Genomic DNA, 264,272 nt, shown 5'->3' with positions numbered 1-264,272 from the left:
TTACTATTCTTAATTCATTAAAGGTTTTTTACAAAAACAATTATGCAAATCAACATGCATTATCTAATTGAGTCATTGCCTCATTAATTTCAACAGTGTAATACATATGTTACTTCTAAATTAACTCAGAAGTATAATAAAATAATATTATAATACATTCAAGACTTCTCATTTCAAGAACAACACACAAGCATCTGACCTTTAAAGACCTGCAAGTGGTCCAATAATATGCTTAAATATTATTGCAAATTTGAGTGAACACCAATCACACGTAAATGGAAGAATAGCCATTTGTATTCACCCGAGACATAACACTGATGCATATTTATGGCTAAAAATTGAATGCATATTGTAAATAAAATCAAATTATAACCCAACCAAAAATCCAATTGATAACATGACAAATCACGACCAGATTTTTATGATGGACTCAAAATTGAATTATTTAACAAACAAAAATTCAGATGGTAAGACTTACTATGAATCAGATTTTATGATAGGCTAGAAGTCAGATTTTTTTATGACATGCTAGCAATAAGGTTTTTATAACATGCTAAAAATTAGATTTTATGACATGCTAAATTCATATTTGAATATGAAAGGTCCCTAAGATAATATGTACTTTAATAAAAAACATTCAAGTTTTAAGTAAAGCAATTCCATATACAAAATTATATTTTTTTAAAGCATGTCAACTTAATTCTAGGATCAGATTTAAGCGAACTAACCAAAAATTCAGATTTTCAAAAACATTTCAAAACCAGACTTTTAACACATAATTTGCAGCTTAGTTGATTAAATTTGAGCAAAAATAATTTTGGATTCATCAATAAAATAAGGGTTTTATTTTCTCACGAATTCTAGCTTTCAATTCACACTAATAGGTTCAGATTCACATGTTAAAATTCAACTCAAATCACATTTAAACAAAACTTAGGTTCTTTTTCTTCAAAACTTCAAATTTAATTTGATTAGGCCAACTTAGATTTAGTTAAAATCCACAAACCGAATTTTACTTATTAAATTCTGACTTAAATTATTAAATAAAACTTAAATTTTCTTTCAATAAGAAACCAAATTTTTTTTATAGACGAGTCTCCAAATCGCAAGAGTTTAAACAATCCTTTCTTTCTCAACACGTCCTGACATCAAATCGGACTGAGCCAGGGTTTGGTTTCATTTTGAAATTCAATCAGGAAATTTGGATGACCCATGTTCGAATGTTGATCAAAAGGAAGAAATTCAAAATCTAAAACCCCAAAAGAAACGCAGACTAAGGTCCAAACTTTAAATTAACCTAGACCATGCAAAAAAAATTCACCAATCAGATCATGCTAACACGTCAATTTGGCCACGCAATAAAAATATATAACGTGCATAGAACCTACACACATTTGCACAACAACATACATGAAATATTATGCAAGACAAACAGTCTATTGAGGTGCGTGAACCCCAAAAGCCTAATCGATCTTGACTATCTACTAACTAAGTTTTATGAAGTCAAAACTTAATATAAGCATCAATCAAACAAAATTTTAAATTAAGCTACATAGATCGTGAATCCAATATCAAACAAGTTCTTGCTTATGACTTTAAAACCCTAGTGAAAAATATCTAATTAAATCTCTACCCAAAAGCCAAATGGACTGAACCCAATTTAGAAAAATGCAGATTAAAAAATAAGCCCAATAAACCTAGCTAATCTAAATAGAAAATAATCAAAATAGATTTCCTTTGCATGATTCTTACAAGAGCTTAGATTTTTAGGCCCATCAAAACCCAATCAGAAAAATCGATATCCGAATCAGCAGAGAAAGTCAAGGTTTAAAAAAAATAAAAATAAAAAAACTGTGCATAGATACACATATCTGATTTTTTTCTCAAACCCATGCTTGATTCAATTTAGACTAAACCCTTTGCCTATCAAATATCAAGAGGAAAGACTCATACCTTCATTTATTGTGGACTGAACCGCGAAGAAGATGATGTTGAAGAAGAAGGAACGCATGTAGACCTTCTCTCCCTACTGTCGCGACCCTCTCTTTCTTCCTTCCTCTCTCTCTCTCTCTCTCTCTCTCTCTCTCTCTATATATATATATATATATATATATATATATATATATAAGAACATATTAACAATATAAAAGCTATGCAAAATACATTTTTTATTGCATTAATATCAAGTTAAAAATATGTTATTTTTAGAATAGGTGATATTTTAAAAGTATTTCTTTTTCTTCACTGTAATATCATCTTTTGAGAATATCGTGATAACATCACAATATTTTCAAACTAGCAGTAATACTTGTGATTATGCTGTAGAGTATGGAACTGTACCAAATCTGACCCATTGTATTACGGGTAATGTTTGGTACCCTCGTGAGTAAGGAACCCCTAGTGAAAAAAGGTAATGTTTTTTAATTTTTTTTCCAGTTTTTAGCACATCTCACCCTTCAGATGTGATCTACATTAAATTTAGTAGAAATTAACCTTTAGATCATGTTTTTATGAAGTACATGCCAGATTTTATGAGTGTTGAAAAAACAACGGCCTACAATGTACCAAATTTTCATACCTCAAAAAAAATATTTTTACATAAAAAAACTATGATCCAAGAGATGATTCATACTATTTTAACTATGTTGAACACATCCATATGGTCAGATTTGGTCAAAATAACCTTCCCTATGAATTCCAATAGGGGGTTCTTTACTCTGGAGGATAGCAAATGCTATCTCATTATATTATGGAGTAAATATTTGGTGCTAATGAAGGTACAGACCTGAGATCAAGTCATTTACTTTTCACGTTTTTTATTTTATTTTTTTTAAATCAAACCTTGCAAATGTGATGTACACGGCTGATTTTAGTAAGAAACATGCTTTGGACCATGTGATTATGATGTGTAAAAATGTATGAGTTTTAAAAATCAATAACCCACAATATAAAACTTCATGACAGCAAAATATGACCCAAGTTCCAATGCTTAATAAACAAATAATGTTGAAGACATCTTTGTGATCAGATAGAATTCATGCATTTTTGTTTTTTTGAAAGGAAGGCTAGGGTTAGGCAGACCCCTACTAGCAACTATACCACTGGGTTTTGAACCTGCAACGTCTCAACACAAGGTGACATGCACTAACTGCTGCTACCAGACAAACGGTTCTTACATTTTGCACCTATAATTTTCATCTCAATAGTTGCGTACCTTAATTAGTACCAAATATTTACCCCATAGTGTGATATCAATACATAATACCTTTATCATGGACTTCAGTTGATTGGGTATAATATTATGCCAAATATAAACTTTTGGTTGTATTCATCTTATTCTACTTATTATGTTGCTAGCTTGCTGCTATTTTGATAGGTTAGATAAAAACAGGAGACCATGTGATTTAAGGAGTGTTTGCTTGGTTCCAAGTGAGAACAGTGCTCTCACAATGGTTAAGAGAAACATTTTCATTTACCCTCATTTTCATGTGCAAGCAATCACTAAAAAATGGGGCAGTGAGATTGAGAATCCCAGGGTTGCTTTGCTTATTTCTCATGTAACTTGAAATCACATTGTCCATCCTATGTCATGAGATGAAATCAAGTAATTTTAAATCATGTGAAATGCAGTCAAATGTGCTACAATCCATAAAATTTTGATAAACTTTCATAATTAGATCTAATAAGATACCAATTAAAGCATTTATATATAAAAAATATTAATTCTTATTTTTTTTCAAATTAACCAAATTTTAAATATTTTTTAGTTTTAAAATCCAATCTGATATCTATATCCGAAATTACCCATAATAAATATGTCAAAACACTTGTATGGTTGGGCAGATCGAGTCATACGATCGAAAACAAAGTAATCCGACCCATTATCCATGACTGTCCAAGTTGTCTGAACATCATCATCAAACAACGGACACTTGAAACACTACGATCCAAACAAATGTTCAACTTAGTATAGTTGTTATGGAAAGAATAGAACCAGTGTTCTGTTCCATCTTGTTTGTTCTTTTCATCTAATCCTAAATAAGCCATCAAACATATTCTTAAATTTCAAATGATGTAAAAATCAACAGTCTAGCTTGCATTCGAGCAACACTATTTGTAAAATAGCTCACAAAATCTATTTGGGTCAATTATATGGCACCTAAATTGCGTTAATGCCTCTAAAAGACTAGATCTAGCATTTGATGATCAAATCTACTTAACTCAAAGCTGAATTCATATAAAGATGTCACGGTAGTTTCAATCAAGAGGTATATGGATGTTGGCCAAACCTTGACAGATCCATATCCAATATATTTTTAACTTTTAATCAGCATTGTGAGAGAGATTCAAACTTGACTCAAAGGTGTCCAAGGTGGGGCACTAGCAAGTCAAGTCAAATTTGAGAAAAAATTATAATCTAGTCAAGACAGTTCGGACCCATCGAGTCCAAGTCAAAATCTAGCAAGTTTTTCTTTGTTTTTCTAAACAAAGACCAAGAAGGGTCATCAATATTCCCAGTGAAAGGGATTATGTGGAGATCTGACAGTTCACCTGATCTGCTCTCGATTATGTGCTTGTCAAGTTCAAGAGCTTTTCTTAGGCAACCAAAACCGGTTGCGATAGTGGTTGGTCATTTCCTTTCCCATGTTTCGAAGCAAGAAAAATTCTCATAGAAAAAGAAAATTTTGTCCATGAAAAGTTTTTATATTATAACTTTTTTAAATAAAAAGTTTGTTTGTATGGCATTAAAAAAACAGAGTGAAAAAATGAGATAGGGAGAGAGAGGGTCGATCAGCACCCCTCAAATAGAGATTGTAGTGGGCAGGTTTTAGAGAGGTGGTTTGATCAGAGAGAGATCTGAAAATGGTGGTGGGCAGTTCTTAGAGAAAGGTATATATATATATATATATATATATATATATATATATATATATATATATATATATATATATATATATATATATAAAGAGAGAGAGAGATCTGAAAATGGTGGTGGGTAGGAAGAAGATAAAGATGGAGGATATATATATATATATATATATATATATAGAGAGAGAGAGAGAGAGAGAGATCTAATAATGGTGGTGGGTAGGAGGAAGATAGAGATGCTGCTCCTTTTGTCTCAATATCATAGAATGATGTGTGTTGTGGGTGAATGGTTGCCCTCATGCAAAAAAAAAATATTGATAGGAAAATTTCCTCCACCCTCATAGGTGGAGGAATTTCTTATCAATAATTAAACTTTTAAAAAAAACTTTCCTTTCAAAATTTTTCTCTAGTTTGAAATGGTTGAAAAAGTTGCCATTTTTTTCTTTCCTACTTGCATTTTTCTATCATTTTCTCACTTCCAAATGTGCTTAATCATCTTGGAAAACAATTCATTTCCTCAAGTTTTGATTAAGAAGCTCAACCCATAGTTGCATATATTAGCATTGGTTGTTGGATCATAAATTCATCGAAAACTAAAACATGATTGAATACACGTTCTCGCCAAACCGTTGAAATCAGAAAATAGAATAAACTGAAAGCGATACCTGAATCCATAGCGCTTCGATTGATCGTTGACGGGTATGATATTTTAGAACCTGTATATTTGAGCATTTTTCTTTCTCTAAACCTGATGAGAGGGACTAAATCTTTTTCTGACTTATAGAGAATATGAAGAGGTAGCCTTTATATAAGGTTTGGGAACCATAACCTAATATATTTAAAAGTCTGTCTCAACTCAACCCATTATAGAATTTCAGACAGAGCATGTCTCTCTACATAGTGTTCCATACCATTTGAGATACCACATGGCCCATCAAGATTAGACCACCTGAACCGAGCCTGAACTTAAGACAAACTTATAATGTGTGGTTCAGCGTATGTAGGCCCACACAATTTTTTAACAATTTCCCACTTGGGCCACATACGTAACCTTATAATCACACATTGTAACCTTATGAGCTCAAAAATACTGTCTTATTAATTGATATCTCTACCAATCTGGTTCATTGATCATGTCAACATAGAACCAAAGCGGCCTTCATTACAAATAATGTAATTGGACCCATCAATGATCATCTATATTGACATAACAAATGACATGGATCAAGTATGGATGTGAAGCATAGAAATTACATGCAATGTATTCAAACATGCCTATTTTCAACTGGTCATACTGAAAACTTTAGTAAGATCACAACATAATGAGTACAAAATGCAACTTAAACTTTAATTTTATACCAAAGTGGCAAAAGAGAACTTTATTACATCATAGAATGACCAAATACAAACTCCCACTAAACCAATATATCATAAAATAATAAAACACCCATGCGAGCAGTATGCTCGTGAAAGACCTTGGGTGGCAAACCTTTAGTGAGCGAATCCGCAATCATGGAGTTTATGCCAATATGTTCTATCAATATCTGACAATTCTGCACTCTTTCTTTAACAACAAGGAACTTAATGTCAATATGCTTTGACTTTGACGAACTCCTATTGTTATTGAAATATAACACTGCTGAATTATTATCACAAAATAACTTTAGTGGTCTTTTAACATTATCCAAAATCCACAGCCCTGTGACAAAATTACGTAGCCATATCTCATGGTTGAATGCCTCATAACAAGCACGAATTTTACTGTCATGGTGGAAGAAACAATGAATGTCTGCTTGACACTCCTCTAGGAAATAGCTTCCTCGACTAACAAAAAAAATATAGCCTGACATGTATCTACGACTGTCTTGGCATCCTGCAAAATCAGAATTAAAATACCCAATGATCTCCAGTTGATTTGACTTCCTGTATATGAGGATGTAACCTTTTGTTCTTTGCAAATACTGCATAACCCGTTTGGCTGCTTTTCAATGATCCATACCTGGGTTACTAAGATGACTGCCTAACATCCCAACAATGTACGCTAAATCCGGATGCGTACACACCTGAGCATACATGAGACTCCCCATGCATAGAGAAATCATACTCCTTAGCATACTTTGATAAAATAGGCGCCCCACGACACACGCGTACCCTATTTAAAACATAGGTTGCAGTTTTTAATGCTTATCCCCAGAGGGACTCTGGTAAGGTAAAATAAGAAATCATATTCCTTAACATATCATTAAGAGTCATGTTTCATCTTTCAGCAACACCATTCATGCTAGGGGTGCCTGAGATAGTATACTGAAGGACGATCCCACATTCCTCTAAGAATTTAGCAAAAGGCTCTAGAGGTTGTTCACCTGATCCATCATATCTGTCATAGTACTCACCACCACGGTCAAATCTAACAACCTTAATTTTTTTCCCAAGTTGCTTTTCAACTTCGGCTTTATATTATTTGAACACATCCAGAGACTGAGACTTTTCATGAATTAAATATAGGTACCCATAACGAGAATAGTCATCTATGAACCTAATAAAATATTGTTGACCATTCTAAGAAGTCGTAGAGAAGGATTCACAAATATCTATATGGATTAGTTTTAAGATATCTGTTATTCTTTCGGTACCTAATTTTCTTATGTTTGTTTGTTTCCCTTTTATGCATTTAACACAAACCTGAAAGTCAGTGAAATCAAGGGAATTAAGAATTTTATTTGACACAAGCCTTTCAATTCTTTGTTTAGAAATATGACCTAAGAATTTATGCCACAACAAAGCAGAATTCTCATTTGTTAATTTTCATTTTGTACCACGAGAACTTAATTGCAAGGTTTCATTAAATGCGACAATAATAACGAGTAAATAAAGATTATCAATTGTAGACAAAGAACTAGTCTCAATAAAATTTGAATCAAAAAACAATTTAACTTCATTATTTCTAAATAAATAAGAATAGCCATATTTATCCAAAATGAAAATAAAAACCAAATTTTGCCTAAAAGATGATACAATAAATATTTCTTTCAAATCTAAATAATTTTCAGTCTTTAATAACAGCCTAAATATCCCTATTGCCTCGACTTCAACTGTTTTGCCATTGCCCATATAGATGAATCTTTCAACATTAATTGACAGTCGACAACTTAGGCAACCCTGCAAAAACACACTTATATGAGTGGTTACACCAGAATCCATCCACCAAGTGTGTTTGAGCACAAAAGTCAAATTAAATTTATAACAAACCAAAGTAAGGAGCGTATATTTTTTCTCACGCCAGACATGATACTTGGTACAGTCCTTCTTCATGTGACTCTCCCCTTTGCAAAAGAAACAACTAGACTTTGGGTCTTGATGTCTTTTCTATTTCTTTTACGATTGAGGGTCAACTGCAACTTCCTTAGTCATTTTCTTTTTCTTAAACCTGTCTTTAGAGGTTACTGCCAAATGAGCACCCTCAGTCTTCTCTTGTTTCATCCTATATTCTTTTTGCATACAGTGAGATATGAGCTCAATAAGAGACTATTTTTCTTTCTGTCAGTTATAACTGACCTTAAATTGACTGTACTGTGCAGGAAGGGATATCAAAACCAAGTGCACTAGTAAGTCCTCAGATAAATCTAACCCTAGTGCCTTGAGTTTTAAAGTAAAATGAGACATTTTTATGATGTATTCTCGAATATTTTCTTTGCCCTTATACCTCATTGAGACAAGACTCAAAAGAAGAGTACTTGTCTCTGCCTTTTCATTTTTTGCAAAATGTTTTTCAATTTCTTCAAGGAAACATTTGACATTGGCCTCCTTGGACATGCTGCCCCAGAAGAATTCTGGAATTGCACATTTCATGATCATGAGACTCATGCGATTGGATTGATCCCACCGTTCAGAGTTCTTTTTATCCTCAGTAAAATTCTTATCCGTAAGAGCAGGTGGTTGATCTTCTCGTAATGCAAGATCTAGATCCATACAACCAAGCATAACATAACATTTTCTTTTCAGTTCTTGAAATTTGAACCGCTTAAAACAGGGATGGAATTAATGTTTGCAGATATCATAGAAGCAAATGTACTAACTGAATAAAGAACAAACAAACTCACGATTAACATTCATATTCACATGCAATAACATAAAATGATATATTTAAACAATGGTGAACCCCATTAAAAGATACCCAACACAACATTGACACTTAGTCTTTAGACATAAGTGTCAACTTGTAAGTGATACTCTCGATACAGTAATCAAAACATGGACAGTCAGTCCTATCAAACAATGAGTCTTTCTTTAGACTGACTCGTTAATCACATAGAAAACCAAATGATTGTCCCATATTTATTACTGGAAGTATACATTTGGACTCAACCAAATAGTAATCTTTCTTTAGGCTGATTACTATTCGCATGAGCCACAAATATATAGCCATCATAATATTCTAAAATGAACTAACCTACACAATAGAGGTTACTTTAGCAACATATTGATTCAATTAATTCAATTGAAAATATCAGACCCAGAATAAAAAACAATACCATGTTCAAATATGTCAATGGACATACATGAACATAGAGGAAATACAATTATAATATGCATGAGGATTAAAAAATTACCCAAAATAGCCCACCAAAATGACCCACAATGCACCCCAAATAGCAATATAAAAAAAACTTCTTTTTTTTTAATGCTTGTGCACGAGTCTGGCTGGACCTACATGAAGGTCCAAAATCAGTTTGACCCGGATCGGGTCAGACCCCATAATCTGAAACCAGGCACTGGCTTGAGTAATGGGTCGGGTCTGACCAGGCCCAACCCATAAAGAGATCCACCTGACTCGGTTCACCCCTTTCGAAGGGGTGAACCAAGTCATGTGAGCCATACACCTCTGAATGCAACCTTAGTCGGCCCAGCCCCTGAAAGGGTACCGAACTGGCTCGAGTTGTTGGTGTATGTAACAACCAGCACACACTGAACCGAACTGGTCCAGTGCATGAGAGTTGATCCACATTATGACATATAGCTGAATCGGCCTGAAACTAGAGCCTGTCACAACCCGAGACCGATATTTGTATCACCCAACCCGAGTGAGTTGGCAGATGGGCACTAAATTGATCCTGGACTCGGTTGGAGGACAGTTGAATCGGCCCTGTGCAAGAGCCCAACCCAGTTTGCAAAAGTGCGAACCACCCTACTAAACTGAATCGGTCTGCCCGATTTGTCGACTAACAGGTGTTGAATCAGCTTAAAGCTGTTTCACCTAACCTGACTAGAGTTGATACTACATATCACAGTGGCTGAAGGAGAGTGTATCACACCACCTATTGAACTGGCCTCGACAGACAAGGGTTAAACTGGAAAAAAAATTGGGCTGTCGATGGTCTTGAGGCACCGGACGACAACGATTGAGGCAATCTAGATGCCTCACACATCGTCGCCAATCACGATTGACCCCAAATGGTCATCAACGGTGACTGGGCCAAGCCACATGCCCATACCACCATTGGTTCCTGACTGGATATACTGTTGCCCCTCTCTAACCAACGTCGGGGATTAGAATGTCAACAACCCATTTCTGCTCGACGTCTCCTAGCAGTAGAACGTAGTTGGGCACCACCTGATCGTCGAAGCCTATCTTGCCCCACCGCCGTGAGGCTAATCTTGGTCTGGCACTACCCCGATGGCTGATCATGGCCTCAACCGCCTGCCAAACCCATCACAAGATATCGGGCGATCCAACCCTCCTACAAGTCTGGTAATCCAAAATGGCGAGATTGTTGCGTCTGGTGTCTGACATCCAGAGTGGCAGGGAGCCCTCTTCTTCACACCGTCCAGCCATCCCAAAAGAAATCGGGGAAGGGCCGAATAACCCTTATGTCCGATCAATAATAGAAGGAAACGATCCTACCCGCCTAGCAACCTCAACAGGGGTAGTGCCCTTCCATCCAGTCGGTGGTGATCTAGCACAGACACAAGGGAGGGTCGTCTGTCCCTCATGCTCATTTGCAGAACCCTAAAGGGAGGGCTGATCGACCCTCCGCTGATCCGGGCAAAACCAAATGGTGTAAGACAACCGATTGGCCCTCCTACACTCGCGCCCCAAATCTGATCAAAACTGATCATCGCTGCCAATGGAAACAATATATATATATATATATATATATATATATCAAATATTATTAAGAACAGGTAGCTCTCGTACCAATTATTGAATCATAAATCCATCGAAAACTAAAACAGGATCGAATACGCGTTCATGCCAAATCGTTGAAATAAAAAAACAGAATAAACTGAAAGCGGAAGCGATACCTGAATCTGTGACACTCGGGTTGATCGTTGACGGGTATGATTTTTCAGAACCTATATATTTGACCATTTTACTTTCTCTAAACCTGATGAGAGAGACTAAATCTCTTTCTGACTTATGGCGAATTTGAAGAGGGAGGGCTTTTATATAAGGTTTGGGGACCATAACCTAATGTATTTAGGAGTCTGTCTTAACTCAACCCATTATAGAGTTTCAGACATGGCAGGTCTTTCCACATAATGTTCTATACCATTTGAGATATCACATGACCCATCCAGATTAGACCACTTGAACCAGGCCTGAACCTAAGATAGACTTACAATGTGTGGTTTAGCGCACGTAGGCCCGCACAATTTTCTAACATTGATATTTTTTTAGGAAAGAAAAATCTTGTCATGAATTGAAAAATTTTCATTTTTCTTGAGAAAATATAAAAAATTTATTGGAAAATTCAAAATAAATAAATAAATTAATTAAAACTCACTAAAACAGTGATAAAATTAAAGCACCAATGCTGAAAAGAGGTGATCCTTTGAAGTTATTCTGATGCTACGGGGATTTTACATTTTGCCAATTTATCACGATAAAATCATAATAAGTTTAAAACTTCACCAAAATCTGTAACATAGGTTCAAGTAAAATTTGGGCGTATTTAGGAAGAACTTCATGCAAATTGTGTTCAATTGTGTGCACGTTTATACGATAAACAAGGAGCAGATCGGGTCATCTTCCAAAAAGGATCTGAAACTTGGCCTACAGGATCTGATGCCTATGATATGGATTTTCTCAACAACAAAGTGCTGCCAAGATCATGTTGCTCCCCCGTGAAGGTAGCCTTCTTTGCTGCTAGGTGTGCAAACAGGTTAGATCTCTCTCTCTCTCTCTAACCTAAAGTTTCCTAAAAACTACATTACTTTTCATTATTTGTTTCCAAATCTGAGTATTCCAAAATTTCTCAAATTCTTTTCAACATTTTCTCTCTCATTCAGATAGAAATCAGATTTGTTCCATTTCCTTCTTATTTCCATTTTTTTTTGAGTCTTTTTTTTCTTTTTTTCTTCAAGCAATTTTTTGGCATAAGTTTTTGGCTGACAACCAAAAATTGCAACGTTGGTTTGCTGACTCATCTTGGAGGATATTGTCATCTTTCGTCAGCAAGTTCTTGAACTAGCCCACTTTCACAGGGCATGATGGACGGACACAGTAAAAAAAAATGGGAGAAAGGGGCAAAGCAGGAAGTTGCATGTTTTGCCCCTTTAGTGGCGGTCGAAACTGCTGCTAAATACAATTTTAGTAATGATGCCTGCATCCTTATGTGGGCGTTTAGCGGCAGTTTTCCTTATGTGTGCGCGGCAGTCAAAAACCGCTAAAGGACAAAAACATGTTTTTGCATTTTTTGAGCGATGGCTAGTGCTAGCTGCACACACACACACACACACATATATATATATATATATATATATATATATATATATATATATATATATATATATATATATATATATATATATATATAAAGAGTAGCTGCCATCCCTTGCCAATACATCTAAACACGAAAATACATAACATGTTTTCTACTAAATAAACTATAACTAATACATTTATAAGTTCAGATTATCAAATTTAAGACAGTAAGAAATAAGACTGTTTTGGAGCTCTTCCTTCTATATATATATATATATATATATATATATATATATATATATATATATATATATATATAGAGAGAGAGAGAGAGAGAGAGAGAGAGAGAGAGAGAGAGAGAGTTCCTTAAGCCTCTTTTTTAGTTAGGTCTCGTTAGGCTCCTTCAAAAATGATAGTTTCAAGTATTTTTTTTAAAGTCTAACACTGTAGATGTGATCTATAGGTTTTGTTTAGTGGAAACCAGCTTTTATATCACCAGAATCTGACCTGTATACAGGTTTTTTTGATGATTCAAAATCAATGGCTATGAAGGTACCAGTTTTTCCCAGTTCATAAAATTATGTTTTTTCATAGAAAAGACATGATCCAAGATTCTCACTAAATCGATCATGTTAAACACATCTAATGGTTCAGATCTATCATAAAACACATAAAACCTATAGAGAAAAACGGGGCAGAACGAGAAATGGGGCCTAATATGTTCAGTTCTCAGATATATGTGTATGTTTGTAATGTGTGTAATGTGTTCCTTAAGCCCCCTATTTCGTTAGGTCTCGTTAAGCCCCTTTCAAAAATCAAAGTTTTAAGTATCCGTAGATGTGATCTATAGGTTTTGTTTAGTGGGAACTGGCTTTTGGATCTCTGTGGTGATCCAAAATCAATAGCTATGAAGGTACCGTTTTTTCTCGGCTCAAAAAAATATATTTTTTTTGTCAAAAAAACATGATCCAAGAGTTGATTCTTACTAAATCGAGCATGGTAAAAGACATCTAACTATTCAGATCTTTCATAAAACACTTAAAACTTATGGGGCAGAACGAGAAATGGGGCCTCATATGTTCAGTTCTCTCTCTCTCTCTCTCACACACACACATATATATATATATATATATATATATATATATATATATATATATATATATATATATATATATATATATCACAAATGACAAACCAGTGTCAGCTTCTTTTTTATTTTGATCCTGCTATTCTCACAAGTTACCTGTTTTTTAGATCCTTCAGCTATTACTGCACCTTCAGTTGGAAAAGGTGAATGTCACAGCAGTAAATGGTCAAATTTAATCACTTGAAGTCTGCCATATTAAAAGCTTTGCCTGAATGGTCAATAAGTCGTTCCACCCTTTTATCTCTTGTACCAAACCAAAACACAAAGTGCATTTTCGTGAGTGTTTGCCTTGGATCCCAAGATACTTATTTGCAAGAGAGATCCTTTTCTTGAGTGCCACAAAGGTCTATAAAGGAGCCAACTTTTAGACTGCTACTGCCATCCTAAGTCTGTTGTGTCCTTTACAGTAAGTTGGCTAACACTTGGATTCCATTAATTAAAAGAGCAATTTACATATAAGCACCTAACGTATAATGAATTTATGTTTAGCTGCCTCATGTTATAAATATTTAGAGAAAGTACCTTATTTTTTCGATTTTTTTTTGATTGACTGCCTGTATTACTTTTTAGTTTTTACCCTTTAAAATTACTTATTTGTCTTTAATTATATCTACCAAAATGAGGAACTACAAAAGTGAAATTCAATTAATTTAAAGAAAGAGAAAAGTTAAAAGTGTCATTTGAAGACTTAACTAGAGTTAGGTGATATAAGAAGTAACACAGGCAGTCATGTCAGAAGTTTCTAGAGAAGGTATGCGTTTATATAAAAATATTTGAAAACTGAAGCATCTAATCATAAATTTGTCATAATTTACTCAAAAATAAAAAAATTCATGATTCCCTTGATTTTGAAGTTACCATTATTAGTGACAAGGGCCACTTTGAGAAAATGGTGTTTGGGGGACCGGTAGAAAAGGGTTCTGTCTCGGTTGAATTCAAGATGCTTCTTTGGGGGGAACATGGACTTGAACCAAAGTCCAAAAAAGATGAATTTGTGAATGGAATTTCCAGATTTTGGTGGAATTTACTTTCAGGTTAGACTAAACTCTCTTAAGTTATCATTAAAATGTTTTTAATTTGCATCCTTACACATTCAAATAGGTTGTTGATGGGTCGGATCCTGGCTTAAGTCTGACCAAACATTAATCCAATAAGACTGGATCACACTTGCCTTGTAGGTCCTTGGACTTATTTGGATAGGCTGATCAGGATCCAGTACATTGGCAGCCAGTTGCAGTTATGGTCTTTTTGATGGTGACAGTAACAACCACTCACGTTTATATTTAAGGAAGAAGTCTTTATGTTATTATGTCAGACCTATGCCAAAAATTTTAGCAGCATTTTTTTTTAATTTATTGTGATTTTACCGTATAAATCGTGATGTTTTAATCAATGTTGTCAAAATTGGTTTCAAAAAAGATTCTGGAAATCAACCTGAATTGAATCGGACCATTTAAAAAATAGTTTTTTATTAAAAATTTAAAAAATAAAAAATATTTAAGAAAACACAAAATTGATCTATTAAGGCTGTATCAGTCTGATTATGATCCATAACGGCAGATTCAAATAAAATCTTCTTATTTTTTTAAACCCCTTGAATCTGCTCTAGAATCAAATTTTGGCGCTGATTCGATTCCAGTCTTAAACATTGGTCTTAATGTCATTTCATTATTCTTTTTTTTAGTATTTTTTATATTTATTGCTGGCAGTAGGGACAGGTGAATTCTCATGTCTCATCTAGTGTACAGGTAAAAGTTTAATCAGTGAGTAAAGTTTAGGAAGGTGGAGTTGTTGGACCTGCTTCAACAAAAAGACGTACCTATTTCGTCTTTAGACAGACCTCAACCCATCTAAGTCCATTCTGCTAGCCTTTCTTTTTCTTTAATAATCCACCAAAACCACCTCACTTACTCACAAACTCATTGGTGTAAAAAAACGTGGGTCCAATCTGCTAGCCTGAGATATTCAAGCTGGACTGCCTGTTCAAGTTCAGCTAGTTTACGTGTATACCGGACCTGAACCCTTGTTCAAGCTCGGCTCATTTATTTTTTCTAACAAGTTTGAGCTGAGCTTAAACGGGTCGAGCACGAGATGACTCGGCTTGTTGTGCATCCCTATTGAGAAGTACACCAGCTTCAGCTTGTAGCAAACGACATGCACCTTTGGGTTTTGAATGTAAAGTCCCTTTGGTTTAGTGAGGTTGGCAAGTTGCCTTTATCAGATGATTAGAGAGCTCTAGTGGGCCACTCTGCTACCCTTACTGCAACTATGAAATGACACTTTTGTTTCTCTTTGAAAATTTTTAAAACAGGTAATTGGTTGATCCCTCCTTCCCTTCCTACTAGTTTGAGGCAATCTCCCAGGGCATGTTTGGAAGAGAGAAAGATGTAGGAAAAGTAATGCAAAATGAAACCCTTCTAAATGAGAGACTTTTTTCGCTCAGAGTTTATATAAAAAGTACATTTTTTGATAGGAAACATTCCTTTATCAGAGGTGGAGAAATGTTTTATACCAAGAGAAAATTTATTTTTACACTCTCCATCACTCGTCTCACCACCACCACCATCTCACCATCACTACTGCCATCCATCTCACCACCACCCTCCTCCATTTCTCTCTCATTTTTCACTTTGTTTTTCTCATGCTACACAAACAACGAAAAAAACTTTTTTTTAGAACTCATATAAAAAAACTCTCATATGCAAAAACTTTCTTTTTCTATGAGAATTTCTCTTCCAAACATGCCCTAAAGAAGCATTGGTTATGCCAGGTAAAATTTTCCTCAGGGAGGAGCCAACAAGACTTTTTCCCCTCTCAAAAGGCCAAATTCAAGGTTGCAAGGTGCATGTGGAGTCCAGCAAAAAAATAAAGTTTCTCCCCGGGGAGAAACTTTTCATGTGTATCAAACAAGGTCTAATGGACTTATGAATTTCTCCAGCTTAGATTCATGATCAATGTGGAACAAAGATAAACATGATAATTTCTCTATATAGACAATTATATCTTTATTATATTATTTTGGTGAATAAAAAAGGGCAAAATATATGCATAACATTGCCCGATTTGTGTGAGAAGCGAAACAAAACAAAGGAAACGTAATGAATATATTCTCTTTTCTAATTAACTAAAGTCACTCTCTCACACACACGTGCAATATGCCCTTGATTAGCCGAAGCAGGTTATATGTCCCCCCCCGGAACACGCAGGTGCGTGTTCTCGGGTCTGAATGAGCACCACATATGTAAGCACGTGAGGCTCGTTTCCCCGTGTGTGTCAGCATCACTTAGCATTGGAGTCTGATGCGTTTGTAAACACTTAAGTATCCTTTCTCGTCATTAGCGCCATAAAATGACTTTCGAGTAAAGGACACAAATTTTCGCTCGTTAGAAAGGGTTAAAATCATCATTATTTTTGCCCTAAGGAGTAAACTCCTCTGCTTTAATAGAAGCTCCTCGCAATATGTCGCTCTAAACATTCTGGATCACCCTTTGACGACGCATCATCTACTGTAACAGGAGCTCCCTTTGACGATGCAGCCTTTGACGTCGTCTGCTGCCGCAGAGGCACCCTTTGTCGTCTATCATCGTTGGAGCACTCCTTTTTATCATCTGTTGTCATCGGAGCATCGTTGCCACTATCAGTTGCATCTACCTTCTAGGTGTTTCTCCTTCACTGTCGGATTAACAAAACTTGTGTCCTTTCAGTGAGTTTTGTGTAAGGTTTTGTTATGTAAATAAATCGATTTGTAAATCTGAATGCCAAATCTTACAACTGGTTGTACTATTCATGCTAAATAACACCAATTTTAATACTAAAATAAATCAATTTGTAGCTATTTACCTTTTGGGCGTCGAAAAACAGTTAACACGATTTGTTCTTATGAAGACCAAACATTACAACGATATGTACTTATGAAGGTTAAACTTCTACAATGATTTGTAAGTTTAAATTTAACAATGATTTATACATTTAATGCAATAGTGATTTGCTTGACGCAACAATGATTTATACGTTTGAAGTAGTAGCGATTTATGATTCATGATTTGTACATTTAAAGAAACGACCATTCATGATTTATGCACATCATCCTTCATGTTATCTGTCATGATCATCAGTTGCATCACACTATACTATGCGTCGAGTTGTTATTTACCGTGCCAATAAAAGAAACAACTTATCGTACATGTTTGTTGATGATAGCAATTCACGTGACAACAATTTAATGACAGCTACGACACTGTAAAGCGATTTCAATTTTAATCGCTAAATGAACAATGATTTGAATACGCAAATCACCACTGCAATCACGCAACAATGTAAATGCCACACGCACATATTTCAATATCATAATGCAAATATCTTACAAATCGACACTAGCAAACACATAATATGTTACAAATCGATATACATATCGCATAATATATTACAAATCGATAAGAAAATTCAGCATAATAGCTTATAAATCGATATTAACAAACAAAATAATATCTCACAAATCGATAGTATGTTACTACAATCGTGATTTGCGTTATATAATTCCAATATTTTCTATATAAAGCAAATCGTTGTGGCCGACATAAACGTCATTACATAAATCGTCAACCGGAATTCAGGTCTCATAAGGCATATCGATTTTTTACAATGAGCGGGATGTAAATTGACGTTTCTTTTATAAATGAATGACACATGTTTTCGTAACAAAGGCAAATCGTTGAGGCAACTTATGATTTATGATTTATACATTTAAAACAATAACAATTTATACATTTAATTGAGTAGCGATTTATGATTTATAAAGTTATCAAGATTTATACTCTAGTTTGCTAAATCGTACAATGATGTTTACTATTGAAGCTCAAACGTTACAACAATATGTACTTATGAAAGGTGTGATTTCTACATCGATTTGTATGTTTAAAGCAGCGATTATACGTTTAAAGCAGGAATGATTTATACGTTTGATGCAACAGCGATTTATACTTGTTGACGATAGTGATTCACGCAACAACTATTTAATTATAGGTACAATGCTTTGAAGTGATTTCCATAGAAATCACTAAATGAACAACGATTTGAACACACAAATGGCCACTTTATGTCGCTATAATATAAATTCCTCATGCGCAAGTTTCAATTACATACTATAAATATCTAATAAATCGACACTAGAAAGCACTTATTATTTTACAAATCGGTATAAATATCACATAATATATTACTATACCTAACGCTATACCATATAACCTAAACCTTTAATATCTTACTAAACTCTAACCCTAAACCCATAATACATTACTAAACCGTAAACCCCTAATGCCTAAACCCTAACCCTAAATCCTAAACCAGATACCCTAAACCTAAACCCTAAACCCTTAATATCTTACTAAACCCTAACGCTAAACTCTAAACCCTTAATATATTACTAAACCTAAACCCTTTAACCCTAAACCTAAACCCTAAACCCCAAACCTAAAACCTAAACCCTAACCCTACCTAAGCCCTAAACCCTAAAACCATAAACCTAAACCCTAAACCCTAACCCTAAACCCTAAACCCTAAACCCTAAACCCTAAACCCACAATTTGTATGCGGATTCTGTATATCGATTTATAAGATATCTACAAGAATTTTCATATCGATTTGTATGATATTTGATCTTTGGTGTAAACCGCCTAAAACGTAAACCGCTTAAAGTTATATGTTATTTTATTATAAAATCTTTGGTGGGTCCCATAAGCATTAAACTCCTTTGCTATAAACGGAGCTCCTCACAATATTTTCTCCTAAACATTTCACAAAAAATCTTTGTCGTCATCTGCTTTCGCTGGAGCATCCTTTGTTGTCTCGGTGAGTTTCGTGTAACCATGTGTTTTTATGATTTATGAAGTTACCATGATTTATACTTAGGTTTGCTAAATCTTACAACGGTGTTTTTGTGTTGTGCAAGTTACCAATGGCTTACATTTGTAGGAGAAAAAATACTTCATTATTAGAGGGGATGACTCTTGATGAAATCGTCGAACAATGTGCTTTGTATGAGCAATTAGAAGCGTACTACAAAATAATGATGATTGAGAATGATAAAGAAAGGGAGCAATTGCTGGTAAAGTATAGAGCAGAGCCTAATCCGTTATATATTGAAGATGATAATCCAACAAAGAATGGTGAGGAAGAAGTAAAGATGAAAAAGAAGAAAGATGACAAAGAGAAGCAAAAGCAAAGGAAGGAGGAGGATAATAAAAAAAAGCAAAGGAAATCAAGGCAAACAAAAAAGGAAGAGAGGGGAAAGAAAAGGAGGAAAAAGGAGGAGGAAGAAAAGCGAAGGCAAAAAGAGGAGGAGAGGAAAAAACAAAGGAAGAAGAATAAGAAGGAGGAAGAAAAACGAAGGCAAAAGAAGGAGGCGGAGGAGAGGGAAAAACAAAGGAAGAATAAGGAGGAGGAAGAGAAGCGAAGGCAAAAGAAGGAGGAGAAGAAGAGGGAAAAGCAAAGGAAGAATAAGAAGTAGGAAGAAAAGCAAAGGCAATTGAAGAATAAGAAGAAGAAGAAGAAGAATGAGGAGAAAGAGAAGCAAAGACAAATGAAAAAGAAGGAGGAGGAAGAAGAGAAGCAAAGACAATTGAAGAAGAAGGAAGAGGAAAGACAAATAAAGCAGATTCAGGATGAGAAAGAGAAGGAAATGCAAATGAGAAGGAAGATGAGCAAGAGAAGAAAGAAGAATGAGGATAAGGAAGAGAAGGAAAGACAAAGGAAGGAGATAGAGGACGAGGAAGAGAAGGAAAGAGAAAGGAAGAAGAAGGAAGAGGAAGAGAAGAAAAGGGAAAGAAAAAAGCAAAGGATGAACATGAAGAAGTGAAGGAAGGAAGAAGTATAAAGCAGAGGAAGGGAGGGGATGAAGAGAAAAAAAGTGTGACCAAGGTACGTTAATCGCTACTATATGTCACGATATACTATTGTAGGTATTATTATGTATAGTGATTACTATATATAGTGATTACTATGAATAACAATGACTCTATATAGCGATTACTGTGATAGTGATTACTATGTATAACGATTACTATGTATAACGATTACTCTGTATAGTGATTATTGCGATATCGATTATTTTGTATATCGATTACTATGTATAGTGATTACTATATATAGCGATTACTCTATATAGCGATTACTATGATAGCGATTACTATGACATCAATTACTATGTATATCGATTATGAGGTTACCATGATTTGTACTTAAGTTTGCTAAATCGTATAGCGATGATATGAGCAAATGAAATGACGTTTGTTAAAAGTGATTTGATACACAAATCGCTCCAGTCAGCCATGATTTACTATTATAGGTATTATTATGTATAGCGATTACTATTTGTAGTGATTACTATGTATAATGGGACTAATTACGATTTGATATTTTATGTTACAGGCCGATCAGAAGAGAAGCAGAGCAACAGGTGAAAAGCTGAAAGAGCGGTGTCATTGACATGTACTTCTGTTGTGGTACAGAAAGCTGAGTGAATATCAGAAGAACCGATTACGAAAGATGCACTTTGGCGGCCTTCTGAACCAACATTATTCTAAAAATTGCCGGAACACCATGACCCACCTAATCAATAAGTGAAACCATAAGACGAACGCATTCCAGTTTGGGGGTTTTGAGATCACCATGACCCTAAAAGATGTGGCAAGAATTATGGGTCTTAAGTGTCATAGAAGTGTTGTCCTAACACGAGATTCAAAATATAACCCAAGGGACAAGTGCATGGCCTTTCTAGGAATGTCAATGAAGGAATGACGTGAGTGTATTTCTGGTATAAGCAATTCCTCATCGATGAAAGTTTATTTTTTTTCGTAATAAATAGGAAGGTTGGTCCGCTGCATGTGCATCTGAAGCAGCTGACTAAGAGTTGAGCGACTTCCTTCTTTATTTTTTTAGACTCACTTTATTTTTCGATTGTTCTGGTTCAAGAATAAGTTACTTGTGGCTACAGTTCCTGGAAGACTTAGATGAAGTCGACAACTGGGCATGGGGTATTGTTATGCTCTTACACTTGTACAATCAACTTTACCATGCGAGTAAGGGTATGAAAACCGTTGGAGGGTTTTGGCCATTAGTTCAGGTATTTGTTTATTACATATTTAGTACTTGTAAACTAAACTTGCTGAAGGTTGTAGTCTTACTAATATATTATTTTTGTAGGCCTGGACGTGAAAGCATATTGTCGCCTTGCGTCCTCAGTGTGACCTTGCGGTTTGTGGTTTTTCCAAGATCGGCCAGTGGGCTACAATAAATGTCAAGGAGGAAATTGCTCAGTTCATTTTAGATGGTCTGCAATTAAATGAGGTAAATGATTTAAAATCGTTGTAATGTTTAGCATTCTTAAGTAATCATCGCTTTAGGATTTTGTTTTCCTTAGTATAAATCGTTATCTCCTTAGCATCTAACTTTCATTAGCGTAAATCGTTGTAATGTTTAGCATTCTTAAGTAATCATCGCTTTAGGATTTTGTTTTCTTTAGTACAAATTGTTATCTTCTTAGCATCTAACTTTTATTAATGTAAATCGTTGCAATGTTTAGCATTCTCAAATAATCATCGCTTTAGCATTTTGTCTTCTTTAATACAAATCGTTATCGCATTTGCATCTAACTTTCATTAGCGTAAATCGTTATAATGTTTAGTATTCTTAAGTAATCATCGTTTTAGGATTTTGTCTTTCTTAGTATAAATCGTTATCGTATTTGCATCTAACTTTCATTAGCGTAAATCATTATAATGTTTAGCATTTTTAAGTAATCATTGATTTAGAATTTTGTCTTTCTTAGTACAAATCGTTATCACATTTGCATCTAACTTTCATTAGCGTAAATCATTGTAATGTTTAGCATTCTTAAGTAATCATCGCTTTAGAATTTTGTCTTTCTTAGTACAAATCGTTATCATATTTAGCATTTTGCATGAATAATTATGTATATATCTAAACCACAATCTCGATTGTATAGCACTATAAAAAAAACCCTATTTAGCGACGATCATTTACGACAGAAAAAAATCATTGCAAAGTGCCGCTGGATTAGCGAGAGAATGATATTCGTCTCTAAAATATCATTTATTTCTAATTTTAGTGACAGAAAATATTTTGTCGATAATCCGTTGCAACGTAGCGACAGATTAGCGATTAATTTTTTTCCGTCGCCAAATCTGTTACAGCTTAGCGGTGGATCAACGACAGACCTATTTCATCGTCGAGTCGTCGCCAAATAGCGATGGCTTAGCGACAAAATTTTGCCATCGCGAATCTGTCGTGAATTTCTCCGTAAATCCCTAATTTCCCCCCTTTCTTTCTCTCTGATGTTTCCTCTTCGCCGCGTCTTTCGGGCCTTCCTCTCGTCGCCCCCCCAGCCTGCCACCAGTCGTCTCCGGCCCTCCTCCTGTCGGCCCCTGGCCGACCTCTTGTTGCCCCCCTTCTGGCCGTTGTCGCTCCCCTTCCCGCCGTTGTCGACCCTGGAGCCGTCGTCCCCCTTCCCGCCTCCTCTCGCCCTCCCTTCCCCCTCCTCTTGCCCCCCACCCAGCCACCTGTTGCCCCCTTCCCGCCACCTGTCGACCCCTGAGCCGCCGCCCCCCTTCCCGCCTTCCCTTGGCCCCCCTTCCCGCCGCCTGTTGACCCCCGGCCCACCACCCCCCTTCCCACCTCCTCTCCCCCCCCTCTCTGGCAGCTATGCCGAGCCCCTTTCGTTGCACACCTGGCATTCTTAAGTAATCATTGCTTTAGAATTTTGTCTTTCTTAGTACAAATCGTTATCACATTTGCATCTAACTTTCATTAGCGTAAATCATTGTAATGTTTAGCATTCTTAAGTAATTATCAATTTAGAATTTTGTCTTTCTTAGTACAAATCGTTATCATATTGAACATTTTGCATGAATAATTATGTATACATCTAAACCGCAATCTCAATTGTATATCACTATAAACAAAACCCTATTTAGCGACGAACATTTACAAAAAAAAAAATCATCGCAAAGTACCGTCGGATTAGCGAGAGAATGATATTCGTCGCTAAAATATTATTTATTTCTAATTTTAGCGGCGGAAAATATTCTATTGATAATCCATCGCAACGTAGCGACGGATTAACAATTATTTTTTTTTCATCGTCATATCTGTTACAACTTAGCGGTGGATCAACGACAAACCTATTTCATCGCTGAGTCATCACCAAATAGCGATGGCTTAGCAACCAAATTTTGTCATCGCGAATCTGTCATGAATTTTCCTGTAAATCCCTAATTTTTCCCCTTTCTTTCTATTTTTTGTTTCCTCTTTGCTGCGTCTCCCGGGCCTGCCTCTCGTCGCCCCCCGACCTGCCTCCAGTCGCCTTCGGCCCTCCTTTTGTCGGCATCTGACCGACCTCCTGTTGCCCCCTTCCCGCCGCTGTCGACCCCCGCCCCCTTCTCGCCTCCCATCGGCCCCCAGCCGACCTCCTGCTGCTCCACGGCCAGTCGACCATCGCCCCCCTTCCCACCGCTTGTCGACCCCGGACCTGCCGTCCCCCTTCCCGCCCCCTCTCGTCCCTCATTCCCCCTCCTCTTGCCCCCCAGCTCGCCACTCGTCGCCCCCCTTCCCGCCGCCTGTCAACCCCTGATCCGCCACCCCCTTCCTGCCTCCTCTTGCCCCCCAGCCTGCCTTCCCTTGGCCCCCCAGCCCACCTTCCTCCGGCAGCCTTGCCAAGCCCCTTTCGCCATGCACCCGACCTAGGCTGACACCCCCGTCCAGACATCTCCTTTTCCCCTCTTTTTCGCTCATGTTTTGGACATCCCTGACGCTTTTATCCCGTCTTCGGCGACCTTGCAGGCAACCCCCAGTCCGCCTCCCTATATTGTATTGTATATTTGTGCTTCGTAGGTACGTTGCTGAGCCAAAGACACATGATGCTTAGTGCTAAGCATCACATGTGGCTAAAAATGCAATGCAAAATCGAGTAAATACCTGTGGTGAGTAAGTGATGTAAGCACATTACATGTTATTGAATTTATTGGATGCAATACTTTTCTGTTCACATGCTCATATAGGTATAGATATCTAGGATTGTTTTGATGGAGCTTGGAGATCATGTTGAGCATGATTTTAATGTATGAGTAGAAGTGTTCTTATTTTTTGAGTATAGATTCCATGCTCAGCACGATAGTAGTTAGTGGGATATTGGAGTGTGTTTGCTGCAGGTATATATTTGATATATGTTTTGATATGAATGATTTGAATGTATTGCAATATTTGATGTTTCTGTATCTATGCTTGCATGAAGTTATTTTCCATTTGATTATGCCTTCCATGTAAAATTGTATCCTGAAAACATGATTCAAATAAATATATCATTTTATGAAATGTGATTTCAAATTTCTAAATATCCTCTTGATGTGTATAAATATGATGTGATGGTGTATTGCACACGAAAATTTACGTATTATTAAGATTTTCTTTTAACTGGTGATAATAATATCTGTAATATTATAGGACAAAATGACTACAAACCGTGAATGAATGTATTATAGGATAGTTGATAATGAGGTGTCGTATGAATATATGGATGGTGTTGACAGTTTTATTGAATTTGCAATGGCAAATGTCAGTACAGTGGATCCCACCGGTCGGATCAGATGCCCCTACACGATGTGTAAGAACAATCGATTTGTACAACCTCATGGAGTTAGAAATCACCTATACAGGAAGGGTTTTGTCAATGGTTATCAAAATTGGATGCTTCATGGTGAAGAATTTTAGAATAATTTTGATGCACTGGTGGATGTGGTGCACGATAATCCATATGTGGATTTGATATTTGATGCCGCAGAACCGGAAATGGGTTCTGCTGTGAGACATAGTGATGCACCAACTGGGGTAGAGGAAGAAGCAACAAACGATGCAGCTAGTACATTTTATGATTTACTTAGAGACGCTGATGAACCACTGTGGAAGGGTTGCGAGAGTCACACTATCTTGTTTGTAGTGCTTTAACTACTGAATTTGAAGTCCGAGTTTAATATGAGTCAATCATGTTTTGACCATATGTGCTCTATTATGAAGAGTATGTTGCTCAAAGATGAAAAATTGCCATAAAATCTCTACCGTGCAAAGGTTATGGTTAATGCTCTAGGTATGGGGTATCAAAAGATAAATGTTTGTCCTAATCACTGCATGTTGTATTTCAAAGATTAAAAAAATAACATATCATGTCTATTATGTGGACATCATCGATTCAAGCCAAAGACAAAGAAAATGGTAGCACAAGGTCAAAAGAAGTGTTATATAAGTCACTTCGCTACTTCCCTCTCACCCCTAGATTGCAACGTCTTTATATGTCTTCGAGGATAGTTAAACAAATGATATGACATGCAAATAAAGTTTGACATGATGAAGACAAGATCACACATCCTGTTGGCATAGAAGCTTGGAGGCACTTTGATCGTACTCATCAGAACTTCGCTTTGGAAGTGAGAAATGTTAGGCTAGGTTTATATACAGATGAATTTAATCCATTTGGGGGTAGATCAACCCCATACTCGTGTTGGCCGGTATTTGTCACCCCATACAACCTACCTCCAAGCTTATGTATGAAGCTTCAAAATCTTTTTTTGTCTCTATTGATCCCTGGTATGACGTCGCTGGGCCAAAATCTCGATGTATATTTGAGGCTATTGATTGATCAACTGAAAATACTGTGGGATGACGGTGTTCTCGCGTACGATGCCCACAAAAAATAAAACTTTAATATGAAGGCTGTTGTTCTATGGACAATCAGTGACTTCCCTGCATATGGTATGTTATCTGGTTGGAGCACACATGGGAGGTTGGCATGTCCGTACTGCATGGAGGATACAAAATCGTTTGGATTGATGCATGGAAGGAAGTTGTGCTGATTTGATTGTCACCGTCGATTTTTACCTAGCGATCATCTGTTCTAACAATAAAAGAATGTGTTTCGAGTAGGCACAACTGAAATGAAAGGTCCATCAACAAGGTTATCTGGTATAGAGATTTTAAGAAGATTGCGATACTTTCCATGTGGACTGACAAATGCCCGTATACCAACGCCCTTTATTAGATTCGGGAAGGATCACAATTGGACAAAAAAATCTATATTTTGAGAACTACCATATTGGCCAACCTTATTGATACGACATAATTTGGATGTCATGCATGTGGAGAAAAATGTGTTCGATAATGTGTTTAATAGAATAATGAATGTGAAAGGAAAAACGAAGGATAATCTGAAGGCACATATGGATTTAAAAGTGGTATGTAAAAGACCAGAATTGGAACTCAAAGAGTACAATGACAAAGTACTGAAACAAAAGGCAAGGTATATGCTTGAACCAGATCAAGTAAAGTTTGTATGTCAATGGTTGAGACAGTTAAGATTTCTAGACGGCTACATTTCTAACATTGTTCGGGTTGTGAAGATAGACGAGAGACAATTATATGGGTTGCAAAGCCATGATTGTCATGTCATTATGCAACAGTTGATACCCATAACATTTCATGATATGTTAGACAAACCTATATGGGGGGTATTGTCCAAGTTGAATAATTTTTTTAGAACATTGTGCACAACAGAAGTTATAGTATCTGAGGTAAAGAATCTCGAGGAATTTGTCGTAACTACTATTAGCCTCGCATGCTCAACAAGTTTACTATACTTTATATCTGAGTACAAGGAAGTCAGATATAAATGAATGGTGGACAGTTTGTAAGGTGAAGTCTAAACTATACCCCGAGAGTATAATCAGTTACAGGAAGACAAGATTATTGAAGAGGGTGATTATTATCAATAAGATGATATGTATGACTTCTCTTATGGTCATGATGTCGCACATGGTATGCATGTCATATCTTCATTGTCTGATGGCACATGCATAGAAGAATGTGAACCAAATGATATACGAAGTAGGTGAGCGCTAAATGAAGAAGAAGAAGATGATAACAAAGATGAGGAGGAGGAGGAAGAAGAAGAGTATGAAAGTCAGACAAGTGATGATGAATCATTCATGAGCTAGTGAAATACATCTTGTAATACATACCTGAATGATTTGAATGTATTGCAATCTATTGTATTGATTTGAATATATTGAAATATATTGCAATGTTTAATTGTATTGCATATCTCGGATATTTTGCGAATTGATTATATATTATCGATAGGTATAGAGTTATGAATTGAATGCACATGTAACGTGTTAGAATTATTTGAATGTATTGCAATGTTTGAATGTCTTGTATGAAGTTTTTTTTAATTTGATCTGATTGATTAGAATAATTTGAATGTATTGAAATATATTGTATTGATTTGAATATATTGAAATGTATTGCAATGTTTGAATATCTTACATGAAGTTTTTTTCAATTTGATCTGAATGATTTGAAATGTATTGCAATGTTTGAATGTATTGCTAGTACATTTTTATTTGTTAGAATATGGTTCATGGAGGACACACTCGTTGAGCACCCAGTGGTAGCCAGTCTGAGCCTTCATTTTCATGGGCTCCTTCGATAGGTATATCATTTAAATAATTATATACTTGATTAGTTGAAATGTGCATTATGTAAATTTCTAACTCATTATTCTGTAGGTGTTGTTTTGCCTACACATGACCCACCTACTCTAGATGCAAGGTCTTCTCAGTGTGACCCACGACAAGTAATTCAAATAGTGTATATCGATGGTCGACCGTAAGTATTTCATTGTCACTTGTCCAATATTTAACTTATAAAAAATGTATATTGACAATCGATTGTTAATGTGTATCTTTTCATGTGCAGTGCGAGGTTTGAGCAACAAGAAGTAATACAAGGAATTACGAAGTCATTACTGCATCATCTTCCAAGACCGGTAGCGCAATGGAAAGAGTACCCGAGAGAGGTGTTGGACAGATTAATTTTCTCATTCATGGTATACAATTATTTATCATAACAAGAAGTCTTTTATATTTATGTGTGCTAACTTTCTGAATGTATTTGTAGGCTTCCCATCGCTTCATGACTGCAAACGCGAAGAAAGACGCGAGGGTAGTGTGGCAGAAGGTGGCTGCCAATCATTTTGCCGACATGCTGCACAATATGAAGACTGCAGCAAAAAAAACAGTTGGTGGGATAGATGATCCACTGCAGTGGAAGGGCCATGGGCCTCCTACTATCAGGAGAGATTATTGGGAGGGCATATGCGACAAGTAGGCGAGCAATGAATTTCATAATCGCTCAACAATGGCTACACAAAACTGAGCAGTGATGTCCGATGTCACACAGGTGGATCTAGGACTTTTAAGAGCCACCATAAGAAAATGGTAACTCATCAATATATATATATATATATATATATATATATATATATATATATATATATATATATATATATATATATATATATTATCAAATTTATAAGTATTTATGCATACTTATTAATCAATTTTTTTGATCGTGTAACATTGCAGGAAACAAAAAAAAGAAGTATTGTGCCTTACAAGGATGTGTTTGTTGAAACACATAAACGTAAGAGCACGAGAGATTTTTTATCAGAGAAGATGAGAGTGACAACGGTATGTATTTATTGTATTAATAAACATTGTAATATACAAGTTACCTTGAATTATGTTATCATAAAAATTATAATTCTTAATTATTAATTCATATTCTAATTATTACTTTGTAGAAGTCATATGAGCAATAAATGATACAGTGATATGGTGATGACTCCACTCAGCATCCGACTTTTGATCCTGCAGCATGGGTGACTGCTACAGGTGAACCCAAAAAAGGTCGTGTATTCGGGTTTGGGAGTAACATGAACACCACACCAGTCGTTGCCTCCTGCAGCCCGGACTCACAGAGTTCTCCCCCCAGCATCAACTCCCAACGTCCTATTGACCCTGTTGTGTCTTGGTATGGTGTCTGTCAGCGTCTTGAGGACAAAATGCAACACCTTTTAAATAAATCCATTCTCGACATTGTCCGTAATGAGTTGTGCAACTTTTTTCAGGATAGGGGAACTTCATTTGCATTCAACATGAGCTCAGGTGCCCGTCAGGTATGCATGATTGAATTACTATAAATTTTTTCTTATAATTTTGTTAATGTCCTTGAGTTTATTAATAGTCTATGTGTCATTCATTCATCCATTTACTTTGTTGCATTAGATTAGGTGGATTGCATATAATTTATTTCATTATGTTTTGTTTATAAATACTAACATTTTGGTTCTTTTTTGTAAGATGCTGGAGATGATCAACATAGAGGAGCTGATAGAGGTATGGAGGGAGGGGCAGATTGAGAAAATGAAGAGGATGATGCCCCAAATCTTGGCGAGGATTAGATTTTTTTTTTTAATTTGTTTGACAAACTTGTAACTAATTATAACTTTGCAAGGACTGTATTTGGTTGTTAAAGTTTGCTTAACTTAGCAATTGTGTTTAATTTGTATATATTTTTTATGTGTACTATTTTTTTATAAGCATGATATATGAATTGTACGAGAAAATTTTCTCGAGTTTCAAAATATTTAAAAAAAAATAAAAATTTTATTATAAATTAGTGACGGAGTAGCGACGGATATTATCCGTCACCAATTTGAAGCAGGCGGCAGTTTATGATGGAATTTAAACCGTCGCTAATGTTTGTTGCCACATTTCGACAGAAATCAATGATGAATACTTATCCATCGATAAATAGTAGTGACAGAAATAGCGACCGATTAAATTTCGTCGCATAACCAAATCGATCTCCATTTAACGATGAATTTGTGATGTACATAATCCATCGCTAAGCCGCCGCAACATAGCGATGGATTTGCGACAGATAAATTTTATCTCAATTTAGCGATTAGGGTCATGCGACAGGTGATATACGTCGCTAGTCCATCGCAAAATTCATCGCAAAGATGTGCAGTGACAGATTAGCGACGAACTAGCGACGTATAGAATCCACCGCCAATACGCATTTTCCTTGTAGTGTAGGTTATGTGGAGACCGTATGGAGATGGGGAGGACATGGACGAAGACGTTGTTGTTGTAGCTGCAAGACTGTCTGTCTGCGATATTTGGCGCTTTAGCAAATATGAAGTCGAGTTGCAGCATGGTAGTTGAGTAGTCTTACAAGCTGGCTTGGGATAATCGATACCAAAACTGCCTATGGTATTGAGAAAAAATATGAATAGTGGTGGGGCCAGGAACATGAATTGGTATGAACACACTTCATAAAATAATTAGATAGCTGGAATAAATGAGGTGTTCGTGCCATACCATATGATTATAAAGAACGACAATATGACCCCAACTATTTCAAACAATATTGGCAACCCATGCATCAAAATTGACAGATTGAGGAGAAGCAACCTGAAAGTATGGTCACTCTGGTCCCCGAGCATATCGTCTTCCAGCATAGACATAACGTCCATCATGTCCCTTTGGTAGATACTACGATTTCTTCTATTGCAGTACATGATAAGGAGCAAACACAACTCATAAAGGAGAAGGTAATGTTTGCCAAAAGGTTTGCGATGTTGGAGAGGGAGAATAAGGAGTTACGTAAGCTAACCAAGAATTTTGGGAGATAAATGCAGTCACAATATGATACATTGATAGAGATGATTACCAGTGGGTTTAATGAGATCAAGGGAATGAAGAGGCCACCGAATAAAGAGACTCCACCAAGACAAAGAACGAAACGATTTATAGGTCCATCTGAGTCATCAAGTGCCAGTGAATAAACATATTATGTGATTTGTGTATCTTGATAATTCTATGTTGTAATTCTATCATTCTTTGTTGTAATTATATAATTCTTTCATTAATAAGTGTAACACAAAAGTGCCACTGAAAAATCAACAAGACTACGTAAACTTAAGTTTGAAAAATCGTACAAGTTTCCTTTACTTATGTATTCCAAATGTTATAATGATATGTACTATGTAGGGTACAATTTCTACAGCAATTTGAATGTTTGAAGCAACGATTTCTACGTTTGAAGCAACAACGATTTTATGAAGTTAGCATGATTTATACTTACGTTTGCTAAATCGTATAGCAATTACTGCAATGTTTATTATGTATTGTGATTCCTGTAATAGTGATTGTGAAGTTACCATGATTTTTATTTACGTTTGCTAAATCGTATAGTGATTACTAGTTTAGAGTTTATTATTTATAGCAATTCATGTGATAGTGAATACTTAGTATAGCGATTCATAGGTATAGTGATTATGAAGTTACCACGATCTGTACTTATGTTTGCTAAATCGTGTAGCGATTACTAGTTTTGAGTTTATTATGTATAAAAATTCCTCTAATAGCGATTACTAGGTATAGCGATTATGAAGTTACCATGATTTGTACTTAGGTTTGCTCAATTGTTAAGCGATTATTGGTTTAGGGTTTATTATTTATAGTGTTTCCTTTAAGAGCAATGAACGTCACATAACATTAGTTTAGGGTTTAGGGTCTAGAGTTTAGGGAAACATCATCTGATACACTGCTGATGTTATGTGACGTGTCATTAATTTACACGTACTAACATTGTTTTGATGATACTAGCAAATAAAATGACGTCTTTTAATTAATGTGCAATGTAATTTATTTATTTATTATATTCTTTGGGCATGATTTTTGAAAATATGCAGGATGTGAAACAACGTGAAGACGTAAAAATGAATGAAGCATCGCATAACTTCAGTAGTGTGTTTCACAAGGAATACAAGACGTTTCCTTTAAGAGCATGGAACAAGCGACATTTTATTTAAAGAAGAACTGGAGCCTTTCCTATAACATGCTTCGTAAGCAACAAATGAAAAATGACATTTCCTTTAACCTCCATCGCAAAAGTTGTATCAATGTCAAAGAAGGACATTGTGATTCAGTCAGACATCTAAAAAAAAAGGATACATTAGATTCCTTTAACCTGCTTCATCTTTTTTATGTCGTCTACAATTTGTTCACTGAATATAATGCTATAGTTTGTTTACTGAATATTCAGCCATTTTCAGTGCAACATCCACAAAACAAGGTGCCAAAAAACTCAGCAAAGAGCTCGAAGAGAACATCGACCGAATGCAAGATGAATTTACAGAATTACTAAAAAATATATATATATATTAGCGACAGACGCTTTCCGTAGCTCATCCATCACTAACGATGTCGAAGAAGGAAACACTAGTAGTAATTTTGTACTTATGAAACCACTATCAGTTATACATTTACGTATGCCATGGGTATCTATATTAACAAGTACATATTTGTTGTAAACAGATTATACATGATTTCGTCATGTATATTCAAAGCAAGGGAACAACCATGTCGGTCTGCGTCATCACCCTTTATTTTATGGTATATCAGTTATCTTATATATTTATTTTCTTTTTTGATTTACTAATGTACCTTTGCATTTTAAACTTACTATTATTAGAGTTTCGTTTAACCGAGCATCGTCTGCCGAATGCCATACGCGGCTAGATTTCTAGATCGACTACAATAATGAGGTAACGATGACCAAATGGAAGACTTTTGGTTAAGTGAAAAGGTTTGTGACCATATCAATTTGTAATATGTTAAATCTATTTAAGATCTTGTTTTGATTCTTAATATCATTTTTTAAGCTATCAATAGGAATTTGCATATCGATTTAAGATATTGTTTTGATTCTTAATATTGATTTCTATGTTGATTCTAAATATCGATTTTTAAGATATCAATAGGAATTTCCAAATTGATTTAAGATATTATTTTGATTCTTAATATCGATGTTTATGCTAATTCTTAATATCAATTTAAGATATTGTTTTGATTCTTAATATCGATTTGAGATATTGTTTTGATTCTAAATATCGATTTTTAAGATATCAATATAAATCTCTAAATCAATTTTAGATATTGTTCTGAATCTTAATATCGATTTCTATGTTGATTCTTAATATTGATTTAAGATATTGTTTTGATTCTTAATATCGATTTCTATGCTGATTCTTAATATCTATTTTTAAGCTATCAATAAGAATTTTCACATTGATTTAAGATATTGTTATGATTCTTAATATCGATTTCTATGTTGATTCTTAACATCGATTTTTATGCTATCAATACATATTTCGATATCAATTTTGAAAGATATTTTATAATCAATTTGCAAATATTGATTCCTATATTATGGCAATTGGAAAAGCATTGGGTCTTATACGTGTTGGATGTACGAAAATAAAAAATATGGTGATACAACTTCTTAGACTTTAACGTTGGTGTAGACCGTGACATTGTGCATTTGATAAGTTTCTATCTATAAGATTATTGTATCTTGTACCATGACCCAAAATTTACTTGCTTTTGCATAAACCACATATTAAATTTTTTAAAGACATGTTGGGTGTCGTCATTGGCCCATGGAGGCTTCATGTTGCAGAGGATGCTCCTTTACAAAATAATGACATCGATTATGGCATCTTTGTAATGAACTCTATTGAAGCAATATACTATGGACGAGAACCAGAATTCACCGTTGTATGTTATACACTTAAACATGTTTTATTATCCTATATTATTGGTGACTACATTTTTATATTGGTCTAACTTTTGTTTTTTTTTAAAGATAATATACCTAGATTCCGCACATAATTATGAAAAAAATTGATGGATTTTCTAATTATAGAAGATACAAAAACCCAGTCTGTAAGATTACATAGAAAGCAATGAAGGACATGAGGCCCCCAGAAATAAGAGAAAGTCATTTTAAATGTCTACCTGTTCTCAAGGATAACGTGAAGAGGGTTACGTTCTACTGCTGAGAGAGAGAAAACAATTTTTGGTTCAACATTCAATTTTCCGAACATGATATTTTTTGTGTACAAACATTTGTAATAGATTTTGTAGACTGTGTATACAAATTTTATAAGATTGTGTATAAAATTCACATTGATCCATAAACCAAAATTACGAACCTATCACACGTGTGTTGAATACGCAAATCGCCACCTCAAGCGGACAAATCACAATAATGTAAATTCTGAATGCACACATTTGAAAATCATAATACAAATATCTTACAAATTGACACATCTTATAAATGGATATAATATTGCATAATATATTACAAATCGATTTGTATGCTTATTCTTAATATCAATTTCTAAGCTATTAATAGGAATTTCCCTCTCAATTTTTATGATATTTTATCATCGATTTGCAGATATTGCTTTCTAACATGATGTTTACTATAAATTTATAGGACATTATATCAATTTTTTGAGATATTATTTTGTTTGTTAATATCGATTTGTAATATATTATGCTAAATTGTCGTATATCAATTTGTAAGATATTATGTGTTTTCTAATGTCGATTTGTGAGATATTGTTTTGGTTGTTAATATTGATTTGTAATATGTTATGCTGAATTGTTGTATATCGATTTGTAAGATATTATGCATTTTCTAGTGTCGATTTGTGAGATATTATTTTGGTTGTTAATATCGATTTGTAATATATTATGCTGAATTGTTGTACATCAATTTGTAAGATATTATGCTGAATTGCCGTATACCGATTTATAATATATTTTGCTGAATTGTCGTATATCGATTTGTAAGATATTATGTATTTTCTTGTGTTGATTTGTGAGATATGGTTTTGTTTATTATTATCAATTTATAATATATTATACTTAATTGCCGTATATCGATTTATAAGATATTATGTGTTTTCTAGTGTCAATTTTTGAGATATTATTTTGGTTGTTAATATCGATTTGTAATATATTGTGCTGAATTACTGTATATCGATTTATAATATATTATGTTGAATTGTCATATACCGATTTGTAATATATTATGTTGAATTGTTGTATATCGATTGGTAAGATATTATGTGTTTTCTAGTGTCGATTTATGAGATATGATTTTGTTTGTTAATATCGATTTGTAAGCTATTATGTTAAATTGCCGTATCGATTTGTAATATATTATGCTCAATTGCTGTATATTAATTTGTAAGATATTATGTGTTTTTTAGTGTCAATGTTTATGATATCTGTAATATGATTTCTATTATAGAATTATAACAAAGAATTATAATATTACAACAAATAATTATCAATTTACAACAAAGAATTATAGGGTTATAATAAAGAATTATCGATTTACAACAAAGAATTATAGAATTACAACAATGAATTATGCAAACATTCTTCCAAAATTGTTACATACCAAAAGACTTGTCAAACTCATGCCATCGTTCCACTCAAATAGGTCGAGAGAATTGCAGGTTTCAACGTTGTATTGCACGTCTGTAGGGTATTGCTGCATGTTGAAAATTATACAAATTAGATATTGATAAGTTGCACATAATACAATTTACATGGAAAGCAATATACTGTATTACATACATGTTCATGTGAAGGGCTTGGTTGTTTCTTAGACATTTTCTTGCCAACAAATTCCAGTGCACCCTTTGTCCTCCGACGACTGTGATCAGAGGCAAGTTTCCTTTTGATACTCTTCGCTAGGTGAATATTTTCATCATAATCTACAACGTTTACTCCTGACTTGTAGAAGATGATGTTTACGCTTCGGCGCAATTTCTCATGGTGAATTTTCACCTATGCTATTCAATCATGTTATCTTAGATTGGTCTTCATGAGTTGCAACGAACTCATGGTGAATTAACTGTACTTTTTCAAGTAATTCTCTTGATACTTTTCTCATACATACATAGGCATCTTCGCTTTTCGATGTCAAATTCGCAACATGTATAAGTGACTTACATAGTTGTTGGTAACGGGAGGCTATATGACACTTCTCATCAACACTAGATGGACTGATATTATTTGTATCCATCAGTTCAATCTTTGCTTGTCTCGTCCATCTTCGCATTAAATATGACTCAGGTATTTCTTGTATCTTCTCTTGATTAAGTGTCTTTAATGCATAATAACATAAAATACCTTTGAATTCAAATATTTTGCACGTATATTCAACTGTTCCGTTGTCAACATTGTACATAACATGTGGTTCTTTCCTTTTTAGATGCTCTTCGCTCTCTCATACAACATGGTATTTGTACATATTCTCATATTGCATACGTCCTTCTATATTACAATTCATGACCTGTATAACATCCTTCTTAGTCCATTCAAATACAATTAATGTATACAGATTTGCAGGTCGCGTTAATATTTTCATGCCCAAAGTTACAAGACGGGTGTTGAAGTATTTCACATCTTGTTCAAGCTCATTTTGTCTAAGACCGTCTACAAATAATTCATATTGTTTCATGAAGCAAAACATTGTTAAATATGAATACAAGGTTTTTTTCAGTGTAGCATGCATAGATTTAGCTCTTTGTGTACTTATCATACCTGCACAAAAGTATTGTCTTCTATATGCTAATGCCTACTTCTCTTTGTCTGCATATAAATGTTGTAATCACACACAGTCTTCAAGGTCGTACATCTGAATTATTTGCTCTTAATCAGACATAAAGGAGACCTTGTCTATGCTCTCAAGTACACACTTTCTAAAGTTTTTATCAAACCATCTCTTCTGATTACAAATGTGCCTTATGTTCTTTGCTGCATTTTGAAAGATATGCCACAAACATAGGCGATGATGTGCATATGTTCATACATGAGACACTGGAACCACAATTGCATGATCACCATCTTTAAGTATAGCTCCACGATGCTTCCCATTCATTGCCTATGTAAATACTCTGAACAACCACTCAAAGGTTTCATTGGTCTGGTCATATAAAAAAGTGCCGCCTAATATGCAACTCCGTAAGTGATGGTCAACTCTGACAAACTGTACAAATGTCCATTGTTCCGTATTAATCTTCACTGTCGTATAAAAAACAAGCACATCATTGAAGCATTCATAATCTACTCTTGACTTTGAATCTGCCCAAAACATATTCACAGCATACTCATCTTCATCTAGTTGCATTGCACTAAAGAAACCAGGGTCATTGTTAGAATTCTTCTGTAGGTAATCAACCAAAGAACATATTTCTCCATTCTTCATGTTGTTTGACATCTTTCTTCTCAAGTGGTTTCTTAGATCTATAAGTGTGAATGGTACATTCTCGCGACCACCATCTATGTGCACACATAAATTATATGTCTTTCTTTGTGCAATGCTGGCGCTATCAGTTATTTCAACAATTACAACATGCACTTCAGTTACTTTATGATATAACTTTAACATAGAAGTCATAAATGAAATGACTAATTCATGGTTATGATTATTGATTAAAGTATGAACTACATATTTCCCATTCGAAAGTCTTCTTAACACCATTCTCGCTAGACAACCACATCTTGAATCTGGCTTGCTCATTGTTGGATTTCCACTTGACTTCTTTTAACCTTGCTTAGAACAAACATATGCCTTTCTCACCACGTTACCCTGTGCATTTTTTGCCCAAGAATACCTTCTAACACTGAAGCCAAGTTTTAAGGCATAATCATTATAAAATTTGTATGCAGCTTTCTCATTATTAAACTGCATTCCCTCTACAGGAACAAAGTCAAGTGTACTATCATGTAAACTTTAGGTGTCTGCACCTTTGTCAAGTGCACTGTCATGATCGTCTACCTCATTATCGAATTGCATTTCATCTACTAGAATATTCAAGTCAAGAGTGAATTCAATGCATGCACCCTTCTTATCATGTGCATCATTAGTGCACATATTCACTTATTCAGGTGCGTCGATAGTACATATGTTCGTTGCTTCATGACTTTCTAATGATTGAGATACATCGTCTTCACTACAACTAGTTGATAAGTCAACACTGTCATGAGCAAAATATCAATTTGCGTTAGTCAGCACATACGTTTACTATGATTTATTCAAGATGCATATAACAATGGCTACCAATTAGTTAAGCAAGTCAAAGAAACGATTGAAGGAATCACAATATCAAAATAACAACATAATAACTTACAAATTGATAATAACAAACAAAACCATATCTCATAAATCGACACTAGAAAACACATAATATCTTACAAATCGATATATGATAATTCAACATATTATATTACAAATCGATATTAACGACCAAAGCAATATCTCACAAATCAACACTAGAAAATACATAATATCTTATAAATTGATATACGGCAATTCAACATAATATATTACAAATCGATATTAACAAACAAAACAATATCTCACAAATCAATACTAGAAAATACATAACATCTTACAAATTGATATACGACAATTTAGCATAATATATTACAGATCAATATTAACAAACAAAATAATATCTCATAAATCGATACTAGAAAATACATAATATCTTACAAATCGATATACGGTAATTCATCATAATATATTACAAATTGATATTAACAAACAAAATAATATCTCACAAATCAACACTAGAAAACACATATCTTATAAATCGATATACGACAATTCAGCATAATATATTGCAAATCGATATTAACAAACAAAACAATATCTCACAAATCGATATACATGTTACTACAACCGTGATTTGAGTTACATTGTATATACTAAGTGAATGGACGATACCGGATGGGGTAGAGGCCCTTGCTCGCATCTGTAACCAAGCATTCTTGTTAACAGATCCCACCGCCTTACAAATATCTTCAAGTTTCCAACCATCAAAACGATGAAATCTATCTGCAATAACAAAACAACACCTTAATGACACTGACGATGACATATGTTCTTCAATAATAGCATGATGATATGGAAAAGTACTCACCACGTTTTAATGGCACTTGTTGGAATGTTTGTGCATCATTGCTTTTTTCCATATTGCCTAACTAAAATGAAGAAGAAGAGAAGACTGTAAAAAGAGATGGTCGACAAATCCCCCTATGACGCCCACCAATGATCGAACTAGTCGTTCGATTTATAGTTATCTCCACGAGGTAGGAACAAACCCAAAAAAGTTTTCTATCTAACACAAGGCAGGAACGAGAGGGCGGTCATGTGTTGTAACACAAGCTAAAAACAAAGGCGGAACGTGCAAATCTATATACGGGGAGCGGGAGGACATTTTCATCCAATGCATATCTATCTTACGGGAAGACATTTCTGTCGAAATCATATCTAGCTTTTTTATATGTTATTTTATTATAAAGTCATCGTGGGCAACATTGGCATATGAATTATCGCGGGTCCCAAGATATTCCTTCCTATACATTGAAACACGCAAATTTATGTTCTAGGGAGAACACACAACACCCTCTCTTGATTAACATGTACTTTTTATGGAAAATGCCTATACTATTCAAAATGGTATGCTTTTAGAAAAACTTCACAATTTATGAAAATTCACCTCATGTCCAAAATTTTGATTTTCGACTTTTTTAAGACATTACTATTATTTTTCTTATGTAAATATAGCACGGTGTTCACAAATCATTGTTATGAATATCCTCAAAATGTGCTATCCTTTTTTACTAAAAAAAATACATACGAGGCAGAAGCACGAGGACATTCTCAAATACAATTATTACCTTCGTAACACATGTTTGCGAATGTCCCCAAAATGTGTGAACATCTTTCAACTAAATACTCTAACATTTGCAAATGTCCTCACACATTTGCTTATGTCCTCATGCTTGTGCCCCTTATACGATTTTAGTAAAATGAGATTCCCACATTTTGGGGACATTAACAAACATAAATTCAAAAGGTCTCCAAAATGTGCAAACTTTCCTTAACTAAAGACTTACATTTGCTAATGTCTTGACCTTCGCATGTGAATGCCCTCACACATTTGTGAACATCTTTTTGCTTCTGCCGCTTATGAGATTTTAGTAAAAGGAGATTTATAGATTTTGGAGACATTAGTGTGAAATGTTGCCAAAATGTGTTAACCTCCTTTAACTAAATACTCTCATATTTGTGAATGTCCTTGTACATTCGCCAACATCCTCCTACCTATGCCCTGTATGCGATTATAATAAAATGAGATTCACACATTTTTGAGACATTCACAAACATGAGTTGTGAAGGTCGTACTATATTTGTGAATGTCATCCTGTATGTGACACTTATACGACTTTTTTTAATAAAAAAATGTTCACACATTTTTGGGACATTCATAATAATGATTTGTAAACGTCATGTTATATTTGTGAAAGGACAAAGATGTTCTAAAAAGTCAAGAATCAAAATTTTGGACACGAGGTAAATTTCAGCAAATTATAAGGCTTTTTCATGAACATGCTATTTTTACAATGATAGTTCGATCATTTTGCATACTTTCTGTACCACCGTGAGGGTTGCCCGCATGTCCAGCAGGGTGGTTGTGAGGGTGCTGAAATAAAGGAAACAAATCAAACCCCGGCACATGTGTGTTTGTAGCTTTCAGAGGTGGGTCAGGTAAGGCATGGTAGTCATGCCCCCCCACCCCGGGTTTTCATTTCTTTCGCGAGGGTTACTCATCATAAAAAAGAAAACATAACTTTATATACCGAACCAAACTTTTCAGAAAATGACCATGGAACCAAACTGGTTCTTCATGACATTTCAAAATAAGTAGAGAAAGGAAAAATATTTTGCACCAGTTCTCTTTGGCTTCATATTTATCACTCTCTTTACACGGAATCTGAGCTCAGCATTGTTTGAAAAATGTAAATAAGAAACATTCACAACTTGTCTCAGAAGTTTATACAAGGAGGATTGATTGTGACAGCTGGATCACAAGAGTTGCACCATCCTACTTAGAGGACACTGACAAGTTGAGTCCCATCAGGGGTTATCCCGCAGCTTGCCTTTAGCATCCACATATATGCGGGCACCGACCATGCCAACTCCTAAAAGCATTTGGATAGTTATTTGATCCAATATAACTTCATCATGTCTTTTGTTTAGTTTGCAAACATACCTTGAGGTAAGGATGGTAGGACCAGGGAAAATGGGGCCCCACCCCGCCTCACCCCGTTTGGACTGGAGATGAAGGACATGAAACAGGTATGGAGGTTGAAATCAAAACCCATACGGGGATGGAGGCGGAGATGGACTAATGCTTTTCCCTGCCCCCTCCCCACCCTGATCCCCACCTTGCCTCGCCCCGCCATCTCCAATCCTTATTTGAGGATGACAATGGACCGAGGGGAAACGGGACCTCGCCCCGCCTCACCTCACCTCATTTGGACCAGGGATGGAGAACATGAAATGAGGATGGAGGTTAAAATCCAAACCCATGCAGGGATGGAGGTCCAGATTTTGAGACGGCACAGAGGTGGAGACCTTGTATCCCGCCCCCACCCTGGTCCACTGCCATCCCTACCTTGAGGGTGCACTTGAATGGCAGATCACACTCATCCTGCATCCTGCATCAAACACAGGACTGTGGTAGTCCCGGCAAAGCAGGACAAATTTGTAACTTGCAGCCTGCTTCTGTGGGATGCCATTGCGCGACAATGGCATTTTGGATGCACTTCACAAGTGCGCCCGGAATGCAATTGGTCTGCCATTCAAATGGCCTTGAGGGTCATCTGGGTCCCGATTGATAGGTCAGGTTAGAAGGAACAGGACCTAGTTTGTGGATTTCCAATTCGCATCAATCACCATGTTCTATTCTAGGTCTCAGCTGGGTTACTGCTGAGCTGCCCAGAGACTTGGGCAAACCAAGCACTCTACCAACACGTCTAGGAGCGTGCTTAAGTGATCCCAGAGCACACAGACTTCAGCAAGAAATCGGATCTACAAATATATGCAAGTGCTGCATCAATTTAACATTTGGCCCATAACAGTCAGTGACTCAGTGCATACCACCCCACACATCTTGTGAATCCAACGTTTGTATTTTAAAGCTAACAAAACCAAAGTAACGACAATGAAGTACAGTTCATCTACAAAAGCATATTCCTCTTTTTCAATCCCTGCGAATGGATAGTGTCAGATGGAATGGAATGAAATGAAATGAAAAATGACCATATTATATCCAAGCTCCTATATGATTAATTCCAATCCCATTCAAAAGATTAAAGTAGGAATTACAAAGGTACCTCCACCTTCATGCCTGTTGAATACCAAAAAGCCCACAACTTTCATATTGCTGCATTATCTGAAAGGAACACATCAAGTGTTGGGTTCAACCGTCAAGACGACGCCCAGTAGTGAAGAGGATGCAACTGCAACGGAAAGTTCTAAACCCCATTGAACAGCTGATTGTTATCTCATCACTGTTACATGCCTCTCCTAGGACCACTCCATGCAGAACCATTTTGTCGGTCCCATCTGTAAAATCTAGCATACCTGAGTCATCAATTTGATCTTAGTTTAATCCCTGTTGTTGCAGCGCTTTCTGTTCCTATTGCAGATGTTGCTGCTGCTCATATATCTGCATGTAAGCTTCAGATAGAGCTACCATCTGTGGAAGAGTTTCAGCCACATGAAGATCTTGCATTTCATACCTGGAATGACAAACATCGAGATAAAAAAACCTTCCTTTATGTCAAGGTATACGATCTATAAAGCCAAAGAAAATGTTTTCACCATAGTTCTTCTGATTTTCTTTGAACAAATACTCTGTAAAATCCAGCCCCTGGCTTGCCATCATGAACAATATTAGCAATGAGATCATATTTTGATCGCAACTTCTTGTTGTCTTTAGGGGTGGGCAATGGGATGTAATCCTTTAACTCAAGGTTCTTCACAGGAAAATTAACTGTGCCATGCAACACCAGAACCGATCGTAACATGTTTAAAAAAGGAAACGTGAACTGAAACTACAGGAGAAATATAGGATGCAAACACTAAAAGGAAGAAAAGAACACTAACCAAGAGTAGGATTTTTCTCTATGAAAAAATTGTTGTTTGTGAATCGGCGCATGTGCAGAATTAAATATTGTGGCAGCTTGGTGACACGGTATCTCATCCTTGCTATGCATGGCCGCACAACTTCAGTGACAGACTCCCCATCAAATTTCTTCAGTATGTTAAATAGTGGAACCTAACATGACATAACCCTTGGTAAAAATCACACCTAATAGATCAGAAAAATATCAAAAAAGCCAAATGTTCATCAAGTTTGAGCACTAATCAAACCATCAGTATCTTCATATTGATTGGCCATGAAGTTTCACATGATATCAGTTCTTTACTAAAAATGACTACTTCACCTGGCCATGAAATTATGAAGTTATGGAACCAACATGAATGTTATCCAAATGCACATGCATGTCGAATAAGAGAACTCTTGGCTCTTATTGCCTTGTGGCTCTTTACTGCATAATGGGCTTATTGGCCAGAAAGAAACTCAAGCAATTTTAATTCCAGATCATGCAGGGCCACTGGGTGGCACAAGATCATTCAGCGGGAAGTGACTGCACATTTTTTTCCAAGGTGGTCAAATTCTGATACTTCTTGGATTGACATTCCTTGCCCTTATGAATTTATGGATTTATTTCTTTGATTTTTTCATTACCTTTTCAACTCATGTGCCCGTTTCTGTTTACAGACACACACACACACACACACACACACACACACATATGCACAGAGAGCAAGGTCTTCAGTATATAGTCAACAGTTCATAGGAACTAATCCCCACCTTTGCATAAAAAAACATGCTTGGATAACAATGAGAAAAATTAATACAACAAAAACCCTTAGCATATGGCAAATGGCAATTATATGAGATATTACAAGCCTTCCTAAATAGAAAGTTAAATAATCATTAGATATGCTCACAAACCTGTGGAATAATATTCTTTTCCATCACATCTTTAAACAGAGGAGGCGGAGGAAGATCAAGTCCAAGCATTAAGAATGGCATCTTGCATTCTTCCATGATAACACTACCATTTTCCGATCCATCCTCAACATTTTCTTTCTTCTCAAAAGATACTTTCTTATGGATTTCTTTCACGACTTCCAGCTCCCCCTGTTGAAAATGGCTCGTTTAGATAGAAGAATGACACATAAACACAATAAGAACCTTTATGGGCAAATAAATGCTTAAAAGTTTTGGCAAATTCAAGAACCTGAAAGCACTTGTATATAATACTACTGTTGGGTTTCTTTGAGCCTCCAAGATCTCTGTGCAGTGTATTAAGTAGCCAAGACATGAACTCGACTGGATCAGACTGCACACCTATTCGAAAGCGTTTTTTACTAGCTTTCATTACTGCCTGTAAGAACTCATGAGGACTAACCTGCAGGCAACTTCAATTTAAATGTAAAACTGCATTCAAGTTTCATACTGTAAAGCTAGTACCTGCAAGGGATATCATGAGTCACATACCTGACCTTTAAAGTTCCGGGGATGCCAGATTTTACGTGTGAGTTCTCCAAAACGGTGAACAAGTGGTGACTTGCAGCTTTGGTAGTTCTCAGGAATAAGAAAGAAGTTTCTTAAGGGTGTAACACGCATCAGAGACTGAATTGTAACATTCACAAAATCAGTTTCCTTTATGTTATTGAGGCCTACCTGTGGGAAAAATACAATAAATGTCATGTTTTCCAGATGTATAAAACTAAATTAAATAAAAAAACAACAACATTAAACCCCAAAGTTTTCAAATGCACAACACAAAGAGCTAACTAATCACCATTCCAGGGAGATAGTCAGAACCATCAAGTGTCCGTGACCACAGCTTATTTTTGTCTATTTGTTCAACCTGCTCAGGCTTAAACCTGCATTTGCAATATAAAATCAACCATGTAAGCCATTAGGCTGCTCGCTTTATCTACTTAAAAAGTTTGATTCCTTGAAAATTTGCTTTAACAGAAGCTTCATGTATGCTTCCAAAAAACTCAAAAGCTTCCTAAAAATAGAAAATTACAGCTAGTCTAACTTGAAAAGAATAGATATGCAGGATCACATGTATCATAGTATAATTAACTTACCTGGGCCTTGTCTTAAAGACTGGAAGGTGCAAACCACAGAGACATAGTTTCTGCTCTTGCCAATTTACTCAAAAATATGGATGAACCTTCAGCCCATCAGTGAAGATTAGGGCAATTAGGCACCATCATTTACTTCTCAGAGTTAGTGTCTTCGCTAGAAAGGGTGCTGACATGAGAAATAGAACATTCTTTGGAAAACAGAAGCCAATTTTACAGGATTCTTTAGCATTCTAAATCCAAAATTCTACAGTTTTTTTTACACGGTAAACTTACGGTTCTACCTAGTGCTGAATTACTTTAAAGAACTTACTACAAAGCACCATATATATCTCAATGTTGTAAAATCATGATGGAAGGTGTACCAAATTCATCCTCAAGTGACTTTCATTATCGCCACCCCATGTCATTTTCATATTGGCCTTTCTCCATCCATCAATATATGTAACTAAAAAGCCCCAAAACAATGATGATTTATATAAGCATGCTAAAAATTAGATGAATAAGTCATCTACTTTGGCAAAAAAAGATGAACAATAAGGAGAAGGAGAAAGAGAAGAAGGGAGAGGTGCTTGATGGAAAAAAGAGAGAAATAGAGATTAACCTTTTATCTTCAAAAACCTGTAATCGTATGGATCTAACTCTTTTTAGGTTGAATGAGTCACCCAAGGTCGGTTATGGGATATCCTTGCACAAAAATACATCTCTAGGGGCGGATGAGGGTACATCTCTCACAAAAAAAACTTTTAAGTTCTATTGGGTTATATGAGGGTGGATCTCCCAAAAGAAAGAAAAAAGGAAAACAACTTGGGGAGCATGGTTTTGGACAAATCCTCAAATTTGAAGGGTGATTTGATGGAAAATTGATAGAAAAATTATTTTTCTAAAGGTTTGGGTGTGAAAATAAACGACCCCCTTATGGCCAAAACAAACCCCACCCAAAAGTGGAAAATCACAGAGAAACAGTATTTTCAAAAGATAAATACTTTTCAACGCATTCACCTTGAGAAGAATAAACGACTTTTCGAAAGAAAATATTTCACAAATATCTTATAAATTTCTAAAGGGGTTAATCCTCAAGAAAGTGAATATTTAGTGAATATCCCTTATAACTATCCTTGATTTGCAAAAAAACTTTTACATAAACTACATGGATAGCCAATAATACTGAGTTAAGATTTGTGAAACACAATAGGACGTAGTGACCTACAAAACATACAATCGACTCTAAGAATAGAGCCAAGGTTCAAGGAACCTCTGAGATTCAACCTAAATACTTAAAGTGCATGAAAAATACGATAGTTAGATCCACCTAAATAGGCAAAGTTCTTAGAAGGGCTAAGAGTGCTAGAGCAACAATGAAAGATCAGATAATCCATATACACACACCTAAAGTGATATCCGCCTTCACAGGCACAAGCTCGTATGGATCTGCCTAGATCAGCAAAGTGCTCAAAAAGGCCAAGACTGCCAGAGAAACACTTGAAAAATTAGCTAATCCACTCACACACATCTAAAGTGGCATCCTCCTTTACAAGCGCAAACTCATATATACAAAGCTTTCATTGAATAAGAGGGAATATATAATAGTGTTATAAAGCATTGGTAAACCAATTGGAGTATGCGGCCATCAGTGCCCTAGAATGCTCATAAGAGGTAAACACAATAATAAAACACTTACTAAGAAAGAAAAACTCCATGTTTCCCATTCAGATCTAAACCTACCTTGGAAAAGGTAGGAGGTACAAACTCTGATGGATACTGTTGTTAATATGTCCTTCGAGTGGTAATAACTTGGCCATCGAAGATACGGGACATGATCTACCGAAGATGAATTCTAGGTTGATAGTTTTCATACTTCTGCATAACGTTAGGGTGCATCCTTCTTTATGGCCCAGGGTGGACTTCTCTCCCAGTTATTGAACCAACCCTTTTGGAGTCACAAAACCAGTTAGTCATACGGGGTATTAAAACACATAGCATAATAAATCTCTATATGGTCTCTACTGACTCAAAGTTTTTCCTGTGGGTACCCATAGTGAAAGTTAAATATTGAAACATAAGTTTAGAATCACACTACTGTATACCTATTATAACACAAGTCAAACTTTCTAGATTTATAAACATTGAATTATAAATATTAAATGTTATGCTTTTTACTTGGAATTGATAAGATACTTACCAGACAGTCACAAGTCTGACCTTATTATTATAAAATTTCAATGAACAGAAGATGGCACGATACAAGGGCAACATTCAGAACCAACAACTTTCAGGATCCCAAGACTAGGGCAGCATTCAGAACCAACAACAAATTTATAGGGTGATTTGATGGAAAATTGATAGAAAAATTATTTTTCTAAAGGTTTGGGTGTGAAAATAAACGACCCCCTTATGGCCAAAACAAACCCCACCCAAAATTGAAAAATCATTGAGAAACAATAGACTGTACGGTACCAGTCGTATCATATAATACAATCATGGTTAGACACTACGAGGCGCTCTACTTGACGATTCAGGGCCCACTACACTGAAACATCATGTTGTATTGTATGATATGATTTTTACAACATTGATATGTCCATCAAAATAATACTATAGCCTATAATGAACGAGTGGCTAATATAATAGAATGCTAAAACATTCAGCCTCAAAAAAATGATTTAATGGTACCAAATTATTTGGTAACACACATGTAGACAAATACATAGCCACCAATATTGGTCTTGCAATAACATTGGCAAGGGTTTTCCTTGGTGGAATTAAAAAAGTCGCTTTCTGGCTTTCTCAAGAAATCTTGAGATCTAAAAAATAAAAAACAGAAAATAAAAATCAATTTCTTGGAAGACATCAGCATAATATCATGAAATGTTGTGATAATTAATGCAATACTTTCATTTTTACAGTTTTCTTTATTATTATTATCTTTTTATTTTTTTAATATAGCACACTATTTTGGAGTTTTCATTTCAAAACAGGGTCTTGAATTGTGATAAATTGAAGATAACATGATTTTTGGTGGCTATAATATGTTTGTGTGTATGTGACCACACACATTACTTTCTATCACCAAAGCAAAGTAGATCACAAAGCAAGGAAGAAGGGGAATGATGCAAGGCTAGAGTATTTATAATGATAGATTAGGATCCATTCACCAGGATATCACATGACATCTTGGTCCAATCTGCAGATTAAACTAAATTTCAAATGGGCTATTGACCCCTTCTGGCATTTCCAATTGCAGATGAACCTTTAGAATAAATTTTTTTCTTTGCTTATTACTCAAACACCTTTTCTCCCTGGTTGTCAAGTTTCAAGATCTCTTGGAAAGGTTCAATGCCCTTAATTTTCATATCCTATATCATACTCAAGCACAACTAAAGAGTTGTGTGTTGTACTAGGAGGAAGTCTTTAAGAAAGTCAATCCACAACGAACAGGACAGAGGCAAATTCTCCAACCATAAGTGGCATCCAGTAGTGATGCTGGAGATCAGGATGAAAAGCTTCTAAAAGTCACTACCAGTCTATGGTACATAAATCAGTGCTCCTCTGATTAGTGGCAAAATACCATCGGTTTGCATAACAATTGATTGGATAAGATACTCAAATCTAAGCAAACTTTTTTGAGAAGTGCTATTCCTAGGACTATACTTGATAAAGTATTGAACTGTTATTGGGCAAAGAAGGATAGGTTTGAGCTTGTCATAAGGGAATTATGTCAATAGATGCCTACCAAAGAGAAGGTTGATGTTCAGTGAGATTATCTTAGAAACATCAAGGATGAATCCTGCCTTGCACTTTCCACTTTTCCCGCTTAATTGTTGTCAAGCAACAAAGCCATAGACTGTTACCAACTTTTGTTTTCTATGTAATAAAACAGTCTACTTTTTTGGAAAAAAGAGTAAATCAACGACATGGAGACTCCTGTTATGGGCCAAAGGCTACGTTTCGTTTCATCGTGAAGGGAACCATGTCAAGTGATGTTCACAGAAGAGAAGGATGATGCAGAGTTGGTGAGATTATCTTGGAAACATAAACCTGCATTCTCATGTTTTCTCCGACATTAATTGTTTTCAAGAAACCTAGCCATTGACTGCATTCTTTTTCTATGGAATGAGTCTGTTTAGAGAAAAAAGAGAGAATCAATGCAATTAAGTGTCCAGCTACAAAATGTTACAAGGATCACCATCACAGTCAAAACAGCACAAGATGGGGAAGCATACAAATGGAACACATCAGGAACAAAAAAAAAAAAAGAAAAAAAATTAAAACTGCAAAATGAAGTATTTGAAGAGAATCTCCCAGTATCATTATTAGAGCAAAAAGAGCAGCTCTATATTATGCAACTTTCAATATAATGTGTTTTTTTTTCTCTTCTCCATAAATTTGCAAAAATTTTATTTCCAATTTTTCTTTTGTATAAATGAGAACAGCTTTTATCTTTTGGTTTTCATTGTCATTTTTGCATTTTTGAATAACAATAAATAATAAATACCGCAATTAATACTGCTACTACTATGTTGATTATTATAACTCACAAAACTCTCATGCATGTCACAGGGATACTCCAGCTTATCCTCATCTCGTATCAATTTATATACTGTCATTAATGGAAAAATATGCAAGGAGGTGTATCCTGTGTCCTTTTAGCCGTGTCCATGTGACATAACTTATGTTATTAATTTCCTCTTAAAAACATTAACTGGTATACATGTAAGTTGTAACTGCTTGGTAAGAATTTCACAATCATATCATAAACAGGCAAAAAGTACATCAGCATTCAAAAATCGAAGGTCTATTGATTCTATTCCACAGATTTGATTGTTCAAATAAAAGCAGTATTTTTGGGTCACTGAAATTGTGTGCATGAGTTTTTTTTTTCCTTCTGTTGAAAGTACAAATTAATATAAAATTAAAGAGGCAGACAGTGTTAAAGATGTTGAAGATCGACCACACATCAACATCAAGGATCCACGTGAGGGGCTCTCCAAGAGTTTCGTGGTTCTGGAAAGTTCACATGAGAAGAGTTTGGTTTCTCATAAGAGTCCTAATTCAGAAAGAGTTTCATGTGATGAAAAGGCATGTAGATTTGGGAGTCCTTGGAATAGGGAAACACCAAGTTTCCTATTCCACACTGTCCCTTGTTAATGCCTATAAATATAAACCTCTCCCTCTCTCTGAAAAACGTTGAGAGAGAGAGAGAGAGAGACTTCCGTGGATGTAGGCTTGCCCCAGCCGAACCACGTAAATCTTGCGTGAGTTTCTGTTTTCTGTTTTTGTGTGAGATCTGATCCAACGTCAGATCTGGTTTGCTTTCAGACAGCAATTCATTATAATAAGAGGTTATACAACATGATAACAGTAAACCTAAGAAAATTTCAGATAAATGATGCTTTACCTTGGGTACAAGACATGGCGAATATCATCTAATGATGGATCATTAACCTCATAGCCATCTGGAAGGCAATAGACCTTCTCTGTTCGCAAATTTATATAAACATGGTGATCTGCTTCAAGGCTGTGAGTATATGCGTGTGAATTTCTTCCTCTTCCTTGGTAATACTTCCCACAAACCAAGCATGCGTATACATTCAAATTTGACAAAGAAACTGAGCAGAACTTCTCAAAATCAAAATCCAACACCTGCAAAGTTTTAGGAAAAAGAATTAGAAATACATCTTTCCAGTTAGCCATAAAAAGATGAGACCATTGGAAAATTGGTTAGAACAACATATACTTACAGTTAGTACAAGCTATGAGATGGGTGAATTCAAGGAAGAGCTAATTCTATTAAAAAGCTTCCAACTAATGGAAAATAACAAAAAGAGATACCTAGGTGGCTAGGCCTAAAACTTGAAGTGGCAATGGAACACATCTACATTAAAATACTCAGCAATCATAGCACAGATAACACCTCTAGTTGCTACAAATAAATAAGACTTTCTAGGCTGCAATTCGAGATCAGCATACGTTAAAGGGAAAACACAAGGCGTCACCAACAATACAAGCAAAGCACAGGAAAGAACAGAAGTACGAGACAGAGACCTTCTAGCACTGGGTTACTTGCCCTTGCAGAAAACATGAAAAGGACAAAGCTTGGAGAAAATTAGGACCCCAAGCCTCATTAATCAATTCCGAAGGCTATGAAAAAATGTTCTAACACTGAAAAGTCCCACAGACTATGCAGAACTGTTCTAACACTCAAATGGAGTGATTAGTTAAACAATGTCGAATATACAATGCATATTATTAGGGTAAGCTAGTGCTTGGAGCATCTATATATCCATAGGTATCAGGTGTCACCCAGTGCACAAGCATGTTCAAAATGGAAGCCAGCTACCACATTGGGCACCTAAATGCCCTTATGCAACTCTAATGCTTGCAACAGTCTCAAAAATATTTTCACCCTTGGATGGTGTGAGAAAATAAAAGGTGGACAATACATGATAGGACTGAAACCTCATTCAATTATATGATAACCACAATGAAGGCGCTCATAGCAGGAACTCTCTAATGGTGAGTAGCAGATTAATTATTTATAATGAGTCAATGACTTCCTATATGAACATCCATAAAAGAGATCAGGAACTATATTTCCTTCCCTGCAGGTATGAAAATTTTTGGAAGTCTTAAGTCTTTTTTGGTATCATGTACACTCTCCTAGTAAAAAGAATTACAAACAGCATGTGTGGTGCTATTGAGGATATGAAAAACTAACTTAGAATAGGTTTCCAACCAAGAATTAGGTAAATTTTGGTTGAAAAAAGTAAAAATACTGTGAAATTCAACAGCAGGAATTAACTACACTGAACTGAACAAGACAGTTGGTCAAGGAAGTGTACCTTGTTTTGAATGACATCAAATGTCAAAGGAAGGACCCACCAAATTAATCATAAACATATACTGGAAATCTAGATAAAATGAATCTGCAAATTCTCACCACCTGAAGAGACAACTATAGAACTATTCCCTACACCGTTCATGGTGTTGGACCTGTCAAAGTATATTTTTCCAATAGTGTGAATCTTTCCTGTCCTCTTCCGTATCACATGCTTTCATCTGGGAAACTAGCGTAGGCCACAGTGAGAATACTATCAATTTATTGTCAGTGGTCCAACCCCTAGTGGACTTTAGCGTTTTTTATCAGAATGCTTGCAATCTATATTTCATGCCCAATCTCCAGAGAATAGCACATGTAAAGGATTCAAAACACAATCATATCTGCATTGCAGGAGTGAAGAAAGCAAGAATATTCTGTTTATATCAATTGCACAGGCTACACTGTTTTGGCTGATTGCTCCCTTTTTTCAATATTGAAGGCAAATATCATACATATTACGTTGTTTTCTGTTGCTAGCTGATTGCTCCCTTTTTTCAATATTGAAGGAAATGCACTCTAATGTTTTGCAGCTCTGTACCGAAAAATATCATACATATTACGTCGTTTTCTGTTGCTACCTGTAACATGCTGGACTAAGAGTCACAAACTCCTAAGCAAGGACCAAAGTGGATTTCTTCCCATAGAATGAGACAATTGCAGCATCTTGGTATTTTGGATGAGTGAGTGACATGCCCCTAAACACTCAAGTGTAATATCAACTCCTCCTCCCATCCATTTCTAATAATGAATAACGTTGTTTCTATCAACAAAGAAAAGCCCATCCGACTAGGTAAAATTTCAAATAAAATCAGAAACTATCTTTTGTTTTGTTCTATACAAGTTGAGATCAGCGGAAGACTGCTCGTTGGTGTCAAAGGCTAGAGTCCTTTTCTTCATAGTTAAAGAATCAAATATGATAAATGATCATCACCAATAGAGCATTTCATATAATATATCTCCAGTTTCAAGTCTTTAACGAACACCATATATCTAATGCACCAAAACCACAATGTCCCAACCTTACGGGTAGGGACCTCCCGGGAACGATGATACATCAACTGGGTGCTAATAAATCTGAAATATGATCATGAAAACCTGCCAAATAACAACAAATGACACCTAATTTACACTAAATTGATTCGATTTCGTAAAAATCAAGCGCCAAAATCATCATATCAAAGTTGGGTGTTCTTCCTACCAGGCTTTCGAACACATTAAACTCATTGGGAAGCTAAAAATCACAACAAACACAACGAAAGAAATTAAATTAGAAGCGAAGGAGAACTTTCATGCTAACCTGGCGATTGACGGTATCGAGATAAGGGCAATCCCTTCGGATCTCGACCTGCCGTTGTCGAGGAGGGCCTGCATTCGAGCCGTTCTCGTACGATTCTTCATCTTCCCCTTCTTCTTCTTCTTCATCACCATCATCTTCTTCGTCTTTTCCTCTTCCTCCTCTTCTCCGTCTTTCTTCTTCTTCGTCGTCTTCATCGTCGTCGTCGTCGCGATAGGAAGCGAGCGGGAGAAGGGAGTTGGTCACCGCATTGAGAGCGTCGATGTTGCCTTCATCATTTTTGTGCACCAACTTCTGCTTCTTCGTCTTCGGAAGAAGACCATCTTCTGCTCCTTCCTCTTCTTCTCTCTTCGTCCTCATCTAAGTCAGGAGGGTTCGCAAATGCAGTCCGAGTCTTCACCTCTTTAGCACTTCCTTCTATTTATGCTGTCTCGAGAGGACTAAACCGACTCGAGATGGGACCGAGTCGACATAGTCTCAGGCCTTGTCAGGTTAGTCTGGGTTCCGTTTGACTGTGGAACTGTTGACCTGGGCCATGCCCGGGCGGCTAGAATGTCAATGGATCGGTTTTTATCCGTTACTCTATGGTTTTTGATATTGTGCTACTGAATCCAATTAATATCTGGATTTAACAGATGTCCAGATCCGTTTACATGTAAAAAAGCTGATTTGATATGAGCCTTTCACCAACTGAAGCCGAATAACGTTTAGCTAGCATCAGATCAGTAGGGATATGGCATTTGACCGCATCAGACCCAAATCTAAACGGTTTACATCCCTGGGGGCAGCTGGTTAGTGATGTCAATACGTTGGGTTAGGGTCAGGTATCAGACAGGATCTGAATCCGATTAGCCAGATTCTAAAAAGGCAAGTAAAATCCGATTAATAGTAGATCAATTCTGATTTGATATGCTGCTCTGCATCCCAATTTGAATGCTAAGTGAATCGATAGATAATAAATTATATCCAATTAGCTGATTGGGTCTCACTTGCCGCATTACTTTTTTTCATTCTAACTCCGAATCTGAATTTGAATCTAACTAAGCTAGATCTAATTAGGTTGGATCTTACATGGTCTTTTATTGGAGAAGACACTCGGTTCATATTTTTATAGGCTCATTAACTAATAATATCCTACATCATAGATTGTAGATTTTGAAGTAATAAGCCTAGAGTTCAAATTCTACTACTTACACCTTTGAATTAAACACCTTTGAATTAATGCATTTAGTTTCTAAATAAGCCAGCTCGAGAATGGGTTTAGAGTCCAATTTTTTTAGTTTTAGCATTGAAAAATGTATTTCTTTGTAAATAAGCCAGCTTAAGTTACACTGATTTAGCTTGAGCTTACAAGTCGAGCTTGAACACCCTCTTTTCGGCTTGATCATTTGCCAACTCTATGAATTATATGAATACCCATAAGCAATATTCACTTTCAATCATCAGTTCATCACCACTCTCACTTGTAACATTTTTCTTTGATATTGAAAATGGACAATGATTGTTCATAAATAAAAAAATTCTCGATTGCCAATCACAGGAGAAATTCTAACTTTTATTTGTAAATGCAATCTCTTAAAAAATCTTGGCATGTCAAACAATGCATTGACTGGCCTCATGCCTAATTGTCTTCTTAAACTGATTCATTTAAGTAAGTGCGGCCTCATTTGGAGGCCCATCCAAAATAGGAAGCCCTAGGCGGTGGCCTCAAATTTCAAAGAGGCTAGCTTTTTCTGATTATTGACATGCTCACCAACTTAACCAAACGAGAAATAGACAACAATATGTGAAAAACTTTGGTATCGACCTTGAATCATTTGTAAGTCTAAAAAATTGAAAGAGAGAGATGTCAAAACCCTAGAAAATCAAAGAGAGAGATGTCAAAACCCTAGAAAATTGAGAGAGAGATGTCAAAACCCTAGAAAATCAAAGAGAGAGATGTCAAAACCCTAGAAAATTGAGAGAGAGAGAGAACATGAACTAGAGAAATACAGTAAGAAGAACACGATTTTGGCTCTCTCCACCCAAACACGAAAACAATTTTAAGCAAATAGATGGGGAGGTAGTCATCGGCAATGTCACCCGAGCAAGGAGGAGGATTGGAGGTGGTCTTGCGGATCGAGAGAAAAAGAGAAAGAAAGAGAGAGAAATAAAAAGGGACTCATCGGTCCCTTTTTAAATATATCTTTATAACGGTGACATAACTCTCGCTGTTATAGAGTTAAAACCTATAACAATGTGATCTATATCTCGTCGTTATTAATCTATAATAGCGAGATTTTGTGGCCATTAAATATTGTCATCAAAGCATTTTAACAATAATATTTAATGTAGAGAATCTTGTCATTATACATGTCTTTAACAACAACATAACTCTCGCTATTTAGAGTAAAATCCCATAATAATGAGATTCAGATCTTGTCATTATTGATCTATAACAGCGAGATCTTATATCCATTAAATATAACTGTTAAAGTGTTTTAACAATAGTATTTAAGGGCCAGATAATCTCTCCATAATAAACAAATCTTTAACAATGATATATTGATGTCACCGTTATAAATATAAGTAATAATGGCAAGATGTGTGCAGGGGCAAGGCATTTAAGACCCGGTCCAACTCGCCATTATTGATGAAGCATAACTGTGAGATTCATGGTCGTAATAGAGTAATAACAACGTAATATTTATGTCAATGCTATTACCTATCAATTAGCGAGGACAAAACACTCGATGTTATTGCTTGATCAATAAAGGCGAGTTTTTTTCTCGTTGTTAAAGCATCGTCGCTATTTACCCTCATCCTTGTAGTGACTTAAGAGAAATGATTAGAAAACTTATATTTATGACCTTTATTGCAGTCCATGTTAACAATAAGTAGGGCAATCTCTTTTTATTTTCATAGGGGTCTAAGACAATCCTATCCTTTTCCTTCGTATGGACATGCATTGGTTTTCTTGATGACAGTCAATTCTAAGTTTTACTTTGCTTAACCAGTTTCTGTTTGCAAATAATGTGTTAGTCTTGTGTGGCACCCATCAATAATATATAAGGGCGTCAATTGGTATTATGTGTTGCATTTGAAAATTCATCGAAAACTAAAGGATCGATATACATGTTTGCACTAAATCGTTGAAAACCAAAACACAAACAGAATCTTAATGCAGAAGCGTACCTGAATCCATTAGCGCTTTGGTAGATCCTTTCTCTAAACCTTATGAGAGGGACTGATTTCTCTTGATGATAATGGGGAGCCTCAAAGAGAAGACCACTATATGAGGTTTGGGGACCATAATCTGATTTGAATTCAACTGAGAGTCTGTTTTCAATTCAACCCATCATAGAGTTGGAGACAGACATAACATGTCTCTTCACATAATAAGACCATACCATATGAGACATCATATGGCCCAACCTGATCATGTAGACTGGGCCTGAACCACAGACAACCTATAACGTGTGATTTCATATATATGTAGGCTCACACGATTTTTTCCAGCAATCTCCCACTTCAGCTACATATGTTACCTTATAATCACACATTATAACCTTATGAACTCAAAAACATTGTCTTATCGATTGATATCTCTACCAATTTGGTCCATTGATCATGTCAACATAGAACCAAAGCAACTTTCATTACAAATAATGTAATTGAACCCATCAATGATCATGTATATCAACATAACCAAATGACATGGATCAAGTATGAATGTGAATCATGGAAATTACATGCAATGTGTTCAAACATGCCAATTTCCAACTGGTCCTTCCTTAAACTTTAGTGAGATCACAACAAAATGAGTACATAATGAAACCAAAATATTAACTTTATTCTGAAAAACTTTATTATATCATAGAACATCCAAATACAAACTCCCACTAAACCAGCATATCATAAAATGATAAAACTCTCATTCGAGTAGTATTCTCGTGAAAGACCTTGGGTGGCAAACCTTTAGTAAGCGGATCCACAATAATGGAGTTTGTGCCAATATATTTTATCAATATCTGATCATTCTGCACTCTTTTTTTAACAACAAGGAACTTAATATCAATATGCTTTGACTTTGAGAAACTCCTGTTGTTATTGGAATATAGCACTGTTGAATTATTGTCACAAAATAACTTTAGCGGTCTCTCAACATTATCCAAAATCCACAGCCCTGTGACAAAATTATGTAACCATATTCTATGATTGGATGCCTCATAAAAAGCTATGAATTCTGTTGTCATGGTGGAATAAGTAATGAGTGTCTGCTTGGCACTCCTCTAGGAAATAGCTCCCCCGACTAACAAAAAAATATAACCTGACGTAGATATGCGACTGTCTTGACATCCTACAAAGTCAGAATCAGAATACCCAATAATCTGTAACTGATCTGACTTTCTGTATATGACCTTTTGTTCTCTACAAATACTACATAACCCGTTTGACTGCTTTTCAATGATCCATACCTGGGTTACTAAGATATCTGCCTAACATCCCAACAATGTACACTAAATCCAGACGCGTACATATCTGAGCATACATAAGACTCCCTACAGCAGATGCATAGGGAATCTATTCCATATCCTTAATTTCAAACTGGTGTTTGGAGCACTGACGAGACTAAACTTGTCTCCCTTAGCAACATGAGTATCACCTAGTTTGCAATCCTTCATGACAAATTTATCTAGAATCCTTTCGATATAGCACTTTAGCGATAATCCAAGAATACCCCGAGAACGGTCTCAATGTATTTGGATCCCTAATACAAAAGAGGCATCCCTAAGATCTTTTATTTCAATTTTTTTTGTTAGAAATCTCTTGGTTTCATACAATATGCATATATCATTACTAGCATGCAATATGTCATCAATATATAAAACCCAAAAAATATATTTACTCTCATTGAAGTTATAATATATACATTCATCAACCACATTCATCTCAAAACCAAATAAGAGGACAACTTGATGAAATTTATGATACCACTGACAGGAAGCCTGCTTAAGTCTATAGATGAATTTCTTTAATTTGCAAACTATTTTCTTGGCATTGTTTGAGAAAAAATGTTCTGGTTGAACTATATATATTGTATCATCAATGTCACCATTAAGGAATGTTATCTTAACATCCATTTGATGTAGTTCTAAATCATAATGAGTTACAAATGCCATCATAATCCTAAAAGAGTCTTTCGTAGAAACCAGAGAGAAAGTCTTTGTATAGTCAATGCCTTTTCTTTGAGTAAACTCTTTTGCAACAAGACAGACCTTATATCTTTCCACATTACCCTTTGAATTTCTTTTGGTTTTAAATATCTGTTTGCAATCAATTAGTTTCACACCTTTAGGTAATGGGACAAGATCCCACACGTCATTGTCCCTCATAGATTTAATCTCCTCATGCATTGTTTCAATCCACTTTTAAGAGTTAGAACTTTGTGTGGCTTGATGAAAGTTAATTTAATCATCTTCCCTTAAGCCAGTATCACCCTAATGTTATTATAGAAAAATAATATAATCACATAAAATTGCCCTTCTCCTCTCTCTAGTGGATTTCCTTAATGACACTTGTTCTTGAGGCGTTTCTTTAGGTTGTTGAGTTTGTACTCCAGAAGTAAAAACTTCATTTTGGATACGAAGATCTAAAGCATTGCCTTGATCTGGATTTATGGGAACGATGGCAGAAATAAAAATCTGATCATTGTCAACCACCACTGGAGGAAGAGAAAGAAACTCTTCTTCAAAGGCAATGTCTTTTACTTTATCACTCCCCCCAAACTCAGCACCCTCAAAGAAACAAGTGTTTCCCATTTAAAAAAAAAACTTATGCATATGGTAATAAAACTTATAGCCCTTGGATCTTTCAGAATACCCAACAAAATAGCAGCTAATTGTTCTGAAATTCACTTTTTTTTCATGTGCCCTGTAGGTTCTAGCCTTAGTTGAACATTCTCAAATATGAAAATATTTCATATTAGGCCTTTTGTCTGCTCATAATTTATATGAAGTCTTGGTTACTGCTTTAGAGGGTACCTTATTCAAAATATAAGTTGCAGTCTTTAATGCCTCCCCCCAGAGGGACTCTGGTAAAGTAGATTGAGAAATCATACTCTTTACCATATCATTAAGAGTCGTGTTTTGTCTCCCAGTAACAACATTCATGCTAGAAGTGTTTGACATGGTATACTGAGAGATGATCTCACGTTCCTCTAGGAATTTAGCAAAGGGCCACGGACGTTGTTCGCTTGATCCATCATATCTACCATAGTACTCACCACCACGGTCAGATCTAACAACATTAATTCTTTCGACAAGTTGGTTTTCAACTTCGGTCTTAAATTATTTGAGCACATCGAGGAACAAAGATTTGTCATGAATTAAATATAGGTACCTATAACAGAAATAGTCATTTATGAACATAATAAAATATTATTTATCATTCTAAGAAGTCATAGAAAATGACCCACAAATATCTGTATGAATTAGTTCTAAGACGTCTGTTCTCTTTTCAGCACCTAATTTCTTTATGTTTGTTTGTTTCCTTCTTATACACTCAACACAAGTCTTAAAGTCAGTGAAATCAAGATAATCAAGAATCTCACTCGATGCAAGCCTTTCAATTCTTTGTTTAGAAATGTAACCTAATCGCTTATGCTATAATAGAGCGAAATTCTCATTTGTCAATTTTTGTTTTGTAGCACGAGAACTTAAATATATGGGGCAACAATATTAAGCAAATAAAAGTTATCAACCATAGATAAATAACCGGTCTCAATAATATTTGAATCAAGAAACAAATTAAATTCATTATTTCTAAATAAACAAGAATAATCATATTTGTTTAAGGTAAAAATAAAAACTAAATTTTGCCTAAAAGATGACACAATAAATGTTTTTTTTAAATCTAAATAATTCACAGTCTTTAAAAGCAACATAAATGTCTCTATTGCATCAACTTCAAGTATTTTGCCATCGCTCACATAGATGAATCTTTCAGCATCAATTGGCGATTGACAGTTTAGACAACCCTACACAAACACATTTATGTGAGTGAAAGCACCAGAATCTATCCACCAAGTGTGTCCAGACACAAAAGTTAAATTAACTTCAAAACAAACCAAAGTAAGGAGCATACCTTTTTTCTCACGTCAGGCATAATACTTGGTACAATCCTTCTTCATGTGACCCTCCCCTTTATAAAAGAAACAACTAGACTTTGGGTCTTGATGTCTTTTTTGTTTCTTCTGCGATTGGTGGTCAACTACAACTTTCTTAATCTTTTTCTTTTTCTTAAACTTGTCTTTAGAGGTTACTGTCAAATAAGCACTTCCAGTCTTCTCTTGCTTCATTCTATTCTCTTCTTATACATAGTGAGAAATAAGCTCATTAAGAGTTCATTTTTTCTTCTTGGCAGTTATAATTGACCTTAAACTGATTGTATTGTGCAGAAAGGGATATGAAAACCAAGTGCACGAGTAAGTCCTCAAACAACTCTAACTTTAATGCCTTTAGTTTCGAAGCAAGATGAGACATTTTCATAATGTACTCCCTAATATTCTCTTTACCTTTATACCTAATAAAAACATGGCTTGAAAGGAGAGTGTTTGTCTCTGTCTTTTTGGTTTTTGTAAAACGCTTTTTGATTTCTTTAAGAAAACCTTTGGCATTAACCTTTTCAGACATAGTGCCCTTGAAGGATTCAAAAATTGCACGTTTCATGATCATAAGATTCATGCAATTAGATCGATCCCACTACTCAAAGTTCCTTTTATCCTCAACGAAACTCCTATCCGTAAGAGCAGGTGGTTGATATTCTCGTAGTGTAAGATCCAAATCCATGCATTCGAGAATGATCATAACATTCACTTTTCAGTTTTTGAAATTAAAACCACTCAAAACAAGGACAAAATTAATATTTGCAGAGATCGTAAAAACAGAGGTATTAAGTGAATCAAGAACAAAAATGAGATCACAATTAACATATATTTTCACATGCATTATCATAAAAAAACAATATATTTAAACAGTAATGAACTCCATCACAAGATACCCATCACAACATTGACATTTAATTTTTGGATAGAAATGTCAACTTATAAGTGGTACTCTCAAAATAGTAATAAAAAATAAATAATTAATCTTGTCAAACAACAAGCTTTTCTTTGGACCGACTCGTTATTCGCATGGAAAATTGTATAATTGTTGTATATTTATTATTAAAATATATATTTGGGTTTAGCTAAATAGTAATCTTCTTTTGGGCAGATTACTATTTGCATAAACCACAAACATATAAATATCATAATATTCTAAAATAATCTACATAATAGAGGTTACTTTGACAACATATTGATTCAATCAATTTAATTCAAAATATTGGACCCATAATAAAAAAAAATACTAAGGTTCAAGTATATTGATCTATGCACATGAACATAAAAAGAATGCAATTATAATATGCATGGGGTTGAAACATAAGTGAAGATGGCCTACCAAAAATGACCCACGTAGCACACCAAATAGCCTCAATAATATCCTTAATATATATATATATATATATATATATATATATATATATATATATATATATATATATATATATATATATATTGTGGCTAGTGCACGAGTCCAGCCAATCGGACCTGGCTGGACCCACCTGAGGGTCCAAAATTGGTCAAACACAACATTCCACTGAAATTGGGTGTGGGTCGATGCAGTGGGTCGGGTCTAACCAGGTCCGATCAGCCCTAACTTATGGCCTAACTTGGTTCAGCCCCTAAACTGGATGAGACTGAACTCAACCGACCTGATCCCTGACTGGGCATCGAACTGGCTTAGGTTGCATGGGAAGTCAGCACCCAACACACACTAGACCGAAACAATCCAGTGCAACACAGCCAAGCTGCCATGTAGCCAAAACGGCAAGTCCCAACTGAGTGGACCGAAGGGTCGCCAAATCAGCCCTAGATCATGGACCGAATCGGGTTGATGCAGACAGTTGATGACCCGATCCAGTCCCAAAAGTTGAATTACTTTACCTGAATCATCCGGGTCTAGGGCTGAATTGGCTAAATACAGTAGCTAACAAAATGGCTCGACCGGTTGAATCGGCTGAATGCCGAACTGGCCTGGATCGTCGGATCGGCTGAAGCCCAATTCAACCCTGTACTGCAATATGCCCACCCAAAACTGAGTAAAATGAGACATCGAATCGGCCCTAACTCATACAATTTCTTCTAAAGGGTGAGCCTAAATAGTGCATTGACTGCCGCCGACCCGGGAGCATCCGATGATGGTCGATCCAAGCCTTGAGTGCTGCCGAAATAAATGCCGATAATAGCTGTCCCTAAACCACCCAACGATGAAGCTGGATAAATCGCTGAATATCGCAGACTCGTCTAGTGTAAATGGGTATCCACCTTTCTACCATCCGACAATGTGAGCAGTGGGTGCTCGTCCAATGTTTTGATCGGATAACACCCCGCCTGATAACTACAATAACAACAACTACGCCTTCATCCCAAGACAATTGGGGTCGGCGATATGAACCAAAAAAAGAAATCATTCTGGGTCTTTCACATGAATCCTTCTCCTCCAATCATTTCTATCCAATGCCATGTCCTCGATGAGGTTCAAAGCATTCATATCCTTTCCTATCATCTCCATCCAAGTCTTCTTAAGACTACCCCGACCTCTTTTAACTAATATATTTTCCCATTTCTCCATCCTTCTAATTGGAGCATCATTAGGCCTTCGTTGAATATATCCAAACCACCGTAAACGATTCTCTCTCATCTTATTTTCAATGGATGCAACACCTACCTTCTTACGTATCTCCTCGTTTCGAATCTTATCTTTTATTGTATTTCCACACATCCATCTAAGCATACACATCTCAGCTACACTCATTTTTTGAATATGATGTCTCTTGGCAGCCCAACATTCCATACCATATAATAAAACGGGCCTAATTGTCATCCTATAAAACTTTTCCTTCAACCGCAATGGCATTTTACGATCGCACAACACTCCAGTTGCACTTTTCCATTTCATCCACCCAACCTTTATCCTATGATTTACATCTCCATCAATTTCTCCATACTTTTGAATGATAGATTCCAAATATTTGAAACAGTCATCCACTGGTATTTCTTGCTCACCAAGCTTCACTACACTCCCATCACTACTTCGTTGCTTACTAAACCGACATTCCATATATTTTGTCTTACTCTTACTCAACTTAAAACCTCTTGCTTCCAATGTTTGTCTCCATAATTCTAACTTAACATTAACCCTAGCTCTATACTCATCAATCAAAACAATATCATCAGCAAACAACATACACCACGACACATTTTCTTGAATTGATCTCTTAAGCTCATCCATCACTATAACAAATAGGAAAGGGTTTAATGCAGATCTTTGATGTAACCCAACCGTTATAGGAAAATTGGTTGTCACCCCTCCACAAGTGCGGACATTGGTTACTACTCCTTCGTACATATCTTTAATTATACTAATGTACCTGAGAGAAATACATTTCTTCATCATTGTCTACCAGAGAACATCCCTAGGTACTCTATCGTATGCCTTCTCCAAATCAATAAAAACCATATGCAAATCTTTGTTCCTCTATATCTCTCAATAAGTTGTCTAAGAAGATGTATAGCTTTCATAGTTGATCTTTCAGGTATAAAACCAAATTGATTCTCCGATATCATGACAATCTTCCTCAACTTATACTCAATCACCCTATCCCAAAGTTTCATAGTATGACTCATGAGTTTTATACCACGATAGTTTGTGCAATCTTGTATATCACCCTTATTCTTATATAGAGGCACCAAAGTACTCTTCCTCCACTCATTAGGCATCTTATTTGTCCACCAAATCTTGTTAAAAAGATTTGTCAATCATTCTAAACCTTTCTTACCCAAGCATTTCCAAGCCTCGATAGGTATACCATCTGGGCCAACTGCCCTTCTTGATTTCATTTTTTTCAAAGTCTCTACAATTTCTTTCTTTTGAATCTTGTGCATAAAGTCATAATTCATCTCATGAAAAGGAATGGAAAAGTCTCCAAGATCCTGAGCATGACTTCCATTAAATAGCTTATCAAAATAATCTTTCCATCTCTCCTTAATCTCCTCATCTTTGACTAAAACCCTTTGCGTTTCATCTTTGATACATCTAACCATACCCAGATCCCTCAATTTCTTATCTCGTATCTTTGCAAGCCTATAAATATCCTTCTCACCCTCTTTGGTATCCAACTTGTCATAAACCTCCTCATATATCTTATCCCTCGCGTTTCGAACTACTTTTTTAGCTTCCGTCTTTGCTATCATATACTTCTCCAAATTCTCATTATCACGACACTTACTTAGATTTCTATAACACTCTCTTTTAACCTTAATAACTAATTTGACATCCTCGTTCCACCATGATGTATCCTTACCTAGCGGTGCACCACCTTTAGACTCACCCAATACCTCTTTAGCCATCTTTCTCATGCCACCCGTTATCTTATTCTACATTAATTCTGAATCCTCTCCGAGACACCAATCAACTTCCTTAACTACCTGCTCTACAAACATTCCTTGTTTAGCTCATTTCAGTGCCCACCACTTAATTCTAGGATCTATCCTATGTTTATCCCTTTTGCAGCATTTTCGAATTCTAAGATCTAAAATTAAGACTCTATATTGTGTAGCTACACTTTCTCACGGTATAACCTTACAATCAATGCAACAACCCCTATCTCTCTTTCTAAGTAGGAAAAAATCTATTTGACTCGTATTAACCCCACTTTTAAATGTTACTAGGTGAGACTCCCTCTTCCTAAACCAAGTGTTTGCTAAGATCATATCATAGGACAAACTAAAATCTAAAATCCTTTCTCCACTTTTGTTTCTTTCTCCTATACCATAGCCTCCATGGATACTCTCAAATCTATCCCTACTAATGCCTACATGTCCATTAAGGTTACCGCCAATGAAAAGCTTTTCTCCTTAAGATATCCCTTGTACTACTTTATCTAAATCTTTTCAAAATTGACGCTTAATGGAATCATCTAAACCTACTTGAGGTGCATAAACACTAATAATATTAATAATATCCGTACCTAATACTAATTTAATAAGTAAAATCCTATCACCCTTCCTATGGATCTCAACTACATTATCTATAAATTCACGACTAATAACAATCCCTACTCCATTCCTATTCCTATTTATTCCTGTATACCAAATCTTATATCCCCAAGGTTCTATCACTTTTGCTTTCTTACCTACCCATTTGGTCTCTTGTAGACATAAAATATTCATCTTTCTCCTACACATAACATTTACTAACTCTACCAACTTACCAGTTAAAGACCCTATGTTCCAAGTGGCTAACCTAATTTTATGGTCTTGAACTATCTTCTTTACCCCCACCCGTCCAACAAAGTGAGGGAACCCTTGCCTATTTGACACAACACCCGGACGCTGGTGTGACGCGTCACTTCTAGGCGATGACTTAGCAACCCTTGCCCATTTATCACTGCCTTCGAGCCTATAGAGTACAGAGCGTCGATCAGTAGGGAACGCCCCAACAAAATTCTCATATTGGTTCATATTCATAGGGTGTGACTAAGTTTTTATGTTGGCTGTCACTGGCCTACTACAACCCTCCTCCTTTATCCGGGCTTGGGACCGGCAGTGTATAACTAAACAGTTATACACAGGACCTTGCCCGACAACTAGGAAAGGAAAAACCCCTTTGGTCGTTCGGAGTCCTAATGGGGGGTGACCCCCTTACCGGCGATAATCTAAAAGGGATGAGAAGGGGACCAGATCCCCTTCGTCCGATGGTCTGAAACACGACCCCCTTGGCTGGAGGCAAACTGAAGGGGGAAGGGCCGAACGATCCTCCTTTGTGTCCGATAAATAGAAAATAGATGGGAGGGACGGATCCCTCTGGTTCGTTGGTTTCGGTTGCTCAAAGGGGAGAGCCAAACGACTCTCCCTTTCTTTCTTGTCCAGTGACGCAAAGGGAAAAGGGCTAAACGACCCTTTCTCTCCTCTGGGCACTGCCAAATGGCACGAGGAGGGTCGATCGGCTTTCTTCTACTCACACCCCATCATCGGTCGAAAAAGAAAACCCGAGAAAGGAGATTCGATCATTCTTCTTTCCTCAAGAATCATGCAAGAACCTGACAATGTCTGCGCTGAAAATCGACCGCAAGAAGAACGAGAAAATAATGGCAAACAAACCAAATATTTTAACGATTTAACAATGACAAGATACTTTGATACCAATTGTTGGATTTGAAAATCCACCAAAACTAAAGGATCAATATACATGTTCGCGCTAAATCGTTGAAAACCAAATCACAAAAAGAATCTTAATGCGAAAGCGTACCTAAATCCATTGGTGCTCCGGTTGATCATTGACGGGTAAGATCTTCCATAACCTGTATATGTGACCCTATGCCTTTCTCTAAACCTTATGAGAGAGATTGACCTCTGTTAATGAAAATTGTGAGCCTAAAAGAGAAGGCCACTATATAATATTTGTAGACCATAACATAATTTGAATCTAACTCAGAGTTTGTCTCCTATTCAACCCATCATAAAGTTGGAGACAGACCAAACATGTCTCTTCACATAATAAGACCATACCATATGAGACATAATAAAGCCCAACCTGATCAGATCACGTAGATTGGGCCTAAACCACAGACAACCTATAACGTGTGATTACATATATACGTAGGCCCACACGATTTTTCTCAATATTATGAACATTATTTCCTTATTAGGACTTTGAATTAATGAGCAAAAATGTAGTCAATTGGGTACACTCTTTATGATCTATTGGGCTTTCACCCTTAGGAATCCCTTTTCAAGCCTATTGGGAAAGAATAAAAAACCCAAGAAAATTAAAGCCTTCCACTGGTCGGATGCTTGTCTTGTGAGGCATGCATTAGCCTTCCTAACCGCCTTATAACTAATTTTCTTATTCCAATATAGATAAGAAATGCCACGTCAAATTATTTCACAATTTTCTATGAAGCAAAGGTAGGGATGGCAACATATACCAAAGCAGGTTATATGTCCCCCCCCCCCGAACAGGGCCGGTAGCTCCATCTCATGTTCGAGGGTTCCCACAGAGCGCCACGTATTTAAGCCTGTGCATCTCGTATCCCCATGTTTGTTAGCATTAATTAGCATTGGAGTTTGATGCGATTGCAAAGACTTAAGTACCCTCTCCTCCATTGGTGTAAAAAAAAATGACGATTCTAGAAAAGGAGTGGTTGTAAAGACTTAAGTGCCCCGAAGATGATTATTTAAGACTCAGTCTCTGCACTGCAGGATTATCCGAGAAAGAAATCTCCCCTGGAGGAGGCCATGAACATCAACCCTCTCACTCTCTCTCTCCCTTCTCTTTCTGCTTCTGTGCACATCCAGCAGAAGATCCAACATTGCTCCATCAAGCACCGACTGACCTGCACATTGACTGTTGTGGAGCCTGATTCAGAGTTTTTACCCTTACAGGAGGAGGGTTTGGGGGCTCCTCCCAACGTGGGTAGCATCATTCAACTAAATGAGTTATGGATCCTGATTCAGAGTTTTTACCCTTACAAGAGATGGGTCTCGGAGCTCCTCCCAGCGAGGGTAACATCATTCAACTTGAAGAGTTTTGGAGCCTGATTCATAGTTTTTACCCTTACAGAAGGGGGGTCTGAGGGATCCTCCCAGCGTGGGTAGCATCATTCAACTTGATGAGTTGTGGAGCCTGATTCAGAGTTTTTACCCTTACAGGAGGGGGGTTTTGGGGCTCCTCCCAGCATGGGTAGCATAGTTTTTGCCCTTACAGGAGGGGGGTTTGGGGGCTCTTCCCAGCATGGGTAGCATCATTCAACTTGATGAGATGTGGAGCCTTATTCAGAGTTTTTTTCCTTACAGGAGGGGGGTTTGGGAGCTCCTCCCAACGTGAGTAGCATAGTTTTTGCCCTTACAGGAGGGGGGTTTGGGGGCTCTTCCCAGCATGGGTAGCATCATTCAACTTGATGCACTGCAGGATTATCCGAGAAAAGAATCCCCCCTGGAGAAGGCCATGAACATCAACCCTCTCTCTCTCTCCCTTCTCTTTTTACTTCTGTGCACATCTAGCAGACAATCCGACACTGCTCCATCAAGCATCAACTGACCTGCACACTGACTGTAGCATGGTTCAACTTGATGAGCCGTGGAGCCTGATTCAGAGATTTTGCCCTTACAAGAGGGGGGTTTGGGGGCTTCCCCCGGTGCAATAAAGTGTTTTGTTTAATCATGGTGCTCATGTTTCCTTCGGTTGTTTCTTGATAAAGGTTTTTGTAACACCCTTTCTCACAATTTTTCTATTTTTTTTCTGGTTTGAAGACAATGACTTCTGAAAGTTACCGTTCTTCAGGAAATGAACCTGTTACAGAACCTGAAATTCTGTAACCAGTTCTGATTTTTAACAGATTTAAAATATCAAATGAGTTTATAAAGTTATAAAAATTTCCAAATATAAACTAGCCAAATAAAGATAGAAAACACTTTTTACAGATTTGAAAAATGATATTCCGTTGGGGAGATATGACTCTTGCAAAATGAACAAAAAACATGAGTAACTCAAACGATATATAGTGTGATAGGGTCTTGGTTTTTGACCAAAAACAGGTATGAAATTACCGTAAAAATTGCTGAAAATTGGCAGAAATAAACTACACTCAATAACGAAGATGCCTTTTTTTACGGATCAGAAATTTGATCTTCAGTTAGGGAGATACGCCCCCGACAAGTTGGTCTTGATTTAAATAGCGATTTAAGCGTGACGGCTTACTGAATAACACTACAAATTGTTATTTCATGAGTCAGTATAGCGATTTGTGGTGTTGTTCAGTAATTCATTATGTGTAAAATGCTATTGTGACTTATAGTATTTTCAGTAAATCCCTGTGTGATTTACGGCGTAAATCGCTACCTGAATTAGGACCAACTTGTCAGGGCATATCTCCCTAACCAGAGATCGGATTTCAAATCCGTAAAAAACGGTGTCTTTTTTATTGAGTATAGTTTATTTTTGTTAACTTTCAGCAATTTTTATGGTCATTTGTTTTCCCATTTTGATTAAAAACCAGACCCCTATTATTTTGTATTATTTAAGTTGCACATATTTTTAGTTCATTTTGCGAGAGTCATATCTCCCCAATGGGATATCATTTTACAAATCTGTAAAAAGGGTTTTCTTTTTTTATGTGTCTAGTTTATATATAATTTTTTTTATAACTTTTTATACATATTTGATATTTTAAATTTGTTTAAATTCAGGATTGGTTACAGATTAATCTTATTTAACCATGAATAAACAAAATAGTTCTGGTTTTTTATATCTTTGAAATATCAAATAAATATATAAAGTTATAAAAAATTTTAGATATAAACTAGACAAATAAAGAAAGAAAACCTTTTTTACATATTTGAAAAATGATCTCTCGTTGGGGAGATATGACTCTTGCAAAATGAACTAAAAACCTGAGTAACTCAAACAATATAGAGTGTGACAAGGTCTTGGTTTTCGACCAAAAACAGCTATGAAATTACCATAAAAAATTTTGAAAATTGACAAAAATAAACTAGACTCAATAACAAAAATGCGGTTTTTTACGGATTGGAAATCCGATCTCCAGTTAGGGAGATACGTCCCCGATAAGTTGGTCTTGATTCAAATAGCGATTTACGCGTGGCGGCTTACTAAATAACACTACAAATCGCTAGTAGTGTATTTCATGAGTCACTATAGTGATTTGTGGTGTTGTTCAATAAATCATTATGTATAAATCACTATTGTGACTTACAGTGTTTTCAGTAAATCGTTGTGCGATTTACGACGTAAATCGCTACCTGAATTAGGACCAACTTTTCGGGGGCCTATCTCCCTAACCGGAGATCGGATTTGAAATCCGTAAGAAGCGGTATCTTTATTATTGAGTCTAGTTTATTTTATGTCAATTTTCAGCAATTTTTATGGTCATTTGTTTTCTTATTTTGATTAAAAACCAGACCACTATTATTCTGCATTATTTGAGTTGCACGGTTTTTAGTTCATTTTGCGAGAGTTATATCTCCCCAATGGGAGATCATTTTTCAAATCAGTAAAAAGGTTTTTTTTTATGTGTCTAGTTTATACTTATTTGCTTTGGAGTTTATTTGCTTTGATTTCAATTATTTTCAATATATTTTCATAAAAAATCTCAATTTTAAGGTTAAATTCACTTTGAATTCAAGTTTTAAAGTGAATTTATATGTTTTAAACCCTAATTTCAAAAGTTCAAAACTCCAAAGCACCATTTTCAAATGCTTTGCAAAGTCATACATTATTTACTTTTATTTTATCTGATTTTCTTTATTTCTGAGGCATAAAAGGCTAATTTTGGATATATTCTTCAATTTTTCAATAATTGAGAAAAAATCCATAAAAAGCCTACATTTATTTATAACAAGTTTGTTTATTTTACATGATTTCCTCTTTGTTATTATCTCAATTATTGTAATTCATTTAAGGGTTGTAATAAATCAATTTATGAGAAGTTTACTTTATGCCTAGTTTAGAATGAATGAGCATATAGTTTAGGTTTTCATTCTCCATAATTGATATGTTGCATTTTTATTTTCATTTTTCAATAACACTATGGTAAAACACGAATGGCACGTGCACCATTTATTAGAGGATATGTAAAACTAAGTAAAGTTTGTATTTACGGTCATAGTTGAAATATGAATAATACTTAGAATTATTATTCTTTATTAAATAAAAATGAACTTACACTCTCAAGTCATTTTCAAAAAATCATCATATTTTCTAAAAATTCATTTTCTTCCTTTATTAGGATTCAAAATAAAGATTAATTCTAAGTATATTTTTTACCATAGTCATGAATATATGGAAATTTAATCGTGTTTTAATTCTATAAAGGCACAAAATTAATTTCATTCCTTATTGGAATTTGAATAAAGATTAAATTAGAATATGTTTGTGACCATAGCCATGAATATATTAAAATATAATCTTATTTTAATTCTATTAAAGAATAAAATTTGCTTTCTAAATTCAAATTAAAACAAATTCTTTAAAGCATTCATCATTTAAGATAAAATTGCATCACCGTTTTCCATCATTTTCAAATCATTTTTCAAATTTCCAAGTGATTTTTGAAATAATTTTTGAAAACGTTTTCATTCCTAAAATCATTGTCTTACTTTATTTCATAAATTCAAATTTATTTTTCAATTCCCTCTAACTTTAAACCCTATTTCAAATACCTATTTTCAATTTCCATTTTTCAATTTTATTTCTAAATTTCTATTTTTGAATTTTACATTTCAACTTTGAATTTTATTTCAATTTCAAATATTTAATTCAATTCTTTACCCCAATCTCGAGTCTCTATTCAATTCAAATATCAAAATTCTAAAAACTTGACTTTGAATTCGATTTACGAATCTTTGATTTCAAAACTTTTAATTCGAATTCATTTCAAATTATGAAACTTTAAAACTGTCATTTGATTTGTGACATCTTTCAGTAAATTGTTGTGCAATTTATAATGCCTTTTAGTAAATCATTATGCGATTTACAATGTTCTTCAGTAAACCGCTATTGCGATTTACAATGTCTGTCAGAAAATCATTGTGCGATTTAGAATATTCTTCACTAAATCACTATTGCAATTTATAATGTTCTTCAGTAAATTTCAATACAAAATCAATTTCTGAATTTCAAGGTCGTTTCCTAAAGGATATTTTCAGATCCATTCCCAAACTCACTCCAAAAAGTTTAAATTTTTTGAAGAATTTCTAAAAAGCATACATTTTTCTCAAGTTCAAAATCATAGCACAAGTCTGATTCAATGTGCATCTAGGACTTAGAATAATAGGGGTTTGGTTTTTAAGTTTCAGATATAAACTAGCCAAATAAAAGAAGAAAACCCTTTTTACATATTAGGAAAATGATCTTTCGTTGAAGAGATATGACTCTTGCAAAATGAACTAAAAACATGAGTAACTCAAACGATGTAGAATAATAGAGGTCTGGTTTTTAATTAAAATGGGAAATAAAATGACCATAAAAATTGCTAAAAATTGTAAGAAATAAACTAGACTCAATCAGAAAGACATTTCTTTTTACGGATTTGAAATCCGATCTCCGGTTAGGGAGATATGCCCCCGATAAGTTGGTCCTAATTCAGGTAGCGATTTACGTCGTAAATCGCACGGCGATTTACTAAGTAAATCGTACAACGATTTACTAATAACACTGTAAGTCACAATAGTGATTTACATATAATGATTTACTGAACAACACCATAAATCGCTATAGTGACTCATGAAATACACTATACATCGCTATATATTCAGTAAGCCGTCACGCGTAAATCGCTATTTGAATCAAGACCAACTTATCAAGGGCGTATCTCCCTAACTGGAGATCGGATTTCCGATCCGTAAAAAGCGGCATCTTTGTTATTAAGTCTAGTTTATTTTTGCCAATTTTCAGTAATTTTTATGGTAATTTTATAGCTGTTTTTGGTCAAAACCAAGACCCTGTCATACTCTATATCGTTTGAGTTACTCAGGTTTTTAGTTCATTTTGCAAGAGTCATATCTCCCCAACGGGAGATCATTTTCCAAATATGTAAAAAGGTTTTTCTTTTTTTATTTGTCTAGTTTATATCTGATTTTTTTTATAACTTTATATATTTATTTGATATTTCAAATATATAAAAAATCAGAACTATTTTGTTTAATCATGGTTAAAAACGATTAATCTGTAACCAGTCCTGAATTTTAACAAATTTAAAATATCAAATATGTATAAAAAGTTATAAAAAAGTTTTAGATATAAAATAGACACATAAAGAAAGAAAACCCTTTTTACAGATTTAGAAAATGATATTTCATTGGGGAGAAATGACTCTCGCAAAATGAACTAAAATATGTGCTACTTGAATAATGTAGAATAATAGGAGTCTGGTTTTTAATAAAAATGGGAAAACAAATAACCATAAAAATTGTCATAAATAAACTAGACTCAATAAGAAAGACACTGTTTTTTACGGATTTGAAATCCGATCTCCGGTTAGGGAGATATGCCATCGACAAGTTGGTCATAATTCATGTAGCGATTTACGCCATAAATCGCACAGCGATTTACTGAAAATACTATAAGTCACAATAACGATTTACACATAATGATTTACTGAACAACACCATAAATCGCTATAGTGACTCATGAAATACACTACAAATCGCTATAGCAATTTGTAGTGTTATCGAGTAAGTCGTCACGCGTAAATCGCTATTTGAATCAAGACCAACTTATCAGGGGTGTATCTCCCTAACTGGAGATCGGATTTCCGATCCATAAAAAGCGGCATCTTCGTTATTGAGTCTAGTTTATTTTTGCCATTTTTCAGCAATTTTTATGGTAATTTCATAGCTGTTTTTGGTCAAAAACCAAGACCCTGTCATACTCTATATCGTTTGAGTTACTCAGGTTTTTAGTTCATTTTGCAAGAGTCATATCTCCTCAACGGGAGATCATTTTCCAAATTTGTAAAAAATGGTTTTCTTTCTTTATTTGTCTAGTTTATATCTGAAATTTTGTATAACTTATATATTTATTTGATATTTCAAATATATAAAAAACCAGAACTATTTTGTTTAATCATGGTTAAATAAGATTAATCTGTAACCAGTCCTGAATTTTAACAAATTTAAAATATCAAATATGTATAAAAAGTTATAAAAAAATTTTAGATATAAACTAGACACATAAGAAAAGAAAACCCTTTTTACAGATTTGGAAAATGATATTTTATTAGGGAGAAATGACTCTCGCAAAATGAACTAAAAATATGTGCTACTTGAATAATGCAGAATAATAGAAGTCTGATTTTTAATCAAAATGGGAAAAAAAAACCCATAAAAATTGTTGAAAATTATCAGAAATAAACTAGAATCAATAAGAAAGACACTGCTTTTTACAGATTTGAAATCCAATCTTCGGTTAGGGAGATATGCTCTCGACAAGTTGGTCATAATTCAGGTAGCGATTTACGCCATAAATCGCACAACAATTTACTGAAAATAGTATAAGTCACAATAGTGATTTACACATAATGATTTACTGAACAACACCATAAATCGCTATAGTGACTCACGAAATACACTACAAATCGCTATAGCGATTTGTAGTGTTATTAAGTAAGCCGTCACGCGTAAATTGCTATTTGAATCAAGACCAACTTGTTGGGGGCGTATCTCCCTAACCGGAGATCGAATTTCCGATCCGTAAAAAGAGACATCTTCGTTATTGAGTCTAGTTTATTTCTGCCAATTTTCAGCAATTTTATGGTAATTTTATACCTGTTTTTGGTCGAAAACTAAGACTCTGTCACTCTATATCGTTTTAGATACTCATTTTTTTAGTTCATTTTGCAAGTCATATCTCACCAACGGAAGATCCTTTTCCAAATATGTAAAAATGGTCTTTTTTCTTTATTTGTCTAGTTTATATCTGAAATTTTTTATAACTTTATATATTCATTTGATATTACAAATCTTTAAAAAACTGGAACTGTTTTGTTTAATCATGGTTAAATAAGATTAATATGTAACCAGTCCTGAATTTTAACAAATTTAAAATATCAAACATGTATAAAAAGTTATAAATTTTTTTATATATAAACTAGACAAATAAAAGAAGAAAACCTTTTTTGCAGATTTGGAAAATGATCTCTCGTTGGAGAGATATGACTCTTGCAAAATGAACTAAAAACCTGTGCAACTCAAATAATGCAGAATAATAGGGGGTCTGATTTTTAATCAAAATGGGAAAACAAATGATCATAAAAATTGTTGAAAATTGTCAGAAATAAACTAGACTCAATAAGAAAGACACTGTTTTTCACGGATTTGAAATTCGATCTCTATAACAGGTTCATTTTTTGAAATTGAGTAGTAACTTTTAGAAGTCAGCATCTTCAAACCAGAAAAAAAAACAGAAAAATCGTGGGAAAGGGTGTTACGAAAACCTTTAGCAAGAAACAACCGAAGGAAACATGAGCACCACGATTAAACAAAACACTTTATTGCACCGGAGAAAGCCCCCAAACCCCCTTCCTGTACGGGCAAAATCTCTGAATCTGGCTCCACAACTTATTAAGTTGAACGATGCTACCCACACCGGTGGGAGCCCCCAAACCCTCCTCCTGTAAGGGCAAAATCTTTGAATCAGGCTCCAGAACACATCAAGTTGAACCATGCTACAGTCAGTGTGCAAGTCAATCGATGCTTGCTGGAGCAGTGTAGGATCATCTGTTGGATGTGCGCAGAAGCAGAAAGAGAAGGGAGAGAGAGAGGGTTGATGTTCATGGCTTTCTCCAAGGGGCGTTCCTTTCTCAGATAATCCTGCAGTGCAAGGACTTTCTGGATGAATGACATGTTTGTTCTTTTTTTGAATGAAGGACATTTTTGTCATTTTCTCAAACCATCGTTTTATGGCAAGAATAGCAAGAAAGGGTACTTAAGTCTTTGCAACAACACCAGAGTCCGATGCAAAGTTATGTCAACATACACGGGAATACGATCCCCATGTGCGTAAATATGTGGCGCTCATTCATCCCCCCGAACACAGACGTGAGATTCAGTGAATCATCGGGGGCGAACATACATCACCCTCTCAACAGATACAGATAAATGACGGGTGTGTATGCGTGTGTGCACCATTCTGCAACATACGTTGCACTATGGTTCATGTGCCTCAATGTCGATCCAAACTCGCTACCTGTCTAATGAAGTGAGACCCAGCTGATCATTTTTGTAAGCTGTAGCCATCAGGCCGAGGCCCCATTTCTCTCAACAGGAAGAGGCATCGGATTGGTGTAGGTCGGTTTGGTGCAAGCTTACTCTAAATGTTGTAAATGTCAGGCACCTTTACCATGCACCTGTTGCTTGCCATTCCACACAGCTTGTTGCAAACATGCACACCCACCCACACCCAGATGGAAAGCGAGAGAGCGAGAGGTGCACATAAAGCAAAAGTGGACTCTCTTATAACGTGGGATTCGTTAATAGATTCTTAGCATGCCTGCCTTTTGCTCTCTCGTTCATTAACACAGGTGTAAGTATATCAAAGCATACACCTTATGTCATTCTCTCTCTCTCTCTCTCTGCAATTCATTCGTGCACCCATGTATGAGACATGCCTTTTACCTGTTGCACGTGCCATGAAATTACACGTGTGAATCTCGTCATGGGAAGGAAAATTTATTTATTCAACACAAGCTTATTTTCCATATACTGAAAACTCCGCAAAACCTAGTCTGTATATATCAACATATGTATATACGTGCTTAAGCACTTGGTCACTAGTTTGGAATAAGCTTGAAGGGAGGCTTCACCATAGCTGGTGCAGGATCATAAGTGTCATAGTCCTTCGTATTTACTCTCAGCATTCTTGGGTGGATGCCATTGCCTCTTTCATTGCGGGGTACCTCCTAGCATGTAAAAAACTGGTTGTTAGTTTAACTTTATGGAAAACTGATAAAAGTGATGAGATGAGAAAAGAACTGGAAATTAATCCAAAGAAAATGGAGGAGTTCATAAATTGATTTGTCAATTGTATTCATATAGTTTCTTTTTTTGAAAGAAAGAAAAAAAATTTATTAATTTGTATCCATGAAGTTAAAGGATATATATTTGCTACAATCGATTGTACCTGCAATCCAGCTGGAATCTCATGATGTGTTCAACATGCTCGATTAGTAGGAATAGACTCTTGGATCATGTCGATACATTCATAGCCGTTGATTTTTGGATCACCGGAAAACCTTTATACAGGTCGGATTCTAGTGACCCAAAAGCCTGTTAAAATATGTAGATCGACATGACAAAAAAAAAGCGGCATTTTTGTTAAGTCGATTGTATTTACAATCGATTGTAGCAAATACTAATCCAAAGTTAAAATAGTCAAGTAACCACATACCATTATTTCACTTCGTTCCTGCATAATTCATATTTGTTTCTGTTAAGTTCTTGTTATCATGTATGTGCAATATTCTCACATGAACTCTCTCTCATATTTACGGCTTACATCATATTTGGTATTAATATCAACCAATAATGATTTCTTTTGAAAGAAATCAATAATGATTCTCAATAATCAAGTAGTTAGGAGAAGAAACTCAATTTTCAGTAAAGAAGGTTAATTTCTGAAAAGAAAACGGATTTTTTTGTTTATAGGTTATAGGTGAAAGCACATATGCCTAACAGTTATGCTTCAGCGTGTGTACCTCTGCCACTTCCCTATGCGCTGTGGTCAGCTCATTCATAAACCTCACTCGTCTACCTACAAAAGTAGAACTTGATTAAGATAACCATATAAAACGAAGCAACGAAACCTTAATTATATCAGATGAAAACATAAATAGAAATATTCAACCATGAGATCTATTCAAGTGGATCAAAAATTCAGGAATGTTTTTGTGCTAATGATAGGATAACACCAGAAGGAATTACTGAGAAAACCAATTAGTCTTCTTCAACCAATTCAGAAGCAACTATCTAGAAAACTTTCAAGATCATAAATTAGCAAGCTCAGATGATAAGAACAACAAGCAACATTATTTTCAGAATCAAACAAAGAACTTAAACAGCAAACAATAGCATTTAGTTTTTGCTGAGAATTCTATGTCGCATATTTTTTCAAAAGAAAAAAAAAAACAAAATTCAAGAGAATATCTAAGAAAATATTCACAAGCATGTATTAGTAAAAGTAGAAAACAGAACTGGCCATGTTAGTTTCCACGACAAATATCATTAGGCACACTAGTTTTTCTTCGAAAACAAAGAAACGCAGTGCAATTCTCTTGTTCACATGCAAGAAAAATGAAACAATACCGTCACTAATAAGAAACTTCAATTGGAATAATCACCTAAAACTTGATCAGTTCACCAATTTAGAATTGATTCTACTCTTAAGAGAAATGCTGGAATTTACATGAATTAACCCAAAATGCTAAAAAAGTGTCATGAACTCAATCAGTCACGTCTACCATGATGTTTGTCACCTGAATGTGGGAATGGCATGCAGTGGCTGGATCTGTGGGATGCATGTTACCTACAGAGCTAGAGAGCATATCCAATGATCCGGCCGAGTACTTGACAAAGTACTCAACATGAAAAATCGCTGCGCGGAACTCGCAATCGTTAACACAACGATTTTCTCTGTTTTCTTGTAACCCGAGTACTTTGTTAAGTACCCGGTCCGAACATTAGACTTGCTCTAACAAAGCTATGAAATGACAGGACTCAGACAGCGCACCTGCATAGGAAGAAGCAAAGAGGGATGCTGAGATGAGAATGAAGAAAACTACGGTGGCTCTTTTGAGAACCATGCTGCCCATTAATTCTCACAACTCGACTTGAAAGAAGAAAACTTAAAGAGTCTTCCTGTGGAATTCATAGACAAGAAAGCGCTTGCTTTCTTGTACCAAAATCTCTCTGTAAATTAGGGTTACCACCTTTTGTTTTTAACTGTTATTTATGATAACGACCTCATTCAAGTTGATGCAAAGTGGCCTTCCCATTTCTCTGTGCCTTAGTTTTATATTAAAAGGTAAGACTGAGCGTGCTTGCTTTTGATGACTACACGTTATCTTTATTCAAACTTCCCTGCTATATATATATATTGCAAGGTAAGAACGGCATCATTCCAAGTTTTTAAGTGCTTTTCAAGTATGCCCTTTTGTTGGTCTGGTAGCGTACTAGATACCCTTGACTTCCAATGGATGTGTTAATAATTCGCTGTGGCCTATGGGTTTTCTTTGCTTCACTCCCTTGCATCTACCAACCATCATAATAAGGCAATGGTTTTCTTGCACTCTACTTCCTTGAGATTTAGTCATGCCAAGAATTAATGGGCCAAAACAACGGGGGCTCTGCTTGTCTGGTAGGAGCAGTTAGTGCACGTCACCTTGTGTTGGGGCGTTGCAAGTTCAAATCTCAATGGTATGGTTGTATAACTGGTAGGGGTCTGCCTAACCCTAACCCCAGCTTGCCTTTCAAAAAAAAAAAAGAATTAATGAGCCAAACGTCACTGAGATTCTATTTTTTGGCATTGTAGCAGAAAACTACAGGGGGCGAGATGTCACCCTAATGCTAAACAAAACAAAGCTGTACAATTGAAAGACCAAAGATAGACCGAGAAATCTCCACCTTCATGGACGTCCAGAACTTTAAGTTATCCAATTTAGATCTGAATCCAGCCATTTGAGCCTGCAACTCTGTCTAAGCTCCCATTGAATCATGTCAAGAACGACTCTCATTGGTTTCAGGCGTCCGTTAAAAGTCCGTTCATTCCATTCAAGCCATCACTCTTTTTGCATATGAGAACTAGAATATGAGTCACTAAAATATGAGAACTAGAAATATGGGCATTTTCAACATTTTTTTTTTGCAAATCCAACCATGTGGATGTGCTTGGCATGGTGAATTTGCTAGGAATCAATCATTGGATCGTGTATTCTTTATGAAAAAATGTGATTTTTGAATAATTGAATATTTATAAAGATTATAAGCCATTGATTTTAAAGCCTTAAAAAAATCTCATTTATGCATCAAAATTGGATGATTCAAGAGCGGGTTCTTATAAAACCAAGCATGTAGATCACATCCGTATGGTTAGATTCAAGAGAAAACAACAAAAAATCCATGAAAATTGTGGTTCACACATTAGTTCTCATATTCTAGTGACTATATATATATATATATATATATAATGCTAACTTTATCTGTCAAACAGTGTGCTAGTTAAGAAATTGAACATGATTTAGATGATATTTTCCTAATTATCTTTCTAAAAGAATACTCTTTTCCTCTCTTCCATTCTTAGTCCAGTTTGTTCAAATTGAAACCAATTGACCGTTTACTTTCTTTGGTTGGGCTAAATAGATCCATGCGTCATCTTACCTAAAAATTGGGGCCGTACACTCTTTTGTTTCCATAGCATGGCAACCATACCTTTCAATTTTAGGCATTTCAGTCTTTTTTGGAGGTTGGAGTCCTTTTGATCACAAGTTGTTAAAGGCAAGAACACATAACATGCCTTTTGATGAAAAGAATACTTCTATTCCTTGAAATATGAATTGCTAGTGTAAAGATAATAGGGGGAAGAAATATAAGAATGAATAAGAGCATATTGGGCCCCAGACTGTATTGGTTAATTGAAGCAAAATTGCTTTATGAATTGCTAGTGTTTAGAATTATCATTGAGGACAAGGACATGTCAACACATACCCACTATAAGACATTAGTGGGGAATAAAGGAATCCACTTTGGTTTTAAATAAGGATGATCACTAGTGACTTTGCCAGGTGGGTGCTTTATAGTTAATACTACCAATGATGAATGATACCCTGAGAAAACATCCCCATAAACCCACAGTGGGAACTGCCTCTTGGGCCTAGAATCTTGAAAATCAACGGTCCTGATTGATGTTTGGACATGAGCTCATCATGATAAAGAGCTAAAATCACAGGCTCATGCACAAGCGAGTTGGGCAATGCTCATGCTATAACAGATCATTAAGAATTGATTTCTATTTATTTTCCCCACTGTTAAGCACTATCACCATCAATGCAGCTAGTGCCCAGATTCTGCAGTATGTGTAGGGATGGCAGTGGACCGGGGCGGGGATGGGGGACAAGGTCTCCACCCCTGCCCTGTCTCAAAATCTTGCCCTCCACCCCCGTCTCCATTCCTGCATGGGTTTTGATTTTAACCTCCATCCTGGGTCTAAACGGTGTCAGGCGGGGCAGGACCCCGTTTCTCCTTGGTCCACTGCCATCTCTAAAGAAGGATTGAAGGCGGGGCAAGGTGGGGATCAGGGCGGGGGATAGCGTAAGTCCATCCCTGCCTCCATCCCCACACGGGTTTTGATTTTAACCTCCATCCTGTTTCATGTCCTCAATCTCCTGTCCAAATGGGGCGAGGCAGGATGGGGCCCCATTTTTCCAAGGTCCACTGCCATCCCTAAATATGTGCCCCTTATTATAACAGGCTTTGATAGCATTTTAACAATTTTTTTACTGTAGCATTATACTATTACGCTGTTACCTAAGGTTGGTCTGTCATGATGAACCCTAGTGGACTAGATCAAGCAAGGACTAAAAATTCAACCAAACACATTAGTGACTTTGAACCCTCTTTTTTTTATTTCTTATTGATTACGAGGAAAACCCACCATTATAGTTCAGACGTTCTGTTACAGGGATAAAGATTCTACATTAACCATTCCCTTGTTTTAATTTTCTCAGTGTAAAACTCTATTCCCACTTGTCCACTTTTCTCAGTTTTGACTTTGCATTAGTAAGGGACGCTCACCCTTGGTATCGAACTCACTACATCCTTCAGCTTGAATGCTTCAAGCTTACAAACCTAGCCAGGTGTGTAGTCTTTGTGGGTGACTTCGAAGTTAACCATGCTTGCCCAATGTTAATTAATTTGTCATTCTTTGAGACTCGGTTGCAATAGTTGCTTGCATATGGACAGACTGTCTGGGCATAAACCTACTGGGTCAAGGGTGGTTTTCTAACCGCTGGAAAATCCTAATCCTAAATATTATAAAAACATAAGCAAGGGTATCAAGTACAAAAAATTGGTTTCTTCATAACTTTTTTTTAGTTGGCATTATTGTCATGTGAGTTGTTAATAACATAGTGACAAACGTTTTTTTTGGTAAAATCTCTTTTTTCAAAAACTCGCGAGAAATTAAAAAAAATTCATAAATCTTGCATTTTTTCGGCAAAATCTCAGCAATAAAAAAATAATTTTAAAATATAAAAAATATTTTATAAGAAAATATTAATAAAAAATATTTAAAAATAAAAATACATGTTTTTTCATGATAAATAGCCATTTAAAATGTAAATATCGTGTTTAAATCGCGGTATTTATGTTTTTTCATAAATCTTGAAATATTTTGAAAATCTCACAAGAAATTGCTGTTTTAAACTTTCAGGCAATTTCTCGCGATATTATCACGAGATTTTCATAAATCTCGCGATATTTGTCAATATGGTTAATAATGTAATTAAAATTTGTATGGGCATTTGCATGAAGTTTTTAAAAAAAAAAGAAAGTGTTAGCACATTGTATTTTTTTCAAACATTAATGAGTTTTTCTCTCATGGCCATAAATGAAGAAACTCTCTCTCTCTCCCCCTTTCTAATAGATGTAAAATGCGGAAACTTCTCTCTCTTAATGTTCTTATTAATTGCCAAGTTTGCATGGCCAGTGTGCGAAAACGGTGGAGGCAAAGATTCTTATTAATTGTCAATTTTGTATGGCTTCTATTCTGAAATAGGTGGAAATTAATATTCTTATTAATTGTCAATTTTGAATGGCCACTATGCTGAAATGGTGGTAGGGATGGCAGTGGACGGGAAAATGGGGCCCCGTCCTGCCTTCCCCCGTTTGGATTAGGGATGAAGGACATGAAACGGGGATGAAGGTCGGGATGTAGGTTAAAATCAAAACCAGTGCGGGGATGGACTTATGCTTTTCTCCGCCCCACCCCGTCCCCGTCTCCAATCCCCGCCTTGCCCCGCCCCGTCTCCAATCTTTATTTAGGGATGGCAGTGGACCGAGGGAAAACGGGCCCCGCTCCATCTCCAATCTTTATTTAGGGATGGCAGTGGACCGAGGGAAAACGGGCCCCGCCTCGCCCTGCTTGAACCGGGGATGAAGGTTAAAATCAAGATTCATGCAGAGATGGAGGACAGGATTTTGAGACGGGACGGAGGTGGAGATCTTGTCCCCTGCCCCGCCCCTTTCCACTACCATCCTTATAAATGGTGGAGTCTTGTCTTTTCATTTTTCGGCTATTAAACAATTTTATACATGGCATGCACATTTTAATTCAAAGTTTTCATATATGACATGCACAATTAATTGAGAAGGTGGCCATTTTGAAAGGAGGCTATCAGTTTCTACTAGGTTAGTCTATAAATATATAGATTATGTAAAAACATCTAACCCATCAAAAAACAAGAATATCTCCACAGCATGCCCTATGGATTTTCCATTCCAACGACATAATTCTCAATTCATATATGCAGTACCCTCAGTGGTATGCATTTTTTAACACTTTTTACCATGTAAGAATTTTTAAATTATTTCTTTCTGATTTTTCCTATTTGTCAACAAGATGCTTGGTTAATCTTTTCAGTTTTTTCTTATTTAATTATAAATGGTAAAACAGGGAAGTTGCTTGCTTTAATATTTTTTTATGTACATATCTTTTTAAGAAAAAACAATTTATTTTACATGTAGACTTCTTTTTATACATTTGTTAATTTTATTTATTCTCGTAATAAAATTTTGACAGCCTGGCTTATCATTCTGGATGTATAGTAAATATAGTATTTGTTATTATTCTAGAGATGAAATTGCATGGCTCAACTTGATTTTAAAGTAAAGGGTTTAATTGGGTTGGATCTAGCAGTTTCAATGAAACAAAAAATGGAACTGTTTTTTTTTTTTTACTAAAGAAAGAGGAGGCCAAGATAAAGGTGCTATAACTCCATTAATACCGTGACATGGAGTGAGAAAATAAGTTGGGAAGGATAGATGGTCTGGTAAAAGTTGCATAATTTTAGCATCAGATCTAAAGTTTGAACATTTTTTTTTCTGGGACTAGGTCTAAGAGACACTACCTATCACTTACCACACATTGACATGCCTTATGTTGTTAAAACCCACCCAGCTTTGACCTTGTGGCAAGGCCGCAAAGGATGCCTCTTTTGGTTTTGAACCATGGTCTTCCCATGTCAGGTGACAAACCATGGTCTCTATTAACCAGGAAGGCAGATGTTAGATTACTGCCAGGAGCTCCTCAGCTTGCCTATCAGACAGAGAAATCTAAAGGTTAAGGTTACCGTTACTATTCGTATTTTTTCCAAGAAAAGAAAGAAAAACAATAAATGCATATATTTGTTTATGTAAGTCTTTTTTGAGAGAAGTAAAAATTCATTTATATATTCATCAAGTTAGGAGTAATGGGTCCGTGACTCCGTGCTAAACCCATTTGGTGCTAAACCACGTGCTAAATAGGTTTTTCGGTTTCTCCTGTGCTAAACCACGTGCTAAATAAATGTGTTGGGCATAGTCGATTTACTAAGAATCCACACCTGGATCATGTGTTTTCCACGAAAAAAATTGATGTTTGGAACCTCAAAAGTTTACAAAGATTTTGGACTGTTGATTTTTCAAACTTTATAAAAACCCACCCATGTGTTGGAATCAAATACTTGAAGAGCTGATCCCTATAAAATCAAGTACAAAGACATGGATGGATATGGATACGGATTTGCAAAAGAAATTTCAAAGGTTGGACACGTGGATATATATATATATATATATATATATATAACTAAATTCATAATTTAAATTTATGAAAATGCTTAATTTTTAATAGAGTTAGATAATCTTGATTAGTTTTGGGCCCTAACCAAACCCAACATAATTCATATACTTTTAAACTTACAACCTCCCACTAATTCTGCATTGTAGAAAATGAAACAGATTTGAATGAGACTTTTGATTTCAAATTCTTTTCATTGAAAATGAGTCCATCCTGCATCTACATAAAAGATAATATCTGCAGTTATATAGTAGATCATGACCACAGAGGTGGCCCATGTGATAAGTGGGGTCCTGTGCCAAGCAGGTTCGAATCCCTCTGCCACATGGGGCTTAAGAGATATATGGTAGAGGTATTCCTAACCCCAGCTTGCCTATCAAAAATATATATATAGTAGATGGTATATTGAGAGGATGAATGAGTCTTTCAATTTCAAAGGACAATTCAAAAAACTAAAAAATTATGTTTTTCGAGATGACGGTGATAGCATAAAATAGATTGCAGAAGAGCGACTTATCGAATGCGGCTCTGGACGATCTGAATGATGCTTTGGTGGATACGGGTGGTTAGTGTTCTTCTTAGCTAATCGACACTCTCAATGAGCCTAGGCAAAAATGTCAAAGGGTGAGCATCAAGCTACCATGGATCTCTCCTGTTTATAGGAAGATTTGGGGGAAGCACATAATGGGTCTATAATGTATCCATAGTGGACACTAGTGGAGGTCTATAATGGGCATGAATGTTGTCCTATAACCTCCCCAAACCCAAAAACCTCTCTCATGTATGTCCCTTGATGTGCCCATATTCATATGGGTCACATTCAATTTGAATCTAATCCAATCCAAAATTCAACATTCTCTCACTTGACTCATTAACATGAAAAAACACATAATTGAGATTTTTTACCATTATTTTGATTTAATTTTTATGTTGGTTCACATGCTATCTGGTATCACAAGAATGAATCGTATGAGTTATGGAGATGAACACCTCTGTATGAAATGTCATATTTTGATGCATTACAATATTATTCATTTTTAGTTCTTTAGCATGTTAAGATTACCTTTATGAATAGGTTGGTATCTAACTCATTCTATTAGTTCTTTAATATTGTTATTTTGTTATTCTCTTTAATCAAATGAGAGATTCTTTATACATAATCAATAATACACAAAATCATAGAGAATCAATTTAGCTTCATAAATGTAATCATATATAACCATAATGTATTATCATAAAAAAATCAAATAGACCCATCCCCTCTACATGTTGGGAATATAATCTCAGTGCTAGCCCTTTAGTAAGGGAATCCACAGTCATTTCTTTCATACCGATTGTATCAATAAATACTAAATGATTTTCAATCCTTTCTTTAACAACAAAGTATTTTAAACTTTTGTTATTCGAAAAAGATACAATAACTTCATTATCACAAAAGATCTTTAGTGGCCTCCTAATAGAGTCTACCATACCAAGACCCATAATGAAGCTTCTAATCTATATAGCCTAAGATGTAATCAATAATTTCTTCTTCAATGATTTTAAAAAAATTCTTTACTGTCTTGCAGTGAGAGATGACATCTTAAATATTCTTAGTCACTCGTGATTGCAAAAACAATAGGCTAAGATTATTTGAGCACTCTCACTTCTTATAAACTTTCTAAGCGCTCTTACTTCTCATAGATAGCCTTTATAACGGTTGTTCTATTCTCTGTATAAGTGAAAGATTGCTTTGTATGAGATTCATATCAAAAAGGTAAATATGAGACTATTTATTATTCACATTTTCTAAGGCAAGCATAATAGAGTTATTATTGTTTCACTTTGTTGAAAACAATAATACTTTGAGCTACTTCGCGTTCTCAATTCTTAAACAATTAACTTCATTGGTGAAACTAGTACATCATATAATCAGAGGCAATTTGATACTGTACTTTTGGGTACGAACGTACTTTATGGGCTAGTGTAGATACCTACTATTACACCTTATGTGAATTTGAAACACAATAACCTACCTTTGGGTAGAATCATTCTTTTATAAAATCACACACAATCTCAACACGGTCCAAGAAATCCTCAATCAACAAAACTCGAATCACTTTGGTCATAACTAGAGTGAGTTGTTCAAAATATTTTACTGTAAGTTTAGATAAAGCATGTCATAATACAAATAAAGTGCATATATTCATAATTTCATGCTTAAATAATTATGGATAACTCAAAAAATAATATGAAACACACCTTATATCATGTTAAAGTTACCAAAAAGTGTGAAATTAATAACAAAGACATGCATTTATGTGTCATATTTGAGATTGAGGTCTTAAAATAGCTTAAACAAGTCCTTAAAGACCCTAAACCGGTCAAGAAAAGCCTTGAACTGATTATGAAAAGCCTCGAACCGATCACAAAAATCTTGAACTAGTCCAAAAAACCACTGAATCCGTTAGGAAAACCCTTAAACTAGCTATAAGAGACTCAAACCGGTCTCATAAACCATTGAATCAATCTCAAAAGGACACAACCGATTCTAAAATGCATGAACCAATCTCTGAAACCACTAAACCTATTTCCAGGATGCCTAAATTGGTTTTAGAATGTCTGAACCAGTTCGAGAAATCCCTTGAACCGATCTCAAGAACTTCTGAGCTGGTCCCGGAAGGACTGTATCAGTTTTGTCCTTAATGGGTTAAATGGTTCAGTTTTGGACCTGATCCAACTCATGGTTACTAACTAGATCTTGAACTGGGTCTCAATGGGTCGGGACCAGACCTGGTCCACTTAGAACCCCAATGGGTCCGGGTCTCAGACCGGGTCTGACAGGGTTAGACTCAGACCCGGTCCACTCGAAACCCACAACAAGTCTGGGTCTGACTTGTCTGACTTAGACCCGATCCACCTGAAGCCCACAATGGGCTCGAGTTATGGATCGGATCCGACATCGTCAGACTCAGACTTGGTCCACCCAAAACCCAAAACGGGTCTGAGTTGTGGACCAGGTCCGACCTGGTTGGTCATGGATCTTGTTCACCCAGAATACCTAACGGGTCCGGGTCCCAGACTAGATCCCACCAGATTGAGCACAGACTCGATTCACCAGTCCCTCGAATGGGTTTGGGTCTGGATTGGGTCCCATTGAGTCAGGTACAGACCTGATCCACCCAGACTCATCATGGGTCTAAGAGTGCTCTTCCTAAAATACAGCCTGATGGAGATCTTAAATGTTGGTGAGGTCTGAACGAAAGTTGCTCAAAATTTAATTGCGAACAACTTTTGTTTTGATATCGTTACCAAATTCCGCATTGGTTCACCAAAAAATGCAAATTAAGGTGTCGGATTGTGCATAGATAGATTTCTGCCAGAATTCTGTAGAGCCGTTGGAATCCCTCCACACAACTCCGATGGCACTCAAATCACTCAAACATGATTCTCACACGTCAATTAACTTAGATCCACTCACGGATTGTCGATCCTCCGTCGGATATGGCTGAAATTTAAGGATGTATAGTAAAGGCTGCCTCAACAGTCGCCAATGGACAACCAACCAAATGGCTAGCTGAAACGACTATGACAGGCAGTGGGTTGCTTGTTAATGCTTCCTCCATCGTCGTTCGACATCCCAAAACCAAATGAGAGTCTGGCGAGAGAGAACAATGCCGACAAAAATTTTTGTCAAGCATCGCATGGATGTCTGCACACCCACACCCCGAATATGCACAACGAATACACGGTGTTGGCCCATAACTCAATGTTAGCATAAAATGGATCACAAAAAATCCACTTACCGGATATAGCCTTGAACGATTCGAACGATGCTTCAGTGGATGCGGGCGGTCGACGTTCTCCTCAGCCAATCGATGCCCTCAATTAGCCTAAGCCAGAATGTCGAGCGGTGAGCAAGATCCTTGAACCTAGAAAGAGAGATAACACACGAATGTGACACTCAACAACCACGTATGCCCTCATGGTAGTCCTCATCAAGCTACCATGGATCTCTCCTATTTATAGGGAGATTAGGGAAATGCTCGTAATGAATTCATAATGTGTCCATAATAGGCACTAGTGGAGGTCTCTAATGGGCATGAATGGATAGTTATGAAAGTAACCCCACAAAACCCAAAAGCCTCTTTCATGTATGTCTCTTGATGTGGTAATGTCAATATGGGTCACATCCAGGTTGGATCTGATCCGATCTAAAATCCAACAAATGAATGCTAACTTTTTTTTATACTTACACAGAGAAACCGCCCCCATGATAAAAGACCTAACCATGCTGGCTCTGCCTGCCATACTTATTTTCATTGTCTTAGCAACGTAAAACTCGGTGGGCTTACCCCTTGCTCCCCAAGGAGTCGCCATGCTTCAACTTGCACAAGGCGTGACACCCATGGGATTTGAACCTAGACCGTCTGCCTAGCAGCCTAGGCTCCATCTCACTGCTCCAAACCCCTTTGGGGCGATGATGGATGTTAACTTGAGGTTTGTATTTGACAGTTTACAGGAAATCTATGGCCCATATGTATTTCAGACAAGTGAGTCTCAATTTTGAGATTAGGGCCAAGCCCTTTCCTATTCTTGGAGTAGTGACAGGGTGATCTAAAATAGATCCTGACAAGCAAGACTGCGTAGTTTCTTATTTTGAAAGGCAAGCTAGGGTTAGGCAGACCCTTACCACTACCAGAACAACAACCAACCCATGTGGCAGAGGGATTCGATCCTGGGCCTTCAGCTTGACATAGGACCCCTGCATAGTTGTGCTACCACTTGCACCAAAACTTTTCTCATTTTCTCAATTTTCTTTTTTAGTAAACAAGTTGAAGAGATTTAATTTGAAAAAAAATATTACAATATTACTCGTAGCAAAGGGGAATCAAGTTCACACCCAAGCTTGCAGCATAATTCAGGAAAATACCAACCGTTTGAAAATTTTCAAAATTGCACCCGACTGTTGTCATAGTTAATCAAACCATTCCCTCATACGAAAGGAAAAACCATGTGTGTCCACAAGGGCTGAGCTCATCTGGTAGGGGCAACTTGTGAATGTCACCAAGTTGACAGAACGTGGTCCTTTGCCACCAAGTCGAAGCTGGGTGTAATCCCTGATTAAGGGTTTTAGCCACCAGAGGCCAGTCAATGATGGAGGATTTTCCATTAGAGTAGCAAAAAAAAAAGAGGGTCCATGGGTGGTTTTCACTTTAGATCTGCAGCAAATTTTAAAATGTCTAAAATTTTAGTTCAGTTTTCCTCTCTTCCCCTCCAGAGTTTGATCTGCCTTTTCTAAGGCTATGTTTGGCAGCCTTGCAATGAGATGAACATGGTTTAAGTGTGTTGCCAAACTATTGTTTTGCCAATGTGTGATGTTGAGTGATGGAGTTGCCAAAAACATCCTCATGAAAGGTGTTCAAACGTGGTGCCGGGCCGTACAACACCAGTCCCAAGGCATTGTTTCAGCAACGCCATTGCTCCCAAACAGCAAGAGTATGTCGGAAACCACAACACAACCACTGAATCAAGGCACCCAAACATAGCCTAAAAGTTCAACCAATTTATCGTCTTTATGGAGACGATGACAATCTAAAGATCAATTTTAAAGACGACTTAAAGAAAAAGAGAGTCAAAATCAAGGGGAGGATGATATCAAATCAAATTCTACCTAATTCATGATTATCCCAATTGGCGTAACAAGGCTTTTTTTTCCTGATTGTTAAGGTTTTTCTATATAAAAAATTGGTCAAGCGGTACGTAATATCTTTCTACTTTAACCCAATATGGGTCAGTAATTTTCAAAAAGATTATTTAAAGAAAAACATAAACAAAATTTGGTATTTTTTGAAAATTTTCAGATGTTAGGTGCATTTGTGAATGATGCCACAAAATGGTGCCATTTTGAAATTCATGTTTCTTTTTCTTTTTCCTTTGAAGGGTTGTACTTCATCTTCCCAGTTGTTCGACACGGTCAATTGCTTGGTGAGAATGGGTTTACTCATGAAAATAGGGATGAGGGAAAAGCTGTGGCCCGCAATCGTGAACTTTTCCCACCCCATTGCTGTGCTATTTGTTTCAGCTGGGATGGGAAAAGTCTGCACTTTCCCATCAGCTCAGCAATTTCCTGGAAAAGTGCGGCAAAAAAAATGGGCGCTTAGAAAATTAAAGTTATCAGCATGAGAAAAACACAATGTTTCAGGATTTCTAAAGCAGGGAAAAGTTATCATTCATCATTCGAAACCATTCATCAGGCAAATTTTTTTTTATTGCGACTTCTTTTCAATAATAACACAAAAGCGACAGGTGCTCTAAACAAGGGGCAAGTATGCTTTTCATCAATGATTAAAGTGCCCCTTGGATCCATAGTTTACAGACAGAATAGCTTCAAGCCTTAAAATTCTTGCAGTTGACCTATCTCTGGAAAGAAGTAAACCACAAATACACAGTCACGGAACTCACAAGGATACTGCTATCTCTGACAGTCATTACTGAGTTGCTGATGATGCAGTGGAGTCCTTTGTGGCACTCTCATGTCGTAAACTATTTTCTCTCCTATATAGATCCTTTGCACCCTATAGGAAAAATTCCATGTGAAATTGTAAACAATTACTCCATTAGGTGCACGTATTCAAAGAAAGGTGTGCGTGTGTGTGTGTGTGTGTGTGTGTGTGTGAGAGAGAGAGAGAGAGAGAGAGAGAGAGAGAGAGAGAGAGAGAGAGAGAGAGAGAGAGAGAGAGAGAGAGAGAGAGAGAGAGAGAGTATGAGTAACATCCAAAACAGCAGCAATACAATCCAATTCATTCTAATTGGGAAGGAGCTATTGAAAGATTTCTTTGGGTGATTATAACATTTGTTTACTTTAATATAATAAAAATTATGAATCATTTCTTCTGTCTACTTAACTGGATATCCTTCAATCTTCAATCAGGTGATGAAAATGACTTCACTTCATGACTGGAGAGTCGGTTGCTTCATATTATTTTATCCTAATATTCTTGATAAATGAAGTACTAGTACTCTACTACTATATGAAGAGTAGGTGTAGTTTGCATCAATCTCATTATGGAGCATGTGAGCAATCTGGGATCTTAAGTAATATGCATAAGAATACATCTCAAAACAATTACTTGTGTTTAGGAGATTGAATTGACAGTTCCATCCTTTTCTGTGTGGCTTCTTGTGAGTGTTAAATAATAAGTTCACCTTATAAAGGTAATCATGTCTTAAAAACTGTTTCACCATCACGGAAGGGAGCTTGAGCAAAGCAAAGTAGAAAAATGAAGTATCGATGTGAAGCACGAGTAAAGGGGAAAAGGCCCTTAACACACATTTCAATACAAACTAATAATCGTATGAAATTTTTCTTTTTCATCATGCAGGTTAAAAACAATTTCAGTTACTTATTTTTATACCATGTAAGTGGATAACGAGCATAGTATTGTTCCAGTAAAGGTTTACCGTTGGTTTTATTTCCTTGTGAAAGAATGAGCATAAAAAAAGAGGTGGCTTTCAACTTTCAAGCTTGTTTATCTATATGACTATTCTACAATGACAACTGTATTTGTGATGCCTAATTGGTGATTAATTTCTGTTTACTCGTGCCTGTACTTTAATATTGAACAAATTATATGAAAAGGGTTCATGACTAGCAGCAGTGTATATCCATTGTCATCACAAACATCTGAGTATAACCTATGTCACAGGGATTCGGCTAGCAGGGTGCCGCACCCGCGTCGACGCGACTCAACAGGGGTGCGGGTGCGGCACCGGGTGCGGTCAACCCGACCCTGGGTGCGTTGACCGCACCCAGGGTCATTTTTGTCCATTTTTTGGGATTTTTTTTTTAAATTTTTTTTGCCCTATGAAATGGGCTGCAGAATTTAAAAAAAAATTCTTTGGGAGGGGGCGCTGCCCCCCTATAACCCCCCGCCAGGGGCGCCCCCCCTGGACCCCTGCCCGCTGACCGCACAGCGGGACCCCCGCCGGGAGGAGCCCCCGGACCCCCCTTCCTGCAAGGGCAAAAACAATGAATCAGGCTCCACAACTCATCACTTTCATCTTTGGGGACAACCATATAAGATAAAAAATGGTAAAAAGTAAGTTGGGCATAAATGTCATGGACCTTAACAGCTACCATACATTCATACATATACACTATACATGATACATATATATACATTTTTGCCCCTGCCGCACCCCCGCACCCGGTTTTTTTGGAAGTGCCGAATCCCCGCACCCGCACCCATGTGACATAGAGTATAACATGGTCACATTGTACTCTCTCTCTCTCTCTCACACACACACATGTACATGCAGATATGCACAAACAAATGCATAGTCATCAGACATGGATTGTGAAACTTATGGATAACAAGTTGCACAATATCGTACAAGCTCAAACATATTATGGTATGTAATATGGGACATACCCAAATGTAAGTACATTGAGATACAGGAAAGGGTGAAATTATGGAAAAATAAATAGTTGACAAATTTCAATAGACAAAAGGATGGGGAATTAACTTGTTTGCATAAGTAGGTAAAGACATGCATTTGACGCCCACACTCTTCAGGGCATTAGAATGAAAATATACATCCATGCAAGAATTGACCAGGAAATGGACACGACTTTTACATGAAAATTGGCCACAATGGATGATACCATACCACACGAACAATGAAAAGTTGCTCACTATGAACTAGGGAATGAGGACTTGATGATTTGCAATCTGTGTGACAGAGAGAGAGAGTGTGTGTGTACCTGGTTCATTATAACATTATATATATGAATTCAATGGTTCTGTTAATTTAGACTAAAGTAATGCATTACATTTATTGAGAGTTGCCATGCTTTTGCATTTATTATGGTTACCAATTAGATACGAAGTGAAGAGTTTCAAAGCATCATGTTAATAAATGAAATGCATGTTCAGAGAGAGAGAGAGAGAGAGGATGCCCAAGTCAGCCTATGATTATCACAAGTTAATGAAAAGACAAAGGACATCTTAGTTCACATGAGAGATTGGAACCAGCATGAAGAGAGAATCTTCAGCTCTACGAAGATAGTTTCTAATGAGGTGTTGACGAAAAAAAATGGGGCTAGAGAGATAAAAAAGGATATTTCCTAGTGCCTAGGGTTACAAATTACAACAGGAATGAAGCTTTCAAAGTTCTAGGGTTCCTCGTGATGGGACTATATATAAAGAAAGACCTTATGGTCCAGTTTGGCAGCAAAATAGGATTTGTGTGCAAGGGCGAAAGCACTAGGAGGGAACTAAATGCCCTTTCAACAGATGGGACCCAGATGGTTGATTCACTTAGACCATTACCTCAAGGAAGGGGCACTCACCTCAAATTGATGAAGATAATCGTTAGGAATGTCAAGGGCCAAAGGTGCAGGAACCAAAGGCTCCAAGTCATGAATTTTCTAAAACATCATGTTAACATTGTGGCACGTGGAAACAATGTTGGAGGAGGTGGATCGCCTGTTGATTGTGGATATTTGGCATGGCCGTGAATTTACATAGAAGAGATCAGAAAGGCAATCAGAAGGTATTCTGGTGATGTGGGACAAACAAGGTTCTACAATTAATATAGGCAGATTCTCTATCTCAGTGGTCTTCTCCAAGGGAGTTCATAATGGACCATTGTTGAGAACATTCATCTATGACCCAGTTACCAATTCCTTGAAAAAGAGAATAATGGGCCTCAATGGGTGTTCTGAGAGATTCATGCAGACTACTATGGTGCTTGTGAGGGAATTTAACACAATCTTGTCCCAAACAGACTGCAATCTACCTTTGAGGATTACAACCAAATGGTTAACTTTTAATAAGGTGAGAGTTGATGTCCCTCTAGGCAGTAATCTTTTCACGTGATTGAACAGTAGAAGAATCCCATGTCTAAAAAAATTGAACAGGTTCCTCTTATTGAGTGACCTAGCTAGCAATACTCAAGATGTGAGAGGAGCTTTTTCCTGTGATCCCTCTCAGACGACAATGTGGTTCAGATTAGCTGGGGTATGGGATTCTGTGCAATAAAACCATTAATACTGGAACTTTAATGGTTTAGAGTGCCAACTGCCAAGCTTTCAACGAGTGGTCAAAATGATGGAGCTTAGAGTATGAGGGACAATGGGATGTTTTCAAACTAATGTGCCAATTGGAGCATGTCAAGAACTAGATATTGGTTTGGAGACGGTCTGTTGGGAAAGAACATTTCAAGAATATTAGAGAATGGGAAGGAAGACTTCAAGAACTGCAAAGATCTATATCAAATATAGAGGAAGCCAGTAGGGATGAAATAGTAACTCAGGAGATGCAACCCTTGAAGATCAAAATCAGAGAGTAGAGGTTGCAGGGGAAGATTCACCAGAAACAATCTTCAAAAGTCACTTGGATGCTGGAAGATACACAATTTTCCTTTATATGGTATTTGATAGACATAGAAGAAACCATGTGGAATCCTTAGTGATTGGTGATTAGAGATTTGATGGTTCGAAGGCACTAATAGCTGCAATGGATTATGTCGGAAAAATTCAAATCCCTCTATGCTACAAATCACCTGCCTTTCTTCACCTTTAAGAAATAGATAGGGTTGGAGCTCACAAAACCATTTTTTAATGATGAAATCAAGTTAGTGGTCAAGTATACGCCTGGAGGCAAGGCATCAGCCCTTTGTTGGAGATGCAAAAATCAACAAAAAAGTTTTTCTATCATATATAGAGACAAAATATAGGGCCATGACTACAACAACTATTGAGATTGTAGTGCTTGTAAGAAGATGAGTTCTTGAATCCTCACCAAACGAAGCTTCAAATAGCTTCAACCAAAATACCGAAAAGGATCACACACAAGAACCACAAGGGTTCATTCATACAACAATACCCGAAAAAGGGTATACAAAAGAGAGAAGAGAAAAAATATATATTGAATGGGTAACACACCCTACAAATGCATTACATTACAAAGGGGAGCAGCCCCTTATTTATAATACAAGAGGAGGAGCCTTAGAGGGAGTCATTGGGCTCCCAACGGCTCTAAGTCCAACGACTCTCTAAGGCTTTTTACTTTTTGACTTTGGTCAAAAAGTAAAGTCTACAAAAGTCCAAGAATAAAAGAAATAAACTATTCTAACTAAAGAAATAAACTAACCTAACTAGTTTCTAACTAAATTACATAACATAAAGTAAAAAGACTAAGAAGAATTACATGAGATTACATTATGATATTACATATTTTAACACTCCCCCTCAAACTTACGGTTGGATAACTGAAAGTTTGTTTAAGAGAAAGTGAAATCGAGGAGCAACGAGAGACTTGGTAAAGAAATCTACCAACTGGTATTCTGAGAAAAAATAGGAAAGATCAATGGTGCCATGTAAAAATTTCTCTCGTACGTAGTGACAATGCATCTCAATAAGATTGGTGCGTTCATGGAATATCCGGTTGTTGGCCATATAGATATAACTTTTGTTGTCAGAGCATAGTTTTGTTACATGAGATTACATTATGATATTACATATTTTAACATGGTTGAGCAGACTTCATGAAGACATGAGTATCGACATGGTTGAGCCATTCAAGCTGTTATGTAACAACAACATATAAAAACGGATCATGACTATGTTCTAGAGGCGTCTAAAGAACACTATTTCCTTACCCCATGTATCTTCTAAACACTATTTCCTTACCCTATGTATCTTATGAACACTAGCTTGCAAAATTTTCACTCAAGCTTTTCCCTCACCCTGGTTTTACTTAGCAAACTTTTGTTCTTTCAATGGCAAGTTTGAGGGGGAGCGTTAGAATGTACACACTGTTAGAGTACATACTAGGTTTTTGTATATAGGTTTTCTTGTACATATATTTTTCCTTCTTTGTATTTTTATTTGTATTGAGGGCGCTTTTGTATAATGGTTAGCCATTTGAGGTAGCTAGCTGTTAGAGGACATCTAATGGCTAGTTCAACTAGCCATTAGATCTTCTCTAATTGTTAGTGTTAGATCCCTCTAAATAAGGGGCATATGCCCCATTGTGATTCATTCATCTCAAATGCATTTTTTGTTGATCACGATAATTCATGAATAAAAAATTTGGTCTTAATTATAATTCGTTGTCTCATTTTTTGTGCCATTTCATTACACAGTTGATTTCGCTTGGCTGGCATCCTTGGACTGTATACACAACTATTTTTAAAGAGAAAGGAGTTTCAGCTAGTTTCATGATGCCACGTGCAGAAGTGATGAAGAGTCGTGCTTCAATCTATTATGGGAATGTTCATACATTAAACAAGAATATCTCCATAGCATTTTGAAAGGTGGCTATCTATTTCTACTAGGTCAGCCTATAAATGGAGATTATGTAAAAAGATCTAACCCATCAAAAGACAAGAATATCTCCATAGCATGCCCTATGGATTTTCCATTCCAACGACATAATTCTCAATTCATATATGCAGTACCCTCAGTGGTAGGCATTTTTCTAACACTTTTTGCCATGTAAACATTTTAAAATTATTTTTTTTCTGTTTCTTCATCCTAATTGTCAACAAGATGCTTGGTTAATCTTTTCATTTTTTTTCTTATTTAATTATAAATGGTAAAACAGGGAACTTGTTTGCTTTAATATTATTTAAGTACACATTTTTAAGAAAAATCAATTTATTTTACATGTAGACTTCTTTTTATACATTTGTTGATTTTATTTATTCTCGTAATAAAATTTTGACATAAGCTTATCAATCTAGATGTATAGTAATGATAATATTTGTTATGGTTCTAGAGATGAAATTGCATGGCTCAACTTGATTTTAAAGTAAAGGGTTTAATTGGGTTGGATCTAGCAGTTTCAATGAAACAAAAATGGAACTGTTTTTTTTTTTACTAAAGAAAGAGGAGGCCAAGATAAATTAAGGTGCTATAACCCCATTAATACCGCTGACATGGAGTGAGAAAATTAGTCGGGAAGGATAGATGTGCTAGTAAATGTTGCACAATTTTAGCATCAGATCTCAAGTTGGAACATGTTTTTTTCTGGGACTAGGTCTAGGAGACACTACATATCTACCACACATTGACAGGCTTCATGTTGTTAAAACCCACCCAGCTTTGACCTTGTGGCAATGGCTGCAAGGGATGCCTCTTGTGGTTTTGAATCATGATCTTCCCATGTCAGGTGACAAAACATGGTCACTATTAACCAGGAAGGCGGATTAATGATCTCATGTTAGATTACTGCCAGGAGCTCATCAGCTTGCCTATCAGACACAGAAATCCATAGCTTAGAAAAACATGGCTGGATATGGATACGTGATAGGGATTTGCAAAAGTTGGACATGAAGACAGGGATATATATAATTAAACTCATAGCTTAAATTTATAAAAATGCCTAAATTTTAATAAATAATTAGATAATCATGATTAGTTTTGGGCCCTAACCAAACCCAAAATATAAAGCACCATAAAGAAGTTCATAAACTTTTAAGCTTACAACCTCCCACTAATTCTGCATTGTAGAAAATGAAACAGATTTGAATGAGACTTTTGATTTCAAATTCTTTTCATTGAAAATGAGTCCATCCTGCATCCACTCCTGATAATGAATAAAAGATAATATTTGCAGTTAAACAATATAATAGATCATCAGCAAAGAGCATATTATTTAATTCAGTTTCATGAAAGAGATAATATGCACGGACACATTTGGAAAACTAACGTTAGATTGAGAGGATGAATGAGCCTTTCAATTTCAAAGGACAATTCAGGAAACTAAAAAAATATGTTTTCCGAAACTAAAACTCCGTGGGCTTACCCCTTGCCCCCAGGGAGTCGCCACGCTTTGGCTTGCACAAGGGGTGACACCCATGGGATTTGAACATAGACCGCCTGCCTAGCAGCCTAGGCCCCATCCCACTGCTCCAAACCCCTTTGAGGCGATGATGGATGTTAACTTGAGGTTTGTGTTTGACAGTTTACAGGAAATCTATGGCCCATATGTATTTCAAACAAGTGAGCCCCAATTTTGAGATTAGGGCTAAAAGAGTTGGCCCCTAAATAGAAATTTCCCTATTCTTGTAGTGACAGGGTGATCCAAGATAGATCCTGACAACTGACAAGCAAACCGGCATAGTTGTGCTACCACTTGTACCAAAACTTTTAACATTTTCTCAATTTTCTTTTTCAGTAAACAAGATATTACGTAGTGGTAGCACAACTATGAGAAAACATAGTTGTTTACTAAAAAGGAAAATTGAGAAAATGAGAAAAGTTTTGGTACAAGTGGTAGCACAACCATGCAGGCTTGCTTGTCAGTTGTCAGAATCTATTTTAGATCACCCTATCACTACTCCTAGAATAGGGAAACTTTTATGTAGGGGCTAACTCTTTTAGCCCTAATCTCAAAATTGGGACTCACTTGTTTGAAATACATATAGGCCATAGATTTCCTGGAAACTGTCAAACACAAACCTCAAGTTAACAACTTAACATCCATCATCGCTTCAAAGGGGTTTAGGTTCAAATCCCATGGGCATCACCCCTTGTGCAAGCCGAAGCATGGCGACTCCCTGGGGGCAAGGGGTAAGCCCATGGAGTTTTATGCTGCCAGGACAGTGATCGTAAGTATGATCCTGGGGGCGGTTTCTCCATGTAAATATAAAAAAAAAAAGTTAACATCCATCATCTCGAAAAGCATGATTTTTTTAGTTTCCTGAATTGTCCTTTGAAATTTGAAGGCTCATTCATCCTCTCAATCTAACGTCAGTTTTCCAAATGTGTTCGTGCATATTATTTCTTTCCTGAAACTGAATTAAATAATATGTTGTTTGCTGATGATCCACTATATTGTTTAACTGAAGATATAAGGTTAAAGTTAGCACAGGGAAACAAGCATAGCAATTCTCCTATGATCTAGGCACACCAACTTAAATGTCACTCACCATGCATGCCCAATGGTGCTTCAATGGATGCTACATGATCAAATCATACATATTTTCAAGTGCCCAAGGTGTTGTGGTAGGCACTTCGTAATAAAGCTACAAAGTTTATGTGAGAGAGCATGTCATCCAACAGTATATGATAAGAATTCCATCATATCTAACGAAGCAAATCATTCGTTATATTCCACAGTTGTCATCAAATGGAAGTTATTCTTCCATTATTATCTTAATAGGATTTGCAAATATTTCAATGAGTTAATATGCATCAGTTAAATTTTCATGAGAAAAAGATTTGATTTATGATATCATCTTTGTGCGTCAAATTCTTCTGGTCCTAAAAGTGCTTATGAACCAATGTGATACCTGGAAAATTGTTCCTAGCTTCTTCAATGCTTTAGCCCGTAGCTTTAAGATATCCTTTGGAACAGTATGATCATGAAGAACCTGCAAGATGCGATTCTACATATAATATACTGAAGTACATAAAAAGGGTTCATTCAGTTGAAGCGGAAAATGAATAGGTAAATCATCCTTGTCATCAATGGTAGTTGGTCTCAGGTTCAATCAGATCTAGGATACCAAGCTTGGAACACATTTGCAAACCAAAAAGTAGGTCACAGTTTATTCAACTTCTGGAAATATGTCGACTGACTAGGCCATCAAGAATACTATGTCCCAAATTGTCAGCTAACCAAAGGTCATGCAGTTTGCTGAATATGGATCATCATGGTAGAGACCCATGATCCAAGATGGTGGATTTGGGTTGCTGAATAAAAGTAGAGAAGTCAATAACCATGACTTAAGGTTAACTACTTTTATCTCCCCAACATTAGATTTTGTTGTTTACTTTTCAAGTCACGTTCTTATGTTTGGCAGCGATATATTTTTAGCCTGTTCAAGCGGTGCTAATTGTGAAATACATATTTCCATTATGCTACAGAAGTTCTTGTAGTTGTCATTTTCTTTAACTAAAAATAATTTTTAATCATCAATTAAAGGCATTTAGATTTGGAGGGCTAGTGATGCAGTGGAGGTGTCGGCTGTGAAAACACCCGTCGGCTTAAAAGTGAAAGCTGTTGCTTTCTGATGGTGTGATACGCAGGAATGGGAAAAGAACGCCCCACCAATAATCGGTGTGGCTTGCTTTTATTTGATTGTAACAGTAAATCCAAGGAACAACTAATAGTGGCTGAACAAATAAATGGAATAACAATGTAAAGGAAATATGCGATAGGGAAAAGTAAAACTGCTGAAAAAAAAGGAAAAAAAAATAAGCGGCTGTTAAGCTTTAATCTTCTGTGTCCACGCACAAAACCCTAGGAGAGGGTTTTAAATAGTCAGCTGGCGGATCCAGGTCGTGGGTCCAGTCATGGACCCGAGACGGGATCCGGGCCTTCTTCTTGCTGGATCTGGGTCGTCCAGGTCGGAGTGCCTCCTACTCGTCTGGAGTAGGTACGCAGGGGAACCACTTCCCCAAGTCTCGGTACCGTGTTCTGGATCGGATCCACTGCATGGGTCCGATCCTCAATCCCTTCATGCAAGTCGGGTCCGCCGCCTGGGTCAGACTGTATGGACCTGGGTCCATCCTGCTCAGCATCAGCTAGACACCACGTGAAACAATATTCATATACAGTCACAGTTCTTCAGTACAAGCCAATTTTTAAATTTCACCGTTCATCCATTAATTTAATACCTATAAATTACCATTTGTATTTGAAAAAATAAACATGGTTGGCATTCACGAAACTCAGGCTCGGATTGGCTACATGCAACTCGGTGACTTAAACGAGTCACAGTTTTTTATTTAATGTACTAAAAATGAATATTAAACATATTTATAGTTTCACACTGTACAAATTAAATAATCTAAGTTTCTAAACCAATCATAAAAATACGAAAATTAGATTTAAGTGAAAGTGCATCGTATACTATATTTTTCAGCGAGTTTATAACTTAAAAATCAAGTTCAACCTTAATGCCCAAAAGTTACCTAATTCCCAATTTCTGCGAGGCAATATTGTCAATTGGGTCTGTAGAAAATAAAAAGGGGTTTTATGAGCATTTTCACCATTTTCATATGTTTCTAAACATGAAATTATGTTTTGAATGATTCTAACAGGTCATTAGAATTCAAGAAGCAAATAGACTGTATTCAATAACCCAAATAATAATGTTGTCATATTTTGTTTAACGAGTGGCATTTTCATCATTTGCCAATCATGAGAAACTATCCTTCTCCTTCATATATGTTTCACCTGTTCATGGATGTTGCATGTGGGTCTCCTTTTATTAGGGATGCAAATGGTGCAAGAACACGAACTCCTCAAGGATGTTCACTAGATCACCAACAATGGACACTCAAAGAGTTCCACTAAAAATACCGAAATGAACACTCAAAAGAACCACAAGGGTTCATACACAAATACCTACTAAATGGGTTTCAATAACAAAAGGAAAAATAATATTTTTATTGATTATAATCCACACTAAAAACATACAATGAGAGGGGGCAATGCCCCATATTTATACACAAAAAGGAAGATGAGAAGAGAGAGTTGTTGGGCTCCCAACTACTCTACTTAGAGCTATTGAGAGTCCGCCGACTCTCTTTTGTATTGACTAGTCAATGCTTTGACTAGTTCAATACAAACCAAACTAAAAAAAAAAAGTTAAACTAAAAATCCTAGTTAATCCTAGTTATGATACATTATTTTTAACACTCCCTCTCAAACTTACGATTAGATAATCGAAAGTTTGACTAAGAGAAAGTGAGATCTAAGAGTTGCGAGAGGTTTGGTGAAGAAATCTGCCAATTGATATTCTAAAGAAATATAGGGAAGATCAATAGTGTCGTATAGGAATTTCTCTCGTACATAGTGACAATCCATTTCAATGTTTTTGGTTCGTTCATGGAAGGTTCAGTTGCTGACAATGTAAATAGAACTTTTGTTGTCACATGAGAGAGACTTTCTGTTGCTTCTTGCACCTCCAAAAAATCAACGATTCATTTAAAAATATACAGAAACCAGTAGTTGAGTGTCAGTTATTTGGATCTCCTCTCCAGTCAGCATCAATATAAGCAATTAAATCTAAGGAGGAAGAAGCAAACAAGAAAAGTCCTTGAAAAACAAAAGTTTTAATATATCTAATAATATGCAAAACAACTCTCATATGAATAGTGGTAGGAGCATATTGAAATTGGCTTGTTGTGTGAATTGCATGCGCAATGTTAAGTCTCGTAATTGAGAGATATGACAGTGCCCCGACAAGTTATCTGTAAGGTATTGGATTTTCAAATGGTTCTCCATCATCAATCTTCATTTTGACATTGACAATTTCGAGAGTGTCGACCTTCTTCTCATTTGAGATACCAGACCTGTCAACAATATGTAGAGCAAACTTAGATTGAGTTAATAAATAACCTCTAAAAGAATAAGCAACTTCTATACCAAGAAAAAAATAAAAAAATCTAAATCAGTTATTTCAAAATGTGTTTTGAGAAACCTTTTAATGTTTTCAAGTCCCTGCTTATCACTTCCTCGTCCATGTAGAAGAGAAGGATAATAATACCTGCATCAAAAATCTTAACAAACAAAGTTGTGTCAGTCAGACAAGATTGTGTCAGTCAGACAAGATTAAAAACTAAATTCAAGCATAACTTGACTAAACTTGTAACCCCCCAAAATTTCAAGCTTGCAAACCTTTCGAAAAAAAAACAGACAAGAGACTAAAAAGGAATTTCTTCATCTCAGAGATGGTTTACAAAATCAGCGGAAGACTATACTTTTATTAATTTCGAAAAGGCAAGCTGACAACTTTGAGCGCGTTAGCTAAAAGAACCAAAACGCACAACACATGCTACTTGCAAACACTTGGAAAAGCCACTTTCATTTAAGAAGTTCTCCAAATAATACAAAATTCGGATATCCCAAGGAAAATCCATTACAAAACCCCAAACAACAGGACGCGAGCTAAGAACAGGAAGAAGAACGTCTTGGAGCCATCTTGCCATCGCGCCATCGCTTGTGGTGTACCTAATCATCACCTGTACCCATAAAATGAGTTAGTTTTGCGAAAAACTAGTAGGTGCACAAGAGAGACTACAAGGAACTGAATTATGTAATTTAATTCAGTAGGTTACGCAGTTTAAAGCAGATATACAGTTAAACAGGTAAGCAATGCATGCAGATAACTAGTGCAAACGCGTAAGTAGTGCAATCGAACAAGTAGTGCAAGCGAATAAGTAGTGCAAGTGAATCAGTAGTGCAAGCGAGTCAGTAGTGCAAGCGAGTCAGTAGTGCAAGCGAGTCAGTAGTGCAGCGAATCAGTAGTGCGAGCGAGTCAGTGGTGCAAGCGAAGCAGTAGTGCAAGCGAGTCAGTAGTGCAGCAAATCAGTAGTGCAAGTGAATCTGTAGTGCAAGCGAGTCGGTAATGCAGGCGAGTCTCACGGCCCAGCAACCAATGTGAACAGACTTTATGTTCCGATATTACTGGCCTGCGGGTACGCGCAGGCAAAACATAGAAACAACTGAGACTAGTTCGGGCGTCTATTATTATATGTATTTTCAATAACCCGAATAGCTAGTTGAGTCCGCTCCAAAGGGGACAGCTTTAGCCGAGAGAGGATTCCCCAGAGGATGAAAAGCAGTGCCACGGATGCATCCAACTTCTGCAGAAGTGTTGAGCTAACTATTGTAGCCCCTTTCCCCTAACTCCAATGACTGGGGAAGCCAGATCATTGCCCGTAGGGTGGTTGTTAACAACCTGTCCATTGGAGTTTTTGTACCGTTCTGTCCTCTCCCTTGACAGAACAACCAGAAGCGAATGGGTGCGTTAGGGGTTGCTTAACTAACGACCCATCCTATGCTGCGATCTTCAACCCACTCGAGCATCTTGCTTGTGAAGGCGAATGTGAGGACATTTATGTGATTACAACATTGTGCCTTTAGCATTGTTCGAGGTCGCACGACCGTCTCATCCGATCATCGCGGTACTAGACGTGTCGTGCACGACTACAAGTACTCTAGTATAAAAGGGGTATAGCTCATCAATACAAGCCTCAACAGGAGTGTTTCACAAAGATGTAAAGTTTATCTACTTTACTTTATCCTTTGAAACAGTAGTACATTGTGCCAACATTATACATGTGATTATCTCGAATCACATCCGCTATCGGGGTATCTATATGTCTCGCATGACTCGATACCAGCCTCGATAGACGGGATACGGGTTTCTCAACAGAACACCTGCTACGAAGTTCGCTCGCTCCCGACTAAACTCTTGTCGCAAGAGGGAGAGTGGTAAATGATCCTTGCATCCTCCACGAGGATGCCCTTAAGGCATCCGCAAAGAGCAAGAACCTGCACGTCATCTGCAATAGCAAGGCAATACCAACACATATGCAAAAGCAAGAGCCTAGGCGCAAAGCGCAACGGCAAGGATTGCGAAACCGCATCCTTGAGTGAAGTGGATACTCATATATATATATATATATATATATATATATATATATATATATATATATATATATTCATTCAATGGTCGCTTTTAGTTTAATTGAACTTAATTCAATTTTCCAAGTCTTCCGTGCAATCTTCCCCTACCTTGGAGGGTTACGAGCTTGTTGACGTCTGCGGACGTACACGATTAACAGCTCGGGTCGCGGAGCGCGAGTGGGATCCGTCGTAGCTGCAAATATGCGATATTAACAAGCAAACTCAGACAAAAGGAAAAGCAAGGCAAAGACTCAACTTCTCCGATACATAGGGTCGGGGCAAATCGTCCAAATTGACTCGAAAAGAAGATGGGGCAGGGTCAAATGACCCTTGCAGCCAAAAGAGGGGTGTAGTCAAATGCGAACAGATGACTCACGCTACTAGGAATTCCTCGTTGGAGACCAACAATTGTAATGATCTGTCCCCATCACGATGTAGCTTCCAAAGATTCCCCGGGCTTGTCGGCCAAGGGTATCGGCTCGCGCACAAAGGGCAGGGGGCCATCGGCCCCTACTAGCAAACAAAAAGGCAGGGGCCATCGGCCCCTGCTGGCATAACCAAAAAGGCAAGGGCCATCGGCCCCTGCTTGCATAATAAAAAGGCAAGGGCCGATGGCCCCTGCTGACAAACAAAAAGGCAGGGGCGGCCCCTGCTGGCACAACAAAAAGGCAGGGGCCATCGGCCCCTGCTAGCACAAACAAAAGGCAGGGGCCGATGGCCCCTGCTGGCAAAATAAAAAGGCAGGGGCCGATTGCCCCTGCTGACAAACAAAAAGGCAGGGGCCATCGGCCCTTGCTAGCATAACCAAAAAGGCAAGGGCCATCGGCCTGCTAGCATAATAAAAAGGCAGGGGCCGATGGCCCCTGCTGACAAACAAAAAGGCAGGGGCCATCGGCCCCTGCTGGCAAAATAAAAAGGCAGGGGCCGATGGCCCCTGCTGACAAACAAAAAGGCAGGGGCCATCGGCCCTTGCTAGCACAAACAAAAGGCAGGGGCCGATGGCCCCTGCTGGCAAAATAAAAAGGCAGGGGCCGATGGCCCCTGCTGGCAAAATAAAAAGGGGCAAGGAGGAGGGGCTTGACCCCTTCCCTGCCGAAACGGAGAGCAGGGAGGGGTGTCGTGCCCCTCCCCTGCTAAAAGGGGGCACAGGGAGGGGGTTTGACCCCTCCCGTGGCCACACAGAGAAGTGAGGGAGAGAGAGAGAAGAGACAGAGAGGGAAAAGAGGGAGAAAGAGGAAGCGATGGCATACCAGGGGGTTTTCGGAGGAAGCTCGCCGAAAAGGAGCTCGCTGGAAGGAAAGGGGGGGGGGGGGGTCGCCGATGTCGGTGGCGGCGGCTGTCGGGGGTCGCCGGCGTCGGTGACCGTGGACGAGCGAGAGAGAGAAACAGAGAGACAGAGGGCGAGTGGCGGTGAGGGGGGTTTCGTGACCCTCCTCCCGCCTGCCTCGCTGTCTTTTAATGACAGCGAGGGGCGGTGGCCCGGGTCGGATCCGGCCCAAACCATTTTTTTTTTTTGATATTACAAAACTTGTCATACCAAGTTTTTTGTGCTGGTTTAATGTAACGACCCCAACTCCTACCTTGGAAAAATGCGGTTTTTTTTTCTAAGAGTTGCAGAAAACTTCCTAGAGACCTGGGGTCCCTACAGTTTCAATTTCAGTTGGATAACCACACACCACAAATAAACTTACATTTATCATCCATAATCAACCAACTAAACTCTTTTATTAATGAATCAATAAGAGTCTCATACTCAATGTCAAAAGTGAAATAACATCTTGCAGGAAATAAAAAGAACTAGAAGAAATAAAAGTAGAGCCACTCTGTCCGTAAGTGAAGCAGTCTGAAGCAATTGTGACTCTCGTATCCCCTCAGAAGCGAGTCAATTTCACTGATTATCTGTGTCTGGAAAAAACCAATAAAAGAAAAGGGTCAGAAATCCGAAGAATTCTGCATACAGGATTCCCTAATGAATCAAATAAGAAAAAAAAACATAAATAGGATCCATGTAATATTTTGAGGAATACAGTTATAATTAATTCATAAGACAATTAACCATTCATGCAGAATTAAACTAAACATTAATCATGAGGGAACACGAAATAAGTAACATTGATCACAATTTAATCAATAGGGCAATTAAATGCAAAAGAGATCAACATCATGCAATGATCAACATAAAACAACCAAGTGAATAGGTAAACATGCATGAACTAATGCATAACAAGAATATGCATGATTTATGTGCGATGCATGAACCCTTATTATCTTTTATTTAAGCTCCCCTCTTTCCATATGCATGCCCTATTAAATGCACACAACTTTAAATTCTTCTTTTTAATTTATCATTGCCCGCGGATACACCAAACGAGTACAGTCCCCGAGGTCAAGTAGGGTTCCCGGGGTAGCTTAACACACAATTTATATTTTATTACCGGGTTCCACACTTAGCACTCGACCGATATCAGGAAACAACACCATCCATCGGAACCTTGGAAAACAACATCCAAAGTCGGGGACACCATGAAAAACAGCATCCACTGGCGTCACTTTATTGGTATACCAAAACAACAACATTTGTATCAAAACACACCACCCCCAGGAAAAGTGGCGGACTCTACCTAAAACCGTGGCTAGGAGAAGAACCTCAATATCGGGTTCGGGGCAACAACGCACACGAAATTTTTGTATCCTCACGGTTTTCCCCAAACCGCAACATCCAAGATTCTCACGCTAATGGTATCAAAGCAGTGACATCAAGAAGAAAATGAATTACACTGTTCTTTACTTTCTTTTATCTGGTTATTAATTCATCTCTTTTACATTTGCAAATTAACATGCAAAATTAATAACATAAGCATGCACATCAACATGCTAAGCTTTTCACGGGACCACAGCCCATGACAATATAGAACAGTGAAATTAAAACCACAACGTCAAATATGACTTTTACAATGCATAAACAAGTAAAGCAATGAGCACACCGACTCAAGGCATCTCACAGCCCATGATGATCCACCTTGATCATTTATTCATTCATATGCAAAAAGCTTAAGAGACATGTCAATGCATTCTCTTCATATCACATGCCTTTCGATGCACAATCTTCAATGCCCATTTAGAGATGTGCATGAAATAATGATATTCATATACATGTATTCATTATTACAATGCATGCTTCCATATAATCATGCCAAATGCACGCTTCCATTCATATATCACTCTACTTAGAACCTATGAGTACTTATGCCAATACACATAAGCATAGCAATAGAAATTCAAGATTTGCACATGCCCACAAGATGTGTAACATTGCATTTGAGTATTGATCATGCATAGTTATTCAAGGCGAATTCCAATTCCAACGTGCACGTAACCGAAGCATTCATAATAGAAAAAATCTGGGAATTTAGTGCACTAAACTGAACTTTCATCAACCTATGACAACATATTTAATGTATACAAATCTTAAGATTTGATCCACATAATCCGGTACATTATCGAAAATTCCTTTGAAATGTGTAACAAGTATGAATCTACATTTAACACATGAGAAAAATTTTCGATTTTCTAATTCAACAAAAACCCTCAAGTGTCTCATTACTTAACATTTTTTTTTTCAAATCTGTCCAAACCGATCCCAGCCGACCCAGTAGGCTGGGCTCTGCCAACATATGGCTGCCCAAACAAACACCAACAATGCCCATTTTTTTTTCAGACTTGAGCCAATACTGATTCTGCTAGAAATTTTTCTTTTTCTTTTTCTTTTTGATAACTACTAGGCACAACCCCTATTAGTCTCAGGTTTAATTAAATGTCCAAAATGATTAAGCTTTAACAGTTTCTAAACAAAAATCAAAATTTCAATACATTATTTAGTTAACCAAGACATATCAGAGTTAAAAATGGATGCAATCTCGATTCATTCTAACAAATCAGGTTCAAATAACTGATTCAGATTGACATAATAAATCTGAAGTAAACTTTATTAACCCCCCCCCCCCCCCAAAAAAAAAAAAAAACTCCACGTCAGTATATATAGCCATAACCAGAAATTTAAAATCATTTTAATTACATGCGTGTGTTAGATAACACCTACTGGACCACTCATGGTTATAATAGAACCCCCTTATATGAAGATGATAAATAGATCTATATGCATCTTAAATAATAAAATGAATGCATTAACAAGAAAGCTTAATTTAAATCCTACGGATGCTCATTAAGTATGATAAACAAGCATATCTAGATAAAATAGTCATGGTAACTTGCTAGGGTAGAGAGCTTATGACAACAATCGCTCCATTACCAAAACCACAGATCACTGTTGTGGGTAAAGAGCTTTGAACCGAGATGCATGCAAATAAAAAAAAACAATCAGTATATCCTGACATAACAGGATCCTACCATGCGTGCATCCTATTACATCACATTATTGGCAGACCATACTCATACGTACCATAAATCCCTTATGCAACAGGGATTCAAAACTAACAGGTGAACAAACAAATCAAAATTTGGTATGTTGAACCACCTCAAATCGTGAACCCATACAAGTGTATTGAGACATGCTGAAAAAATCTGAATAGCTTTAAATTGGAATCAGGGTAAATTCACAATATTGACATTATACAACAAGAAAAATCAATGTATTCATATCCTAATCATGAACTCCCAACAAAACGAGTGATACCCAACTCATATTAAATCACCGATCGAACTTAAAATCAGTTTTAAATCCAGGAACCAGATTCTTAATAGGTTCAAAAAGCCATCCTGAAACCCTAAACCCATACAAGTTGAAATTTCCCTAGCTTGCTGAAACTAAATCCTTCTGCAAGGAGCATGTGAATATGAGCATGTGAAAAAAAAACTCGCAATTTAACCCCATGCGATCCTACCCATCGAAAGCCCAAAAAAAACAGGAATTCCAAGATGAGAGTTCCCAAAAATTACATGGAATCCAGTTTATAGCCCCTTTCTAACCCGATTTCAAGAGAGAGAGCCCGTACCTTTTTGAAGTTTTTCCGGCGATCAGAGGCTGGGGACGCAAAGCAGAGTCGACTGGTGATGCTCCTCTCACTGCCGTGACACGGTGCTCGCTGGAGGTCGGCTATGGTGGATGTGGGTTGCCGCAGCTTTTTCCGGCGACCTCCACCACTCTGATGCACGCCCACACGAGAGAGAGAGACGAGGGAAGAGAGAAAGAGAGACGAGTGAAGAGGGCCCCCTCTCCACTCCCTTTTATCGCCGAAACCCCCCTCTTGCCGAGAGGCACAGGGTTTCGGTTACGGCTGCTGCAACCGACCCCCTTCCTCCTTTCTTGTAATAGCAGGAATCGTGCCCTAGGCATGATTCTTGCCTTTTCCCATTTATTTAAAAGTTACAGCCCGATATCGGGTTTTTAGAAACCCTATCGGGTTACGGATCCGGGTCGGGTCTGACCCGGGTCTAAGGGTTTTTCTTGCTTTTAAATTAAATTTTTTTAATTTTTTTTTGTTACCTACCTGCTACAGGGGACGCGACTCGGGTCCGAACCCGGGACCCGGTGCAGATTCGTTGATTATTAGGGTCCACAAGTTTGGACCCGCTACCCATTGTGAAGTGGATCGATGGGCTAGGTCCAAATGGATCCAACTATGGATCCCTTACATATTTTTATTAATCTTTTTATTAATTTATTAAATTATATATATATATATATTTCAAATATGATATAATTTACATATGGATCCTGGATCCGAAAGGTGGATCCCAGGCCCATAACACATAAGTTATATAAAAAAAATCGTGGTTTGAGATCACAAGAGTGATGTTTCTACCTTCACTGGGGATTGACCCCCCTTTTCATCGTGATTATACATTTGAATAGGTACGATGCGTACTGCGGTGAGTAAGATGTGAATTGTGTACTTGCCTCGAACGCGCAATGGCGCGTATAACTCACTTAAATAATAATCATGCGCCTTCACAGGCAAGATGCTCGTTTGGGTTGAAGGACCAAAGCATGAGAATGAGACGACGGTTAAGAAACCCTCCGGCGTGCTCATTCGGAACGGTTCATCAAGAGAGGATGGATGGTACAAAACTCCGATGGACAGTCATATATGGCAATCTCGGGCAAAGATCCGACCTTCCCCAGTCATCGGAGGTTAGGGAAAATCCTTCGGGCCACTTCTGCAGAAGTACGAATGCGCATCCATTGGGCCTTTGTTTGCCTTTGGGGATTTACTCTCTTGGTCACAGACCGTCCCCTTAGGAAGCGGACTCAGTCAGTCATTCGGGGTATAATAAAATACATAGCATAATGGACCCCCGAATCGATCTCGGCTGTTTCTACGTTTTGCCTTGTGCGTACCCACAACGGCCTGCTCAGTAATGAGACAAGATATAACTTATACACATGATCATGAGATATGATGTTGTGACGTGCGTTGCTTGCTTGCTTGTTAGCTCGGTAGTTGGGTATGCTACTCAATGAGCTAGGTACGCCTCTCGAGGTGTTATCCTTGTTGGTCAAACTGCTTACGCAGTTCCTTACTTAGTAATAGCTAGCTTCTCATACTAATTGATTGTTTGTCCTGTGTGAATTGCTTGTGCTACAATAGCTTGTGCCTCACGATTAATGTAATCACTTGTTGATGGATTAAGCCATCCTATGGTACTTGTATATGTATTACGAGTTATTATGAATGCCTGTCATATGCAATTGCTTTGCTTGGCTGGTGGATAGAGTTAGTTACTCTTCACATATTATATCTGTGGGATTGCTATAGTTGCTTGTCTAGCCCTATAATCCTTATTGCTCTTGTACGTAGCTGTCTGCTTTACTAGAGCTTTGCTTACTTCACAACACTTTTGATTAGATCTGCTAGTCTTACTTGTTCCTGCTTGAGCTAATGTTTATCTTGCTTATTGCAGCCTTTGTTTTTTCTTGTCCTTTGCACCCCTACTAGTTTGTTGTGAGACTGACCCATTTCATGGACAGGTGGTGGACATAATTTACAGCTTGCGATGGCACGATGACGCGATGCATTCAAGGCAATGCCCTTTCCTGACGTTGCACTCCTGGGGACTCTTTTGATAGATGTGGTACAAGGTTTCTTTGAAAGCATCTCTTTTGATTATAACTCTGCATTTCTAAAACTATATTACCAAAATGTGGTTCTTCTTTTCATTTCAATAAAATACATATTTGAACTGCAAATCGGTTTGTAAGGGGGAATCTGCTTTTGGTTGTAATGTGCCCAAGGTCTAGGAACTTGTTGTTTTGAACCTGATCTTCAGCTGAACTTCTGTTTTAAACTCTGATAAATGATTGATTTAAAAGCTTTTAACCTTTTTCATAAAAGGTTTCAAGTCCATGATTTTGGGGCGTTACAACTTTTGGTATCAAAGCAACAGGGAAAGTGGTAATCCTTGATCATCTGCCATCTGCATCGCACTGTGAGTATCTATTTCTCTTAAATTGTTTTGTAGTTATTTTAATTAAAGAATGTGTTTTTGCTTAGATGTCGTTCAATAAACTGATCAAATCTATAGACGCATTAACCGGAGCAGTTGAGCAACTCCAAGCGATGGTCCAGAACCTGGATCATAAGGTTGATAGGTTGGTTTGCACGAGCACCAATCTAGAGCGAGGTATCAGCCCTCATGTTTTGTCTGATCCGATGAGCCTTTGGGACCTCGATGGTTGTTATTTTTGCGGAAAGGTGGGGCATTTTGCTGAAGAATGTCACTTTAAACAACGTCGCGATAGAAAGTCTGCCGAAGATAGTGCTGACAACAAGCGTCGACCTGCTAAAAGACAGAAACTAAGTGAAGGAAATGAGCTTCAACGATCGTTAAACCCAAAGTGTCTGAGATGCGATTGTGTTCACTGTGGACAGGCATGTCCTCGAGCCTATGGTGACTGCTTTTATTGTGGCAAGATGGGCCACTTTATCCGTGATTGTCGCATAAAGAAGGTGGATGACCTTCGGCGAGTGGGCAGTACGCCCCAACCTCCTCAGCAATAGTAACAGAACACATAGTAAACGTCGAGTAGACACCTTTGTTAGTCTTAGTTTTAGACTTTTTGTGTGTGTTGTTGCGTATTTTTGTTAAGTCAAGGCTTATCAATGGAATTTTAAAAAGAGTATAACTGGAAACAAAATAAAAATAAAAATGTATTCTTTATTGATATGAAAAACCAATTGCTTAAGAAGCATTGGAGTAAAATACAAGAGGAGCTGCACCCCTTTATATACACAGTTGAAAGAGGACTCAATAGAGCTGTTGGGCACAGTCCAACAACTCTATTGCTAGTCAAGTCTGGACAGGACTTGACTAGCAACAGTCATTCTAGTTCAAACTGAACTAGATGACATAAAGACAAAAAATAAAAATAAAGGAAAAAAATTACAGAAAAGAAAGAAATGAAAAATGTATTTATATATATATATATAATATTATTATATATACATATATGTACAGTTTTACATTTTAACACTCCCCCTCAAACTTACGGTACAATGAGCGAAAGTTTGTCTAAGAGAAAGTGAAATCGGGGAGCAGCGAGAGGCTTTGTAAAGAAGTTTGCTAACTGATATTCTGAAGTGACATATGGCAGATCAATTATCCCGTGTAGATATTCCTCTCTGATGTAGTGACAATCCATTTCGATGTGTTTGGTGCGTTCGTGAAATGTTCTGTTACTGACAATGTAGATCGCACTTTTGTTGTCACAACACATTTGTGAAGCTTTTGTTGCTTCAACTCCCATGTCAGCAAGCAGTCGCCGGAGCCAAACTACTTCCATGGTCGTGGTTGCCATGGCTCTGTATTCAGCTTCGGTGGATGAGAGAGATACCTTCTGCTGCTTTTTACACCTCCACGAGATTAATGATTCCCCTAAAAAGACACAAAAGCCAGTGGTTGAGTGTCTGTTATTGGGATTACCTCCCCAATCAGCATCAGTATATGCAACTAAATTAAGAGAAGAGGAGGAAGATAAGAAAAGTCCTCGTGAAAGAGAGGACTTGATGTATCTGATAATACGCATGACTGCTCCCATATGAACAGAAGTAGGAGCATGTTGAAATTGACTTCCTGTATGAACAACATGTGCTATATCTGGTCTGGTAATGGATAGATAGGAAAGTGCCCCGACAAGCTGTCTGTAAGGAGTAGGGTCTGCAAGAAGTTCTCCATCATCAATCTTCATTTTAACATTAACAACTTCTGGAGTGTTGACTTTTTTATCATCAGTAATACCAGACCTGAAAACAATATCAAAAGCAAATTTAGTCTGAGATAATAAATATCCTCTAGGAGAATAAGCAACTTCAATGCCTAAAAAATATCTCAACAAGCCCAAATCAGTCATTTCAAAATGAGATTTAAGAAGTGTTTTGATTGTTTCAACTCCCTGTTTATCGCTTCCGGTGATGATCATATCATCCACATAGAGAAGAAGCACAATGATTCCTGCATCAGAATTCTTAATAAACAAAGCAGTGTCAGTTAAACAGAATTGAAAACCAATATCAATCATAACACGACTAAACCTATCATACCAAGCTTTTGGTGCTTGTTTAAGTCCATAAAGAGCTTTTTCTAAGCGAAGGACTTTACCCTTAGGAATACTTAGACCAGGAGGGGGTTCCATATATACTTCTTCAACTAGCTTTCCATTTAAAAAAGCATTTTTGACATCCATTTGAAAAATAGACCATTTTTTGATAGAAGCTAAGGCAATTAAGGTTCGGACAGTAGTCATACGAGCCACCGGAGCAAAGGTTTCTTCATAATCAATCCCATATTCTTGGGCATAACCTTTGGCTACTAAACGGGCTTTATATCTTTCAAGAATACCATCACTCTTGGTTTTAATTTTATAAACCCATCGACATCCTATAGTTTTCTTCCCTGGAGGAAGATATTGAATATTCCATGTAGAAGCCTTTTCAAGTGCATCTAATTCAACTTTCATGGCTTCTATCCATTTGATATCATTTTTTGCTTGAAAATATGTGGATGGTTTTTCATATGAGTGAATTAATGCAATAATTGCCCTATATGTGGGTGAGAAAGACTCGTATGATACAAACTTTCCTGGAGGCCTCGAGATTTGGGTTGATTGTCTAGTTGGAATGTTAGAATATTTCTCAAGTGCACATGGAGGATTAGACTCTTGTCGCCTGGAATATTGAATACTAGTATCTCTATGAACTTCTTCATTTTCAACATTAAGATCAATAATTCTTTGATCATCATCAAAGTTACAGTCAAGGTCATATTCATCAGATGTTGATGTTAGATCTAGCAAAAAGGAGTACTCAGTGACGTCTTTTAATTTTCTAAAATCAAAGAAGCTCTCCTTTTCAAGAAAGGAAACATTTCTAGACACATAGTTTATTATTTTTAAAGTCAAAACATCTATAACCTTTCTGGTTTTCAGCATATCCTAAAAAGGCACAGGGAATCGCATGAGGGGAAAGTTTATCATTTTTGTCAGTAAATATGAAACATTTGCACCCAAATATTCTTAGTCTAGAGTAGTCTGGAGAAATGTTCATAAGTTTTTCAATGGGAGTGATATTTTGTAACGAAGAAGATGGCATCCTATTAATGAGATAGGTGGCAGTTAAGGCAGCTTATGCCCAAAAGTCTTTCGGGACTTGATTTGCTATTAATAAAGTCCTAGTGGTTTCTATAATATGGCGATGTTTTCGTTCTGCCAGTCCATTTTGTTGAGGTGTATAAGGACAAGATCTTTGATGTGTGATGCTATGCAATTTAAGATAATTTTGAAAATCTGTGGATAAAAACTCTCCCCCTGAATCTGTGCGAAAAATAGTAATATCATTTTGAAACTTGTTTTTAACCATATTATAAAAGTTTGAAAGTATGAAAATACTTCAGACTTATGTTTGAGAAAGTACATCCACGTATGTCGGGAGAAATCATCGACAAAAATAACATAGTAAACAAATCCTCCTTTAGAAATTACTGGTGCAGGACCCCAAACATCCGAGTGTATTAATTCAAGTGGTCTTGAAGAGAAAAAGGTTCTGTTCTGAAATGGTAATCTTTTCATTTTGCCGAGAATATAATCTTTACAATCAAATGATTCAGAGTTACAAAATTTCCCTAGATTTGGAAAATGTTGGATTTTGGCTATATGTGGGTGACCAAGTCTCTTATGCCACAGTTCCAACTCTATTTTTTGAATATTATAACAAAAAGCTTTCTTCGGCATTTCCAAAAAATCCATGTAATAAAGTCCTTCTCTATGGCCTTCCCCAATCAGCTTGCCTGACTGGCGATCCTGTACCCAACAACCATGAGAAGAAAAAGAAATATTACACCCATAATCAGAAATTTGAGATACAGATAAAAGATTTAAATTTAATTTGGGAACATGTCTAATTTCTGGAATAAAAAAAATTTTGTTTTATAAATTTTTTCAAAATTTCCTATTCCTTCTATTTCAAGAGAAGTCCCATCAGCAGTAAAGACCTTTGACACACTTGTTTTATTTTTAACACATTTGGATAGACTTTGATTATTTGGGGTCATATGAAAAGATGCACCAGAGTCAAGAAGCCAAAAAATTTTACCTAGATCAGAAAAAGATGAGGCTGCTGCGCCGGTTGAAGCTTCAGATGAGGAAGAGGCACCTTTGATGAGAGGCTGAAGAATCTCCATTAGTTGGGCCAGGGAAACTGGTGCATCCTGATCTTTAGGCTCCGATCCAGCAATTGTAGCTCTTTTTCTCTCAGCTCCTTAAGTTTGGGACATTGTGGCCTGTAGTGTCCCGGTTCATGACAGTGATGACAAATAACTTTCTTCTTATCATAGTCACCATTTTGTCGGTTAAAGTGAGGAGGCCTATATGACCGAACATGATTCCCTGGTCTAGACACGGCTAAAACGGAATCATCTTCAATTTTTAAAGAACCTTTCCGGAGACGATTTTCTTCCAGTGTTAACTCTTCAATAGTTTCAACAATAGAAGGAATTTTTCCCCGGTGAAGTAGGGCCGATTTAGTGGTTTCGAATTCCGGCCTTAATCCAGTGATAAACTGGTAAAAATGTTCAGCATTGAGTTGTTTCTGACGAAGCTCGATGTCTTCGGCACAATGCCACTTTGGTTCTAAAAGGGAAAGTTCTTCCCAAAGTTCGGACAACCCATTGTAATATTCACGAATAGTTTTGTCTCCTTGTGTCATCATTCAAACTTTTTCTTGGAGGTTGCACACGTGTGCAATATCTTTAAGGGAATACATATTCTTAAGGTATTCCCATGCCTTATCGGCATGATCAAATTTGGCAAGACTTGAGCATTTTTTAATGTCAACGCTATTGATAAGCCATGACATTATCTTCGCATGAGATATTTTCCATTCTTTCCATTTCTTCTCGTATGAGGCAATAGCCTTGATTTTCTCTTCTTCCGATAGAGGGACCTCTTTATCTCCCTCCTTTTTAGTAAGAGATAGCTTAGGTTCCGAATCGGAACCATCCACAATCCCCCATAAGCCTTTTCCCCATATATGGTGCTTCATGATTGAAGCCCATGTTACATAGTTCGTATCGCTTAGTTTCATAAGCATGATGGTGACTTTATCATTGTCATCCATCGATTACAAGGAGAGAAAGAATAGGGATAGAAGAGAAACAAGAAGGAAAATGAAAAAGAAAGAAAAAAAAACAATACAACAAGATGTGAAATCTTCTCCAATGAAGTGATAAAACACTTCTCTTCAAGTGGCGAACACTTTTGCAAACGGGCACGAAAACCGAGGCAGCTTTTCCTCAAGATTTAGTACTTCCGCGGCTCTGATACCATGAAATGAAATGGGGATCTTCAAAACACGAGCTTAGATTAACAAGAGCAAGTGTCAAGAATGACACTAAAGCATAACCCTTAAAAAGGGTATAACTGGAAACAAAATAAAAATAAAATGTATTCTTTATTGATATGAAAAACCAATTGCTTAAGAAGCATTAGAGTAAAATACAAGAGGGGATGCACCCCTTTATATACACAGCTGAAAGAGGACTCAATAGAGCTGTTGGGCACAGTCCAACAGCTCTATTTAGAGCTGTTGGAATGTGTCAGTCCAACAACTCTATTAAGAGCTGTTGGACTGTGTCAGTCCAACAACTCTATTGCTAGTCAAGTCTGGACAGGACTTGACTAGCAACAGTCATTCTAGTTCAAACTGAACTAGATGACATAAAGACAAAAAATAAAAATAAAGGAAAAAAATTACAGAAAAGAAAGAAATGAAAAATGTATTTATATATATATAATAATATAATATTATTATATATACATATATGTACAGTTTTACATTTTAACACGTATGACTTTGGTGTCTTTGTGATCTTAATGATTGTGATGCTTATTAGGTGAATGACGTGTCACACCTACAACTGATTAGTTTTTGGGGTAGTTGACTCATTACGCCTATAGATGATTGACTTTTAGGTGTTTGACTTGTACGCCTACAAATCATTAGTTTAGATCATTTAGATATATGGCACCTCACGACTACAAACAATTAGTTTTTGATGATACATCACGCCTACGTAACTGTGTTGCAGAGAGTTTTGCATTATGATTAGTTGTGTGATTACATCATCTCTGTATAGCATGATTGATGAATATCATGAGTATTGGATTAAGATGTCTTGTAGATATGTGCGTGTGTTTCACGCTGAAGTGGTCGAATGCGATGTGCTTCGAGGTAAGAATTGTGGATATGATGATTAGAGTAATTGCACATACAACTTGAATCCTGTGAATGTATTGGATTACGTAGGAGCTATGTAAGATGAAGTTAAGTTGATTCATAATATATTATCTGCGTATTTCTATGTATAGAATTCATGCTTTGATTGCGCATGCTTTGAGGTCCTATTTGAGGATATTATGTTTCTTGTGGCATTGATGAGTTGCGTAGAGTAAATCTTCTATATGATGTGATTGTCATGCCACCTGAATAGAATTGTTGGTAGCATGCGATGAATGTTTATATTTGATATATGATTATGGTTCGTGGAACCTTGTTGGAAGAATGTGTGATTTTGTGATTTGTTTTGCCATGTGAAGTGATACGATGCATATTGTTGGTATATATATGCTTATACCCGTTTTGGTGGTTGCTGACCCCGAGTGCGGTCAATTGTTTTAATCAGTCGATCGTCTTAAAGCATGTATCACTGTGTATGGCGCTTGTTGAGAATCTGATCTCCAATGGATTATCTGCGAGGGGGGTGTATGACCAAGATCAGGTGACCCACTAGAGTGGTAGAATTCTGTGAGGACATGCACTGTCCAAGACCGGGTAGCCGCAAAGACGGTGAACTGTGAGGAAGTGTATGGTCCAAGACCAAGTATACCATCTAGGGCGGTAATTCCTTGTGAAGTCGTACATTTTCCTAGACCAGGTGATTCGGCGTGGATCTATAGATTTGGCTTTCTGTTTTAGCATGATTATATGCCCAGCTCAGATGTGAGAATTAGATCTGTATTGATTTTTAGATCTTGATCATGTTTTCGACCCTCTATTGGAAGGGTGGGCTTTTATGAGAAAGTATGTTGCCTTAAGTGAGTCTTGATAGGTGGCAGTTGGCCGCATTAGGCCTTGAGAGAGTATAGATTGTGTTTATTCCTGACGCAGAGTTTGTTAGAGTTTGCGAGTATGACACACGACGTCTTGATGATGATTTAGAGACCCCGTTCAAGGAACGTAAACTAGAGCAATGTCTCGTTTTGTCTCTTCATCCCTTATCATGTCAAGTAGAAGTTAAGGATTAAACCTTTCCTATTGGTCTTCTACTAGACTCGTTTTCTTTGACGACTCGTCGTGCCTCTTCATTCTTGAAGATAGAGAATAGGCATTCTTATAGCCTTCTGCTAAACTCCTTTTCTATTCACGGCTCTATGAACTCTTGCGAAGACAAGTGTTAATGATTTCACACATGCGTTTTGTTCGAACAAGTTGTTGATTTCAAACCTTTCTCTGGGACACATTATGTGTTGTCCTGATCCCTACAAAAGCTTATGTGTTTGGGGGCTTATGTGCGCACGTGCATCCTAATCTACCTAGTTTCCTTGGGTTGCGGTCTAGGCAGATCACCTTCTTATGAAATTTCGAGGACGAAATTCTTTTAAGGGAGGTAGGATGTAAAGCCCGTGAAAAAAAAATCGTGTCCGACTCGTGTCAGACACGTGCCCTGCACGTGTCAGACACGTGTTGGGGGTCTGGGCTTGTCGGGCCCGGATTTGGGCCGGATCCGAGCTCAACCCGGACCTGGGTTCTCGAACTCTCGAGAACCTGCGTCTTTTAAAAAGACGCAGGCGTCTCGGGCGAGGGTTCAAAACCCTCGCCCCTTCTCTGTCTCCTCTGCTCCGATCTCCCCCCTCACGCTGCCGCCGGCGATCAGAGACGCCGACGAGCGTTTCCGTCCGGCAGCCTCCCCGGCGACTGACGATCTTCGCTGCCGACCTCTTTCCCCCCCTTTTTTTGTTGTTTTTCCCTGCGGCTGCTGCCGAGAGGCGTTGTCTCCCCTTCAGTCGCCGGCGACTCGCAGCCAGCATCCCCAGCGACCCGAGCAGCTGCCGATCATACCCCCATTGCTTCCTCCCCCTCCTGTTCGACCGTCGGTTGCGCTTGGTCGGAACCCCGACCGTCACGACTCCCCACTGGTTCTTGCCTTTCTATTGTGTTGGGCTGGTTCCACCCAGCATCAGAGTAGCCCCATGCGAGCAACCCCCCTCCGACGGTCCCGTGGCTTCGGTCTTCAGAGGTAAAACCCCCACCACCCTTTTGGTTCTTGTTTGGTGGTGGTGGACCAGAGCCACCATCGTGGGTGGCTCTAGGTCCACCAGGAGGAGAGGGGTGTCGAGCACCCCTCTTCGCTGTCCCCTCTTTGCCTCCTGGCATGCTGGTGGGTCGGCAGGGACCGAGTCCCTGCCACCACCTTGGGCTTTCGGGGTGTGTCGGCAGGGACCGATCGAGCCCTGTCACCCCCCCCCCCCCCGTCTCTTCTCGCTTGTTTGGGTTGGCAGGGGGCTTCGCTTCCCCCTGCCATTTGTTTTGTTGACAGGGGGTTCCTCTCCCCTTGTCCCTTTTTGTTTGCCTGCAGGGGGGGGGCGAGCTCCCCCCTGCGTTTGTTTTCTCGGCAGGGGGTGGCCCCCCTTCTCGCCTGTTGCTCTCCGGCTGGGGGTTTTGTCCCCCTACCTCTTGTGTTTTGCCGGTAGGGGGCAAAGCCCCCCTTGCTTTCCTGTTTTCGAGCAGGGGCTTGCCCCCTGCATTTTAGTGTTTGTTCTCCGGCAAGGGGCTTTGCCCCCTTGCCTTGTTCTTGCTGCCGGCAGGGGGCTGCGCCGCTGTCTCATGTTCTGACAGGGGGTGTCCCCCTGCCTTGTTGTGGCAAGTGTGGCAGGGAGCCCCTGCTCCCTCCCCTGCCTTTCTTTGTGCTGGCTGACAGGGAGCTTCTGCTCCCTGCCTCTGCTGCTGTTGCCAAGCAGGGCTGAGGCCCCTGCCTCTGGCACCCTTGTCTGCAGGACGCAGAGTTCCTACATCTGCCTTCTGCAGGCAAGGAGGCCTTGCTGCTTCTTGTTTACCTTCGGCATATGCTAACGTTCTAAGCTCTCCAGGTTGAACGGTGGATCCAGCTCGTCCTCTGTGGCTCGAGCTCTCGTTTGCCTACGCTGCATGCGTACGAGGACCCACAACCCCTTAAGGTAAGGGATTCTTGCGTGAAAGGAAAATGAACTGATAAATGCTAAAATAAGAAAGATAACTAAAAGAGGACGATATATGTATACGTATAATGTATATACGTATGTCTTTACCTTCAAGGACGCGGTTTCGCAATCCTTGTCCTCTTTACTTTCCTGCACTTTCCTTTCTGTCGCCGCCGCGCTATATGTGCCTAGGCTTTCTATTCCTGTCTTTACATTTCATGTCTTTTAACTCAAGGACGCGGTTTCGCGATCCTTGTCCTCTTTACTTTCTCGCATTTTACTTTTCTGCTGCCCCGCGCTTTGCGCCCTGGCATTTACTTATGTTTGCCTTGTTGTCCAGGATGCCTGGTCCTCCTTTATGTTCATGCACTTTACCTTCTTGCATTTACTTGTTGCCCAGCGCTTTATGCGCCATGGCCTTTGCTTCTCGCTTTACTCTTCGTGTTTTACTTTCTTGTACTGTCGTGTTTGCTCTTGCACTTGCCTTTTGCTTGTGTTCGTCCTTACCTTGTTGTTGCCTTGCTCATGCATGTATTCTTATCTCTGTCGTATGCTTTCTTTCTTGCTTACGCTTATCGATCTATCGAGGTGCAACCCTATGCCTCGTGAGTTGTCCTTTACACTTGCGTAGTCAGTATGGGATCTCCTACCTCACGAGTCGCTTATGTAGTTGCTTGCTTATGCGTTACGATGATCGAGGTACGATCTCATACCTCGTGAGTAGCCCTAGCGTTCTACCCTCACGGTGCAGTTCCGCCCAACGAGTCTTGCCCCCTCGTTTTGCCTTTGTATTAGTATGTGCATGAGTTTTCTTGTCAGCTTGCACTCCCTGAGTGCAACTTCGAGTGCATAGTGTATATCGTCTCACTTGGCTTACAAGCCACGACACACACTTATGCACTTCAGTTCTCCAAAGACATCGTCTTAGGTGCAAACCTATTTTCAAGATGTATAGCTTGTAAAGCAGAGGTAGCGGCCGGACCTCCCAAATTGATGTATTTGGGATAGATGTGTTACAACCTCAGTTCGCCTATTCGATACGACTCAGATAACCTTGTTTAGGAGCTTGTGCACGAGTAGGGCGGGGATCCTAGCGAGGTACTTGCGCCATCACTAGATCGGCGTTACCTCACCTCTGATATGAGACCTAGTTTCTAGGCTTTCTGGTTCAACCATGTTTGTAGCGCCTTCCTTCGTGAAGGTATTGTTGGATCTCTTACGAGGGATCCATGTTCCTCCTCTTGTAGTTCTACCCTTAGTCATGTACGATATGTTTAGACTACGAAGAGTAGGACGAGAGGTCTATAAGAACCTCTAAACGTGTATTGACATATTGAGCTAATCCTGTTATGTTGATTTCGCCTAATAGGCAGTTTGCTCGCGATTGTCTATAGGATCCGAGCACGATCAGTTGGAACTGGAATGAGTTCACTGTGGGCTTCTATAAAGCAGAAGCATTGGGATTTTCTGCGAGAGATCCATACCCCTCTCATCGTGGTTGTACTTTTGAACAGGTACGTTGCGTACTACGATGAGTAGGATGAGAGGTCTATGTCTGCCTCGAACATGCAATGGCATGTGTTTGAGATCACAAGAGTGATGTTTCTACCTTCACTAGGGATTGACCCCACTTTTCATCGTGATTATACATTTGAATAGGTATGATGCGTACTGCGGTGAGTAAGATGTGAATTGTGTGCTTGCCTCGAACGCGCAATGGTGCGTATAAATCACTTAAATAATAATCATGCGCCTTCACTGGCAAGATGCTCGTTTGGGTTGAAGGACCAGAGCATGAGAATGTGACGACAGTTAAGAAACCCTCCGTCGTGCTCATTCGGGATGGTTCATCAAGAGAGAGGATGGATGGTACAAAACTCCGATGGACAGTCATATATGGCAATCTCGGGCAAAGATCCGACCTTCCCCAGTCATCGGAGGTTAGGAAAAATCCTTCGGGCCACTTCTGCAGAAGTACGGATGCGCATCCATTGGGCCTTTGTTTGCCTTTGGGGATTTACTCTCTTGGTCACAGACCGTCCCCTTAGGAAGCAGACTCAGTCAGTCATTCGGGGTATAATAAAATACATAGCATAATGGACCCCCGAATCGATCTCGGTTGTTTCTACGTTTTGCCTTGTGCGTACCCACAACGGCCTGCTCAGTAATGAGACAAGATATAACTTATACACATGATCATGAGATATGATGTTGTGACGTGCGTTGCTTGCTTGCTTGTTAGCTCGGTAGTTGGGTATGCTACTCAATGAGCTAGGTACGCCTCTCGAGGTGTTATCCTTGTTGGTCAAACTGCTTACGCAGTTCCTTGCTTAGTAATAGCTAGCTTCTCATACTAATTAATTGTTTGTCCTGTGTGAATTGCTTGTGCTACAATAGCTTGTGCCTCACGATTAATGTAATCACTTGTTGATGGATTAAGCCATCCTATGGTACTTGTATATGTATTACGAGTTATTATGAATACCTGTCATATGCAATTGCTTTGCTTGGCTGGTGGATAGAGTTAGTTACTCTTCACATATTATATCTGTGGGATTGCTATAGTTGCTTGTCTAGCCCTATAATCCTTATTGCTCTTGTACGTAGCTGTCTGCTTTACTAGAGCTTTGCTTACTTCACAACACTTTTGATTAGATCTGCTAGTCTTACTTGTTCCTGCTTGAGCTAATGTTTATCTTGCTTATTGCAGCCTTTGTTCTTTCTTGTCCTTTGCACCCCTACTAGTTTGTTGTGAGACTGACCCATTTCATGGACAGGTGGTGGACATGATTTACAGCTTACGATGGCACGATGACGCGATGCATTCAAGGCAATGCCCTTTCCTGACGTTGCACTTCTGGGGACTCTTTTGATAGATGTGGTACAAGGTTTCTTTGAAAGCATCTCTTTTGATTATAACTCTACATTTCTAAAACTATATTACCAAAATGTGGTTCTTCTTTTCATTTAAATAAAATACATATTTGAACTGCAAATCGGTTTGTAAGGGAGAATCTGCTTTTGGTTGTAATGTGCCCAAGGTCTAGGGACTTGTTGTTTTGAACCTGATCTTCCGCTGAACTTTTGTTTTAAACTCTGATAAATGATTGATTTCAAAGCTTTCAACCTTTTTCATAAAAGGTTTCAAGTCCATGATTTTGGGGCGTTACAAAACGTCTCACAGGGGATCTCATCCCAATCGGCGAACTTTACCCTTCGCAGGGTGTCCCACCACTTCTTGGCATCGTCATTCAGACGGTACGTGCCAAAAGATGTCTTTCTATCCTCAGGAACAGACAAGACGTTGAACGCCCGCTCCAACTCCTCAACCCAGTTCTCTGCTGCCTCTAGGTCTACCTTTCCTGAAAAAGTTGGCGGATCCAACTTCAGGAACTTTTCGAAGGAAACGTCACCTGCGTTTGGAGCAATAACGACAGGAGGATCACGACCTGCTGCCTGCGCAGCTGCCTAGGCAGCCTGCACCGCTTGCGCAGCCTGTGCCGCCTGTATAACTTGAGCCGCTTGCACCGCCTGTGCTGTTTGTGCCGCCTGAGCTGTCATGGTCTCGGTCAGGGTATGAACGACCTCCATCATGAAATCTCTTTGCTCCTGCCAGTTTGCGAGAGCAGCATTAGAGGACGAAGCACCTATGCGGGTATAATACGACATCTACAACGCATATCCTTTCTACCAATTAGACTCTTATTAATCCTACCCCCTTAGGGTTAATCATGAACCATAATTGTTCATGTAAACTCACCAAGACTTTTAAATCCACACCAAAGAATATTGAATGATAATTACAATCAATTACACAGAATTTACATAATTTAAGTAAAAGTATTAAATAGCCATACCAGTAAAGAAGACTGCGCTTGAGGACGAGGCACGACTTGCAGACGCTTCCGGACAGGGCTCACATACCAAATTAGAAATTTAACACAAAAAGATGATAAAAGTGTAAGTCTTTGTGGTGACTCTGATACCAAACCTGTAACGACCCCAACTCCTACCTTTGAAAAATGCGGAATTTTTTTTCTAAGAGTTGCGAAAAACTTCTCAAAGACCTGGGGTCCCTACAGTTCCAATTTCAGTTGGATAACCACACACCACAAACAAACTTACATTTATCATCCATAATCAACCAACTAAACTCTTTTATTAATGAATCAATAAGAGTCTCATACTCAATGTCAAAAGTGAAATAACATCTTGCAGGAAATAAAAAGAATTAGAAGAAACAAAAGTAGAGTCACTCTATCGGTAAGTGAAGCAGTCTGAAACAATTGTGACCCTCGTATCCCCTCAAAAATGAGTCAATTTCACTGATCACCTGTGTCTGGGAAAAACCAATAAAAGAAGAGGGTCAGAAATCCGAAGAATTCTGCATACAGGATTCCCTAATGAATCAAATAAGAAAAAGAGCATAAATAGGATCCATGTAATATTTTGAGGAATACGGTTATAATCAATTCATAAGACAATTAACCATTCATGCGGAATTAAACTAAACATTAAGCATGAGGGAACACGAAATAAGTAACATTGATCACAATTTAATCAATAGGGCAATTAAATGCAAAAGAGATCAACATCATGCAATGATCAACATAAAACAACCAAGTGAATAGGTAAACATGCATGAACTAATACATAGCAAGAATATGCATGATTTATGTGCGATGCGTGAACCCTTATTATCTTTTATTTTAGCTCCCCTTTTTCCATATGCATGGCCTATTAAATGCACACAACTTTAAATTCTTCTTTTTAATTTATCATTGCCCGCGGATACACCAAACGGGTACAGTCCCCAAGGTCAGGTAGGGTTCCCGGGGTAGCTTAACACACAATTTGTACTTTATTAACGGGTTCCACACTTAGCCCTCGACCGATATCAGGAAACAACATCATCCATCGCAACCTTGGAAAACAGCATCCAAAGTCGGGGACACCATGGAAAACAGCATCCACTGGCGCCACTTTATTGGTATACCAAAACAACAACATTTGTATCAAAACACACCACCCCCAGGAAAAGTGGCGGACTCTACCTAAAACCGTGGCCAGGAGAAGAACCTCAATATCAGGTTCGGGGCAACAACGCACACGGAATTTTTGTATCCTCACGGTTTTCCCCAAACCGCAACATCCAAGATTCTCACGCTAATGGTATCAAAGCAGGGACATCAAGAAGAAAATGAATTACACTGTTCTTTACTTTATTTTATCTGGTTATTAATTCATCTCTTTTACATTTGCAAATTAACATGCAAAATTAATAACATAAGCATGCACATCAACATGCTAAGCTTTTCACAGGACCACAGCCCATGACAACATAGAACAGTGAAATTAAAACCACAACGTCAAATATGACTTTTACAATGCATAAACAAGTAAAGCAATGAGCACACCGACTCAAGGCATCTCACAGCCCATGATGATCCACCTTGATCCTTTATTCATTCATATGCAAAAAGCTTAAGAGACATGCCAATGCATTCTGTTCATATCATATGCCTTTCGATGCACAATCTTCAATGCCCATTTAGAGATGTGCATGAAATAATGATATTCATATACATGTATTCATTATTACAATGCATGCTTCCATATAATCATGCCAAATGCACTGTCACGGGCCTATTTCCTTCAATGGGCCAGCGCGGCGCGGCGCGACGGTCCTTCCTTACCGCCGCAAGCCTACTCGTCAGCTCGCTTGCCGGTCGCGGAAGCTTGTAATCAGAGTGCAAGAGAGAATGGAGGGAGAGAAATTGCAATCACAAGAAGCAATCACAACGAGGGTAAACAAAAGAAAGCTCAACGCATTTAATTCATTCACAATTTTGCCCGCAGGCGATTACAGTTCAAGTATACGGGCTGCCCCTTCGGGGTATTGATTCACCTGAACCAGGCAGCTTACATCAGACTCAACAAAAGCAAAACAGACTCTAGCGCAACTGTACATTGTAAGTCGCAAGGGAACATGCTCCCCCCTTCAAATCATGCGCCGTCCTCGGCGCCATCTGTTTCGTGGTAAGCCCTGACTTCAGCCGGGTAGCGGTTGTTCATTCGAAATGCAGGCTCCCACGTTGGTTCTGTTGTTTCCTCCCACTGCACCAAGTATTTCTTCGCTTTCCCCAAGTAGTTGACCTTGTGGCGAAGGATCTGACTGAGGTGCTTCTCGGCCCGTTGTGCTGCCGAGGCCCTTTGCATGATGGGAGCGCGTTGTGACACACTGCGTTCTGGGTCTCCATCATCTGGATGGAACTGCTTGAGGTTGCACACGTGGAACACCGGGTGCACCTTGAAGTCTGGGGGCAACTCCAACTTGTATGCCAGCTTGCCCACCTTCTTTGTGATGGTGAAGGGTCCCTCATACTTTCTGAGTAGTCCGCGGTGCCGCCCGCGGAAGATGCCTGTGCGACCATGATATAGCTTCACCAACACTTGGTCCCCAACTTGGAACCCTGCGGGCCGACGGTGTTTGTCCGCCCACTTCTTCATTCTCTTCGCCGCTTTGTGTAAGAATGCCTTCGCCAACTCATTCTGCTCGTGCCAGTCGCGAACAAACTGATAGGCGAAGGATGGCCTTCCCTTTTCTTGTGCGGCAAGAGTGTGCGGGGTCAGTGGCTGCTGCCCCGTGGCTATCTCAAACGGGCTGTGGCCTGAAGATTCGCTCTTCTGCAGATTATAACAAAACTGTGCCACATCAAGGAGCTTCACCCAATTTTTCTGATTGGCACTAACCAAGTGCCTAAGGTACTGCTCCAGTATCCCGTTGATGCGCTCTGTCTGCGGATGGAAGCTTGTTGAAAACAACAAATCAGAGCCAAGTAGCCAAAATACTTCACGCCAGAACTTGCCCGTGAAGCGAGCATCGCGATCGCTCACAATGCTCTTTGGTATGCCCCAGTACTTCACCACATGCTTTACGAACAACTCTGCAGTCTTCTCTGCAGGGCACTCCTTGGAAGCTGAGATGAATGTGACATACTTTGAGAAACGATCCACCACGACCAAAATAGAACTGAGGCCCTCTACCTTTGGCAGACTAACAATAAAGTCCATAGAGATGCTTTTCCAAGGACGTTCTGGAATTGGTAGAGGCTCAAGGAGACCGACAGCCTTCTGGTTTGTCCCCTTATCTTGCTGGCAGATGAGGCATGTCCGCACATACCCCTCAACATCATCTCTCATCTGCGGCCAATAGTAGCCGCGCTCAAGGAGTGCTAAAGTCCGCTCCTGGCCAGGATGGCCGGCCCATAGTGTATCATGGCACTCCTTGAGTAGCTCTCGGCGAAGGCTTCCCCACCGTGGTACAAAGATGTGTCCCCCTTTTGTTACGAGGAGACCGTCCTGTAGCCAAAATCGCCGAGTCTTCCCTGCCTGCGCCAGAGAAACAAGGTGTTGTGCGGTCGGATCCTGCTGTGTACCCTCGCGGATGCGGCTCAGCAATGCACCCTCCAAATGCACTTCAAAAAGCTCTGTGCGCGCAACAGTTAATTCAGCCCTACGGCTCAGGGCATCCGCCACAACATTGGTTTTTCCAACCTTGTACTCTAAGGCAAAGTCGAACTCAGCCAAAAACATCTGCCATTGAGCTTGCTTGGGCGTCAACTTCTTTGGTATCTGAAAATAGCTCGTGGCCACATTGTCCGTCTTGACGACGAACTCGGCACCCAAAAGGTAGTGCCGCCAGGTCCTGAGGCAATACACAATGGCAGTCATCTCACGTTCGTGCACTGTGTAACGCCTCTCTGCATCCTTCAGCTTGCGACTCTCATATGCGATCGAATGACCATCTTGCATAATAACTCTGCCAATGGCAAAGTCTGAGGCATCCGTGTGGACTTCGAAGGGTCTCGAATGATCAGGCAGTCGCAGCACTGACTCTCTCACTAAGGCTTTCTTCAAGCCCTCGAAGGCATCTTGGCACGCTCTTGTCCAGAGCCATACCCGATTCTTCTTCAACAAATCTGTGAGGGGCGCAGCAATGAGGGAATAACCTTCGATGAAACGCCGATAATAATTTGCCAAGCCGAGGAATGACCGCAATTCTGGCACTTTGCTTGGCGGAACCCATTCCTGGATGGCCCTTATCTTCTGCCCATCCATACGCAGCACACCACGCCCCACAACGTGGCCAAGGAAGCTGATCTTCTCCTGCCCGAAGAGACACTTCTCTCGTTTAACATAGAGGTTATTCTCCTTCAGCACCTGAAACACTGTTCGTAAGTGCCCGACATGTTCCTCCATGTTACTGCTGTAGATCACGATATCATCCAGATAGACTACCACAAACTTGTCTAAGTAAGGGTAGAAGATCTGGTTCATTAAAGTTGTGAATGTGGCTGGAGCATTTGTCAACCCGAATGGCATTATTAGAAATTCGTAAGCACCATAGCGGGTGACACAAGTTGTTTTCGGCTCATCACCTTCAGCAATCCTCACCTGCCAGTAACCCGATCGCAGATCTAGCTTGGAAAAGATACGGGCACTGCCTAGCTGATCGAACAAGTCTGCTATCAATGGCAATGGGTACTTGTTCTTCACTGTGACCTTGTTCAAGGCCCGGTAATCCACACATAACCGTTTAGAGCCATCATGTTTCATCTGAAAAAGGACCGGGGCACCAAATGGGGCTTTTGATGAACGAACAATGCCTGCGTCCAACATCTCGTCTAGCTGCCTGCGCAGCTCCTTCAACTCTGCTGGCCCCATACGGTATGGAACCATTGCGGGAGGCTTTGCTCCCGGGGTCAACTCAATCTTGTGGTCGACCTCGCGTCTTGGCGGAAGACGCTTTGGCAATTCCGGAGGCATCACCCCCCGAAACTCCTCCAATAGAGGGGCTAGGGTCGGCGGCACTACTGCTTCTACCTTCCCTTCATCTGCACGCACTGCAACTAAGAATGTCTGCTCTCCATGCTTGACACCCTTCTTCAGTTGCATTGCTGATAACACTGAAGACTTGCCTTTCTGCGTAAGGCACTGCACTGTGTGGGACAGGTCTGATCCCATGATCGTCAACGTGTTAAACTTTGACAGCATCATCACATTCTGGCTTCGCAGAAACTCCATACCCAGAATCACCTTGAAATCGTCCAGGGGCACCACAAAGAAGTTGGCTTTGCCGACCCAACTCCCCACTTGAGTAGCCACATCTCTTGCTTCACCAAGGATGGGCTTGGCCTTAGAGTTTACTGTTTTGATAGTCCTCTGCTTTGGCCCAGTTTTCAATCCCAACCGCTCTGCCTCTTCCCGCGAGACAAAGTTGTGTGTGGCCCCGGAGTCTACCATTGCCGAAGTAGACTTTCCATTCATAATGACTTCTACGTACATAAGTTCCTTACTGACCTGCATGTTCTTAGCTGCGTTAATCGATCGCATGGCGCCCATCCTCGGTTGCATGGTCTTAGTGTCACTGCCTTCAGTATCGCTGCATTCTTCCTGTGCAGCATTGGCTTGCCCGTCGTCCTTTACAAGGCACTTTGGGCATTGCCGGGCGATATGTCTATCACCACAGAACCAACATGTCACAACTGCACCCTTGTTGCTGTTGTTATGCTTTGTGTAGTTCTGTTTCTTTTCGGATTGATGGCGTGTCGACGCCTCACCTTTATCGTTGCGCTGCTCATCCTTCTTGCCTCCGTGGTCAGGCTTCTTCCCAACTTTGGTTGATGGGGTGAAAGGCTTGCGCTGAGTGTCAACTAAGCGCTCAGCCGCCACATATGCATCTTCCAAAATACGGGGGTTACTCCTTTCCACTTCAGACTGTGCCCATGGTTGAAGTCCCACAATGAACCAGTTGAGCATGTCGTCTTCTGGCATGTTAGGTATCTCCAGCATAAGCTTCTGGAACGTTCTGACATAGTCTTGCAACGAACCAGTATGTTTGAGCTCACGAACCATCCGGTAAGTCTGTCTCTGCGTATTTCTTGGCATAAAGTAGTTGCGCAACTCTACTTTGAAGTCGTCAAAGGTGTCTATCACACATTGACCCCTCTCCATGTCATTGCGTTTCCGCCTCCACCAAGCGATAGCATCACCATCAAGTAAGGCCGCTGCAGCCTTGATCCTCAGATCTTCGAGGGACACATTCTGGATATCCAAGTAGTCTTCTACTTGGAACAAGAAGTTCTCAATGGCCCTGCTGTCGCGAGAACCATTGAATTTTGCGGGTCTAGGTACATCAATCATTGATGCTCTCTCACCATTTCCGCCATTCAGGGTCACCGTCCGCTGCAACGTACGGTTCCTCAACTCAAGATCGGTCACTGTAGTCGTCAACGAAGTGACCTGCCCCATTAGTAAGTTCACCTGCTCTTGCAGGCTCGCCACATCATTCAATCCATTGAATGATTCACATGCGCGTGAAATCGCTTCATCATGCGAAGTCACATCTTCCACCAGCTTGTTAACAGTTGCAGCCAACTCTTCTTGGCCCCGAGGTGAACCCATCTCCTCAGCTTCGGCAACTGCCTTGCCCTTGGTGTTGCGTAAGTGTTGATAAGGCGCCACGATGTCTTGCTCACAAATCGCAGCCTGTCGGCGTGTCTATCGACACCGACTCCGGAGTCCCTTCCCCAGCACAAGAACGGGCTCTGGTACCACTTGTAACGGGCCTATTTCCTTCAATGGGCCAGCGCGGCGCGACGGTCCTTCCTTACCGCCGCAAGCCTACTCGTCAGCTCGCTTGCCGGTCGCGGAAGCTTGTAATCAGAGGGCAAGAGAGCAAGAGAGAATGGAGGGAAAGAAATTGCAATCACAAGAAGCAATCACAACGAGGGTGAACAAAAGAAAGCTCAACGCATTTAGTTCATTCACAATTTTGCCCGCAGGCGATTACAGTTCAAGTATACGGGCTGCCCCTTCGGGGTATTGATTCACCTGAACCAGAGAGCTTACATCAGACTCAACAAAAGCAAAACAGACTCTAGCGCAACTGTACACTGTAAGTCGCAAGGGAACATGCATGCTTCCATTCATATATCACTCTACTTAGAACCTATGAGTACTTATGCCAATACACATAAGCATACATGGTATCAAAGCAAGGTTCAAAAGAAAAGAAGATCGTGCACTTTTTCTCTTTGTTGGAGCACCTCAAAAAGTGTGCTATCAAGGTGTGGTGGTTGGAGTGAAGACTCGGTCCTTCATTCAATATTTTAGAAGCATCCTACATCAAGTAGGAATTCATTTCGTATTGTGGTACGCATTTACCTCTTTTTCTATTCTCTCTAATGGGTGAAAAGGATTCGCACTTCTCCCTTGGCTTCAAATTAAATGGAGTGAATTATCAAGTTCGGGCCGGAAATATGGAGGCCCATATCAAAGGGAAGGGTCTTTGGGGATATGTTCAAGGAACTATTCTCAAACCCGAACCTAAAGTTACTATTGTTGAGGAAGGGGAGATTAAGGTCCTTGAAGGGGAAGAAAGAGAGAAGGCTTTTGAAGAATATAATAAGCATGAAGAATGGGAAATGAAAAACAACAAAATTCTTTCGTGGTTCTTTTCTTCCATTGAAACTAAAATCAATGCCAATATTTTGAAGTTTAAGAAGGCATATCAAGTATGGGAATATCTTGAACGAATGTATACGTCAAGAGATTTATCCCATAAATATTATCTTCAAAAGAAGGCTTTGACTCTCCAACAAGGAGAATTGACCGTAAGGGAATATTTTGCCGAGTTATTGGGTATATGGGATAAGTTTGCCCTCCTCAAACCAAAGTGGAGTGGAAAGGCGATTGAGCTAAGGCAAAAACAACTTCAAGAGGATCATTTCTTTAATTTTTTAAATGGGCTTACACCCGAGTTTGAGCAATCTAGATCCTCTCTTTTATCTTCCTTCTCTTCCCCTCATTTGGAAGATGTTTTAACTAAATTGAGTGGAGAGGAAACTAGATTGGGAATGAATAGAACCAATCAAAATGTGTTGGCCGTTCCTTCTAAGAATGAAGATGAAGGAGCTTATGCGGTGTCAAGACTGGGGAACAATGTAAAAACCTAAAAACCTCCTCATTTCAAGAATCAATATCAAGGAGGAAATGGGCAATATGGTAAGAGAGACTATAGCAAGCTTCATTGTCATTTTTGTAAAGAACTGGGGCATATAAAGCCTATTTGCCCTAAATGGAAAAAATTGCTTGCAATGGCTACCACCTCTCAACCAGAAGAACATACATCCTCATCAAATGGATCTCTTTCTCTCCAACAAATTGTTGAAGCCCTTCAACCATTGATTAAAGGATCTATCTCCAGAGCCGCTATGTCCTCTTCACCTCCAGGTAAAATTCTTTGGCTCTTAGATTCAGGAGCATCTTTTCACATGACTCTGAATGCGCTTGCTTTGTCCAATTATTCTAAAAATATTTTACCACCCTTTGTATCTACTACGGATGGGACTTCTCTTGAAATCGAAGGAACCGGTGATTTTGAAAGACAAAATTTTTCTATTCCTAAAGTTAGATTTATCCCAAAATTGAATTTAAATGTGCTTTCCGTCTCTCAACTTTCGGATTATGGGTATGATATCAAATTCTCATCACATAAATGTTGGATACAGGATCGTCAGTCCGGGAAGTTGATTGGGAAAGGCTCTAGAAAGGGTGATCTCTACTTTATGGAATTTTTTCAAATTCCGAAAACATCTTTTTGTAACATTGCCCAACATAAAGATATAAATGTTTGGCATAAACGTCTTGGGCATCCAAATATTGACAAACTCTCTCATATTCAATTTACTAAAACTATGTAAGGAGAACTTCAATTGTAACGATTGCATTTTGGGAAAAATGAGAAGCTTGCCTTTTGGATCAAGATCAACTTTTTCAACTAAGTCTTTTGAAATTGTGCATTCGGATGTATGGGGACCCGCACCCGTTGTCTCTAAGGGAGGTTTTTTGTATTATGTTATTTATGTTGATGATTATTCAAGATATAGTTGGATATATTTTCTTCGACATAAACATGAAGTTTTCTCCACCTTTAAGAATTTTCATGCTATGATTTAAACTCAATTCAATGGAAAATTACAAGTCTTTAAAACCGATTCCGGAGGAGAGTATCTCTCAAATAATTTTATAAGATATATTGAGGAAAATGAAATTATACATCAAAGGTCTTGTCCCAAAACCCCTCAACAGAACGATTTAGCCGAAAGAAAACACAAGCACATCATTGAAACTACAAGAACCTTACTAATCTCTCAGAGAATTCCAAAAAGATTTTGGGTTGAAGCTGCTTTGGCCTCTGTCTATTTAATAAATCGTCTTCCATTCAAAACCTTAAGCCAAAAATCTCCTTTTGAAGTCTTATTCCAAAAAGAACCTGATTATAACAAATTACGAATTTTTGCTTGTAAATGTTTTGTTCTTACCGATAAAAATGATAAGTTATCCCCCAAAGCCATACCGTACCTGCCTTAATACACTCCATGATCTTACATAAAATCAGTAAAGTGTAAATTTCACACTTCAATACACTCCATGATCTTACATAAAATTCATACCGTATCTGCCTTAAGGTTCGATTACAATAGCAATTGCAGTGCATTCTGAGTCTATTCACAAAGTTTACCTTAAGTATGCAGTTTCAAAGGAGTAATCATGCAAAATAGACAATTATCAGTTAAGTAATCTTACACGTAAACAGGCATGCCAATTAAACTACTTGATGAGTCTACCCAAAGAATTTACATTATGCAATTTCAAAAGAATCACAAAGAGTAAACTTTGACCAGTCAATATTTCTTCAGATACACAAGTATGCAAAATAACTATTCTATCTCAGAAGTCTTATTTTATTTTGTTCATACATACTATTCGTGCAACTTTCTCCTACCTCGGGATGTCGTGCAGCTGCGTGCGTCTACGCGTGTAGATGATACGAGGCTCGGGCCGTGGAGCCAGAGCGGGAGTCCGATGCGAGGTCTGCAACAGTGCTATGTTAATTATAATGCGGAGAAAAAGAAAGACAAACCTGCCTATAGGAAAAAGAGAGGCAGCAGGGGTGTGCCCCTGCTGGCCGAAAACAGACAAGTGACGGGGGGACAAGCCCCTGCCTCCGACAATCGCGGGGCGACAGGGGATGAGCCCCAGCCAAAACATAGCGTGGCGGCAGGGGGCCAACCCCTGCCGACAGCCACCAAGTGGCAGGGGCTGAGCCCCTGCCAACAACATGAAATGGCAGGGGCTGAGCCCCTGCCGACAGCACACAGTGGCAGGGGCTGAGCCCCTGCCGACAGCAAGAAGATGGCAGGGGGCCAACCCCTGCCAAAAGCACAGGTCGGCAGGGGCCAACCCCTGTCGACAGCAAGAAGATGGCAGGGGGCCAACCCCTGCCGACAGCAAGAAGATGGCAGGGGGGGCAGCCCCTGCCAAAAGCACAGGTCGGCAGGGGCCAACCCCTGCCGACAGCAAGAAGATGGCAGGGGGGCCAGCCCCTGCCAAAAGCACAGGTCGGCAGGGGCCAACCCCTGCCGACAGCAAGAAGATGGCAAGGGGGGGCCAGCCCCTGCCAAAAGCATCGGTCGGCAGGGGCCAACCCCTGCCGACAGCAAGAAGATGGCAGGGGGGGGGCAGTCCCTGCCAAATGCCACGAGGTGGCAGCAAAGGAAAAAAAGGGGGGGGGGGGGGGGGTCGCAGGGGCCTTAGGTCCCCTGCCGGCACTCCGGCGATCCCCAGCGAGAGAAGGGGACGACAGGGGCTGCGTAAGCCACCTATCGGGGCCCTGATGGCACAGGGAGGCGGTGGGAGGCCGCGGCAGCGGCTGTGAGCCGCCTGCCGGCCTCCCGGCGAGGTGACAGGGAGGGGGGTGAGGAAGAGAAGAGGGAGGATGAGCGTACCTGGGAGCGGGGGCCGGCGTCGGCGACGTGCGCAGCAAGGAGGAGACCGGCGCGGAGGGGGAGGGGCGAGGGCTGCGAGAGGGAGGCGAGACTCCCCTCGCCCTCCAACCTCTCTCTTAAAGGCGCAGGGGGGCACCTGAATGGGGAAACCCTCGATGGGTTTCCCTATCCAGCCCGGAAACGAAGGGGGGAGAAGGGGGGTTGCGGCGCCCGACTGCTCGGGTTTTTTGAAAACCCTAAAATAAAAAGGGGCCCGGGTCGGGTCCGGACCCGACCCGGCCCGGGTCCAAACAGATTTTTTTTATGGGGTTTTACATAGAGAATGCCCAGGTTAAGATATTTTCAATGTAAACAATGTCTCTACAATTTATTTGGTTGAGAGGGAAAATTATTTTTATGACATTGGTTGCATATCTCGAAAGATCATAAACTAGATCTTTGAAAACTTAGGAGGACTAATAGCATCTTATGTGCATATGACCACAGGGACTCGAATTTGGGATACTACTGAAACTATCTCTGATAAACCGAGCATCCTTATGTTAATTATTGATTAGCTTAATGTGTTCATTTTGTGGTATCGGCTCCTGGTATTATGCAAGTTGTATTCTTCTCTCATGGAAGTCCATAAAATTTTATTATGATTGGCTGACATTTAGTCGGCTGGACTGAATTGACTATTTTTAGCTAGAAAGATGGGGGTCCGAGATTGGTAAACTCGACCACCTTCCTTCGCCTATGCAAAAACTTACACTTCTGCCCGGCGAATAAGTGAAATGTTATCTTAGCATTTCATTGTACTGGTTGTGCATTTATGAATGAGATCATGGCTGGTTAGTGATATTTTTGATGAGCGTGTGTAATTTATGTGCACACTCACATACTCAAAGGAGATATGCATTGGTTAATACACGTATATGATGTAGGTAACACACATAGTGAGGATGCATATGACTGGGAAATGGCATGCTTATGATTGGGTTTGTATTTGCGTGGGTGCACATGCATTTGGCACATGTCAGCATGCTTTATAGTTTGCAATATGTGAGGTATTTGGTGTCTGTTAACATATTATTGCAAAGTCGGTTTTGGAAAGTGCATACATGAAATCAATGTATGTTTAGCATGTAAAATCATGCATAAATGTTCTCATGTACTTATGAATTATGGATGAATGCATGTGTGTTAAGTGATTACATAAAAGCACTTGTACATGGATGGTGAACACATGCATATGATTATGGTAACTCATGCACATTGTTAAATTGGTTTGGATGGATGTGTATTTGGAAGCATGCTGACCTCATTGCATAAATTGCAAGTTATGATTTTTGCATATGATGCATCGATGGTCTAAATGAATCATCACAGGCCTGGAGAGCCTTGAGCTTGGGTTTGCTCTTTCTTTAATGGTTTAAATGCATCGCAAAAATCATATTTACATGATGCTTTTAATTGTGTTGTTCTATGGTTGCCACGGGTGGTAGGCCGTGAAGAGCTACGCATTGGTGATTTGCGAGCTTATATTTGCATGTTGATTTGCAAGCCTATGATTAACTTTGCATGTTAATTTGCAAATGTGATTCTATTGCTCTATATTGCACTGTTCGATGTGTTACCACGGGCTGGAGTCTCGTGATGGTTCTCGCAGGAGTAGATGTGAGCTTTTGTCTTGTTTTTGCATGTTGAATTGCAAAACTCAATAATTGGCTTTTAATAAAACGATAATGAATAAGAACAGTGTAATATACGTTCTGGGATATCTCATCTGGAGTATGGGAATCTTAGAAAACCGATCTTGGGGAGACTCTGAGGATACAAAAACTCCGTGTATTGAAATCTTGTCCCCTGAACCCGATATTGAGGTTCCTTCTCCTGGTCACGGTTTTAGGGAGAGTCTGTCACTTTACCCAGGAGTGGTATATTGGTCACAGTTGTGAGTTTGTTTGGTATTAAGAAAGTGACACTTGTGGGCGTGGGGTGTCCCTTGTGTCCCCGACATTAGATGTGGAGGTCTAATGTTCCGAAGGTGATTCGGTCGAGGACTAAGTTTGGAACCCAGTAATAAAATACAAATTGTGTGTTAAGCTACTCTGGGAACTTACTTGACCTCGGATATTGTACCCGTTTGGTGTATCCGCGGGCAACGGTAATTAAAAAGAAGAACTTAACTTGTATGCATTTAATAGGGCATGCATATGGAAAGGAAAATTAAGGAAAGATAATAAGAGGATTCATGCATTACACATAAGTCATGTATTTTCATGCTATGCATTAGAACATGCATATGTTATCTGTTCCTTTAATTGTTATATATTTAATGGATACATGTTTAACTTCTAATGCATGTTAAATGCCTTGTTCTACTTGATTTTTAATTCATGGTATTGTTTAATGTTCCTTTATGCATAATGGATGTACCTTGTGGTATGACTGCGTACTTGAATTATGAATTGTCATAATAGCATTTCTCTGAATAATTGTGTGGATTCGTAATTGTGATTGTGGGATATATAAATGTTGCTATTGATGTTACCTGTCTGTTAGCTTCTGATAAATTGTTGACTGTCGTAGTATAGACCTTGGTTTATTTTGGTATATACTGAACATCATACTTGACACTCATATCACATACTGGATTCATGATGTACCACATTAAAAGTTACAGATTTTCTACTTAGACAGTTGTAGTCTAATTCCTATAAATTTTTAGGTGAAGAATTGGAGTTTGGAGCGGTTGTGGGATGAGGCTTTGATCAGGATTTTGGATTTACTGTTCCAAGGATAGTGTGAGAACTCTGATCTTAATTTTCATTGATATCGAAATGAAAAGAATATTTTGGTCTTGCTCCACCTGTAATGTTCTGGAATGCTTAGCCTTATGGTATGACTGGTTTCCGCTGTATAAAAAAAATCCTCAAAAATTTGGGTTAAGATTTTGGGGCGTTACAAGGACTGAGTCATCATCACACTTTGAGATTCTCTTTTTAAGCCTATTTGCCTTCATATTTAATTCTTTTAGCATATCTTTTATTGAAGGGACTTTTCCTCGATGAAGAAAAACAGATTTGGTGGATTCAAACTCCGATCTCAATCCATTAATAAATTGAAAAAAAAGTGCTCCATATCTATTTGATTTTGATGGAGTTCTATGTCTTTCGGATAATGCCACTTCGGTTCAAGAAAAGCCAACTCTTCTAATAATTCAGACAAACTATTATAGTATTCTCTAATGCTTTTGTTCCCTTAATCCATATTTCGTACCTTATCTTGTAAATTGCACACGTGCAATATCTTTAAGAGAGTACATTCTCTTAAGATAATCTCATGCATTAGACTACATTCTCTTTAATTGCACACTCAGCGCTCTTAGGAATGTGCTCGCAGGCGCGTGCTCGAAGGGCGCACACAGGCGCAATGTATCAGCGCACGTAGGCACCTTAGCCACAATGCTAGCTGGCACAACTGTGAAGGCTGCACTCACGCGGTCGGACATGAAGTCATGGCTCGCGCAGGTTCGTTGTAGCTCGATGCTTCAGCTAGTCATTGGTGGTAGGCTTGATTGATGCACTAAGCTGGAAAATCCTTCAGATCTGTGCAAACCAGAATGTTGAAAGAGCAGCTAATACAAAATTAAAACTAGCGAGTGTGTCTATGCGCTTAGCTGAGCTATGAGTTTCAGTGTAGAGAGCGTGAGCTCTTTAACACTGGCAGTTCACAGTCTCAGCCTCATCGCTCCAGTTGCGCGTCATGTGAGCGAGTTGCCTCTTGTAGATGTCATTTTTTAGGAAATAGATCTGTAAAAGGAAAGGTGAATTGCAAATGCCACAGATCTACAAGTATCTGACTCGAATGATTGCACTTAGCTGGAATAGTTTTATCGACGATCAAGAACTTATTAAAGTTCCTAGAGTCGTCGGAAGCTCTTTGGATTCCGCTAATTGCCAGTTTGATTGTTGCAGCATTGAAGCGGATCAGATCGGAGAGTAGGAAGTTGTCGGATCGTGGATGTGGAATGAAGATGAAGGAAGTGGATGATGATCCTTCACTAGTCAACAGCAGGACTAGAAAGGCCAAACTCCTCTATGTGAGGCCATCTCCAAATTGGAGCCAAAGCTTAAAGCTTCATTACTGAAATTCTTACTTACAGACACTCAATTCCAAATCACAGAATGATCAAACATAAAAGGTTCAGCTATTTATAAGCTAGACACTGAATGACGCCAAATTAGATTTGAGAGGCCCTAGCTTCAAAACGTGTTGGTGATAGCCTTATCCTCCATTCTGAAACCGCGTGACTGGAAATTGTTGCACATGCTAATTTCCTTTTAACTGCCTCACTTCTGACCAACTATACTTGCTAACCCAGTTGTACTTCACTGCTTTATTCATGTTGCGCCTACTGATTCGTATGCTTAACTAGTTGACTGAACCGGTTTGACTTACACGGCTTCCTTCTGTTGGTTCTTCGTTGGCATTTTTAGTGAGGCCCATATCAATTCCTCCCTGTTGAAACTGTCCTAGTCCTCTAGGACAAAAATCAGGATACCGGTTCTTCATGTTGTAATCCCATTCTCAAGTGGTAGATGCTTCATTCTCATTGTCCCATTCAATTAGAATTTTTCGAATCCTCCTTATTCCTCTTCGTACTAATTTGGATTTTAGAATGCTTGTGGGCTGCCTTATGATAGACTCAAGTATCTCTTCACTTGGAGGTTATCCATGATATGGCTCCAATCGAGAAACATGAAATACTGGATGAATGAGCACGCTTGGAGGTAATTTCAACTTACAAGCCACTTCTCCAATTCTTGCCATAACTTGATAAGGACCAAAGTACTTAGGTGAAAGTTTAGTTATGGGATTCTTGCTCAATGAGAATTGTTCATGGTGGATGCGCTTAAGCCAAACCCAATCACCAATTTGAAATTCTCTATCCTTTGTTTGTTATAAACTTGTTTCATTTTATTTTGAGCTTTCTTGATATTCCTCTTTAATATTTTTAAGATCTCATCTCTTTCCCGCAATTGCTTATCCACTAAAAGAATACTTGTTGTTCTTTCTTCGTATAAGAGAGTTTGAGGTAAAGGTTTTCCATACATTGCTTCGTAAGGTGTCATTCCCGTATTGGTGTGAAAGGAAGTATTGTAACACCATTCGGCCCATGGTAGATATTCCACTCAATCATCTTGTTTCTCACTTGTGAAACATCTCAAGTTTCAAGAGTTCTATTGACCACCTCAGTTTGCCCATCCGTTTGAGAATGACTTGCCGTACTAAAACACATTTTGGTGCCCATCAACGTGAAGTACTCATTCCAAAACCTACTAAGGAAGGCCGGATCTCTATCACAAGTGATGGTCTTAGGCATTCCATATAGCCTAGCCACATTTTGCAAAAAATCTTTTACCACCATTTTCATTGTATAAGTACTTGGTAAAGGTATAAAGTGAGCATTCTTGGAAAGGCGATCCACTACCACAAGAATTACCTCTTTCTTTTGTGAAGATGGTAACTTTTCAATGAAATCTATACTTAAATCCATCCATGTATGTGAACGTATAGGAAGAGGTTGAAGACCGGAAAGTCTAATTCTTTCATATTTGCTTGCTTGACATATTTGACATTCCTTCACATATTTTTTATGTCTTCATATCGGCCCAATATAGTTCATTTCTCACCCTTTTCCAAGTCTTATGAACTCCTTCATGTCCTACTCTTGAGTTATGAAAATGTTCTAATACCTCTTTTATGAGTGAAGAGACATAAGGAGAACAAATTTATCCTTGAAAAACTTGTCACCCTTTACCATATAAGAGGGATGACTAGTAGGATTTTCTCTCAACTCACATATGATTCTTTGGATCTCTTCATTTTCAATTTGAGCTTGACTAATTTTTTCCGCAAAAGAACAAGTAACCTTAGAGATGGCTAGAAGAGAGCCATCTTTCATTCTTCTTGACAATGCATCGGCAACCACATTTTTCACCCCTTTCTTATATTTGATTTCAAAATCATATCCCATAAGTTTGGTGAGCCATTTTTGTTGGAGAGGAGTAGAAACTCTTTGTTGCAAGATGTACTTAAGGCCTTGGTGATCCATTTGGATTAGGAAATGCCTCTCAAGTAAGTAAGGCATCCACTTTTCTAAAGCCAAGACAATAGCAAGGAGCTCTTTTTTATAAGTAGAAAGGCTTTTGCTCCTTCCCGAAAGGGCTTTACTCAAATAAGCCAAGGGATGTCGTTCTTGTATGAGCATGGCCCCAATATCAATGTCACAAGCATCGGTCTCAAGGACAAAAGTTTTGTCAAAATTGGGTAAGGCAAGAATCGCTGCCTCCACCATAGCTTGTTTTAGCTTAAGAAAAGCTTGTTCTGCTTCACTATTCCACCCCCAAGCATTCTTCTTTAATAAAGTCGTGAGAGGTTGAGCGATAACACCATAATGTCTAATAAATCGACGATAGTAGTCGGTGAGACCCAAGAAATCTCTTAAAGTTGCGTGGAGTTGGCCAACTAACCATAGCTTCGATCTTTTCCAGATCGGCACTAACCCCTTCACTTCCAATAATATGCCATGACGCACTTGTCCAAAGCTACATTTACTTCGCTTGGCTAAAAAAGTATGTTCCCTTAAAATCTTCAACACAATTCTGACATGTTTGAGATTGTCCTCCCAATTGACACTATAAACCAAAATGTCGTCAAAGAAGACCAACACGAACTTCCTTAACAATGGTCTAAATATGTCATTCATGGTTCTTTGGAAAGTAGCCACAGCATTTGTCAACTCAAATGGCATGACTAAGAATTCATAGTAACCATCATGGGTGTAGAAAGCGGTCTTATGTATGTCCTCATTTGCCATTCTAATTTGATGATATTCGACTCTTAAGTCGAGTTTTGAAAAATATTTGGCACCAAACAATTCATCTAATAATTCGTCAATGACCGGAATTGGATGTTTGTCTTTGTAAGTCACCTCATTAAGTGCTTTATAGTCTATGCAAAAGCGCCATGTGTTGCCCTTTTTGCACACAAGGAGGACCAGCAAAGAGTAAGCACTTGAACTTGGGCGGATGATGCCACTCTCAAGCATTTCTTGCATTAGTTTTTCAATCTCATTTTTTTGTGCAAAAGCATACCGGTATGGTCTTACACTTATTGGCCCTTGCCCTTCCATTAGAGGAATATGATTATCTTAGGAGCGTGAAGGAGGCAACCCTTTAGGTTCTCCAAACATATCTTGGAATGACTCAAGTAAATCATTCATATCCGACGGAACTTGTTCTTTTAACTTGGACTCTTCTTTAGATGCAAGTGGTTGTGCCAAACATATAAAAGCCATATGAGTGCCCGAAAGATTTTGAGTGCTTCTTGGCTATCAACAATTTCTCCCTCTAATGTGTTATTAGCTTTCAAGCTCATAGGTCGTCCCGCCTTGGCAAATGTCATCTCCATATTAGTAAAGTTTCACGTGACACTTCCAAGTGAGCGTAGCCAACACATTCCAAGCACCACATCAGCTCCTTTCATAGGTAAGACAAATAAGTCCAACTTGAAATGCGAACCTTAAAGGCTAAGTTCCACATCCGTGCATAGGTGACCACACTTGAGATGGCATACATCTCCTACCATAACATCAAACCTCGGATGCTCATGTGGCATAAACTTGAGTTTAGACACTAAGTCTTCTCTCAAAAAATTGTGTGTAGACCCCGTATCTATGAGAACTTCAACTCTTTTGCCGGAAAGTGTGTCGGAAACTCTCATGGAATTTGGGGCGGATTTACTCCCCAAGGCATAGCATTGGCCAATTGGTCCTTGAATATTTTCAATTTCCTTTTGGTCCAACTCTTCCATAATTTCTTCTTCTTCCGAACCACTTCCTTCTTCATTAGTAGTCACTATTAAGCATTTGAGAGAATTACACTTATGTTCGGGCTTCCAATTGCTCTTGCATTTGAAGCATAAACCTTTTCTTCTTAATTCATTATCTTCTTCCGGAGTTATGAGCTCAACTTTAGGGTTATTGGAACCCTTAAACCTAATTCCCTTATTAGGTATGAACCTTGGTATGACTTTGGAATTTGAAGTGGAATTCTATGAACTCTTGTGCACTCCATGTATTCTTTTATGTTTTTCCTCCACTATATGCGTTCGAAGATAGCACTCTTCAAGTGATTTGGGATTTTGAGCTAAGAGATCATGGCGGATGTCATCTTTGAGTCCTCTTATGAAAGAGCTCAAGAGTGCTCCTTCATTCCATTCTTCACATAAGGAACATAAATCTTCGAATTGCGCTTGATATTCTTGCACACTCCCTAATTGGCGTAATTGCTTCATTTCAACCCCATGGTTGATGCAAGGAGTAGGACCGAACCTCTTCACAATATCTTCTTTAAGGATATCCCAAGTAGAGTACCCTTGCCTTTGCTCATACCATCAGAACCATCTCAAAGCTTCTCCCTCGAAGCACATGATTGCGCACCTAACTTTGTGTTCATGCTTAACATTGTGACATACATAAAATTGTTGGACCTTATAGATCCATTCACTTGGATTCTTTCCTGGGAATGTAGGGAATGGAGTTTTGACGGATCTTGGAAAATTTGCATGCTTTTCAAATTTTTCGTGGTATCGATTAAAGTTGTCATATTCATGCATTCTCTCCCCTTCAACCCATTCGTCAAAATCATCCTCATGCACATATTCATCATAACCTTGTTGTTCCAACCCTGTCGCTGTTGTGCACATCTCTTGCTCATATGAGGCTCTTCGGCCTTCACGCCTGTATGCCATGGTCCGCACTTCACAAGCCTGTGGCATGCCACACTCGTCGTGCATATCGCGCTCGTCACGCGCACCACGCTCGTCGCGCGCACCGCGCTCATCGCAGCCTTCTCGCACATAGTGTGTGGCACAATCAGCACGCGCACCACAACTCTCAAGCGCATAGTGCGTTGCGGTATTCGCACGCACTCTGCCTATCTCCCGTGCGTAGCGTATTCCACCTTTCGTGCATAGGCTATCATCCTCATGCTTGTAGCGCACATCTACGTCATCACGCGCGCATGGCGCGCGCTGCTCACCAAAGGCGCGCGGTATAGCCCGCACATCCCTCTCCTAGCAAAACTCACGCGTAAAGCGTGATCCCTGTGTGTTGCGCTCGCCATCATGCTCAAGGTCTTGCGTCAAGCCATACCCTGGGCGCCTGTCACCACAACGCGCAGGTATACTGCTGCTTGGTAGTTCGTAGTTTAACTCTTGTGGAACCTTACCTTTACCTTTAAGCCCATCCCGATCTGGCACATTAGACGCCATCGACTGTTCTTGTTGTTGTTCAACTGGCAAGTCTTCCTCCTGCACCTCCCTGTGCAATTCTTCCTTCCTCAATTGTTGTTGACGCAGCTCTATCAGAATGGACTGATCAATCCGAGCTGTGTTTCCAGACTTTCAAGTCTATTGTCAGATTTGTTGAACTGCTCAATTGCGGTGAAGCGCACAGTACTTTCATCGATCTGTTCTTCTAATTTTTGTTGGATCTGATCTAGCTTAATCTCTTTCAACGGAGTGGACTTCGACAACATAGCTATGATACCACTTGTTAGGCCCTGACTAGGAACGACACCGCCTTAAAGACCTTGACTAGTGCGCACAGGCACTCAGGCACAATTTCGTGTTTGGCGCACGCAGGTGCAGCTCAAAACGCGCACGCAGGAGCCGTGTGACTCTGTGCTCTTAGGAATGTGCTCGCAGGCACGTGCTTGAAGGGCGCACACAGGCGCAATGTATCAGTGCACGTAGGCGCCTTAGCCACAATGCTAGTTGGCGCAACTGTGAAGGCTGCACTCACACGATCGGACAGGAAGCTATGGCTCGCGCAAGTTCGCAGTAGCTCGATGCTTCAGCCAGTCGCTAGCGGTAGGATCGATTGATGTGCTAAGCTGGAAAGTCCTTCAGATATGTACAAGCCAGAATGCTAGAAGAGCAGCTAATACAAAATTAAAACTAGCGAGTGTGTCTATGCACTTAGCTGAGCTATGAGTTTCAGTGTAGAGAGCGTGAGCTCTTTAACACTGGCAGCAGTTCACAGTCTCAGCCTCATAGCTCCAGCTGCACGTCATGTGAGTGAGTTGCCTCTTGCAGATGTCATTCATTAGGAAATAGATCTGTAAAAGGAAAGGTGAATTACAGATGCAACAGATCTACAAGTATCCTACTCGAGTGATTGCACTTAGCTGGAATAGTTTTATCGATGCTCAAGATCTACAAGTATTCTACAAGTTCCTAGAGTCGTCGGAAGCTCTTTGGATTCCGCTAATTGCCAGTTGGATTGTTGCAGCGTTGAAGCGGATCAGATCGAAGAGTAGGAAGTTGTCAGATCGTGGATGTGGAATGAAGATGAAGGAAGTGGATGATGATCCTTCACTAGTCAGCAGCAGGACTAGAAAGGCCAAACTCCTCTATGTGAGGCCATCTCCAAATCACAGAATGATCAAACATAAAAGGTTCAGCTATTTATAAGCTAGACACTGAATGACCCCAAATTAGATTTGGGCGGCCCTAGCTTCAAAACGTGTTGGTGATAGCCTTATCCTCCATTCTGAAACCGTGTGGCTGGAAATTACTGCATATGCTAATTTCCTCTTAACTGCCTCACTGTTGACCGGCTATACTTGCTAACCTAGTTGAAACTCTAATTCATATGCTTAACTAGCTGACTGAACCGGTTTGACTTGCACAACTTGCTTCTGCTGGTTCTTCGTTGGCATTTTTAGTGAGGCCCGTATCAATCAGCACATCTCCCTTGAATGGAGACGCCTTAGGCGGCATCGGCTTTGATACCAGTTGATAGAGTGTGCCTTAAGGATCTTCACCGCCGGTGGCCTCCACTAACATAATTACAGAGTTTAATAATTCTTTACTTGAATAACACTTGCAGGTGTTCACGATGTTCACTGCGCTCACATGCGCATTTCAATTCGCACACAGGCGTTGAGAATTCGTGTTCCCCTATGCATGCTAGCCGCGTGATGCAGCTGCACTTCGCACTGTCGTGTTGTGCCCTGCACAAACCCTGTTCCTGCGCACGGCACCCACAGCGCCTGTGTGCCCTGCGCCCACACACTCTGTAGGACCAGCGCGTTGAGTGCCCCTCTGCGCTGCATCCTGCACCGCGCACTTACGCATTGTCGTGCCTGTGCACTGCACGCGTTGAGTGCTCTACTGCCGCAGTGGTTGCGCCGCATCTGCAGCATCGCACTCTCTGCAACTGTTGCACCGCACCTGCAGCACTGCAGCTGTGCCCTGCATTTTTCAGTTGTTGCTGCCAACAGCAACCCTTCAACTGCAACCTCCCTTCACCCGTTGGCTCTAGGTAAGTATTTCTGCATTCTTTGAGTGGCATCTGCGTGTGCAAGGGGCGGCTCTTGTGAGCATGTAATCCGGGCCTGTGTGCCTGAGTATTAAACTTGTAACCCTAGCTCCGGCTAGACGAAGCCCGTCCAACAAGCCTTTTACTCTTTTTGCGTGAGTTACTTCTGCGCTTTGTGGTTTGGCCGTTGCACACACTCAAGCTTATTAATACTGTATCATAAACTGGATCGGGTTTTCCAGTGTGGGTTGGGTTCTCTAATGTAACCTGTAACTTTATGTCTGGGTATGGATCCAAATATTTGGTCCAACCCAGTTATTATTTTATATATGTATATATAAACATAAAGTAGGGCACGACTTCATTTGAGAAGTCCCCCTTTGCTGTCGCAACTCTCTCTCTCTCTCTCTCTCTCTCTCTCTCTCACGCCTCATCTTCACGTTCTAGATAGATCAAGTGGGCCATTCTAACATGGTATCAGAGCAGGCTTCTGCACGGTGAATCGACTCCGAAGGGCGTGTCCAGCAAGATCGACAGTGCAGGTGTTGTTTTGTCTAGGACTATCCAGCGAGATCAACGTCCCAGGTGCTGCTTCTTCCAGGTTCTTCTATCTGCCTTCTTTTCTATTATCGTGCCCTATTTCTGTCTGCATCCTCTTCCATTTCTGTCTTCATCTAGCTTTTCTCCTCTCTGTTTAGTCATCGATTTTTTGTTTTCTTCCAAACTATCGGTTCAGATCTGATCATAGATCTATTCGATCTGATCGATAGATTAGACCCTTCGTGACTGCTGCCCTCTTTACCTACCTTTTCTTCCTTTTGTTTATCACGTCTGATTTGGATCAGACTGTCGAACCCAAAGGCTATCTGAAATCCAAATCTGCCCAAACGTGGGTTTTGATATCAGATTTGGTATTAAGCTGAAAACAGCCATCAACTGTTTAGATTCATATATTGTGCTTTGGTTGTTGCATCTATTTCATTCAAGTCTGAAATCAAGATCAGATCTAATCCAAAGATCAGATTTGTTTTCTTAGTTGTTGTTTCTTCGTCTGTCACGGTTAGATCTGAGTTCACTTCAGATCTGAAGCGAATCAGATTTTAATTTCTTCCCGATCCAAATTCACTCCTTTATTCTTGATTTCTGGTCATTCCTTCAAGATCTAAAATACCTATTCCTTTATTCTTGATTTAATCTGGTCTGAATTTATTTCAGATCTAAAGCCATTCCTTAAGTGTTTGTCAGCAGTCAGCTACTTTACAGTTCAGTTTTCATGGATTCTACTACCCTTCCATCTAGTTTTCTAGGTCAACTTATCTCAGACAAACTGAGTAACAATAACTATTTAACCTGGAAGAGGTAGATGGAACGATCTCTGCACCATCGGAATTTATTGTGCAGGAAATTGTGGACGATAAGGGAGAGGGTTCTAACAGGTTGATTCGAAATCTTGAATTCACCACTTGGAGAAAACGAGATCAAGTTGTTATAGCCTACATTACCTCTACTCTTTCGCAAGAGGTTCTTGTAGGTATTCCAGATGAGTGCTCAGCAATGGAGTTGTGGGAACAACTTGCGAAGAGCTATTCTCAAATCTCAGAGGCAAGAATTATGCATTTGAAGAAGGAGTTTTAACTCCTAAAGAAAAAAAGCATGACTGTTACAGAGTATATGAACAAGGTTAAGATCATCACAGATCAATTGGCTATGCTGGGCTGTGTGATTTCTGATAAGGATAAAGTTCAACAAGCGCTAAAGGGGCTTGGATCAGATTATCATATGTTGGTAACATCTCTCTTGTGTCTTCCTTCACTTCCTAACTTTGAGGATCTTCGGGCAAAATTACTACAATATGAAATTTCCATTAAAGGAGAAGATGTAGGCAACAATTCAGGAAGCCAAGAAGTATTGTTTACAAGGACAAATTCAGGGAGAGGACGTGGTCACTTTCGAGGAGGACATGGACAGATAAGAAATAATCCAGGGGGCGTGGATTGTTGCCCACGCCTAGCATGTCATCAGGAAGTTTTTCGGGAAATCACAATTTCAAAAATGTTCCAACATGCTATTTGTGCAACAAAAAAGGACATATCAAGGCAAATTGTTGGTACAACCCGCAAAACAAAGGGAAAATGAATGTCACAGGGTCGTCAAGCAAAGGAAAAGCTGGAGGAACTCAATGGGATGAAGACAATGTCAAGAGCCTTTTAATATCAGCTTTGTCATGATTGAATTTCAAACAGGGTGATCAGGGAACTTGGTATATTGATTCTGGAGTTGCAGCCCACGTGACAGGTGATATTGGTAAGATTTTGAAACACATCCCTTATCATGGAAATGCAAGTATTAAAACTAGAGATGGAGCTCTCCATCCAATAACTTACACTGGAAACGTGAATATTCCTCTTTCCGATGGTTGCCTAAAATTGTCCAATGTTTTTCATTCCCCTAATATTGTCAAAAATATCATTTTTGTTACTAAATTGGTTGATGACATTCATTCTTGCGTCGAATTTACTCCTTCTGTCTGTGTCAAGGATCCACTCACGAAAAAGACGCTCGTTGAGGGAGAGCGAAAGGGAAATATGTATATCCTCAAAGAGACTTCTTCACCTGTTCGTAGAGCTGGATCAAAATCGTCCATTGGTCAACCATTCAAATTGGATTCATCTAAGGATTGTTTGAGTTTGTCTTCGTATAATAAGCCAAATATTTGGCATTGTCGTTTAGGTCATTGTAATAATTCTTCTCTTGAGAAACTGGTGTCAAGCAGACTTATTTCAAGATCAAGTCCGTATAATAAGGTTGATGGTTTTCTTTGTTCTAGTTGTCAGTTGTGTAAGAGTCATGTACTTCCCTTCAATTCAATAAATGAAAGAGCTTCTCTTCCTTTTGAACTTATTCATTCTGATGTTTGGGGACCTGCTCCACAACCCTCTTTGTCTGGCAGTCGCTACTTTGTCACATTCATTGATAGTTATTCCAGATATACTTGGATTTATTTTATGAAATACAAGTCTGAGGTATTCAAATTCTTTCGTTTATTTCATGCTCTTGTTGTCAATCAATTCTTGACAAGTATTCAACAATTTCAGTGTGACAGAGGGGGAGAGTATCTTGTTAGAAAGTGGCTTTGAATACATTAGGTTCAATAAAGAACCCATACACATGCACATGAAGTGCGAATAAACCCATTAAAGGGAACAACACAAGCACATAATGTGCTAACACATAAACTCACACAAGGGGCAAAAATATGACATAAAGTCATAAGTTGAATATTATTGAAGAAGAAGGAAGAAGGGGGTATAAACCCCATACAATGGAGCATAAGCTCCTCTAAGAAGTGAAGAATACAAAGGGGGAGAACCCTATTTATAACACAAGAGAGGGGCCACCAAGGGGGCTCCCAAAGGAGTCATTGGGAGCCCCCAACGGTCACATTTGTGACCGTTGGGGGCTCCCCAACGACTCTTTGGGGAGCCTCCCTAGGTGGCGCAAACCACAAAAAAGGGAAAAATAAAAAAGAAAATTAAAAAGAAAATTACAAACATATTCCAAATGGAATATGCGTAAAAACTGTGAAATGTCTAAACTACCCATATGCCTATAAATAGATAAATATATATTATATATATATATATAATTAGGATAATACATATGCATATATACCATATATGAATATGTATTATCCTTTATATATATAAAATATATATAATATTACAATTGTCGAATGATACATTTTAACACCCCCCCTCAAGCTTTGCGTGGGGGAACGAAAAGATTGAAGAAAGCAAGAGGAAGAATCTCAAGGCTTCAAGAGCCTTCAGGACGAATGCCATTGTAAATGTCTCCCTCCAATGTCTTTAACGATGAGCACCTTCCATGATCTATCCAAGGTACTTCTTTTCCTCTTATCTTCAAGATCCTGAGGAACAACAACAAAGAACAAGTAAAAAATATCTTTGCACTTTACTCAAAAAGGAACATTCCTAACAAGGTGCAAAATTTATGCATAATAGGATAATTACTTTAGCATGAAAAGAAAATTCAGAAAACCAAAGTTTTCAAAATCATATATTATGTTTAAAGAGTAAGCGGAAACATATTGCAAGAATGCATAATGCATTCATAAGGTCCAATATTGGACAAACACAACCCCATAATGGGAGAATAACAAAATAGTCCACTAAGGGACACCACAATAATCCTACGAAGAGGCATAAGCAACATATACTTTATTGAATGAGATCCTAAAAGGCCATAAAGAACATATGCATATATTATCATGAAATGAATTAATACGTAAAGAAATCATTAATGAACATGCTTCAAACATGTAATGAAGTGTCAAACAAGAGAAACGAAGTCTCCAAGCATACTTTAGACAAAAAATAAACACAAGAGTTTACAAGGTTTTAAATCCATTTACGAGGCAAAACGAATAGTATTATTTGAGTAGAGAATCTTACCCATTTAGGAAAATCTCACTCAATTGACAAAAAGGACACATTTTGCATACAAAAGTGGCCAAAATACCATAAGCACTTAATATATAGATTAAATGCCAAAAAATCAACTTGATTTTAAAATATGCATATCAAAAATATGATTCACTTGAATATCTTAAAACACAAGTCATGAATGAAATTTTGCAAATTTCAACAATAGTTCATCCATTACAAACAACTACCTCATTAGTCCTCCAAACCCCATAAATCAAGTGTATAAGCTACTAGATCAAGAATATAAATATAATGACATTAAAGGCCAAAGACACACACAAAGGTGTGCAAAAGAATTTCTTGTCTACATATAATAATATTTGAAATGAGTGCATCGACGACAAGAACAAGAGAATACACGCCAACATGGACCAAAAGCATCTCTTGTCTACGTAAAAATACACTCAAAACCAAGTATGTTCATCTACTAGAACAAGAGTAACAAGCCAACCATGGGCTAAAACACAATACATCTCTTGTCTACATAAGATGACACTTGAAATAAGTGAAATAAGCCAACCATGGGCATACATCTCAGCGACTAGAGCAAGGACACAAACGCCAACATGGACTAAAATCACACACCATGGTGTGAATCAACGTGCCTTGTCTACATAAAATAACATTCAAGACAAGTGTGTTCAGCTACTAGACCAAGAGAGCAAAAGCCAACAAAGGGCTACCAACACACGAAGGTGTAATAAAATTCTTGTCTAGATATGATGACACTTAGATAAGGAGCATAAAAGGAGAAGACTTTTGAGGTAATCAAACTTGTAATGACAAACATATATATAAATCAAACCTTGAATCAATAAAACAATATTCTTCAAAAAAGAATACCCATAAAAATAACATTTTGGAATAAACTATGTAAAAGTATCTTCAACAAGATACAACAACCGATAGAACAATATTCTTGAAAATAAATGTATGAACATACGCACACCAAGAACATATGGAACACTTGTACACAAAAGCACAAAAGCACAAATGTGCAAATGCACTCATAATTTTCATAAACATTGGAAGGTTGGGCAATAATCCCTAAAACCTTGATTAAACATTTTAAGGTTTCAAACATCATATATCCATCACATTTATATATAAATAAGAGCATCCATAAGATCAATGGCCAACATCAAACTGTTACGACAATGAAGCCATACATGATACTTCAAGTACAAGGTTTTGATGATGAGCAAGTGAAATCAACTGCATTTCAGCTAAGGCTATGAAGAAATTGAAGAATTCAGTGAAGAATCTTTGAAGACTAGTGTGCAAATGTTTAATTCATTAAAAGTCTTAGATTCTTGTAAGAGCCTTACTTAGAGTGCATATTTAGGTTGCATTTCACCTTAAAAGTCTTTAGAAAAACTTTTCTAAAAAGAACCCTCATGAAAATCTTTTTAGAAAACTCTTTTCTTAAATTTTCATGTTTATTAGTCGACTAATAGACTTACCAGTCGACTAATCCTTTCGCGCCATATTTTCTAAAAAGTCATTTTTGTCAAATTAGTCGACCGAAGGTTTTATCAGTCGACTGGACAGAATGTCTGTTTTCTGGAAAATTAGCAGCAGACGACTAATGGTTTTATCAGTCGACTGAACAAAACATGTGTTTTCTGAAAATTTAGCAGCAGTCGACTAATGCTTTTTATCAGTCGACCGAACATAATGTTTGTTTTTCAGAAGACTTTTGCAGCAGTCGACTAAAAGGTTTTTCAGTCTACTGATGATATTATCAGTCGACTAACTTTTCTCAAGTCGACTAAGTTTCAAAAGTTCAGATTTTCAAACGGATCGATTAACAGATCAGTCGACCGACGATAACTGTCAGTCTACTAATAACTAACTATTAGTCGACTAACTGATGTTTCAGTCGACTAATTTTGCCGTTTTCCTGAAACTTCAAAAAAGGCGTATCTTTTCATTTTTCAAACGTTTTGATCGTTCGAAATGGACAGTTTTGATACCCTTTCATACCCTCAACGTATGGAAAACTTTAACTATAAATATGAGTGCATTGTACACTCAAAAACAACAAGAATTCAATCGATTTGAATCATTTACTTATTGCTTTTCACTCCTATTCATTCAAGTATTTGTTTTCTCACTCACGTGATATTTTCACTTCAGTTTTTCACTCAAATCACTTTGAGAGATAGTGAATTCGTGAGTAAGAGTATTTCAACAACCTCAAAAGCCAATTGCATCTCATTTGCATTAAAAAAGAAGGCTCATAGGTTGTTTTGTAAGTTGTTACTTATTTTCTGTAAAAAGAAGATTCATTCAAGTATTTGTTTTCTCACTCACGTGATATTTTCACTTCAGTTTTTCACTCAAATCACTTTAAGAGATAGTGAATTCGTGAGTAAGAGTATTTCAACAACCTCAAAAGCCAATTGCATCTCATTTGCATTCAAAAAGAAGGCTCATAGGTTGTTTTGTAAGTTGTTACTTATTTTCTGTAAAAAGGACTCCTTGGTGTAAAGGAGTTGTTTGCTTTCAGTAGGGTTGTTACTGAAAGTGGGACCAGTTATGGTCTGTGTGATCTTGTAGTTTACAAAGTTGATAGTGAAAATCTCAAGCGAGTTTTGCTTGGGGACTGGATGTAGGTTGGGTTAGACCGAACCAGGATAAAATCTTGTGTTCTTTCTGTGTTTGCTTTGAGATTTGCAAAATCATTAAATATTCCGCAGACAATTTTTTAAAAGCACTATTCACCCCCCTCTAGTGCTCGTTGCCTCGATCCTAGTGCACTTTCATTTGGTATCAGAGCACAGGTTTGCTATTACTTTGATTTGACCATCATCTAGCATAAAAACTACAACATCTCAGCACAAAGAATGATGCTCCTCTGTTCATCCTCCTCTCTTCGACGGAACAAACTATGGATACTGGAAAGTAAGAATGACAATATTCTTGCAATCCATGGATCTCGATATCTGGAGAGTTGTTTCAGAAAAGTACCAAACTCCATCAACTGATTTCAGCCGATGGACCGATGATGAAAAGAAGACTGCTTCACTGAATGCCAAAGCCATGAATGCATTATATTGTGGCGTTGACAAGGTAGAATTCAATCGCATCTCTCAATGCTCTACAGCAAATGAAATTTGACATACTCTTCTAGTAACTCACGAAGGTACGTCAAAGGTAAATGAATCTAAAATTGCTTCTTTAGTTCATAAATTTGAATTGTTCAAAATGAAGCAAAATGAATCTATATCGGACATGGTAACTAGAATGACCGATATAACTAATACTTTGAAATCCCTTGGAAAAGAATATTCACAAGTGGATTTAGTCAGAAAGATTCTAAGGTGTTTAACTCCTGAATGGGAGAGAAAAAACACTGCTATTGAAGAAGCAAATGATCTCAATACTCTCACTCTTGAAGACTTAGTTGGTAACCTAATGGCATATGAGGTCCAACTTCAAGACAGACAAGAAGAAGAGGCTAAGAAGAAATCTCTTGCTTTTAAGGCTACTTCTGACTCAAAAAATTCAGAAGAAGACGAAGATGAAGATATTGCCCTCATCACAAGGCAATTCAGAAGATTCATCAAAAAGGGAAGATTTCAAAGAAAGGCAAAGAAAGCAGATTCTTCCATTCCCAATGAAGTAAAGTGCTTTAACTGCAAAAAGGCAGGACATATCAAGAAAGATTGTCCTTTTCTCAAATTCAAGCCCAAGGACCAATTCAAGAAGAAAAAGGCATTTCAAGCATGTTGGGATGATAGTGACTCATCTTCCGATGAAGAATCAAATGAAGAAGTCGCCAACATGTGTTTTGTAGCACAAGAAGATTCGGTAAGTCAATTTGACTATGATGAGTTATTTGAAGCATTTAATGATTTATATGCTAAATTTAAGAGTCTTAGTTCTAAAAATAAAAAGTTAAAAACTGAAAATTTAACTCTTGACTCTCAAAATAAAGTGTTACTTCAAGAAATAGAAGATCTCAAGAAGGAAAATTCTTGCCAAGCACTTGAGATAAAAGAAATTGGAGTTAGAACCAATCTCTTACAAAAAAAAATATCTAGTCTTAAAGAAAAGTCAAATGATCTTCTTTCTATAGTGACCAAATTCACAAATGGTCAAGAGAATCTAGAAAAACTTCTTGGTTCTCAAAGATGCTCGGTTAATAAAACCGGATTGGGATATAGCTTCTTTGATACTCAAAATAGACCAAACTATGTGGTGAAAAATCAAAGACATTATTCTCAACCTTTTGTTCATAAAACTAAACTTTCTAGTTCTAATAGAAATGCATCTAGATATGATTATTCTAGACATGTTTATTCTAAATCCTTTTATAGAAAGAATATTTATTATCAAAGGAAACCAAAATCCAAATGGATATGGGTTCCTAAGACTAACTCTCATGGACCCGAAAATAAAAAGGGGTCAAATGCTCTGTTTTCTGATTTTGTTGTAGGTACACAACATAAGGAGCAAATGGATATTAGACAGCGGTTGTTCCAAACATATGACTGGAAGGCCGGAGTTATTTTCCACCCTCCAAAATAAGGATGGAGGAACCGTCACCTTTGGTGACAATAACAAGGGAAAAGTGATAGGTATTGGTAATATTGGTAATCCAAAATTTTCCTTGATAGAAAATGTTCTTTTAGTAGATGGTTTAATGCATAATTTAATATCTATCAGTCAATTATGTGATAAAGGTTTTCATGTTTCTTTTGAAAATGATTTATGCTTAATTTCTGATTTTCAATCTAAAAAGATCATTTTTAAAGGTAAAAGAAGAAACAATGTGTATGAACTATATCTAGATGAATTACCCTCTTTTAATGAAAAATGTCTTATTGTTTAAAATGAAATTCAATGGTTATGGCACAAGAGACTTGGACATGTTAACTTTAAAATTATTTCAAAGTTATCCAAGAATGATCTTGTAAGAGGCCTACCTAGAATACCATATAAAAAGGATCACTTATGTGATGTTTGTCAAAGGGGTAAACAAATCAAGAGTTCTTTTAAAGCAAAAGATATAGTTTCAACAAAACGTCCTCTTGAACTTTTACATTTAGATCTATTTGGACCATCTAGAATTCAAAGTTTGAATGGTAGCAAGTATGTTTTTGTTATAGTAGATGATTATTCTCAGTTTACATGGGTGATTTTTCTAAAAAGCAAAAATGATGCTTTTTCAGAATTTTCTAAACTTTGTAGAAGAATTACAAATGAAAAATCTACATCTATTATTAAAATTCATAGTGATCATGGTGGTGAATTTGAAAATGAATCTTTTCTAAAGTTTTGTGATTTACATGGTATATCTCACAACTTTGCTTTTCCTAGAGCGGCTCCACAAAATGGAGTTGTTGAAAGAAAGAATAGAACTTTGCAAGAATGTGCTAGAACCATGGTTCAAGATAAAAATTTACCAAAATACTTTTGGGCTGAAGCAATTAATACAGCATGTTATGTCTTAAATCGTGTTCTTATTCGACCAATTTTACATAAAACATGTTTTGAATTGTATTATGATCGTATACCAAAGATCTCATATTTTAAAATTTTTGGTAGTAAATGTTTCTTGTTAAATACCAAAGATAATCTTGATAAGTTTGATTCAAAATCAGATGAATCAATATTTCTTGGATATTCTTCTAGAAATAAAGCTTATCGTATTTTCAATAAAAGAACATCTTGTATTGAAGAATCTTTACATGTTGCATTTGATGAGAATTGTGAGCAGGTTATACCTCTAAGCGAAGGAGAAGAAGTAATACTTCAAGAAGAACCCTTGATAGAGAGTACTTCTCAAGAAAACATTCATCTTCAACCGGTTTGGAAAGAAGTTCCTAATCATCCACATGAACAAGTTATTGGTGAAATAAAGAGTGGTGTCCAAACTAGAAGGCAGTTAGAAAAATATATTGCAAATGTTGCTTTCATATCTAAATTAGAACCAAAGAATATCAATGAGGCTTGTGTTGATGAATTTTGGCTTTTGGCCATGTCTGAAGAACTTAACCAATTTACTAGGAATGATGTTTGGGATCTAGTTGATAGACCAAAGAATCATCCGGTAATTGGAACAAGATGGGTCTTCCGAAATAAGCTGGATGAAAATGGTGAAGTCATTCGTAACAAAACAAGGCTAGTGGCACAAGGCTATAATCAAGAAGAAGGCATAGATTTTGATGAAACTTATGCACCAGTGGCTCGATTAGAGTCAATTTGAATGATGCTTGCTTTTGCTAGTTACATGAACTTCAAGTTATATCAAATTGATGTTAAGAGTGCATTCTTAAATGGACACATCAATGAAGAAGTTTATGTAGAGCAACCTCTAGGCTTTGAAAATGAGAAATATTCAGAAAAAGTCTACAAATTGAAAAGAGCTTTGTATGGACTCAAACAAGCACCAAGAGCGTGGTATGAAAGACTACGAAATTTTCTAGAACAATCTGGTTTTTCCATTGGTCGGGTAGACTCCACTTTATTTATTAAAAATCTTAATTCAGATATTCTTATTGTGCAAATTTATGTTGATGACATAATATTTGGTTCTACTAATGATTCTCTCTGTAAAGAATTTGCTAAAGCTATGCAGGAAGAGTTTGAAATGAGCTTGATGGGCGAATTAAACTACTTCCTTGAATTTCAAATAAAGCAAACTGAAGAAGGAATCTTCATCAATCAGGCTAAGTATACAAAAGAACTTCTCAAGAGATTTGGGATGGACTCATCGAAATCAAGAAGGAATCCTATGAGTACAACTACTTCTCTTGATAAAGATGAAAATGGTAAAAGTGTAGATACTAAGCTCTACAGAGGTATGATCGGATCTCTATTATACTTAACTGCTAGTCGAACTGATATTATGTTTAGTATTTGTATGTGTGCAAGATTTCAAGCTAATCCAAAGGAATCTCATTTAACTGCAGTAAAACAAATTCTTCGTTATTTGAAAGATACTTCAGATTTCGGTTTGTTTTACCCAAAATCATCTTCCTTTGATTTGGTTTCATATAGTGATGCAGATTTTGCAGGAAGTAAATCTGATCGCAAGAGTACTAGTGGAACTTGTCATTTCTTAGAAAATTCCTTAGTCTCTTGGCTTAGTAAAAAGCAAAATTCAGTATCACTCTCAACAACTGAAGCAGAATATATATCAGCTAGTTTAGCATGTTCACAAGTACTTTGGATGAAACAGACCTTAAAAGATTTCGGTTTAAATTACTCCACAACAACTATTTATTGTGATAACACTAGTGCTATAAATCTTTCGAAAAATCCTATTCAGCACTCAAGAACTAAGCATATTGAAGTTAGACATCATTTTTTAAGAGATCATGTGTTAAAAGGAGATATTTCGTTAAATTTTATTTCCACTAAAGAACAACATGCCGATATCTTCACTAAACCTCTTAAAAATGAAGATTTTATGAGAATTAGGAGAGAACTAGGTATTTGCTCATTTTTGGATTTATAAAAATGCTGATTTTTGAACAAAATCTCAAAATCGCACTATATTAGTCGACCAATAAAATTCTAGTCGACTGGTGTTTTAAATTTTGGAATGTATTGCACCATATTAGTCGACCGATATATTTCTAATCGACTGATGATATTTTTAGAATGAGTCGCACATTCTTAGTCGACTAAAATTTTTTAAAAATTTTTAAATAAAGGGACCCGATACCCCTTGGATTTTTAAAACACCCGTTCTTTTAAGCATCGTTTCACTTCATTTTCGTATCTTTTCGTTTTTCTTAAAAATGAAACCCTTAAAAACGAAAACCCCTTTTGGTCTCTTTCCATCTCTCTCTTCCGAAAAACCCTCGGAGTGCCATTCGATTCCATTTTCGCCGGGATTTTCTTATCGTAACAAGGAGACGCCGGAGTCTTTTGGTCGTGATCTTGAAACGCCAGAATCCTCCTGCAGTAACTGGCGCATCCTCAAAACACGCCGGAACACTCTTGTGTGACAGTGCATTACCGGAATCCCCTTGTGGCCGACTTCTCACTCACCGTCAGCCATTGTATCCTCCTCTGGTTCTGTTTCACATCGCCGGACAGCGTTCTACTTCTGCCAGAAATCATTTGGAAGTCGTCATTGTTTTTGGTAACTCTATTTTTTTTAACCATGCCTCGTACAAAGTCTGCATCTGTAAAAGGTTTAGGTTCTCCTCCTCCTACACCATCTTCAAGACATGGTTTTTCACTAAGATTACTTCGCAATCCTCTTCTCTATGATACTTTTGGATCAATTTCTGCACTACCTATTTTACCAGGCCGAAATGTTCTATTTCACTTATTTTCTCGTTACAATATAAGAGAATTATTTCCTGGAATTTCACATTTTTTTTATGCTTGTGCAGATACCCTTCACTATCCGTTTCTTATTCACTTGTTTTACACGAATTTACAAATGGATCATGAAACTGGAGTTTTGTCCTCTCTTGTTCGTGATGTTGAAATCGAGTTTGATTCAAAATTACTTGGAGAAATTCTTGAAATTCCACCTTCAGACACTCTTTTCAACACTATTGAATTGAATGATGAAAGAGTTTTTGAACAAATTCTTCTTCCAGGAGCACCTCACTGCCCTCCTTTCAAAAATACTAATCTTCAAACTCGTGCACGCATTGCTGGACGAATCCTTGCCCACAATGTTCTACCCAAAACTGGTTCTTTTGATTATTATTCCACAGATCTATCTACGGCTCTTTATGTTTTATTTGAAAATATTTTTGTCAACTGGGCCAATGTGTATTTTACAAATTTATGGAAACAAAAACCATTTCTTCCTTATGGTTGTCTTTTAACCCGTATTTTTAGACATTTCAAAGTTCCTTTAACAAATGAAAAATACATTGAGCAAAAAGAGTTCTTTGATCAAACAATTTTTAAAAGAATGAAAATTAAATATCTGCCTTCTTTAAATGTTGATCAAACTGAACCATCTGATCCTAATGAACCATCAATTTCTGAACTTTCACCTTCTGCGACACCTTCATCTCATGCAAAAAGAAAGAAATTTTTGACAAGTCAACACCATGATGAAGTTATGCAGAGACTGGAAGCTTTAGAGCTGCATCAACATACTTTTCGTGAAGATGTGACTCAACAACTATCTTCGATTCAGAAAGAGATTACTTCAATCAAGGATTTGCTCAACTCACTTTTCTAATCTTTGTTGTCTGAACTTTCATACTTTATGGGTTGTAATATTTTAAACTTGTATCTCTATTTTGCTTATGCTATTTCTGCCCTTACTCTTTTTTATTCTGACAAAGGGGGAGAAAAAGATGATAGCAATTACATTGAAATTGCAGCAGATCTTGCATGAGAAATGCAAAATTAAGAGAAAAAGAAAGCTTTGAATGAATGTATTTCTAAATGCATGAAGAAATGATGAATGGAAATGCAAACTAATCAATATGTGATATATGTGCTTTAAATGTGTTAACTTTTAATGTTTTGCAGCATATTGATAGGGGGAGTAAAATCTCCATCTATGCATCTAAATGCTTCATCTTTGATTAAGTTTGTCATCATCAAAAAGGGGAAGATTGTTACAACAATGAAGTCATACATGATACTTCAAGTACAAGGTTTTGATGATGAGCAAGTGGAATCAACTGCATTTCAGCTAAGGCTATGAAGAAATTGAAGAATTCAGTGAAGAATCTTTGAAGACTAGTGTGCAAATGTTTAATTCATTAAAAGTCTTAGATTCTTGTAAGAGCCTTACTTAGAGTGCATATTTAGGTTGCATTTCACCTTAAAAGTCTTTAGAAAAACTTCTCTAAAAAGAACCCTCATGAAAATCTTTTTAGAAAATTCTTTTCTAAAATTTTCATGTTTATTAGTCGACTAATCCTTTCGCGCCATATTTTCTAAAAAGTCATTTTTGTCAAATTAGTCGACCGAAGGTTTTATCAGTCGACTGGACAGAATGTCTGTTTTCTGAAAAATTAGCAGCAGTCGACTAATGGTTTTATTAGTCGACTGAACAAAACATGTGTTTTCTGAAAATTTAGCAGCAGTCGACTAATGCTTTTTATCAGTCGACCGAACATAATGTTTGTTTTTCAGAAGATTTTAGCAGCAGTCGACTAAAAGGTTTTTCAGTCTACTGATGATATTATCAGTCGACTAACTTTTCTCAAGTCGACTAAGTTTCAAAAGTTCAGATTTTCAAACGGATCGATTAACAGATCAGTCGACCGACGATAACTGTCAGTCTACTAATAACTAACTATTAGTCGACTAACTGATGTTTCAGTCGACTAATTTTGCCGTTTTCCTGAAACTTCAAAAAAGGCGTATCTTTTCATTTTTCAAACATTTTGATCGTTCAAAATGGACAGTTTTGATACCCTTTCATACCCTCAACGTATGGAAAACTTTAACTATAAATATGAGTGCATTGTACACTCAAAAACAACAAGAATTCAATCGATTTGAATCATTTACTTATTGTTTTTCACTCCTATTCATTCAAGTATTTGTTTTCTCACTCACGTGATATTTTCACTTCAGTTTTTCACTCAAATCACTTTGAGAGATAGTGAATTCGTGAGTAAGAGTATTTCAACAACCTCAAAAGCCAATTGCATCTCATTTGCATTAAAAAAGAAGGCTCATAGGTTGTTTTGTAAGTTGTTACTTATTTTCTGTAAAAAGGACTCCTTGGTGTAAAGGAGTTGTTTGCTTTCAGTAGGGTTGTGTAAGATTTTGATATATGTGGGCTGTAACAAAAGAGAGAGATAGAGAGGGAAATAGGAAAACCTGAGAGAGAGGAAGAGAGGAGAGATAAAGTGGGGCGCAGAATACTTCTCCCCCTTTGTATCATTCTATTTATACTCAAAATGTACATTTTACAAAATACATAATAAAAAAAGAATGTAATTACAAGTATGCCACCGCCTAGAGGCGCGTGCCTTAGGCGGTGTTATGGATTGGATCAAGATCTGATCCAATCCAAATGTGTCTTCTTAACAGCCCCCCTCAAGTTGAGCATGGGGATGAATCATGCACAACTTGTTCTTCAAAGTCCAGAAGTGCTCGCCTGTAAGTCCTTTAGTAAACAAGTCTGCCACCTGTTGTGATGTAGGAATATATGTTGGAGAAATGACCCCGTCTTCAACCTTTTGACGAATGAAATGTTGATCAATCTCTATGTGCTTGGTACGACTGTGAGAGATGGGATTGAAAGCCATTTTAATAGCACTCTGATTATCACAAAGGAAGGAGGAGCTGACAATGGGAAGTAAGAGTTCTCCAAGGAGGTGTCGTAACCATGCAACTTCAGCAGTGCCGGCAGCCATGGCTCTATATTCTGCTTCTGTGCTTGACTTGCAAATGGCCCGTTGTCTTTTGCTACTCCAACAGACGAGATTGGAGTCAAGAAAAACACAATAACCCGAAACAGACCGTCTCTCATCTGGATCACCCCCCCAGTCAGCAATAAAGATGATGTCCATCCAAGACATTTGAGGACCTTGTGTAAACGAGACCATCTCCAATAGTAGCTTTGAGATAGCGTAAAATCCGCTTAACTGCTTCCATATGCTCTTCTGTGGGAGCATGCATGAATTGAGAGACCTGGTTCACTGCATATACTATGTCAGGACGGGTAAAAGTGAGGTATTGCAACATGCCAACAATACTTCGATAAAACCGAGGATTAGGATATGCATCACTTCCATCAAGAGCACGCAACTTGGAGTTAAGAACACTGGGAGTATTTATGGGTTTGCACTGCGACATCCCTGCCTTGTTTAATATGTCAAGAGCATACTTATGTTGAGTGAGAGTCATCTCATTATCCTTTCTATCAAGTTCAACCCCCAAGAAGTATCGTAGCTCGCCAAGATCTTTCATTTTAAAAGCCTCTTGTAGGACCTCTTTAACATGAGCGATATGAGAGGAAGAGTTTCCCGTGAGTACTATATCATCCACATATATGAGAAGCCAAGTTACAGTTTCACCTGACCGATATAAGAATAAAGAATGATCAAGAGCGCTTCGAGTGAAACCAGCCTGCTGAATATGGAGAGAGAACCTGTCAAACCATGATCTAGATGCTTGTTTGAGCCCATATAATGACTTCTGTAGTTTGCAAACCCATTGAGTAGGATCACTTGATGCATACCCTGAAGGTTGCTCCATATATACTTCTTCTTTCAAATAGCCATGAAGAAATGCATTCTTCACATCCAACTGATATAAAGGCCATCCATGTGACACTGCCAGTGAAAGAATAACTCGTATTGTCCCCATCTTGACAACTGGACTGAAAGTTTCATCATAATCCTCACCATACTGTTGAGTGAATCCTCTGGCAACAAGACGGGCTTTGTATCGATCAACACTGCCATCGGGTTTATATTTAATCTTATAAACCCATTTGGAACTCACTACATTTTTCCCGTCTGGTCAAGGAACAAGAGCCCAAGTTTGACATTCATGCAAGGCAGACATCTCCTCATTCATGGCATCAATCCAACGTCTATCTTGAGAGGCTTGATCATAACTCTTGGGCTCCTCATTTTTGTTCACCTCTGTCATAAAGATCTGAAAATCTAAAGAAAAATTGTCATAGCTGACCCACCTGTCAATTGGATGTCTCACCCGTTCTGATCTGCGTGGAAGAACATCGGTTGTGTCTGAAGCACGGATAGAGGGAAGCCTTCTACTATAAGTCATCCCTGAAAAATAACCAGATGGTCGAGGATCACATGTGGATGGTTCTGAATCAACTTGGGATGAGGCAAAGGAAGTGTCATGACATATTGGAGCCGAAGATTGATGTGGATCACCCTGTGGAGATAAGATTTCAGCACTTAGCCATGGATCATAAGACTGAGGATCAGCATTGGATTCCACAAGTGTGTCTGTCGAGTCCTTGAATCTGAGTTCATCAAAAACAACATGACGGGAAATGTGTACACGCCCAGTTTTGGGATTGTAACATCTATACCCTTTATAACTGTCAGAATAGCCAATAAATCTGCACATAATAGCCCGATCCTGAAATTTGTTTCGTAAAGAGACATCAACATGAACATAACAAATACACCCAAAAACCCGCAGCACATTGTAATCAGGGTGTTCATGATGTAAAAGGAAATATGGAGAGTTTCCTTCAAGTAATGACAATGGCAAACGATTGATGATATATACGGCAGTATGGAAAGCTTCAGTCCAAAGAGTCATGGGGATGCCAGTATTATGTAACATGCTTAATGCAGATTCAACTATATGTCTGTGTTTTCTCTCTGCTATGCCATTTTGTTGAGGTGTATGTGGACAGGAAATCTGTCTAGTGATCCCATGATTTAGTAAGTACTCAGTAAATTCTTTTGAGATAAATTCTCCCCCACCATCACATTGGAAATGCACAATATTAGAGGAGTATTTGTTGCGGACTAAGGCATGAAATTGAGTAAACAAGTGAAACACTTCGGATTTATGCTTCATAAAATAAATCCAAGTGTATCGAGAGTAAGAATCAATAAAAACAACATAATATTTGCTCCCAGAAGAAGAAGAAAGAGGAGCTGGTCCCCAAACATCAGAATATATTGTCTCAAATAATTTGGAAGCTCGTTTATTTATCAACTGAAAAGGCAAGGCATGGCTCTTACAAATATGACAATTAGAGCACATGTCTGACTCATTGGCAGAACTCAGACTGGACTTGGGGATGAACCCATTCTTAACAAGATCACGAATAAAAGAATGACTGCAATGACCTAAACGGCCATGCCAAATGAATGACCTATCATACTATGTTAAAGCAACAGGATGAGGACTAGGGGAAGACGGAACAGAGACACTTGACGCAGACACTGTTGGAGCTTCCTCAAGAACGTACATGTTGCCCTTGCGAACACCCTCAGCGAATGTCTTCTTGGTTCGAGCATCCTTGACATAAACAGAAGATGGAGTAAATTCAACAGAGGAATTAGAATCATCAATAAGCTTAGAGACAAAAATAATACTTTTCTTGATATTTGGAACAACTAGAATATTTTTCAAGGGTAAAGAACAGTGAGACAAAGACACTTGTGCATTTCCAATGTGGGATATCTTATGATGGGATCCATCTCCTGTAACAACTGAGCCTTGAGCTAAATAAGGGAGAGCACTAGAAAGTTTACCTGCATTATCAGTCACATGAGTTGCTGCACCAGAGTCCACATACCAAGTTCCTTCCTCATTCTGTTTAAAATTGATCTTGGACATAGCAGTCATAAGAATTTGTTGCACATCTGGAAGAATATGGTTGCCTGGCACATGTGAACTCGTCTGCGTGTTATCGCGTCGAACCCCTTTGCCTTTGTTCTGCGGATTGTGCCAACACTCAGACTTTACGTGTCCCTTTTTGTTACAATAAAAACAAGTAGGGATCCTCCGTGGGATATTACCCTGTGTGGTAGCCTGAGGAGTAGGAAGAATTCCTCTTCCCGTCCCTGGTTGCACATGGAACCCTCTAGCACGATTCCCTGGATGAGAATAAGTGTTTGTAACAAGAACATTGTGTTGACCATGCGGCAATAAGTCCTGACGTTGCAATCGGCTGGCTTCATGTTGAAGCAGTTTTGCCTTGAGATCTTCAAATGAGGGAAGGGAAGGCAACACCTCTAAAGCAGTACAGAAGACATCGAAATCAGGTCCCAACCCACTTAGGACTTGTTGAACTTTGTCTTTATCATTAATAGGGTGTCCCACAATGGCCAGTTGATCGCTAATATTCTTCAGTTCAGTCATGAACTCCAAAACTGATCTAGTACCACGCTTGCAATCTTGAAATTGCCTCTTAAGTTGAAGAAATCGGGATTCAGAAATTTGGGAATATGTTGTGGCTAAGGCCTGCCACAACTCTATTGCAGTGAGGTCATCATCAATCCCTGCGAGCACTTCATCTGAAAGGGTTGATGTAATATAAGCAACAAGAGCTTGATCATGTGCCGTCCATGTATCATAATCCGGATTAGGCTCAGTTAATGTGCTTTCAACTTCCCCGACAGCATTCTTCACATCAGTCACATTGAACTCAGGTGGTGCAGGAAGAGAGCCATCAATGTGGCCATAAAGCCGATGACTCTTGATAAAGGGGATGATTTGACGTTTCCACGTCAAATAATTGGTTTGATTGAGTTTTTGAGAGATAAGTTGAGAAAGAAAGCTGGAAGAGAGGGCAGCCATAGAGGGATTTAAGGTAAAAATAGATGAATTTGGGATTTAGGGCAAAATATGAGAAAATTAGGTGGCGGATTGAAAATTAGGGCAGAAATTAGGGCACAGTAGAGACAAAAACAGATGGTGTTTTCGGAGTAAAAGGAGATCTTCACGGTAAGAAAGAAGAAGAAGAGGAGAAATAGGGTTATTTGGGAGAAAGAGGGATTCACGGCAAGAAGGAGAGAGGTTTAGGGATTTTGGGAGAGAGGAACTTACGATCAAGAGAGAGATCCCGCACGATATGTCTTCAGCCCGAACCTGGCTTTGATACCATGTAAGATTTTGATATATGTGGGCTGTAACAAAAGAGAGAGATAGAGAGGGAAATAGGAAAACCTGAGAGAGAGGAAGAAAGGAGAGATAAAGTGGGGCGCAGAATACTTCTCCCCCTTTGTATCATTCTATTTATACTCAAAATGTACATTTTACAAAATACATAATAAAAAAAGAATGTAATTACAAGTATGCCACCGCCTAGAGGCGCGTGCCTTAGGCGGTGTTATGGATTGGATCAAGATCTGATCCAATCCAAATGTGTCTTCTTAACAGGTTGTTACTGAAAGTGGGACCAGTTATGGTCTGTGTGATCTTGTAGTTTACAAGGTTGATAGTGAAAATCTCAAGCGAGTTTTGCTTGGGGACTGGATGTAGGTCGGGTTAGACCGAACCAGAATAAAATATTGTGTTCCTTGTGTATTTGCTTTAAGATTTGCAAAATCATTAAATATTCCGCAGACAATTTTTTAAAAGCACTATTCACCCCCCTCTAGTGCTCGTTGCCTCGATCCTAGTGCACTTTCACAAACTAGTGACACACTCATATACCAAATGTAACGACCCCAACTCATCCCCTTTAAAAATGCGGAATTTTTTTTTTTTTTAAACAGTGCGGAAAACTTCCCAGAGACCCGGAGTCCTCACAGTTCCAATTCCAACTGGATAGCCACAAACCACAAAAGAACTTGCAATTAACATCCATAAACTAACCATTACCTTTATTCATGAATTAACAAGTAATCTCAAAAATAAAGTGTCTAACTCAAGTAACTACTGATGACAATAAGCAAAATAACAAGAATACTAGACTGAAAAACCCAAAACAAAGAGCCACTCTGTCCACAAAGAAGACTGTCAAAACTCGTTGTGACTCTCGCACCCTCGCAGTAGCTGTCGACTTCACTGATCACCTGTTCCTGCGAAAAACCAATGAAGTAGGGTGTCAGAATCGAAATCCTGAGCGCAGCTACTTCTTAATGAAACAAGTGAGATAAAGAGTCAAGATGAGATAACATGCAACAATTAATGGAAATACATACAAGACAGTTTATAGTAATTGAGAATTTATTCATGCAACAATCATAATTGCTAAGCATGCACAGACAGTAAAGAGTAGCATCTACTAAAATTTCAACATGCAACAAGAATTAAACATTCAACACTTACCCTCATGTACTGAGTAAGGAAACCATTAAAGTATGCATGATCTAATGCATAACAGGAAAAATGCATGTCTTTTGTGCAATGCATGAATCATTTTATTATCTTCCATTAAGTCTTTTGTTTCCTTATGCATGCCCTATTAAATGCATACAACTTTAAGTTTCTCTTTTTAATTACCGTTGCCCGCGGATACACCAAACGGGTACAAACCCCGAGGTTAAGTTAGGTTCCCAGGATAGCTTAGCACACAATTTATATTTTATTTCTGGGTTCCAACTTAGCCCTCGACCGAATCACCTTCGGAACATTAGACCTCCACATCTAATGTCGGGGACACAAGGGACACCCCACGCCCACAAGTGTCACTTCCTTGGTACCAAAAAAAACAACAGTTGTGTCAAACACACCACTCCCGGATAAAGTGGCAGACTCTCCCTAAAACCGTGGCCAGGAGAAGGAACCTCAATATCGGGTTCAGAGGACCAAAATTAAGCACACGGAGTTTTGTATCCTCACAGTCTCCCCAAGACCGGATTTCTAAGATCCCCATTCTCCAGATGGGTGATCCCAGAAGGTATATTACACTGTGCTTTATTATTTCTTTTATTTAAATTTAATTTCTTAAGTTTTGCAACATCATATGCAAAAAGAAAGACAAAAGCTCGCATCTACCTCGCGAGAGCCATCACAGGACTCCGGCCTGTGGAAACATATAGAACAGTGCAATAAAACTGAAATATTAAGAAGGCATGATCTTTGCAATGCATTGAAATGAGTAAATGAGTAAGGGAAACATTTCCACAACTCGGGTTTACCAAACCCGCGATGATTCATTTGATCACCGGAGCACTAAGGCAAGAATCACAATCATATGTAAAGTATGCAATGGTATTAACATGTCTGCAAAGTGTAGTCATATATGTAACAAATTAACCAATTGATAATGAACATGAAATATGACATTCCCGTATGCAAATTAAATTGCCCATGTTATGCCCCTTTTCCCCGTGCATATGCATAGTATGCAAGCATCTTTGTGCAATCATTACTACATATACCTTTAACCATGATTTCTGTTGAGATAGGCAAAGAAGCATTCATATATTTATGTATGTGCAACAACACATGTCAAATCCATCGATGTGTAAGTACTCAAAACAAACTTTATCATGGAGTAATGTGTAAACATGTTCCAACAGATATGGAAATCAAAATTTCAAGTACATGACTCATTCTTAAAGTTTATCGTGCTTCAAGAGACTAACAATTCTAAACTTTACTAATCACACAACAGGCTCTGTTTTCTTAATTTAACACACTCATGTTATTAGCATGCTACAGTATCCACATGAGAAAAATTTTGTATTTAACAGCCCAACCCAGCCGACCCTGTCGGCTGGGTCTGACAGAATATCCACAGGCCCAGCTTGGGCCTATGTATGCTGTCAAAAAGTCCCACCTGTACAGAAAATTTCTTGTATAAAGTATACCCAAAAATTTTCTCAAGGCCAAGGCCCAGGCCAGCACCCACTGACTGGGTCGACTGGGCCTGCCCCAGCCCTGCCAAAACCATCCACTCACCCAGCCAAGCACTTGGCTGGGCCTATCGGTTCGGCCAGCAGCTGGCAGTCAGCCGAGAGCCACTCGGCTGGCTGCCAGCCAGCCAAACCAACAGCCGATACTTCACAAAAAACAGATTTCAATGTTTTTGTTGTTTTATTTATTTGTTATATTTATTTTTTTGTTGAAAGGACAATGCCCAGCCCAGCCGACCCTGTCGGCTGGGTCCACCAGCATGTGCACAGGCCCAGTTTGGGCCTGTGTATGCTGTCAAAAAGAACAGCATACCTGTTACAAGAAAACTGAATTTTTTTTTACAAACGTTTTTGTTGCAACCCTGCCCAGCCCAGCCGACCTTGTTGGCTGGGCTTAACAGCATATACACAGGCCCAGTGTGGGCCTGTGTATGCTGTCAACAATCAACAGCATAAAAAATTTATTTAAGCACAACTGCCTGTTAAAAATATCATGTGTTCTTTTTTTTTTTTGAACAGGGGAAGAACACCCAGCCCAGCCGACCCTGTCGACTGGGTCCAAAAGCATACACACAGGTCCAGTTTGGACCTGTGTAGGCTGTCAAAGGTGACAGCAAAACCCACCCCACAAAAACTGGATTTTTTTTAGAACACACACCTGCCCCAGCCGACCCTGTCGGCTGGGTCAAACAGCATGTACACAGGTCCAGTTTGGACCTGTGTATGCTGTCAACAACAGCAGCACCACTTATTTTGCAAAAACTGAAATTTTCTTTTTTAAAAAGATACCCAGCCCAGCCGACCCTGTCGGCTGGGTCCAAAACATGTACACAGGTCCAGATTGGACCTGTGCATGCTGTCAAAAACAGCAGCAAAACACCTATTTTGAGAAATCTGCCCCCTAGTATATCATATATATATTTCTCTAAAACAACAAAAATACAGCCTATACGAAACGGGATACGGTGGAAATCGAGGTCCACTGTTCCTCTATGGATTTCCATCAAAAGAAGCATGGAAAATTCAATCTTTACCCTATTTCTCATTTGTTTCAAGAAGAAGTACCCGTACCTTTTTTGAAAAAGAAAAGAATAGAGGCTATGGGGGCGTGTGGCTGAGCTCCAATGCTTCCAACCTCCTCTTCTACCTCCTTCACTCCTATTTGCTTTCTCCTCTCTCTCTCTCTCTCTCTCTCTCTCTCTCCTATTTTTTTTCTCTCCAGCCAAAAGAAAGGGAAAGGGCTGCCGTCCCCCCCTTCCTTCTCCTATTTAATGCTGGAAACTCATTAGTGAGTTTCCAGATTTGGGTCTCCCACATTAGGGGGTTTCCAAATTCTAGACTTCTTCCCTAATGTACATTTGGTTGACTATTTGACCCCCCCCCTAATCCTAAAAGGTATCGAATCCTCAATACCCTTTTTTTAATTAGGGAAGAGGGCTAACCCTAAACCATCTTAACTCTATTCCCGAAATTAATAAAAATCATTAATTTAATAAATATATTTTTTTGAATTTTCTTATTAATAGGTATTCAAAAGTTCCCAAAATTGGTCATGTTGACCCTGGAGACTTTTTATATAATAATAACCCCAATTTAAAGCTCCCAGCTGAATTTAAAGTCATAAAAATGTCAAGCTTGGGTTTTGGATCGGATCCGGATCCAAGATCCAAACCCATACTCATACAAGATTTGGATTAAGACTTATATCCATACCAGATTTTTGTAGGACCCAGCTAGGACCCAAATCCATAAAAATTTGGATCCTATACCTTGGATTCAATCCGATCCAATTTCGGATCTGTTCCAACAAACTGCTAAAATTTTAGAAAAACGTGAATTCTGGGCCAACCGGAACTCGGATTTGAAAAAGTAAAATACCATTGTGCTCAGAATTTCGAGACGCATCCAATGATATATTACATGAATATCAAATTCTGAATTTCGCCCGAAAATAACCCGAATGTCGCTTGAATTTCGTTTGAATTTAAAAGTTGAATTTAACACTCTTTGCCACACATCGATTGGCTTGTCTAGACCCTGATGATGAGACTTGGGTCAAACCCAAACTCTAAGACCTTGGTCTAAACTCGAGCCTCAAAGATTTTCTTACCAGACTTAGCTAAATTTCAAAGTTTTCATGAAGTGACTAAGGTCTGAAAACACGAGATCTTACACCAAATCATTCTAGAGTCCCAAGGTGCCCATAACTCACCTCAACCCCCATCTATAATATGGTAAGTGGACAATCTAAAAAGACATAACAACGAGTGTCACACTCATAATTAGAGATCATATACCAAATCATTCTAGAGTCCCAAGGTGCCCATAACTCACCTCAACCACCATCTATAATATGGCAATTTGGACAATCTAAAATGATATAACACGAGGTGCCCATAACTCACCTCAACAAACATCTCTAATAAAACAATAATAAGGCCAAAACAATGATGCATTAAAGAAACATGTGATGGACACATATAAATGCCACAAAAAGGCAATAAACACTTTAGGAATCATTTTTCAAAGAAAAGAGGACCGATTAAAAATTGAATCAAAGGTCCAATATAATCAATCACAATAATATGCTTTATAACAACAATTTTGCATAAATATGAATTATGCTTAATCTTCAAAAGAAGTCATTTATACAAAAAAGACTTATTATGCAACTAACACAATTATGAAATATTAAGCAACATCATGCGTAAGAACCGATTTAGAATAAAAAGTCAGAAACAAGCCTCAACTATGATAGATATAAAGTGCAATTGAATGCACACCAAATGATAATAGATGCACTTTTATGCAATGCAAGATTTTTAAATGACAATAATCTTGAATAAGCAAATAACAAACTTAGGCCAATATAGGCATTCATAAAGATGGTGAAGTTTGAAAAATCTTATGAAATCCACTATTGTAACTTAAAAAATGATGCTCACAACCAATCTCAAAAGATCCACAAAGGGTTACAAGTATTAATGAATCGTTGAAGGATATTATGCAAGGAAAAAGATACTCACAAACAATCTTCTCACAACAACCATGAAATCTTCATAAAAGAGTATATACTCACAAGAAGATTATAAGGACCGAAAGGCTCCTTAAAGAGAGCTCAAAACACACAAAATTCCCAAAGAAGGGGGAAACTCCACTAAAGTGAGAGAAATTCCAACAAAGAAGAATAATAGATTTGTTAAAAAAAACCTTATGATAAAGTAAGATTGTACTATGGCATAAATCTATAAAATTAAACATTTATTGAGGAAAAATTCAAAAGCTTTTAAGTTTTATCAAAAAATATGACTTAATAGATTATTACGAACTCCTAATGTAATAAGTACGCAACAAACATTAGTGAAGACCATAAATTTTATAATGAGACAAGCTCTTTAAATCAAATTGAAAAATCTTTTAAGAGTATAAAGATGCAAAGAAAATCACCATATTCCATAAGACTATTTTAAAACTTAATTCAACCGGAATAAAAAAAAAACTTTCTTAATTAAATGTTGCTCATATAAAAAGGACACATTGGGTAAGTGAATCAAAACTTATTAAGGAATTTAGCATTTTTCGAAAAACTACATCTCACAAACATTTTAATCCTAACATACCTTTCTTTAAACACTTACAATATATAAAAGGTATTCTTATAAACAAAGCTAGATTTAAAATATAAATTCAAGGCTCCAATGGTCATAAATCTTTACCGACCCATTAAGTTTTGAGCAATCATATATCTAATTTTTTTGCCAAACAAGTTATCATTTTCAAATTTTTCAAAGAAAAACATACGAAAAAGTATGTATACGAAAAGGATTCAATAGAGTATCAAGTAACTCAAATTTTTATAAAAAGACATAATGACAAAGAGTACACATAGAAAAAAAACATATTAAATTCTTCATACAATACTTAAGGAAATAGAATGCATACCTAATAACTTTAAGAAAGAAAAGAGAGAGAATAAATACTTCACCATTTTTCTTTAAAAATTTCTTGAATACCATGCTTCCCGATGCACCAAAGAGCAACTTGATCTCAACCTTGCTTTGATACCATGTTAGAAAGTGGCTTTGAATACATTAGGTTCAATAAAGAACCCATACACATGCACATGAAGTGCGAATAAACCCATTAAAGGGAACAACACAAGCACATAATGTGCTAACACATAAACCCACACAAAGGGCAAAAATATGACATAAAGTCATAAGTTGAATATTATTGAAGAAGAAGGAAGAAGGGGGTATAAACCCCATACAATGGAGCATAAGCTCCTCTAAGAAGTGAAGAATACAAAGGGGGAGACCCCTATTTATAACACAAGAGAGGGGCCACCAAGGGGGCTCCCAAAGGAGTCGTTGGGAGCCCCCAACGGTCACATTTGTGACCGTTGGGGGCTCCCTAACGACTCTTTGGGGAGCCTCCCTATGTGGCGCAAACCACAAAAAAGGGAAAAATAAAAAAGAAAATTAAAAATAAAATTACAAACATATTCCAAATGGAATATGCGTAAAAACTGTGAAATGTCTAAACTACCCCTATGCCTATAAATAGATAAATATATATTTTATATATATAATTAGGATAATACATATGCATATATACCATATATGAATATGTATTATCCTTTATATATATAAAATATATATAATATTACAATTGTCGAATGATACATTTTAACATATCTATCAAAGGAATTTACTGAATTTCTTCAAAACAACGGGATAAGGCGTAGAATATCTTGCCCACACACACCACAATAAAATGGGGTTGCGGAAAGAAAACATCATCATATTGTTGAAAGTGCCCTAAGTATGTTGCATGACACTCATATTCCTTTAAGTCTTTGGACAGAAGCTTTCCACTCTGCGGTTTATGTAATAAATCGTTTACCGATGAAAATGTTGAATAATTTGACTCTTTATTTTGTGTTGTTTGGTACCTAGCCTCAATACAGTCAACTACGAGTGTTTGGATGTGTATACTATGTTCACATTGACAGTTCCCAACGTAACAAATTTCAGGATAAAGCTTGTAGATGCAGGTTTGTTGGGTATGCTGAAGAGTATAAAGGATATCGATGCTATGATCCAGACACTCGACGCATTAAAATCTCACGAAATGTTGTCTTTGATGAGAGAAATGTTCAGATCTTGAACAAAGAAGCAAGGGTTACTAAGGAGGAAGAAAGCTATCAGTCGTGGCTAGCGAATGAATTATTTGATCAGCTAGAGATGGATAACTCTGCTCCATGTCACACAGTGATAGATGAGTGTGAGCCCATGGAAACCAATGCAGAACCTAGTGGGAACGTGTTGACAGTTGCTCAGGGATCTACTGTGCCTCCCATCGCAGAAGAAACCCTGACATCTAGTACTGCTCATTCAGATGACAGAAGATTCAAAGGGGCAATGTATGTCAGGAGAAGGGACACACCCCACATAACTGAGCATGTCAGACCTTCGGAAAGGATCAGACACCCTATTGAAAGATGGGTAAGCTATGAGAATTTTTCCACAGAAATGCAGTTATTTGTTGCACAGGTTGAAAAACAAGAAGAACCCATCGATTTCTCCCAAGCCTCCTTGTCATCAAAATGGGCAGATTCTATGAATGAAGAAATGGGAGCCTTGCATGAATGTAGGACCTGGGAAATAGTTCCTAAACCTCCGGATAAGAATGTTGTAGGGTCTAAGTGGGTATATAAAATCAAGTACAAACCTGACGGATCCATTGAAAGATATAAGGCAAGACTAGTCGCTAAAGGCTTCACACAAGCATATGGAGAAGACTATGACGAGACCTTTAGTCCAGTTGTAAAAATGGGAACCACTCGACTTGTGTTATCTTTGGCGGTTCAGCATGGATGGTCTCTAAGTCAACTTGATGTTAAAAATGCATTCTTACATGGCGATCTAAAGGAGGAAGTTTACATGGAGCAGCCTCTTGATTATGCAGAAAACAATCCTGAGACACATGTTTGCAGGTTGCGACGAGCTATTTATGGACTAAAACAAGCATCTCGGTCATGGTTTGACAATTTCTCCATTGAAGTACAATGATATAGATTTGTCTATTCTCAACTTGATCATTCATTGTTCATTTTTCGAGAACACCAGGTCAACACCTTACTTCTCATATATGTAGATGACATTATTATTACAGGAAGTTCTTGTAAGCATATAGAGGCTACAAAGATCCTATTGAGTCAGAAGTTCAAGATGAAGGACCTGGGTATCCTACGATATTTCTTGGGGGTTGAAGTGGATCGACAAAATACTAGCCTCTTGTTGACCCAACACAAGTACGCTCTGGATCTTCTAGAGAAGTCAGGAATGAAGAACTGCAAGCCATTGAATACTCCTAGCGTGTTAAACCATAAACTCAGTGCTCAAGATGGGGAGATCTATGAGGACCCGAAATATTATCGTCGCTTAGTTGGGATGCTTCAATATCTTACTTTTACGAGGCCGGATATTATATATGCAGTGAATCAAGTCTCTCAGTTCATGCATGATCCACGTACAGAACACATGAATGCAGTTAAAAGAATTCTTCGGTACTTGAAGGGTACGCTTGGAGATGGGCTTGTTTATCGTCAATCAAAGGCAAAAGGAGAACATAGACCACTAAAAGTGTATGTAGATGCAGATTGGGCAGGAGATCCAGACGATAGAAAGTCAGTATCTGGGTATTGTGTGTATGTTGATGAAAACTTAATAGCATGGAGCAGCCGGAAGCAACATGTTGCACGTTCAAGTACAGAAGCTGAGTACCGATCCATGGCCTCTGCCACTGCCGAAGTTACATGGTTAAGACATTTATTAACAGAGATAGGAGAAAAAGTGAAGGTTGTGAATCTGTTTTGCGATAATCAAAGTGCCATTCAAATTGCTTTCAATCCTATCCACCATGGTCGAACGAAACACATAGAGATCGATCAACATTTTGTCCGACAGAAAGTAGAGGACAAAGAAGTTATTACAGTCTATGTACCAACATAAGATCAAGTTGCTGATCTACTTACCAAAGGACTTACGAGTGCACGGTTTTGGTATCTCAAAGGCAAGTTGTCCATGGTACAGGACCATGCACAACTTGAGGAAGGGTATTAAGACTGTATCATAAACTGGATCGGGTTTTCCAGTGTGGGTTGGGTTCTCTAATGTAACCTGTAACTTTATGTCTGGGTATGGATCCAAATATTTGGTCCAACCCAGTTATTATTTTGTATATGTATATATAAACATAAAGTAGGGCACAACTTCATTTGAGAAGTCCCCTTTGTTGTCGCAGCTCTCTCTCTCTCTCTCTCTCTCTCTCCCCCTTTGTTGTCGCAACTCTCTCTCTCTCTCTCTCTCTCTCTCTCTCTCTCACGCCTCATCTTCACGTTCTAGATAGATCGAGTGGGCCATTCTAACAACGCTGGCACCGACTACTCGAGCCCAACGCCGCGAGTTGCGAGACTTGATCGGCATTGAGCGTGAATATTGTTTTGCTGCCCGACAAAACAAAAATATCCTAGAACCCAACCGTAGACCATCGGATCCTAGGAATAGGGCCGCACCATGCGGCACCCGGTGCGGTCAACCACACCTGGTCAACGCACCCAGGGTCATTTATGTTCAACTTTTGGACTTTATATATATATATATATATATATATATATAATTTTTTATATTTTTGCCGCACCCCCGCACCCAAGTTTTTTGAAAGTGCAGCACCCCGCACCCGCACCCATGTAACATAGGGTGAGAGGACGTAGTGACTTTACAGCCATGTTAAGTTATCAATGAGGCTTTAAAAAAACATGCCATATTATACCTCGTGGAAAAAAAATCTATTTACTATCTTTTATTACAACTTAAAAAATAAAGACTTGGCTGGGTTGGCCGAGTCAGTGATGAGACTCGGCTGACTCAGCTGAGTCTTATTTGACTTGGCTAAGTCATGACATTGACTCGGCTGAGATTAGTTCTTAAATGAGTCATTGAGCTTTTACTCTGTTAGTAACCAATTCCGGACAACTCAGCCAAGTCACGAGTCGACTCGCCAAGTTTTGCCAACTATGAGAATCAATTAAAGTTATCAACATAAGGCCTTCTGACACTTGATCTAGAGAATATGATACAAAATTTTAATGATTTCATTGCATAGCTGTGAGTAGTCCTATTAAAGTCCTAGATAAGATGACTATAATTAGTTTATCCATCAATCAGCAACTGAAATCTTTCAGTCATCTCCAAGGCTGGTCTGGTCTTTGGAACCTTAATAACCCATTTAGGCAAAACATTATCTCCATATAAACAGTTCATAAAGGGCTTAACTAAACTAACCAAGAAATATATGAAAACTTCAGCATGCAGACCATTGAAAATGAATTAACTGATGACTTCTGAACAATGACCTTCCATTACTTACTGCATAGCAGACACGTGAAAGAGTTGTCTCAATGTCAACAACATTGATTTTCCAAAGAGAATTGACCATTGCATCTTTCTTCTCTTCAAATTGCTTTAATAGGTTCTCCTCTGGGTTTTCACCTTGCCCCAATTTCTTCATATCTTCCTGTATCAGAATCAGTGACACTGCACCTACACAAATTAAAAAAATAAGGTACCTTAGTCACCATTTCACCAGAAACTTGCCTTGCAAAATCGGCGTCACAAAAAAGAATAAGTCAAAGCACCTGATGCAGCAATAACTTGAGATTTTACATGATGACCTTTGTCCCTCACCCATTCTGCCAAATAAGGGACACCCATAAAGAGAATATTCTTCCCCAGCTCTTTTGCAGCTCTCCTAGTGTATATGTAGCCAATAGTGTGCAATATAGGCTCCCCAAAAGCTGAAAGATGTCAAAAGGCTGAGAACTGAGAAAAGAAGCTCCAAATTGTAAAAAATACAAAGAAGAAAGATGATAATATTACAATGGAGATCAATAACTTCATTAAAAAATTTGTAATCCACATGTTAATGAACTTACGAAGTGTATAGGTCCTACCAAGTTTAAAATGTCATAGTGATTCAGTATGTCAATTGGCACTGCTAAGAGAATTCAGTGAGTTTGCAATTTCATGGTCCAAGGTAGTCAAGTGAATCTGAAAATATTTCACTGCCTTTTCAATTGATACCAATGGTTTTGTCCCGAAATCAACAAAGATAAAAGACATTGTCACTGGCTCATAACAGCTCTCTTTGCATAACATGGCACCACCCTATTCAGTGTCATTGAGCTTACCATCATCATTCTCGCCTATACTTTGCTGGAATCTATGTCACAGGGATTCGGCCAGACAGGTGCCGCACCCGCGTCGACGCGACGCGACGTGGGTGAGGATGCGGCACCCAGTGCGGTCAACCCGACCCTGGGTGTGGTCAACGCACCCAGGGTCATTTTGGTCCATTTTTTTAGATTTTGTTTTTTTAAAAATACCCTATGAAACCTCGTGGAAGGAGGCGACATGGAGCCCTCGACTCGGTGACTGCCATGGATCCCTCACCTTCATCCTCTTCTTTGTCGTTTTACCTTACTGGTTGGACGCTACCGTCGATCGCCGGTCCAGCTAGACTCGACCTCGCCAAGGAGGTGCGGTTTACGAGGGGCCACCATCATTGGATGGGGCGATTCGCTATTCCCAACGTGGTGCCATTGGCTGGAGCTACCCAGGAGATTATCATGCCCTCTCAACTTCCTTTTCTAAGAGCCAATGAGAGGCAAAGTAGCCCCTTAAATAGAGGAGTCATTATTGAATATTATGTGGATACTCTCAATATTATTGGCAACAAGGTTGGGCCAATCAATGCTCTCTTTTTTATAACGTGTGAGACTGCCCTTTATTGCCCTCTCCCTATCACCAACAGTTTCAAGGCATTTAAATGGCCTCTCAAGCATGATTGGTTGGATCTTCACATGGCCCCACTATTACTATTGTTGATTCAGACCCATAATGTGCCCAGACCCAGTACTTGAAGCGGGCTCGAACCCAGTACCTAAAGTGGATCCTGACCTGGTTTCTCAAACTGAACATGACAGGCCAGATTTGCCCAACTCTTTTGGGTCGACCGGAGCCAACCTGCCCCATGACTTGGATGCTCACCACCACCTTCTTCAAGGTGGCATTGAAGGGGTGTCTCCTCCCTGTACGTTTGACCCACGCCGGGGGAACCCCCGGACCCCCCTTATATATATATATATATATATATATATATATATATATATATATATATATATATATATATATATATATATATATATTGCCGCACCCCCGCACCCATGTGACATAGGCTGGAACCATCCTATTTAATTATATTTTGATTGCTTCCCAGTTATACTCATTCACATCATATGACCCGTGAACACCATTTTGTATGACCAAAACCAATATCTAAAGCAAATCATGTTGATACATTTCAGACTGCCACTTCTGTTGCTCATCCAAATCTGCTTCCTAAAATGTTGGTTGGATATCTATGTCACAAAGGTGCCAGTGTGGATACGGGTGTAGCAGGTATGACACAGCAACTTCAAAAAACATGGGCACAGAGGGACACACACACACACACACACACATATATATATATATATATATATATATATATATATATATATATATATATATAATGGGCAAATATTTGGCACTAATGAAGGTAAAGAACTATTGAGCTGGAAATCATAGGTGCAAGATGTATCAACTCAATCTGACCACATAGATGTGTTCGACATGATTTATTTTCTCAGGATTGAGCTATGGATCATGTTTTTTGGATGTATATATATAATGGGCAAATATTTGGTACTAATGAAGGTAAGGAACTATTGAGCTGGAAATCATAGGTGCAAGATGTATCAACTCAATATGACCACATAGATGTGTTCGACGTGATTTATTTTATCAGGATTAAGCTGTGGATCATGTTTTTTGGATGTAAAAACATGGTTTTTTTAGAGGCCTGTTATGTCATACCCACTACACAAATCATTGCAGTGGTTGGTTGATTTGCTAAGGATTTATCTGTAGGGCCTGATCTACAAAAATATTAAAAAATATATATGAAAAGAAGGTGGGTTGTACTCAGTAGTTCTGTACCTTCATTAATACCGGAGCCGGGTTTTAAAATAAAAAACTAAAATAAAAAAATTATGTCCAATCAGAACCAGGGCCAACAGAATCCAGAACACGTCACAGACCTGACTTTGATCAGACCTCATCCAATCAGACGCTAAAAACATGGAAAAAGAGAAAAAATAAAGAGTTCTGGGTCAGATCAGAACCAAGTCTGAACAGACCCAGAACCAGCAGATCTCAGTACTGGGTCAATATGATTGGACCCAGAACAAAGGTCAGTTCTGGGTCAATATGACCGAACCCATAACTCGAACCAATTCTAGGACAATCTGATCAGATCTAGAACTAGAACCAGTTCTGCATCAGCATTCATATCTGTCCAAGGAGACCCAGGTTTGAATCAGCCAATTGTTTGTTATGGAGAGAGAGAGAGAGAGAGAGAGAGAGAGAGAGAGAGAGAGAGAGAGAGAGAGAGAGAGAAGCATTGTTGGAGAGTTGCACACAGACACAAGACTGGGAAAGAGGGGAGGGGATGGGGGGGTAGTCCATGCAAGTCTTCTGGCACTGATCAAACCCCCCAACCCATCCCTTTTGCAAGTGCTTTTTTTTTTCTGAATGGATAAAGCTGAACTCGGTAAGAGTTGATCAAGTTAAGTTTTAGGTGAAAATCCGACATGTGTGGATCTGTGCAGGTGCTGCATCCATACCCATGTCGCACCATGTCAACACCTATGTCACATGGATACAGATGCAACAATGGGACACTATGTGGATACACTTGATACAACACAAGTCTCAAAAATTAGCACATGGGAACATGGCCTCACAAGTGTGTGTGTGTGTGTAATGCTTAATCTAAAGTAATAGAACATGAATATCAAGTGCAAACTCTTGGACAACAATCTAAACCCCTATAGTTAAAAACATTAAATAATAAACCTAAGATGAAATTGAAATGTAATGTCATTGATGATAAATTTTAAAAGAAAAAGAATAAGTGAAAACAAAATAAGCAATCATGACTATAAAAGAGATAAAGTTAATGACACAAAGTTGACTGTCTAACACTAGTTTGACTATGTCCAAGAACTGTCCTGGTGTGTCTAAGCACCATGTGAAGCTGACATGGGATACGCATGTGAAGTGACCATGTGATATAGGTCGAGCAGAGCTTAGTTGTCAAAGGTAGTGCCTAGGCAACCATGTCTGGGCGGTGGGGCCCTATATTGCAGCCTAGGTCGCCTAGGCTTTTTTTTTTGAAGATTTTTTTTTTGTTTTTAGGACATATCATTTGTTTTATTCTTCGAGGAAGAGGAGGAGAAGGAGAAGAAGAAGAAGAAAGATAAGACATTTATTTGTCTATTGTTTGTATTATATCTATTGTTCAGAAGAAGAAGAAGAATAAGAATAAATAAGACATTATTTGTCTATAACTTGTATTATGTCTATTGTTGAGAAGAAAAAGATGACATTATTTGTTTATTTTTCGTATTATGTCTATTATTGTTAATTTTTGTGTATACATGATTTTATTTTTTGTGTACTGTTCATTCACATTGTTAGTTGTATGGTTTGTTTATTCAATTGTTAATTTATTCTTAATTTGTTTGAGCAGGTTAAGGTTATGTAGTATAATTGTTTTACAGCGTTCAATGACATATTATTTGTCTATTGCTTATTATTTATTGATTTTATGTTGTATACATGTTTCTTATTATGTTTTTTATGTTTTTTATGTTTTTTTTCAATTTTAGGTACCGCCTAGGCCCGCCTATGCCTTTTTAGGGGCTCACTGACTAGGCTCCGCCTAGCGCCTATGACAACTAAGGAACAGAGTGATGCTCTCCTATAAGTGTCTTACATACATCATTGAATATGAACTGGAAAAAGGAAAAATTACACTGTACTTATTTCTTGGGACCTAAGTCACACAGACTCGACTAAAAGGACGGCGCACTCGCATTGACACGCCCAGACACGGGTGCGGCTTCGGACATGGGGCGGACATGGTCAACTAAGTGTCGGACTCAGTCAACGCACCGGGGCCGAGTCCGTCCACATTTTGGACTCGGTCAACTTTGACCGAGTCTATTTTTGTTCATTTATTAAAATTAATTTTGGACTCGATCAACTTTGACCGAGTCTATTTTTGTCCATTTATGATAAGTTTTGTTGTTATCACACTCACAAGCTTCTTTATGTGTTATATTTTGGTAAGTTTGTATTGTTACTTCAATAGAATTACTTTTTTATTTTTGCTTTAAAATTTACAATCTTATTATTGTTATATATATATATAGTCGTGTCCCCGTGTCCAAAATTTTTTAAATTACTCCACACTTGTATCGCACCCACACCTGCACCCGCACCCGTACCCGCACCCACGTGACATAGCTTGGGACATGGCAAAGAAGCCAATTAGATGTTTGGGAACACTAAAATAATGCAAATACTAACCACACAGCAAGGATGATGTTTGTGGTAGTAGATCCAATATATGTAGGAAATATGAGCTATTGTGAACTGTGATGGAAATAACAAAGAGGGTACAGACTAAACATCTAAGTTTTATGCAAATTTCCTCGATACTAATTAAATGGAATGCACTAACCCAACAACAAGCTATTAGATAAAAGAACCAAGTTTTGAGTATATAGACTTTCAACATATGTGAGGCCACCTAAAGCATCCTATTGAACATACCAGCCTCTGAAAGACGGCGAGCTTCTGCATTTGCCTTTCGCACGAACTCATCCTTCCTACCTTCAGCATATGGTTGAAGCCGATCCTTCAATATTTGGGTAAGTTTTTCTTCTCTTTTTCTTTGTACCTCCTGCACAAGAGAGACTCAAGACCAATTTTCAATCCCAATAGGTCAGCTTCCAATTTCTCAAACCAAACACATGTTTAAGATGCATATTCAATATGAGTATCAACGTTTTCCATGTAATAGCTAAATTTCTTCAATTGTAGATGTAGAAGCTTCCTTTTATTCTGATAAACCAAGTTCTCTAGTCTAAAAAGAAGTTAAGAGGAGCAACCAGGTTAGAAGTGATAGAAGAAGCAACAGGCTCTACCGCAGCACACAATAGCTTCCATATGTGTCGCTATGATAATAGAGGTGCCTATTAAAACTTTCTGAATGAATAATATATGACTGACTAATAAACATACACCATGTAAGTTTGAGTCATGATTAGATGCAAAAAAGAGAAAAGGATAGAAAAGCCGCTAGCCTGGTGATGCTCTTTTCCTGGAGAATCAGAATTTGTCAATTTGATTGGAATATACAGTGTAAAAGTAGAGCATGTGGAGAACTCTGAATCTCTCGTTTGTGTGTTCAAAATTAAGAAATCGACTTAAAGCTACAATGTAGAATGAAGAATTAGTTCAAAGAAACTGATATCCATCATGCATGTGTCCAGTCATGTCAACGTGGAACACAAGGACAAACAAGAGTATTCGTGTGATTTTTATCATCATGATTATTTTTCCCACATTCATGGTGTTTGTTGAGAATAGGTGGTTTTTAGTTTAAGTCTTTTTATATTAGAGGTTTTTTGAAATTTTGTTTTCATAATGGACTTAGATGTAATTATTCCTTTTAGCCTCTCTCTATTTAATATAGAGAGAAGCCCTAATCCAAAGTAACGAGATTATTTTACTGTGCAGCCGACTCTCTCTCTCTCTCTCTCTCTCTCTCTAGACAGGTGGTTGTGCATTGACCTTCCTTCTACATCCCTCCAGGATTCATCGACCTTCCTTTTACATGGTATCAGAGCCCTCGATCTCGGGAGCGTGATCACGAGAGGACTGATCTTCACCAACGTGATCACGAGAGGATTCATCCCAGCAGGACTGATCACGACTGCGTGAAATCAGGTTTGTTGTTGCACAATTGTGGAAGATCTGATAACAGATCTAGGATGTTACCCAGATCTGTCGTCAGATCTAAGGATGGAGCTCCCAGCGAGGATTTCCTGGAGCCCCGTGACGTGATTTTTGGTTGTTGACGAGTTGTATTCCTGCTGTTGCGTACCTGTCGTGATTGTTGTGTTGTTGGTTGTTCTTGTTGTTTGGGCCATGCAACAAGTTTCTGTGGTGTTGTGTGCCTGCCGTGATTTCATTTTTCTGTGTTGATTGCGTGTCTGCCGTGATTCTGAAATTTATTTCCTGTGCTTGTTGCGTGTGATCGAGATATGATTGATTTATTTAATTGTGCCCTGAAGACTTATTGGTTGTTATGCCTTGTATGTTTGGAGAACAAGAGTTGTCGTGATCATCTGTTTTGCAACTGAATATTATCGTTGGTCGTGGTGTGTTTGGGCGGAGCCAGTGTTGTGAAAAGCGTTGAGGCGTAGCGAGGCACTCCACCAAAATCTGAGGCGAGGCGTAAGCCTCGAGGCGCAAAGCGTAAGCCTCAAAAAAAAAATTTAACTTAAAAAAACTATAAAAATTATCTAAAATTATAAATAAATAAGAAATGCTTTATTGATGAAGCACCAACCAACACGAAATAAAAAATCTCAAATAAATACGGAAAAAATATGAGATAATTAGTATAAAGAAAAATAATGTCTATATTTTTTTTATAGAAAGAAAAATTTAGACAAAACCTTAGCGTATATTAGTATCTTTTCTGGGGTACATTAATTCACGGGAAACAGAACCCTTATGGTAGTCTTTTCATGATGCACGTCAACAAGAATGCTAATTTTTTCATGATCATGTAAACTAGGAATGAAGTTTTTTTTCAAGAAGAAAAGAAAAAGAAAAAACAAATACAGAGATCAAGATCACAAACTGACCTGAAGGTAGACTTGGTATATGAGATCATCGTAGCTCCCAACCATCCTTCCTTCAGCATTCTCAAAGGGGAAGAAGTCGTAGGGAAGTGAGTAATTCAGGAACTTCAATACTGCCTTGAACACATCTATGGAGTATCCTTTTACCTTGATCTCATTAGTTACGTTATCCCTTATCACTCCCACAAACTGTCTGTAACCATCTTTGACTGGAACTCCAATTCTCAACCTCTTCCCCTTTGTTGGAATCATCCAACCTCTTGGAACATCAGTGGTGCCGCCGGGCCAGACGACGGATTTAAGAACACTGGCTGGACATGAATAGTTTGTGGTCGTATTCATGTTCTGCCCATTCAAACTTTGCGAGAGTCCGAGATCCAGACTCCAAAATCCAATCTCTCTTGCTCCCTTCTCCATGACATTGATAATTTGGAAAATTCTAGTCTGTAGCTGACCATCTACAAGCCGAAATTCACCACTCAATCCTCTGAATCTAGTCCCCAGCACTGCTTCCAGCAGTTTCGGACCCGAAGGGGAGATCCCCAACATCGAAAGGTCGGTCGAATCCCCAGTCATGTTTGGATTGATGAACTTGGAATTGCCAGCACCATTGTCTTTCTCTACTGCAAGAGCCAGTGCATATGCTGTATCATAGGCCCATACCCCGAAGCATTATGGAGCCCAAGAGATTCCCCCGCTCATATTGTAGAGGGAGAGAAGGATAAAGGGGTGCCCAAGAGGGAGAGAAGGAATCCTCTAGTGTCATTTTGGGCGGTCAACTTTGGGATGATGGAGCCATTTGAACGGTCACCATATAACTCCTTGGTAATAAAATTAGAGAGATTCTTCCTGTGGGGGCTTGTGATAACCATTGTACATGGCTTCTCCAACCCTATAAACAAAAGGGAAAAAAGGAAAGAAAGCTTAACTCCAGATTCATGTTTCAGTTAAAGAATGATTAGAAAAATTGAGCATGTTTTGTATGTACCATTTCAGCCAAAATATAAAGATTTAAACTAACGCTTGACGTTAAATCACATGCCACAGTCAGACCTATCCCATTATTTTTTTCTGCTTTCTTTTTGCGTGAATGGGAAAGTAAAGTAGGTAGCCCACCGGATTCTAAACCAGTGACTCCCAACCGTCAGATAATGCGACTCTGACGATCCAGCTAGGAGACAGCTCCGTATGACTCTAGTCGTGCCCCACAGGCGCTCCTTTCATCTGGTAGGGGAGACCTGTGAGCGTCACCAAGTTCAGAGGAATCACCAAATTGGATGCCCAAATTACCTCTCAACTTAAAGGGTCCTCAGAGTCCCGTCTGAACCCTTTCTGAGGATCCTTAACTGGATAGGGGATTTGGGCATCTAATGGAGCAATGATTCTCCCAAGAACAGAGCAGAATTCCCAATTCTCCCCATTCTAAGTGGACAGGGGATTTGGGCATCTAAATCGAGCAAGCAATAATATTCCCAAAGAACAGAGTAGACTACCCAATTCCCCTCAAACGAGCGGTCAAAAATCATCCTAGTTCCTTGAACCTCTCAAATCCAAATGCAACCTAGAATACATACTTCTGGTTTCTCTAAAATCTCATATTTTCGCCAAGACTCTAACCTAAGCTCTTGATTTTAGAGAGAGAAAGAGAGAGAAGAGGGGGCGCACCGTTCTCGTTTGCGCACTGGGCAGCTATATCAAACGCAGTTTTGTGAGCACCAACGACAGCCACCCTTTTCCCTTCTACGAGCTCCAGCGCGTCGGGCTCGTCCAACGCCAAGTATTCCTTGGAGTGCATCACCTTCCCTTTGAACACATCCGGCCCTTTGTTTGGTAGGAAAACAGGCATTTTCGGTGCGTTGTTGAACTTTCCAATGCACACGATCACGAAGTCAACCTCATAAACCTGCTCACAAACATGCCTAGTGAGTTTGTGATGATCCAGACATAGTCTTCACTCATCATGCCATTGTTATTAACTAAAGTGAAGAACTTGGCACCAAGAGACGAAGGCAAGTGCACGACAAAGACCCGAGTCTGCATTGAAGCAAGCTGGTTGAGTTCCTCCTTGATGAAGTCATTGGTGGCTGAAGGTGGAAGAAGAGACCTGTAAGGAACTGCAACACCAATCTGCTCAAGCGCATCAATTAAGAACGGGATCATCCCCATCCCGAAATTCGAGTCTTCGTAGACGGGTACCACTTGTCGCCATCCATATGCTTTAATTGTTGCGACGATTGCATCTACTTGGGACGAATCGATCTCCACAGTCCCTACGAAGTAAGGAGTCTTAGTTGTTGACAACGAAGGGCTTGTAGCAGAGAAGGAAATGATGGGAACTTGAGTGCTATCTCCCAATCGAGCGACGAACTTTGCATCTCCCGATCTCTGTGGTCCTATGATGGCTTCCACCTCCACATTCTTCAATAGATCGATAGCTAACATAGAGTAAAAAAAGAGGATTAAAGAGGGAGAGGGGCTGCGAGAGAGAGGGAGAGAGAGACTGTGAGAAATGGGAAATGGGCTGCGAGAGAGGGAGAGAGGCTGCGAGAGAGAGGGAGAGATTGTGAGAGACGAGAGAGAGAGAGGGGCTGCGATAGACTATTTAGGGCCCCCGACCCTCGTTAGGGTCGAGGGCAAGATTTTAATTATGGTCAAATGAGGGCTTTGACCCTCATTTGACCATAATCATAAGGCGTGCGCGCCTCACCCTGAGGCGCGCCTCGCCTCGAGGCGTACGCCTCAAGGCCTCTGAGGCGTACACCTCTGTGCATTTGTGCCTCAAGCCTGCGCCTCAAGGCACAAAGGCCCTCGCCTTGAGGCGAGGCGCGCTTTTTGCGCCTTGAGGCGCGTTTTTAATAACACTGGGCGCAGTAATGGTCGTGCCCCTGCTGTGTCGAGTTTTGTTTCGTGCTGTGTTAGTTTAAGTTATCCCTCTGTCGTGAAAGCAGCAGGAGTGATTCCCTGCTGGTTGTGGGCTGTTTTTTTTTTGGAAACAGCAGGGCTGATTCCTTACAGTGTTGGAAAATTCTACTTGAATACTTGCTGTTCAAGTGAGCAGTATGGCTGAAACTTCGAAATGTGATTCTAAAATAGAACATATTGGGGAATATAAGGTTTTTTCCAACCCCTTCTCGTACGGCTCTTCCGTAAGGTTGAATGAAACCAACTATGCCAGGTGGTCCAGTGTAAAATTGTCTACGAAAAGACAATACGCATACAAGCATAAATACTTAGAAAAGAAGTGCATGAAGGCACTCTCACAACACTTGAACACAATACGCAAAAAGCGTATAAATAATAAACATGCAATAATGCATGTATTTCATAAAAAGGAAGCAAGTGCTTGAGACTCTCAAGCTTCTTTTACAACAAGGGGGAACACCCCTATTTATACAAGAAAGAAGAGGTGCAAGAGGGGGCTCCCCAAAGGAGTCGTTGGGGAGCTCCCAACGATCACAATTGTGACCGTTGGGGGCTCCCCAACGACTCTATTGGGGAGACCCCCAATGCACCTTTTTGAATATGCAAAAAGGAAAAAATAAAATAAAAAGAATTACAAAAATAAAAGGAAAAAATACAGCATATTTCGAATGGAATATGCACAAAAAGTAAAAAGACTGAAATACCCTTTTCGGGTAAAAAGAGAAAAAATGTATAAATATATGTACTTATATATAGAGATACGTATACATACAACATATGTATACGTATCTCTATGTATATAAGTATATATATTTATACTTACAATAATGTTTTTGAGTATACATTTTAACACCCCCTCAAACTTACGGTGTGATAACCGCAAGTTTGTCAAGAAGGAAATGAAATCTAGGCGAACAAAGAGCTTTTGTGAAGAAGTCCGCAAGTTGATACTCAGACGTCACGTATGGTAGATCAATGACCTTCTTCAAGTATTCTTCCCTGACATAATGGCAGTTCATCTTTATATGCTTTGTTCGCTCGTGAAAGGTGTGGTTTTTGGCAATATAGATTGCACTTTTATTGTCACTGCACAGCTTTGTTGGTTCTCTGATAGGCACTCCCATATCTTCCAAAAGGCGTCGAATCCATACAATTTCCATGGTAGTGGATGCCATGGCTTTGTATTCGGCTTCAGTGGATGACAGAGAGACCTTCTGTTGCTTTTTACATCGCCATGAAATCAAAGATTCACCTAAGAAAACACAAAAACCAGTGGTGGAGTGACGGTTACTAGGGTCACCTCCCCAATCTAAGTCAGTATAAGCAAGTAATTTTAAATCAGAAGAAGATAGAAATACTCCCTTATTTATTGTGCCCTTCAAGTATTTGATGATGCGAAGAACAACACTCATATGAACGGTTGTGGGAGCGTGTTGAAACTAACTGGCGATGTGTATAGCATGTGACAAGTCAGATCGAGTAATACTAAGATACATTAACGAACCTACCAACTGCCTGTAAGGGGTAGGATCGGTTAAGGAAACACCATCGTCAATTTTCATTTTTGCTCCCACAACTTCAGGAGTTTCGCATACTTTGTCATCAGAAATCCTGGATCTGTCAATAATCTCACAAACAAGTTTAGACTGAGATAGAAAATAACCACATTGCGAATAGGCAACCTCAATTCCAAGAAAATATGTCAGAAAACCCAAGTCTGACATCTCAAATTTTGAAGTCAAGACAGACTTAATACCCTTGACTCCTTGAACATCATCACCTGTAATTAACATATCATCAACATAGAGCAATAATATGACAATCCCTGCCTTAGACTTTTTTGTAAATAGAGCAGTGTCAGTATAACATGAGGAGAAACCATTTTCCAACATTACACTGGTAAATCTGTCATACCAGGCTTTGGGAGCCTGTTTCAAACCATAGAGAGCCTTTCGAAGACGAAGAACTTTATCTTTAGGAATCTTCATGCCTGGTGGGGCATCCATATACACTTCTTCGTTAAGATCACCATTTAAAAAAGCATTTTTCACATCCATTTGAAAAATGTTCCAATTTTTAATAGATGCAATAGTAATGAGACATCTAACTGTAACCATTCGGGCTATAGGAGAAAAAGTTTCTTCATAATCAATTTCATACTCTTGCCAATACCCTTTTGCAACTAAGCGAGCTTTATACCTTTCCAGAGATCCGTCACTTTTAGTTTTCACTTTAAAAACCCATCGACAACCTATAGTTTTCTTTCCTATAGGTAGAGTTTGGAAATCCCAAGTTTCAGCCCTTTTGAGAGCACTAAGTTCGTTTTGCATGGCTTCTTGCCATTCTATACATTTTTTAGCTTCTTCAAAATTCCTTGGCTCAAAATAAGAGTGAATGACACTAAGACAAGCCCTATACCGGGGTGAAAAAGAATCAAAAGAGACAAAACGAGTTGGCGGTCTCCTATTCCTCTCAGATCTTCGATGATCGAGAGTAGGTACAAGCTCACTATATTGGTCAATGGCACTTCTAATGGTGTCTTGGTTTCTACGGGAGTAGGTTATCGGATCACTTGAAATCTTGTTTTCTTGATCATTGAGAGGGTTATGTTCTTCAACATCACCATCATTTTCCTCATCGTGATTTGATGATACATCATCATCACTAGATATATCATCATTACTAGCCAATAAATAAAAAAGGAATGAGTAATCAAAATTTTTTTGTTGAGAAACATTTTTTTCAAATCCACTCACATTTTCTAAAAACGTTACATTTCTAGAAACATATAACTTATCATCTCGAAAATCATAGCAAAGAAACCCTTTTTGAGTTTCGGAATACCCAAGAAAGGCGCAGGGGATAGCTTTGGGAGAGAGCTTGTCATTTTTATCCGTAAGTATAAAACATTTACACCCAAAAACACGTAACCTATTATAATCAGGTTCAAGTTTATATAAGATCTCAAAAGGGGATATTTTTCCTAATATCCTAGATGGTAAACGGTTTATCAGATAAACAGAAGCGAGGGCTGCTTCAGCCCAAAAGTTCTTAGAAATGTTTTGAGAAATAAGCAGGGTCCTAGTGGTCTCAATGATGTGCCTATGTTTTCTTTCGGCCAATCCATTCTGTTGAGGGGTTTTAGGATAAGACCTTTGGTGAATAATTCTGTGATCCTCTGTTAAAATATATATATATATATATATATATATATATATATATATATACATATATGTATATATATATATATACTATTTCTCATTTAGATAAATACCCGATAGGGGTATTCCTGTAAAACCACATATGTACCTTTTTCTTTTTTATTTTTTCCTTTTTCCCTTTTTCCTTTTTCTTTTTTCTTTATTTCTTTTCCTTTTTGTAATGACCACAAGGGGGCCCCACACTTGTAGTCGTTGGGGCTCCAACGGTCAGATTTCTGACCGTTGGGGCTCCCAACGACTACAAGGGAGCCCCCCTTGTGGTTCCTTTAGTGCTTCCCTCCTCTATAAATAGAGGAGGTCTTCCCCTCTTAAATGTATGGGTTTTTACACCCCTCTCTCTCTTTCTTCAATAAATCCAACTTATGACTTTAAGTCATTTCCTATATTTGTGAGGTTTTGTGTGTGCACATTTGGTGTTTGTGTTCTTGGCTCTTGTAGTCACTCTTAAAGAGTGACTTTTGCTCTATTGGTGCTTCCGCCTCTTTTCATTACATGGTATCAGAGCTCGGTTGGGGATTAGGCTTCTCTTTTGACATCTTGGAAAGCGTGCCTCTCAAAGTTTTGAAGAAAGGAAGTATATTTGGTGCCGATGGAACGTGACTCTAAAGTGGAGCTCTCTTTCAAGCTAAATGGGTCCAACTATCTCATGTGGGCCTCCGCTATGGAAAACCATCTAAGAGGTAAGAAACTTTGGGGTTTTGTTATGGGGACTACTCCCGAACCCTCTCTTGTTCTTACCAAAATTGAAAATGAAGTGGAAAAGGCTTTAGATGGCGATGAGCGCATCAAAGCCATTAATGAACATCAATCCAAAATCGAGGATTGGGAAAGCAACCATGCCAAAATCTTGGCATGGTTTATGAACAACGTAGATCTTAAAAATTGTGCCAATATTGCCAAGTTTAGAAGAGCCAATGAGGCTTGGTTTTTTCTTAAGGGTATGTATACCCAAAAGGATCTTGCTCGGCAATTCTTTTGCCAAGAAAAAATTTGTTCCACCAAACAAATGGATATGAATGTCCGGGACTACTTTAGCTCTCTAACTCCTCTTTGGGATGAGCTTGCCCTTCTTGAACCCAAATGGGTTGCTCCACAAGACATTGAACTAAGAAGGGAACAAATTGAAAAGGAGCACTTTTTTCAATTCCTTCATGGACTTCGCCCAGAATTTGAACAAGTGAGGGCATCTCTTCTCCATAGAAGCAAAGCCCTACCTATTGAAGACGCTCTTGCCGAGGTATGTCAAGAAGAAACTCGACTTGGCTTGAGCATTAGGAATGATGAAGTTTTGGCCGTTAATAGGCCCGGATCAAATGTTAAAGCATATAGACCTCCCCACTTTAACAAAAATATCAATGGGCCTAGAAGGGGAATAATATGCCATTATTGTAATGAACCGGGTCACATTAGACCGGCTTGTCCAAAACTCAAAGGTAAAGTTGCCGTGGTTGGGGAAACTTCTCCAAAGAAGGAAGAAAGTACCAAAGAAGGAGATATCAAAGAAACTCTAAATCACATCTCCGAAGTTCTTCAACATCTTCTCAAGACTTCTCCTTCAACATCCGGGGCCGCCATTGCCTACTCTTCATCTCCTCCAGGTATGTGGATACTAGACTCCGGTGCTTCTTTTCATATGACATCTCATAAAAATTCTCTTTCAAATATTTTTTCCGAACCTATATCTTCTTATGTTTCAACGGCCGATGGTACATCACTAAAAATTGAAAGTATTGGATCTCTTGATTTCAAAAACTTCTTTGTTCCTAAAGTAAGAATCGTTCCTAAAATAAATTTAAATCTTTTTTCTGTATCTCAAATCACCGATCATGAATGCCAAGTCTCTTTCTCACCTAAGGATTGCACCGTGCAGGATCTCCAGTCAGGGAAGCTGATTGGGCAAGGCCATAGAAGGGGTGACCTCTACTTTATGGATTTTTTTACTCTCCCATCTAAGGCGTCATGCAATCTTGTAAAAGACAAAAGTATTGGAATATGGCATGAGAGACTTGGCCATCCAAATTTTGTAAAAATGTCTCTTTTTCCGTTTTTGAACAATACTTGTAAAGACAATCACATGACTTGTAAAGATAGCATTTTTGGGAAATCTAAAGCTATTCCATTTCCACAAAGAAGTTACTTTACCACTCGGCCATTTGAACTTATTCATTCCGATGTGTGGGGACCTTCCCCTATTTTATCTAAAGGAGGTTTTTCGTATTATGTGGTATTTATTGATGATTTTACTCGATTCACGTGGATTTACTTCCTAAGTCGCAAATCTGAAGTTTTCTCCTTCTTCAAAGAATTTCATGCAATGGTCAAAAACCAATTTTTGGGAAATTTATCTATTCTTAGATCCGATTCGGGAGGCGAATATATGTCCAATGATTTTCAAAAATATTTAAAAGAAAATGAAATTTTCCACCAACGTTCTTGTCCCAACACTCCACAACAAAATGGACTTGCGGAAAGAAAGCATAGACACATAATAGAGACTACAAGAACGTTATTAATCTCTAGAAACATTCCAAAATCTTTTTGGGTCGAAGCGGTTCTAACCTCTACATATCTTATCAATAGGACCCCTTCGTCCTCTTTAAAAAAATTTTCTCCATTTGAAAAACTTTACAATATGTCTCCCGATTACAAAAGACTAAGAATTTTTGGATGTAAATGCTTTGTTTTAACTCACAAGAATGATAAACTTTCCCCTAGGGCTATTGAATGCATTTTTTTGGGATATGGCGAAAAACAAAAAGGGTATAGATGTTTTGACATACTTAAAAATAAGCTTTATATCTCTAAAGATGTCACATTCCTTGAAGAGGAAAGTGGTTTTTCGCACCAACCGAATGAAAATATTGATTATTCATTCTTATTTGACTTATTGCCTAACGAAAACATCATAGATGATCATATTGATTCTAATGAATCTCTTAGTGAAGATCTTGTTGAACATCCAAACGATGATCAAAACCTTGAAGAAAATGTTTCAAGACAAATTCACGTCTACTCTAGAAGGAATGAAAGGAATCCTCCTTGTGCCCTTGAAAAATTTTCCCAAAATGAGTTCACCGAAGAGACTTCTCAAAGAAGATCAAATCGGATTTCCAAAATACCAAATAGATTTGTTTCTTATGATTCTTTTTCGCCTAATTTTCGAGCATGCCTTCTTGCTCTTCACTCTTTTCATGAACCATCTCATTACAATGATGCCAAACAATATGCTCATTGGAATGAAGCTATGCAACTTGAACTTAATGCTCTTAAAAAGGCACAAACTTGGGAAATCATTGATCCTCCCAATGGCAAGAAACCCATCGGATGTAGATGGGTTTTTAAAGTAAAAACTAAGAGTGATGGTTCATTGGAAAGGTATAAGGCTAGGTTGGTAGCCAAAGGATATGCCCAAGAGTATGGGGTAGATTATGATGAAACCTTTGCCCCCGTTGCTCGAATGACTAGTGTTCGAGCTCTTATTGCTATAGCCGCAGTTAAAAAATGGCCAATTTTTCAACTTGATGTTAAAAATGCCTTTTTAAATGGTAATTTAAATGAAGAAGTGTATATGGAACCACCTCCAGGTATGGATTTAAATGGAAAAATTTTGAAATTAAAAAAGGCTTTATATGGACTTAAGCAAGCACCTAAAGCTTGGTATGATAGGTTTAGTAACGTATTAATAAATTTACGATTTTCTTCTTGTTATACTGACACTGCTCTTTTTGTGAAAAGAACAGGTGACTCCATTATTATGCTTCTGCTGTATGTTGATGATATGATCATCACTGGGAATGACAAAAAGGGAGTAAATGATGTTAAGTCTATGCTAAAAGATACTTTTGATATGTCTGACCTTGGTTATTTGCGATATTTTTTAGGTATTGAAGTGGCTTATTCCGAACGTGGATACATCTTATCTCAGATGAAATTAGCTGCTGAAATTTGTACCAAATCAGGAATATCTGATGAAAAGAAAGTTGAGACTCCCGAAGTTATCAATGCAAAACTTAGACTTGAAGATGGTGTTCTTCTTGAAGATCCAACTCCCTACCGTCAATTAATACATAGCTCATGCGGTTCATGCAGCAAGCCAGTTCCAACACGCACCTACCACGGTTCATATGGCGACCGTAATGAGAATTGTGCGATATATCAAAAACACCATCTCAAAGGGACTCTTCTTATCCTCTTCCTCATCTCTTGAATTGACTGCTTTTACTGATGCTGACTGGGGAGGCAATCCCAATGATCGTATCTCAATTACGGGTCTTTGTATCTTTTTAGGTGAATCTCTCATCTCGTGGAGATGCAAGAAGCAGCAGAAAGTCTCCTTATCATCTACTGAAGCTGAGTATCGGGCTATGGCGATGACAACTATGGAAATCGTATGGCTCAGAAGTCTCCTCGCTGACATGGGCGTCCTCATTTCCACTCCTACCAAGCTCTGCTGTGATAACAAAAGTGCGATATACATTGCCAGCAATCACACCTTTCATGAACGGACAAAGCATATCGAGATGGATTGCCATTATGTTCGAGACGAATATCTCAGAGGGACTATCTCATTACCATATGTTACTTCAGAATATCAGCTGGCTGACTTCTTCACCAAAGCGCTTCCAACTCCACGATTTATGTTCCTCCTTAGCAAACTTTCGGTCTTCTCCCCGTAAAGTTTGAGGGGGCGTGTTAATATATATATATATATATATATATATATATATATATATATATATATATATATATATATATATATATATATATATATATATATATATACATTCGTATATATATAAGTATATATATATACATATATGTATATATATATACTATTTCTCATTTAGATAAATACCCGATAGGGGTATTCTTGTAAAACCACATATGTACCTTTTTCTTATTTTATTTTTTCCTTTTTCCCTTTTTCCTTTTTCTTTTTTCTTTATTTCTTTTCCTTTTTGTAATGACCACAAGGGGGCCCCACACTTGTAGTCGTTGGGGCTCCAACGGTCAGATTTCTGACCGTTGGGGCTCCCAACGACTACAAGGGAGCCCCCCTTGTGGTTCCTTTAGTGCTTCCCTCCTCTATAAATAGAGGAGGTCTTCCCCTCTTAAATGTATGGGTTTTTACACCCCTCTCTCTCTTTCTTCAATAAATCCAACTTATGACTTTAAGTCATTTCCTATATTTGTGAGGTTTTGTGTGTGCACATTTGGTGTTTGTGTTCTTGGCTCTTGTAGTCACTCTTAAAGAGTGACTTTTGCTCTATTGGTGCTTCCGCCTCTTTTCATTACATCCTCAAGATATGTTTTAAATTGGTTGGAGAGATATTCTCCTCCAGAATCACTTCTAAAAATCTTTATATTACTGTTGAATTGATTCTTGATCATTGAGTGGAAGGTTTTAAAACATGTAAAAACTTCATGTTTGTACTTTAAGAAATAGATCCATGAATACCTGGAGAAATCATCCACAAAAATAACATAGTAAGAAAAGCCTCCTTTTGAAACAACAGGTGCGGGTCCCCAAACATCGGAATGAACAATTTCGAAGGTTTTAGATGAGAACATAGTTCTTTGCTCAAAAGGTAAACTTTGCATTTTTCCGAGAATACAATCATTACAGGAAAATGAACTTTTACATAGATCTTTTGCAAAATGTAAATAAGATAATTTGGTGACATTCGGATGACCAAGTCTTTTGTGCCATATGTTTATATCTTTGTTCCGGGCAACATTACAAAATGATTTTGGAACTTGGAGAGATTCCATATAGTATAAGTCTCCTTTTCTAAAGCCTTCCCCAATCAATTTCCCGGACCGGTGATCCTGTATTAAACATTTGTCACATGAAAATTTAATATCGCATCCATGGTCCGAGAGTTGAGAAACAGAGAGAAGGTTTAAGTTAAGTTTAGGTATAAATCTAATTTTTGGAATGAAAAAATTTTGAGTTTCAAAATTACCTATTCCTTTAATTTCAAGAGAGGTTTCATCCACAGTGGAAACAAAGGATGGAGAAACATTTTTTGAAAAATCGGAAAATGAAAACATGTTTGGGGACATATGAAAAGATGCACCTGAGTCCAAAAGCCAAGAGACTTTACCTGGAATGGAAGAGGTAGACACGGCGGCACCGGATGTAGCTCCCTTGAGAAGAGGTTGAAGGGCTTCCACTATTTGATTCAACGAGAGTGACCCACTTGATGATGCCTCTTCCTTTTGTGGTACACCGGTGGTGGCCATAGCGAGAAGCCTCTTCCATTTGGGACATACGGGCTTGATATGCCCCGGTTCCTTACAAAAGGGACAAATAGTCTTGCTATAGTCCCTCTTTCCTCTTTGTCCACCATCTCCTCCTTGATTTTGGAATTTGAAATGAGGAGGACGATATGTCTTTACATTATTTCTGGGTCTTGATACGGCATTGACCTCATTGTTTTCTTCATGATTACAAGGAACCACAAGAACATTTGATCCTTGTTTACATAAACTCATACGAGTCTCCTCACCACTTAATTTGGTGAGAACATCTTCAAGAGATGGAGGAGTAAATGAGGATAGAAGTGATGACCTTATTTGCTCAAATTCCGGTCTTAACCCATTTAAAAAGTTGAAGAACCGATCTTCTTCAAGTTGCTTGTGGCGGAGTTCAATTGCCTCTCCGCTCCATTTTGGTTCAAGCATGGAAAGCTCATCCCAAATGGAGGAGAGGTCGGCATAATATTCCCTAATGGACATTTCACCTTGAGTAAGGGAGAGGGCCTTCTTTTAAAGGTAATACTTATGGGATAGATCTCTTGATGTATACATTTTCTCGAGATAATGCCAAGCTTCCGATGTTTTCTTGAACTTGATAATGTTGGCATTAATCTTTGTTTCAACGGATGCGAAGAACCAAGAAAGAATCTTGAAGTTCTTCATTTCCCATTCTTCGTGCTTCTTGGAGTATTCTTCAAGAGCTTTGATCATTTCCTCTCCCTCAAGAATCTTGATTTCATTTCCGTCCATCACGGTTATTTTGGGTTCCGGTTCCGGAATTGTGCCTTGCACATAACCCCATAACCCTTTACCTTTTATGTGAGCCTCCATGTTCCTGGCCCAAATATGGTAGTTGGACCCATTCAACTTGAAGCCAAGAGCGAAGTGAGACTCTTTTTCACCCATTAAGGAGTAAAGAAAAGGAAAAGGAGGTGTACCAACACAATGCTTCAACTTCTAGCTTGCACAAGATCCTTCTAAAATATTTGAGAAGCAAGATCCACCACTTCAACTTCTAAGAATCCGAAGGCACGATTTTCGAAGCACTTAAAAAAAGAAGAATCCCATGATCCTTAATCACCAACCTGGCTCTGATATCATGTAAAATTGTCTACGAAGAGACAATACGCATACAAGCATAAATACTTAGAAAAGAAGTGCACGAAGACACTCTCACAACACTTGAACACAATACGCAAAAAGCGTATAAATAATAAACATCAATAATGCATGTATTTCATAAAAAGGAAGCAAGTGCTTGAGACTCTCAAGCTTCTTTTACAACAAGGGGGAACACCCCTATTTATACAAGAAAGAAGAGGTGCAAGAGGGGGCTCCCCAAAGGAGTCGTTGGGAAGCTCCCAACGGTCACAATTGTGACCGTTGGGGGCTCCCCAACGACTCTATTGGGGAGACCCCCAATGCACCTTTTTGAATATGCAAAAAGGAAAAAATAAAATAAAAAGAATTACAAAAATAAAAGGAAAAAATGCAGCATATTCCAAATGGAATATGCGTAAAATGTAAAAAGACTGAAATACCCTTTTTGGGTAAAAAGAGAAAAAATGTATAAATATATATACTTATATATAGAGATACGTATAAATATAACATAGGTATACGTATCTCTATGTATATAAGTACATATATTTATACTTACAATAATGTTTTTTAGTATACATTTTAACATCCAGAACTTTTATGATGTCGGTATCTAGACATCGTCGAAAACATATTCTGTTGGAAGACGAACCCCCTGAAAAATTGGGAAAATATGTTACTTGGGATGAAGATAATGACATAGTTATGTCATGGATCATGAATAGTGTTGAACCCCATATTGCAGATGGATTGATCTACTATAATACAGCCAAACTGATATGGGACAATCTTCGTGATACATACTCACAAGAAACTAATGTGAGTCGTATCCTGCAAGTAGAACAGGAGATATATAATTTGCAGCAGAGAGATTAGACCTTGGCCCAATACTATGCCTCTGTCAAAGCTGCGTTTGAAAGACTTAATGCTCACAGGCCTCTTTGTTGCTCGAAGCAAAAGGATCATCAAGAACAAACCATGGTTGCTCGTTTTCTTACAGGTCTTTCTTCAGAATTTTCTGTTGCAAAAGTTCAAATGTTGACTGGATCAGATGTTCCCACTCTTGTTGATGCATACAATCGTCTGAGTAGACTTGCGATCTCTCTACCACAATCTCAGCAAATGTACAGGAGAATATCTCTGCTAGTGACCGTAGTATCACCCTCAGTCGTGCTGAATATGATAAGTTGATAGCTCTTCATCCTTTGAGTTCCACTGCTCCTGTAGCTAGTGTTACCTATTCAACCGGAAATCATCTTCATCCGACTGACAGTAAGTGGATTATTGACTCTGGTGCATCCAGACATTTGTGTGGAAATTCACTTGTTTTCTCAGATATAAAGGATATTAATGCTCATCGAGGAGTCTCATTAGCCGATGGGAGTTCCTCCCCGATCGTTGGTCAGGGAAATATTTATATATCCTCCTCATTACAGTTGCAAAATGTTCTTCATGCTCCAAACTTTCCTCAAAGTTTACTCTTTGTTAGTTGCCTTATAAGAGAGCAAAACTGTAGAGTAATATTTGATCCGATGGGTTGTCATTTTCAGGATTTGCTGACGGGGAAGAAGATTGGTGGAGGCTATGAAGAAAATGGAGTCTACTACCTACATCATCCAATGGGTAATGTTCATGTTGCAGTGGAACACTCATTCAGTCCTGTTCAGTGGCATCGTCGTCTTGGTCATCCTTCTTTGTCAAAGCTTCGTTCTGTCTTTCCTCAAATTCCTTCCACCACATCATTTCAGTGTGAAGCATGTCAGTTGGGAAAGCATCATCGAAATTCGTTCCCTTCGAGTCAGAGTCAGTCTAGTAATAAAGTTTTTGAACTTTTTCATGCAGATGTATGGGGTCCTAGCAAGATTCCTACTAGGACTCAGTGTCGTTATTATCTTGTTATTGTTGATGATTTCTCTAAGTTGTCATGGGTATTTTTAATAAAAGAACGATGTGAAGTTCCAAGTATTATCAAATCCCTAATTCTTGAAATAAAAACTCAGTTTGAATCTATTGTCAAGATTGTTCGCACTGATAATGCTCTCGAGTTTAAATTAAAAGGTCTGTTACAATTTTACCAAGATCATGGCATCCAACCCCAAACTTCCTGTGCCTATTCATCTCAACAAAATGGGGTGGCTGAGCGAAAACATCGGCACCTGCTTGATGTTGCCAGGACCATTATGATTCAATCCAATGTTCCTGCGTTATACTGGGGTGATGCGATTACCACTGCTTGCTATCTGATCAACTCATTGCCTTCGTCTTCTGTGGGTGATCAAATTCCATTACATATCCTAAAACCTAATGCCCCACTTTTTTCTTTCTCACCAAAAATATTTGGATGTGTTTGTTTTGTACACAAACTTGGCCCTGACTGTGATAAATTAGCCGCTCAAGCTACAAAATGCATATTTATAGGTTATCCAAAAAATCAAAAGGGCTATTAATGTTATGATCCTATTTCTCGTCGAGAGTATGTCAGTGCGGATATATCTTTCTTGGAATCCTCTCCATATTACTCTATTTCCGGTTCCCCGCTGCAGGTTGATCCAGCTGAGTCTTTTCCATTACCTATACCTCATTTTCCTTTGGAATCTGTGCCCTCATTACCGAACCAAACTTCATCCTCTTTCAGATTTAATAATCCTCCATTGGTATATGTGCGTAGAGCTCCACCTCCGCAAGAGCCTTCATCTTCTTCTTCTCCTAAGGTAAGTTCTACTGACAATAGTGATCTTCAGGATGATGATAACAGGCCTATTGCTCTACGAAAGGGGACACGACAATGTACCTTATATCCCATATCTCATTTTGTCTCCGATGCCAGAATTGGAAATCAGATGAAGTCTTTTATTTCAGCCTTATCTGCTGAAACTATTCCTCTGAACTATCAACAGGCAGAACTTGATAATCGCTGGAAGCTGGCTATGCAAGAAGAAATGAATGCTTTAGTATCTCAGCATACATGAGATCTAGTTGATTCCCCAGCAGATGCTGACATTGTTGGATGTAAATGGGTATATACAATAAAGTACAAATCGGATGGTTCTATTGAAAGGTACAAGGCCAGATTAGTAGTGAAAGGGTATACTCAGACATATGGTATTGACTTCTTTGAAACCTTTTCTCCTGTTGCATGGATGGGTACCATCCGTCTTGTTCTCTCAGTAGTTGTTCAGCATGGTTGGAGCTTGTGCCAATTAGATGTGAAAAATGCATTTCTATATGGGGATTTATCTGAGACCGTTTACATGCAACAACCTCCAGGATTCGAGGTTGAGGGGGAGTGTCAGAAGGTGTGTAGATTGAGAAAGGCGATTTATGGCTTGAAACAAAGTCCTCGTGCATGGTTTCAAAAGTTGTTTGAAGTGATGTCAAGCTTTGGCTTCAATAGGTCAGCAGCAGATCATACACTATTTATAAAGAAAACTAGCTCTGGCATAGTTGTTATGGTGGTATATGTGGATGACATCATTCTTACAGGAGATGATGTGAAAGCTATTAAAGCCACAAAGGCTCATCTTCAAAAACACTTTGTTACAAAAGACCTTGGTTCACTCAGGTATTTTCTGGGTATAGAAGTTGCTAGGAGCCGTGAAGGGATGGTTTTGTCTCAACGAAAGTATGTTTTTGACTTATTAAAGAAAACGGGCATGTTGGGAGCTAAACCAGCAAATATTCCCATGGACCATAAAGTTGAGTTGTTTGAAGAAGGGTCAAAACCAGTTGATAGCAAAAGCTATCGCTCCCTAGTAGGGAAGCTATTATATGTAACTGTGACCAGGCCAGATATTGCTTTAGTAGTAAGCAAAGTTAGTCAGTTTATGGACAAACCAACTGAAGTACACTAGAATGCAGCCATAATGATTCTCAGATATCTAAAATCCTCTCCTGAAAAGGGGTTATTGTTCAGGAAAGGTGGAACTCTGGAGATAGTAGCCTATTCTGATGCTGACTATGCTGGATCTGTAGTAGATAGAAAATCTACCACAGGATTCTGTGTGTTTTTGCGAGACAACTTGATTTCGTGGAGAAGTAAGAAACAAAATGTGGTTTCCAGGTCGAGTGCAGAATCAGAATATCGGGCTATGGCCCAAACAACTGCTGAATTGATGTGGGTTCGCACTGTTCTTCATGATCTTCAGGTGAAGGTTTCCTCTCCAATGACCATGATGTGCGATAACAAAGCGGCAACATATATAGCAAACAATCATGTCTTTCATGAAAGAAGAAAGCACATTGAGGTTGATTGCCACTATGTAAGAGATATGATTCAAGCTGGTCATATCACTACCAAATATCTAAAGTCGGAAGACCAAGTTGCAGATATGTTTACAAAGCCTCTTGCTAGGCCAAATTTCTCAAAATGTTGTGACAAGTTGAGCATGATTGATATCTATGCTCCAGCTTGAGGGGGAGTGTTGAGAATACGTAGTTTTGAGAATAGGTGGTTTTGAGAATAGGTGGTTTTTAGTTTAAGTCTTTTTATATTAGAGGTTTTTTGAAATTTTGTTTTCATAATGGACTTAGATGTAATTATTCCTTTTAGCCTCTCTCTATTTAATATAGAGAGAAGCCCTAATCCAAAGTAACGAGATTATTTTACTGTGCAGCCGACTCTCTCTCTCTCTCTCTCTCTCTCTCTCTCTCTCTCTCTCTCTCTCTCTATATATATATATATATATATATATATATATATATATATATATACAGGTGGCTGTGCATCGACCTTCCTTCTACATCCCTCCAGGATGCATCGACCTTCCTTCTACAGTGTTTAGAAAAAGTCTGCAGTATGTTCCACAGAACTTGTAGCTAAGTTGATTATAACCTATGTCATACAGATGCTTCACTTAGCATGTGTGTCCTATGTCGACATGATATAACACTGACGTAGACACTAAATATGCTATACACTTCCTGAATACAATCAAACTGTGTTAAACACAGTCAACACCATATCCCTAACATCACCTGTTTGTTTGTTTTTTGGTTCCTTTATTTTATAGTTACTTTGCTTATTTTTGTTCTGTATTTTTCTATTTGGATTTATTGTTCAATGTTTGTTAATCACAATGGCTCAGGATTGCCTTTCATGAATTTGCATTTATAAGATGATATTAATGCCTTATTACTTTGTATAGTGCATTTTAAATATAAACAATGTATATATGCATGCACATATGTATGTTTTCATATATATATATATATATATATATATATATATATATATATATATATATATATATATATATATATATATATATATATATATATATGTATATATATATATATATATGTATATATATATATATATACTTGCATCCTAGTTCTACAAAACTAGCTTCTTGTAACAAGTTACAATTATATCTGCATCATGTCCTGTATAAGTGTCTTTGTCTATGTGAAATAAATAATGGTATTTGATCTCAACATGGGGGTTAAATTTACACAACTATGTTAAGGTTGCAATGGATATTATGGTTTTTTCTCATGATATAAATGGGCTTCAAAATCATCACAGGGCCATCCTTTATCTGCATGACATATATTTACTTAATATAACATCGATAAGAGGCATTGTGGTACCTTGTGTAAGAGGCATTACAGAAAAAACTCATTATTACAAACAAGAATAGAACAGGATGTAAATAAAGTATGATTTCAAATGCTGCCACCATCTAGAGCAGCATAAAGTGACCAGATTCCAACTATCACTTTATGAACTGAAGTGATACTGGTAAGGGATGCAAATGGGTCAGATCCAGGATGGGGGTTTTGCAATTTTTGACTGTTCCGGATCCAATTCTGAACCAAATCCCCATGCATTTAGCTGTTCCGGATCCGAACCGTTTGCATTTCTGAAACTACTTAAACCAAAAATTTGAACATCATAGATCAACCTCATAATGAAAGTTCCATTTACGATTAGAATAAACATTACCTGCAGTTTGTCATTAATCATTTGTTTCCTTTGCTCAAGAGTTTGTGATTCATTTTCAACTTCTATAGAAGCAAATGATGCTAAAGCCAACTGGCCCACATAGTCTTCAAAATAGTCACTTCCAAAAAGCATGCCAAACACTGCTGCAGGATCTACTAAAGACTCTCTGAAATCAAAGAAGAGTGGTATATGACAATTGCTCCAATGAAATCATGCTGCTTTAAATAGAATATGGCCATTAGCAAATAACCTTTTTTACATAATAAGAAACTTTGTAGAGTATCACATACATGCTAATCAGAAATCTACAAGTCTGATAGAAAATTTATCAGCACACGTACTTACTGTGGTACACCGGCTTTTCCATGCTTATCATAAGATTCACGCTTTGTTGGATCACTTAGAACTTGATATGCCTCCCCAAGTACCTTTTCATGTACCAAACTATCATATAAAAGCATTTGAGAGGCCATTGCATTAAAAATAAAAAGAAATCCAATCAAAAGAATGAGGTGAAATGACTTCCAAATACGTAACACTGTTGCAAGTTTTGTGGAGCTTAATTGGTCACCAAGTCTTCATATCATGACAACTAAGAAAGATGAACTTGACCTGAAAATTACTTCGCTTGAGGCATGTCATGCACCAATTACACCAGAACAAACATGTTAGTTGCTTGAGTGAATCTTTTTGGTTGCTAGATATAACAATAGTATGAAATCTTGCACTACCATTAAATTTTGAGGCCACGAAGACATGTGTGAATGTAAGTATTTATTTATATATTTTCTGCTACATCACCAGAATAACTCAACACTAAACATCTCTCTCTCTCTCTCTCTCTCTCTCTCTCTCTCTCTCTCTCTCTCTCTCTCTCTCTCTCTCTCTCTCTCACACACACACACACACGTGTGCGTGCACATGCATGCACACGCATGCACACGCACGCAAGTTTCAAGCCACTTTAGTGTCTGTCTGTACTTTCGCCATTTGCCTCTTACAGTACATAATATCTTTGCCTCTGCATCCTTAACTGAAAAAGGATATCATTTTCTTTATAGGCAAGATGGGGGATAACCCCCACGGGATTCAAACAGGAGATCCCTTGGTTGTGGTGCGACCCAACCATCCAGCTATCTCATTCAACCCAACTGAAGAATAACATCATTTATACAATAAAGGAATGAGCAATTAAGGTACCGTTTGGATGACACCCAAAACCTGGTTTAGTGGCTGTTTGGATGTCACCAAATCAATTTTGCAAAACAGGGCGGGGGGCCACCCCCTTCTGTTTTTCCAACTTGGTTTATTGTGGGGGGCTCTTCTCCACCCCATTCTTCCCTTTTTCTCTTAACCTCCCTTCACCCCCCTTCTGTTTTTCCAACTTGGTTTATTTGGGGGGGGGGGGGGGGGGTCTCTTATCCACCACCTTCTTCCCTTTTTCTCTTAACCTCCCCCCGCGCCCATCATTGTGTCCGCCACCGGCTGGAAAATGGGCAGATTGGTACCGCCTGAGCATGCCATTTTCCAGCTGGCAGAAAAATGGCTGGAAATTGGTTGCTTTTTTTCATGGCTAGCTGGAAAATGTCCTGGACATGGTTTATTTTTCCTTTTTTTTGGCTAGCCGATCATTTTCCTTCCAGCCACTGGCTGGAAAATAACCCGGGTGCCATCATCCTTACTAGGTGACACGACCGGTTTTATTTTTTCTTTTTCTCATTTTTTTTTTGTTTTTGGTGACCAAAAACTTGAAAACCAGGTTTTTGTCACCCAGTCTTTAGGCAACTCATTTTTGGCAAACCAGGTTTGCCAAAAACCTGGTTTCCCAAAATCCAGGTTTTGCCCTTGTCATCTAAACAGGGCCTAAGTCTCATTTGATAGGAGGAATTCATAACTTAAAATGCAGGGAATACCTGAAAATTATGAGCTGCTTTGGGATCACCAGGGTTTTTGTCAGGGTGCACCAACCTTGCCTGCAAGAGCAGTGCATAAATGTTAGTTCAAACTAAAAGATTCATCCAACCTCTGAAAGATATAATGAATGAAGGACCTGAATTTCGAATTGTATGACATAGTATATGGGAGATGGAAGCATATTTAAAAGTTAAAACCTAAAGGACCATCACTCCATCAGGCTCACCATAAGACTCCTAAAGACAAGTTGCAGAATTATATCATTAATTTTGATGGATGTAAGATAAAACACAAGCTCTTCTTCTTCATGCACGAACCAGACTGGCATTTTGGGCAAATGATTCATGGCAGGGACAAAAGAAAAAATAACAGATGGATAATAACAAACAACACTGTTGAAATTGAATCCGTAAAACCCACGTGAAAAAAAAAATATCGGACCCGGGTCGGGTCTGGACCCGACGCGGGCCCATCCTCATTAGGGTTTTAAAACTCGACGCAGGAGAAAGGGTTTTTAAGAAAACCCTCTCCCCTGTGCGCCGCACCCCGCCCGTGCCGCTCCAACCCTTCGACAAGATAAGGGAAACCCTTGAGGGTTTCACCGATTGTCGCCCCTCAACGAGCTTTTTAAGAGCATCGCAGGAGGGGAGGATGGACGCACCTCCCTCTCGAGTCTCCTCCTCCTCGCTCTCCTCCCGCCGGCTCTCTTCTCATTCCCTGCACACGACACCAACACCGACGTCGTCGATCCTCCCCCTAGGTACGCCCTTTTCCCACCTTATTCTCTTCTTCTTCCTCCTCTATTGTAGGAAGGCCGACAAGAGGCCGTCGGCCCCCTGCCATGCCTCTCCCTTCTCCTCCCTCTCTCTATCGTCTCGCTGGGAGGCTGGCGGGAGGCCGATGGCCCCTGTCGTGCCCTCCCTCTTTTCCCTCTCCTTGAGGGTTTGTCGGGAGGCCGACAGGCAGCGCACGGGCCCTGTCGTGCCCTCCCTCTTTTCCCTCTCCTTGAAGGTTTGTCGGGAGGCCGACAGGCGGTGCACGGCCCCTGTCGTGCCCTCCCACTCCCTCTGTGCCTACCTGAGGGCTGGCAGGGGGGGCGGTGGTCCCATGCCCTTTTTTTTCATCACTATTCTGTCAGGCAGGGGCCGGAGCCCCTGCCATTCATTGTTTTGTCAGGCAGGGGCCGAGGCCCTGCCATTCAGTATTGTTAAGCAAGGGCCAAGGTCCCTGCCATTTGTTGCTTTCGTGAGACAGGGGCCGAGGCCCCTACCATTCGTTGTTATGTCAGGCAGGGGCCGAGGCCCCTGCCACTCATTGTTCTGTCAGGCAGGGGCTGAGGCCCCTGCCATCCGCTATTCTGTCAGACAGAAGTAGGGGTCTTGGGCTCCTGTCGTTCAATTCTTTCCTAGTAAACAGGGGCCTCGACCCCTGCCACGCATCAGATTTCGTACGACAAGAATCTCAACCCTTGTCGCTCATGCTTTCCACCGACAGGGCAGGCCTTACCGCTATCCTTCTGTTCTTTTTGACAACTATGGCATAATAGCTCTCACACTCTTGCAGATTTACGCAACGGGTCCCATTTGTGCTCCGCAACCCGACCCCTGTATCATCTACACTCGTAGGCGCACATAACTAAACAACATCCCGAGGTAGGGAAAAGTCGCACAATGATTTTGGATGAATGAAATAAAATATAAGGATTCTGAGATAGAATAATTTATTTTGCATACACGCTTACCTGTAGGATTACTTAACTTGTGATTTGCCTGTTTTGTATTTCCTCATTCTTACTCCGTAGAAATTGCATGCTTGATGTATGTTATATGGGTAGACTCATTTCTACAAAAATCCCTAGTACTGTGTTTCTGTACTTGCTCACCGTTGTGATTTTTCTGTAGATGCCCTGCTTGTTATTGCATGATGAATCTTGTTGCCACCCTCAGGCAAGTCTCGTAGGGTGTGCAGGTGCACGTACCACACTTTGCTCCTTTTGAAAAGGTACGAAATTGTGTACAAGCACTAAAAGTTTGAGAGGAGGTGTTTCCTTGTGCAAGGTTGACTCCTCGAGAATGAATTACTGCTTATAAAGCTTGTGATCTAGTTATGTGTTGCTAAATGCAACTAATGGTACCCCGAGTCAGTTACTCGAAAGAAATGATTGGATTCACGGCGATCTCAAGACCCGTTTAAGATTTCTTATGACATAGTATTTGAGCATGCCAAGTAAATTACCGATTCTATAAGATATTGTGATGGGTTATCTATCGAGAAACCCACAAGTTTGCTATCGTAACCGGATCTTAAGACATGTACGATACAAATATTACGAGAAGAAGTATGAGAGGTCATTGAGTACCTCGAAGTGGGCAATAAGCACTTTATTGAAATAAATAAAATAATAATGTCGGTCTCCACAGGCCAAATGTTGAAAGAGCAATGCATATCATGTATGAACTGAAGAAATTGCAAGACATTAAAAGTTTGCCCTCTCATCGTAGTCATACCTTCAGGCAGGTACGATCATACTTTTAGACAAGTACGTCACATTGGTGTTACGATGTTTGGATGATGAGGTTGTGGCAACCTCGAAGCGTGCATATGACACAATACAGAGATCACATAAATGGTGACAACTCGCCTTCACAGGCAAGATGCTCGAGTGGGTCTAACAGACCAGAGCATGTAGAATGAGGCGGCGGTTAAAAAAACTTTGTCGTATCCATTCGACCTTCACGGTTCATCAAAGGAGAGAATGGATGGTACAAAAACTCTTATTGACAAGTTGTTAACAACCACCCTACGGGCAAAAGACTCGGCTTCTCCAGTCATCGGAGTTAAGAGAATTGGGATTACCATAAATTATCCTAGGTGGTAACTCACAGTTACTTCTGCAGAAGTTGGATGCCACCATGGGCCACGAATGCCTTTGGGGATTTACTCTTTTGGTCACTGACCGTCCCCTTAGGAGCGGACTCAGTCAACGATCCGGGTTAATGAAAAACACCTGACATAATAAACCCCTGAATCGGTCTCGATTATTTCTACGTTTCGTGTATGTGCGTACCCACAGGCCAGTTAATATCAGAACTTAAAAAATATCATTTTCATAATAAGATATAGATGATTGAGATTTATACTACTTGAAATGTTGTTGCTATATCTGTTTCAAGACAATAGATCTTCGCATATGTTATACCTGCTAGAGTAGATTACTTATTGTGCTTGTTGCTTTTAATGTAATAAACTTCTTATCTCGTGAATGTCCTGTTTTATTTTATTCTACATTGTCTATTCGTGCACCTACTAGTTTGTTATGAAACTGACTCATTTTATGAGCAGGTGATGAGTAGGACTTCACAGGCGGCCGATGGCGTGATGTAACATGGCTCAAGATTTCTCTTCTTTCTGCTGGCATCTTGGCTCTGATTTTTGAGTTTTTTTTAGATTATTGGATAGTGGGAAAATGCTCATTTTGTAATAAACTGCAGATTTTATTAATAATCTATTATTTTATTTTCTCACTTCCTTAAAGTAGTTTCATGTGAAATTATGATTTTACTGCTAATGTACCCAGAATTTGGTAACTTGTGTTCTTTTCTAAATTGCTTCTGTTGTCGATTTTAAAAGTAAAAACTTAAATCTTTGAAAGGTTTTTTCGTCAATGTTTTCGAAAACACAAGTTGAAATTTTGGGGCATTACAGAATCATGATCAAAACAAACAGAAAATGAACACTCATCCGGCACCAAAAAATACTATTTTTTAGAGAGAAAGAACTTTTCCAATCACTGTAATGCCAAGGATAGAAGAATATGCAGTTCATCATGGATTACCAACAAAAGGAACCAGTGTGTACAAACTGTTCCAACTTCCAATCAATGCAATGCCAAGGATAGAACAGTATGCAGTTTACCATGGCTTACCAACAAAAGGAACCAGTGTGTACAAACCGTTCCAATCACTGCAATGCCAAGGATAGAATAGTATGCAGTTCATCATGGCTTACCAACAAAAGGAACCAGTGTGCCTAACAACTCAAACCAGTCATTGGTACAAGGAACTTGTAGAAACAGCAGCTTGGCGATGTATGGTATTGGGTTTCCCATTTTGGCAATTAATTTACAAGCAATAAAGCTTTAAAGTTTTAAAACCGTGGGCTTTATGAGATGCACAAAGAGCAGCTACATGAAAATAACAACATAACCAAATGTTGAAGCTCAATAAGCTGGATTGAAATGAATCCTTCTCAACTTCTCGAAATCAATGTAGTGAAATCACAAATCTCTTCCTACCGAAGGCTACAAGAGAACAAATCATGACATCCACGCTGTATAAGATTAGTGCCCCATGAAACCTCTAACCTTTCAGGAACTAGTAGTAGCAACAATGATAATACTAATGAGATAGTTGGTGAAGAGTACACAGCAATTGCAGCGGCCTAATAGTAGTAACCGGCAATTGGTTGGTCAAAATGCTGATCTATCACGATAAAGGCCAGTCACATAAAATACTACCTCCGACATTCAAATCCATCCCACGGTGTTTAGCAAATAGATCACCATATTTCCCCACGAATAACCAACAGAACAATATCTAAATTCCAGAAAAATGAACTTAAATTATATTAATTTTACAGTTCAACTCATCAGTACTCACATCCATTATTGAGCAATTAACCACTATTTTCTGTCAATGAAAGAGTCCAACCAAACCTTAAAGAACCATAATCGCTTGAGGCAAAGGTTGCTGCATCACTATTACATTATCATATCATAACCAATATAACCAACAAAGATAAAATTAGCTCCAGTGGTTATTAAACAGACTAAACCCTTATGATGGAGAATTCACAAAAAGAACCGATAAAGGAGGGAAAACAATGTTACGTAAATAAAAGAGTCATAAGAGGAAGAAGAAGAAGAAACTCGACCACCATGATGAAAAAGAGGGCGTTTGATTAGGTGGGGAGCGAAAACCTTAAGGTAGTAAGCCTTCTTGATGTCAGCAGGGGATGCATCATAAGCCACATCTAGTATGTCATAGTACTCCGTCTCCTTGACCATGGCTCCCCAACAATCACCAGACCACAAATCAAAAACCCTGTTCCCACAAAATAATCACCTGTCCATAAATCAAAACTCACATTCATGGAAGCAAAACATTACAGGATGTTTCTTCCTGTTTTCCTTTACGCGAAACCAAGATGAGAGAGAGATGTATTCCGGTTTCAGTTTAAAGTGAGAAAATGATGGTACCTAAATGGGGTGGCGGGGGGAGATCCAACTGCCAGTTATGGAAAGGCGGAGGGGCCCGAGGGGGGAGGGGTGCGCGCAACGATAGAGCGGTGAATTGGTGATACCTCATTTTATATAGTCCGTACCACCATGATGAAAAAGAGGGCGGAGGTGGAAAGCTACCCGACCCCTGTACCGGGGGGTGGGGGACGTTGGGAATCCCTGGATCTTGCATTTTGGATCAATAAAACGGTTTTTGAGGCTCGAAAGTTTAAAAAAATTGTAGACCGTTGATTTTAGAACCTTGTAAAAATCTATTCACCCAAAGGAATCAAATGATCCAAGACCCGTATGAAAACAAACACGGAGAATACATATGTAAGGTTATAATTTTGAAAAATACCAAATTTTTTGAAAAAACACCCATCTGATACGGGTCGAGCATTGATGAGATCGGGTAGCTTTTATTTTCATAAATATATATATATATATATAGTAATGGGTAGGTGCCTGACGCTTTTTGTGCTTACCAGCTTTGAAAAGATTGTTTTTATTTTTCCTAAAATGTGACCATATAGAGGTGATCTTCATGCTTGATTTTGTGGAAATTAACTTTTCGATCGTTTTGATTCCAACACCAAGTTAGGTTTTTATAAGATTAAAAAATCAATGGTCTATAATTTTAAAAATATTCAATGCTTAAAAAATCATCTTTTTTTCTAAAAAAAACATGATCTAAGTGTGATTTCCTAGAACACATATCCACTTGTGGTAGGCACAAAAAGCGTTAGAGTTAATATATGTAGCATTCAAAGATCTTCACTAAATGAATCATATAGATCATATATGTTCAGTCTGATTTGATGAAATCCCAAGGAGGGGTAGGAAGATAGGGATGACATATGAGATGGGTGAAACCAATCAATTTCTAGGTAAAACATTACAAGTACTCTCCCATGTTAGGGTTGCAAACGGTTTCGATTCAGAACTACTAAATACATGAGAATTAAGATCCGTATCTGATATGAAACTGTCAAAATTTGCAAAACCTCTATCCTGAATTTGATTCATTTGTGTCCCAACCCCCTTGCGCGTGAGGTATAGTTTATCATTTGGCTTAAGATTTGTGGAAAGGACTCACACCCCGAGTATCAAACTCTCAACCTCTTTTTAACTTGAAAGCCTTGAGTTGACCCACCTTGTGGGCAGTTTGTCTATCCTTAACCCTTAACGAATACAAATACTTGAAGGATCCTTGTGGGAAAAAATAATGACTGTTGTCTTTGTAAAATGGCACGATTTTGAAAATACGTCATAATTTGCTGAAATCCTTTACATACTCAAAATTCTGATTCTTGATTTTTTTAGGATATTTTTATTCTTTAAAAACCTATTGAGGTTTGTATGTGAACCTCCTAAAGTTTGCATAAATACGTTGTGAACCATTTGACATTCTCACAAATATGTTGTGAAGCTCTTGATATTTGCTCAAATATATTATGAACCTCGTGACGATGTGAACCTTCTGATGTTCAAACAAATATGTTGTGTGAACGTTAGGAGGTCATCTAGAGGTTCAAAAAGGGTACAAATATCTTAAAAAGTTGAGAATTGAAATTTTGGACACAAAAGATTTCAGCAATTTGTGAGGCATTTCCAAAATCATGCCATTTTACAAGGACAGTAAGATCATTTTTCAAAAAAAAATCCATGATGTTCATGAAGATTTTACGTTCAAGTGTTTGAGCAAAGTACTATGGATCTTTCTCAAGCACGGCATCAATAGGTGTATACGCCTTAAGAAGGGACGTTTTGAATCAAACCATGTTTCAACACGATCTAATCTTCTTTCTTTTACTGATCGTCCCTTTCTACGTTGGGTGGCAATGTTAGGTGATTGCCTTAAGCTTGACACAAATGTGTTTTAAAGGCTAGTTCCAATGTTCATGGCGAGTGTTCACCCTTTTTAATATGGGGAGCAGACGTGGGGCCCTCAATTTTAATAATGAGGCAACAACTACATGGTAGGGATGCAAATGGGTCAAGTTTTGGATCCCAAAATACATTGGAGAGTCATGTCGGAATTCGAGACACCAATTTTTGCAAATTCTTCTTTCTGCATTCGGCACGTTTACAATCCTACTACATGGTGCCTCTTGATTATGCCAACACTTTAAGTGTTTGGCTTCAAACACTGGGTCTGCTTTGGTTCTTTAGAGCCTTGGATGGATGAAACCTACTTTTTCCACGTGTTTGCCCAAGGTTCACTTCTTCAAGACCTTGGTTCCAGCTTTTTCTTTAAATAAAAAACATTTAGGCATCCTATCAATGGTTACCAAATTAAGAAGTGTGTGTGAAAAGAGATGCTCAAAGATAAAGAAAAAAGTTTTCATAAGTTATTAAGGAAAAATGGCAGTATTGTATGACCAAAATGATGTTTTTTTTAAATGCCCCACAATTTGCAAAATTTGCCTCATGTCCAAAATTGTGGATGCCTGACTTTTTTAGGGCTTTGTTTACCCTTCACACTAACGAACCTCCTGAGGTTCGCGTAATATATCAGTACATATCGCAAACTCTCACTAAAAAGTATATTCACACAATAATTGTGTGGACCTTACTAATTTTGCATAAACAAATTTGTGAATCTAAATAGTTTTCATTCGAAGGAGATTAACAAATAACGTACAACATTTGCATATATAGTAAGACATTCACGAGCTACCATGTGAAGCTCGTTTAAGTAATTGATCATCAAGGTGATTCACAAATGTATGGCAACATTTGTGTATATATAGTATGACATTCACGACCTCCCATGTGAAGTTCCTTTAAGTGACTGGTCATTAAGAAGATATGTAAATGTGTGGTGACATTTGCATATATATAGTAGGACATTTGTGGCCTCCTATGCAAATCTCTTTTAAGTGACTCATCCTCAAGGAAGTCCATAAATGTGTGGTGACATTCACATATATGTGTTGTGTCAACGGTGTTCGCACTATGATACGATTGTCACAAATATGATACTACCTTCACAAATGATATATGGCGTTCGTGTAGAATTTTTGCTATGGATGTTCGTACATTCTCATTTTTTGTTGGTCCATATATAAAGTCATTGTGATTCTGTTTTTTGGTTTTTTGTTTGTTTCTAGTTAAAAACTCAAACCTTTTTCTATCTTTCCTTGCGGCAATTCTCCTAAAATCTTTTTTGTAATATTTTGATGACTTCCATGGTATCCTAAATAGTTGTGGTATCCTTTTCATCGACTTCTCTGGTTAGGTAGAAGGGTAAGTTTCATACAAATGATATATATATATATAGGGAGAGAGAAGGGGGTATCATCGAACCCCCTTCTCGTCCAACATCCATTGAACACGTCTGGTGCGTCTGTGAATTTTTTTTTGCTCTTGAAAGTTTTAGCAAAACCCCCAAAAGCACAAAAGAATGCATGCTATTAATCCACGTGAGATCAATGGTGCACATTGCATTTAATGATCATCAAACATTTTGTGTGTCTGATGATACACCCGATCATATATATATGTTCATTCTAAAGTTTTTTTATAGATATGAGCATTTAATAGCCTTATAATATTTTTGTTTGGTTATTGTTGTAGACGCTTTATGTATGTTTCTCAATGTTTTATTTAAAATTTATCATTGAATTTATTGTTTATAATTTTTTTTATTATATATATAGGTGTTGTAGATCATTTATGTTTGTTTGCTTGTCTTTTATGTAGTATTTGATAATTTTGTGTTGGTATAATAGAGCTAAGGTTGACTGTGCATAAGCATTCAATTAGTATGATGGGTTGTAGTTGATTGTGCACAAGCATTAAATAAGAGTTAGAGTTATTGTAGGTAGTTGGTTTTCAGAGTAGTTGTTGTACATAATTTTATTAAGTAAATGAAAGAATGATATATAGATGGCCTTTTTGTCACGTGTTATTTTCATTAGATGAATGATATGTTATGTGATTGGTGTAGGTAATTAATGATGACCTCTTAAAAACTTAAAGTACAATGTTTTAATGTCTATAGTGGTCTCCAAAAATAGTAGTTTTAAAGAATTTAATGGTTTAATGTCTCATAAAACTGAATATGCAAAAGAGTTATTTAGCTTTTGGTATAGTTATTTTCTAAACATAAATAGCCAACAAATATGGATAGATATTTTGGATGACGATGATGTACAATCAATATTATTTAGTGGTGATGTTTACTTAGTTGCTCGCAAAGTGAAATAAGGAGCAAGTAAACAAGAAATAATTGATGATGAAAATGATGAGAATCATGTGAAGAATGTGCATATATCTCAAGCACAATTTATTAAGCTTAGTCTTTTGGTGAACATCCAACTGTCCCAAATAGTGAGCGATATTGATGTTCTTAACATGCACACAAGATGCTTGCAAGTTTCTAAACCAATTAGGAATATAGATGATCAATATGCAGGCAATAAAAAACTTTCACAAACAATTGATATTGTAAATGATTAGATGATCACTACAGAGGATGTAGAACTATGTAGTAAAAATAATGCTAGCGATGTTCATCGAAGTAATTTGGATGACATCCAACCTTATAAGGCAGATGACATAACTAGGTACAATTTTGCAAGTGAAAGTTGTGAACTTGACAACTTTCGCATATGAGGTGCCTACGGGTCTCACTTAAGTATACAATAACTTAAGTTAAAAAATGACATGTGCAAATAATGGAGTACATTCACATATAGATGATAATAAAAATACTGACAATCACAAGTCCTTCGTGAGGATTGTGTGATGCATTTTTGCAAGTGGAAGTTGTGAACATGATGACATTCGCACGTGAGGTGAATACGAATCTAACTTAAGTAAACAGTAACTTCAGTTGAAAAATGATATCTGCAAATAATAAAGTATATTCGCATATAAATTATGCAAATGTAGCGACAATCACAAATCCTTTATGAGAACGGTGTGATACACTTTCGCAAATGGAAGTTGCAAACATGATAACCTTTGTGTGTGAGGCGCCTACGGATCTCACTTAAGTATATAATATATTCAATTAAAAAATGACATATGCAAATATTAGTCTGAGTTCACATTTTATTGAAGACTTCCCCATCCTCGCAACACAAATGCCTGCAAATAGGTAACCATTTTTCAAAATATGCACATCATGTCTGCATGTTTTTTGTTGTGTCTTGGATGTCCTTATGTTTGCAGCTCTGGTGTGTGAATGTCTTTATATTCCCACACACTAATGTGATATAACATTCACATAAACAGAAAGGGAATTATAACTTCACACAAGCTGTAATATTCATTCAGAATTTCAATCACAAAGCTATAAAATTAAAAGTATAAAAGTATATACATATATATATATACATTAAAGCTTTAACATTCATACAAATAAAAAGTGCATTATAACTTTATACAAGTTGTATATCCATTCAAATTTACAAAAGTATTTAATTATAAAAGTTATAGGTATTCAAATTTATAAAAGTATTTGATAGAAATCACCGCTATGGATGTGATAGGCACAACACACTCTTATATCCTTGAGCACCTTATCCTTGTTAGCGAGCATGTCAATTTAAATCCATATAATGGACTTCTTTGCTTGAAGCAAATCTTTCATCATGCAGATTTCAGTTCTTGCAAGAGCCAACTCTGCATTCACTCCACCTACAATCCTTCTGTACTTCAGACTTCTTGCCCCAAGTTCCTCCTACTCCTCAATGCCCCTCTATGTGAGGAATTGCTTGCAAACTCCAGGTTGTCAACAACTATGTCCTTGTCTTCAAAGGTAAGTATCATGGATGACAAGCTGATGTCCTTATCGCCATCACACTAGTCTTCAAGTTTGGTTTCAAACATCATGGGTTAATCCTTGGTCTGATCCTTCACACAACCTGAGACACTTCTGTTAATAAAGGAAGGTGATGGGGTCATTGCTAAACATATCAAAACTGCTAGACCATTTAGTTAACCATTTGGCGCTCAACTTCATTAATCTTATGCAACCAAATGTCCCTCCTCGTGAGGTCCATGTCTTAGACAACCACATCCTTCTCTTTCTTATATGTGTCTTCATAGGGGCACCACGTTACCTACAAAATTAAGTTTCATTCATGGTTAGTCCTATATCACATTATTAATAAAAAAAAAAATAGTTTCAAGTATACTTACATGTGCCTCGGTTAACCTATACAACTTTGTAGTGCAAAATGCCTTTCTTATCCGAGGACCCAACCCTCTTTGATCATTCTCCTCTTTGTTGCATGATTGACTCCATATTGCAACACGTGAAAATTCAAGAACAAAATCACGTCTTGGGTGGATATGTGCTCCTATATACAAACCTGCAAGGATTAATATATTGATTAATACAGATTAATACACAATATAATACATTAATAATATTAAATCAAGATTGAGTATAAATTAAAAGTCAAGGTACAATGAATGAAAAAATATCTCCAACAATACCAACATGACGACGGTGTTTTTTTTTCATGCCTCCCATTACTCAAACTTGTATATATGTGTGCAAGTGAGGTTACTCTCCATGTGTATTCATCGATGCAATCTAGGTCTTGCACCAGTTGCACGTACTTTGTATGGATTGACTTCCCATCAGTGTCAATGAATATATGTGTGTGTGTGTGTCAAAGAAGTAGAGTAAGAATATTCTAACCTCCTTGTCCACTCGAAAATTGCCTTTTCATCCAACACATATCATTTTTTCTTTCATTATCCTTACGTTGCTGGGGTCATAGTGGTTTTTTAATCAAGATAACTTTAGCCTTTCACCATCAAATACATCATCCTTCACTTTTAAATAAAGATCACACATGTGCTTAAAAACTCTTCACCATTGTGCACTCACAGGCTCCCCATGATACTTAAATCTGGTGATACATGCCACATCTTCCAACTTGATGGTCATCTCAATATCTCTAAACTGAAATGCATTGATTTTCGAATTCTAGAAATGCACAATGGACTCAAAGAGACTGTAAATGATGTTCATAGTGTGATCTTCAAGAATTTTAAAAAATGCATATGATCCAATCAGTCTTTTATGTGCTCTGATAGTGAGATGAACCACTTGTGTGTTTAGAACCAATAGAACTGATGCATATAGCTTATTAGATCATCAGAATCTTGAGGTTGTAGTTCTTGTAATCATAATAAATTTTGCTGAAATTAGTCAAATATCACAGTTTAATTATTGAATATAAGACTCAAATTTTAAAAAAACACATATATGATAAATTAATCAACAAATTATAATACTCAATATAGTTATCTTACAAACATGCTTCACACACACATATAACACTATAAAGACTGAATTGCAAGAATCAATCTAGTTATTCTAAAAGCATGCTTCACAGATACATGACAAACTAATTAATCAATTGTAATATTTAAACTAGTTATCTTACAACCATGCTTTACACACACATATAATGTTTTAAAGATTAAATCTCTCTCAAACTAACTATCCTGAAAACATGTTATAAAGATTAAATAGCTCTTTCAATCCCCCTTTTCATTCTACCCAAACAGGTTTCAAGTTGGCCACCCGATCAAAAACATCGGACGACCCATGATCTATTTGCTTGAATAAAAAAAGAGCTTGCCACACCCAACTCTCTTTTTGATGAGCCATCTTTTCCTCGTCACCTCTGTCTCTACCCTCAATTGACCCTCACCTCTATTCCCTTCCAACCCTAGCCTATAGAGCATCTCTCTAGCAATTGCTTTATTCTTCCCTTCTTCCAATCGACTCGCTTACAAATTTTTTTATTTCCCTTTTTCTCCCACTTGGTCTCTCTCTCATAGCTCGTTGTTTCTGTCCCACCAAAGGAGGATTTGGTCGGACATTATTCTCAGTGAAGGTAGGCAACACCTGGGTTGCTTCTCTTATCCCTTTGACCTCTCTCTCTCTCTAAGTTGGAGAGAGAGAGAGAGAGGTCAGAGGGATAGGGGAAGCAACCCAGTTGTTGCCTACCTTAGTTGGGAATAATGTTAAGCCAGATCCCCCTTTGGTGGGACAGAAACAAAAAGCTATGAGAGAGAGAGACTGTGAGTGGGAGGGAAAGGGAAATAAAGAAAATTTGTGAGAGAAACAGTTGGGAGGAGAAGAGAAGAACAAAACAATTGCTGGAGAGATGCTCTATAGGCTAGGGTAGGAAAGGAATGGAGGTGAAGGTCGATTGAGGGGTAGAGATGGAGGTGATGAGTAAAAGATGGTTCGTCAATTGAGAAGAGAGAAAAAGAGAGAGTTGGGTGTGGTAGGCTCTTTTTTCATTCAAGCAAATAGATCATGGGTCGTCCAATGTTTTTAATTGGGTGGCAACCTGAAACCTATTGGGGCAGAATGAAATGGGAGTTGAAGGAGCGTGTATATATATATATATATATACATATATATATATATAAATAAATAAATAATAATTTAATGAATGTATATATTCAAACTAGTTATCATATAAGCATTCTTTAAACGCATATAATAAATCAATCAATGAATTACAATACTCAATATACTTATCTTATAAACATTCTTCACATATATACATATATACTATTTTAAACATTAAATTATAATAATCAAACTAGTTATCCTAAAAAATGCTTCACATATACACACATATATATGACAATTTAATCAATGATTAAATATAAAATTGATAATGAATGCAAACATCTTACAAATTTGTATATAAAGAATAATTAAATAAAAAAAATACATATGCATGAGTACCAACCCTTGTTCACCACTGTGACCTCTTTCTCTCGACATCATCCTGTGCACTTTGTACCCCAACTTCAACTTTTGGCTTAACATTCGATCCTGCCAAAGGACTTGCACTCTCCTCTACTTTTTGAGGACCCTCGGTATCAATTTCTACCTCGACACCTCAAACTTCTCTATTCCTCACTTGCTGAGATACCTCCTCCGCCCTTGGACAAGATCCCCTCTATTCTTCATATTGTCTCTCTCCATCTCACCATTTTCATTGCCACTGCAGGTGGCTGCATCTTCAACTTTTTGTAGCCAAGCATTGAGGTTAGCAACAACCTTAGACTAAACCAATGGCTCAAACTTCTTCACCACTGACTGCTTACATGAGTCTCTCTCTACTTCCTTAGATGCTTCTAGAGACATGAATGTGACCACAAACTCATCAACCTTTTTTGCAGATTCAACCTTAGATTTTTTCAACATTGAAGGTGTTAATTGTTGCTTGGTTGAGCGTAAATTTTCAGGTCTCAATTGATTGATGATATATTTTTTGTGAAAAAAGTTTCCACGGAGGAGCTTTCCTATCTACCCACTTGTCTAGCCTACTCTTTACTTCATGGTAAGAAGTATCACTCAATGTGTATTTTTCTTCTTTAGATTTTTTTATTGTGTTCCAATAGTAGCAAATGGTGTGGGTGTAACCCCCTCCATGAGAGTCTTTTCAGTTGCTATTTTGTAATAAAAAAATTCAAAATTTCTTATAATAACAAAATAGAGAATAAAGGTAAACAAGCAAGCAATAGAGGAAGGAAATAGGATATTGACAAAGCATTACAAAAAACAAACAAAATAGGCTATTGAAAATGGAAAAAAAACTCAAAACTGATGCAAGTGTTCCATACTCATATTTATAATATAGGATACACAACTGATAAACAACCAAATTCAATGATAGAGACATACCAATCATTAACGAAACAAAGCGCTAAACCAACACTTGTATAAATGATTTAAACAAAAAAAATAGAATGGGCTATTGAACATGCAAAGATAACTTGAAAACCATGCAACTCTTCCACAAAATAATTGCTAATGTTTTAAAAAAAAACTGATTCATGTTGTTGTTTCAAAAAATAACTAATTCAGTTGTTAAAGATGTGCTTATCGAAAAAACTCACCATTGATGATTCTCAAAAAGTTGCCAAAAAATTTTATCGGGAGGGGGTAGGAGGGGGGTGGAGAGAACATTGGGGACCATAAAAAAAACCTTAGTATATGCAAAAAAATCATTGGGGTGCAGACCATCAGTTTTAATCGAAGGGACACATTTAATGATCATACAGAATTTCATAAAAACATGAGAAATTGGCATTGCGGTCAATCCCAAGTTTTGTGAATGTCTGACAATTCCATAATTTAGTCAAACGCTCCACATGTACAAAATATATTCACAATGAAAAATAAAAAAATCATGATGACATTTGCAATAATAGGCAAATTTTGTCTAGAAAGATTCACAAGAATGCTTCACGAAGGTCATACATTATGCGAATTTAGCACATTATTTGCAAAGTTCATTTTAGAGTGCAATGTTCATGGATATTTGCAACATGTATATGTGAATGTCGCCACACATTTGCGGACATCTTAAAGGATCAATTACTTGTGGGATATTCGTTTGGTGGCTCACAAAAGTCATACTATATATGCGAATGTCATAGGGTATTTATGAGAATACACAAGTTTTTGGTTAGAGGAGTTTTGCATGACCTATGTGCAAATTTCTGGATCCACAAATGCATAATGCAAACTTTCTGAGGTAGAACATTTCAATCAGAGCAAGTTCACATGGGTGTTGAGAAATGGAGAAGATGCACGTGTTTGATGTATGAATCTACTTTGTTAGATTGAAAACTATTTACATTTGCAAACTTGTTCATGTGAATTCGTGAGGTCTACATAATTATCGTGTGAATCTACTTTTTAATGAGTTTGCGATATCCAGACAACGTACTAATATATTGTGCGAACTTTAAGAGCTTTGCTAGTGTGAAAGGTAAAATGTCCTAAAAAATTCAAGCATATGTGATTTTGAACATGGAGAAGATTTTGCAAATTGTGAAATATTTCAAAAAAGTGTGTCATTTTTTGCAAGGACAGTACAATCGAGTTTCAAAGTTATTATACATGACATGGTTAAATTCTTGTTCATTGTGAATCAAGAAAAGACCACGTTTAAATACGGAGTTGAAGTCCATCATGATCACCAATAAAACCGGCCAACAACACCCATGGAAGATGAAGCAACCAGCAGGAAGAGGCAAAACTTCTCTATTATCAAACCATCTTTGCTCCTAAGAGCTTGATGTCAATCTTCTTTTCCAAAGTATATCACCCCAGGACCTGCGACTAAGCTAGCAAAATTTTCTACCATCCTTTAATGATTCCCTTGGATCCCACAGAAGATCTCGATCGAGATCTCTAGTTCCTTTCCATTCCTACAACACTTCAACTTTTTAAATTCAAATTATTGAGGTAGACTTTTTTATTTTCCACGAAAATGATGTTTTTGAGAGGAAAATATTTTATCATTTTTGGAAAAAGTGTGTAACTTTTTGTGTCTCTTAAAAATAAGAAAATTATTTTATTCTTAAAAACTATCATATATTTAAAAATGCTATTGTTTTTTAAAGTGCTTAGTCATTCCAATTAGTTGAACACTGATAATATTTATTAAAATGTTTTACATTAAATAACCCATATATGTACACATAGATGGAATTGATTCTATATACTTGAGCGTACAACTTTTGTAAAGCACTCAAGGTTTTAAAGTAGTAAACAAAATAATAAATCTGATATTATACAAGGAACACTTTATCCAAGATGCACGTGAGGAGACCCTTGCTTAATGACATAGACACCTCATTTTTTATCAGGTAAGGTGTCATGACAAAATCTATTGTTTTGGGCCATTTCAGGGTTATTTTGACTTAACTTCATTTTTTTACCTTTAGACAACATCCTCAAGATTTTTGTCAAAAAATAGAGTTTAAACTAGAAGTTCTTAGCTTTTCAATGTAACAAAAATTGGGTCAATAAGACATCAAAATAAGAAGTTATAGTCAAACAAGGTGACTTGTCTCTTTTTATATAGAGTCCACTTTGATTATGATTTTGACCTTCAAAAGGATTGAATTTGGCTTTTTACTTAATAAATAATTAGAAGACATTAGCTTTTCAAAGCATTAAAAATCACTTCAAAGAAACATCTAGATAAAAAGATATAGACAAAACAAGTTATTATGTTTGTGTAGTCTTGGTTTATTGTTGATGACAAGTTAACTATTGTTAGCAATCTTTGAATTGTCATCAGCACTGTGATGAATTGTCATCCAGGATAACCCACTTTTCATCAAGGATGGCTCACGCTCACTTGTCATCATCATGACTTGCCACCAACATGGTTTTACCATCATTTGGTTCAGATTCATGGGCAGATTAAGGATAAGTCTCTAGAAACTTCATGTCTTTATCCCAAAAGCTAAAAAACTGTCCAATAAACCTAGACCCTATTTAGAAACTCTAGCAACCCATCCTATATTTTTATCTTAGAAACCTTAGCCTCTAAGTAAGATAACTTTAGCCAATCAGAAAGACCTAAAAGCCTTCATTCAATAAGCTGGATTCAAATCTTTGGACCTTAAACCCAATATGATTAAGATTCAAACCGGCTTGAAAATCTATAAATAAAAGCGCATAGACCCACAACATCTAGATACTCAGTGTGAGAGTGTTGTTGTTGTGAGAGCTTAAGATGCCCTCTCTTCCAAACCTACTTGCCAAATATAGGTCTAGATCACATGTCTTATGAACCATTCTATTGGATCCGAACCTCCCTTGAACACATGCCCTCCTAATCCCATGGTGAGTTTACTTATCTCTTATTTTTATTTTATTTAATTAATTTAGAGTATGTTTATCTTTAATTTTTGCATATTTTCTCTAAAGTATTTGTCAAAAGTATATGTATGAGTCATTTACAAGCTATAGCCTTGACAATGTGCCTATGACAAGAGAAAAATAGGCAAGTAGGTACCTATTTCGACTTATCTACCGTACTTTTCAATCACCAACACTGAAAATCAAGAAAAATCAATTAAAATAACTAAAAGATAGAGAAGTCGGCTTTCCAACAACACTAAAATATCACTGATAAGATGTGCGATTGTAGAGATATGGCCCTGAGAAGACAAACTGTCTGGCAACCATCAACTGCATACCAAAATTTTGCCTTGATTTTGCTACTCATAAACGACGACCTTAGAAGGGTTTTTTTGTTCCCACTCAAAATAAAAAAGTTTCAGATCCAAATCTCACCTTTCTAACGACTGTGAAAACACTAATTTTTAAAATTGAAGTGCTAAAATACAATTAAAAAATAGAAGATCAAAACAAAACAGTTAGAAAATTGATTTTTTTTTCTCGATTTTCATGCATTTTCAAATGCCTTAGAAGTAAAATCTATAATTGTACTGAAGATGAGAAATGTAAGAAATGTAGTCTTGATCATCTATTTTTCAATGATGATACAACTTATGGAAAAAGAGATATCGCCTTGCCAACATAGCAAAAGCAAAATGGATTTTGAATCAAAAGGTTGATCCAATATTCAAAAATAGTAAAAAAAGATATAAGGTACCACAGCAGCACTAAAATCCCAAAAATCTCTGATTTTGATGTCTAGACAAACGGTTCCGTAATGATCACCATTTTGTGAATCTCTAAATTTTTTAAGAAAAATAAAAGTAAATTTGAAAACAAGTTTTAGATTAAAAAATATATCTAAAATTTAGAAGACACAGGAGAATGTGGATTAAGTAGTGGGCCTTTCCTCCTCCGATGAGCAAGGATGAGCCTCTTCAAAAACTTAAGAACCGTCAAGGCAATAGCCTCTTTTACGGCAACAAAATGCCAAGAACTACTCTCGTAATGTAATGTAGGTTTTCCTTGCCTTTGGTCAACCTTTGACTGCCAAGGAAAGGACACATCATACCTTGAAAGCAAATGCATTTAAAATGTAAGACACATCATACGTTGAAATACCATGAAAGCCTAAAAAATCAACAAGCAATGAGAACATAATGCCTTCCAAAACCTACTTTGTGCTCTTTCTTATAATGTACTTCACAAGAAATACGGTTTTTGTTCATCCTTCTCTAAATCTTGGGTAGTAACATTTTTAAAAACTACCTATATAAAGAATTTCTCAAAACATTTATCATATGCTCTCTCTCTCTCTCTCTCTCTCTCTCTCTTTGTTGCAATATAGACCATTATCTTTTTTAAAAACATTGCACTGTCAACGTTGAGTAATTTCCCCATATTAAACCTTCCTTTTTATAGTAAATAGTGGCATGCTTTTGCTGTCACCACCATAATTTTGAATGTTATGAAATTAACAAGAATTGTAGAAGAGCATTTTGGTTTAGGCTTGTTAAATCCAAATAAAAGATAAAACATATATCTCACAACAATTTTAAAGTTAAAAATTAGAACATAATGTACGTATCGTATTTATATATATATCAATATACATTATTTTCAAATAAAGTAAATTTAATATCTTTCTAAGGAACGAGAGTTTACTTTTTAGAAATATTATTATATTTTTATGTAAAAAACAAGAAATAAATGTATGAATTATATTTTCAAATATTTATATGCATTAATTTGGTTATTTCATTTAATTTTAATATTTAATTATTTGTTCATGAAGCTTACGTCCCAACACCTCAAAACCCATGACTTGCCTCAAGTAAATCATGGCGCCTCACTTCACGCTTTTTACGACATGGTCGTAAGTGTTTTTTGTTGAAACTAAACATGTAAATCTGTTCACAATTGTTTATTTTCGGAAGAACATGTTTTTGATCAAATCAATTTATCAAAAAAATTAAAATCTTGTCATCAAATTTCAGCACAATATAAGCCATTGATTTTTCATCCTTCTAAAAACTCACATATGTGCATGAAAAATAACTAATTGAATATCTACCAAGTAAACTATGATAAACACATCTATCGATTTAGACCAAGCAAAAAACACCTGCAGCACCAATTTTTGCTGGGACCTAACTTGGGGCTTGGCGAAAAGTGGAGCTGACTAGAACTCTCTCTCTCTCTCATATATATATATATATATATATATATATATATATATATATATACACACACACACACACACACACACACAAAAACACTAGACAAACTGGCCGTCCAAACGGATGGGCAATAAGGGCAAGTTAGCAAATCATATTATCTGTGATTCAACGTTTATAAAAAAACTCGTTCTGTCGTTCAATATTTGTAGCTCGTTACACACAACCAGATGTTCAAAAGTCCTACAAACTTACCATTTACCAACACTCACAAAAAAAACTTTATAAAAGAGACACTGGATCAAATCCTACTGGCGCAGGGTTGTGTCCATAGATTTCAGAGGTGGGCCACATAAGGCAGGGTGGTCATGGGGGCCTCACCTGGGGTTTTGCTCGCTTCGACCAGGGTTTCTCGTCATAAAAAACTTTATGAAAGGAACACGACAAAAACAACTGGAGAAATTTTATACAATGAAAACATTATACTACAACATTCTTTTCTTAAAAAGAAAAAAGTAAAATACATCTAAATGAATTATGATACAGTAGTGGAGCCATTGTATTATTAGTCCCCAACCAACTTCAAACTGCTTGTTTCAAGTATTTGATCTATATGAATATCATAATAGGCGTCTAACAAAGTCCTAGAGATCAGATTACAATACACTCTCATCAAATCACAGCACAACACATAAATCAGATTCCAAGTAGCACATGTAAATCAAAGCATTTGTACGAATCAACCTACAAAAACATACTCCACAAGCTAACATCAATATACAAAACAAGTCTGATAAAATCAAACTTAATAGTTTTGAACTTACATCCACCACACATATCCACCCCTACGATTATTAGTGCATTTTTAATCAGGTTATCTGATGTTCAGCTAACTTACGCCTATGTCAGACTCTAAATACATGTTTGAATGCTTCGAAGATCTGGGTTGACATGGGGGCAATGTTTGTGCATGGCTAATCAAACACCTAAATTAGTAAATCTATCTGTACCCAAATTCAATGGAACAAATAGATAAACTAATCAATTTCATTTCAGTGAACCAAGCATATGCTAACCATCTTTTGTATTTAACCAATGAGAGAGAGAGAGAGAGATCCATCTTTCTTTAAATCAAGGAAACGACATTCAAAACCCATAAATGAGCCTTTGTTGGTATTCCATAGCAAAGATGAGTACCAGTTATCCATTGACATCTTATAACAGTCAAAAGTATTGGGGCAAAAATATAGCATAAAATAAAACACCAATACTGGGAGATAGGGGTTCGAGATAGGTAATCATGAACTGTTTTACAATCACTGTAGAAACTTGAAACAAAGCCTCCAAGAAATTTAAAACACACCTAAAACTTCCTAAAAAACAAATAATGTTCAGTTACAAAATCAAATTCAAATATTTGGGGACAGTTTGTCTCAGCTAGAAACTCCACTTTCCTCTCCAAGGCATCACAATCGAAATTCGAAATCAATGTATGACAAACATTCCTTTCTTCAGATCTATTAACCCACTATAATAAATTTCAACATTTATATTGTTGAAATTCTTTCTTCGGACTTCTAATCAGAGTGTATCATGATCATCCTGATAACATGACAGACAAGTTTAAAAAAAATTCAATAAGCATCTTGGTTGTATTACTTACCATCTCCTTTGTTTACTGGTACAGTTCATCTAGGAAGCATCCTATGGTCCAATGGGGTTGTTCATTAAAAATATTAATGCAAAGCTCATTTTTTTCCTCAACAATGATAGTCACTCTCAAGTGACACCTAAAATAAACATAAAAAACAAAAAAATTTGTCGCAAGTATTTTTGCTAGGGGTTCATAATAACATGTGAGAAATGCACTTACTATCTTATAGTTTGTATAAGATGGAAACCAAATGCACATCATGGCCAGAATAGCATGAGGCACTTGTTCAAGTATGTAATATCTTGTCTTGAAATTAACCACAGGGAACTGAAGATGATTTAGTTGACTTTTCTGATGGCAAGCATCTCTAGGAGATTTTCAAGGAAAAGTGTGAACCTCTCTGAATAAAGGGCGGCAGACACTGCAATTTGGTATCAAGTACTTAAGGAAGTTCATAAATGTAATGGACAAACTGTTGCTCGTTAATCCGACTAAGCTAACAAATCCACAAGACCAGAACATCATTGAAACAAATAACAGATACTTGAGATTTGACAATAGGTATCAGTGTTAAAACAATTTTTGAATCAATAAAGAAGCTGATATGTTTCCAAGCCCTGGCTGATCAAACATATTATATGTTCATGGTAGTCCCGATTAGGACAGTTACTACTCTCGTTAAAGAGAAGATGGGGATGAAACCAATCAAACCCAAAAAAAGAAACACTATAAAGTATAAACTGAAAAAACTCATATCAAGTTCATAATCTCAACTAAACATAAAAACGTTATAACAATGATCCACCCAAGAAACCCTCAATCTCTCTCTCTCTCTCTCTCTCTCTCTCTCTCTCTCTCTATATATATATATATATATATATATATATATATATATATATAGATAGATAGATAGATAGATCAAAAGGGAAAGCTCTGAAAACACACATACCATAATAGATTGATATATAATGAATGGAATACAACACAAACCGCAAAAATCAACTAAAAAACATGCAGATAAACTATTTGATAGAAACAACACACACATATAATATATATATATATATGTCACACGGGTACGGGTACGGAGGATAGGACACGGCAATTCCAAAAGATGTGGATACGGGGACACAACTATATATATAAATATAATTTAATATTTATTTTTAAAAATAAATGATATTTACTGCTCTTTTTTCTCCTTTTATAATAAAGAGGATGGGGTTACCCTTTTATTATATAAGGGGAAGGGGTAGCGCGTAACCCCCATCACCCTTCTATTATGTAACACCCCATCCCCTTTTTATTAACAAAGGGATATCATCCCCACCACCTCGCTCTCTCTCTCCACAAAAGAGAACGAGGAGGAGAAGGCGAAGGAGGACCCCAGCCCCACCGTCTCTCTCTCTCTCTCTCTCTCTCTCTCTCTCTCTCTCTCTCTCTCTCTCTCTCTCTTGCCGCCAAGGGGAAGGGGGAGGGTTTCTCCAGGGAAATAAACGGGTTTCGGGTTGGGTCTTAGTTGGTCCTGATCTGGAGCACTATGAGACTCGACCCATGGCGTGCCCGCACCCGTGTCGTCACGTGTCAACATGGGTACAACAGCAAATAGAGAGAGAGAAGGGTGTATTGTTAAATCATAATCGGACACACAAGCATCCCACCCAAAAAGGACCTTCAATGATGCGCATAAGCACCACTAGAAGTCAAAACTCTTTTTTTTTTGCGTTTTTTTCAAAATTGTCAGTCGAGGAAGTGGGAGCGAGAAGCGATTCCAGAAGAAGAAGCAGGAAGCGAGACACTTCTAAAATTTTAAGAAGCGAAAAGCGCGAGACTACTTAGAAGCAAACCAAGAATCGTCTCGGAAGCGAGAAGAGAAGCGAACTACGATTGGAAGGGGGAACAAAGAAAGAGGCGACCTAAGGTTCGCGTGAGAAGCGAAAAGAAAGCAAATAGGAATCGAAAGCAAAGCAAAAATGTAATTATATTTTTTCTAATTTACTAAAATACAAGATTTATGCTATGCCACATGGGTGCGGGTGCGGGTGCAGGTGCGACACTTTAAAAAAACATGGGTGCGGGGGTGTGGCAAAATTTTTTTTTGGATCTGGATCCAAACCCGTGCTTATTTAAAACACGCAGGGAGAAACCCTCCCCTGCGCGGAAGCAGATCAGGTCACGCTGAACATGAGCATTTTTGCTCATGCACACATCGTGGCCGCCAGCTTGCATTTTGGATGAATGCAATGTGGTTTGTTGACTTTTTAGCCCTTTAAAATGCAAATCGGATGGCCAAGAGCAAAAACGCTTATGTTCAGTGTGACCTAATCTGCTTTCCCCTCCCCACTCTGCTCACTCTCTCTCCTCGCTTGCCTTCTCCTCTTGCCGGAGGCTCCCTCTCTCCCGTTCGTTTTTCGGCCACTTGACATCGGCAAACCCCACATCTGGCGAGCCACCCGACACCGGTTCTCCTCCTCCTCCTCCTCCTCCTCCTCCTCCTCCTCCTCCTCCTCCTCCTTCTTCTTCTTCTTCTTCTTCTCCTTTTCATTTTTTTACATAAATGACCCTGGGTGCGTTGACCGCACCCAGGGTCGGGTTGACCACACCAGGTGCTGCACCACCCGCACGCGCACCCGCGTCACGTTGATGCGGGTGCGACACCTAGTTAGCCGAATCCCTGTGACATAGGATTTATGTTATATAACTCAGAAAAAGTCAAGCAGAAATATAACTCAGAAACAATCAAACAGATTATATATGAATTACACAAAAGCACAAAATATAATATATATATATATATATATATTATAATAACTGAAACACAAGACTATCAGTTATATATATAACTGAAAAACATAAACTATAGCAAAAACAAGAAGACACACACAGAGAGAGAGAGAGAGAGAGGAATAAGAAGAAAAAATAGGAAGAGAAAAAAAAGAAAAAGGAAAAGATAAGGAAAAACAAAAAAAAAAGAAGAAAAAAAGGAGAAGGAAGAAAAAAACAGAAAAAGGAAAAAGAAGAAAAAAACAAAAAAAAAGGAAAAAGAAAGAATAAAAAAGGGTATTTCTTTTAATATTTTGTAAAATATACATTTTTAAAGGCTAAAATATGTCAACTAAGTACGGCTGCAGCTGTGGGTATGGGTATAGAAGGTACAATATATATATATATATATATAGAGAGAGAGAGAGAGAGGAAAGAGTTTGGGTATGGATCCATATATGATCCATACCCAAACTCTTTCCTCTATCTCTCTCTATATATATATAAAAGGGGAAGGGGTTAAAAATACCCCTTTCCCCGCCGTCTCTCTCTCTCTCTCTCTTTCTCTCTCTCTCTCTCTCTCTCTCTCTCTCTCTCTCTCTCTCTATATATATATATATATATATATATATATATATATATATATATATATATATATATATATATATATATATATATATAAAGGGGAAGGGGTAAAGAATAACCGCTTTCCCCACTGTCTCTCTATATATAAAAGGGAAGGGGTTACAAATAACCCCTTCTCCCACCGTCTCTCTCTCTCTCCACGTAGGAGAACTAGAAGACGAAGGAGGGGCCAAGTGAGGACCCAACTGATAGAAGTCACGTTTGCATTGAACCTGATCTTCAACAGAGAAAAGTAAGAGAAGAAGAGGAAAGGTAAAAGAAGAGGGAAAACTCGACGTTGATGGGGCTGTATAGGTTCACGATACTTCAACACATTATCGTGGCCCTGGTATATTGTATTTAACATTAGGTATAAGTTTACAAAGTACAAAACTATTATAACAACTTACAATATTTACATCTGTGCCACAATAAGCACGTCAATGCATTGCGTAATCCCAGTTTGGGTCTGGGTCAGACCCAAACTGGGTCCAGCACTACACGATACTTAATACCCTCCCTCAAGTTGTGCATGGTCTTGAACCATGGACAACTTGTTCTTCAAGAACCAAAATCTGTTTTTCGTCACACCCTTTGTAAATAGATCTGCCACCTGGTCTTCTGTAGGAATGAAATGAGGCTCAATCTCTTTGTCTTCAACCTTCTGTCGAATGAAATGCGGATCTATCTTAATGTGTTTTGTCTTACTGTGAAAAATAGGATTAAAGGATATATTAATGGCACTTTGATTGTCACACAATAAGATAGATTTAGAGATCTGTTCCTCCAATTCATTCAACAAAGGTCTTGTCCAAGTAGCTTCAGCAGTTACAACAGCCATTGATCGATATTCAGCCTCAGTGCTTGATCTAGCCACTGCTTTTTGTTTTCTACTGCTTCAGGATACTAGGTTTTCCCCAAGAAAGATGCAATATCCGGAAACCGACCTCCTTTCATCAGGATCTCCTGCCCAGTTCGCATCACTATAGATCATGACATCATGCGTGCTTCCTCTTTTCCAACTTTTCTGATACACCAACCCATCTCCAATGGTACCTTTTAAGTATCTCAATATTCTCTTGACTGCATTCATATGCCCTATTCGTGGTTCATGCATGAACTACGACACTTGATTAAGAAAATAAACAATGTCAGGGAGAGTAAAGGTAAGATATTGAAGCATACCAACTACACTTCGATATCTTGTAGGGTCGGGGTACAAATCTTCATCCTGTGAACTGAGTTTTTGATATAAGACACTCGGTGTAGACAAAGGCTTGCAATCTTGCATGCCAAATTTCTTCAATAAATCTAGTGTATATTTATGTTGTGTCAAGGTCAGGTAACTATCCTTTCTGTCTACCTCGACACCAAGGAAATAACGCAAATCTCCCAAATCTTTCATCTTAAACCTTTGACTTAATAGTCCTTTTATTTCTTCAATGTGATTCATTGAATTTCCCGCAACTATAATATCATCAACATATATCAACAACAAAAAGGTTATGCCTTTATCCTTGAGGATAAACAATGAGTGGTCTAAGAGAGATCTACAGAACCCATGCCTCTGTATTTTTAAGGAGAAACTCTCAAACCACGAGCGTGAGGCCTGCTTCAAACCATATATAGCTCTTTTTAGTCTGCATACATATGTGCTTGGGTCTCCCTCAGCATATCCTGGAGGTTGTTCCATGTAAACTTTTTCCTTCAAGTCTCCATGGAGAAACGCATTTTTGACATCCAATTGACTTAATGTCCATCCATGTTTGACGGCTAAAGACAATATAATTCTTATTGTCCCCATTTTGACCACGGGACTGAAAGTCTCATCATAACCCTGACCATATTCCTGTGTAAACCCCTTTGCAACAAGTCTTGCTTTGTATCGTTCTATAGTACCATCGGGTTTATACTTGATTTTATAAACCCACTTGGAATCAACAACATTTTTGTTAGGAGGTCTGGCAACAATTTCCCATGTCTGACATTCATGAAGCGCTTCCACTTCTTTATTCATGGCCTCAATCCATTTGTTTGATTTCACAGCATGATGAAACCCTATGGGTTCATCATGCTTATCAACCTGAGACAGAAAAAGTTGAAGATCTATAGAAAAATTATTGTAACTGACCAACCTGTCAATAGGATGTCTGACTCTATTTGAACTCCTCAGATTTTCAACAGGCACATAAGTATCTGATCCAGTGTGAGGAGCAGGGGGAGCACCTTTTTCTCTTCGTGCATACATATACCCTTTAAATTTGTCAATAGGATGCGATTGTGGGTCTGTCCCTTCTTCAGTGTGTGAGGCTCCACCATCTCGATCACGAGATTGAGGTAAGCATGCTTGACCTGAGTCGATATCATTTTGGTCAGCCGAATTAGTTTCTTGAGTACACTGAGGTGAGCAATCACCATAAGCATCTGCGAATAACTCTGCATTCATCCACGGATGATAAACTTCTTCTCTGGGAATTCTTTGACGGGTATTAAAAGATACATCTCCAAGATTATTCTCGTCAAACACAACATTCCTGAAAATCTTAACACGCTTAGTCATAGGGTCATAACACTGATAACCTTTATAATCATCAGCATATCCCACAAATCTACACTTGGAAGCCTTTGGTTGAAATTTATTCCTGAGAGAATCATCAATATGAACATAACAAATGCATTCGAACACACGCATAGCATTATAATCGGGTTGAATGCCGAAAAGAGAAGAGAATGGTGAACTATTTTGCAAAACTGTCATAGGCAGACGATTTATAACATAGACAGCTGAATGAAATGCTTTTGTCCACAGACTAATGTGAAGATTACTGTCGTGCATCATGCTCATAGCCGTTTCAACAATATGTCTATGCTTTCTCTCAGCAACCCCATTTTGTTGTGGCGTATATGGACAAGACACTCTACGCTTTATTCTATTACTTTAAAGAAAATCAGTAAAATCCTTTGATGTATACTCACCACCTCCATCACAATGAAAATGCAGAATATTGGTAGAGAAATGGTTTTGAACAAAGGCATGAAAGTTGCGAAATATGGAAAAAGTTTCAGACTTATGCTTCATAAAGAATATCCAAGTATAACGAGAGTAGTTGTCAATAAAGATGAGATAATATCTGCTGCCAGAAGAAGAGCATACGGGCACAGGACCCCAAACATTTGAGTAAACAATTTCAAAGGATCTTGAAGCTCTTTTATTTATAGAATCAAAAGGAAGTACTGAAAAGAAGTCGTCATTATCCTCATTATGTATATGTCTGACCCGATCCATTTATGTAATGGATCGGGTCCAGACCCAGTTCATGTATGATGTAAATTAACATTGTATTAAGGGGTATTTTAGTACCCTAGTGTTTTACACTCTTATTATTAATAGAATGAGAGGGCAGTCACGATGAACTGAACCCTCTTGCCTCTCTCTTCTCTCTCTCCCTTGATCTCTCTCTCTCTCCCCCCTCTCTCTATCAACGATAGGGTTACTTTCTCACATGGTATCAGAGTCTTACGTGACATCTGGGAGTGAAGGGCTGCCAGCGTGAACCTGCGTGGATTTCAGCGTGAGCCTATCAGCGTGAACCTTGTTGGGTGAGCCTATCTGCGTGGATCTGTCAGCCGTGAATCTGTGTGGATCTCAAAGCAGATTGAATATGGGAGTGAGGCTGCCAGCGTGTATCTGCGTGGATCTATCAGCCGTGAATCAGCGTAAATCTGGAAACGATAAGTACAGGTTCCCCTTTCCTTGTGAAAAACTCGATCCTCTTCCTATCTGTGACTTTCTTTCTTTCTGGTATTCTGTGAGAAACTCGACTTGGTTAGAAACGTGAATCTGCGTAGATTTCATTTCAGATCAAGAAAGTTTTTTTTCTGTTAATCTGTGATTTCTTTTTTTTTTTAAATCCCTGCTGTCTCCTGCTGTTTTTCGTTGGTTCTAAAAGGAACTGCCTGCTGAGTATCACCTGCTAATCTCTGTTACTTTCTCGCTTTCCATCTGTTTTCCCTTATCTGAAAATATTTCTGTGATTTCCCTTTAAAATCTCTGTTGTTTCCCTGCTGTTTTTCGTTGGTTCTGAAAAGAACTACTTGCCGAGTATCCCCTGCTAATCACTGTTGGTTCTGTCAGCCGAGTACTCTGATTGGTCGATTGTTCTGCCATCATCTATATATTTATTAGCCGAGCAGTGTTCTGTTAAGTCGAGCCCTCTGTTTTTGTTTTTCATACCTAAGTGTCAGTTCAAAGATATTCATCAAATGGACTTTACTCACGGGCAATCATGTTTGTCCTCAAGTTTTCTCGGTGAATTAGTCTCTGAAAAACTGAATAACTGCAACTTCTTAACCTGGAAAAGACAGATCATCCCGTTTATAAAGAGTCAGAACCTTTCTGGCCATCTGGATGGATCGATCCCACCACCTCCAGAATTCTTTTCACAAGAAAAGGAGAACAATCTGTTGTTCTCCACAAGAATCCAGAATATGTTGCTTGGATGAAGAGGGATCAATCGCTAGTAGCATACATCACTTCAACTCTCTCACAGGAGGTCCTTATTGCTCTTCCTAATGATTGTTCGGCAAAGGAACTCTGGGATACGTTAGTTCAAACATATTCACAAATTTTTGAGGCAAGAATAATGTTTCTTAAGCGAGAATTTCAAATGCTGAAGAAAGATTCCATGTCTATTATGGAATACATGAATAAAATGAAAGGCATCACAGATCAGTTGGCCGTTGTTGGGTGTCTTGTCAGTGAAAAAGATAAAGTACAACAAACCTTGAGTGGATTGGGGCCAGACTATCATGTTATGACGACAACCTTACTATGTTTACCAGAACTTCCAAAGTTTGAAGATCTTCGTGCGAAATTATTGCAATATGAGATGAATCTGAAAGGATCTTCTGAAAACTCTCATGGGAATTCCGGAACACAAGATATGCTGGCTATGGGAATGAGTTATGGTCGAGGACGAGGAAGTTCTTTTCGAGGAAAATGAGGCCAAGGGAGAAATAATTATGGAGGTCGTGGCATACTTCCAACACCCAATATCCAGGGACAAAGATCCATTCCCACCTGTTTCCTATGCAACAAGAAAGGGCACATTAAAGCAAATTGTTGGTTTAATCCTCAAAACAAAGGGAAAGCTCTACAAGCAGAGGCTAGGAAGGATGGAGAAGTAAAAGAGTTGTTGTTGGCAGCCTTGGCAGGATTGAATATGAAGCAAAATGACAAAGGAATTTGGTATGTCGACTCCGGAGCAGCTACTCATGTTACGGGTGATGTAGGTAAACTCTTGACTCTTACACCTTATGTTGGAAATAATAGCATAGTCACAGGAGATGGGTCCCATCATGCAATCTCACATACTGGAAATGCCATTATACTGGAAGTTCTTTTCGAGGAAAAGGAGGCCAAGGGAGAAATAATTATGGAGGTCGTGGCATACTTCCAACACCCAATATCTAGGAACAAAGATCCATTCTCACCTGTTTCCTATGCAACAAGAAAGGGCACATTAAAGCAAATTGTTGGTTTAATCCTCAAAACAAAGGGAAAGCTCTATAAGCAGAGGCTAGGAAGGATGGAGAAGTAAAAGAGTTGTTGTTGGCAGCCTTGGCAGGATTGAATATGAAGCAAAATGACAAAGGAATTTGGTATGTCGACTCCGGAGCAGCTACTCATGTTACGGGTGATGTAGGTAAACTCTTGACTCTTACACCTTATATTGGAAAGAATAGCATAGTCACAGGAGATGGGTCCCATCATGCAATCTCACATACTGGAAATGCCATTATACACATGTCAAAGTCCTCTCTTAAACTTCCAAGTGTCATCCATGCTCCTAATATTCAAAAGAACATTGTTTCTGTCTCAAAACTTGTTGATGATGCTAATGCTTCAGTTGAATTTACTCTCTCTTCTATTTATGTCAAGGATCTTCGCACGAGGAGGACATTCGCTGAAGGAAAACGATGGGGAAACATGTATATCTTTCAAGAAGATCCTTCTTCCATTCATTCCAACTATTCATCCTTGAAGCCTCACCAATGTCAAGTTTTTTATTCTGATTTTATATTTACTGTCTCTGAAAGTAATAAGCCAAGACTTTGGCATAGTCGTCTTGGCCATTGTGGTCGCCATTTCATTGAAAAACTTGTCCTGAATAATCTTATTCCTAAGTCCAGTCTGAGTTCAGAAGTCGTTGATACAAAATGTTCTAGTTGTCATTTATGTAAGAGTCATGCTTTACCTTTTGCTTCCATTAATAAAAGAGCTTCAAAGCCATTTGAGGTCATTTGTTCAGATGTCTGGGGTCCTGCCCCAATTACTTCTTTTTCTGGCATTAATACTATCTTATTTTCATTGATAGTTACTCACGTTATACTTGGATATTTTTTATGAAGCACAAATCAGAAGTCTTTGGATTGTTCTAGAAATTTCACTCTTTTGTTCAAAATCATTTCTCTACCAATATTCTTAATTTCCAGTGTGATGGAGGAGGTGAATTTTACTCAAGTGACTTTGTTAATTTTCTTCAACATAATGGGATAAAGAGAAGAGTGTCTTGCCCTCATACACCTCAACAAAATGTGATTGCTGAGAGGAAGCATCGACATATTGTTGAGACTGCAATGAGCATGATGCATGGGAGCAATCTCCCTGTATCATTATGGACTGAGGCCTTCCACTCCACAGTTCATGTGATGAATCAATTGCCCATGAGTATCTTAGAAAATAAGTCACCATACTTCTCTCTTTTTGGCATACAACCTGATTATCATGAATTACGTGTGTTTGGGTCTCTTTGTTATGTTCACATTGACAGCTCACTCAGGCACAAGTTCCAAGATAAGGCTTTAAAATGCAAGTTTATAGGATATGCAGAAGATTACAAAGAGTACAGGTGTTATGATCCCCTGAGTAAGCGTGTCAAAATATCAAGGAATGTTATTTTCGACGAAATGAACTTTGCTGATCAGGATAATAATTCAACTATGGTGGATACTGATAACTCAAGCTCCAGCATTGAGGTATACTACCCCTCGTTAAATTCAGAACTCTTCTCCAATGGTAAAGTAGATTGTCCAGAAAATTGCAGTCAGAAGGAGCCACATAAGGATTCAGCCAATGAGACTCAAACGGAGGAAACTGTTACATATGACTTGGAGCCAACAAGGTATAAGGGTATTGTGTACACCCGGCGAGAGAAAGAGCCCTCATTCATTCCTTGTACGAATACGGATCCATCTGGATCATCCGCTTCACAGCAAATGGCTATCAGAAAATCCTCACGGATTCGACATCCGCTTGACAGGTGGGTAAGTTATAAAAAAATTTCATTGGATTTTCAGTTATTCTTGACATCCATAAGTAAAGAGGATGAGCCTCTCAAGTTCTATCAAGCTACGAGCTCTAGAAGATGGGTAGAAGCAATTAATGAAGAAATGGAGGCCTTACATGAATGTGGGACATGGGAGATTGTAGCTAGACCACTGAACAGAAATGTTGTTGGGTCAAAATGGGTGTACAAGATAAAGTATAAATCAGATGGGAGCATCGAAAGGTACAAGGCTCGACTTGTAGCCAAGGGATTCACACAAGAGGAAGGCCAAGACTTTGATGGGGACCATTCGCATTGTGCTGAGTCTAGCCATTAAACATGGATGGACATTGAGTCAGTTGGATGTAAAAAATGCTTTTCTGCACGGGGATTTAAAAGAAGAGGTCTACATGAAACAACCCACTGGATATGCTGAACGAGACGCCAAAAAATATGTATGCAAATTAAAGAGAGCACTCTATGGTTTGAAACAAGCTTCTCGTTCCTGGTTCGACAACTTTTCTCTAGAAATACAACGGCATGGCTTCTCTCGGTCTCTTCTGGATCACTCATTATTTATTCACAATGAACAAGGAGTCACTACTCTTCTGTTGATATATATAGATGACATCATTATCACAGGGAATTGTAAAAGTCACATTGAGCAGCTGAAGAAGTTATTAAATCAGAGATTTAAGATGAAAGATTTGGGAGAGCTGCGATATTTTCTTGGGGTAGAAGTTGATAAGAAAAATGATATACTTACCCTTACTCAACACAAATATAGGTTGGACATTCTCGGCAGAGCAGGCATGACAGATTGTAAGCCGTTAACAACTCCAAGTGTCATTCATCAGAAATTGAGTTCACAAGAAGGGGATATATATGGAGATCCCACTAAGTATCGCAGTTTAGTTGGCATGTTGCAATACCTGACTTTTACTAGACCCGACATAGTATATTCGGTTAATCAGGTATCCCAGTTTTTGCATGAACCTCGTGTAAAATTGTCTATGAAAAGACAATACACATATGAGCACAAAAAATATGAAAAAGATGTGCACGAAGGCACTCTCACAACACTTGAACAAATACGCAAAAGCGTAAAAACAATAAACATGCACAATGGCATGTGTTTTATAGAAGGAACCGAATGCTTGAGACTCTCAAGCTTAGGAAAAACAAGAGGGGATCACCCCTATTTATACAAGAAGAAGAGGGTGCAAAGGGGCTCCCAAAGGAGTCGTTGGGGAGCCCCCAACGGTCACTTTTGTGACCGTTGGGGACCCCCCAACGACTCTATTGGGGGATCCCCAATGCACCTTTTGAAAAAGGGAAAAAGAAATAAAAAATAAAAAACAAAAAGATAAAAAATAAAAAGAAAAGATACAACATATTCCTATTGGAATATGCGCAAAAAAGGAAATTTACAATAATACCCTTATTGGGTGAACAAAAAGAAAATAATATATAAATATATATACTTATATATATAGAGATACATATATATATATAAACATTATATCTATATGTATCTCTAAGTATATAAGTATATATATTTATATTTACATCAACGATTTTAGGAGGAGATACATTTTAACACCCCCCCTCAAACTTACGGTGTGATAACCGCAAGTTTGCCAAGGAGGAAATGAAACCTGGGCGAACATAGAGCTTTGGTGAAGAAGTCAGCAAGCTGATACTCAGACGTTACGTATGGTAGATCAATGACCTTCTTCAAGTATTATTCTCTGACATAATGACAGTCCATCTCTATATGCTTTGTTCGCTCGTGAAAGGTGTGATTTTTGGCAATATAAATTGCACTTTTATTGTCACAGCACAACTTTGTTGGTTCTCTGATAAACACTCCCATATCTTCCAAAAGACTTCGAATCCATACAATTTCCATGGTGGTAGATGCCATGGCTCTATATTCGGCTTCAGTGGATAACAGGGAGACCTTTTGTTGCTTTTTGCATCGCCATGAGATCAAGGACTCACCTAAGAAAACACAGAAACCGGTGGTGGAGTGACGGTTACTAGGGTCACCTCCCCAATCTGAGTCCGTATAAGCAAGCAATTTCAATTCAGAGGAAGAGGATAGAAATACTCCCTTATTTACCATTCCCTTCAAATATCTGATGATGCGGAGCACAGCACTCATATGAATGGTTGTAGGAGCATGCTGAAACTGACTGGCGATGTGTATAGCATGTGACAAGTCGGGTCGAGTAATGCTAAGATACATCAAAGACCCTACCAACTGCCTGTAAGGAGTAGGATCGGTTAGAGGAACACCGTCGTCAATCTTCATTTTTGCTCCCACAACTTCAGGAGTTTCGCATACTTTGTCATCAGAAATACCTGACCTGTCATTAATCTCGCAGGCAAGTTTAGATTGAGATAGAAAATAACCACGTTGCGAATAGGCAACCTCAATTCCAAGAAAATATGTCAGAAAACCTAAGTCTGACATCTCAAATTTTGAAGTCAAGACGGACTTAATACCCTTGACTCCTTGAACATCATCACCTGTTATTAACATGTCATCAACGTAAAGTAATAAAATTACAATCCCTGCATTAGATTTTCTAGTAAACAAAGCAGTGTCAGTATAACACGATGAAAAACCATTTTCCAACATTACACTGGTAAATCTATCATACCAGGCTTTGGGGGCCTGCTTTAAGCCATAGAGAGCCTTACGAAGACGAAGAACTTTATCCTTAGGAATTATCATGCCTGGTGGGGCATCCATATATACTTCTTCGTTAAGATCACCATTTAAAAAGACATTTTTAACATTCATTTGAAAAATGTTTCAATTTTTACTAGATGCAATAGTAATAAGACACCTAACGGTAACCATCCGAGCTACAGGGGCAAAGGTTTCTTCGTAATCAATTCCATACTCTTGCCCATACCCTTTAGCAACTAAGCGAGCTTTATACCTTTCTAAAGAACCATCACTCTTAGTTTTAACTTTAAAGACCCATCGACAGCCTATAGTTTTCTTTCCTATACGTAGAGTTTGAAAATCCCAAGTTCCTGCCCTTTTAAGAGCATTAAGTTCACTTTGCATGGCTTCTTGCCATTCTATACATTTTTTAGCTTCTGCAAAATTTCTTGGTTCGAAATAAGAGTGAATAGCACTAAGACAAGCCCTATATCGGGGTGAAAAAGAATCAAACGATACAAAGCGAGTTGGAGGTCTTCTATTTCTTTCAGATCTTCTATGGTCAAGAGGAGTGGAAAGTTCACTATATTGATCAATAGCACTTCTAAAGGTGTCTTGGTTTCTACGAGAGTAGGTAATAGGCTCACTTGGAACTCTACTTTCTGGATCATTATGTTCACCAATATCTTCATCATTTTCCTCATCATGGTTTAATGATACATCATCATCACTGGATATGTCATCATTACTAGATAACAAGTCGAATAAGAAGGAGTAATCAAAATTTTCTTGTTGAGAAACATTTTTTTCAAAACCACTCTCATTTTCTAAAAAAGTTACATTTCTAGAGACATATAGCTTATCCTCTCGAAGATCATAACAACGAAACCCTTTTTGAGTTTCGGAATAGCCAAGAAAAGCACAAGGGATAGCCTTGGGTGAAAGCTTGTCATTCTTATCCGTAAGTATGAAACACTTACATCCGAAGACCCTTAACCTATTATAATCAGGCTCAAGCTTATGTAATATCTCAAAAGGAGATATTTTACTTAATAACCTAGATGGTAGACGATTTATTAAATAAACAGAAGCAAGAGCTGCTTCGGCCCAAAAGTTTTTAGGAATATTTTGAGATATAAGAAGAGTCCTAGTGGTCTCAATAATGTGCCTATGTTTTCTTTCAGCCAACCCATTCTGTTGAGGTGTTTTAGGACAAGACCTTTGGTGAATAATACCGTGATCCTCAAGATATACTTTAAATTGATTAGAGAGATATTCGCCCCCAGAGTCACTTCTAAAAATCTTTATGTTGCTATTGAATTGATTCTTAATCATTGAGTGAAAATTTTTAAAACATAAAAACACTTCATGTTTAAACTTAAGAAAATATATCCACGAGTAACGGGAAAAGTCATCCACAAATATTACATAATAAGAAAAACCTCCTTTTGAAACAACAGGTGCGGGTCCCCAAACATCTGAGTGAACAATTTCAAAAGTTTTGGAAGAGAACATAGTTCTTTGCTCAAAAGGTAAGCTGCGCATTTTTCCGAGAATGCAGTCATTACAAGAAAAAGAGCTTTTACATAGGTCTTTTGCAAAATGTAAATATGATAACTTGGTGATATTAGGATGACCAAGTCTTTTGTGCCATACATTTATATCCTTATGTCGGGCAACATTACACAAAACTTTTGGAACTTGAAGAGATTCCATATAGTATAGATCTCCTCTTCTAAAGCCTTCCCCAATCAATTTTCCGGACTGGCGATCCTGTATTAAGCATTTGTCACAAGAAAATTTAATATCACAGCCATGGTCCGTGAGTTGAGAAACAGAGAGGAGGTTTAAGTTAAGTTTAGGTATAAATCTGATTTTTGGAATAGAAAACTCTTGAGTTTCAAAATTACCTATTCCTTTAATTTCAAGGGAGGTTCCATCAGCAGTGGAGACATAAGATGGGGAACGGTTTTTCAAATAATCGGAAAGTGACAAAAAGTTTGGGGACATATGAAAAGATACACCAGAGTCCAAAAGCCAAGAGATTTTACCTGGAGGAGAAGAAGTGGATACGGCCGCACCGGAGGTAGATCCCTTGAGGAGAGGTTGAAGGGCTTCCACTATTTGATTTATAGAAAGAGTCCCACTTGAAGACGCCTCATCCTTCTGTGGTACACCAGTGGTAGCCATAGCTAGAAGTCTCTTCCATTTAGGACATACGGGTTTCATGTGTCCTGGTTCTTTACAAAAATGACAAATAGTTTTGCTATAGTCCCTTCTTCCTCTTTGACCACCATTTTCACCTTGATTTTGGAATTTAAAATGAGGGGGACGATAGGTTTTTACATTGTTTCCGGGTCTTGATACGGCATTGACCTCACTATGTTCTTCAATATTACAAGGGACCGCAAGAACATTTGGTCCTTGTTTACATAAATTCATACGAGTCTCTTCACCACTTAACTTGGTGAGAACATCTTCAAGAGAAGGGGGAGTGAAAGAGGAGAGAAGAGATGACCTTATTTGCTCAAATTCGGGCCTTAGCCCATTTAAGAAATTGAAGAACCGATCTTCTTCAAGTTGCTTATGACGAAGCTCAATTGCCTCTCCACTCCATTTTGGTTCAAGCATTGCAAGCTCATCCCAAATAGAGAAAAGATCGGCAAAGTATTCCCTAATCGTCATTTCACCTTGGGAGAGAGAGATAGCCTTCTTTTGAAGGTAATACTTATGAGAGAGATCCCTTGAGGTGTACATTTTTTCAAGATAATGTCAAGCTTCCGATGCCTTTTTGAATTTAATAATGTTGGCATTAATCTTGGTTTCTATGGATGAGAAAAACCATGAGAGAATCTTGAAATTCTTCATTTCCCATTCATCGTGTTTCTTGGAGTATTCTTCAAGAGCTTTGGTTCTTTCTTCTCCCTCAAGAATCTTGATTTCGCCTTCTTTTACTATGGTAATCTTGGGTTCCGGTTCCGGAATGGTGCCAAGAACATATCCCCATAGGCCTTTCCCTTTTATATGAGCCTCCATATTTCCGGCCCAAACATGATAGTTGGACCCATTTAATTTGAAACCAAGAGCAAAATGGGACTCTTTTTCGCCCATTAGAGAGAAGAGAGATAGAGAAAAAAGCGTACCAACACAATATTTCCAACACCAATTTTGCACAAGATTCTTCTAAAATATTTGAGAAGAAAGATCCACCACTTCAATCTTCAAGGATCGGAAGGCACATTTTTCGAGGCACTCGAAAAAAAGAGAATCCCACGATCTTCAATAATCAACCTTGCTCTGATACCATGTAAAATTGTCTATGAAAAGACAATACACATATGAGCACAAAAAATATGAAAAAGATGTGCACGAAGGCACTCTCACAACACTTGAACAAATACGCAAAAGCGTAAAAACAATAAACATGCACAATGGCATGTGTTTTATAGAAGGAACTGAATGCTTGAGACTCTCAAGCTTAGGAAAAACAAGAGGGGATCACCCCTATTTATACAAGAAGAAGAGGGTGCAAAGGGGCTCCCAAAGGAGTCGTTGGGGAGCCCCCAACAGTCACTTTTGTGACCGTTGGGGACCCCCCAATGACTCTATTGGGGGATCCCCAATGCACCTTTTGAAAAAGGGAAAAAGAAATAAAAAATAAAAAACAAAAAGATAAAAAATAAAAAGAAAAGATACAACATATTCCTATTGGAATATGCGCAAAAAGGAAATTTACAATAATACCCTTATTGGGTGAACAAAAAGAAAATAATATATAAATATATATACTTATATATATAGAGATACATATACATATAAACATTATATGTATATGTATCTCTAAGTATATAAGTATATATATTTATATTTACATCAACGATTTTAGGAGATACATTTTAACACCTCGTATGTCACATATGGAGGCAGTCAAACGTATACTCCGCTACCTAAAGGGTACAGTTGGTGATGGGCTGGTATACAACAAAAAGGAAGAATTAGATCCAGGCGGGGGCCATGAGATCGTCACTTATGCTGATGCTGATTGGGCGGGTGATCCAGACGAACGACGATCAATATCTGGTTATTGCAGCTTCATTGGGCCAAACTTGGTATCCTGGAGCAGTAGAAAACAAAAGGCGGTTGCTAGATCAAGCACTGAGGCTGAATACAGATCGATGGCCACTGCCACGGCCGAGAGTACATGGATAAGACATCTCCTGACAGAAATGGGAGAACCGATTGCTCGGTCACTGTTGTTGTGTGACAACCAAAGTGCCATCAACATGTCATTCAATCTCATTCACCATAGTCGAGCAAAGCACATTGAAATAGATCAACATTTTATTAGGAAAAATGTTGAAGACAAAGAGATTGAGCCTATGTATGTGCCAACTGAAGAACAAGTTGCTGACATCCTCACTAAAGGGTTGACAAAGGATAGATTTTGGTTTCTGAAGAACAAGTTGTTCATGGTCCAACACCATGCACAACTTGAGGGAGGCTGAAAAGAAGTCGTCATTATCCTCATTATGTATATGTCTGACCCGATCGATTTATGTAATGGATCGGGTCCAGACTCAGTTCATGTATGATGTAAATTAACATTGTATTAAGGGGTATTTTAGTACCCTAGTGTTTTACACTCTTATTATTAATAGAATGAGAGGGCAGTCACGATGAACTGAACCCTCTTGCCTCTCTCTTCTCTCTCTCCCTTGATCTCTCTCTCTCTCTCCCCTCTCTCTGTCAATTATAGGGTTACTTTCTCACAAGTACACGACTCTTACGCATCTGACAACCGAGACACTTTTTATTACTGTTCTCAAGAGTTAAACTTGATTTAGGAATTAATTTGCTTGATACAAGTTTCTCAAGAAAAGAATAACTACAATGACCAAGACGATCATGCCAAAGACTTGGCTTATTACATTTGGAAAGACTAAAAATAGACTCAGGACCTAACTTAGATGACTCAAACTGAAAAGACTTCAATGAGGGATTCAAGACAGAACTGGTACGCGCAAATGGATCTTCCTTGAAAACGTACATATTTCTTTTTCGCTCCCCTTCAGCGAATGTCTCCCTCGTTTGAAGATCCTTGACATACACAGAAGAGGGAGTGAATTCAACATAAGAATGTGTATCATCAACAAGTTTAGACACAGAGATGATGTTCTTTTTTATGTTAGGAGCATGAACAACATTTGACAAATTGAGAGACGATTTTGACAGAGGAATGATTGCAGTACCAATATGAGAAATGTGATGGTGAGATCCATCTCCAATAACAATATTATTTTTACCAAAGTAAGGAACCGAGTTTGAAGGCTTACCAACATCGCCTGTAACATGGGTCGCTGCTCCTGAATCAACATACCATAATCCTTGATCATTCTGTTTCAAGTGCAGCCCAGACAATGCTGCCAACAAAAGTTGTTTTACCTCCCCATCAGACTTGGTAACATTATCTTCCTTCTTGCTCTCAATGTTTTGCAATTTGCCTTTATTTTGAGGATTACACTAGCAATGTGCCTTAATATGTCCCCTTTTATTGCACAGGTAACATGTCAGGACAATTCTTTGAGTTTGATTCTTCGCATTAGAGTTGAACGGTATATTGGGTGTGGGAAGCAAACCTGGACCTGCAAATCTACCACAACCTCTTCCTCCTCTGAAGCCATTTCCTCCACGACCAAAAGAGAACCCAGTGGCTAAGACATCTTGGGAGTCAGATTGAGCACCAAAATCTTCAGTGATGCCTTTCAATGACATTTCGTATTGTAGAAGTTTTGCCCGGAGGTCTTCAAATGTGGGAAGCACGGGCAAGCACAACAGTGATGTCACCAATACATGATAATCTGGGCCTAAACCATTCAATGTTTGTTGCACTTTATCCTTGTCTAGCACTTCACATCCAATAATGGCTAGTTGATCTGTAATAGTTTTCATCTTATTCAAGTAATCCATGATAGATAGACCACCTTTCTTAAGAAGTTGGAATTCACGCTTGAGAAATAAAACTCTTGTTTCAGATATCTGAGAGTATGTTTGTGTCAACCTGTTCCACAATTCCATCGTTGTGCAGTCGTCAGGAATAGCAACTAGTACTTCCTGAGACAGAGTAGATGTGATGTAGGGAATTAATGTCTGATCCTTTCTTATCCAAGAGACATAATCTGAGTTGCGAACAAGCTTGGTAGATGCAGCCACTTGTGTGTCTGTTTCAACCTTTGCGATGAACTCTGGTGGGGTAGGTATTGATCCATCCAGGTGACCAAAGAGATCTTGACTCCTAATAAAGGGAATTATCTGTCTTTTCCAAGTCAGGAAATTAGAATTATTTAGCTTTTCAGAAACGAGTTGGCTAAGGAAGTTTGATGACAAACCGGACTGGGTCGAAGAAGAATCCATGATTATGGGACACGTGAATATAAGGTAGAAAACACTCTAAGGGAAGATTAATGAAATGACTAATCAAACTGCAGGATAACGTGACTGTCTAAGTTCAACCCAAAAGGGAACCAATGATAACGAAATTCGGATCTGCTGCCTTTTTTTTTTTTGACAGATATCATATCACGTAAATATTCAGAATATTAATCCGATGTTAATGAATCAAGCTACCTGACCATGCCCTGTTTGATGAGCATGAACCAAGATCACGATGAATCGTGATTTGAGATGAATCAGCGACAAGTTTTGAAATAAGGTGACACAGGAACAGGTTCTAAGGGGGAATCACGAGTTTTGATTCTAAAAGGAGAATCATGAGAAAGAGATGAGTTACGATTAGGGTTTCAAAAGAAAACAGAATTTCGAGCTTGAAGATATGTCACATATAGGATTTCAAACGAGCTTTAAATGGGAAACACGTGCTTCGGATGGAAACACGAAAAAAGTTTTAAAAGAGAATAGATACGAGAAAAGAAATCGTGCTTTTGGAAGAGAACACGATTGTGTAGGTTGCAAAAGAGGGGGAAAATATCGAAAACAAAGACAGAAGAATATTTTCCTGACCGAAACAGATTTTCTCTACGATCGTACCTTTGGGAGTAATACCGAGCCCTAGATTCAAAGTGTCGTACCTTTGGGAGCAATACCGAGCCCTAGATCCAACCTTGATTTGATACCATGATAGAAGTCACGTTTGCATTGAACTTGATCTTCAACAGAGAAAAGTAAGAGAAGAAGAAGAAAGGTAAAAGAAGAGGGAAAACTCGGCATTGATGGGGCTGCACAGGTTCACGATACTTCAACACATTATCGTGGCCCTGGTATATTGTATTTAACATTAGGCATAAGTTTACAAAATACAAAACTATTATAACTTACAATATTTACATCCATGCCACAATAAGCACGTCAATGCATTGCGCAATCCCAGTTTGGGTCTGGGTCAGACCCAAACTGGGTCTAGCACTACACAATACTTAATACCAAACCCACCACCTCTCTCTCTCTCTCTCGGGCAGATTGAAAGAAAAAGGAGGAGGTTGTCTGGACTCTGGTATGCTCTCTCTCCTCTTTCTCTTTCTCTTCCTCTTTCATCTTCTTCCTTCTCTTCCTCTTCCTCTTCCTCTTTCGTCTTCTTCCTTCTCTTTCTTTTTCTTCTTCTTTCCTGAAGGGGAAGCTCGCTTCCCATTTAAATCGTGTGCTTCCCTACACGTTTCGGAAGCGCTACATTTCGCTCTTCGGAAGCACACTTCTCCACTCCTATAGGCACTTTTGGTAACCCTGGTTTTTTTCGCTAATCAGACACACCACATGCATCCATCGACGTTTGATGGATTGGGAGTACGAAAGTACTATATATATAGGGTACTTCTATGGTGGTATTTGTTAAAATAGTATATATATATTATATAAATAAATGGTATGACTTTAATTTACTTTTTGAGTTAGGGGTATTTTGGACATTTTTCCTTGAAATAAAATATCCATTGGTATGATTGTAATTTACTATTTGAGTTAGGGGTATTTTGGACATTTTTCTTTGAAATAAAATATTCATTAGGGACAGCTTGTTTAGGTTTTTATTTTTTCCTTTTGTCCTTTACCAAAAAGACCAAAGAGTCTTTGGTCATTGGGAAGGCTGCCCAACTGTCATATTTATGACAGTTGGGAGCTCCCAATGACTCCCCTTTAAGTTGTGTTATGTGTATATATAGGGAGCCAACCCCTCTTGTTTCCTTAATGCTTGTGTTAAGCATTTGATCAATAAAAGAATTATATCTTTTGTATTTTGTTCTTATTGTTGTTGCCTTGTTGGCTTTTGTATTGTCCCATAGTGGACTTGTGCATGTGCACTTGTACGATTGTGATCTTGTAAGCCTTTAATGACGAGTTTTGTACTTCCGCGTAGTTCATTACATGGTATCAGAGCCATAGTGCTCTTGGACTTGTGGAAGGCTGTAATCAAGTGATCGTGTTCCTGACAAAGTTTCCTAAGGAATCGTGCTTTCCTCCACTCATTTTCACTCTTCCTCTCTTGCTCACTCAATGAAGACCAAAATTGACTTTTCCTTCAAGCTCAATGGAAAAAACTACATGATGTGGGCCTCTGCCAGGAGAATAATCTTAAAGGTAAGAAGCTTTGTGAGTATGTGATAGGCACTATCCCCGGACCTCAACTCAAACTCACAAAACTAGAAGGAGGTCAAGAGAAGGCCTTAGAGGGAGATGCTTGTGCCAAGGCCATTGAAGATCATTATAAACAAGTGAAAGATTGGAAGAGCAACCACGTGAAAATTCTTGCATGGTTCATGAACAATGTCAAGCTTAAGGTATGTACAAAAATTGTTAAATTCTGAAAAGTCAATGAAGCTTGGTTTTTCATTAATGGTATATATACCCAAAAGGATCTTGCAAGAGCATATTTCTTACAAGAAAAAGTTAGAACCACTAAGCAAGGGAACTTAAGTGTTCAAGACTTTTATAGTGCTTTAAATCTTAAATAGGATGAACTAACACTTTTGGAGCTTAAGTAGGTTGCCATTGAAGATGTGGAACTTAGGCAAAAACAAATGGAACAAGAGAGATTTTTTCAATTCTTGTATGGGCTCCGTCTCGAATTTGATCAAGTTAGATATTTTCCCCTACATAGATTTACTCATCTTCCTCTTGAAAATGCTATTGCCGAAATTGTTCAAGAAACCCGTCTTGGTATGAGTAAAAGTTGTGATGAAGTGTTGGTGGTATCTAAACTTGGCAATAATGTTAAGACCTATAAACCTCCACACGTTAGGAGGTAAAATAACTATAGTAATAATAATAACTATAGTGATGGAAGAAAAATGATTATTTGTTATGATTGTAATAAGTTGGGCCACATTAAACCCGCTTGTCCTAAGTTAAATGGAACCTTTATAAAGTTGCTTCTGTTGAAGAATCTACTCTCAAGAAAAAAGAAGGCAAAAGTGAAGGTGATATTAAAGACACACTTGGTAGAATATCCATAGCACTTCAACAAATTCTTAAAGTAACTTCATCTAGATCGAGTGTCGCCATCGCCTCTTCATATTCACCCGATATGTATTCTTGGATTTTATATTCAGGACCATCTTTTCATATGACCCCTTATGAAAATGCCTTATCCAATATATGCACAAACTCAAACTTGTCTTGTGTTTCTACGACCAATGGAACCACTTTGAAAATTAAAAGTACAGGAACATTAGACTCTGAAAATCTTCAATTTTTTTTCCCAAAAGTTATAGTTGTTCTCTATAATGAAATAACGAAAAATACAAAAACAATGCCACTAAGGGCTTTACAAGATCGTGATCACAAAAGTGCATAAGCACAAACTAATGTCACTAAGGGTTTTACAAGATCACAATCACAATATGCACAAGTCCACTAATAAGACAAAACAATAGCCAACAAGGGGCAACAACACAAGCACTAAGTGCATATAAGACATTAGGAACTAAATAAAAAAACACAAAATATAAAAATATTAATCTTTATTGAGCATAAATGCTTAAGAGAAGCATTAGGAAAAATGGGCACAAGTAGTGCCATTATATACAAAATGACCCAAGGCATAAAGCCATTGGGAGTTCCCAACGACTCTATGGTCCTAATAACCGTAAAGCCCCTACAATGCAATAAAAGGAAAACTTAAAATAAAAAAGCAAAACTGTCCCTAGTGGACAACATCTATTACAAAAATATGAAAATACCCCTAGAGGGTATTACCTATTGCATCAATATAAATAACATATATATATATATACACACACACAACTTAACACTCTCCCTCAAACTTAAAGTGTGATAAGTCGAAGTGTTTGAGGTGGAAAGTAGAGTGAAGTCATCTTCATTCTGCTTTGCGAGTTTCTTGGCAGCCAAAGAGTTTGAGGTGGAAAGATGAGTGGAGTCATTTTTCGCGGTAAGCAAAAAGTTTGTTCCGCCGATTTGATCTTCACGTAGCTCATAGGTAGGCGGCTAGATCCATCTGAGTTACTTTATATGCATCTCCTCCACCCCCAAAGAACGACTTTCCTTCCCTATTTGTCCTCCTTTGTCCCCTCCCTCTTTCCCTTCTTCCTGTTCGTCTATCCGGGACAAGGCAGGCAGCCCACATACATGAAGAGAAGAAGAGGGGCGGGGAAAGGGGTTCCTTGTCTGTCGGTCAGTTTTGGAAATACAACAAAGATTTAATGGGAAGGATTTATCGGCTTCAAGGAAAATCTTCATCTTTATCATGTAGAAAATTTTGCAAATACAAGACTTCAAATGTCTTTATTAGTGATCATCCTCAAACTCCTTTATCGGCTATCTCCATCTTTATAACATGATGCATCAAAGATATCCTTTCTCAATCCATCACATCTTTAAGAGCTTGTAGAGAAAACAAACCAAAAGGTTTCAACTACACAAGGAAGATATCTTAGCCCAATAGTTATAAAAATTTTAAAACCAATATATTTTAAAAACAAGAATAGAATTTTCAAACAAAGTAGAAATAACTTTTAGAAATGTTAGATAATCATTAAAAAAGATAAGAGGAGTATTCCTCGAGGATCAATTTTATGAAATCAGACCATACTCTTAAAATTAACATATTTTTCAAGAAAAACATAACATTGTTCATAAAAAAATTTGATTATTAAAAGACATATAAATCATCAAGAAGAGATAGAAAATTATGCATAAATAATATCCTAAGCATTTCAAATAACATGCATATAAATATAACAAGTCAAAAGGAGACCTCAAGAAAAAAGGAGCTAATTGAGTTCATGCATACAACAATGTGAACAAGATAATCGATATAAAACACACATATATATCCAACATGTAATTCAAGCATATTTAATGCACATAAGACGATAATAAAAATAATTATTTTAAATAACATGCACATAAAATACATGATTTTAAGATAAAGAATCAAATAGCCTTCAATTACAAACAAAAGTGTCCACCAATATCAAGTGGACAACACACGTGTTTTCGTAAGGAACACACTCTCAATACCCACAAAGGGGCACATGCAAGAAGGCTCACAATATAAAAAACAAGATTTTATTAAGCATCCTAAGTATGCAAAAAAATGCTTGAATTTTTTAACCATAAATATCTTCAATACAAGGAGAAATAAGCAGTAAAAGTTTAGAAATTTTAAGAAGAGATTTTAAACAATCCCACGTAACAAAGAGAATGATATTTGCAAATCAACACTAATTTGCAAAAAATATGAAGAGATTTAAATTCTCACAAATATCAAGAAGTGATATTTTGCAAACTTCAGCAATAATTTGGCCACCACAAGCAATCACCTCACTAGGTCTTCAAACCTAATAAATCAAGTGTGTCAGCAACTAGAACAAGAGCATAATAATCATGCCAACGATAGGCTAAAATCACACACGAAGGTGTGAATAAACATCTCTTATCTAAATATAATGACACTAAAAAATCAAGTGTATCAACGACTGGATCAAGAGTATAATTATAATGCCAACAATGGGCTAAAACACAAACACGAAGGTGTGAAAAAATATTTTTTGTCTACATATAATGACACTAAAAAATTAAGTGTATCAGCAACTAAATCAAGAGTAATATAACAAAGGCAACAATGGGATAAAAACACACACAAAGGTGTGAACAAACATCTCTTATCTATGTATAATGACACTTAGATAAGAGGCATAATAAGAAAAAACACGCGAAGTAAGAAAGCTTGTAATGAAAACAAACTAATGCCATTAATTTGCATAAGCTTTCGAAACACCAAGGTTTCAAAAAAAGATAACCATCACAAATAAACATAATTATGAGCATCCAATATAATAATGGCCAAATAAACAAATAAGTGATACAACACACTCATAAAACCAGAGATTAAACAAATGTCACTATCTAAACTGACATAACCGAGGTGCATAACTCACTCCCACAAACAAACTCTGGTTCAATAACAAGCTCAAGAGAAATGATACAACAACAACAACTACGCCTTCATCCCAAAACAATTGGGGTCAGCGATATGAACCAAAAAAGAAATTCATATTGGGTCTTCCACATGAATCCTTTTCCTCCAATCATTTCTATCTAATGCCATGTCCTCGGTGAGGTTCAAAGCATTCATATCCTTTCCTATCATCTCCATCCAAGTCTTCCTAGGCCTACCCCGACCTCTTTTAACTAATATATTTTCCCATTTCTCCAACCTTCTAACTGGAGCATCATTAGGCCTTCGCCGAATATGTCCAAACCACCGTAAACGATTCTCTCGCATCTTATTTTCAATGGGTGCAACACCTACCTTCTTACGTATCTCCTCGTTCTGAATCTTATCTTTTATTGTATTTCCACACATCCATCTAAGCATCCGCATCTCAGCTACACTCATTTTTTGAATATGATGTCTCTTGGCAGCCCAACATTCCGTACCATATAGTAAAGCGGGTCTAATAGTCGTCCTATAAAACTTTCCCTTCAACCGCAATGGCATTCTACGATCGCACAACACTCCAGTTGCACTTTTCCATTTCATCCACCCAACCTTTATCCTATGATTTACATCTCCATCAATTTCTCCATACTTTTGAATGATGGATCCCAAATATTTGAAATAATCATTCACCGGTATTTCTTGCTCACCAAGCTTCACTACACTCCCATCACTACTTCGTTGCTTACTAAACCGACGTTCCATATATTCAGTCTTACTCTTACTCAACTTAAAACCTCTAGCTTCCAATGTCTGTCTCCATAATTCTAACTTAGCATTAACCCCAGCTCTAGACTCATCAATCAAAACAATATCATCAGCAAACAACATACACCATGGTACATTTTCTTGAATTGATCTCGTAAGCTCATCCATCACTATCGCAAATAGGAAAGGGCTTAAAGCAGATCCTTGATGTAACCCAACCGTTATCGGAAAATTGGTTGTCACTCCTCCACAAGTGCGGACATTGGTTACTACTCCTTTATACATATCTTTAATTATACTAATGTACTTGAGAGAAACACCTTTCTTCATCATTGTCCACCAGAGAACGTCCCTAGGTACTCTATCGTATGCCTTCTCTAAATCAATAAAAACCATATGCAAATCTTTGTTCCTCTCTCTATATCTTTCAATAAGTTGTCTAAGAAGATGTATAGCTTCCATAGTTGATCTTCCAGGCATAAAACCAAATTGATTCTCCGATATCATGACAACCTTCCTCAACCTAGACTCAATCACCCTCTCCCAAAGTTTCATAGTATGACTCATGAGTTTTATACCACGATAGTTTGTGCAATCTTGTATATCACCCTTATTCTTATATAAAGGCACCAAAGTACTCTTCCTCCACTCATTAGACATCTTATTTGTTCGCCAAATCAAGTTAAAAAGATTTGTCAACCATTCTAAACCTTTCTCTCCCAAGCATTTCCAAGCCTCGATAGGTATACCATCTGAGCCAACTGCCCTTCTTGATTTCATTTTATTCAAAGCCTCTGCAATTTCTTTCTTTTGAATCTTGCGCATGAAGTCACGATTTATCTCATGAAAAGGAATGGAGAAGTCTCCAAGATCTTGAGCATGACTATCATTAAATAGCTTATCAAAATAATCTTTCATCTCTCCTTAATCTCCTCATCTTTGACTAAAACCCTTTGTGTTTCATCTTTGATACATCTAACCATACCCAAATCCTTCGATTTCCTATCTCTCATCTTTGCAAGCCTATAAATATCCTTCTCGCCTTCTTTGGTATCCAACTTGTCATAAACCTCCTTATATACCTTAGCCCTCGCGTTTCGAACAACTTTTTTAGCTTCCTTCTTTGCTAACATATACTTCTCCAAATTCTCATTATCACGACTCTTACTTAGATTTCTATAACACTCTCTTTCAACCTTAATAGCTAATTTGACATCCTCGTTCCACCATGATGTATCCTTACCTAGTGGTGCACCGCCTTTAGACTCACCCAATAAATATAAAATTCTGTGATAGACACAACAAATGCCATAAAAAGGCAATAAATACTCACAAAAATCATTTTCCAAATAAGTGAGTTCAAATATAAGAACCGATTTGAAACAAACAAAAGTTTCAAATCAAATTCAATAACGGTAGATGATAAACTTAGACTGAATATAATGCAATCATACGCACAACAAGATGTCAATTGATACAATTATAAGCATTGTTAATACAAGCAAGCTATATAGAGAAATGACCCAATCTAGATTACAAGTTTACTAAAAGATAATCAATGCACCAAAGATTTAAGTGGACAAGCACATCTATCAATAATGGAAAGTACTAAAGTAAACCATGAGGGAAACACTTATAACACCCACTAAGGGAAAACACAAAGAAGTTTCTCATGATTCTCGACTTAATATTTTATTAAAAACTAAGTGTGCAACATAACCATAATATTTAAATCGCATGCAAAACATGTAAGATAATGTTCATTAAAGAGCCACGAGACTAAAAAAATAACATAATCATAAGGACCACAAAAAGAACCAACAAAAGAAACACCCAATATCATAACTATTGTCCCATAAAAAGACCATAAAAGGCATTTATTAAAGTGAAAGACTTCTCATAAGAAATTATGCTCAATACCTTATGCACGAATAAACAATCTTATTCATCATGTAAGGCAATCATAAGTGCATAAGGATAAAAAATTAATATAAAAATTATTATTTCTTTTCATAAGCTAGATCACAATTTATAACACTTTGTATGCTATTTTTTTGAAAAATTAGAATTCAAACATGATTTCAAAAAACATACATATATCTAATTTCACAAGATTAAATAAATAAACCCTATAAGAACAAGTCGAACAATAATAAAAACATTCAAAGTTTATTCTTTTAATAAAACAAAGGCAAATGTATATATATATATATATTAAAGAAAATAAGTGTTTCCTCATGCATAATGCATGAAAAGGATAACACAAAAAATACTTAAAGATATAAGATACATACCGAGTTTAGTTTTTCCTTGAATCCAAGCCACAACGATCATGAATCATTCGAGAAACACAAACTCGAACCAAAGAATCCTAAGACCCAAAAGAGACAAAATGCCAAGAAGAAATTCTTGGCTCTAATACCATGTAATGAAATAGCGAAAAATATAAAAAACAATGCTACTAAGGGCTTTCAAAATCACGATCACAAAAGTGCATAAGCACAATCCAATGCCACTAAGGGCTTACAAGATTACAATCGCAATGTTCACAGTCACAAGTCTACTATAAGACAAAGCAATAGCCAACAAGGGGCAACAACACAAGCACTAAGTGCATGTAAGACAATAAGGAACTAAATAGAAAAACACAAACTATAAAAATATTCATTTTTATTGAGCATAAATGCGAGAAGCATTAGAAAAAATAGGCACAAGTAGTGTCATTATATAGAAAAGGACCCAAGGCATAAAGCCATTGGGAGCTCCCATAGGAGTCATTGGGAGCTCCCAACAGTCACAAATGTGACCGTTGGGGCTCCCAATAACCATAAAGCCCCTACAATGCAATAAAGGGGAAAATAAAAATAAAATAGCAAAATTGTCCCTAGTAGACAACATCTATTACAAAAAGACAAAAATACCCCTAGAGGGTATTACCTATTACATCAATATAAATAACATATACACACACACATATATATACATATGTATAGATATACAATATGAAACAAATATATATGTACGATAATACATATATATATATATATATATATGTGTGTGTGTATGTAAAAACTTAACATTCTCAAATTAAATTTAAATCTTTTTTCGGTTTCTCAAATTACCGACCATGGATGTGAAATATCTTTTTCATCTAAGGGTTACTTTGTGCAGGATCTCTAGTCCAAGAAGCGGATTGGGCAAGGTCATAGGAAGAAGGATCTTTACTTTATGGACTCATTGTCGCTTCTTTTAAAATCATTTTGTAACTACATCCAAGATAAGGGTATTGAAACTTGACATGAAAGACTTGGACATTCAAGCTATTCTAATGTATCCTTTTCCTTTTGGAGAAAAAAAATTGTAATAAAAAAGATATGACTTGCAAAGATTATATCCTTGAAAAAATGAAATATATCTCGTTTCCAAATAGAACATTTGTTTCCACAAGACCTTTTGAATTGATGCACTCGGATGTATGGGGTGTTTGTCCAGTCATATCTAAAGGTAGTTACTCGTATTATGTTACTTTTATTTATGACTTTACTAGATATGTGTGGGTTTACTTTCTTAATTTTAAATCGGAAGTCTTTTCCTTCTTTAAAGAATTTCACATGTAAGTTAAAAACCAATTTCAAAGCAATATATCTATCCTTAGATCGAACTTGGGTGAGGGATATCTATCCAATGAATTTCAAAACTATTTAAAACAAAATGAGATTTACCATCAAAGATCTTGCCCTAAGACACCTCAACAAAATAGACTAACAGAAAGAAAATATAGGCGTACAATAGAAACTACTAGAACTCTACTTGTTTAAAAAAATATTCCCAAAAGTTTTTGGGTCGAAGTTGTTTTAACTTCCATCTATTTGATAAATAGAATGCCATCATTCACTTTAAAAAAATATTTTCCCTTATGAAAAATTACTCAAAATGATACCTGATTTCAATCGTTTATGAATTTTTTGTTGTAAATGCTTTGTGTTTTTCCACAAAAGAGATAAGTTATCACCAAAAGCAATTGAATGTGTTTTTATTGGATATGATGAAAATAAAAAAGGATATAGATGCTTTAATTTAAAAAACAATAAGCTTTATGTTTTTAAAGATGTGACATTCTTAGAAGATGAAAATGGTTTTGAAGAGAATGATAAAAAATAGGAAATAGACTATATGTTTTTGTATGATCTCTCTTCAAGAGAAAATATTCATACTAATGATGACTCTTTGAATCATCATGAAATTATAGATGATATCAATCATGAATACCCTAATATTGGGACATCATCGAGTAGTGATGGCATCATTAATAGATCCCCTAAAAATATTTAAGTTTATGCCCAACGTGAGCAAAATAATCCTACTAGTGACTTAGAAAAAATATTTCAATATAGTGACCCAATAGAAGAAACTTCTCTTAGAAGATCTAGCAAAGAATTTATTCCACCAAATAGGTTTGTCTCTTATGAGTTATTATCTCCTAATTATAGGAATTGCCTAATAACATTACATTCATACCATGAGCATTCACATTATAATGAAGCTAAAAATGTTTCGCATTGGATTGAAGTTACGACCATAGAACTAGATGCCCTTAGGAAAACAAAAACTTTACCTTCAAACAAGAAAACCACTGGATGTAGATGTGTCTTTAAGGTCAAAACCAAGAGTGATAGAACTCTAGAAAGATATAAAGATAGGTTAGTAGCAAAAGGATACTCCCAAGAATACATAATTAACTATGAGAAAACTTTTGCACCTATAGGTAGAATGACTAATGTTAGGACCCTAATAGTTGTTGTCTTAACTAAAAAATGACCTATATATCAATTATATGTTAAAAATATTTTTCTTAATGGAAAACTAAATAAATAAGTTTATATGGATCCACCACTTAGATTTGGTATTGAAAAAGAAAAATCTCTTAAACTTTTAAAAGTTTTGTATTGTTTTAAACATGCTCCTAAGGCATGGTATGATAGATTCAGTAATGTTATGATTAATTTGAGTTTTCATTCCTGCTATATTGACACTGTTTTTTTGTATTGTCTTAAACAAGTACCGACATTGTGATCCTTCTACTTTACATAAATGATATGATAATAATAAGAAATGACAAACAGGGAGTTAGTAATGCTAAAAATGTTTTAAAAGAAAATTTTGATAAGTCTAACCTAGGGCTCTTAAGATATTTTTTAAGAATTGAAGTTACATATTCTCCCAGAGGATACATACTTTCTCAAATAAAACTTGATGCAGATATATGTGCCAAATCTGATATTTCAGATGATAAGAAAGTGAAAACTATTGAAGTTACAAAAGCTAAATTAAGACTTAAAGATGGGATTCTTCTTGAAGATTCGACACCTTACAGACATTCGACACCTTACAGACAGCTAATTGGATCTCTCACTTATCTGATATATCACATGCAGTTTACTGTGCTAGTCAGTTTCAACATACTCTAACAACTCTGCACATGAGTGTAATATATCAAGAACACCAACTAAAGGGCTTTTTCTATCATCATTCTCATCTTTAAATTTACTTGCTTATATTGATGCTGATTAAGGAGAAAATTTAAATGATAGAATCTCAAATATTGGTTTTTTGTGTTTTTCTAAGAGATTCACTGATTGTCTGAAGATGCAAGAAGCAACAGGTCTCATTATCTTCTACTAAAGCCGAATACAAAACTATGGCAGCTATAAGTATGGACCTTGTATGGTTAAAAAATCTTCTCAGAGATATGAGTATCTACATCTCTAAACCTTTGAAGATGTGTTGCGATAATAAAAGTGCAATTTACATTGCCAGCAACCACACCTTCCATGAGCACACCAAACACATCGAGATAGACTGCCATTATGTTTGTGATGAATTCTTGAGAGGAACTATTGAGTTGCCTTTTGTCACTTCAGAATTTCAGTTTGCGGACTTCTTTACTAAAGCTCTTGCTACTCCACATTTTTTGTTTATTCTCAACAAACTTTCGATGTTTACACCGTAAGTTTGAGAGGTGTTAAAATAGTATATATATATATATATATATATATATATATATATATATATATAATTTGCTTTTTGAGTCAAGGGTATTTTGGTCATTTTCCCTTGTAATAAAATATCCACTAGGGACAGCTTGTTTAGGTTTTTATCTTTTTATTTTTTCCTTTACCAAAAAGGCCAAGGACTCTTTGATCATTGGACCAAAGAGTTGTTGGGAGGCTGCCCAACGATCATATTTATGACCGCTGAGAGCTCCTAATAGCTCTTTGAAGCTCCCAATGGCCTCTCCTTTAAGTTGTGTTATGTGTATATATAGGGGGGCAACCCCTCTTGTTTCCTTAATGCTTGTGTTAAGCATTTGATCAATAAAAGAATTATATTTTTTATATTTTGTTCTTATTGTTGTTACCTTGTTGGTTTTTGTATTGTCCCGTAGTGGACTTGTGCACGTGCAATTGTACTATTGTGATCTTGTAAGCCTTTAGTGCCTTGTGTTTTCGCGTATTTCATTATAGTATTGTACCACCATATGGTACATGCTTGATTTAAGTAGATCTAAGCTCCCAAAGCAAAATCTAATTATTGGATCATGCTTAGCATATTCTATTTATTATTTTCATGTGTTAAAGTTGACTCAAATATGATGTTTTAAACCACCCTTGTTTTCATGAATTGTGAGCCTTTGATTTTCACCATCTCAAAAATGGAATCTTATGGTGTACTAAACATGATAAAACCTTGTAATGTACATGTTAAACACATCTGCATGGTTAGATTTACCATTTGATGGTTAGATCTATGCAAACAAGAGTGTGTACCACCATAAGGTATCATGGTTCAGAACCAAAGTGTATTTTCCAATATATATATAAGAGTAACATTTGGTAATGGCACCATTACGTACAAAAGCTTTTGATCCAATTTGACCTCATAGATGGATTCAGCATGTTCAAAATAGTGGGAACCGGCTTTTGGATCACGCTTTTTGATGAAAAGATCATGCTTTTTGATGAAAAAACATGAGAAAGTATCACACATTGTAGGCCATTGATTTTTGAAGCCTTATAAAAACCTACCCACATGTCGTAATCGGGCTATCGAAGAGCCAATTCCCACTAAGAAAAACACGTACATCATATATATAAGGTTAGTTTCGTGATAAAACAAAAAAGAAAAGAAAAAATATAAAAAAGAAAAGAAAAAAAGGCCTTTGTACCTCATGTCACCATTACCAAGTATTATTCCATTCTCACCCTATCTTTGAAAAGA

General features: G+C 37.8%; 2 protein-coding genes and 1 long non-coding RNA gene across 6 annotated transcripts; all 3 read right to left on the bottom strand.

Moving 5' to 3' along the window:
- Positions 1-42,527: 42,527 nt before the first annotated feature.
- Positions 42,528-54,167, bottom strand: LOC149815491 (uncharacterized). Of its 2 annotated transcripts, XR_016428113.1 has the most exons (10): positions 53,768-54,159; positions 50,989-51,233; positions 45,296-45,380; positions 44,989-45,174; positions 44,729-44,899; positions 44,440-44,628; positions 43,524-43,695; positions 43,239-43,410; positions 42,999-43,156; positions 42,528-42,807 (listed from the first exon to the last, which is right to left on the bottom strand). XR_016428113.1 is itself a non-coding variant. In XM_089990339.1 (9 exons), exons 1-9 carry the CDS (start codon positions 54,122-54,124, stop codon positions 43,054-43,056), a joined length of 1,680 nt encoding a protein of 559 aa, XP_089846465.1. In that variant the 5' UTR covers positions 54,125-54,167; the 3' UTR covers positions 42,528-43,053. The 2 variants fall into 2 exon arrangements, 1 of the variants encoding a protein (XP_089846465.1); XM_089990339.1 differs by having other exon boundaries at positions 42,528-43,156; positions 53,768-54,167.
- Positions 54,168-91,591: 37,424 nt separating this feature from the next.
- Positions 91,592-213,955, bottom strand: LOC149815489 (chaperone protein dnaJ 10-like). 3 transcript variants are annotated; one of them, XM_089988987.1, is made up of 10 exons: positions 213,865-213,955; positions 213,586-213,709; positions 208,607-208,666; positions 207,039-207,121; positions 206,694-206,859; positions 185,143-185,272; positions 180,060-180,218; positions 179,792-179,964; positions 100,537-100,617; positions 91,592-91,808 (listed from the first exon to the last, which is right to left on the bottom strand). In XM_089988987.1, the coding sequence occupies exons 2-10, from the start codon at positions 213,670-213,672 to the stop codon at positions 91,722-91,724; spliced, it is 1,026 nt and encodes a 341-aa protein (XP_089845113.1). In that variant the 5' UTR covers positions 213,673-213,709; positions 213,865-213,955; the 3' UTR covers positions 91,592-91,721. The 3 variants fall into 3 exon arrangements, with proteins under 3 accessions (XP_089845113.1, XP_089845112.1, XP_089845114.1); XM_089988986.1 differs by having other exon boundaries at positions 213,586-213,730; positions 213,865-213,931; XM_089988988.1 differs by lacking the exon at positions 213,865-213,955 and having other exon boundaries at positions 207,039-207,320; positions 213,586-213,660.
- Positions 188,010-189,177, bottom strand: LOC149815490 (uncharacterized). The gene is made up of 2 exons (XR_016427912.1): positions 188,910-189,177; positions 188,010-188,136 (listed from the first exon to the last, which is right to left on the bottom strand). It is a non-coding gene; the product is annotated as an uncharacterized LOC149815490 (long non-coding RNA).
- Positions 213,956-264,272: the final 50,317 nt, after the last annotated feature.

This window comes from Nuphar pumila, chromosome 15, assembly GCF_984573655.1.
Source record: "Nuphar pumila chromosome 15, dmNupPumi1.hap1.1, whole genome shotgun sequence".
In the NCBI taxonomy this organism is placed as follows: domain Eukaryota; kingdom Viridiplantae; phylum Streptophyta; class Magnoliopsida; order Nymphaeales; family Nymphaeaceae; genus Nuphar; species Nuphar pumila.
The sequence above is the reverse complement of the archived record's forward strand: the minus strand, read 5'-3'. Positions and strand labels throughout refer to the sequence as shown.

What these genes read in the sequence shown, in the direction of transcription:
- LOC149815489 (XM_089988987.1), bottom strand. Translation starts at nt 213,672, where the DNA reads ATGGTCAAGGAGACGGAGTACTATGACATACTAGATGTGGCTTATGAT. An exon ending in TTTCACGTGTCTGCTATGCA is followed by an intron (nt 100,618 to 179,791) that starts GTAAGTAATGGA and finishes CGCATCTTGCAG; the next exon opens with GTTCTTCATGATCATACTGT. An exon ending in AGCTAGGAACAATTTTCCAG is followed by an intron (nt 91,809 to 100,536) that starts GTATCACATTGG and finishes TTTTTCCTATAG; the next exon opens with GGTGCAAAGGATCTATATAG.
- LOC149815491 (XM_089990339.1), bottom strand. Translation starts at nt 54,124, where the DNA reads ATGAGGACGAAGAGAGAAGAAGAGGAAGGAGCAGAAGATGGTCTTCTT. An exon ending in CTGACTATCTCCCTGGAATG is followed by an intron (nt 45,175 to 45,295) that starts GTGATTAGTTAG and finishes TTTTTCCCACAG; the next exon opens with GTAGGCCTCAATAACATAAA. An exon ending in CCCGGAACTTTAAAGGTCAG is followed by an intron (nt 44,900 to 44,988) that starts GTATGTGACTCA and finishes AGTTGCCTGCAG; the next exon opens with GTTAGTCCTCATGAGTTCTT.